Source organism: Rhopalosiphum padi, chromosome 2, assembly GCF_020882245.1.
Source record: "Rhopalosiphum padi isolate XX-2018 chromosome 2, ASM2088224v1, whole genome shotgun sequence".
Taxonomy (NCBI): Eukaryota; Metazoa; Arthropoda; class Insecta; order Hemiptera; family Aphididae; genus Rhopalosiphum; species Rhopalosiphum padi.
Genome location: NC_083598.1, coordinates 65,565,736 through 65,804,173, shown reverse-complemented (window position 1 = coordinate 65,804,173; position 238,438 = coordinate 65,565,736). Strand labels below are relative to the sequence as shown.

General features: G+C 27.2%; 18 protein-coding genes and 1 long non-coding RNA gene across 33 annotated transcripts; 11 read left to right on the top strand and 8 right to left on the bottom strand.

Moving 5' to 3' along the window:
- Positions 1-4,572: 4,572 nt before the first annotated feature.
- Positions 4,573-27,827, bottom strand: LOC132921055 (lipase member H-like). 2 transcript variants are annotated; one of them, XM_060983877.1, is made up of 7 exons: positions 27,667-27,827; positions 7,806-7,987; positions 6,271-6,422; positions 5,362-5,613; positions 5,115-5,306; positions 4,836-5,001; positions 4,573-4,773 (listed from the first exon to the last, which is right to left on the bottom strand). In XM_060983877.1, exons 2-7 carry the CDS (start codon positions 7,952-7,954, stop codon positions 4,695-4,697), a joined length of 990 nt encoding a protein of 329 aa, XP_060839860.1. In that variant the 5' UTR covers positions 7,955-7,987; positions 27,667-27,827; the 3' UTR covers positions 4,573-4,694. The 2 variants fall into 2 exon arrangements, with proteins under 2 accessions (XP_060839860.1, XP_060839859.1); XM_060983876.1 differs by lacking the exon at positions 27,667-27,827 and adding an exon at positions 8,048-8,203.
- Positions 10,459-14,263, top strand: LOC132922536 (PRELI domain-containing protein 1, mitochondrial). Of its 2 annotated transcripts, XR_009661027.1 has the most exons (5): positions 10,459-10,738; positions 10,808-11,021; positions 11,396-11,691; positions 11,785-11,839; positions 13,829-14,263. XR_009661027.1 is itself a non-coding variant. In XM_060986104.1 (4 exons), the coding sequence occupies exons 1-4, from the start codon at positions 10,647-10,649 to the stop codon at positions 11,786-11,788; spliced, it is 606 nt and encodes a 201-aa protein (XP_060842087.1). In that variant the 5' UTR covers positions 10,459-10,646; the 3' UTR covers positions 11,789-11,843. The 2 variants fall into 2 exon arrangements, 1 of the variants encoding a protein (XP_060842087.1); XM_060986104.1 differs by lacking the exon at positions 13,829-14,263 and having other exon boundaries at positions 11,785-11,843.
- Positions 27,828-28,001: 174 nt separating the features above from the next.
- LOC132921056 (uncharacterized) lies at positions 28,002-33,572 on the top strand. 2 transcript variants are annotated; one of them, XM_060983878.1, is made up of 8 exons: positions 28,002-28,508; positions 31,138-31,248; positions 31,331-31,394; positions 31,453-31,594; positions 31,672-31,800; positions 31,865-31,966; positions 32,031-32,178; positions 32,630-33,572. In XM_060983878.1, the coding sequence occupies exons 1-8, from the start codon at positions 28,294-28,296 to the stop codon at positions 32,649-32,651; spliced, it is 933 nt and encodes a 310-aa protein (XP_060839861.1). In that variant the 5' UTR covers positions 28,002-28,293; the 3' UTR covers positions 32,652-33,572. The 2 variants fall into 2 exon arrangements, with proteins under 2 accessions (XP_060839861.1, XP_060839862.1); XM_060983879.1 differs by lacking the exon at positions 32,630-33,572 and having other exon boundaries at positions 32,031-32,271.
- Positions 33,573-37,583: 4,011 nt separating this feature from the next.
- On the top strand, positions 37,584-39,744 carry LOC132922242 (protein CREG1). The gene is made up of 5 exons (XM_060985653.1): positions 37,584-38,115; positions 38,577-38,731; positions 38,902-39,021; positions 39,110-39,200; positions 39,287-39,744. Exons 1-5 carry the CDS (start codon positions 37,968-37,970, stop codon positions 39,469-39,471), a joined length of 699 nt encoding a protein of 232 aa, XP_060841636.1. The 5' UTR covers positions 37,584-37,967; the 3' UTR covers positions 39,472-39,744.
- A 3,092-nt stretch (positions 39,745-42,836) lies between these two features.
- Positions 42,837-44,131, bottom strand: LOC132921508 (uncharacterized). Its single transcript, XM_060984569.1, has 2 exons — positions 43,414-44,131; positions 42,837-43,321 (listed from the first exon to the last, which is right to left on the bottom strand). The coding sequence occupies exons 1-2, from the start codon at positions 43,617-43,619 to the stop codon at positions 43,207-43,209; spliced, it is 321 nt and encodes a 106-aa protein (XP_060840552.1). The 5' UTR covers positions 43,620-44,131; the 3' UTR covers positions 42,837-43,206.
- A 9,313-nt stretch (positions 44,132-53,444) lies between these two features.
- On the top strand, positions 53,445-59,792 carry LOC132922353 (endoplasmic reticulum aminopeptidase 2-like). Its single transcript, XM_060985828.1, has 17 exons — positions 53,445-53,572; positions 53,653-53,967; positions 54,038-54,226; positions 54,285-54,443; positions 54,528-54,634; positions 54,702-55,066; positions 55,132-55,249; positions 55,305-55,386; positions 56,156-56,234; positions 56,333-56,446; positions 56,528-56,750; positions 56,851-57,113; positions 57,191-57,384; positions 58,813-58,980; positions 59,068-59,214; positions 59,302-59,377; positions 59,459-59,792. Exons 2-17 carry the CDS (start codon positions 53,687-53,689, stop codon positions 59,663-59,665), a joined length of 2,772 nt encoding a protein of 923 aa, XP_060841811.1. The 5' UTR covers positions 53,445-53,572; positions 53,653-53,686; the 3' UTR covers positions 59,666-59,792.
- On the bottom strand, positions 59,752-75,508 carry LOC132922352 (fatty acid synthase-like). Its single transcript, XM_060985827.1, has 28 exons — positions 75,110-75,508; positions 69,447-69,602; positions 68,995-69,366; positions 68,698-68,936; positions 68,396-68,629; positions 68,018-68,341; positions 67,714-67,947; positions 66,906-67,095; positions 66,617-66,843; positions 66,076-66,525; positions 65,910-66,014; positions 65,727-65,838; positions 64,521-64,781; positions 64,106-64,437; positions 63,879-64,028; positions 63,407-63,813; positions 63,150-63,344; positions 63,045-63,090; positions 62,776-62,952; positions 62,525-62,704; positions 62,232-62,430; positions 61,989-62,169; positions 61,558-61,900; positions 61,212-61,473; positions 60,832-61,106; positions 60,561-60,773; positions 60,019-60,168; positions 59,752-59,930 (listed from the first exon to the last, which is right to left on the bottom strand). Exons 1-28 carry the CDS (start codon positions 75,252-75,254, stop codon positions 59,817-59,819), a joined length of 6,273 nt encoding a protein of 2,090 aa, XP_060841810.1. The 5' UTR covers positions 75,255-75,508; the 3' UTR covers positions 59,752-59,816.
- Positions 75,509-81,650: 6,142 nt separating this feature from the next.
- On the top strand, positions 81,651-82,838 carry LOC132919039 (uncharacterized; the record flags this gene model as incomplete). The annotated part of the gene is made up of 3 exons (XM_060980391.1): positions 81,651-81,802; positions 81,865-82,061; positions 82,738-82,838. Coding segments are annotated over 3 exons (450 nt in total), but the record flags the coding sequence as incomplete, so codon positions are not given.
- Positions 82,839-85,594: 2,756 nt separating this feature from the next.
- On the top strand, positions 85,595-98,834 carry LOC132922672 (homeobox protein rough-like). The gene is made up of 5 exons (XM_060986303.1): positions 85,595-85,831; positions 87,235-87,579; positions 90,381-90,509; positions 96,738-96,841; positions 98,206-98,834. The coding sequence occupies exons 2-5, from the start codon at positions 87,261-87,263 to the stop codon at positions 98,656-98,658; spliced, it is 1,005 nt and encodes a 334-aa protein (XP_060842286.1). The 5' UTR covers positions 85,595-85,831; positions 87,235-87,260; the 3' UTR covers positions 98,659-98,834.
- Positions 98,835-101,680: 2,846 nt separating this feature from the next.
- Positions 101,681-154,650, bottom strand: LOC132921762 (tropomodulin). Of its 6 annotated transcripts, XR_009660949.1 has the most exons (11): positions 154,226-154,633; positions 109,673-109,825; positions 109,118-109,285; positions 107,425-107,545; positions 107,014-107,234; positions 106,776-106,930; positions 106,545-106,641; positions 106,332-106,479; positions 104,800-104,907; positions 103,566-103,631; positions 102,365-102,414 (listed from the first exon to the last, which is right to left on the bottom strand). XR_009660949.1 is itself a non-coding variant. In XM_060984954.1 (10 exons), exons 1-9 carry the CDS (start codon positions 154,301-154,303, stop codon positions 104,825-104,827), a joined length of 1,224 nt encoding a protein of 407 aa, XP_060840937.1. In that variant the 5' UTR covers positions 154,304-154,636; the 3' UTR covers positions 101,681-102,414; positions 104,800-104,824. The 6 variants fall into 6 exon arrangements, 5 of the variants coding, with proteins under 5 accessions (XP_060840937.1, XP_060840940.1, XP_060840938.1 ...); XM_060984954.1 differs by lacking the exon at positions 103,566-103,631 and having other exon boundaries at positions 101,681-102,414; positions 154,226-154,636; XM_060984957.1 differs by lacking the exon at positions 104,800-104,907 and having other exon boundaries at positions 101,681-102,414; positions 154,226-154,614.
- Positions 154,651-155,576: 926 nt separating this feature from the next.
- LOC132921764 (methylthioribose-1-phosphate isomerase) lies at positions 155,577-162,067 on the bottom strand. Of its 2 annotated transcripts, none has more exons than XM_060984959.1 (6): positions 161,307-162,067; positions 158,257-158,492; positions 157,984-158,192; positions 157,642-157,850; positions 157,371-157,527; positions 155,577-156,060 (listed from the first exon to the last, which is right to left on the bottom strand). In XM_060984959.1, the coding sequence occupies exons 1-6, from the start codon at positions 161,436-161,438 to the stop codon at positions 155,933-155,935; spliced, it is 1,071 nt and encodes a 356-aa protein (XP_060840942.1). In that variant the 5' UTR covers positions 161,439-162,067; the 3' UTR covers positions 155,577-155,932. The 2 variants fall into 2 exon arrangements, with proteins under 2 accessions (XP_060840942.1, XP_060840941.1); XM_060984958.1 differs by having other exon boundaries at positions 155,577-156,081; positions 161,307-162,063.
- A 278-nt stretch (positions 162,068-162,345) lies between these two features.
- On the top strand, positions 162,346-168,351 carry LOC132921765 (uncharacterized). 2 transcript variants are annotated; one of them, XM_060984960.1, is made up of 7 exons: positions 162,346-162,807; positions 164,051-164,186; positions 165,229-165,359; positions 166,461-166,546; positions 166,615-166,823; positions 166,976-167,161; positions 167,267-168,351. In XM_060984960.1, exons 2-7 carry the CDS (start codon positions 164,070-164,072, stop codon positions 167,444-167,446), a joined length of 909 nt encoding a protein of 302 aa, XP_060840943.1. In that variant the 5' UTR covers positions 162,346-162,807; positions 164,051-164,069; the 3' UTR covers positions 167,447-168,351. The 2 variants fall into 2 exon arrangements, with proteins under 2 accessions (XP_060840943.1, XP_060840944.1); XM_060984961.1 differs by lacking the exon at positions 162,346-162,807 and adding an exon at positions 163,791-163,935.
- A 2,815-nt stretch (positions 168,352-171,166) lies between these two features.
- LOC132922792 (probable aconitate hydratase, mitochondrial) lies at positions 171,167-173,584 on the top strand. Its single transcript, XM_060986497.1, has 2 exons — positions 171,167-173,010; positions 173,077-173,584. The coding sequence occupies exons 1-2, from the start codon at positions 171,167-171,169 to the stop codon at positions 173,567-173,569; spliced, it is 2,337 nt and encodes a 778-aa protein (XP_060842480.1). The 3' UTR covers positions 173,570-173,584.
- A 9,072-nt stretch (positions 173,585-182,656) lies between these two features.
- Positions 182,657-185,222, bottom strand: LOC132922182 (tRNA (adenine(37)-N6)-methyltransferase). Its single transcript, XM_060985546.1, has 6 exons — positions 184,946-185,222; positions 184,752-184,888; positions 184,432-184,689; positions 184,195-184,352; positions 183,734-183,969; positions 182,657-183,559 (listed from the first exon to the last, which is right to left on the bottom strand). The coding sequence occupies exons 2-6, from the start codon at positions 184,850-184,852 to the stop codon at positions 183,236-183,238; spliced, it is 1,077 nt and encodes a 358-aa protein (XP_060841529.1). The 5' UTR covers positions 184,853-184,888; positions 184,946-185,222; the 3' UTR covers positions 182,657-183,235.
- A 10,913-nt stretch (positions 185,223-196,135) lies between these two features.
- On the top strand, positions 196,136-208,864 carry LOC132921236 (uncharacterized). 3 transcript variants are annotated; one of them, XM_060984137.1, is made up of 12 exons: positions 196,136-196,529; positions 204,452-204,627; positions 205,224-205,364; positions 205,430-205,519; positions 205,590-205,666; positions 205,742-206,631; positions 206,951-207,131; positions 207,191-207,327; positions 207,404-207,528; positions 207,592-207,780; positions 208,003-208,314; positions 208,545-208,864. In XM_060984137.1, the coding sequence occupies exons 2-12, from the start codon at positions 204,544-204,546 to the stop codon at positions 208,713-208,715; spliced, it is 2,397 nt and encodes a 798-aa protein (XP_060840120.1). In that variant the 5' UTR covers positions 196,136-196,529; positions 204,452-204,543; the 3' UTR covers positions 208,716-208,864. The 3 variants fall into 3 exon arrangements, with proteins under 3 accessions (XP_060840120.1, XP_060840121.1, XP_060840119.1); XM_060984138.1 differs by lacking the exon at positions 196,136-196,529 and adding an exon at positions 197,565-197,716; XM_060984136.1 differs by lacking the exon at positions 196,136-196,529 and adding an exon at positions 204,208-204,376.
- A 2,846-nt stretch (positions 208,865-211,710) lies between these two features.
- LOC132922834 (uncharacterized) lies at positions 211,711-218,718 on the bottom strand. The gene is made up of 5 exons (XM_060986556.1): positions 218,329-218,718; positions 215,211-215,462; positions 214,636-214,843; positions 214,061-214,228; positions 211,711-212,214 (listed from the first exon to the last, which is right to left on the bottom strand). The coding sequence occupies exons 1-5, from the start codon at positions 218,531-218,533 to the stop codon at positions 212,085-212,087; spliced, it is 963 nt and encodes a 320-aa protein (XP_060842539.1). The 5' UTR covers positions 218,534-218,718; the 3' UTR covers positions 211,711-212,084.
- LOC132922836 (uncharacterized) lies at positions 212,648-216,668 on the top strand. Of its 2 annotated transcripts, XR_009661063.1 has the most exons (6): positions 212,648-213,399; positions 213,717-213,786; positions 213,888-214,310; positions 214,624-214,774; positions 215,191-215,451; positions 215,608-216,668. It is a non-coding gene; the product is annotated as an uncharacterized LOC132922836 (long non-coding RNA). The 2 variants fall into 2 exon arrangements; XR_009661064.1 differs by lacking the exon at positions 213,717-213,786.
- Positions 218,719-221,782: 3,064 nt separating the features above from the next.
- Positions 221,783-227,520, bottom strand: LOC132921240 (sorting nexin-4-like). Its single transcript, XM_060984153.1, has 10 exons — positions 227,292-227,520; positions 227,091-227,194; positions 226,662-226,996; positions 226,412-226,521; positions 226,208-226,345; positions 225,276-225,361; positions 224,972-225,069; positions 224,343-224,457; positions 223,595-223,709; positions 221,783-223,113 (listed from the first exon to the last, which is right to left on the bottom strand). The coding sequence occupies exons 1-10, from the start codon at positions 227,313-227,315 to the stop codon at positions 223,063-223,065; spliced, it is 1,176 nt and encodes a 391-aa protein (XP_060840136.1). The 5' UTR covers positions 227,316-227,520; the 3' UTR covers positions 221,783-223,062.
- On the top strand, positions 226,871-234,452 carry LOC132921241 (activating signal cointegrator 1 complex subunit 1). 2 transcript variants are annotated; one of them, XM_060984155.1, is made up of 9 exons: positions 226,871-227,010; positions 231,551-231,741; positions 231,962-232,040; positions 232,131-232,240; positions 232,532-232,683; positions 232,767-232,930; positions 233,013-233,164; positions 233,246-233,388; positions 233,559-234,452. In XM_060984155.1, the coding sequence occupies exons 2-9, from the start codon at positions 231,573-231,575 to the stop codon at positions 233,670-233,672; spliced, it is 1,083 nt and encodes a 360-aa protein (XP_060840138.1). In that variant the 5' UTR covers positions 226,871-227,010; positions 231,551-231,572; the 3' UTR covers positions 233,673-234,452. The 2 variants fall into 2 exon arrangements, with proteins under 2 accessions (XP_060840138.1, XP_060840137.1); XM_060984154.1 differs by lacking the exon at positions 226,871-227,010 and adding an exon at positions 231,134-231,466.
- The last annotated feature ends 3,986 nt before the right edge of the window (positions 234,453-238,438 follow it).

Below are 238,438 nucleotides of genomic sequence, written 5' to 3'. Positions count from 1 at the left end.
CTATTTGTCGTTACCTTTGTACGTGCAATGCAGTACAGTCTTGCTCCAACTATACTGCTATCTACGACGTTTCGTGTCCATCAAGCAGTAGGTCGCATTGTTACGTAACGATTAATTGTCGGACTCTCATAAATTAATAACGATTGCCATAACTGCTATTGGTGCCGGTACTGCACCGTTGTGGCCTTGTTCACTTCGGTACCGCTAGCCACCGTGTGTCGCCGTCGGACCGGGCGATTATAAAAGGTGGATGCCGTTCGTCTGGCCGTCAGAGAGTTTTACGTGTCATTAACCGAACGTGCGATACCCTCGAACTCGTCAAACCACGGGGTACCTACCGTGAAACGTGCGTTGGTGCCTTTTCGCCAGACTCATCCGTTCCTATATTCTTTCTCGTATTCCCGATCCCTGCATCGCCGTCGTCATATCCGACGGCTTCTGCTAAGTACCACGATTTCACATACGTCGTCGGTTTGTCAAATACTGTGCCGGTCTCATCAATCCACGAAACCATCATGTATCGATAATAATGATATAATAATGATAATATTACTGTCGATGTATTCATTAATAATGACAGCCATTCAGCGAATTTGATATCATTTATGTTGGCTGGTTCATAGACTGCACTATTGCAGTCATATCACAACCCCTCTTGTGTACTTTTTTAATTACTATATCATCATTCTTATCGACCAGTATTAGCAATTAACGCTCTTTTTATTTTTTATAGACGTTTATTTTTAACTATATCACGCGTAATACCGATGATAAGTAGAATATTATATTTTAATATTTTAACGAAAATTTGTATTATTCTGAACTCGTTTTATACGTTTAGCCGGTCTTTTTTTATATGTATATTTTCTTCTTTCAATTCACTCTACGGACATATTTTTCCAATGAAAGTAATTTGAAAAATAATTAGTGTTTGATTCAGTAACCCGAATTCGTCATCATTTACGATGACTATTTGCTGCTAACAATGTTGATTAATCCTTACTCCTTATTACTATAACACCAAAAACCTTTCCAATAATACCATACTAAATTATGATAAACCCAGTAAAGTAAATTTTAAAACCTACTAGGTATCATACATTTTATCTATAGGTAAATGACTGTAAGATTTCTTATGACTGCAAGAGATACTAAATCCTTCAAAATTTTAAATCGATATATTAATATGCGTTTGTATAATATATAATCCGTTGTTTAATTGTACACGGTAGTCATTTCCAGTGCACGGCCGTCACATCTAGTACACTCCTACCAAATTATACGCCAGTTACACTCCTCACACTTGCGCGTAAAATAGCATAATTGTATGTAGCTTCACCACAATTATTTTCTTCTTGGGCCCTACTTATGTGAATAATTTACAAACTAAACTGTATATATCGTTAGGTTAGGCTAGGTAATTTATCTAAATACATTTTGAAAATAGAAAAATAAATAAATGTCATAACTCACGGTATATAACTTTTTGAGCTAAAAAAAGTGGCGATAGATAACGTCATATTGAATTACAGCCAAATTCAAAGAAAATTGGGGATGCATGAAGTGTAAATAAGGGTCCATGACCATGACAGTTATTAAGTAAAACCTAGTTATGTACCTACTTGGCTACTTATACTATATAATATATGTTATTTTAAAAATATATAGACTAATTGTATATTTTCTGTAGGTTTTATTGTCAATAGCCCATTTATACCACGAACCTATTTTACCTATTTACACCATTCATCTACAGCAGGGATGGGAAACTAAAAGTTATTAGAGGGCAAATTTTTAGAAAATTAAAATTTAGCGATCCAAAGTATAGAGAGCAATAAAAAGGTCATTAAAAATATGCATTTTAATTTAGCATAAACGTAGCATAGAGTATAGACGATTGACTTTGAAATTGTATGATGTAATTTGAAAATGTAGCAATCCAGTTTTCCGCCCTTGATCTACAGTATTGATTCAAAAAATCCAAAGTTAATAACTCTATTATTTAATTCAATATAAATATATATATTATTATTATTTTTATTATTATAATTTAATAATAATAATAATATGATATGTTTAATGTTTTCGGCTAAAACAAATTTAAATCAAGTATCATATTATTAATAGTAACATGAATTATAATATAATTATAATAACATTTTAAATACGTCATAAATCATACTTATAAATTATATCATTGCAATTAAGCTGAGTGGTTTGTAGTGAGCCGGACTCAGTGAAGATAGGCTTAGCACGATTTTACGACGAAGTCCACTTTGTCGTAGGTTTGATTCAGTATAGCGTTAAGTTAAAAGTAAATAAACAACACATTTTTAAAGTTTAAGAATAATATTTATTTACTGAGACATGTAAAAGCTAGCCCAGTAAGTTGTTAAATGTAGAACAACTCCACCGGTCTATGCGTAATTGTAGTCAAACTATGTCTAATTTAATAATGAAGCTACAACCCTTTTTATACAAAAATATATGGGCGTAGTCCTAAAAAATATTTGTACGCGTGTCATGGTAAACGGGAAATTCATCTATAAGTTTCTATTTCGTGTTTACCATATATTACAATATCGTCATATCGACTATCTAAAAACATCGTGATTAAATAATTAAAATCTATTATATCCCACACAGCAAAATTATATTTTCAAAATATTGTGAAAATATTGTTAGTACAAATTTAAATATTTGATTTAGATTGTTACAATATTTTAAAAAATTGTCAAAATATTTTAGAAACATTTTTTGGCAGGTGATTAAACGATTTCACAATATTATAGCTATATATTTTCATAATATTGTAGCAAAATATTTTCACAAAATTACCACTATATATTTTCACAATATTGTAACTATATATTTTCATAATATTGTAGTGATATATTTTCACAATGTTTAATTTATGCATTTTCAAAATATTTGGTATCAAATATTTCTAAAATCATTTATCTATATATGGTATAAAATAATATTATATTATATATTGCATATATTATTAATGATACTCAATATCTATTATAACAGACAAGTACCACAAATATTGTTTAGTCATCTAAGTATCTAACCAATAAATTATTACAAACGTATGAACCATCTAATAACATAGTAATTATAAGTAATAAAATCTAATTATTAAATTCTAATAGATACAAAAACACGAAAAAAAATATTCTAATCATCTCAAGGTAATAATAATCCCGTGTATGGGATCCCTACACTGCATCTGACTCCTTAATTATAGAGCGTGTTCAGAGGCGCTTTCTATAATTTTCAGGTAGTGTTCTCAAAATCTCTCACCTAGTACACGACTACACTCCTGTTCTACATGCACTATGTTTAGATACCTTAGCTGATAAAAGAACTAATATAAAATATAAATATAAAATTCCTCTAGAGAATTATTGATGGCACTTATGATGCGCCGTGTCTCTCCTATCCTGTGTTCAATTTTGAGCTCCCCAACATTCCACTCACTCCGCTGCTCCATTTTTCGTCCCTTTTCGTACCACCAATTATAGTCGCAATCGCCGCATCGACCGTCTATGCGTTTGGCAAATGAGTCTACCCCCTTTTTGCAAGATAGTTCTGTCTACCCCAAAGCACCAACACTGTTAATCCAAATTAAATGTTCTGTGTATTATTTTGTAAAAAATTATATATTAACTGTATTTTAATAATAATAATGTTGTGTATGTTTCTTTTGTATATCTACCTTTGTAAAATTGCTCTAACGGGCGTTAATTAATAATTAATAAATAAATAAATAAATAACAAGGAAAATCGGATTACTACAGGCTGATGACAGACCGTTTTCACTCAGAATAGTTTTTTGTTTGCAATTATTTATAATTTAATTCAAATTCAACACATCATAGTGTTATACTCATACATTATATATATTACAGACTTACAGTGGCTTACTCAATGGTGAAGTATACCTAATTTAATACGATATTTTATTCTGTAGGTACTAGTGGTACTAGTGGTACGCAGCAGAACGGTTATATCTTTTATCCATTGTTGTAATTTTGTAAATATTACAAATATTACAACAATACAAAACAGAGAAAAGCTTTACATATTTAAAACCAAATAGTATTTACTATTATTTATACATTTTTATTCGTCCTTGAATAATGTTTTCTAAATAAGTTTTCTTTCAATATGACTAGGTACTTTTTTTAAATAAAACTTCATAGTTGCAATCTTGATTGTGTATTTTATAGAAAGGTAAGATGGTATCCAATTAATTTGTAAACAAATTTTTTATAAAATATCAATTTTAAATATAATTAGGTGTATTTAACTCGAAATATGTATTAAAAAATGAAAATGTGACCGGTCATTTTGGTCTATCCTTGAATAATTATTTTACTGATGTTTTGTCATTTTTGCAAACCGGGTCATTTTCTTTAAATCTTGCAGTAGAATAAGTATTAATTGTTACTTACTTATTATATGTGTAATATAACCAATAATGGCTAATTTACTAAATATGGTTCAACCCTAGATGCAACTGGTAATTTACTTTGGGAGTCTGGATTTTAAAAAAAAAAAAACTATTATTTAATAATATTTATTATATTTATTATTACAAGATGTACATTATTTATGTAAATAAAATATTAAAACGTGTGTTGAACTTAATGATTTTGTAGTCATGTCAACTAAATACAATATAATCAATGATTACTTTTATGTCTACTTACTTTACCGTAAGGAGAATCTGAGTTTGTAATTAAGTAATAATTACCTTCTTTTCTGTAAATTAAAACAATTTTTAGATTTTTCCCCTTTTTCTTTACTATAAATAAGTTACTTACGATTTATCAAAAGGTGCTTTCCCTAATGGCACCGATAGATCTGTATTATTTGAACAAGCTCCTGATGTAAATTCTTCATAAGAAGGACACGGAACAGCAATAAATCCTTCACTTTTAGTTATAGCTTCTGCATAATAATAGTACGCTCTGCGATGACTACAAACCGCTATGTGCATAAATATACATAATATATATAATTCTAACCATAATAATAATTAATAGGTATCTTGGGTTTTTAATTTTATGAGTACATATTGATTAATGATCGTTAGTTATTACCTGCATAATCAATTTTACAACCAGGTTGTGGCCAGGCACCACCATTGGGATAAAAATCCCTATGCCCAAGTCGTTCTTTAAATCCAAGAAATCCCCCTGACGTATGTACGACTTCGACTAGTTTTGCTTGACTATAATCAAGGCGTTCTTCGGGGCTTGACGAAGAAAACAACACTTCCGCGGGATCCAACCCTATAAAAAAGTTTAATCAATTTAAAAATCAAATGTATTAGCTTAAGTATTTTACCAGTAATATGTTTAACTTTTCCAGATTTCAATTCGTTATTTGTAAGACCAACAACATGTGCTCCTAATGAAAATCCGATCAAATGAAAATCTTCTGTACGTGCATCAGTAGATGACGTTAAATGGTCTATGAAAGAAGCCAAATGTTTTGATACGTGTTTGGTATTTTTTGCAGCAGAATTATACCAAGGAACAGCAGCCAGTTCCGACCAATCAACAGTGAAAATATTATAATCGTTATAGTTCAAAAATGCTGTAAATAAATATATTTTAAGAATAGTGACAAACATATAAAAATGCGTATACAATAATAACTGTATATCATGTAATATGTAGGTATTATAATAATATAATATATATTTATGTATTTTAATAAATGGTATATATAAATGAAAAATTATATGTAAAGTTAAGTTTTTTTTGCTAAAATATGGTCTTCAAATGTATATTTAAAAATTCTAAAAATCAAAATTTGAATTACTTCATTTTTAAATAAAAAAATAGAGAATTTCGTGCTTGATGAAATTATGAACTACTCTGTGGAATTATGCGTTATGCCTAATGCGAATATATTGAATTTATTTTAGTTATTAATAATTTAATCTCTGAAAAATATTCTTATAACAATACTTATTTTTAAATAATTATATTTAAGGATAAATGCATCCAAATTTTAAAATATTATATTTATATTGTTTCTAAAGAAATTGCATAATTAAAAAAATGAAGATACAGATGCTTATGAATAATTAAAAATTAGGTAATATCATCAAATAATTTAACGATCGTGAATATTACATTTAATTAAATATATTTTTATTGCACCAATATTAATCAAATAATTTTATTTTAGAAAATATGTCTTTTTACATATTGTAATAGGGATTAATAATATTTGTTTTATACATACCATCTCTGAGTAATGGAAACATAAGAGAATCCTCAGCGCTATCGCCAAAACCATGAACTAATATTTTCGATTTTCTTTGAGGACGGAAATATTTAAATATCGGCAAACATTTTTTGTCCATAGTTTGCATTTCAGCTCTTGTTGGATTGTCCCTATGAATTAAACATTCAATATGTATTGGTAATTTGTATATTGTTTTTATGTATATTATTATTTATTATTTAAATTTTAGCCTTTTATAGGTATTTTATTTGAACATTTTTACGAAAATTATGATAAAATCAGGGCCGAATTTACGCATATACTTCATAGGCTGCAACCGAATAACGGCCCCACACGTCACACGCCTAAAAATTGAAAAATATATGAACTTGTAATAATGTTAGTAATGTTACTTAGTAATAATTGTATGCGCAATCGAATTATTTTTACTTACATTACTGGATGAGCCTAATAGCCAATAGAGGTTTAAAAATTCTATATTTGGCCCTAAATTAAATATTTAAATGGTTATAATCTAAGATAATAGAAATAACTATATATTATCTAAATTAAAGCTTATAATAATTTTAATATTGCTTTTACGTTTTATTCTAAGATATTAATTATAAATATATTTATAACTCAATAAAATATTAATTATTGATTATTATTTATTATTTTTTATGTAGTTTACATAAAATAATAAACAATAAAAATTGTATTTTATGAAATAAATCATCATTAGATAAACATATTATTGATTAACTTTTTCGAATAGTTTTTTTGTGACTCTGATAAGGAGTATATGTAATTATACTGAATATCTACGATTTACCACATTTTTACAAAAAGTGAAAGAGTTATGTTAAATATGATTTTTTAATTAATTAAACAATTTTATTTGTTTTTCTACTTAATGAATAGTACCTACGTCTTTTTAATTGTTTTATCGCTTTCAATATTTAAATTTGAAAGGTACTTATTATACTGTATTGTTCATAATTTTAACATTTTTTTTTTATATAAATGTATATGGTATATCTACATTATAACATTTAATACATGATATTAATACACAATCTGCATATATATGCATTTTCAAACTCTTAACTGAACGCTTATCAAAAATAATTGTTGTTTACACTCAAGTTTTTTTTAATTATAGTATAAACAACGTAAGAGGAATTTTTATTAAATTTTCGAGTTTTTTTTTACCAAGAATACATATTATTCATATTTATGAAAAAAAGTAAACAAAATTGAAAATTTCAAATATCTAAAAAGAGTATAGTTATACTACTTGTTTACTTTCGACTCCCCTAAATACAAATTATATTCACTTTCCCACTATATAACTATATAAGATTTTGAACTTGAAGCTTGAAACATTTTTATTGCTCCCAAATTTGTTAACTAATATATAAATAACACTATTGTCTATTGCAAAATTAATAAATTCATCACTTCCGTTAGACTCTGAAATAGTAATGAATTACTAATGATATATTGATACGCTACAAATTAAAAAATATATGTATAATTGAATTAGATACCTTGTATATAAATAAAATTTTATATTTTCGACTAATGGTTCTGCTGCGCTATTTTTTTCCAATCCCGATATTATAGCCAATTGTGGGTCACCTCGTCCGTTTGGTAACAACATCCACTTAATGTCTTCATCTACTCGTTCTTCGGTCATTTCTTCCGTTACTTCATATTTTTTAAAACTTTTCTGTATAAAAAAATATATTTTACTCTTATTGAAATGTTTTTAGCTTATTCTTTTAAATACCAGCTCGCTGTGAGGAAGAAATATTAATAGTATTAGGTAAAACATTGTTCATAAATTTTAATAATACTGAAATCGGAATAATTGTCTTCAATTGTAAAACCAGTAAACCACAATTGCTTTTACCAGTTACACATACACATATATTAGGTACTTTTTATTGTATGTAAATGCTCTATATATTTTATAGATATGGTAACCCTCTTTTATTTTATTCATTTATATACGTTCTATGAATATATAACATATGTATATATTTTAAATGTGGAAATAAAAGTTTCTAGTTAATGATTTATTGTAACCAAAAGAAGTATCTAAGATAATATTACTTATATTATAAAAGGTTTCTAGTTCGGTACTGCAAACACGTTTTGAATATAATGTTATTTTGTTTGTGACCCATTTAAAATAAAAATTAACATAGTAAATACTATATTGATATCATGAAAAATCTTTACTTTCCTAAATATATTATTACAATCTGAAGGTCAAATTATACTAATTTGGTATATAATTGTCGTCATATTATATAGTTGTGGAGGGGGTGAATAGAATTTTCCTCCCTTATATTTAGGAATTTTAAGAAAATTATTTAATTTTTTGATTGTTAATTTAATAATTTTGTTACTTTTCTTAATTTTCCTAAAAGTATGATTTTATAATTTTTAGTATAATTGGTTGTTGACAACAACAACTTATTGTTACTATTTGTATAACTATAATATTTTTACAGCATTAATGCCGACAGAATTCCGTATAAATTTTATAGATACTAAGATATTTAATAATATACAGATGAATAACAACAAAAACCGACAGTCGTCACTCGTCAGTCGCTATTTTATCTGGTTCATTGAAACGCAGATCTGAGGCCGAAGCCCGAGAGAATTATATTTACATATTACAATATGTCAATATTACATGATGTTAAAAATCAAAAAACCACGGGAGAACCAATATTTTTAGGTATAAATTTATTTGTGTCAAAAAAATTATGCACATTTTTATTTTAATATTTGTATGTATGAATATTGAATATACTTATATGTATTATTATTTATAAAAAAAATCAGTTACCGAATGATACGGTCATTCTCTACGACGGATAAAATCAACTATAATTATATAATAATGTGTAAAAAATTAAAAAGGTACATTGTAATAAAATATGCTTGGATAATAATTACGACAAAAGTTATCAAAATCTAGTGATAAAAGTTTCCCGTCTGTAGAGATTTTCCTATTAATAATGTTCCTATTGCCGAAAAAATACCCGTTATTTAGAGGTGTCTATTAAGGGAGATTTCAATTAAGCTCAACTTAATGTTTTTATTTAAGTAGCTTAAAAAATAAACGTGTATTACCTATATTGTATAGATTATACTCACTAGTCACTACTTTATAATAGTATAACAACAAGTTAAACTTCACTAGTATAATTAAATTATTCGCTAAACTACTTGCGGGTAAACTTTTTAATTTTTGATATGGCGTTAGCGGAGTTTTCAAATTGACTACAAATTTTAGGTAATAAGCAGAGAAATATGTAAATATTAAACTAAAAATAAATAAGTAATATTAGACATTGTGTGATATGTATATTTGTACACAAATAAGTTTAAGTCATAAACTATAGTTATAGCTGTTGTAGATAGATAAGTATAGTTTTAACTAATTATCACAACTGTACCCAGAAACGTATTTAGGAATTTTGCGCTCCATGTAAGAAAAACCTAGGTACTGTATTATATCAAAATGCTCTCCAAAATTCAAATTTTATTGTCTGGGGACCAAGCCCCCCTGGCCCCCTAAATACGTCTCAGACAGTACTTGTGTCTGGGGTAAAAATTAACTATAGAATTGAAACCTAAAAAAGTTGGGGAATGGGGATTTAAATTTGTTAATATTTGTTTTCTCAAAAACTAGGTACTTACCTATATGAGCATTTAAACATTTTAAACATACAATATAACTACTGCAATTTGCAATTTATCTTAAATATAACTCAGGAAATACCTTTAAAATCATTTCATTTAAAAATGTAGGTTGATCCGTATTTCCGTAAAAGTATCTATACTAGTTCCAGGTATTCAACTAATTTACGATTTATAATTATTAACGAATAAAAAATATCAATAAAACAATACATCAGTGGCGTACGCCGTACATAGCAATTTCCAAAAGGGTGGATGGGATAATCTTATAATAAAAATAAATGAATAATATATATACAATAATATATAGGTAGGTACCTACTTATTTATGTGTTATAAATAAAATATATTTTTTATTTTATCCATGATTTTTAAATTTAAATTGTTTTATCATTTTCTTATCAATATATTGTTATCAAACTATGTTATCTTCGTGTGTAAGGTAAATAATATTAAATATGATAGTGAATTATGTACTTGCCCTACGGCCTACATAATCACATTCATGTAGTTCATAGTACATATCTAATTTATTGTATTATTGAAATGGCACTGGAAACTTTTGCAGTTAAATATATGTAGGATATAGGTGATATAACTGATCAAGTATTTGAAATTGATTTGTTATAAAATATAAATTTGTATTATTTTCTTTACGTATTGTAATAATGGTAAAATTTTTTGAAAATAAAAGTTTATTCCCATTCAGATGGGATCAAGTTGTTCATGGTTTTTGGCATCGTTATCCTAACCCAGAAAGGTAATACTTTAGTTTATTATAAAAGTTAATTATTACCTAATACATTAAATAATAAATATATGTTTTCAGCAAGCATGTATTATCCGAGGATGTGTTACATAGAGAAGTGAAAGAAAAAAAATTACATTCTATTAGGTTATTCACAAAAACTAACAAGTTACCAAAATGGGGTGAACGTTTTATAAATACTAATGTTGTAAAAATTGTTGAAGAATCAATTTTAGATCCTTCAAAAAAGACATTGGTAACATATACAAGAAATGTTGGATATGCAAGTGTTATGGTAGGTATTTGTTTTTAAATATTCATTGTAAAGACCTTGAACATTACATTTAAACATCAATAGTTTATCCAAAAGTAATTTATACATAATTAATATCATATTTTCTGTTCACACATTTTTTGATTCAAGGTTTTTTGTAGTTTATCTTATAAAACATTATAACAATAATATTATCAATTTTTCTTTTACAAATTTTAATTAAAACCATTAAATATAAGTGTTAATTCAGTACGATAATAGATCTATAAGTTAATTATGAGTAAGCTGATCTATGTTTTATTCATTCCATGATCTGATTTTATAAGACACTGTTTATTTATTTAAATATAAAAATATAAAATTTGTCGATATTTTTTATCATATTTATTTTTCAGGGTGTGACAGAAAAAGTTGTTTATAAAGTCAATGAAGAAAATCCAAGTACTACAGTGGCAGAGAGATCAGTGTGGATTGAATCAAATGTGTATGGAATGTCTAAAGCTATTCAAGCATTTGGAATGCAACGATTTAAAGTTAACAGTACTAAAGCAGTAAAAGGATTTAATTATGTACTCAATAGTATGTATGGTAGTAATACTTCAAGTTCATCTGGTGTATTATTACATCAGAAAGAAAAATTAAAGGATGCTCTTAAACAAACAAATTACAAAACTGGAACTCTTTATGTTCAGTAAGTATAAGATATTACTTTTTAAAATGAATAACTTGTTAACTAGTTAGTTTTATGTAAATATTTTTTCTCATTTTTCAAATTGTTTTATAGTTAAACCAATTCCTATTTGAGATTTCACCAAACTTATTAAGATCAATAAAATGTGGTAAGTAAATTTTTGTTTTATTACAAATTTTTTATATAGTTAAGTTTTAAAATTATATTTTTAACAGCAATAACTAATAAACTTCTATTTATATAGTGAAACATAAATCCAAATAAACTATTATATAATGGCACAATACATCAATAGTTAGGTTTTTTATATTACAACAAAATAACTAATTTTGTTAACATTTGAATTCCAAATGATTTAAAAAAATTGTATTTATTCAATAATTTTAAATTGTTCTTACAACAATTTAAGAGAAAGCTAATATTGCATTCTCAAGTCTTAGATATTAAAATTAAAAAATAAATAAATTTTCAAATTCTTGTGATTTTGATGTAATTTGTCATCAAAAAAGTATATGAAACTTTGTATTATATTTTCAAGTTTTTTGACTAAGAAAAAAATCCCCTCTTCTTTCTCCATAATCTAAAATCCTGAATATGTCAATACATCAAAATACTTATATATGTATAAATAAAACGTTTATAATATGACCATTTATTTTAATATTATTATTCAATCTTTATAATATATTGTATATAGAACATGTTAGTTAATGCTTTATAGTGGTTAAATAGATTTTGTTATTTGTTGTGTATAGATTTTAACAACCTATATTTTTAATAACTAGAAAGGAAATAATTGTTTAAAATTTATGTAATATTTAACAAATAGATTATGTTTTAATTATGAATGTATATGAACCTTATTTAAGGTTGGAGTTTTAAGACCTATGACTATAATATAAATGAAATGGCAATAAGCAAGGTCGTTTAGATAATAATATTATTATAGGTGTGCAAAAAAATAAATGTTCCATTTTAAGTATTTTACATATTATAAATGTATGTGTTACATGTGTAGGTATCTCTAATCTCTAATACCCTTATATTAAAAGTTTTTCTATTTTTAACTTTGAAGGTGGAGATGAGCGGGGGAGTGGTATCGTAGGGATGGTTAGGTTACTATTTACGTTTCTTATTTTATAGTATTTTCAATCAAAGTTCATTAAACTATAAATTCAAAATTACATTTATTAATTAAATTAAATATTTATCTTATATATATTTTCAAAAAGATGATATTATTTTGATACGTCAAATGTTTTATGTTTATAAATACATAATCTTCAATTTTTTTTTTTTAATTTTTTTTACATTTTTAAAATTCATGAAACAGTTAAGTTGCATGTATTATGCTAAAATAATTATGAACTTAATTATGTAGTTAATGAACTAATTGTTTTTTTATTTTATAAAAATAAAGAAAAATTAGACATTAGTCACGTATCCAAGTCCTCTTATTAAGAACAATACTTGTATTTTTACTAAATTGTATAATTGAACTGAAGGCTGATATTGAAATGATAGGTTTATAAAAAAATATGCTATACTGTCTATACTTAAATGTATATATAAATATATATATTTTATATTTGCATATCTGAATTGCATTAGATTATATGTACTATGTAATAAACTGTCGAGAGTTTCTGCCAGGTTTCATTGAATTGTAAGATTTTGATAACGGCTTTATTTTATCCGGAAGAAGATTTTCTACAGCTTGCATTGAACTCTGATTTTTTATTTTATTTGAAATAATTTATAAAACAACTTAAAATCATCTTTTTTAAAGTTTTAAATTGAAATACTGTAAAATGTTGGAAATATTTTTTAAATTCAAACCAAAAATATATAATTTATACTTATTATAATTATGCCTCATAAAGTGTTTGGACTTATATCATTATTAATAATTTATAATTATAATTGATACTTTAAATTTTATGGGTTCTATACATTTTTCTTTACCTTTTTTAAAATAATTAAAAATCACTAATAGAAATTATTATTAATTGTTATAACTATTATTGCTACAAAGATGTTTTTTTATTTTATAATTTAAAACTAGATTGTATAAGTATAATTACAATACCATATATTATAAAAAAATAAAATTTTATGTTTTGTTTTTATTTTTCAGATAACATAATTATGTATTCTTATCAGTTCAACAATTTTAACCAGATTAAAATACTCTTCAATCTTATGTGGTTACTGTCAACAATAGTATTTTATTAGAATACAATATAATTATTTTAAATAAGAGATCTTTGTTTGTCTTGATTAAATTGTCCATTTAATTTATACAATATTAAATTTGTTATCCAATAATTTGTATAAGTGATTTAATTTTTATTTCATTATAATTTTATAAGAAATTACTGATATCATTATAATATTATATAGATGAATAAAATGTCTTCTATGTTAAATTTTTTAATATTGAACACATTATTATGTAATAACTGTTTATTGTTTTATTATACAATTTGAATATGATATATCTATTGTACAACATGTTTGGTGGTGGTACAATTTTTCTAATTTGTCAATATAATTAATTTATTAAAAGATATTCAGTTTTTAGATACTTAAGAAGATATTACTCCCACGTGTTTTTTCTTTGTCTTACAAACAGACAACATACCAAATTTGTATTCAGAAGTTCCAATTTTATTATTAATAATATTACTTCTAGTAATACAAAGAATTAATCAATACACTTAGATGTTTGAACATTATCTGTGCTATCACTTGGATTTTTTACAATATTTTAATTATTAAGTAAGCTATGTACATGTAAAATAATATTACAATTAAAAAATTCTTATGATTTACTTAAAATATTCCAAAAAAAAACCCATTAGAAGACATTGATTATGTTCTTACCTTTAAATTTGATAATACAGTGGAACCTCGATTATCCGGGGTAATGGCGGGAAGGGGGTCACACGGATAAGTGAAAACCACGGTTAATCAAGACTTTTTATAATAATGTAATTTTTTTAAAATTATAATTAGAAAAACATAGGTACAATTTTATAATAATGAAATTTTGAAAATTTTTATTTAATTATAATTATAAATACATATATACATACAATTTTGAATTTTTTTATTTAATTATTAGAAATATATATAATAATGTTATACATAATACATCTACAGTCCATACTTATTTTTAAATTTTCGGAAGAGTGAGCACGGTTAATCGCGAACACGGATAATCGAGGTTCTACTGTAGATTACTTTATTATTAAACCTTACAACAGTTACAACACAAAATTGGAACTATAGAACTTAAATTTAGCATACCTATTATATGTTTATAAGACTGAGACAACATGATATGATTGTAGTGTCCTCTTATTATAAATATATTTAGAATGAATATAATTCTATTTTTATTGAGATACTTTTAACATAACAGTCGAGAAGTGCTCAGATTACAGTATAAGATATTTTCAATAATGCAATATAATATATTATTGTGTATTTTAGTAAAATATTTACAATATTTGAATTTTTCCTTAGAGAAAGTACCAAGTAGGACCTATAAGTGGTCACTGAGGAGGTAGTTAAAGATTATTGCTGGAGACAAAAATGTTTACAAAAGAGTCATGTAGGGTTATGACTGTTATGAGCTTGATCACCAGAAAACCTTGAATTAAAATCAAGTGTAATCACACTCAATGACACTACTAATTAATAATTAAAAAAGTAATTCAGAACATTTAAAAGTGATAATCTATAAATACTTTTATATTTATATACAGTTCTAAGTGAAACTGTTTACTATTAGTTCTTATTAGGAAATGTTTGTATTTTGTAAAAATTAATCAATTTTATCTAAAAATCTTTACATCTTTTTATTTTGCTAATTATCTATAGTTATTAAATACTAAAATACTAAAATACCTATGAAAACATTTGCAGATGCACCTACCTTAATGAATTATAATAACTTATTACTATGGTGATAGTCTATTCATTACATTTCTCATTTATATAAAAGATCAATCAGTAAACATCTAGAATCTATGCATAATCCTAAAACAGCTGGTAGGTAAAACATATTTTTTTAAAGTTTTTATCAAAACTTATATTTTTACATAACATTATAACAACAGGTTTTTATAGTCTACAAGTTAAATTAATACATCTATATTTATATCACAATATGTGTACCCACCTTTATCTATGTACTTATACATTTTTGTAATTACCTAGCTCAATTAATTTTATCATAAATATATACCTAAGCGAAATGTTTGTTTTATTTTTTAGTTGATATTTATTTTAGTAATCTTAAAAATTAAAATGTAATATAGGTAGTTCAAATTATAAATTGTGTAGGTACATGTTATGTAGCCATGTAGGTATCGCAGATAAATTATTTTCTAAAAAATAATTTGTCGTTGTGCTTTGTGCGTCGGCTCAAATCGTTAAATATACTGTCACAGACCACAGTTGACATCATTCCAATCCTTTAACAGCAAACCGCTATTTATAAACTGCATTCTAAATACTATTATTATTTGATTTTTGTATCGGCATTGCTGACACTTATAATATTATACAGCTATAAAATCGTTCAACAAAATTGTAAAATAATAATAAGAAGAAAAAGTGATTATATTAATAATCCTATATTGTGATTAAGCTATCTATATTTTTTTTGGATTATAATTACAACAAAGTGACCTAATTACACAATATGAGATTTTTTTTACCAAAATATATTTGGTAAAATAATTATCCGATTTCTTTCTACGAAATCTAAATTATTTAATTAGAGAGTAAGAAACGCTGCATAACAAATAGTTCTTACTTATAATATATGCATGATAGTGTATATCTAGGCTTGTTTGCGTGTATATATAAAAAAAAACATTGTATATATTATTAATAGTCTTTTAAATTTATTTACTATTTATTAACAATATCTGGTTTATATTTTCATGTTTTTTATGTATTATATATTACTCTTAGTATTGAAAAATACAGAATATACAATATACAATATTTTAATAAACCAAATTTATTTAAAGAATTAAATATTAATGTTTATACCTGTTCTATATCTATATAAGAGTCTAGATACTCTTTTTAAAAATAGAACATAAGATTTAAATGACTGCTTTCCATTTGTTTCAGTCCTAAAAGAATATAGAATAAATAAATTTACTAAACAGATTTAGTTTAAAATGTTTTAATGTTAGACACTTCTTATACAAATAAAAGCTATAATAGTTTGCGCAGTAGTAATGTACGCGTTTGCTGCAATCTACAAACACTGAAACATATAATATGGTATAAAGCGACGCCAAAACTTTTCTACTGATTCAACTAATTGGCTGATATTTTTTTATCTTATAAACTATCAAAATATATTTTCATCAATATAACGGAAAATACTATTAATTCAATACCATTTTACAGTTGTTAAATTGAGAAAAAACGAAATATTGATAATATTCCAACATATTCTTAACATTAAGATGTTTTCTTTAGAACTAATACTATTTTAGAAAACTTGAATTATGATATCCGATAACATTGATTATAGGAAAAGTAACATTTATGTAAAGATTAATTGAAATGTATTTAATGAAATAAGCTACCTATTGATTTTAAACCATTTTGTTAACAAATTAAGTACTATTTTTCATTAATTCAACATCATAATTACGCGTAAAAATGAAGATATCTTTCATTGTTTCTAAGTCAGTTGAACATAAAATAAAATATTTTTTTCTTTATTTTAAAGAAAGCTGAATAATATAATCAATGGATTTGCTAAAATTTAATTGTATATTTTTATTCTTAAATTAAAGAAAATATCTTTGAATTTATTATGTTATCTTTGAAATGATGAAATTTGTCATACATTTTAAGAAAACAATAAAATAGTAAATCAATGGAATAAAATCATAGCAATTAAAACTATATTTTCTCTGAGTGTATAATAGCAGATCCATCGTACGTTTTGGCTATATAAGTTTTTTACAGATATTAAAATTATTTTGATATGTTCAAATAATGCTGTGGCAGATCGATCATTGCTTACATCAGTAAAATGAAGAAATATCTCTTGAGCATCGCAATTTTTATCTACGAAGGGTATAACAGTAAAAAGCTGAGATTTGTTTATTATAAAAGATGTTTCGTCTAAAATAAGTGCAACAAAATCAGCCTGATCAAATTCCTCTTTTAACCTATCGGTGATCAGTGGCGGATCCAGAAATAAATAACATTATTGTAATACGATATGTTTTTTTTAAATACGTAATATATTATTGACTACAAAATAATTTTTGTATTTTGATTAATAACGTTTTTATTCCTAAGGTGAGCATGCCTGGAGAATTCGCCATTAACTGTTAGCTTTTTAGTTTTTTTCTTATTAGGTATCGATAAAAAATGTTTTGCTTTGTTAAAATCATTGAAAATGTAATACAAGGTTCCTCATAAGTTGTCATTAAAAGAAATTAAAATAAAAGTTGAACGTAAATCCACAAAAAAAATGTTCACCACTTATATGAGGAACATTGTATTAATTTTTCATACCTCAGTTATAAAAGTTGAGAATCTAATACATTTTTTACTACTAAATATTTGTAATGTGTAAATTTTCATGATTTTGACGAATTTTGTAAAAATGAATTTCAGATGCATATAAAAAAAAATTGTACCTGTATTTTTTATACAGGTATAAAAACAGTTTATGTGGGATCTTGTATTAAATTTTCAAAAATATTGATGCAGCGAATAATTCTTTATCAATATTTATAAATGAAATATACTAAAAAAAAATTTTCATACCTATAAATAGCTCATCAAAAAGAGTTATTTTTAAAATGATATCACTTTTAGAAAAATTGTTTTTACATGAAGTTCATCTTAATGTTCTATCTTGTAAGACAATAATATAGGTACTATACTACTATAGTATATTAGTACATGTATGTAGTATATGTATTATCCTAAAAACTATAGAGAAATATTTCGCTTTGCAGTTTCTGCATAATATATGAGTATAATTATCCACCAAAATGTATTAATTGATGAATGTATTATGGTATACACTATTATACATACCCATTTCGGCATTTTATAAATTACAATAACATTTACATTGTAATTTATGTTAGAAAGTTTATAATAATTGCTCGATGGTAATTACAGTACCTATACTAACTACCTACCTACCTGATGGCCAGTGGCTAAACCTACATATCAACATGCATTGATCTACTCCACTTGATAATACTATAATAGACGTGTGTGATGCAGTAGACTAGATTAAGCCAAAGAAAATGTGCATTAAACGCGCCGAATACATTTATTTATACTTTATACATCTAATCTAACCTATATATCATATTATTCATATTACTACAATTTAAGGAAATGCCGTTTTATAATTTATATATATTATATTCTTTATGTATAACAATTAACAGTCAACAACTACAATCGTCTGAAATTAACCACGATACATTGGTACAATAGTAATATACTAATATATATGATAATTGTTAAGTATTCATGATCTAAAATTGCTGGTAAATGAAGATGATCAATGGTCATTGGTCATGACTCATTGACCATGGTCAATGAGCTCATGGAAGTTTCGCGTCGCGGATAGAAGCCTATCAACTGCGTTATTAAATTTCAATATTTTACATAGGTATTATAATATAACTTGCTTAAAAATGTAAACATCTTAAAAAGCCAACAAGAGAACACAGATAGTTAAAGTTAACCTATACTGTTAAAACTTTTAAGTTTGATAATAAATCGATTTATTATGATATAACAACACAACTGGGATTAACAATAAATATTGGTATACAATGCGTTAGTAAGACTACATAATGTAGTATAAGTCAATACCGTAATTACAGTTAATTACGATTGGTCGCCGATGTCTGAGTTGGGTTATTATTTGATACAAGTAGGTATAACAGATTTAAATTTTAAAAATTGTTATACAGTTTCCTATACTACAAAAATATAGTTTGAGCGCCACTGATTTGAATTACGTATTTATGTATTATGTGTACAACCATATTACCATAATTTAAATATTTAAATGTGTTATTATGTATAAATTATAATTACAATAAAATGATTTTTATATCAGAAAACAAAATTGTCAACAGAACATTACAAAAACAACTTTTACGTAAGTGATTGGCGAAAAACAACTGTCGCCAGTACCTAAAGGCTAACATAGCTATAGATACTGTTAAAAATTAAAATACGATTTCTCCGGAATTGGTACCTAAGTTATAACTACAGCATATTTATTCAGATTATATATATATTGCATTACACGTGTATAATGTATTATGACTTATGAGAATGAAAACAAAATGTTTTGATATGTGTCCACCACTCAAGACAGCAATTTTTAAATCGTAGTTAAAGAATAATGGTCGTAGTCTTAATACGTTCTTGTGCTGTTTACGTAACAAATGTGCGCAAATATAAATACTAAATATAGATATAAGCAGTCAAGCAGGTATATATTATTTTATTTATTAAATATTAAACAATTTGAAAATTATATAACAAAAATTCAGCATGCGCGATTAAACCTGTAAATTTGGTTTAAATAGCTGCACATATTATATTATATATTATTATCATACATTTTATTAAAATGCCCATCAAAACTGTATAAAAAATAGAACTGTTTGAATTTTGTGAAAATAACGTAGGTATGTTGTAATTTAAACAAAATTTATCCATAAGTTTTATTTCTCATGTATACACTGTATATAATGTGGGGAACATTGACCTAGAATATGTATTTTAGTATTTTCTATCTTCCTTAAAAATTATTATTTAAATCAAGGTGTTATAACTGAATATTTCGAGTTACTACTTAAATAAACACACCATATTACACATTCATACTTAAGGTTAGTTTTCAAATAATTTTAAGCGAATAAATGTAACCACTAACCTGTAAACAGAAATATTATAAAATAATATAATATATTAATATGTATGTTAAAAATGTATGTATATAAGTAGGTAACTAACAGCTAACACCATTGCGCCAACTATATAACCGTATGTCGACTCATATAATTATATACCGTTGATCTGTATAATATTTAGTAAATTAAAATAAGGTCGTAGACCTTTCCCAACATTGGAGTTGGCAGACCACTGGCAAGTGCAAATAAATACGAATAAATTAAAGATCACTTATACCTATTTGTTATAAGTTATAACTAGTGACGGATCCAGGATTTAATTTTTTTTTTTTTTTTGGGGGGGGGGGGGTATAGTCCAAAACACAAATCTTAATTTTTTTCAGTAATTAACAAATACATACAAACAGACAATAATTTTATGCCAATGTGGGGACGAGGCCCTTTGGGCTTCCCTTAGATCCGCCACTGGTTATAACATTTAATATTATATTAATATATAATATGATGATTATACAATGATTATATAATATGGCTGCATATTAGTTGCGTCCCGAAGATAACTACAAAAAAAGGTCTAATCCGAATTGCGGCCCGAGTTTATTTTGGGTACAGACAAGTTGCGGCCCGGGTTTTTTTAATTCTTGATAATTTAATCTTGACTGATAAAATTTAATCACAGTATAATGTAGATACCAATAAGTACACCTTAGTCGTCGCTTTACTGCCGCTAAGAACGTTCCAATATAATATTTTTTCTGTTTTATTTATTTATAATGTCGAATGAAATGTTGAGTGAAAAAAATCGCACTTTATTTGAAATCGATGGTTATAAATTTCGTTTCCATACTTTTTTGGCTTATCGTTTTTGAATTCAATTTCAATTTTTAAAATTTTTTTTAAATATATTCAAGTGAATATTTAAAAATAAAATATGTTAATATGTATAAATGTAAGTAATTTTCATTTGTATTTTAAAATACTATATCATATCTATTAGAAAAAAAAATATAAGTATTTAATAATTAGTAGGCGATATATTTGAATACTAAACAATAGAACGAAACCAAATTACCAACACAAAACAATAAACATTAAATACCAATTAGGTTTTACTGTTTTAGACCTATAGTAATCAAGTTAATGTTTATTTAGTATAATACATAAAACACATTAAAATTGAACTGAGAATCTTTAATTTGTTTGCTGTAAATTAAGGATTTATTCACTAAAAATCATTCGGAAGCCCTTATGTTAATATTTAAAACTATCCATTTTATAAATATGATTGTTTTGTACTTACTCATATAAAGTTTTTTTTTTTTCATTAGGTTATTTTTTAAGTTCATTTTATTGGATACCCATTTTATTATATTATCAATATACTTAATAATACATTACATTTCAAACCAATCACCTTGAATTATATACGTATTGAAAAAATTAATTGAAAATGGTAAGTATAAACAAAATTTCAATAATACCGAGAGTAGCAAATAATACAAGGGGTCCAATTAACTCCGAACAAAAGTAAAACATGTATAATTTATCGAGCACACCACGAGGATGTAATTTTTTTTATAATATTAATGAATAATTCATTATAAAAAATGTGGCGTGACTATTAAAATAAATCACATGCAAAACATATACAATTTTTTTTTAATAAACCATTATCTCCGACCTAACTGTTATAAAGTTCAAAAATGAAGTTACCTCATGTTTGTAAAAAATAAGTAAAACATTTATGTGTTATTGCATATTTGTATACGTATAAATATAACAAATAGACAAATAGTACAGGAATGTGGTGACGGGGGATAGAGGATATCCAATACTCCCTTGGCTTTTTGGTTTGTGTATTGATTTGTCATAAACACAGAAATAACTGTATTAGAATTAAAATTCATTTTTTAGTATTTTTTACTGTGATTTTTAATATTTCATAGAAGTTAAGTTGATGGATAACAATAAGATATGTGATAAGACCATAAGGCGTAATACAAGTATATTTAATGTTCCATGTGCACGGAGTGATTTACGTGAAGATATTATTAAAAATATACAACACACAAATTCCCGTTATACACGATTTATATAATAAAGTATTATTTCGATTTATTTAGGTAGGTATAGAATAATAATATAATATGATAGTTCAATCTAAAATTTTCTAAAGTTAGAAATCGTCTATTGTTCATACATAATGGCGTGGATATTTTCGTTCAATATTATTGGTTTATAGTAACATTATATACATAAAAAATTATATTAAGATATTTCAGTATTTAAAGTAATTATTACAATTAACAGCCGTCTACAGGTAAATGTGAGAATACAATTTTTTTTCGTTAAAACGAAAATTGTAAACACAGTTAAAAAATAATATCCCTGCATCGGGCTGCATCAGGTTTTTTCAAATAATTGAGCACGTCATTGATATAGTAATAGCTAGGTACATACATAAATTTAATATTTATATATATATAACGATATTTTATAAATTGTATATTATGATAATATTGTAATAATTTTAAATACAGTGATTTATCTTATAAAATGAATAAATGAAATGATCCTGCATTGTCACATAATATGCTTGATTATACAGACACAAGACACTTGTGCATTATTCGTAATGTAAACGACGTAATGAGTGTCCACAAGAAAAAACATAGAACATGCTGCATTTAAATAACATTAACGTGACACGCAAATAATTGCCTTATCAGTGCAGTAGTATAATAAGTTTATTTATTTTGTTTTCACAAAGTATAGAATGCTAGGTTAAATTAATTCTATTACCTACAGCACATGCCATAATACTTTGGTGGCCGGTGGGCGCCCGGTCTAATATATTTAGTATTTATTGAATTAATAATTAATAATTACCATATATGATACATTATATACATTTAAAAGGTTATTTTTTATTTGATTGTTTACGTATAGGTACGTCATTATAATTTATAATAAGTATGTATAACCTCGTTCAGTTCATCTTGGCACTCGGCAATCGCTACGATTATAAAAAGAACTGTGATCCAGAAACTATAATGTTATTATATCGAACAAAATATAATTTTCGGACCACTGTTTTTAAACGATTGCCGAGTGCCAAGATGAACTAGACAAGTTATATGACTCTACAAGTAATACAAGTAAATCGTATAAAATGTATTTTTTTTTTTTAATTTACAAAACTATTTTGATAATTTCACCTCGTATTTCTTAAATTTTCTTTATTAGAAGTTATTGTAAATTATAGCTTCATCACAAGTTATTTAATATTGTAAAATTGTAAGTAAAATTATTTAGTATTCAACTGAAAAATTTAACTTATTATCATACATATGTATATGAATCGTGTTGTGTGATATAAAGAAAAAATATAATCACCGTGACGAATGACTATAATAATATTATGTAGAATAATTATAATGTGTGTAAAAATAATAAACATAATATAATAATAATAAACTTATATACCATGTACGTCACATGTAATAAAAGATTATATTTTCTTTTAAGCCAAGTGGGGGATATAATACTGTATTACTGTGACGCAGCGTATTGCGCCAAATATAGAATATCTGTGTGGTCAAAAAACTGATTGCTAGGCGGCATACCTAACCATACATTATAATTTTTTTAAATTTATTTCATATCTATATGCGTTATGCCATTATATGCAGTTAAATGCACATGAATTTCATAATTTCTATAGAATTTGATATTCATACTCATACATATATGTATAGGCATCACATTCACATATAACTTAGAACCGAATTGTTTTCATATAATAATCAATGATTATTAATCATATTATAAAGCATATAGATGCACATAAGTACATCATACTTATACCATAAATATAATATATTTTACAACATGCAAATATGAGATAATTAGAATCTTTTGAAGTATTTGTTACAAAAATAATTTAAGGATCAATAATATTACATTAGATTATAGATACAAGGGGCTTATATAAAATTATAACTTGGACTGTGATTTTAATGTCATAAAAAATTCCCTTAAAATGCGAAAATAACAAAACTTACAAAAATAAGCTATAAAAGTGACTTAAAATGTATTATAGATTAAAAATTAAAAAATATATATAATAATAATACTAATAATATGATAAACTACTTTATAATTTATTATATTTATATAAAATCGTTTTGGTTATAAAAATTTAAAAGTAAAATTTAAAATTCACTTTTTGTATCCAAAAACTCTAAAATGTTCTAAAACATTAAAAAATAATCTAGAAATTTTCAAAATATTAAAAAAAAATTACCTATAAGCTATAAATCATTTCATAATGGAGACAGAAGAGATGACAAACTTAGGTTTTTCCCTTTTGAAAAAATATAAGATCATTAATGTCTTATGTAGTGACGAGTAATTCAAGACCAAGACCAAGACTATGGCAGTCTTGGTCTTGATCTTGTTCTTGTAGGCTCGGTTTTAACTCTTAATTTGGCATAGCAGTGCCATTATAGTCTTGGTCTTGCAACAAGACCAAGACCAAGACAATTTTGCTCATCAATATTCTTATGACAGGCTATAAAATAAATTACTGATCTTTAGGTTTATTTATTTATATCAAAAAGTAATTGTAGCCTGTTGCCTGTAGGTATGTAATGGTCTAATGATAGGAAAAGTACAAATTATAATTTGGGAACACGACACTCAGTTTTCATTTCGAAAAATAATACGTTGCTAGTCAAACCAAAAAACATTGCATTTTTTTCTTTAGGTATAGGTAGTAGGTACACACAATTTTTGATCTTTAGACATAAAACATATTAATGTCAAAATGAAAAATAAATGTTTTTATTCTTATTCAGCAGACGTAGGTACATAAAACTAATTTATTAGAATATTCTATAGTAAGCTTTGGAAAACAATGCGAATTGCATCAAAATCCCAACCCTAGTTATAGCATAATAATCTTTAGTCTTTGTATCGATAAATAACACCTATCCATGTGGAGTTATTGATCTTGATTCACTGTACTCTGCTGACTGCTACAGTTTATAATTTATATATTAATAATAATTGCTTACCTATATAATAGCTAATAATTATCATATATTATATAGATATAATTCATATATAGGTATAATAAAAAATGTGTCTGTGTGTATTAGTGCATATTTATATGAACATTACAAGTATAGACTGTATTAGTGTAGAGCAGCGTTTCCCAAAGTGTGTTCCACGGAACCCTAAAGGGTTTAAGGGTTCCGCCAGATGTATGTGATTATTGAGAAAATTATTTTATATTATATTTGGACTATTCATATTATTAAAAAAATATTATTTTAAATTATTTAAAAAAGGGGGTTCCGCGAAACACGAATTATTGCTCAAGGGTGCCATGATCGTAAGTTTGGGAACCGCTGATAGCATACCATTATGCTGACATAAATAGAACTGATTAAAATATTATTATTTATGTGAATAACGGCAACTATTAACAAAGTGATTATTATATATTATTTAGGTAAGTACTATTTTACGTGCCCAGAGAAAAAAAGTATTTCATTATTGTTATTATTTTTTATATTGAAACAAAAACAATGGTTATTAGAAGTTAAAAATAAATAAATAAATCGAGGGCAATTATAACACTATATGTTTTACATTATGATTTATGAATAGAAAAAGGGGTAGAATAATAAGGTATATACAATTATACAAATATACGATAGTACAATTTTATTATACTATAAGTTGGTATATACTACATAGATTAGGTTATACGATTTTGATAATTTAAAAAATTTAAGAATTGTTTTGATGCTGTCTCGACCAAGGCCTAATGGCTCTTGAAAGTTGTCGAATATTTCGAGGTTGGTTCTGTTATCTCCGTATAGTTTAAAATTTTTGGTATTAGCTAAAATGTATTTGACTGCAGTGGCGGTTAACCTTCTCGGCGTCCTAAGGCACGCTCAGTGTTTACCGCCCCCTTTTTTAAGAATAAAAATGAAATAACAATTTGCCACCCTAGGCTCGAGCCTCACGAGCCTCACGAGCCTAGTGGTTAGTTCACAACTGTTTGACTGTGAGTATTTCTCCGCATATAAGTTATATATATTGGTGCGTTCCGCTCTATAATTATGAAGTGTCTGTGTGTTTACCACGTGTGAACTAAATATTATAACAATAATCTTTATGTAGGTAAGTATATTTAAAATATTTGAAAGTCTAATGGGGAAATAAATATTAGTCATAATATATACATACAACAAACACATATTGTCATATTGATATTCGTAGTGTGTTCAACGTACATAAAATATTAAGTACCCATCTGTACCGATATTACTGCAAACTGCAAAGTAGTCGGTAGATAGGTACTTATTAATTTGGGCATATGTAAACTACGCCCAAATGACCTTTTTTTTTGTAAACTGCGCCCAAATTGTTATCTTTAAATAATGTAACATAATAATGAATCATTAAGTGACCAAAACCTTCAGAAACAATTCGTGACTGGTATCGTGAAACGCAAGGCAACCGAAGATTTTATTTTAATAACCAAAATTTATTTTATTAACTGTTCATATTATAATATGGCTGTAATGAACCAAGTATAAATAAGATATGTTATTATTTGTCCTAATATTGTACTTTTTAAAATTATATATATTTTTTTGATTTTTAATTTTATTCTATTAATTGTTAATATCATATGTATTAAACTAAGTATAAATTAGAAATTGTAATTTTTGTGTCCAACCCCAATAATCGTGAACGCGAAAATGTGAAAGTCGAATGAAAATTAAGAAATTCAAAGCCGTTGTGTGAGCTGCCTTTGTAGCGTTCTTTGCAAATAGCGTACACACGTACACGGCGGACGACGACGACGATCACATTAATAAACGCATCGTAATAATGACAGAAATACAGAATAGAACTCGACTTGGTCGTGCACAACAAGTCTGAAGTCATAGTTATTCACGTTTTACAATTAACGAATATTAACGAGTGTATAGGTTATACCTACTCAGTAGTCGTGGTCTGTAGGCGACGCAAAATACGACGATCACGCCACAATAATAACAATAACATATTATTATTATACCGACGACGGTGGAGCTTTCGATAGCCGTGCGCCCGTGTTGATTTTTGACCAATGGCATGGCACCATCGTCCCGGTTCACGGCCTCCCGATCAGGTGCCGTAGCGGAGCGGTGCGGCGCGGCGCACTTGTTTATGTGCCGAACAGCTGTTTATCAACAACAACAAAGACTCGTGCGACGGCGATCGTGCCGTGGGCCGAGATAGGTTTCGGTATATAGTAATAATAATATTACCATTTACCATTTGTCATTATTATTATTACGACAGTTTCGTACGCGCCGCTGTTCTAGTGCACTGCGATTCGTCGATCTCGTTAGTGCTCGCGCGCCCGACCGACTGTTCTCCACACGCAATATTTTAACGTTATAATTGTTGCATTGGATTTATTATTCGTTTTTATATATTTTTTTGCCGACGTCGTTGTCTCGTCTCACGCGCGTCCCATGAGACGAACACCACTGCCGTCACCGTCGACCGTCCACTCCGCCGCCGCGCAACGACCGCCGCGTAATTGAGGATCGGCTGTAGCGCCGCGGGGACGACGGACGCTATGAATCGCTGTCCAGTGATGAACCCGCAGTACGACGTCGAGCGGCAGTCCCGGTGCCCGGCGGCGGCGGTACCTAAGCCGTCGCCCGACACCGACGACCTGCACGCCTTTGAACGGATCGTCGTCATGTTCGTACAGCTCAAGAACTACCTGGGCTCGTACTGGCTGGTCCCGTGGTTTTTCGTCTACATCTACCCCAGCGTACTCGTCTACGAGTGAGTGTAACGTCTAGTGTTAATGTTTCATGTTTATCAGCTGTCCGGTGGTACTGTTACCGGTAGTCTCTGTCTAGCGTTCCACGGTTGGTCGTACGGTAATAGTCTGTTGCGCTGACGTTGGGAAGACCGACATGTGTGCGAGCTACTTTCTACCCTGTTGCCCACACATGAGTTTTGTGTCTGTCGGTGTGGTGTTTAATCATTTCGGCAATCCACCACAGTATTTGTCTAGTGGTTTATGGTTTGTGGACATTGTCCTATTGAGATTTTACTACATATCGGCTATTATAAGTTTTCTTTAAATCACTGAGCCTCTCTGTTTACTGATTGATGGTATCTCTTTTCTTTAGATTCTATTTATAATTTGTTCACAAGTACACTCACTTTTATAGCATAAATATAAAATTATTTAATAACAATTTTTTTTTTATTTATGATAGGTATAAACAAAAAGTGTTATTTGGATTAACTCCAAATTCTGTACAAAAACCAAGAAAAAATATTCAGTGTCCCATTAGAACAGCTTATTAATTTCCATAGATTTACTCTTTTCATATCATTCAACAGACAAAAAAATAATTTACTAATTTACAATATTATTTGATTGTAAAAATAAGATTAATAATTTCCTATTATTTTACTATTTAAAATTGTTAATGTGTCAACATATTTGATTTCATATGCCTACCTAGTTGTATAATAGCGCGTTATATAATACCATCATAAACTATTTTAGAATTATAATAATTTATTTAATTATCAACATGTTAATAAAATATGGATAGCTTATTACATATCTTCTTACTAAAATAATAATAATACATTTAACTTTATGTTTTTAATGAAACTATGTATGTAGATATTATAAGTAATTTGTATACTTAATTATATAAGTATTAATATTTATGAGTACCCATACCATCTACTTAATGTTTTGTTGTTTTACAGTGATTATCACCTAAAAACAAATATTATCCTTTTGCATTGTCATACTATAAAATCATAGAAATATTCATGACTATTTTAACTACCTATCTACTAAAATGTTTTGAATAATTTGATTATTGATAACAAACAAAAAAACAACTTAAAAATTGTTGACCTATTCTATGGGGCGTTTCCCAATGAAAGGAAATATTGGAGGCAAGTTGGCAAGTGGGGTTAAACAGAATAATTGTCCCAAGGCCAAAGGCCGTGTATTGGCACTATTATTGCAACTACTTAACTAAAAACAAAACAAACACTTTAAAATGGTGTAAAAAAAAATAAAAATAAAAATACTTTCCTACATAATATTGTTTTTGTTATGATATTCACTTAGATGTTCTAAATATACTCTTTTCGTGAAATTCTATTTAATATTTTTTATTAATAATAAAATTAACTTTAATTTGGGGCTTAGATAGATGCCTATTTAATTGTTTTTAATACATTGAATTCAATTATTTTGTTATTATTTTCTAGTATTGAAAAAAAGGTTATAAAAAAATAGCTAGGTATTGTAAAATTATTTTATCTCTGTCTTTAATAGCTAATTGATATAGATACCTAATTAATTTAGATAGTAAACATCTAATTTATAGAAGAATTCAGCAATACATTTTAATAGATAATTAGCAATTGACAAAAATATTTTGGCAAAATTAAATGAAATAGTACTTTCACTAAAATAATATTAAAAATTATATTTAAGTGGTAAATATTAAAAAAAGTTAAAAAAATTTTAGAAATAATTGTAAAAGAAAAAATAATGAGGTATTTAAAAATATTATTAAACAAATGGTGCAAACATCAATTAATAATGCTAACATTACAACATAACCCAAGTGATTTTGATTTAATTACTATACACCACCACATTTTAATAATATAAAGAGTATTATAGACTATAGAATTATTTAGTTAAGCTTTTGCCCAATATTTTACTATTATCACTGAGGATAAAAGTGTTATGGTATTTTATTGTTTGAATTGTTAATATTATAATTTTTTTTTTACATACTTACCTACACTTTCTAATTACACTTCAAGTTTAGTAAAATATTAAGATATTTAACAAAGAATTTCATAAAAAAATTAATTAATAATACATACCTACTTAATAAAAAAAACAACTTACATTTGAATATCTAAATCTATATGGTATAGGTACTTATTTTCTTTTTTAACATTAAAAACATTATAATTAGGTGCTTTATATTTTTGGTACTCATCTAATATACTATCTACTGCACGTTTGATGGTTTAGTCCATAGTTTAAACCATATTTTTTGTAACATAATTTTTTCTTATCTTAATGTATTTTATTTTTCACAATAAAATAAATATATAATATTGCTTATACAGTTCATTTATTTAAACTATTTAAAGGATTCATAATATTATAATATTACCTATGTTTTAAAGGTGAGATTCACATTACCAATTATTATTTGTACCTAATATAATTTTGTTTTGCTTGATTTTAGCACCTTAGGCAATGTTCATATGGCTAAGATTTTATTTTTGAATATTCTAGATTTAATAAGAATAAATAATATAATATGTAGTTATTTATTAAGTCTCGTTGTTCTGTTAAACATTTTTACTTTATTTTTAATAATACAATTTGTTGTTTTGTTTTTAGATCTTACGGTTTTGTTGGTCCTTTTGTTTATTGCAACATTGTTCAGATACTATTTTTTATTGTATTTGAATTTTGGGATGAAAGTTTTAATTGGACACCATTACATGATACGTAAGTAATTAGTATATATAATTTTTTAATATTAACACATTTAAATAAAAATCATTAATTATTTCCTTTAAATTTTTTTCAGCATAAAGACATATTCATCACAAATTCTTGGACATCATCACATAACAAAAAGTGTTGATGAAATGGTAATTTATTAATATGCACATATTATTCAAAATTGAATACTAAGTTGATTTTGTTTAGATTTTGTTTTGTATTTGGGTTTTATCTTGGGCTGCAGTCCCTTCTATATGTTATGCAAATGAACATATATTTGAATTACCCATTGATCGTCTGGAACGGTTAACTTCATATGTATCTATGATGACTGTAACATTCGTAATGGGTATGTTAATTATTTTTTACTTTGATACTTTATAATAATTTTCATTTTGACTTATATTAAATGATATTTTTTTACAGCTTATATTATAATTTTACTTTGGATTGACATGAATTTGTTAGAACTAAAATCAAATATAAATGAGCATAATACAAATTCAAAAGTGTCATCGTGTAATTATGAGCTTATGGATGATTTAATTGAACCTGGTAATATAATTTACTATTATACAAACTATGACCTATATTTTTAATTCAATTTTTTTATTTTAAGATGACATACCTGATTTGGAAACTGTATTTGAAGACATCTCTATTACTAATGAGTTTAAAATTGATAAAGCATTTATGGATTTTTCAGAAGCAGTAAATGAAAGTAAGTTATTTACTGTTTTAGTTTAACAATGTAAATCGTTTTTTTTATTTTACATTTTTTTTAGATATTATTGAAAGCGAAGAATTTCGTAACTGTACAACAGTTGAACAAGGCGAAGAAGCTAAAGAACAAGAAATGGACGTTATATCTTTATCATCAAGCACATTAAGTGACTTTGATGTAATAACTGAAGAGGAAATAGATTTACTTAAGTAGTGTATAATTTTTTTTTCTCGAAAATATTTCATAGTATAGAAATATTGCTTTTTGTAAGCAAATAAATAATAAAAAATATAATAATAATATTTTGGTAATTAAATCTTAGATGAGAATAATTTCTCTTTAGACATTTAATCCATTACATTGAAGCTTGTGACATATATTCATTTAAGTTCCTATTTTTTATGTTTAATATACAAACATAAATCTGAGAACTCTTTTAATTGGCCTTATATTTATGAGAAGTCTTAGCTCAAACCTTGTATTCCATGTCATTTTGAATTAATATGATTAGAAACTTATTAGTTTCTATTAGCTAATTCTATATGATAATGGCTAGTTAACATGTACAGTATTCTTATTTTTGATATTATGTTCTCTTATGAGTATTATATTCATCATTTTATATTTAATATTTATGTTATTCTGTTTTTCTTTTTTTAGAAATCATTTAATACCACCGTAAATTGAACGATTGATCTCAAATTTGTATTAAAAATAGTCAAAAACATAACAGTGTCATTTTATAATCAAATTTCTGTTATTTATTTATCAAATGAAAATTAATTTTTTGTTTTTTACATGAAACAGATTTCTTACTTAAAAACATTTTATTATATTATATTAAATCATTTAATAAGCACTGTATTTGAATGCTTATGATAATTTTGGATAGGTTTTGTTTTTTATTTTTAAAAATGTCTACACAGCTAATACATCTATGGTATTTATTTATTTAAATAATAAAAAACAATATTTTTTTTTACATAATTCTAAATATTAAATAATCTTAACAATTGAATATAATATTTTATGTTGTCTTATTTAGTATATATTAAAGTATGTTAGATTAAATATTTTTATTTTTCTTATTGCCAAACAAAATAATTACAACATGCTTGTAAAATTAGATTTATATTTAGATTCTATTTTTATCTTGGTTTTATTATGTTTTAATACATTTACACTTGTTATATACCTATGTATTTAATACTTTATTTGAAAAGTATTTATTTTTAACTAAAATCTGATAAATCAAATTTATTAATGAATTATATTGAACATTGTAAATCAATGGTCATTTTTTTTTTTGTGGTTATTGTGTCGTGCAAGTTAATCTTTAATTTAAATACTTATAAATATGACATTAAAATAAAATATTTAAAGACAGACAGTGATATAACTATGTGGGGTTAAGTGGATGTAAATCATTCCTTAGAACTTATTTTTATTTTATTTTATTTTGTTAACTTGTTTTTACTTTATAATATTTATAATTTTGATTATTTTGGTATGAACATGAAATTTGGTACATGTCCTGTAAACTTTATATCGCACGTTTTCTATTATTGCTAAACATATTTTAATAAATATTCTAATATCTCAATCTTTTGTTTGAGATTATTCAGTGAATTCTGATAATACAATATTATATACATGATACATTACCCAATGCATATTATTATAAAAAATAATAAATAATATGAGTAGGGCTAGGAACTTATAGGAATTTGCATGTTTTCTAATATTCATTCAAAATATAGCTTAGTAATTTAGAAATTTGTTTCATAATACCAGGAATCTACAGTTATTAATTAGTGAATATTATTTTACTGTTTTTCATGTGTTAGTACGTATTTTGTCGTATTCTAATTTTAAGTGCATATTTTACTTATATCTTTAAATTAGTATTTAATTTTTCTTTAAATTGATAAAAAAAATTTTAAATGTAGGTACCTAAAAGGATATTCTATAAAATTAGTGTGGATCGTGTTTTCCTCATCTGCGAGAACATATATAGTTGAAATTATGAACCACTGATATACTTTTATTTACTCACAGACTGCATACCTATATTGTATTATACTTATACGAGTTGTGCCATCACAGGATATTATCAATCATTGTTGTTACATGTTATTATTAAATGTTTTTGTTTATATGGCATATTTAGTGATTTTTTAGGGCATAAATAAATGCATATTTTAAGGTTTTTAAGGACATGAAGTCATTAACCTATTATGAGTAATGGCAACACATAAATATTGAGATCAGAGATGTTGAAAAAAAAATCGGGTATGCTGGTTTATGATAATTTTATCAACTCATATTTAAACAATATCATACCATAAATAAACAATCAGTAAATTAAAAACCAACCACAATTATGAGTTTGTGGTGTTCAATAACTGAGTCAATAATTACTTAAGAATAAAACATAAATAGAAATACACTCCATATCTCACAGCAACAATAATTCCCACCTGTTTTCCAATTCTCCACCTGTATGGTATTACGGTATCCTGGAAAAACAACACAAATTTAAATGTGCTTCATAGATTGTTTTATTTAATATATTCCACATATTTGGATGTTTACTGGACTGACTCATATATATATATATATATACAATTTTATCTACAACGTGCTAAAAATACTATACCTAACAAAAAAAGAAAAATATGCATATATATATAATTAATAATTAGTAATTACATTAAAAATTGTAAAAATATATATTATTTAAATAAATACAACAAAATTCATTTTCTATATTTTTAAGTGGGTGGATGTTGTTTCATTGTCTCTTGACACCACATTTTGTGGTCATCATAAGCATGTTTCTTTTATTTTGCTTCTTGTAATGAATATGAAATATGCTGCTTGAAGATTGTTTTTGTCTTCTTTTTTAAAACGTTCATAGAATACAAATTTGTTATCTTACAATCTTACAAAAGAAGTTTAGGTACCTACATACTACAATAATACCTAACCAACTTAATTTATTATTAATATATTGCTTATATAGCAGACAATTTTAAGAAACTTGTATTTAATCTATTTTCTATGCTTGTTTAAATATGTATTAATTGGAACATAAAAGTGCAATTCCCCTTCTACCTCCACTCAGACTAAAAAAAATGAAAAATCGGGCGACGTGGTGACACTCGGGAGTATATTTGAGACATCTCTGTGAAAAAAAAAAGTAAATAAAAAAAGTTTAATAGTATCGTCACAAAATTGGAACATAAAAAAGGCCTGTTCTTCTTTTACTCGTAAGTATGTATATATTTTCTTTTGATACGGATTCGGGATTATCAATGACCTTTCTGTCCTATCGCCACCGCGGCTTTATCTAAATTGTACATATTATTATTTATTATCAGGGCTCGGGACTTAGAGTACTTGTTAATTTTTATGGATCGACTTAAAATGTAGCAGAGTGCTATCATTAGGAATTGTAAAGTGTATATCATGTTAAAACACGTTCAATTATGAAATTTGAAAGTGTTTATTTTGCTTTTTTCAAAGATTTTTTAAAAAGATGCTTATTTCCAATTTTTCTGATTATTTTTGTTTTTTTGACCAGTGTCTACTTTTTATGTTTTTTTCAAAAAATCCCTCGGAAAATCTATAAACAATAAGACAAAATGTCTCGAAAGTGAAATCTGATTTTTTATAATATAAAGATTTATTTTTGATTTTTTAATTAGAAACTTCCTAATCATTTTGTTTCAATATTTTTTGTAATCTTTAATTATATTATTTTTAGCACAGTTACAAGTTATGTCTAGTACCTACTTTATCATGTAAAAAGAAAGTTTTTTTTTTTTATTAAAAATTTTTGCTAAAATTTACGTTTTTAAAATGCTTATTTGAGTGCTTATAATGATGTTTTAAGCGCTTATTTTAAAGATTTTAAGTACTTTAAGTCCCAAGCCCTTTTTATTATCAATATTCGGATATGGACATATGGTTAATCTATTCTGTGGTCAGATAGAAAAATTTCGTTTTGACTACTAACTGTCTACTGGTTTTTACTTTTGGTTCTGATTAGATAGTAAATGCCCAAATTATTTAAATCAAGCTTATTTTTTTTTTTTCTATGCAAAAAAATAAAAAAGTTCATATTACACATGTAATACAAGCGTCTATTAATTTTATAAAAAAATAATAATAAAAAAATATTGATTAGAATAAGATATTTCATTTGTCAGAACTTCGTGATACACTCTATATAGATTAAAAACTTAAAAAGAAAATTCAATCTTGTAATACATTTTCAAATATTAGATTGGAATAATGAATACTTACGTCGTCTTACACTAAACATTTTATGAAATTGTCACTTCAAATGCTTTTACAATATTTTTTATGAATTTACGCTCTACTGTTTAAAAAATATCTATAAAAACAACTTCTTTTGTAATCTTGTATTAAACTTTCAAAGTTTTTTATTAATATTGAATAATAATAAAAAATGTGAATTATCTAAAAACAGTTAAAAAAGAAATGATAATATAATAAATACTTGGTGAAAATATTATGTTTTTACAATCATTCGTTTTTGAATTATAACAAAGCAGAGATCAATTTTGTTGAAAACTGGTTTAGCTTAAAAATTGATGTAGATATTTCTTTAATTTTTTTTTTTTGTCTTAATTGTAGATATCTGGTCTCAATATAAAATTTTAAATTAAGAGTAAAAAAGCGATACGTCATGCGTGAATGCGTGATAGAATTGTCCAATAAATTATGGTCTACATAATTGATGACAATTCTTATTTTTTAGGTAATGATTTAATAATAATCGTATTAGGAACTGTCATCATTTCCGGCAACACAATAATAAAGTTATAACTTATAAATGTTCGTAAAATTCTAGTTTTAATGAAAACCTAATGACGAAAGGAAAATTGTCTTCTGAGGAGTGGAGACAAATTGATCTCAGTGGTACTTAACAACGGATTTAGTTTCTCATTTTTCGTAAATGTTGATACTTGCTTCAGATTTTTGGTTTTTAAAAGCCCTTTGGTCGTCATCGACATTTGAAAAATCTTAAATTAAAATAGCTTGATACGAGGAATATATATTTATATCCTATAATCTTAACATTCTTAACCGTTTTCTTGTAAAACTACGTTGACGTGAGATTTTAAAAATTTCATAATATTCCATTTTCATTGAAATTTTGTCCAGCACCTGTCAGCGAACGGAGATTTTCCATTGACGTCGAATTAATCTCAGTGGTATTCTATAGAGGGATCATCTTTTCATTTTTTCATAATATTTATTTTAATGATTTTTGGAAATTTGGAATTGTACATTACTATTTTAATTTTAACACAAATATATTGTTCATAAAATATATTAATTAAATTATACGATGACCATTTGTAGGGGAATTTGTGCGGAATTTAAGATTCTACATTGGTACAGTTGATTGGGTTCATTATTTTTGCAGGATTACATCTGACTGTTATCACTTGGGAAGAATTATCTCACTAATTTTTTTTATTTATTTTTTATATACAAACAATGGTTATAAAAAAAAGACGATAACAGATGTCCGCTTATCACTCGCTATTGATCACGATAACAAATCTAAGAATAACAAACAACAGTCAACAATATTACATATTCACAATAACAACATAATATTATAGTTTAGTTTGGTTAATACCTACCTACATTAGTACATTACGATTATAATATTGTATAACTATAGCTTTACTGCTGTAGCTTGTGTGGTAAAGTAATGATTTGACATTATTGCATTTAAATAGTGCGCATATAATTGAACCTGTATGCCCTTCTTTTGTCTTTGTTTCTCGATCTCTTCATTTGTGACATTAGTCATTTCTACGTCACAATAGCACTACAAAATCGATGATTGTATATCTGTATTACTTATAAATACTTTGTGATTCGACGAACATTTTGTTATTCCACAACATTGAACGTTCTGATCCTGATGTGTTAAAAAACATAACTGTTGAAAATGGTTTTCGCTCAGTTCATTTTTCTAGTAATATTCATTTCTCAATTGTATGATAATGCAGAATGCATATCATTCTTCCATTTTACACAGGATCCTCCACCAGTCAGAGACATTGCCTTAATGTCCAGATATATTGTCCATCATTCAGGTAATAATACTTAAAGTTACTTAGTATTTTTATCAAATGGTTTTAAAAATATTTAAATGTATACCTAGTATTTTATTAAAAACTAAGATATTATGTTTTATAATTTGTATTTAAAAATATATTAGCTTTTGCTATTGTTAAATTATATATAATATCTAAGAAAAATAAAATGTTTTAAGTTCATGCAAATGCTTTATAACATAATCGCATTTTGATGTTCAATATTCATAAAAGAACCTTAAACTTATATTTAATTATTTTCAAGTACATAATATGAAATATAATATCCAACATAGGTACATTTATTTTACCAAATTTGTTTTTTATTTTATAAAAATATGTTATTTATAGTATAGTTAGTAAAGGTACCTATATTATTTATATTTTCTAAAACATTTCTTAAATTAACCTATTTATTATATATAAATTCTAAATATATAAATGTCTATGTACTTATTTAGATTGGGCAACATTGTCTTACATGGGAAATCAGTCATTTATGGATGGTATGCCAATGGGTAGGGTGTATTCAGTTAGTGACGGAACAATCGATAATAGTTCTGGTATTCCTTACATTATGGCTTCACCAATGGACTTATCATTTCAAGATGTTGTGGTAAATATTATAATTTTCTTTACATTATACCAACAATTTTTAATATAATATATATTACATAATATGAAAAAGTAATGATTAAATTAGTTTGTACATTTTATTATGTTTCATGTCACAGTAAAAATAAAACATAAACATTGGTTATTGAATTTTCTATATTTTTTTTTCAGAAAACAAAAAACTGTTCTCTTGTGTTAAGCTTAGCACAGTCTGATTATTGTAAAAAAAAATCTTATGACCCTGAAGATCCACGATGTGCACAGCTTACATTGACTGGGAAGTTTGTTAAGGTACCTTAAAAAATCATTATATAATTATATACATATTGTAACATATTATATTATTTTTTTAACTATATTGTTTTTAAATTCATAATAGTTGGATAAAACCGATCCTGAATGGAATGTAGCCAAAATTGCTTTGTGGACTAGACATCCTGTCATGCGTAAATGGAACAATCTTGTACCAGGTAAATTATTTCTTTAAGACATAATAGTATGTATTTAATTTATAAAAAATAACTTTATTAATCTAATTATTATTTTATTGTTTTAGGTCATCATTGGCAATTCGCAAAATTAAATATTGAACATATTACACTTATTGATACATTTGGTGGTCGTAAATATCCAACTATTGTAGAATATTTCAAAGCTACTCCAACTTTTAATTATTGGCACAAAAAAAGACACTCAATTATTACAGTTAAAAAAGATGTCATTATTGATGAAGAATTTTAAAACTGTATAAGTGTTTATTTTTAAATTAATTTCATGAATATTATATTGAAAATTGCCAATTATAACTTATAGACTGACATTTGTGGTATCACTCATTATTTCATAGATATATATTGTTATATCTAATTTTTGTGTTGTTTATTTTAAAGAAATTTATTTTGATAAATATTTTATCATAATCTTAATTTTATATAAATAGTAGATTATATTATATATCTTAAGCCATAGTAAATATATATTTTTCTTATTCAATAAAATAAGGTATATATTATATATTATGTGTATGTATTTTTGTCAATGTCAAATAACCAATAGGTGTGTGGTTTATAAATCATAAAATGATTGTAAGCCATTTATTGTTAGGAGTAGTGTTTCGAAGTTGTAGGAGTTGCATATTATTCTGTATAGTCTTGATTTATAGCAGACCAAGTTAGAATTCCGAACTACATGATGGTTAATTTAAAAATTGAAAATTGAAAATGTATATATATATTTTGTCAATTTTAAGGGAAAAAATGCATGTTTCATTGATTTTCATATGCATATTAAGTATATTTTATATTATATGAAAAATTTTTTTTCCTTAACGTAATTTTTTTAAATAATATTGAAATTAAAACTCAATATTATTTTACGTAGGTATTTATTGTCATTGTGGTAGTTGAATATTAATTTGACGATAATGGTGTGGATGCGTTTAATCTAAATGTCATACTAATATGCCAAAATTTTATCTTACCAAGGATAATTTATGGTAAATCTATTATTTATTCGCTTGTAAATTTGTTGTACATAATGGACATTTGACAATATTTAAAAAAAATATTTATCTTATTATATATTTAACATTTTTTCATGCATATTTAGAAAATTTTTAGCTCCATTAACATCAAAGCCCTAGTTGTGAGAAGATAACAGATTTTAAAACTTAAAAAAATTATGTTTAAAAATAAAATAAGTGAATACTACTTATGTATAATTTTTTTTTTATTTTTATTTGAATTACCCCTTAGAAAATAGAACTCAGGTATAGTATATATAATAATTAATAATACATTATTCACCATAAGTAGGAATATATATTTGAAAAAAAATGAAAAATAATATTATTACTAATAATCATAATATTCAAAACAAATTAATAATTTAAATAAAGGTGTTTTAGGTCAGATAGATTAATAAAGAAAAAAAAATTTAATTAATTATTTATTTAATTAGCTGTAGAAAAGCTGTGTTTACGTTAACCATATAGGTAATTATAGAGTGGTGAGTATCAACATGGAATGTTGGACATGATCTTGAGTAGTATTGTGGTAATGTGGTACACGAAAAGAAATTCGTTCAAGCAAAGAAAGGAAAAATATGATACAATTTAATAATTTGTGCAACGATTGCCAAGATTCAAGAAGGACATATTGGCTATTCTATAGCTGGTTAAGAGGAAATCCCATTTTATATTATTTAAGATAAGTACTATTTATTGTAAAATTTTCAGGTGAATTCATTATTTTATTTTTTGAGCCGATAAAACTTATGAATTTTCTTTGTACTCTTTCAAGTCTCTCTGGCTGATAAAATATGGATTCCATATAATGAATCTATATTCTAGTATAGAGTGGACCAAACAACAATAAAGGACTACTGTTATAGACCAACTGGGGTGGTCAACTTTAATAGACTTGCGATCGACCTCCGATCCTCTAATTTTTGTATTTTTTATTATGATTAAGGCCTTCGGCGACATAGGCCATTGGGTGGGTTGAAATATACTTAATTATTACATGATATTATATTATTGTCTACTTATCCTACTTATACTAATTGTTTAAATTTTGTTTTGAAGTTTGGCGGCTAATAGCTATGATGAAATTGATGGTGTTGGATATTGACTGAGGATGATTGTAGAGAATTTCAGCTCATGTTTCCGGCAGGTTGTAACTTGTTCTTAAATTATGAATTTCTATATTTGTGGGATATATAAAGATACACAAATTTATAAAAAAAAAATCAAAAATTCAAGAAAATGCAAAAGGGTGTCGCGATCGACCGGTTGGCGGTTGGCCACCCCTGTTATAGACAATGCTCATTGTGACATAGTGAAAAGATTTCGTTGATCTAAATTAAAAATCCAATGTTTTTATTGCTATAAACTATAATACATAAAACATACTTGTTCTATATAAGAGAAAAAAAGAAGATTGGTTTGAAAAAATGAAAAGTTACACCAAGGTTATGAATGGTATCTATCTAAAATGGTGATTGTCATTGAAGTAATCAAATCAAATGCGACTATTTTTTTTTACGGCGAGATGATACTATAGCTAGAGCACTTTGAAATACCTCGAGAGTCGAGATTATGAATAGATACTTATTAGTTATTCATCAAGCATAGCCACATAGAATCTTTTAAGTTTTAATTGTGTTTATATGCAAATACGACTGACTATATAGGTAATTAAAAGGATAAGTATTGAGATGTCTTTGATGTCACATAGCAAAAAGTTAAGCGATTTAAAAAGAAGTATCAAATAAACAAATAAAGAATTATTATTATAGTTTAGATTTTTATTAATTATTATTTATATTTTTATGCATAAAAATAAATATTATCATTGCAAAATAAAAAAAAAGTATAAAAATATAAATATAATAATTATTAGGTATTTTAAAATATTAAAACCAATCTATTAGGTATTATTTACTCAGACATTAGATTAAAAAAATTGTGTTTGAATTTTGTTGGTCGTTTTTTTCAAAACTGTACATACATAACACACATACATATCGTGGTAATAATGTATATTATATAACCAATCTTATGATATTTTAATATAATAATTAATAAATTAATTATGTTTGTTAAAATATTATAGAGTTATTAGTAGGGTGTGCGACGATTCAAATGCTATAAATAAACAAAAAAAAGTGCCTTTAACAAATATGACTTAATGCACTAAGCCACTAATGATGTCATTAAAAAGTGTTTTCTACACATTGTTAAAAATATAAATTTCTATGTCCTATTTAAATTTACATAATTTGACGTTAGCACGATTGATATGTAACTAGTCCCTAAATGCTACAATACGTAAAATATGATTGAGAATAGAATTTTTGGTAACGCTCGATTTTTTATTTTTTTTTCAACTTTACCAAATTTAATAACTGTTGTCATAGAAATAATACATAACATTATATATTATGTCTATGATAGTTGTCGAACAATAATTTAAGCACGATAATGTGTTGATATTTATCGGACTTTTATATCAGATTAACCGGATGTAACATAGATACCATATATGATATACATTTAATAATTCATTTGTCATGAATCATGATATATTTATTACATATTTATTTTTATATTACATAATTTACATTATTTATGCATAATATATATTACTTATTTTTATAAGTTCATAATTATTAGGTATAATCATGGATACGGTTTCAAATTGTTTTATTTATTAGATGATAGGTACCCATATATGTGTATAATATTATAATTATTAATTTATGACTTTTTTCAAGAATATTTATTTTATATTTATATTACTGAATCTTTTAATAGCCAAATAAATAATATGGCTACATTGCATGTAAATTCGTTCTCAATCGTATTAGTTTTGGGGGTTTTAGGTCAGCGGTAAGTTCTTTGTTACCTACCAATGTTACCCAATTCTAAATATTTCGCTTAATATTATGCAAGTCACTTACTTGTAACGCTTCATATCAAAGAATGCTTTTAATAACAGTACACACTATTTTACTAGGTTTCTCATTATTATCTTCAACAGTTTTACGTTTTGTTGATACTGATACAATTTGCCGTTGTATATTTTGATCACTAAAATACAGTTATAATTTCAGGTTTTAAAAAATTAGTACTTTTAAAATATATTCTTTAATTAAGTTGTATATGTATTATATTGTACTTGCCTATTTGCACTATGTTTATCATTATCAACATTTTGTTCAGCGATGTTCGTAGTTTCACCAAAGGTTTTCACAAAAGCTTTGTTAGTTTGGATTATACATAGCCATTTTTTTAACCCAGAAGCCAAAGGTCTATTTACTTTAAAAAATTTAAAATTGTCTAATACTAAAAGTATACTTCCACGTTTTGATTTGATAAATTGAGCCATTATAGCGTGTAAGCGTTTAACTGTATAAGACTCTAAGACGTGTACTGAACACAATTTATAATATTTCTATTTGATATTTCCAATTATTAGATCCACAATATGTAGCAAAAATGATAAGATATGATATGATTGACGATTTTCGTCTGAGATACGAACATTTTGTGACTTTCAAATACTATAACACGCCGTGTCGCGAAGTGTACGGTCGCATCGTACAATCACGGAACGCTTATTAGTTTAAAAATATTTATTTTCCCGGGCGGAATTTACAATCTCCCCTAATTTTAAGTGTTTCTCAATAGTTTGGTCAAAAAGGTATAATGTTCTCAATCGTTCATTAGCCCCTAAAATTATAGAAGTACTTACCTATAATAATTAATAAATACAAATATTTAAAATATTACTTAGCAAAATAAATAATACCGACCTATGATTTCAACTAAATGATAAAATATAATTTGTATATCATAATATATTAAATTGTTTTTTTTAGGAATTATCAAATACCTTCTATGTAAATTATAATAAACAAAAATATAAAATTATTTAGTATAATTATACAATAGAATAATATATTACATAATATAAACTTTAAACATATTATATAATATAACGTAATCATGGTAAACAGGTACTTTTAAAAATGAACTAATTAAAATACTAACATTTGTTTTAAATTATGAGTTTTACATAAAAAAATTGCTTCAATTAATAAATTCAATTTCATAAAAAATGTGAGGTTTAATACATATACCATTGTTAACTTCAGTAAAAATATTTAAAATGTGTTCAATAATATTATTAAAATTTTGGCTTGGTGTTTTCAATTAAATTTGTTATCAATAAATTTAACTCCTTCAACACTTATCTATTTAATGAGACAGTCGATGTTAACATTTTATCAAATCCTTCTTTATAGAATGTATGAATAATGATTAATGTACTTAAAATATAGAAAAATGACTTAAAATTCCCTAAAAATTCTCCAAATATTAAAAAGTGAGAAAAAAAATGTAAATTAAAAGTTATATTTTGTTCTTTGTTGCAGATTAATAAAAATTAATTATGTGCTTAAAAAATAATGTTTTAGGACTTTCATCAAAAAAGCTGAATTTGCATTTTGAATAGTTAAATTAGTTTTTGCACTGCAACTTAATAAATAAAAAGTTAATAAGAAAAAAAATATTGCATCACTTAGACAACATAGAAATAAATTGTCGGAAACCATGAATTATGATCGAATATAATAGACAGCCGTTTCACTAATTCAATAATGCAAACAACCATTATATAGTTACTGTTAAAAATATTTACGTTTTCGACGACTTCAATAGGTACCTACAGAGATTATTATGCCTTATTTAAACGTATCAGCATTTACAGTTAGGCCATATTACAACTAATTTCGCAGACCATTTTATTTCAATTTATGTCTATTGTAAGTTTTATTGGAGTAATGAAACGAAAAAAAAAGTAACAAAAGTAAAATTACCATCCCACCACACTATCAGTTTAAAAATGTTTTAATACCAATAGGTACTTATGCAGATTAAACTTGTTGTATTTTATTAATCGAATATCCACATATTACATCCAATTACTCGTCCGAATATTTGTTTAATACTCTGAATTAAGCGAGAGGAGTTATTTTTAAGTGATTTGTCCTTATAAATTGTAATCTGTATACTTGATGCGAAAGTGAAGGGTATACGTGATTCGTACCACGTACAAAATAACGTTCTTGTGCTGACATTCACGTTGTCTCGTCTACATAATATTCATGATATTCTTTTGAACGGACGAACAATAATACTGTTGAGAAAAATTAAGTTAATTAAGAAAACCGAAAGGTATAAATAATATATTATTAGCAAAAATCACAATACCGTAGACTATATAAAAAAATATACGTATAGACATATAGTCAGAATTACCATGTAATCGAAAAATAATTTATTTTTATATTACATATATGAACGAAAGAATACTAATACAGATACTCGCTTTGTTCACTTCTTCAATCTTATTTTTGCGAGCTGAGAGCTCATAACTCTAATATAAAAAGTTTACCGGTTTGCTGTGCATTAGGTTTCTAGTGGATCACTATTATGTATGTGTTAAATTTGAATTTAATGATGTATCATTGTATACGAAAAACGATTCTGAGCGGAGACGGTTTATCGTTTATTGATTGTCAGCCTGTACCATTAAATATATTATTTAGTGATACAGTAAAACTTCCGTTAACGGACACCTCTGAAGTTTGTGTAACGGTTAGGTTTTTTGGTCCCATAAAGTGTTATGCCATGTATTGTCACCTCTATAGGACGGCCACCTCTAAATAGCGATCATTATTTATGGTCCTTTCGGTGACCGTTAATTGGAAGTTTCTTGACACAGCTATTTAAGTTATTTATTTTACTTTTAGTATTACAGAAGGTTGATACAAAATTTCTAAAAATATTACATTTATTTAATTATTACAACAATACATATTTATACCACATTATATCAACTTATATATAACTCAAAATTTAATAACATTTTTCTGTAAATACTGTAAAACAATAAAAGTAAATTTATAGTACTTATAAATAAATAATTTCTTAAAATAAATCAAAAATGTTATTGTATATAATATAATTTATAATATTATAAAATACGTACAATTTTAAGCTCCCACAGATAATGTTTTGAAATTATAACAATATATTAACATATCGTTATTTATCATTTAAATAATAAGTAATGTCGTCCAAATTATTGGAACTTAAAATGTCTGTAAAAAAAAAAAAAGCCTTGATATGTATATTTATTAAATGTTATTGTTTTATTGTTTCGGTATGAATTTTTAATGAAAAATCTTGTATTAAACTTATATGCAAAAAGAAAACGTAATATGAATTTTCAACAACAAAATAGTTTTTTTTTAATTTTGACGAATTTTGTCAAAATTAATAATAAGTTTAAATGCATACGTGAAAAAAAAAATGTGCTTTTGTATTTTTAAATTTTTTTTACAGATGTAAGAGTAATTTCTGTGTGATATTATATTAAATTTTCAAGAATTTTGATCTAGTGAATATATTGACATTTACAAAAAAAAAAAATACTGAAAATTTGTCATGCTTATATAACTTAAAAAGAGTAAACAATTTTGAAATATTTGTCATCTAATGAAAATAAACATTATATCATAATATAGATATTTCAAATATCTAACATATTTTTTTTAAATACAACAAAATATGAACAATTGTTTAAGGAAAATGTTGAAAAAATGTTTTGAAAATTACCTTTTCAAATTGTATAGGTATAAATTGTGTACGAATTTCCAATTACAAAATAATTTGCTAATTTTCGCAATTTTTATGAGTTTTGTCAAAATTTTAAACGCTTTTAGAAAAAAAAATGAGTATAGATTTTCGTAATTAATAAATTAACAAAATATGAGGTGTTTTGTAATATGTTTTTATTTTTTTAAGTATTTTTACCCAGTGAATAATTAAAAAAAAAATAAATTAAAAACATTAAAAATTTTGTATACCTTTAAACAGCACAAAAATAGTTGAAATATTTTTAAAACTTATAATTGTCACTCAAAAAAATGCAGTTGATGAAAATTTTAAGTGTCTGGTTAATTAGCATAAAAAAAAACAAAATCAATTTTGTTTAAAATTTGATTTACGTAAAAATTCTTGTTTTTCCTTAATTTTTTTTTATTTTTCTTGATTATATATAATATATATTTTTTTTAACACGCCAAATTAGATCCAATTTGCTAAATCCTCCATTTTTGAACATCGAAGTGTTTTTACTATCTCGAAAAGTGTTTATAGACACAAATCAAAAAACATACTCACACATATTGTAAAATCAATACATTCATCGCTTGGCTTAGAATCTAAATGCATTATGTATTAGGTAGGTACCTACCTACTGGCTACTATAATGTCTCGTCATCTATCAAATAAAATATTTTCAATTAATTGAAAAGTCGTTTTCATTTCTGTTCAAATTCGCACTCAATCCTAATTTTCCTACGATAACTTTTGTGTCGTGAAAATAAATCCTCTATGGCCTATGGGCTACGATTGGCCATGTGCAGTAAGAATATAATATCTTTAATATTAGTTCTCATGTATTAACTTTCTTTACTCATAGCCGAGTCATAGAGAATACTGATAGGCATTAAACACTTGGTAATTATTAATTAATAATTATTTTACAAAACCTGTTGTTATAATAGTGAGGTATGGAGGATTGAATTAATTTTTGTCGAAAAATTATATTGTATTTTATAATTTTATATCACATTTAAAGGTGTTAAAGGTATTATGTTATGATTCATTACCAAAATACACGGTGTTTCTGGTATGAATAAGGTTAGCACTATAGACGTACTCACCGTGGTGGCTCAATGAAAATTATTTTGAATTTTTTTTTTATATCTTTAGGATTTGGGTTTGTTTAAATTAATTTTAGAATATTTCTTAAATAAACACTCGGAATGTAATTTTTGTAAAATCCTCATACGAATTGATATGTGACATCGTTTTGAGCTTGTTGCGCGTTTTTCACGCTCTAGTCGTCGGCTAAAAATAAGCGGTACGAGTGTGTGACACATCGATTTGTATGAGAGCACTGTAAGATAAACAATGGTGTAATATATTTGTTGTTATTTAACATATATGGTTAATTAAAACAATGTTTTTCATTCTCAACTAATTAATAAAATTTAGTGCTGTTAACAGATTTTTAATGATCGAATTTATTGCCATAAATAAGTTATATAATTTAGCTTTTAATTGTTATTAATACAGTATGGTAATTTTCAGAGGTAATGACATAAGTCAGAGTTACTAACTATTTGTATATTAATACTGAAATTAGAGTTTTTTGGATATCACAATTTACAGTTACATATTTATTTTGACTCCATAAGATAAAAATTTGATTTTGTACTTATTATTAGTGTAATATCATATAATTTTATTGTTAATATCGAATTTATCGTACTTTATAGCTCATATAATACATAAACAACATTAGTTATTTTTTATTAAAGCTTTGACCAATACTTATCATTGAGGCAATTTAAAAGTTTTTTATTTAAATATTGAATAATAATGGAGTAGATTAATTTTGAATATGCAGGTATGGTATGTTTAAGTTCATCAAAGTTAACAGGGGCCACATTGAAATTGATTTTCAAAATAAAATGTATTTGTTTTTGATTATTTTACAATGTAAAACATTGTATCTTGATCTTGTATGTTAAATGGCAATAAATTAATTTCATAACTGTTTATCCTGCAAAGTTCTCATACAAATCTATGTGTCACATCACTTTTAGTCGGCAAACGAGCGTGGAAAACACGTGACAAGTTAAAAAACAATGTTACCTACATTTAAATTTGTATGAGAATTTTGCAAATAATACAAATCGAGTTTTTATTTTTACATTTAAGATAATACTCTAAAAATAATTTGAATAAATCTAAATGTTGAAGATTGGCAAAATATCTTTGTTGGATCATCATGGTGATTACGCATTAACTTTTGATCTCAATCGTTTCAGAAATATATATTTATATATGTATATATTTTATAGAATTTATTTTTGTTATTAACTTTTTAGTCATTGTTAAATTTTGAAAATATCATTGCGAAAGTTGAAATAGTAATAACATATAGAGTTCCACGTCCACACAAATATCTTTATATTACTACAAAATAACTAAATTCATCAACTTTTGTTTAAAATTTAAAATATTCAATTTCGTAAAAAATTGAAGTACATCAAATGTTATTAGGAAACAAATGTACATAATATTTTATTTTTTAGTATTTTGAGTTAGAATCTTGTATTTTTATTTATTTCAAGTCTTGACTACAAAAATAAACATTTAAATACTTTATAATTTTTAGTTACAAAATAATTTGCACATTTTAGTAATTTTGATAAAATTATTACAAAATTTGAATTTAAAACACTTATATACATATTAAATTTAAACTTCAGATCCTTATTATAACATTTTTAATGTAATTAATTGTCAAAATTGTATGATTTTTTTTATATTAATACCAATATTTATAAGGTTTAAAAATTGAGTACAAGATTCCTCATAATGATTGTTATTACTAATGTTTTCAATGTTATTTGGTAAGGCTTGAAAATTAAATGCAACGCAGCTCATTGCTCATAATTTATAAATTATTTTTACAAAATAAATCTAAAAATATCAAAAACATGAATGCAGTTTTTAATTGGAATTAAAATTTCAAGGTTTAAAGAGTTAATCTAGGTATTTGGTTATTTGGTTGTACTTCAAAAATATTATTTTGAGAGGCTCGAAGTTTTTCGTTTTTTTATATTATTATTATTAACACAAAGAAATTTTCAATGTTTTTAAATTAATTTTGTTATTATACTTATTTATACTATGAACTTCTACAAACCGTTTTACAGTTTATTTATATAGGTTGTCAATAGCTACTAATATTATATGTTGTTGATTTTCGGCAAAAATTAGTTCAAAGTACCGTATTATTAATAGAATAATAAATTACTTTGAGCAATCAAACTATATAATAAAATAGTTATTCTTAAAAGTTAAAATATTGGCTGCAGATCATCTTGGTTTCGAGTAATTTTTCGTATTATCACTGAATTCGAATCAACAAATCCAATACTAAATGACGAAGTATTGTTGGCACTTATTTTTATTTTAAACTATTATTAAACGTGACAAGATAACGACGAATAATGAGAGAGAAGTTAATGTACAATGAAGAATAAATGAACTGAAATTTTAAACGGAAAAATGGAAAAGAAAAGAATAAAAATTAAACTAAATGAAAATAATTGTTTTTAAATTATGTGAAAAACACAAATTTAAATATGATGGATATAATTATTATTGAATAAAATCATAATATTTTTATTAAATTGGTACAACTTCAATTTCGTCTCGGTTGTTAAGAGAATCAAAATCAAAATTTTATTTGTGAAGTTAATCATACATTGTACATTATTGATACAAAATAATGTATTATTTATTGATGTTAATTCAGGAGGTTTGTATTATCTCCAAACACAAAAAAACATATCTTTTGAGCTGTTTGCGATGTGTTGTTAGCTCAAAACCATATTATTTGTTTTCATACAACATTGAATAAATGTTGAGCACAAATTATTACCAATAGGAAGTAATAATTACTTAAAGTCATAGTTTTTATGACTTTTTATGTTGCGCGTAGATGTGTCTAGTATCCATAATGTATTTGGACCATTTTATTATGGGAACATTGTGAATTTGTGAATACTTACCTATAATAATTTAATAATGTTTTAGGTATAATATACTATGTAATATGATATAATACCACATAAATAATAAATTTCATTTTTTATTTTGTTTTAAATTCCTTATTTTTTTTTTCATTACATTTATGTAGTTCTCCTGAAAAACGTTTTCCAAAAAGTTTTTGATAGTTTTTCAAATGATGTTCACTATTCATGTTAAATTTTAAATTCATATAGATACTATAGATAGATAGATATTGCAACAGACTTTTTGATTACCACAAAAAGTGTCTGTAGTCTCCATGTGAAAATCAGTAAATTAAAAAAAAAGAAACTCATATAACTTTTGTAAAACCAATGATTTTCGATCAAATAACTCGTTTGGTTTGCTGAATAGATAATAAAACTTATTAGGTTACCATATCACTCGGGCCGAGTAAAGTGATGTGAGGAGACCAATGTCCAACACTAAGTGTGTATCCAGATCACTTTTAATTGTATAATTGATTTTTCTTTAATTTCAAATTTTTAATTTAAAATAATTTATTATTTAATTTGATAAATATAAAATACTAAAAAATAATGAAAAATAAATATTTTTAAAAAACAAAATAAGACGTGGAAAAAAATTAATTCTCAGAATTTAAAAACGTATAGATCAGTAAAAAACTTGTATAATATTTAATATATTACAAAAACATATATTTAAATATAATTAAATCAAATATAAATAATTCTCATAAAGTAATGTACAATAAATTAAATACAAAACTGTCCTTAAATTATCACTAATAATTTATAAGTAGTAATTGATATAATTTAAAAATCATATGAAATTCAATATAATGAACATTATTAAGATAAGTAATAATTTAAATTGCAGTCTTAAGCTACTTACAATCACAATTCATAGTAGGTGGTTCGATTGTAGAAAATAGAATCTAAATAGAATTCACAATAAATCCAGATTTACTTAATATACTTAATGTTTGTATTAATAAAAATGTTTAATGTAAAAACTTTTAAAAACTAAAACAACAGGAAAATAACAATACATTTATTAAAATAAAGTAAAATTAAATTAAAATAAAGAATAAAAGTAAACATTCAAAATCTATAGTGTTTACAGTAGTGTAATATACTAAACAATTAATAAGATATTTAAATTTATAATAAAACATTTATATATATATCAAATGTGTTTTATAATAATACATAAATAATAAATAATGCACAAAAATTATGTTGTTTTTTTTTTAATTGTGCTTAAAATTATAATAATAAATTATCAGTTCATAAGTAAGGATGATTACAATTTAGAAATCATACGAATATTATAGTAAATAATTAATATTAAATATAGTCACAAATACTACGTATAATATATCTATAATACCTTTTTATAGTCAGTTGGTATTATTCATTATGAATTACATTGTAATTGACTAAATTTTAATTAATATCCTTCGAAAAAAAAAATAATAAATATTTTTTAATGTATATTTGTATAGATTTAAATTAAATTATATTTAATAACTTAAAATTATCTTACCTTGAAAATATTAGAATTTTTTTTTCAAGTGAACCATGCAATATTTTGGTAAATATTTGTATTTTATTTTTTTTTCATGAAGTTTTAACTATTAATTATATTATATATTTTATTTTATAACACGCATTTACTTAAAATATATTTTGTAAATCGGTTTCATATTTTAATATTGTTAAATGAAAACCAAGTTAAAAAAAATATTTTAATATTTTAATTATTCTTATAGTTATAAATTATGTTTTAGAGGTTTATTGTAAAAATAAAAAGTCAGTTTGTACATTATATGTATAAATAATTTAAACACATCAATTTTCTTTTTAATTTTATAATAACAAATGTATCTTAAATAGTTAGAAATAAAAATAAAACAATTAATATAATTAAAAAAGACTAAAATGTTTTGATCGATAGGTATCGGTTATAATGGGCAATATTGTGTGATATCTTGAGATCCATTATAACCAATTTTAATGCACAAGTATAATATAAATTTATTTTTAACAATCACATTTAATTTAATTACATAATAACTATTGAACACAATGCAAAATACATTTTCACTTGTTTAATGTAATAATTTGAATATTTAAATATACCTTATAATTTTTAACTAACCTCGCGATAAAAAAAATATTCAACGTGCTCAAATATATCAGTGTCGGGTCCAAGTATGATCTAAAACACAAGCGTTAAAATGTTTGATTTTAAAGGAAGATTAAAAGTAAACTACTGTTACTCCATAGAGGTACTTGTGTATACAGTAAAATAGCGAGCAATGACGTTTTTGAAACCGGCCGTAATTGTTAGTTAAATAAACCTTTATGAAGTGTTTTGTTATTTAATAAAATAGATGTATTTATGTAAATGAAATAAACATCCCGTTTAAGCACACCGAGGGACTTGATAAGGATGTAGTATATTATTATAACCTACCTAAATTCACACGTCCAATAATAAGCTTACCCCACTTCTCAGTCATGACTGGTATTTAAATAAATACAGTGTGCTTATAGATTGACTTGGCTGAAACAGCTAGCATGGTAAAAATCATTTCAATGTTGATCGACGACAAACAACATTGACCACTAGGTTAGTTATAAATTGCATGCTCTTCATGACTTAGAATTTTTATCGAAGTAGATTTTTTAAACTGTATTATTTTTTTATAGCTAATGTTTGACTTGTAGCTGTAGCTAGGTTGCTATGGCTCGCTGGTTTTTGGCTGCGTGCCTTTTAGTGACGTTCATTGCAGTACAGGGTTTGATAGTACCAAGGGGTTACCGTTTAGACTTACATCCTTATCCAGGTGACGGTGTGTTCAAAGGCAAAGTTCGCATTGACATCACCAATACAGGAAATCAGTCCGTAGATTCTGTTACACTAGATGTACACTCAACTCTCAATGTGGTCGATCGTGAGGTTAAAGTCACTCGTGTTCCGAATTTGGACTCGTCAGAAGAAGATGAAGTTTCGATGGAAGAAACGTATGTATAAAAAAATAATTTTGTTTTATTTTTGGAAACAACAACTGTAAAATGTTTAAATATTTTATAGTTCATTAACAGTCACAAAATTAGAAAAACGAAAGGACATACATAAGTTTCAAATTACAACAAAACAGAGCCTTAAGAAAGATGTTACATATCAAGTGGAAATTTTATTCGACGGAACCCTAGGAAGTGATTCATCTAGTCCATTTTATCAATCAACGTATTCTAATTCAAAACATTCACAACTGAAAAAGTTAGTCCTTTAAACTTTTATCAATTATGTCATTTTTAATTTTTAAATATATTTTCAGATGGTATGTAGTAATGAATTTATTAAAAGGAGGAGGAGCGCATTATGTATTTCCTTGTTTCGAAAAACCTAATCTAAAAACTTGGATAGAGTTATCAGTTGCGCACAAAGGAGACTTTCATGTTCTAACAACTATGCCATTGGTTGATACAACAAATGTGTATGTATATTTTTCTTATACAACTGGCTAAAAAAAAATGTTGACATATATATATATATATGTCTGTGTATGTATAACTTACAGGACTTCTGAAGGCGTATGGGTTCGAGATCATTTTTCTAGATCACCGCCAATGTCTGTCAATTCTTTAGCCATGTTCCAATCTGATTTTAAGCATCCACCAATGGGCGGTAAGTAATAAACAAAATAGTAAAATTATAGAAATAAAAAACAAATAATATTACAATTCATATGCAGATAACAATGGAGCTAAAGTTGGTGTGTGGGGTAAAGAAGATATTTTAAGATCGTTGAATACGGCACAAAAAATGCTTCCAGCAGTTCTAGTAAATTTGGAACTTTATATGTCTAGACCATATCCACTGCCTGAATTAAACTTAGTGGCACTCCCCGGTTACACTGATGATAAACCTATTGATGCTTGGGGGTTACAAATGTTTAGAGAAGTAGATCTTTCTAAGAAACGCGATGATTTTTGGATAGCTCATCTTCTCGCTAAATATACATCATTACAATGGACCGATCATCTCACAACGCCACTGTTTCCGACATCATTAACCCTAGCATTGTCAAAATTCTTAGCTGATAAGGTGGCATGGCAGGTAAAACTATTATACCTAAGCACTTAAGAGGTTAAGAAAATTAATAATTGTGTTATTGATTTTAGTTAGAGAAACCAGTATTCAATTCATACGTAAGTGATATGTATGGAATGTATTTAGAATATGATAAACCTGGTTTTACAGAAATAAAATCACAAATGGAAGCTCTGAATGCAACAAAAAGTAAAATTAAATATTCAATTAATTGGTACAAATAACCAACCTTTTATATTTTTAGTTCGCTTTGTATTGGGAATGCTCGAACACATATTTGGACCTCATTCATTCCGTCAAACAATCCAATATTTTATGTCTAGCAAGTATGTTTATAATTCAAATACTTAATTAAGTATTTTTTAACCTTAATAATTGTTCTTTCGACAATACTCAAATAGTCAAACCTTACATTTCCAATAATGAATGCACACATTTAAAAATTAAATTAATTATTTATAAATCACTTATTAAATCTATTTGAACTCATGGGTTGATAACTAGGGGGTGTAGCTAAAATATTCAATCTTCATAAAATTGAAGTATTTAAAAATATATCACTCAAAACAATTTCTAATTGTTATCTCTATCAATTATTTTTAATTTTACTTTTAGTAATGATTTTCACACGAAAAAAAAATGGTCGATAAAGCTAAGACTTTTAATAATACATTTTATATTAAGCTTGTAAGCCACCACTCCATCTATAAAAAAATATACATCTTAACACTTCTAAAAAATCCTAGTTGTAGGTCAAAGACAACATAGTATCGTAACCTTCTTTAGTAATACATAATAGTTTATGTAATTATATAATATGGTCATTTTGTAAATCTATATTAAAGTGTCACTAACAGATGGCTTTTTTAATCATGCTAATTATGCATGTTAAAATCAAAGCACTGATAAAACACTATTGTTGAAATCTTAATTTAAAAACAGTGATTTTTGTAGTTAAAACGATTAAAATATTTAATTATTTATTTTGTAACATCACTAACGTGTATGTATTCATGTTGAAATATATTTTGAATAAGAACTGTTGACATCCATAAAATTATTAATAATATATTAATATATAAATATATTTTATAGAGAATATCATGCTTACTCTGAAACTGATTTTTGGAACAAGCTGTCTGATGGAGCATACCATGCTAGTGTATTGATCAGAGTATGTTATAAATTCAATTTAATATGTCAATTAGTTACATATAAATTATATTGTGTACCTACATCAAATAAGATACAATTTACAATTTAATATTTCAGAATAAAAGTCCCGTTTCGATTGAACAAATTGTAAGGCCGTGGTTACAAGCTGATAGACTACCTGTGGTTACATTTAGGAGAAATTACATAAACACAACCGTTCAAGTTATGCAGGTAATGTTTTTTAGTTAATAATAACAAATATCGTATTTAAAGTAATTAAAATGCAATATAATATACATGTATGTCAATTAGGAACCATTTGTATTAAATGACGACGAGGATGATGTGTCATCCCCTGCAAAGAACACTAAAAATTATTTATGGTGGATTCCTAATATTGTCGTATCGCAAAATAATTTGACCGTACCAGTTAGAAATATAAGTTGGTTGAAACCAATAGCAAGTCAAGAGGTAGAAATGAAACAATATAATTTCACAAATAATCAATTCGTACTTTTCAATCCAGGGAGTTTAGGTAAGTCATAATGATTTCGTAGTCGATGAAAATGTTTAAACGATTTTATTTAGTGATTTTAAAATGTTGTCAAATTTTATTTGAAAAATAATTATTTCAGGACCATTTATTGTTAACTATGACCTAAAGAATTGGGAACTAATAGCTCAACATTCCAAACGTTTCCCAGTAAGCATTCGCCAACAGTTGTTACATGATTCGCTAACACTGGCTTTATCCGGTCGTTTGTGTTATGTATACGCATTCAATGTTAGCAAACTTATCGAGCAAGAGCCCGAGCCTGCTGTTTGGAAAACTTATTTTGGACTGGCCACGAGATTACGCACTAAGTTCCAAGGAACACCAGTGGCTCCTAAATATGATGTCAGTTATTAATGACCCATTTATTATAAATATATATCTACATTTAAAATATGTAATATGATTTAATTCTTAAATAGATATACTTGAAAAAAATGTTGAAATCTGTGAATGCTGCGCTAGAACAGCCGGAAAGAGGAGAATCCAGTTGGAAGGCAAATTTCCGTGCAGAAAATAAACGATTACTATGCGAAACAGGACATCCGACTTGTCTAACAGAAGCCCGGGATGTTCAATCGAGAACGAATACGTCAAATCCCGATGAGGACAAATTGTACGTTGAATTTTCTACTAATTTTTTTGTTTTTTTTTTCGGGGGATTTACCTCTACATAGTTTTCATATTTTAACAAGCACATTTCTTTACGAAATGTAATACATCACATGACATTAAACAATAGAAATTTGTATTCTGATTATGATGAAAATAGTACAATAATTTAATATTACTTATAGCATAAGTATAGTATTTTTTTCACTAAAAACACAAATTATATATATATATATATATATATATATATATATAATAAATCTAATTAGTAATAAGAAATATTTTAATAATTAATTAATTTTACAATTCGATGACTGACGTCTAACATAATTAACAATTGCATTTTACAGTATATTAGCATTTAGAAACTGTATAAACTTAAAGTTTAGGACCAAACTAGTGCAACAAATGAAAATAAAAATATAATTTTATCTGTACACTATTTATAAAAAACTAGTGAACCAACTAGAATGCTCATTGCTCATGGTTATGTGATTAATAAGGCTTGGAAGTTATGGGAGTTAAAACAGGTAAAATATGCACGAAAAAATTGTAAAAAATAATCCCCTACATTGTTTCTAACACTAATCTATCTAACTTAGATTTTTTTCTTGCCTACTTGATTTAAAGCACTATTTCTTAAATTTTTAATTTGTTATGAATGTTATTAATATTCTATAGGTACTTGAGCTCTACCAGGCGTAAATTCAAATTAAAAATATTATACACCATATTCACTTATTTTATTTTTAAACATAATTTTTTCAAATTTAAAGTACTTGTAATCGTCTCATAACCAGGGCTGGATGTTTTAGGAGCTATTTTATAGGCAAAATATACACACAAAATAGTAACAAAGCATGAAAAAATGTTAAATATCCAATGAGAAATATCTTTTTTAATTGAAAAATATTTTTAAAAATACTGTGAAATTTTAATTATGTACAACAAATTTATAAGTTAATAAATAATAGATTTACGATAAGTTAAGTCAATAAATTATCGATGACGAGAAAAAATGTCGGTATATTAATGTAACATTTAGATTAAATGCATATTACACCATTATCGTCAAATTAATATTTAACGACAATAAATACCTACGTAAAACAATATTGAGTTTTGATTTCAATATTATTTAAAATAATTACGTTAAGAAAAAAATCGATTTTTTTTAGATAATATAAAATATGCTTAATAGACGTATGAAAATCAATGCATTTTTTCCATTAAAATTGACAAAATATTCATTTTCAATTTTCAATTTTCAAACTTACTATCATATAAATCGAAATTATAGTTTAGTCTGCTATAAATCAAAGGTATACAAAACAATATACAACTCCTATAACTTCCGAGCCCTAATTATCAATAATAATGAGTATATGAATAAATTATGTATTTATTGTTTGTTACATTTTAATTATTATAGATTCTTGGATAATTACTTGTGTATACTTCTCGGATACGGAACACTGGACGAGTGGGAATTTGGGTTACATAGGATTATGTACTATCCAAAAAATAAGTCTCAAACAGAAAGATTGTTTATATTTAGATCATTAGCTAGCTGCCCTAAAAATGAAACAAAATTTGTCAGGTAACTTTTAATAATAGTGACATATTGAAACCAATATAAGCTAAATATAATTTAAATTTTATTCACATGTACATCTATACATCAAAGAATGTTGAATTTGACGTTAATGAGTGGAGACCATAAGTTTAGTGAGGAGGATATGTTAACAATGTTGACTGTTATGAGTACGGTATCATTGGGACACGAAACAATGTTCAAATTTATGATGAAAAACTTTGAATATCTAAGCACAAAGTAAATATAATAACTATGATACATATATGTGCAAATAATGGTATTTTTCGAAAACTAATATAAGAATAATAACGTTGTGGTTTTTAGGTTGGAAAAGACTGTATGGGAATATTTTGTTAAAACGTCATTTAACAATTTTAGAACTGAAGAAGGACTAAATAAGGTTTGTACTGCTTGTAGTGATTATCAAAATATAATTTTTTAAATAAAATAAAACACAATTAATGATATGTTTGTTTTATAGGCTACCGAGTTTTATCAAAGAAATAAACGGCATTTTGTTTCTGTGGATGATATTATAAAAAATGCACTGGAGAAAGTTAGGATTCAAGTTGATTGGGTAAGGAAGCATCTTACACCCTTGGACGGGTGGCTCACGAATGCTTTACAAGAACCATGGAGACCACACGAGTTCCAATTCAGAGATGTGCCATCATTTGTTGTTGGATAAATCAATATATTTAACACTAAAAACTACATAGTATTAGGATTTTAATTAAGTTATTTTTTTTCAATTTTAAAACATTTTAAGATGTGTATAATAATAAATGATTTTCTATATTAATTTTATAACACAATATGTCACAAAATATTTTATTGAACTACCACTTAAACGATGCATTTTCATTTATAATAGCAGCAGCCTCCAAACTATTGATAAATTCGATATATGACGACTTCTTAGAAATGTGTACTGTTAGTTTGCCACAATGGTTCTGTGAAAAAAAGTAAATACAAAACAATAAGATGGAAAAATTATACAAAGAAAATATATTCTTTATATATAAATAATTGTAAACATACTTTTTCGAAATTAATACAGGAGTCTAAAATATCCAAAGTAGAAGGTCTAGCAATGATCGTATTGGCTGCAAGTTGAGTATTATTGGGGGTGTAATCTTTTAATGCACTTAATTGGTTCATAAGCACATCTATCGAACTATTTATTTTTTCCTATAAAAATTAATATAAATTAAATGAATTGGTTAATTATAACAAACCAATTTCTCCATATATATTTAATATTCATAATGGTTAATAAATATTATATATAATTAACTACATTTCAATTTTTGTAGACCATTTTCAAGTCATCAGAAATAACAATTTTTTTTAAATGAAAGTACAAAATATGATTAAATTTCTTTTGTATAATATTTATATCACAATAAGTTTTATATGATAACAAACAATTTGTTTTAAATAAATAAATGGTATAAATTTTTTTTATTATTATTTTGATGATTGTGGATATATTTGATATATGTTTGAACTTTGAATTATGCTACAAAGTCCTTCGAAGTATGGCCTTAACGAGAGATTTTAACTCAGTAATATGTACTTACTTTTTCCTCTGAATTTCCACTCAATTGTTCAAAATCTACGTTATCTACAAGGTGTAAACGTTTTTTATTATCAGACGGACAGCCATCCAGTAATAAAAGATTTACGGTTTCACCAAATCCTTCCATTATCTTGGCAAGTTCGACAGCAATATTTCCACCCCATGTTTCACCAACGATTGTGAATGGTCCTTCCGCCTGAATTTGTCTCAAAGGCTATAAATAAATATAAATACAATTATGAACTTTTAAAAATGTATTGTATAATAGTTACCCATAGTAAACCTAGCGCTGCATTTTCAACAGAGTTAATGTACGATGGAAATTTTGCACAAAAGACTGGATGCATAATTTGATTGATTAAAGGTTGTATCCGCGAAACTCCTAACCCAGGAATAATGAACACCGGTAATAGACTATTATTACCAGTATTCGGAAGACTTTTGGATGTACAATTTTCAAATCGTGGATATTCTGGTAAATCTATATTGAGGTCAAGTAATTCGTCGATGGTTTTAGGTAAATATTCTGAGATTGAATTAAAGTTTTCTAAATAAAATAAAAAAAATGTATGAAAACATTATCAATAAACATACTATTAGAATGTATTTATGATTAAACATAAAGATTTAGTACTTTAGATCGTAAACTAACCATGTTCAGATATTAATGGATCACTGAAAACAACTGAAATGGGTTTAGAATCAATTATAGACTCTACCAATTTATTCATGTACTTTAATATGGTTTCTGGTTTTCGAACAGATTTATCACACTGTATGTTAATGCAATTAGAATGTGCGTCGTTTCTTGACTCACAAACTTCGTTTGCATCACTCTGCATGCATATGAAATGCTTTAAGCCCGGTAAAACGTTTCTACAAGCTTTGTCAATGTTCTTTAATTTTGAGTCACTCTGAAATATTTAATAATAAAATTAAAATAGATTTTCGTATATATTTATGTAAATATAATGTTTTATTTATGTAGTCAAATATACCATTTCTACACAAAACAATGCCTCAATTTTTGAATACGATGTGAATTCCCGTAACAATATTTCCCCATCTTTTATAGTATTAAACCTTTCAGCCGAAGTCATAATAAACGAAACATCGGAATACTTTTGAATTAGTGAGTATATAGTTCTTTGACTTCTTCTTATTATTGAATTGGTACCATTAATGATGAATATCAATTTTTTTACGTCTTGTTGTAGAAGCCAGTTAACTGTTTTAATCCATAAATTCGTCGCTGAACCAATAATTACATATGCCATTTCTTTTTTAACAAAACTATGATCTGAATTATTTTTTTCGATTATTTTTTCTGTATTATTGATACTAAATAAAATGAATAATAAAACTGTCAATACATTTATAAGAACTATGCTGAAAACAATTTCAATCACAATCAATATTTTGATCATACTTGTTAGTAGATATTGTATTGGTTTTTGGCATTTGTTCATACAATTTACTGACTATTTTATCCTTGATACCATTTTCAACAAGATGCTTGAGATAGTTTTTGGTTTCGACAGAAGAATTTACTATGCTTAATAAGCCTTGTACGCCATACAGTGAAATATTTTTTAAAAACATATACATACCTATGCAAAATAAATTAGAATGTAGGTATTTTATTGTATTTATATTTAACCATTATTCTTACCAATTTCTGTGTGAACACTCACATCTTGTGAACCGATGTGTATAAATGAGCCAAACGGTTTTATACATCGAAGAGAAGCCCACAGGAATTCGGTTGGTATAGCATTGATAACGATGTCGCATCCTTTCCCCTTTGTTAAACACCTTAGTTGTATTTCAAACTTGTTATTACTGAGATCTAGTATGTTGCCGCTACTCAACTATTAATTGTTGCAAGAATTCAACATTTTTCATTTATCTAAGTTTAAATGTTAAGTCGCTAAAACTACTTTTGAAGATTCTATTATTCATTACCTTTGGAAATAAACTTTTTATAAAGTCAGATTGATCATTATTATATGTAGTTACGTAGATCTTACAATTAAATCCTAGAGCAACTCTTATAAATGCTTGACCATCTAATGAACACCCATTATGTATAAGAATTGAATCTCCAAATTTCACACGCGCTTTAATTACCATACAATAGTAAGCCTGTGACAATTTAAAAATAGGATAATTTTAAATTGTATAGAAAATAAGTTTTAACTATTATTATTTATTACCATTGAGTAAGCTAATGGATATTTTACTGATTCTTCTAAGGTCAATTCAGAATCTACATACCACTTCAAAATATCATCAATTTCGTATCGCTTACTTTTAGTTTTATATTTTAAAATACCCATTATATTTTTTCCTTCATGGTCTATACCCGAGTATTGAGTACATACTTCATCTTCCTTTATTAACAATATCATCATTAATAATATTATTATTAGTAATTTAATATTTAGCAATACAATTCATTAAAATATTAATAAGTATTTATTACCAATTTATTTGTTTTAATAGAATTCATATACTTGATGGTTAATCCACTAAAAATAAATAAATGTTAAAAATTTAAAAAGATTTAGTTTTTATTTTTTATACAAACCTTTCCTGATTAACATATTTTGGCAATTCATTAGCATTTAAATCTGTTGAGAGATTGTCTATACAAGGAAGTATACTATAACTTCCCCAGCTTTTATTTTTTAATATGTTTTGCCTTAACCCTTTAAATAGTTGTTCCCTAAAGAAGGTTTTGGTTAAATCAAACAATTGTTCGCCATCATAAAGTATGACATATCTAAAAATGAAAACAATGGTAAATTTGAAATCACTTTTTTATTTTAAATATGATATGTTTACCTAAAGCCAATCGCAGATTTGATATTTTCAATTTTTTGCACCACTTGCAAAGAATTTTCTGAATCAATTTTAATCAAAACTATTGGTGAAACGTTACTAGATAACGACTTAAGTCCTTGTTCTATGTTATCGGTCCAAAAGCTATTTTTAGTACTAACTTCTAAAATTTTATTCGGTAATTTTACTATTCGTGTTATTAGACGATAAATAGAACCATTATGCTCATATTGAACAATTGTGGTATATGTATCATCAACCGTTAAATTCTTTATCAAAACAAATACTTTTCCTGTGCATTTTTTAATATCTTTATTTAATTTCTCGTTTAAATGTTCAGTTACTAAAAGTAGTACATGATTTGATTCTAAATCTGTTACTTGAAAATTTGAATATTCTTCAACATCTGCCTAATACACAAACAATGCAATAAATATCTTAGGTTATTATAATATAACTAAAAGTAAGTTACAACCTTTAAAAATGGTTGTATTTCAAAAAGTCTTTTAAATGATTCCATAAATATAGCATCATTAATTTTTAATTTTGTTTTCAACTTAGACGACGGAAGATGAACTGTATTTTTGACTAGTTGCATACAAATGCTTAAAAACTGCATGAAATTCTAAACAAATAAATAGTACCAATAATAATAAATCTTTTTTATAATTACAATTATAAATAATAATTAATAAAAATTACTTGAATTTTTGGATTAGGTTGTTCGATAAGCTGAACTTTTTGAACATTCAAATTTATAGGCCTTGGTTCAATTGTTGGAAATGTGGAAGTCTTTAAAGTTTCAATTTCTATGCCGGGCCCTCTAATAACATTAGTTCGAGTATCAAATGTAATATAAATCAATGATCCGGGGCTTATATTTTTGATTATTTCTCTATCGATAACTAAACTTCTAAACCAAGATGGAAGCAAAGGTAAGTGATGTGATTGAAAATCAGCAAACATTTTTAACTGCATCATTGAGTTGAGGTTGATGTTAAGATCGTTTTTCCAAAATATAATTGCCAGGAAACCTAAAAACTTATAAATAATGTAGTAATGCAAGTATTGTGATTTGTTAATAGGTACCTATTATGTATTTTATAAAATACAATACCTTTGTCGTGAATAAGAATTCTTTGAATGTTACTGTAAGGAGTTGAGATATGGACATTATTTTCATAAAATACTCTATATATTTCATTATCGGATATCCATTCATTTTCAATATTAACTTCATAATCTGTTGGTGGTTCTGGGCTAATAAGATGGTTACTATCATCCATGTACACCAATCCAGATAATAATACGTTCGAAGACTCAATTACTTCAAAACAACCCGATCCTGGTTGAATTTGTGTATAGAAACCACTGGACTCTAAAATAATATTTAATTTTATGATAAATTTGGGGAATAGCATGTTTAAGAAGTAGTATTTAGATATTTCATACGATTGACATTTAAATTTGATCTGTGTCAATGTGTGAGAATTAATTAAACATTAGTGTGTGTAAACCGTTATAGTGACAAAATACGAATTCCCGGGACTATGATAATAATCAAAATAAATAACGCAGAAAAATAAAATCTGATGAAACACAGATTAGTTTTATTTTTTATGACATTCTTTCTTAGTTTACTGACTCCATCATGGCTCGGATAAAATTTTTACACAAACTACTTGAGAACACACGATTTATGATTTTGAATAATACAAATCGGATGGAGATAGATCGTTATTAATAAGTATAAGTTGTAATGCTATCAAAATTTTAATTACAATCTGCACTAATAAAAAGTTTTGTGATAACATACATTTTTTTATTTTCAGTACATAAACTTCTGAATAATCTTGTAAACATTTTTCAGTGATTAAACTTAAAATTTTAACTTCAAAATAATTTTTAAATTTTGATGAATCGATTTTAAAATGCTTAAAAGAAAAAAATATGAGTGTATTTTCGAAATTTTTAAATGAAATAAGGATAAGAATCTATAAGAAAACTAGCATTTAATTAATAGGCAATAATAGAAATGAAAAAAACTAGGTACATATTATTGTAAGATTAATATAAATTCATCACTCCAATCAGAATCTGTTGGAGTATACTTTATACTTTAAAAGCACGGAAAAACTAGTTGAAAACTATTAAAATATAAAAATATTTGAGTACCTATAGAACTTTATTTATTTAAGTTGAAAACATTTTAATTATGCTAGCGTGTTGTTTTGGTATTTAAAATATATAACTATATAAATAGTTTTTATAATAAACTAATATAATGATATATAATGTAATACAATATAAAGGTAGTATTTACCTTCTGCGGTAGAAATTAAAGGCATATGAACTAAAACGTTTTCAAATATTATTTGGTATGATTTATTTAAGATTGTTGATTGTTTATTTTCTAGAGATTTCAACACTTCTGTCTAGAACAATAAAATAAATTTACTAAATTATTAATAAATTACTTATTATTATATATATATTATATACATACGATGAAAAATGAGAAAGGCACCACAACTGTATCATTGACTTTATGTCCTAAGAGATGTCTCGATGTTTTATCCCGTAGGCAAAGTTGTACATAACCTAAATTTGACTAAAAACCATAATACATATGAATAATAAATTATATTATATTGTGTATAATTAAAACTTACATTGCTATAATGTGTGTTAATTGGCCAAGTTTCTTCATGATTCCAATACACAAGAGGAGCTAAGCTCGGGGTTCCTCTTGAAACAGGATACTCTGGTGGAGGGTAAATTATATCCAAATTAAAGTGAAGACCGCTAGAATAGAGTTCACCAAGTGTTGTAAGAAAATGTTTTAGTGGACTTTTACTTCCTCGTTTTGCTACAGAGACAACTTTGCATGAACTATCTAAAGACGATTTCAATATTCCTTGAAATAGTCCGTGAGGAGCTATTTCTATTACTATAACATTTTTGGGTATTTTTTGAATTGCTTCGGAGAAATAAACAGTTTTTTTGAAATTATTTGCATGATATTTTCCAGAGCACCACTGTGCTAAATCACTATTCCAGTTTTTTTCAGGCACTGAAGTTGATATCCATTTTGAAGATCGTTTCTTTGGATTTGGTACTGCCTGAAAATAATTAAATGTATGTGGTAAATTGCAATTACCTATATAATAATTATAAATATATTAAATATTATTCCAATAAATATAAATTTACTTTTTCAATAAATTTTTGAACAAATTCAGCTTGTCGTTCAACCATTCTTGAATGATATGCAATACCATTTGAATTTACAGTCCTAACAAAAACATTCCGTTTTTTCAGAGTTTCAATGTAATTTTCCATATCATTAAATGGGCCAGATAAAGTAACGTTATCCTCAGAATTGTGGCATCCTATGTCAATACTAGATGGCAGATCTGTTATATTTTGATAATTTAAGCCTAGAAGAATCGAATTGATAAAATATTTTCTTACTATATATTATTTTATAAATCACACTTACCTACCGCTGCCATAAGGCCTTTTTCTGGCTTTAAGAATTCAGATACCTTGCCTCTAGAATATGCTGCCATTAAAGTTTCATATACATTGAAACACCCATCAGCGTAACCACATCCATTTTCACCCAATGAATGCCCAAACATGAAATCGGGGTGAATACCAAGTTTTGCTAACAAATCTACAAATGCGATCTAAAAAACACCAATTAATTTCAAACAGTAGTTATTTATTTATAATTATTATAAAATCATATATCAATAATGATATAAAAATGTTTTTGTTTTTATAATGATAAATTCTATAACCATTAAAGGCTTAATTTCAGAATTTTTTAGGGAATGCAAAACAATTTACCAATGGATGGATTACTTAAATATACTTTTAGAAAAACTATTTCAGGTTTAAAAATTGTTATTAAACTTTTTAAATATTTTATCATTGGTTGGGTTTTCAAAAACTAGAGTTGAATGTGTGAATATAATGTATACATACATTTATAGGCAATAAAAAAGATAAAACGATTATATTAATATATTTTTTAAAATTAAAAATCATAAAACAAAAGTAAATTCAGAAGATACTTTAAAATGGATAAATTTATAATGTTCAACAAATATAATACCAAACTAAAGAGATTATAAATTTAAAAATAATCATTAATAAATGAAAATTTCTAAGATTATAAAAATGTATTTATTCGTGTTAAAAACCATTTAATTATAAATTAAAAAAAAAATCATCTATATGGGAAATAAATGCACATCCTTACAACCTGAAAATAACACTTCTGAACAGTTAATTTCACTTACGTGCATCGTAGCTATTGCTAAGAATGAAATCATTGGTTTTTGTTCAAGAATTTCAGGATCTGGATTTGTTAAAATGTCAACAATATCATAACCAATAGGTCGAATGTATTTATCACATCGTCTAACACTATCAGCAAAGCATGGTATTTCCATTAGATCAGATGCCATTCCAGGCCACTGAGATCCCATACCGGCAAAAACAAACCATACTGGACGATTAAATTCCACTATTTCCTAAAACAAAAATACAATATTTATACAATGCCTAAAATTAAATAACCTTTTTGATGTGTAATGTACTTACTTGTACTCCAAATGTTGGTGAAGCTTCTGAGTTAAGTATTGCATAACCTCTATGAAAATGACCATTTATATTTTCACTAAATGCATTTTGAATAAGTCCTAAATATTCGTCATCTCTAGGTAAAGATTTAACTCTATCTATTGCTTCAGACAGGCCTTTTTCTGTTCTTGATGACAATATTACTAATCTTTGACTAGGTCCTAGTTGCGAATATGACTTAGTTTTGGGATTTTGTTTAAGTAAAACATGGCCAATAGAAGATGGCATTCCCAAAGTTGTTGTGGCAACAATAGTTCCTTCTAACTTTGTAGGTTCCGTGACCACCTATTAAAAATTATTTAGAAGTTTACATATTATATTGTATTAGATAAATTTTACCTTCATTTTTTCTTTCTTCAAAGCTTCAATTTTATTATTTGGTGACTCATAGTTGATATTCGGTGGAATAATACCAGAATCTAACGCTATTAATGCTTTTACAATTGCTATCAAACTCGATGCACCTTCGGTATGTCCTAAGTTACTTTTTATTGATCCAATTAGTAAGGGAGAGATCCTTTGATTTTCACAGAAAATTTCAGATGATACATTCAGCTCTTTTTCTTCATAATACTAAAAAACATTTTATATTTAAGATAATCAATTTACTTAATATATTTAAAAAATAAATAGCCTATTACTTTGCAAGCAGATCCATCAGATTCTAAATAACAAATATTTGCTGGTGAAACTTTACAATCTTCATAGAATGATTTGAAAAATTCTCGAAATGAATCTTCAGATGGCCGTATAAAGTTTATTGCTTTTTCCATGCAAATACTAGCATCGCAATGGAGAATAGTACCATAAGAACGTAATGCATCGGTAGACCTTTGTAGTAGAAGTACAACAACACCTTCGCTTCTACCGTATCCACTAGCTGTAATTACAATTTTAATATTTAACAAAAATAAAAATTATAATTAATAAATGCATACCATTTTCATCAAATGACTTGCAAATTCCATCAGGACTAAGTTTATCTAATCCAATCCAATGTTTTGCCATATCTGGATGCCAAATAACATTGGTTACGCCAACCAAAGCTGCTTTAATCCTGCCTTTGGCTACATCCTCAGCAGCTTGTTTTAAAATTTCTATACCACCAATCCAGGATGAATCAATTGTATAACTGGGTCCTTGTAAATTAAATATGTTAGAAACTCTATTTGCCAAAAGAGCTCTCACATGTGCAAGAAGCCAAAATGGAGTAGTTAATTTCTCATCACATCCAATCGCTTCACTATCACTGACACATGAAGCCGTGTAGACAGAAGTTTTTGATCCGTAGAAATGTTTCGGATTCAGTCCTCATCAGGGGATTAGATAAACCAAAAAGGATTAATACCATATGAAAATTAATTTTATATTTATTTTGAACTTAAAATACCTGCATCAATTATTGCTTCATAAACTCTCTCCAATAAACATCTTGTCAAAGGATCCAATGTTCTTACAACTCGTGAATTAATTCCCATAAAAGTATCATCCAATTTTTGAAGTACACTTATTTTTCCCGTGGCTGCTGGAACTCCTGGCCATTCATCTAAAATTATATAATTTTAAATTTCAATAAATATTATTAAATTATTTGTACATAACTTACATAATTTGTACTAAATTTTTAAATTGATAAATTATAATAATATGTTATTATATTATTAAGTGCTAAGAAATAAATTAAGCATATTTAAATATTGATATTAACTATAAATTTATAATAATAATAATAATAATATATTAAATTAAGTATTTACATTTGTATTATTCTTTATTTTATATCAAATATAAAAATAAACCAAAAATCAAAAATATTAATACCATTAAACAGTAGTGCTAGAATTTTTAAAATTTCACAAACAAAAAGAATAAGGAAAGAAAATATCAATGGAAATAAGTAAGACAAAAACAATATAAAGAGAAGGAAGATAAGAGGATTGGATATATATAATAAGGAATAATACTAGTATAACGATAATAATTTATAAAAAATTGCATTGAGAGATAGGATTGGAAACAAGAACGGCAATGTCCAAGAACCAAGTGATAGAGTATATACTGTAATAAATACATAATGCTCAGATTCAACAGAGCTTTAAAAAACTATAAATGACAAGAGAAATGTATAATTTAATCAATTCTAAAATTAGAATTGAAAACAGTATAGAATATAGATGTTGGAATCAATGCCATGTTATTTAATCTTAATCAAATATTTCAAACAAAAACAATTAGGTACACCAGTATACAGTTACCTTATACCTACATACTACTAATAAATGATACTTTTTTGGAATTATCGTTAAAATATTCCATTATTCCGTAGCTAATAATCAGCCTACATCATTGGGGTATATAGAAATTGGGACATATATCAATTGCGCTAGACGATATTGAGGTCCAAAAAAGGTATTTATAAGGACTTTTACGTAATATGGGTTAATTTTTATGTCTGAGTAATTACAGTGAAGTTATGGTATCAAACTTTATTTACTAAAAAATTGTTATTTTACCATTAATATGTTTTAACATAAAATATTTATAACTTATTATTTTATAAATTTTTATATATTTCTCTATAATTGTATTAATTAATTTATATTGTATATATTAAAATTTAAAGTATAATTTATATTAAATAAATAATATTCGAATTTTATTTAAACCTATTCATGAATTTTATATTTCTATGGTGTTGTTTAACAGGATTTAATAACTTATGCTAATACTAAATACTAATATAAACTAAACATTCATTATTAAATTAATGCGAGTATAGACAGTAAAGTAAAGTTTTCTGATAGTGTTCATACTTAATCTTTAATTGTAAAAAGTGGGCAAGTGGGTATCGCTCTGCTGTATAGTATTGATGGAGAGTAGGTCACTATAATGGATATGTTAAATTTGAATGCAACGACTGATATCATTGTATACGAAAAACGATTCTGAACGGAGATGATTTATCAGTAAATGGTAATCAGCAGGATATATCATATTATTATCTATATTTAAATTGTAATACATCGTTATTTTACGCGATTTTGTAAAAAATTAAATTTCTTAAGCTTATAAAATTTTTTATTTATCGACGCTAGAATTTTTTTTTACAATTACTTAAAGGAAAACTTATGGATAACCTTGTATCGGATTTTTGAAACTTAAGTATAAATCACAACAATTTTATGAATTTTCAACTTCAAAATTCCTTGCAAATTTTCGCGATTTTGATATATTTCGTAAATATTTTAACTTTAAATGCTTATAAACAAAAATTGTGACAAACGATTTTTGTTTTTTTTTTTTTACTACGATAATTTCAACTTATAATAAATCTTGTATTAAATTTTAAAGATTTTTTAGATAGCCAAATTTTTTTATCGGTATTTTAAGAAAAAAAACTTGAAAAAGTCAAAAATTTCAATTGTCTATAAGTAGCTTAAAAAATTTCTAAATATTTTGAAAATTTAATCGTAAATAAATAACGCTAATATAAATATTTGGTAAAAATTTCAAGTATTTACAATGATTCGTTTTGAGTTACAGCAAAATCAAAAAATCGATTTTGACAAAAAGTGGTTATTCGTAAAAATTCCCGTTTTTTCCGTAATTTTTTCAGGATTTTTCCCGACGCTTTTGAAAACTTTTGGAAATTTTTTACTTTTGACCTTCTCAAAGTACCAACTAGATGAATTTTCCTTTTCAAAGAGGGGCTGAAGTCAAAAATCGAAGCATTATTACTATTCAAAAAAGTGATGACAGACACAAAAATAAAAAAAAACACACATCATTGTAAAATCAATACATTCATCACTCCGTTCAGAATCTAAAATTCTAAAACAAACATTGATGATCATATTTTAAGATATAAATATGGTACTATAATATGTTTCAATTTGTGAAGTCGGTAAGTTACCATTACAAAAAATGAAATTACAATTACACTTTTTGAGAATTTATTCTGTAATATGTATTTTAATATTTTACGATTTTTGAAATAACACTTTATTTTATATGTCTGATTGTATTTAAGATTTAATAATTAATTTATTATGTCGGTACTTTTTAAATTAAAATAAGAATATATCTAATAATATTATAGTATTTATATAATATAATATTTTCCCGGTGCAATCGATGTATACCAAATTAATTTGTGATAAATTTACTGACGCAAAAGATGTTATACCTTTTTAGTTTATGATTAATCCACCGGCGCAAAAGATGTATAGATTTCAGGTAGTCTAGAAAAATCGTCGCAATTGACAAACACTGAGAAATTAATTTATATTAATCCCCCCTCCTATATACGCCACAGCCCTATATATCATTTTAATACAAGACTTAAACAAAATGTTGATATAATTATTAATTTCTCCTTATTATTCAACTGTGTTTAGTACCAAAAATGCAATTATTAGAGGTAATGTCATACACTATAATTTAAATTCGTAAAATTTTGTACGTTGTTTTTGGTTGTAAATTGGTAATTGGTAATTTTTTTTTTTGACGGGAGAGGGGATTACTTGATGTAACTTAAGCTAATACTTGAAATTTTCACAAATATCAATTTATATTTATAGACTTCGAAATTAAAAAATTGTTATTAGTTTTTTTCTTATAGATGTTGCGGTACATTCAAATTGCATGCCAAAAAAACATAAATTGCATGCCAACTCTTAGAGAGGTCTGTCCAAATTACATGCTTTGTACCTACAACTTTATCTTTATTTATCTTGCTCTTATGTACAAAACTTAATCATTATTATAGCATCTATATAATTTTGTTGGTTCGTGGTATGACAGCTAGCCTTTTATAGCGTTAATGAAACCTTTGTGTTTTTTCTTTTAGATAAAGGAATTTTTGTTTTTACTTTATACTTAGAATTAATTTTCCTAATTACAATAATTATTTAGTCTTTACAGAAAAAAAGCTGAATAGTGACTAAATATTAAATAATTAGTTCAAAATGTAAACACAAAGCGATAATAAATTATAAATGTATAAAACAAATATTAGAATTCAAGAAAATATAATAATAACGTCAAATATTTATATATTATTATCAGGACATGGATTTTATAAGTTTTGCTAATATTGTTATATAATACTATACGAATTATACGTATCTAATTATATTACGTTGTATTGACTATTGGTTCATTATTATAGATGTATGCGTGACATGGCTTTATAGCGGTACGGAGGGCTACGTTACGCGGGCATATCAATACGTAATATTGTCATTACGAACAATTTTTTTTTCTAAAACATGTGCGAGGGATCTATCGAGGTAAATTTTTAAAATCTTATTTAAGTTATATAAATATTTAAATTAAAAGATTTTCAATTTTTTTTTAATACAATAAAATTTAAATTACAATATTTATTGAAATTCAAAATTCAGATTAAAAAAATTCAAAATGTTGCTCGATGGTGTCCCTCGTACAGTAGCGTATATAGGGGTGGGTTTAGAGGTTCGCCCTCCCCCTCCCCAAAATGTATGATTGGTACGGGTATTGATTTTGATTGTATAATTAATTAGAATTTAAAAAGAAAAATTTTTTTTTTAACAGCCCCTGGAATTAATTTCTATATACGCCACTGCCCTCGTACATATTGTGGAGAATCCGAATATTTTTTCAAAATGATAATCTCGATAATTCTATAATTGTCGACACGTATCGTCGAAATTAGAAACAGTAGTTTTTAAAAAAAAACCATGTGGTGGCGAGGCCACTAGATAGCAGACTGTCTAGTGTCTACCCTAAAAATCGTTTTTTGTATGCAATGATTTATTATTGGATTCTAATTTAACATGTATGTCGTTACATTGACATACTCTCCAACGACGAGGTACACTCTAAAGTCTATACCAGTGTTGACAGTGTTTCCCAAAGAGTGTGCGTTAAATTAGAAAGGTGTGCCGTGACAACTTGAACTTTTTTTTTAAAAAAAACATTATAAAATGATTCTAGACTCTAGACCTATTTGTAGACCTATACTTTCACACTTTTAAAAGTTTGTATACTAGTTGTATTTTCTTTCAATTCGTCTTAAATAAATATATACATATACTTTTATATATGGTATAAGTTATAAGTTATAATGTAATCTAATTTAATATACCTATAAATTCTTATTTATTTAAATTTATTAATATGATTCACGAACTCATTAATTGTATAGTATAGTATACAATATATGCATAGTATTAATATGTACTAAAAGCAAAGAAAAATAATTTTAATGATAATATAATACTCTAATCTATTATTATTCTTGTCTATCGGTACATTAATTTATATATAAATATGTAAGTATATTAATTAGTGATTAATGATTATATATTTATTTTTTTGTATGTTGAAAACAATCATTTTTTCTTAAACAACAATAACAATAAACGACAAGTATAGTTATGTTTTGTATGAATATACAGTATCATTAACGGTATTGTATACAAGAAAGAAAAAAAAATGGAAAAAAGCATGATTGAAATATGCTTTAGATTGAAAGTATTTATTATTTATTTCAAGTTAATAATATATTTTTTTGAGTATTCTAATCTTAAAACATTTTTATAATTTGAATCACTTTTGTGTAGTATAATAAATACATCATATTTTAAACCTTTTAAAGTCATTTAAATCTGGAATCGAGTTATCAGTGTTATCACTTATTATTGGTAATTCAGTTTCAATGCGGATGTAATTGTGTTGCATGTATAAATTCTCTAAAAAAGGGCTTCGAATCCAACTCTAATTCACATTTCCGAAAGAATAATTTTTATCCTCCTAATTACACAAGTGATTCACAAATCACAACTATATACTCGAATAAATTATAATGATTGTTCAATTTATTATTATTCATTTATTAGAATGCCTAATTATTTATATAAAAAAAATTAATTAAAAGTAAGTGTAACTATTGCTAATATCAAAATTAGATAAATAATTGGATTTTATTCACTTGTCGTTTTATTATTTTAATATTTGCTTAAATTACTATTTGTAAATAGTTAAAATTGTATGCTTTTGGGTTGAACTCACCTTTATTCCATCTACAATCATTTTCGGTTACCATGTTTACTTTATTGTTCAAATTTCTTCTTAGTTCATCCATGTTTTCCGACATGGGAAATTTGCCACCCACGCCGGATATGACGACTTCAAAAACATTTTCCTTATCTTCCATATTACGAACTCGAAGAGTAAGTTATATGAATAGCGAAAATTATTTTAGTAATGTATATATAATAAACGAAACCGAATGCACTACACCAAGCTGGAACAACCGACGTGCACGAAAGACCGAATAAAAAAAAAAACTACAACTAGGTACGCTAGATTCGTAATTCGATGAGGTGTATCTGATTATCGATACAATCGAATAAATTCATTACAATTGTTAGATTTTGACACTCCGACGTTCGACTTTGTAAGTAGACTTTAATTTCAAACCTATACACAAAAACCGATTGTTTCTAAATTATGTATTCCTACGTTTAAAAGGTCAGGGACAAATGATAATTAGATTGCATGACAGAATGTGCCACTATTAGTGAAAAAAAAATCATAAATAAATAGAAGCGTTCAAAATGAATATATGTAATACATAATTAATTTCTCTTTTAATTAAAACACGATTCGTTTTATCATATTATTACGTAAGGTGGATCTCGTTGTTACACGATACAATTTACCTATAATTTTTACTTGTAAATTTAAAATATACACCCATGAGCCATGACGTTAAAACGGTTTTGAAAATAATCTATAACAAATGTATATTTCTATTCTCTATTCATATGATTACTATCGTATGTTTGGGCAACTACAATATCGTTAGATGATGTATAAAGGCGCGTTTTTCCACTTATACCGTAGCAAAGCTACAGTGTTGAACTTGTGGTGTCAACCATAAAATTACAATATTAAAATTGACAGACAATAGTAAAAGAAGAAATCACCTCAATACGTCTATATATACGACGCATGACGTATTTATATTCTGCTTAAAAAACCGCCCATTATAGATTCACTATTGAATTCAACGAATAATTTTCAGGTTATCGGATTTGAGTCCAATAAATAATTTTAGTTGCTTAATTTGAGTTCCTTTAGATTATAACCACGGTAGATTCTAATAATCTACCGTGGTTACTGATTATTATCATTATTCAGAAGACACCATGTGGAAGTTGACTGAGCAGTATCCTAAAAATGCGTATCCTTTTTTACACTATTTTCAACTTGGCAAAAAAACTACAGCTTTCTCATTTTCTTATAGCACAGTTACTGTTTTTTTACTCTAGTAAGCACTTTCTTATTACACTAAGTGGCATATTGGTGAGGGGGGTTGTCCTCCATGTCTGAACACTCCTCGTCTTAAAAATAAATGACCTAATATATTGATATTATTATCATTGGTTTTAGGTATAATATAATTTTTTTAATTTATTATAAAATGAAATAAATGGTATTATCATTCCTTATGTCGACCAAAATATTTTTATCTTAACAGTAAAAGTAAAATTAATTATTATAGATTTCACGATTTCACGTTGCAAAATTTATTATTTAGGTAGTATTATTCTACAGTTTATCGGAGAATTATTTAAATTTTAAACTTCGCTGGACTATTAAGATAACAAAAATACCCACAGTCGGACATAAAAAATATTGATAACTTATGTAATTTATTTTTAAATTTAGTTTACACTTTATCAGTTTAGATAATTGTTCATTATTAATAAATAATAAAAAAACAATATTAATATTATTTAAAATTTAACAAACAAGTTTTGAATATTAATAAAGTACTTAAAAGTTAAAAATAACCCATCATTGCTTGCATATGATAATTTACCTAAAATAATTTTTAAAATGAGATGTACGAGTATTTTCCCCAAATTCATAATACCTTATAAATTATAATAAACTAATCAAAAATAGATTTATCGATATAACCGGTTAGGTACTTTGTTGTTCCGATTAGAAAACATACTGCGTTCTGAAAATAATTAGTCGTGTTGTTGATTGACAAATCACTCAATGCGTGAGTAACAGTATGCAATAAATTTAATTAAAATATTAATATTTATTAATATATTTAATAATTAAACAATTAATAGTAACAGTTACGGTTCGAAAATTGAGTAAATTTTCATAAAAGTAATGAAAGCGCACGGTCAACTAACAGTTTACTGATACAGCAGATGAAGTTATTTCATCGCCAAAATGATCTGAAAAAAGATTTGTACATAGATAATATGTATAGAATTCTATTTATCCATGGATTTGTGTTAAAAATATATTATCATTATTGTCAGGGGTACCGAAACACTGAACCATTGAACAAGCTGGTTAGTGATAGGAGTAAACATTTTAGTGAACATTTATTAGGTATCGCCGAACCGATTTTTAGTAAAATGTTTACTCCCGGTATCTCCGCGAAACCGTGCCTATTATCCCAGTGCCAGTGAATTATTTAAAATTTTAATTTAGAAAATTATGACTATAAACAAATCTTCCTTGCAACTTGTACTTAACATATCGAGCTATGAAATTGTTTTCTCTATAATGATTAACTAATAAACAATCAAACAGTAAACCTCGAGTAATGTATTTGTGTAAGTATAACTTGTTACTTTAGCTGTAAAAATATATCCAAAATATGTATTATTATTTTTTTTAATTTTCACCATCGATAACCATGAATTATAAAATCGTATTTAAGACTTTATAACGGCGATGATAAAAAAAAAAATCTCTCTGCTTTTTTGTTTTTACTTTAAAAGTCTCTAAGATCTGTACTTTTGGACGATAGCAGCTCTCTATAGAATTTTTATATATCGAACAAACAAAGTAGTAATTTTCAACTAAAACATGTAGGTATGAAACTTTATTTAATTTAGTTTTATAAAAATTAACACGATAATTACAAATGCAATTAAAAAAAAAAATTAAATAATCATTGTGTTAACCACAAATTATTTCACACGGTTAGGTTAAGTATTTATACTTATTAAAAGTTATAATAATTAAAAAAAAAAATTTTTTTAAAAACACTAGCTGGTGGGCGATATAATATGAGCAATAATATATAGTATTCTCTATATCTCGGTCACCCTTACGTCCCCACCTGCGGTAAATACACCACTGATCAGCAAGCACTTATGCACATCTGTATATAGACATAGACGCAGTGCATTCTACAGTGCAGTCCATTATATATGTATATATACATAAGGTACTTATTTTCACTACAGCCGCCAAGTTTACAACATTATATATATATATATATTTTTACAATCATCATGTTCTGTGAGAGGGGTATTACTACTATTACTTATACGACGGACCCTTATAGTTTTAAAATATGTGCGCTGTGTGTGTGTGTGTGTGTGTGTACAATAGGTCGATCGTATATATTCTATCATCTACGTGAAGCGTTTTACGAGCGTATATAATACTAATGAATTAGCAAACACGCAACCGTAGGTACACCTTTTACGGGCGGGGAAGCGCGCCCTTTTTAAAGTGCCCACTCGCTGCTCCCGTTGCTGTTATTATTATTACTACAACGGCTATTATTACGTGTCGTGATTAATCGCACCCGCGACCACGGCACCGGTGTGAATAAACACGTTGTGCATCACCTGCGGTCCACGCGTTGACTAATAATATATTAATATTATTTATTATTATATTATACAAAATACCTGCAGCTTAACGGTATACGCACTAGAAACGGTGCGGCGAGTATTCTCCACTTCCTACTCGAGCAGACAAAATTATAATTGTAACGCTATCGCCTATTTAAATGTACCTATATAAATAGAAAATAAGGGTCCTACGTTCAATTTAAATATCACGAGTAGGATGTTAAGTACCAATACTCAATAGCCTATAGTCTAAATTTTGAATACTTAAATTTTGTAAATAATTATATTCGTCAATCGTTAATCATTCGATCCGCACCTATATTATGTTTGTATAATCGTGTACATAATTATTTTATAAATTTATGTAATATAGATAATACGATTAAAAACAGATTATATTTTAATTTATAGATAAGAAGTTAATGCTTCAAACTTCAGGGTGAAAAATAAAACGATAAAATTGCTTACAATTTATTCTACGCCCGTATAATGTTGTCTCTGCCTTACAATTGGAAATATGGCAAATTTATTTTCAGTAGGTAGTTTCAATTTTGTGTAGTAACCTTTAATAATAAAGTTAATTAATTTATTATCAAACTTAAAGATAAGAACATTTGTATAATTATGAATTTATATGTTTTACATATTGTATGTGTTGTACTTTATTTTTAAGTAGGTATATTATAAGGATTTTTAAATTATAATATTTTAGATAGATACTCGTATACGAGAACGTAACTTGTTAAAAATTAAAATTTTGTAAAAATAGGTATTCATTTGAAAATACAAATAATATTCTTACATTTAAGTTTGATAACACGTCGACTCACTATTATTTAAGATTGTTACATACAATTGAAATTATCAAACAAAAATTTATTCTATCTCGTAAAATAGATTGCGGAAACGTGCAAAACACGAGTGTGATGCTCTCTTAACTCTAATACCTATGCACAAGCACATTGCACACTTACAATCGTCATTCGTCAGTGAAGGTATGTCTACTAAAAAGTACTATAAACAATACTTCAATAAACAATTACAATATTATTGTTAGTTATTGTTAATACTAAATAATAAATAGTACTTTAAATCATTGATAATTAATAGGAATTAAATTATGGTGAATACAAGGCCCACATTTTTGTTTTAAAAATATAAAGGTTTAAATTGTTATTACAAATATTAAAGTTCTTTGGTCAGTATAATGCAATGTAATTAAAAAAAAAAAAATTCAGAAATAAATATATAATAAGTAGGGAATGGGTTTAAATGCTCCAAAAAACAAAAAAAACACCTTTAACATTCAATTTAATGCACTCATAATACAGTAATAACAACATTTTTTTTAAAAAATGCTCTTAAAATTATTTTTAACATTAAATAAATTGTTTTATTATATACAGTTTTAGTGTTATAGGTATTAATTAAGTATATTCGCGATCGTATCATTCTTGTCATATTCTAGTTGCTCTATTTTCTTTTTATTATGAAAACTATTTCCAAAAAATAAATATACAATTTAGATAGATACAATATTCTTTATACTTTTACCTTATGTTTCATAATAGCGATGTATAATCAGATTATCGAATTTTATTAATTCCTATATAAAAATGAATTAAAAACATAAAAAATGCACTATAGAAGTCAAAAATTGCAAAATAAAAGTTACATTTTTTAATTTTTTGATGTATGAAATGAATTTTGTGCTTGGAAATGTACATTGCTTTCCAAGCACAAAGTTCATTTTGCATTTAAATCCGTTCTCTAATAATAAATATAATAATAAAAATTAATTTTTTATTTTATAAAATAAAATTATTACGGGGATTATGATTTATGAAGGTATATACTATTAAAAATCTATGCATTGGCACAAACACAAACACGATCAGCAAAAATAGCCGAAAAGCTTAATTTTTAAACTCTAATTACTCGTTATAAATTATATTTATATTGTATAATGTATACAATATCAATATACATATATATTATTATTTTCTCTGTTTTACTTTTGATAAACAAAATTCTGCTAAAGCTGTTAATGTTTCTAGATATTTCATTTTCCCATTATTTTTAGTGTAAATGTGAGATTATTTAGTATAATCTACTTAAAGCAATATACTGTAAAAAATTATGGTAACATATTTCAATGTGATATTGGGTTACTTACCGTAAATTTTAGTTTTTTTTTTCAATTTACATAATATTATAAAATTTGTGTTACGAGTAGTAAATGAGAATTTATTTGTGAGTATAAAAGCTTGGAAATTTCAAATTTAATACAAGGTTTCTCATAAGTTGTTTTTATTACAATTAAAAATCATTAAAAATACTTATACTTAGTTCAGAATCGTTCATCATTGTATTTAAATTTAGTAGATTTATTCAATTACCTATACTAATACTATACAACCTATATACAGCAGAACTACTTCCTAGGATTTGTATTATATAGGTATAAAAATTCATATGCATTTTAATCTTAATAAAATGTATTTTTGGGGTAAAAGTTACGAATATTTATGTAGAAAATAATATTACGTTAAATATTGTCCTATATTATTCTGATAATCCAACACTTACAAAAATAGGTCTAGACTCTAGAATCTAAGTTCTATGTTTCTATTACTATTATCAATTATAAGATTTTATATTTAAATAAACAGTCTTTTAAAAATACATTCAGACATTACGTACTTATTGGTGTACGGATTATTTAAATCACAGACAGCTCAAGTTTTAGCAGATTTTTTTTTTTATTAATTTAGATATTACGGTGATACACGATTGCGGACGGTTCTTATCGGGGCGACCTTTTTAATAACACGATTGCGAACGATTATAGTTCCTATAGACTATCCCGAAAGTTACACGATTGCGGACCCATGTTGCCAAATTTATAAATAATACTTCGATAATATGGGAATGTGGAAACATTTGTGGAGCTTATGACAATATGTCCAAGCCCAATTGGATATATATTTTCGGACTACGTTTTATCAAATTACATAGAACCTGATGCTTTATTTCCACTAAATCTTTGGGCATCCAAACCAACGTTGAGCCCAAGGTATATTAATAATAATATTTGATTGTAAGGTAAATTAATTATAATATTCATTTTTATTTAAGAACTACTAATGGAGCAGAAAGTTTTCACCGGACATACAATACCCAGTTTCACAATACTCATCCTCCGATTCACTTAGTAATATCGATTTTAAAAGAAACTCAAGCCGAAACTGAGACAATTATTTCATCTATAAACAAAGGTCGAGAAAAATCGGTGGCAAAAAAAGATTTAGATAGAATTAACCTAACTATTCAGAGCTATAATGATTATAAAAATAACCAAAACGTGCTACAATATTTAAAAATAATTAGTTGTCATTATAGGGGGAAAAAAATATAAATTTAAATGTTTATATTATACTATTACATTGAGTGCTTGTTTTTTACTTTTTTTGATTTGAAATTTTTAACTTTAAATGTTTATATTATATTATTATATTGAGCGCTTGTTTTTTATTTTTTTTTTATTTGAAATTTTTAACTTTAAATTGGGCTTGGTAGACTGCGTCTCACCACTTGGCAACGTTTCATTAAATTTTGACCGCAGTCGTATCATTTTTTGGGTGCAAAATAATCCCTTTTGTTATACAGTGATCGTCCGCAATCGTGTTGCAAAAAAGGTAAAGCGTCCGCAATCGTGTTTCACCCAGATATTAGTAATGTTGAAAAAAAATATTTAAAGATAATAATAAAATATATATAAAAAGCAACTCCCCGCTACGCCCGAGGGGGTTCCGCAAAACATAAAACAACTTACAAATTACACAAAATAATAAACTATGTATATGTATAGACGATAAACCAGCCGTTTTTTGACACATTATATATAATACGTATTGTTCATATTATTATGTTGACAATAAAAAATAATGGGCTGATAAATATTAACGTGTTTTTCACTCGCATTTATTATACAAATGTTTATTATATCAGTGTCGCTGAACATTTATCACTGGGAAGGGGTGCGGGGATACAGCAGACAGGTTACAGGTAAAACTGATACTTCTGGTGGCACAATTACATCAATCATTTGAGAGTACGCCATACTTGGTTTTTAATAATATATTATTAATGACACTTAATAAATAAATAAAATTAATCGTATATTTAATGTGTTTGAGAAACTGTATATATATCAAAGCGATCATGCGAACTGCATGCGTTAAATTTAATTAAATATTGTACGTAAAAAAATTTGGTATTGTGTTATTATTAGGTATATAGTTGAGATAAAGATGTGTTAAAAATTCAGAAAGTTAAACCCTCGTTTTTCTCTCGTTTGCGTGTGGATAAAAAATGTGGGTCGTTTTTCAAAGGCATTATATTGAGATATTGAGATGAACTTAAATTTTGTAAGGCGTTTTTGGTTATTTTTTAGATCTTTTGTTGATAGTTTAAATCATAGTTTGGCATTTAAATCTGAACCATAATTATTATCATTAAACAAGGATATATATTAATTGATTAATTTTTATACTAAACATTTTTTTCCTCAATTCGTTTATTTTATATACACTCGCTACATCTATAGTAGAGTATATTATTATCATTACACTTATTGTAAATTCAACGCGTGTGTATAGACAAGAATATAATATAATATTGAATTGCTGCAACGTGCCGGCGGTCTGACATGCAACTTCCGAAGGGGAAAATGTACAGCCTCACACACTCTCGCGACTCGTCCCGTCGGGGATCGCCAAATCAAACTACCCTCCGCGTGGAATCGCGGGTCCAAGTGCGGCCGCGCGCGCACGCAGTCGCGGGGGCGGAGCGCGGCGGTTATTCTCGGCACGCCCTTTGCGGCATTGGCGTTGTAGTGTAAGCGGAAGGGGTGGGGGGACGGAGCGGCTAACAAACGCGGTGGACAAAAGGCCGCTCGACCGTCCCGTGGAAAACAAACGTGTCGTAAACACCTGTTTTTTACCTGTTCACCGTCCCTATATAATAAAACGCGCACGAAAACGCTAGTCCATCCACCTCCAACCACCCGTACACCTCTCCCACGGCGGGTTCTTTAAAACGCCTGTTAAGTGCCAACAACGGCCCCGCAGGGGAGGTGATGGTACACACACCTTTCCGGCGAAACATCATTACTCGCGCCGACGCCGAGCCCTTTAAACCAAGTCCGCCGAACGTTATAATATGTGTATGTATAATATACACCTATACCTTTGTATATAAAGTAATATAATATAACCAACGCGGCACTGCGGCTTACCACCCGCGCGCTTCGGTTTATACGTAAATATATACTAATAAATAATAATGTAAAATGTTATATACGGTGCGATTCACTAAGCACATTCGTCGTAATTTTTTTCCTAGGATTTATTCAAATTCTGATTTTTTGAAATTTTCAATATACTCAAAGACTATATTTTCAAATCACAGAGATATTTTGTACTTAAGGAGTGCCCTTTAACGATACAAACCTCTTTTTTTTTCAAATAAAAACTGCCTTTGTAAAATTTTAAGTGAATAATGTTTAGTAAATTTTGAAGTTTGAACAAGTTATATCTTAGTTATTAAAATTTTTATATTAAAGATATTAGTCCGTTTATTTCTTAAAACATTGCATATTATTATATATATATAAAGTAAAATCCCGTTACAACGTACCCCAGTGGACCGAATTTTTTTTTCGTTATAATGGAAATTTCATTGTAACGATAATTCGAATAAGTTCTTTATAAGCCCTGATTTTTGGCAGGGGACTTCTATGACTTTCGTTATAACGGGATTTTTCGTTGTATTGATATTCGTTGTAACGGAAATTTACTGTATATATATATATATATATATATATATATGTAGATAGATATGAATTACATTTTTAAATTATAGTTTTTACTCGTGGACTATAATTATACACTGGTTATATATGTATGATGAATACATGGTTATAAGTATTTAATTTATTATTATTTTTCTAGCCTATTTAAAAAAAAATGTTTTAACGTAATATTTTCATTATGATGAAGTTTTTTTTAATACACTACTTTAAAAAAAAATACAGCAACGTAAAACATATTAATCATTCTATAGATAAGTATCTCCTATATATTATCATTCCATTATATCAAGTGTTAAGTTATATTGGTTGCTAATTGAGGAATTTCTAAATTATTTAACTTTATAATATTATTGTCATAATTTACCTGTACCTAATATATCTTGATAATAAAACCATAATCTCAAACCTTAAATAAGTAGAATTAAATACTTTAAATATAGGTATGATCTCGATCACTCTGTATAATATTTTATGTAAGTATGCGCAGGTCGTCGATTGTTATTGTGTGAACACTATCTCCGGAAAATAGGCGTTTTGAGAACATTTTCCGTATTAAACGTTTCCCTTCAACTCAGATTTGTGTATGTGTTTGGGGGTAAATGGATTGTATAATAGGGTGGAATGGATGGCTGAGGAGGAGGAGAAGCGGAACAACAAAAGAGACGAAGAGCTTTTTGGTCGTGTATAACTGATTATTGGGCCTTAATGGAAACGGCCATTTGTCGAAAACGGTCTAAAACCGTTGCCCAGGAGACCGCATCGTGTCTGAAAGACGTTGAGAACTTTTACAAGGCGTATAAAAGAACCTGTGTGAGCGGGCGGCATCAGCGGAGGGTGGACCCGGTTGGCGTGGGTGGGGCAGGGATGCGGCAGCCGTGAGGAAACGCTCAAAGGGTAAGTGGGAAAATGGCCAAAACGGATAAACGAGGGATAAACTTTAAAACCGTTCAGTTTAACAGGATTCACTCGTACCACGCATTTTCACGTTTCATTCCGCTCGTACCTCTTCGTTGGCCCCGGTCCACGTCAGTAAATTGTCTTCATTTTTTATTAGTCGAAAAAGATATAAGTACATTTTTTATCGTTATTACACATTTTAATGTAACTATAAACTGTCAAAAATGCTTTAATATATACCTATAAAGTAGATGAATAAAACGAAATATATATTGAACAACATTTAAAGTTGTTTTTCATTATTGATCCTCGGAACATATTATTTCACTACGAGTAAGTTTACACAATAAATTAATATATAAATATATTATATATATTTTTTTTTTGATTTTCAATTGTATTTGAATTTTATAATACACTTTTAGTTAAAGATTATGTATCATCAGACATCAATAGTTAATACTTAATATAAATGTATTCAAAACATTAATTTATAAGAAATAAAAATGAAATTCAAATATTTATCGTAAGAATATTAGATGTAACATTCATATTCAAATTAATTTTCACAATCAATTATTTCAGCACGGTTCTTAATTTTAGTCGTATAAATTGGTGTGTTCATCTATATGCATTACGCAGTGCTAAATCTTAACCAATGACATATATAAACATAGTTTAGAATTTAAATATACATTTGTTTATTTGTATTATATGTTATTCATACACAACTTTAAATTTATATGTTATTCATAAACAAATTTAAATTTATATGTTGGTATATTTTTATAAATGTCTACTTGTAAAATCTAGTTTCTTATGTTTACCACTTGTGGATGGCATGTAAAATGCACATTTGCCGATTCACATACTTTTGTTTTTTGCACTTTCTTAAAAACCTGGGATGAATACAAAAGTATATAGGTGACAGGTGTGCATATTATAGTGATACCAAGAGACAGTTATTAAAACAAGCTTTCATAAATTTACACGTTTAAATTTTAAGAGCCCTAATCGTGTCTAAACGAGGTAATTAAGATTTGATTATAGTGCTGTAGGAAATTTTTCGATATTAGAATTAAATTATTGGCCATTTATATTTTATTTAGATAATTTGATACATCAATTAATGAACTCGAGGCTGATATTAAAACTCTTAAAAATATGCTTTGTGTATCATTTGGTATTGGTAAATCCAATAAATCTGTATACTTGAATGGTTAGGCTGATTAAAATAAAGTGGAAGATTTGATATTTTTAGTATTATATGTATACAACATTTAAAATGGTTTAGCACAATACCAGTTAAAAGTTGTTCATGTTGAAAAAGTTTTTCCATATTAAGTGTAAAAATAATAAGTAAAGATTTATTAAGGACTGATAGATTAATATACATAAATTATAGATATATAAATTAGAATCGTCACAATTGACTATTATTAACTAACAATTTAAACAATTTAAATTATGAAATAATTGATCAATTCAAAAATTGTATTTACATTTATTAACCGTCGTTAGCATATATTTATGAAACATTATATAATTATATATATGTAATTATAATATAAAATCATATACTGTTATTGTGTATTATAATAAATAAAACCAAAATTATTTTTGGACGCAATTAATGATGGACACCTAACTATATAACGTATAAGTGTATACTTGAACTATAAGACATATGCCCATTATGCGCTAAACAAATTCTATCAGTGTCCGTATTTATTTAGCAAGTAAACTTCAGCGCCTTTGAGAAATGGATACATCCTCAGAGTCGGAAGGAGAACTCTCGCCCGGCGCTTACGACCAAGTGGCGTACGACGCAGCAGCCGCGATAACGGGTTACGATGACCCGGCGATCGTTAAGTCACCGTCTCGGCACTCAGAGTCCTCGGGCAGTGGCAGCGATGTCGCCGAACCACGTGGCGCCTTAGCACATCACAAGTTCTCCATTGACCGTATTCTGGGCCGGTTCAACGGTGGCGACGGTGCCGCCGCGACGGCCATCGACTCCTGTCCAGAGACATCGGACACCGGCAAACGCCACCGAAACGACTTGACGTTGCGCGGCGTGGGTGAGTGTAACTGCTGCGATGGTGTTTTCGCGATGCTAAGTCGGTGGTATGATAATTGTTTAGAGGAGTCTGGGGCATGACGAGACATTCAACGTGTAAACCATTTTTTGTGCTATTTTTTTAATTATTCTGTTAAAAAAATGTTAGACTTCCAATGTAAAAATTTGTAATAATTTTGTTTCTAAGTAGCGTAAAAGATTTAAATAATTAAACTTTTTAAAAAGTTATATTATTTTTAATTTTAGTTTTTTCAAAAAAGTCATATTTTCCCATCTAGCCTCATTGTTGTGGTATGATGGGAAATTATGTAAAAAAACAAGTAATATAGCAGCGGTTCTTAAACTTTTTGTCTTACGGCGCCCTTTTGAAACTGAATTTTTTGTCATGGCGCCCCAGATAAAACCAATGACCATTTTTTTTTAGATAAAATAAAGAATAGAACATTTTAAGGATAATAAAAAAAATTATTATTTAATTATTACATTTTTATTTTATTATAATCATAAAGAAAATATTTTATCAGCATAATCTTAATGCTTAATCGTTATTTTATCGTAGGTAATTTATTTTTGCACCACATAACGATTAGCGTTGCGGCGTCCCAAGAAAGACGCCGCGGTGCACACTTTGGGAACCACTGTATTTGTGTTTAAAAAATATTTTAACTTTTTGATTTAATGTTATTTCTTTATAAATAGGTAAGATAGGTCACTAAGGACTAACTGCGAAGTGAATTTTCTAGCTTAACCCAAATTATATTAGTTTATGTATTGCTATCTACTTGTCAACAAAATATAAGCTGCACAAATCCTTACGACATTTACCATAATAATAAAATTATTGATAATTATTATAAAACAATATTTATAGTTTATATAACGATGATGATGTTTTGTAAAATTTACTTCAAAATGAGTGATTTATAGTAATAGCATATTACTAGCCGATAACGTATTACTTTTAATGTTGAAGTTTTCTCTTGTTTTCCATATTAATCACTATTAATGCCTGACATTTTCCTGTTTTTAGCACTTACGTATTGTTTTTATTATTTTTTCAATAATCAAAAGTAAAAATGTCCTTACATAAATTAATTATCTTAATTTACCAATCGTTGTAAATTTCCATCTATTTAATTTATCTAAATTATTTTTAGACAACAAAAATTATTGATAACCGGTATGTTGTAGTTCTGTAATAAATTTATTTTATCTTTTATTATTCATCGTTTAGTAATTGGTTAGTGTTTCAGTAAATTTATTACATAATAATTGAAATTAATTTTAGTTATTTATTTCTCATGTAGGTAAGTGATATTATTGAATCTAAAATACGCACAGTTTTTTATTTATATCCATAAATCACTCACTTATAGATAATTACTCAAAAATGTATATATTTTTAAATTTTAAATGTATTATTTATTTTAATAAAAAACATTTTATAAATTATCGTCAACTATTACTCATTGTAATACGTTTTTTTATATGTTACATATTTATATGTTTTTGTGCAGTAACAATGTTATACTGTAAAACAAAATTTAATACTTCTATCAAAATTTTTGGTAAACTTGGTTAACGTTATTGATGTTCATAATATACCCGGTATATAGACTGTAATTTAAAAATAGTGTGTGGTTTAACCTTCAGTAAGTGTATAGTATTTTACTATACTATATTGTACAGATAAAGTGTGTGGTTTTATATAGTTTTAATACGTCGACTTTTTTGGAGTAGAAATTGTTTGTAGAATGTGAAGATTTTAATAACTTATATTAACATACACAATTTCGCATGATTGTTTATGAATCTTTGCCGTTACATGGGTTTGCTGAGTTTGCTCTCATTATTATAAATTATAACTTAAAAATTTAAAGTACTAGTTGTCATGAAAACCAGCGCCAAATATATATATTATATTATATAATGAAATCAAAATAGTAATTCGAAAATAGATTAATATTTTTTGTTAATTGCGGTATTTTAATCTATAAAGTATTTTTTAAGATTTTTCTGTTTTTTTAATTATTATTGATATGAAATAGTCACAGAATAAGATGCGCTATAATATAATTTAAATGTGATGTTTTTATTTATTTATTTATTTTTTTGTTGCATGAATGAAATTTATAAAATTAAAAACTAAATTAAATTTATAAACTTTTGATAATTGATATTGCTGCCGTTATATGAAAAAATACAATGTTCAAATATTAAATTAAGGCTTATGAAATTTCTTACAAAATCTACTGATTCCAAAATAAATCTCTAGTCAGAAGGAAATAAACCATTCAAGTCAGAATATCAAATACGATAAGTCTTAACAATGTGTTAGATGTAAAATAAAATATGTTTTTCCAAAAGTATTTTTTTCAAATAGCTAACTCATTTATTGCACAAAACAATATGTTACAATAATATAAGTTTTATTTATACATATCTTTCAGTAAAGTAACATTGTGATTTAATAAATCATGTAGAATTGAGTAAATAAAAAATAAATAGGCGGTATCTCGTTGGTTGCAACCGATTATTAAATTGTATATACAATTCCACAATACATACTTAGACACCAACAGTCTGTAATAGATATATCTTTATTTTGATCGATGTTATATTTTTGTGATGACTTTATACGTTATATCTAGCTGATAATATATTAATATAAGCAACAGTAAATTCGGTGTATAATTACTAATTAGTAAAACATTAGGTTTTGTCGTTATTGAACTGTTGAACTTTGAAAAAAAAACAATGTTAATGGAAAAAAATATATTAATGCATTTTAATTGCACACAGATAGCATTGCGGAACTTAACGGTCACAACTTTCCTTACTCGTCGCTGTTGTACGGCGGGTGGTTTGCAGCCGCGGCTGCCGCAGCGGTGGCTAACAAGACACCACCGTCCCATCTATTCGGTCTTCAGGGTAAGTATCTGTATAGTGTATAAAACTACGAAAGCTGAACATTTTTTTTTTTTTTTTGAAAATTCAATTCACGCAAGTCTATCTACATAAACATGCTGTCTAGTTACAAATCGTAGTCACACTCCATTTGATCCATGTCGATTATTGAGAAATGTTGGTGTGTATATCAGAACACACTAACATATTATTATATCATATGATAGGACGGGCAAAGGGGGCATAAACTTTTGGAAGTTGGCTATTTTTACAATCGCTCATTGCAATATTTTTTAAAGGCAATAAGCTTTTTACGTATTGCCCCTACAGCCCTAGTTGTCCTAATCCCAGTGTATCATTTATCGTTAATTATAATAAATAATTATATTATATTGCATCGTTCCGTTGATTTCGAGCTCTACTAAATATAATTTCAATGGATTAGAAAGTCTATATAGTACATTTGAATACAGCTTAAAATTTGCTCAAACTACCAAAGATATAAAAAGGTTAAACCGAATTCTTAAAAAATATTAATTTGATAAAAGACACACATAGTATTAATAATATTAGGTACCTATACGTAGTATATTATAAAACATTTAGAATTAATATAATACGTACAAGTGTATAACTGTAATCTAGGAATAATAATAAGTAATAGCCTTGCTTTTGATATCTTTTGTAAGATCAATAAAATAAAAATGAAAATAAATTGAGACGAAATGTTGCAAAATAAAATGGCATGAGTGATTTTTCTTCTGCGAACAGCTGATATTAATTTAAATTTATTCGGAGCTCTCTGTGAAACTTTTGACGTCACAAAAATATAGAAGTGACATATCGCACGATAAACGAGTGTGGTGTAATATATACATATACACCGGTATGAATGTATTCAATTTGTATAGTGAAATATAAAATATTTTTTTATTATTTATTTCTTTGAACACTCGAGAGTGGATGATTAATATTAAAGATTCTTTAAATTCTTTGAGTTACTGCAATGCACGTTTGACAACTTACAATACCGGCAATCATGATATAATAGTATCGGATTATCGTATGTAGATGTATACGTAAACCTATATATGTATATGTTATTGAATACATATATAGATTTATATGATAAAATGTAAAAACGGCGTACAGTGTACGCACGCAGCTATAGTGTTACACGAGTCATCGACATTGACCCAAAGTCAAATGAAAATTTGCATTCGATGCATGACTCGATAGTAATTTGCATTCTATGTTGTTTTTTTTTTTTATTATTTTATTATTTATCATTTTTTCGCATATAATTAATACGGCCCCGGGTCGACTCTGAGTTGACCCGCACATCCTTGGTGAACACCACACGACGAGGGTTGTAAATAATAACAATAATGATATACTATGTGATTAAAATCGTTTTCCCTTCAGACTATAGCTAGAGTTAGATACCTAGAAACCGTATCTGCTATAAAACGTAACGCTACAGCTACACGCACCTAATAATATTATATGCTAATGTCCGTATTGTCAGCGATACCCAATTGGAATTAATGTAATCAAGTAATTTAAAAAGCCGACGAAAACATTTTCATATCGCTACGAAACTGTGACGTACCTATACAACATATACATATTATGAAATAGATATCCAAATAGTACGCGTATTCATTTTAACATAAATATTTATTATGTACATTTCTAAATACTATATAAGTTACAAATACATCTTTTTTTATGACTTCATAATAACCGTTCAATAGTCTTCACCGCCACCGTTATTACCTTCCATATTTTTCTTTATCCTGAACCAGACATGTATCCAGGGAGTTTTTTATATATCAATTGACAATCATGTAAAAAATAAAAATAAAATTTGTATTTAAAATTATTTAAACCCCTCCTCTCGTTTTTCAAAAAAAAAAAAAACAAATAAACAATAAAATCCTGGTTACATGCCTGTCCTGAATAGTTCTTCCCCAATCTTCGAACGTCCAACGAATTTAAGTTCATCAAATCCATCATTTTCGCTTATTTTAAAATGATCAATGATCATTTAGAAATGGTGTAATGTAATATATATCAATTTATAATTTTTGTTTTTTTAATCAAAGAAAAAACTATCACCACAATCTTAAATATTTCTGAAATTTATTAAAGAGGTCGAGGGTCTAAGTAATTTATTAAATTTTAAAATCTTTACTCCGTTTAATGTTAATTAGTTACATTATTTGCAATATTGAATTCTTTATGAATAGATTATAGATGTATCATTGGATCAATTTCCTTACAAACTGGAACGAAGTTGAATTTTTACCAGTCTTAGAGTAGAAAAATTCTCTCAATTATAGTTAGCTAACGAACAATGTACATTTTTTAAATGTATTTAATTACCTATATTATTAAATTATTAGATTAAATAATTCTTAAAAAAACGTGAAGATATGTATGTGTGTACTGTGAGCTCTGATGGAGAGTGGTCATCACAGTTTTTTCTCACTAGATTCGTCCTTGCGCGTAACCCGCTAGTGTCGGGTATATATAGATAATTATTTTTTGAATTTTAAAATGCTAATTACAAAATATGGTACACCATATTAGCCTATTGGCTGAGACTGACCTATCATTTTTAAATTAATTGATTAAAAGAAATTTATTCTTGAAGTTGTGATATAATTTCCAATAATTGTTATATACTTATATACTTATATACTTATAGCTGAATATTCTACATAAAATATAGATGAATATTATAAATAATTCGATGTAATGATTATTTTTACTTTTAATTGTATGTTAAATATGTTATTGACTATTTTATAGATGTCAATATGATATTAAAAATGAATCAAAATTATGGATAATATACTATAGGTAACACTCCAATATTTTGAGGGAGGGTACGACTAAATATATATAGGGTCAGGTGGGTCAGCTCAGCTCTAGGCTAAGCCAACAGGAAAATTTGTTTAAGCCTGTACATATTATAAGGACTCTTTACCCTAAATAATGATTCATGAAAAACAATTAAAAGAACGTTCTTATACAGTAATATTAAAAAATATATCACATAGAATAAAAAATTTCTAGAATTAAAGCTAAAATATATTATGAGTGTATAAGTCGATAAGTATTGTACATAGTACATATTATGCAATACAATTTTTATAACAGTAATAAATAAAACTATAATAATAACAACATTATACCCATTTAATTTAAAATTTTAACTTCTACTAGTAGACACTAGACAGTAGTTCAATTTTAATTTTTAAAACAGTTTAGAACTCAACAATTCTCTTTTTCAATTTGTATCTATCGTGTCACTTTTTCTATTCAAAAAATAAATCTAAAAAAAGTTTGAAATTTTAAAAATGTTTAAGAGCAAATGATTATCAATTAAGTATTTGGTTTTAAAATAAAATGTGCAACGATCGATGCAAAACAACTATTGTTGACAAATTTAAAATAATGTTTTACCGATTTTAAAATCAAACAACTCAAAGTTTCTATACGAGACTTTTTAAGTCATATTATAGATGATAGTGTTTATAAATTAATTTTTTTGTAACCGATAAGATGAAATACCTATATTGGCGAGCTTGCATTAATATTAGTTAAAAATAGAAGTATATTTCAAAATCGACTAGAAATGCTGATCGATATTTTTAATTCAAAAAAGTCTTTAAATAATATTTTATAGTTCAGTGATAAAACGTGATAATTTCTATTTTGCTTTTCTTTTACATTTTAATAATATTATGCTAAAAAAAAATAAACATTGCCACATTGGTAATAATTAATATGTTTGCCATTATTGTTAATATAAAATTATAATATTTATACCTAATTACCAAATATAATATAATATATATTATATTATTTACTAATAAAATTTCCTTTATAAGCTATACAATGTAAATAACTACTATGATGATAATAATTATACTTATGCTTAACATATTAAGCTAGTAGGTTATATACTTATATATGAAATAGTACTTAACGAATAAATATAAAATTTCACAATAAATGTATTAAAACTATATTATTGGACGTTTTTTGGTCAAATGTATTTATTAAAAAATAAAAGGTATGGTAAAATCATTTTTTTCAGCGGCCCGAAAAAAACTAAGGTCGACCCAGCACATATACTTTGTGTCTTATACATATACACTGACACGCTATATAGGTATATAATCTGAGATGAAATCAATAGCGAGAAAAAGGTAGTCTACCAATTGCGCTTAAAATTACTTTTTTATAGACCAATTGCGCTCAAAACATTTAACAATACCCACCAGGGAAAACTTATTAGTTAGTTATAATTATATATAATAAATTAATACACTAACCGATTTTTTTAAAAGTATTAATACATAATATTATAATAATATAAATAAATAAATAATATTTTCTTCACATTTAATAACTAACCAGTTACTTTACTTGCGTGATCAAACGTGCGTAATAATAATAACATTTCATATAATTCTTGATATTTTTATAAAATATATTATAACCAGTCACTTTAACCAGTAATCAATTGATCAATAAATACGTTTTTAATTTTCAAGTATTTTAGTGTGTAGATTGTTTATGTCGATGATGATGGAATTAGATCTAACAACAATATTTTTTATCTGAAAATAGGCAAATTTTAATACAAGCGCCATTGATACACTGACCTAAAGGCTAAAATATAATAAGGAACGCATTTGGTCCATGCCCGTTAAATTCACGGGTTGGCTGCAAAGGTGTGTGGGTATCAGACAAAAGTATCTAAGTTACCAAGAAATTACCTCACGATAACTGAGGGGATTAAAAAGAACGCTGGTTGAATAATAATATTGGAGTCTCAGAGAAATAGGTAATTCCATAATCGTCGTGAGTTTCATGATATCAAATATTATATTGGTAGGTAACTATCATTATATTCGTTTATGTTGATGGATGATTTTTTAAAAGAGTCGAGGCTCGATGATCAGGCAGCGGAGTCCCCTTACATAGTATTATATATTATAATGTGTTTCTTGTCACTGACTTTTTTTTATAATATTAAATACCTAATAACCAATTCATATTAATTTAGAGCCGGCTTTGTAGCTGTAGTCAGTGTAGGTAGTCCTAAACGTCCAATAATCATATTTCGTGCCCGTGGGCCATGACCCTAATTATTGTTTAACGAATCCACCGGATGTAATAAAAGAACTAATAAAACCCTATACAATTCGCATGGGTCGCTATAAATTGCATCCCATTTTTAATTTTTATGTAAATTGCGGCCTGGTTATATTTTATACATATGTAAATTGCTGCCTGACTATATTTTGTACATATGTAAATTGAGGTCTAAATATTTTTTTATTCATACATGAATTACGTCTAGGGATATTTTTTACTGTTTATGATTAAAAAATGTATTGTTGAAAATGAGTAAATAGCTATTTTATTATAAATTAATAATTATAAATGATTTAATAGCTAAATAACTGGTAAAAAAAATGTATGAAATTTTAAAATTCCCGCACAAAGCCCAAACAAGTAAATTTTTTTTTGCAATTCTTTCATTTTTTCTTATCTACAATTTATAATTAATTTTCCATATTTTTTTACTTTTCGTTCCCTGACTTCTCAAACTAATAAATCTATCACTTTGCATTTGTTTTTTAAAATATCCTGAGGCACAAATCATCTATTCCGGTTCGCATATATGTCCAGGTATACAATTTTAAAAAAGAATAAAAATACAGTGAAAACCTACAACGCACGTGAATGGTACAATATACATTTACGACGTTTTTAAACGAAAATTTATATCACTTACATATGCATAGAAATATTTATAAAAATATTCAATAATGTACCTATAATTCATCATTTTCGTATAAATTTTTTCTTTTATTATTATTAAATTAGTCGAATTTATCAAATTATATCGGTGAATGTATGTGATATTATGATAAAGCAATTTATTTTTATCTCCATGAGATTCAACTGAAAGTACCTATATGAAAAATTTTTCTTCGCCAAATACAATAATAATTTTGTATATTTTCTCTAATATTAACTTTTAACTATAAAAAAAAACTATAGTAGGAATCCGATAGGTATGTACGCGTAGTTGTAGATTTTTGCAATGTAGTTATAGGTATACAAGTGTGTAAGACAAGTATACAACACGTTTGGCAGTAGCGTCCTCTTATAATAACACGTGAGAATGTTATACGTAAATAACAATATATTTATATTTAACAGCACCAAAAACAGTGGGACGAAGATCCAGAAAACCCGGTTTGGATCGAAAACCCAGGCAAGCGTATAGTGCAAAACAGTTAGAAAGATTGGAAGCAGAATTTAAAGTGAGTAATTTTGTTTTTATCACAATATATATTTAATCATTTTAGAATTATAATCTTGTATTCAATCTTGGAGCCATCAACGCAATAAACCCAAAACAGTCATCGATGTTAAGTTATAATTTCGAAATGACCAATTTTAAGCGCCATCAATGATTAATTGAGTTTATTATATGTATAATAATGTGTATAATATATTAATATGCTAAACACATCTATTTCATTTTTCAATAGTAAATCATCAACAAAAAAAATATTTAAATTATTTGACACGATCATTAAACAAAATAAATAATTGATTATACTTTTTTTAAATGTAGTCTGTCGATAAAAAATGAACAAGTCATACATCTTGAATAAAAAATCTCTCGATAGAGAACCATAAATTATTATATTAATCTGCTATCTTGTTTAAATTTTACAGCATTTAGAATTTGTTAAATCCTAATTAATAGTCACATTATAAGTTGCGTGTTGAAATAATTGATGATCTTAATGTCTTGCTTAAAAACTATGTTAATTAAACATACCTCTTATTTTAATTTAAAGTTATTCAAAGGAGTTTTAGTGTTCTATCTTTTATAAAACCGTTATCCGTTCGTAATACAAATTATTAAATATTGCTCAAATTTCAGGAGTAAGGTAGGCAATTCGTTATACATATGTGAAGCGTTTCTATTTACTCAATACTCATATTTTTCTGTTCTCTGCTGTTCAATGTTTAAAATTACTATAGAATATACAATATACATAATGTTTTAAATCTTATGGTAGTTTTTAGGTAATCTTTAGGTAGCTATTTAATAATTTAACAAATAAAATACACCACGAGAGCTGTAAAACAAAAAAATAAATAAAGTTTAAATCTTTTAACTATCATGATAATATCAGTGATAACTTATAAGACTCATTGACACAACTTGTAGGTATGTGTAGGGGAAATATTGCACAAACAACTTGGTGTTTCCAAATGTTTAAAATTAAGAATATGATTAAAGTTTAAAGTTAAGTAAGGGAGGAGGAGGATTAGTCACGGTTTTAGATGGGAAAAAAATGTAAAAATAAAAAATCGTCTCGTTATCCACACGTTAATGTGCGTCACACACTTTGTATAATATATTATAATATTATAATTAGAGCATAGATTTGTATGTAATAAATAAGTCAAAATACGTAAATATTTATGTTGTTTATTTTCAAAACATTTGTTAAAAAAACATAAAATATTTATACAAAAAATGATTATTCAACACTCGTGTTTAAAATTTTAAGTTTTAACCATATAGCAAAGAAAAGTATGCTAAATATTAAGGGAGCGAATAATAATAATAACTATTTACTATAGTCACTATACTTATTATGTATAGACGGACAAGTACTTGAGCGTGAGCAAGCGTATGGAGCTGTCCAAGGCGCTGAACCTGACCGAAGTGCAGATAAAGACGTGGTTCCAGAACAGGCGGACCAAGTGGAAGAAGCAGCTGGCGTCCAAGCTGAAGATCGCGCACCGGCACGGATACTTCCAACCGGTTCAGCACTACGCGTCGCTGTTCGCTCCTCACTGTTACTTCCCGGCGGCGGCTGCGGCGGCGGCGACGGCTGCTTCCACTGCGAGCTCGTCCCCGTCCGGTACCGGTGGTGGACTGCAAAACTTCGGTTGCGGTTTGCCACCGCCGCCGCCGACACAGCAGACGTCTACTTCGACGGGGCCCGAGTCGCTGGAACACGACGAGACGGTCGTCGTCGCGACCAAAACGGAACGCCAACACAATCACCATCAGCACCACCACCACCATCACCATCACCACCAACAGAGATAAAATAATTCCATTTTCGTCTCGTTGTGCGTACCCGGCGCACTTATTGTCTATCTATTTAGTATTGTTGTTTTTATAAACAGTACTGCAGAGATCTAAGTCTCTGAAGGTCCGCGGCGGGGTGCAATTATTATTATTGGAAGCATCTTATTAAAATAAAAATTGCTATTTATATCTGCCGTTTGATGTGTTAATTATGTATTTATTATTATTTTTTTTATAAAAGTGAAGTCGGATTTAAAGAAGAAAATGTTTCAACTCCGTGTAAAACACCGCATGATTCGTGATGTGTTCTTTTAAGTCGATTCACAAGTTGGGATACAACTGAGTCCATAGTACAGATTAAAATATACGGATGCAAATAATTTTTTAAAATATCTACTTTTCTCGATAATTATATTTAATAATATTTTCGATAATTTATCACTTTAAAAGTCGGGAAACCAACTATTCAATCATTAACCTTTCAAACAGCCTCAGATTATTTAACCCCCCCCCCTTAGCCTGCACCCACACTAATCACAGCTATGATTATATTGTGTCGTGTAACTACTTGACAGTTGACATAGGTACCTAGATACCTAACCTATTACTTACCAGCTGCTAAATACCTATTTTGGATATATTATGTAAATGTAAGACACGCACAACAACAGCGTTAATAAACAATATTATAAGTTTTATTGTGTTTGTTATTATGCAGGTATAATCATTGCATGGATTGCAATGTATTTAATGTAATAAGCTATTGATTTTAAATAATAATTTAAGTACGATCTTTAATTTTTTCATTAACTTAACATCATAATTATGCAAAATTATGTAGAATTGTAAAAACTACCAATGTACCTTAGGCTGGTAGGTACAAATTAAAATATAAGCGGGATACGTTCCTATCAAATATGGTTCAATGAAAATAATCAGTTGCCTAGGATTTAGGTTTTTTTAAATTCTTGACGCTTGGTAATTGACGCTGGTCAAGCCAGTGTCGGTCTAGCCAAGGCAGCTAGGCAGCGATCGCTGTCTGGGCCCCCGTCTTTTTTTTCATATGTATATTTAAATGCAACGAAACGTTCGATCAGAAACATTTAGAACCACTAAGGCTTATGGCTATAGAAAAAGATATTATTATAAATGTAGATAAAATAAAACTAATAGATGACGTAGCAAAGTCATCAAAAGAAATTACTTTTAATATAATATAATATATTTAATGTATAATGTGTACATAGTTTTTTTTTATAAAAATCGAATACCTACCTGTTAAGTTGGATCAAGAGAATTTTTAACTCTATTTTTTTAAATTTAAAATGATAAACATAGAATCTATTTGTATTACATTTTAATGACCATTTTTCATATTTAAGATTTTTTTAATTTAATTATAACAAATACATTTTGTAGTATGTGGGTTGGAGCCCTTCCAAATAAAATCCTGCCTGTGCCCTTCAAAACCAGGCCGACACTAAGTCAAGCCTCTCACTGGATTAGAACAATGGAACTTATAGAACTTATGGAGAAGAACAATGAAGAATGAACTATGAAGCACTATGTGTGTCGATTGAACTGATTGAAACGATAATAATGTCTATTAGGTAGTTATGCCTTTACATACTATACGTCTTTTACAATTATTCTAAAATCACAAAAAAAATTTCCTAAATAAAGGGTCCGTTATTTAGCATGGCCAATAATCAGAGATTTTCTTGTAGAAAAGTGTCGTGAAATATCCTTGTTTAGAAACACTATTTGGAGGTACTTATACTTTAGGGAAAGTTTAGTAGTATACACAAGTGATGGAATAATGAATTTGAGTAAATTATGTTATAGGTAATAAACAATGTTTATAACAAACAATACACCTATCTCATACAATTTAAAAGTTTAAAATTAATACGAAGAAAAATATTAACATAACTCAATTAAAAAATAACCTACCTAATTCGTGCTTTCTTCATTATCACCGTGCCGGTCTAAGTAAACTTATAATACATATGACTATGTTACAGGGATGTACAATATTTTGTAAATAAGATTTATTTTATATAAGATTTTTACTTTTAATAATTAAATATTAGAAGTAGATATTTCTAATGAAAACCAATCTTAAAAAAACTTAATTATTTAGTTAGGTAATGCATTTTTAAATAAAAATAAAATAAATTTGCTATGATGTAATTAAATATTATAATAACATCTAAATTAATTTAATAAAATCATTCTAACACAATTTTTAAAATAAATTTTGAATAAAATTATTTTCAATTACACTAAAACGTTAATGTGCATTTAACAGTTCCCTGTTAAAATCCTATATTCATATATTCAACCGTACATCCCTGATTATAGACAAGTCAACTTTAAACATAATTTATAGTTTTCTGTATTGGTATAGGTACATCAAGCACTCACAATTTTGAATTGGTTAGTAAAGTCAAGTCAATATTGCATTATTGTTGTTTACAATCGTTCAATTTTTATGCATCAACAACAAAATATGTAGGTAAGATCTTTTTTGTAATTTGTTTAAACTGTTTAAACTATACAAGACATAATATGTATATATATAATATGCAATAATATTTAAATGCATATAAATCATGAGAATAATATCAAAATTTCCATTCAGTTTTGTAAAATATTGTCCCGATGTAAAGTGTTTCCAAGGAAATAATTTTATGAACCCCGATATTCCTAAGACTTGTCCATACTCCAATATTGTTCAAAAAAAAAAATCATATTTCTATTAAACAATATTTATTGGAAATACTATTCTTGATGTAATATTCCTATTTTATACAGCCTTCCATTTGTATATTCCTGAGGTTATCAGTGATATTATGTTGAAAACATATTTCCTTAGGTACTTGAATGTATTTCAAAATATGGATTGTGAACCACTCTTTTAATATTGCTTTCTTGCGTTAAAATCTTCTATATCTTATTATTTCTTAAACCATAAGTGATAACTAAATTCACATCCTCAAAAGATATTATACTAGGATTTATAATTGAATACAATGCATTGCGTTATACATTACTATATATTTTAAGTGAGTATAATAAGTGATCATCGTATTAAAATAATGTAGTTGCAACACAACAGCAACATTAATACAAAATAATCATTTTATAAAAATAGTATGGCAAAATTTGGTGTAGTAAAATTGTTTACAATTAAAGGCATTTAATGCAATTAAAAGTGAAATAGTATCAGTGTAAAAATACATAATAACCTTAATAAAATAACTATAAATGTTTAGCAATACAAAATCAAATTAGGGTTATGCTATTTGTTTTAATTAGTCTTTCTAGGTACTACTTAATTTTTTATGAACAACTCGATAGTAAAAAATATATCAGTTTTTAAAACAATACGCACAAAATAAAAATTGTGCAATTTAACAAGATAAAATTTCTTTTTATATAATAAATTTGTTTAACTCAATTATATTAATAAATACAATTTTATGTTTAAAAATTCAAATTAATACAATTGTCACACACATGCACTAAGAACTAAACGCATATGAAAAGGCCAGCATAAGACCACAACATAAATATATATACAAATTTTTTGAACAATTAATGAGGAGAAAAAAAACAATACATTATATAAATATAGTATATAATTAAATACTTAAAAATAAGAGTCTAGGACCAAGGTCTAGGCACAAACTCGTATTTATTTAGCCTTTTTGTGTACAACCCAACCGCCAGTGTACGTACGCGCAAAGTGACCAGTTCTGCGTAAGCGGCCTGCAAAAGATAAAAATAAATTAAATTTAGACAAGATTAATTGCATGTTACTATATAATAATCCAACCATCACCAAAGGTTTACATTTTAATTTTAATAGCAGCAACATTGAGCAGCAGCAACTCTACAGTATACATGGATTTAAAAAGCATTATATATATGATTATTATAGAATAATATAAAAAAAAAAATATATAAATCAAAGCGTTTAAGGACTTACCAATAATGACGTACAACAAATTATATGATTATTTGGGTAGACTAAGGTACTTAGATTTGGCAAGGAAATAAAAAATAAAAATATAATTTTACTTTTCAAAAGCTAATTTTATAATTTTTAGATTTTTAAAAATTATTTTATATCTTATTGGATTTACAACCTTTGATTGCAAATATCTTTATATTGATACTGTCATTAAATATTTGTAACACAGAAACGTTTCTGTGTTTCATATATTTAAATCAGAATCTTTTTCTAGTTTCAATCTTTAAAGAAATTTCAAGTTTATAAAATATTTTTAATTTATATTATACAAACACACATATACATTTATGCATAATTATGCATTATGTATAAGTGTAGGTATATAATACACCAAATTAGCTTTTAAGTAAAATTTCAAAGAATTATTCTTCAATTGTCATTCACGAATGAGCTTTATAATAATCAATCAGCCATTACAACCACAAATTATGTTTCATTTCAAATTTAATAAGTACCATTCAAGAAGAAAATGAGAACAATTTAGGAGCTTTATAATATTAAGATGTTTTGTGCACAATTAGTTTAAAAATTATATATTTTTATAATGTTTTAAAGGAGGATATAAAATGAAATCGTGTTTCATGCAATATAAAGGCATGCAATGTTAAATAACAATATAAACCTACTTTTGAGTTATTAATACACTTTACAAGCTATTAAAATACTTTAAGAACTGATATAAAAATGCTATGATAATAATTATTAATTTGAAAAATAACTCAATAGTTTGGAATTTTACCAATTTTTTTTATAATAAACGCCAACAATGAGTATAAAAAATTGTTTGCAATTAAAGCAATATAAAAGCATTTTCATGAGCACAAGCAAAGATAATAATATATAAGAAGTATTTTATTTGTTTTCAATATTATTAATGTAAATATACCTAAATAGTGTACGTAGCCAAAATATGTAATTTATGCGGAGTTTGCGCCCACACGGCTCTGGCGTACTGCAAAAGAGAAAAACACCAAAAACCAAATTCAGATTATGGTTTACACAAACATTCTGCAATATTACCAATCACCAAAGAAATTCAGTGGTTTTTGGTAACATGCAACCTGAATGAAAACACAATGTTTTCCTTCAGTCGTCATGCTAAAATTTATGTGAATATTTTAAAAACAAAACAATGTTAAATAAACACCATGCTTGTTATTTATTACTGTATTACTAAATATAATTAATTTCAAACACTATTATTACTTAATATAAACAATTGTAGATTAAACTGAACATATAATTAAGTAAATTAAATAAACTTAAACGTCTTAAACATAGATATTATTTATCGTTATTGTGCCTATTAATATTGAGTAATGAGTATTAATTACACTATATTCAATACTATTATTAATTTTAAAACATAATTATTGTAATCAAGTCAATTAATATAAATCCTTTCTTTTAGTGTTTTTTTTTCTACTTATAAAAATTGAAATTAAAATGTAGTTAAACTTAAAATTAGGTTATCTGTATTTGTTTATATGTATATACACATAATAATCATATCAACAATAACTTAAAATTGAATTTATTCTAATGTGCAATCTGTATAAATTTAGTTCAATATTAATACACTAATACATGTAGAAAAAAAATGATACAAAGACAAGGGTGATTTGAGTAAATGGGTAAATTTACACTAACGCAAATATTAGGTAGGTAGTTAGGTATTATTTAAGTAATTTTGATTATATTTTAGTATAATAAAATTATCTTGGAATATTAGAATATTTAATTATTCAATGGAAGTTCAAAAGGTGTATGATCCAGCTCTTTTTGAAACTTTGTATAAATTACTCTTTTTTATTAATTTAATTAATTAATGATTCAATGACAAGATTAAATTAACATCATAATATGAAGACTATATTCATAAATGCATATTTAAAATATTGATTTTGACAAACAAAAAAAAATTAAAACTAGTCAAATTTGATATGTCAATTATTTTAAGGTTAATGTGTTATCTCACTCTAAAACACGATTTCATTACAAATTAAAATGCGAATGGCCAAAGTAATACATAAGTTATAAATCTAAACATTAAGAGCTGGTAATTTCATGCTATTCCTTTAAAGTATTAAAATTAAACAACAACAACAAAATGACAAGACCTCAATAATGTAATCCGCCGATCATTTATTTGATCAAGTTCTTGCGGTGCTTCTGGGGTGTTTTTCTAAAGAACCTAAATTTCATTTTCAACGGCGTGTCTTTTCTTACTGAAGGTGGAAAATAAACAAAAATAAAAATCATTAAACTAACGTCTTTGATTGATATAAGGATAAACAAATTGTAAGGATATTAAAGAATGTTATAATTTTGAAAAATGATTTATAATGTTTTGGCATTCGATTTGAATATTGAAGAGGATTAATATAAATGAACAAACAACATTTTGTGGGTTAACATTCAAATAGATAGGATCTACTACATTATAAAAAGGTAATTTAACTTTTAACTACCAAACATATATTTAAGAAATATCATCACTCAGTAGGTATGCAAAGGATATGAAAAATAAATATTACAATTAATTTTATAATAAAAAAATGTTTAAAAACAGAATGGATGGTTAAGACTCAGGTCAGCTGAATTTCAAACAAAAAATATGTACATGATTAAAACACAAACACGAACTGAACGACAATGGAAACATACAAATATTATTCAGTAGATACAATTTCAAAACTCGATTGATTATTGTGTCTAGTTTCAGCCAATTTGAATTTGGCTTGAACGCCAAGACGGCAATCTGATGATTGGCAATATTTGTAAAATGATTGCAAACAAAATCACAATAAAACAGGAATAAATATTTTGAATGATTTTTTCGGACATTAATAATGACCATGCAATTACATATATTTTAAATTTTAATGTTTCATTTAAAGTAAAAAACCAAACTTATAGATTAACAAAGGAATAAGGGAACTTGATAAAACATGATCGGACATCATACCTGGAACTAAGTTGTCAACAACACATAAGCCTCTACGTGACTTAATACTTATGCCAAAAATTGAATGATTGAGGCACATAACTATTAGTTTCTAATAGTTATATTTCTTAAATATAATTTTAACATTATAAATTAAAAAGTCCAGAAAATAATACTATTGATTATAGAATATTAGATAGAATATTTTATAATCAATGATAATAATATTAATCAATAAATTGAAATAGAAATATTTAATGAATATTGTTGATACAGAAAAAACAATTAATTATTTATTCGAGTAACAATCTCAAAAAATAAGAAATGTCTTTAGTCATATAACAAGAAAAAATTAATATGATAACATCTGTAATGAAATAATTGTTGATAATTATAATAAAAAACATTTATGGGCCTAATTAGGACCAAGTTAGCACTATTGGTTAACTCTATTTCTACAGTTTCTAAATGATAAAAATGTAAATTCATTTTTTATGGAGAAAATTAAAAGATCTAGTTAGTTAAAAATTACTAAATCAATCTATTATCATTTATTGATTAATCATTATAGCTGGACATTTTTAGGTATGAATAACCATAATCCTTAATTATTAGAATTATCTTAAAAAGATGTTATTAAAATATTTTAAAATAATAATATATAGACATTATAAAAAGATTTTGAAACTTATTGAGTAAACTTACTCCTGTCAATATTGCGTTGTAAATGTGATGCAATGCGATGACGAGCATCATTGTACTCCAAATGCAAACCCAGTCTAAGAATAGTTGGATTTTGTTCAATCAATTTGGTAAGTTCCATTTCTATCTTATTTCCCAATACTTGGGATCTCTGAAAATAAAATAATTAATTAAAAACTGAATAAAAATAATTATTTTAAATTGTTAAAAATATACCTGGTTGGTGGCACGGAATTCTTCTAAAGATCTCTGCTTCAATAAGGACTTGACTAAATGGACTATTCCTACAGGGCTAATGAAATTTGTTTCCACACTAAAAAAATCATAAAAAGGTATACCAAATTGACTTCTATTCGTTTATCATAATATGACAATAACCTATCATAATTATAACAAATTATGATAGTTGATAAAAACTGAAAATTATTAGTTTATTAGAAATCTTACTTGCAAACACGTAATGTGCAATTTTTCTCTAATGCTTCAGCTAGCTTGAGTGCTAACCGATCAGTAAGTCCAACATTTACCAAACTTAATGTTTCTAAATGAGTATTTTCCACTAAAGCTTTGAATAGATTCTCAAACTTTTCATCAGAAATATTCTAGAACAAAAAAATATATTAATCTTTTATCTAATAAAATTATTTTAGAACTACTAGAAATTGTATAACTTTAATTTACTTACTTTAATGTTGTTCCAATTGAGATCAAGTAACTTAGAATCATCATCAAGTACTCGTTTAATACTGTCTTCTGGATCTGTTTGATTGGGCGGCTCTGGAGGATACACCTTAGGCTGTGTTGCTTTTGTAACACCATCCCATCCTAAGCCAACTGGCTGACCTTTATTCAATAGTGAAGCATGATATTGATCTTGGTTCATCATTGAATGGAATCCTAGTATAGCTAAAATCATAATTTAATTTAATAAAGCAATTTTAATTATATTATATTATATTTGTATATACATAGTCATTTATTAAGTAGGTACATGTTAAGACAAATTAAAGAAAAGCATAATTAATATGCCATTGAATGTGCTTAATGAAGCAATAAACATTCATTGAAATAAATTACAGAAAAAATAAATAAATACCAGCCAAATCTATGATTTCTTCTTGTGATGCGTCATTCAATGCATCACCATATTCATCATCAAGATCAATTGCAATTTTATCTTCATGTTCAGTGTTACCATTGGTTTCAGGTGCCACCCACTGTAACAAAATGAGTACAGAATAATCATAATTAATGATTTAAAAATAGTCTAAAACCGCAAACATATTTACTAAGGTCATCATAGCATGCAACTGAAGTTAATTTTTTTTATACTTTATATCATTACACAACAATTTCACAATATTTTCAAATAAACAAAAATACCAATAAAAATCTGAAGGATAAATGGACATTTTCTTTTGAAAAATTGCCAAAACCATACTAAATTCATAACTTTAATACATTTTACTATAGTTATTCAGAAATTCATTTAAAAATTGACAAACTTACACTTTTAAATTACATTTATTAATAATTTTCACAATTTTAATCTTTATTATGTTTTACCAACTTTCTCTAAAATTTAATAGGAAATAATAAAACTATATTTATCATTTAGAACTACCAAATTGATTGTTTATTTGACTCAACAGTTTTTAAACACTTGTACTTAATGCTTAGAGCTCAGGTCATAATATATGCATTTTCAATTTCTTTCTTTCTTTTTAATCTGTGATATGTTAATATTTAAATAGTATATTTTTATTTCATTGCATTTTAATTCAAAATAAAGTTTACTTTTAGTGTATAATATTGATATGAAGTTATTTTTTCCAAATTTTAGTAGCATATTTCTGTGTGAACAAAACCGAACATTTTCATGAATATTATCTACTACAGTGGCGGATCCAGGGGGAACCTTATAGGGGTAACCCCCCAGACCTCTTTGACATTCTTTTTACTTACAACAAATATTTTAAATAATGTTTTTGGCAAACCACAACATATTTATAACATGAGTATATCACTTTTAACTTTTTTTTTGTTTCATTATTGGTTGTTATCTTTGCAATAACTTTTAGTATGGCAACGGTGTGATGACATGTCCCTAGCATACTTGTAATTGTCATGGATGGTTACAAGACAAGAGATACTACTGTTTCATGCATATAAAATACAAATATTTTTTTTTTTGTAAACAAATATTTTATGATAATGTAATATTATTATATTATTTTATATTATAAAAAAATATAATATGTATAAAATAATTTTAAATAAGTGTCATAACCAATTTGTTTGTATTGTTAGCCAATACATATTTAGCTGGTTTTTAATTGCATATAAATCTGAGGTAGGTTAATATGTAACTGTGGTATTATTTTTCATTAAATTATATTAATAATAGTTTAAAAGTTATACAAGTTATCTATGAAAGTATTTATTATATACCTATATTCATTTTTTGATCATAATAAATAATTATAAAAGTTATAGTAAACAAGTATCAGAGAGACCTTTAAATGAACTAATCTCTTTCGCCATGGAATATAATCAATGGATATTCTACAAAAATGGTTTTTTTTTTTTAAGTAAGATTCAAAATGTAATTACTTGTATTTTAATTACCTATATAATATTTTATAAATGGAATTGGGTAATATATAAGAGGTATTTATATCGGTATCACCTACTTGAAAGAAAATAATATTTAAGTATTTAAAATTATTATATTTTTACTTAATAGAAAACAATCCAATATGAATATATTCTGATGCATTTTATCTTACCTTTTTCCCTCGTACAGTTCCAGCAACATACGGTTTAATTTCTGGTAGATCAGGTGTTTCAAGAGCTTGTTTGTTAATATGCTCAATCAGTTTTTTTCTGTTTAATGGTCCGGTGGCTTCTTTGTTACATTCATAACTACAACGCTCTGATGGTGGTAATAAGTTGTCCTAAAAAAAGGAGAATATACTGAGAATTTTTTAAGTATAAACGCAAATAGTAATCGATGATAATATACCTAATGTATATTTCTCATTTGAAAAAAAGGATTAATCAAGTACTCAGTAAATGAAATGGAAACATTCATACATCAATTTATAGCATATATTTGAAACTTAAATAAAAAAACTACCAATATACAAGAGTTGGATGTCTATTTTCTAGTATAATTATTTAGTATTTAAAATAGATTAAGCAATCTAACATCATTGTCAACTAATGATCGCAAGCCACAGGTGTTATATATGCCATAAAATTGTGACATGATGTTAGAACACCTGCATGACAAATAATTTAATGTGGACAAGTGTGCTTGATATGGAAACGTTGGTACTTACGTCCGGATCGACTTCTTTAGCCAAAATGCTGATCTCTTCGGGTGACAATTGAGAGAGCAATTGGTCGACGTCGAGCTCGTCATAATCACTCAAGTTCTTGCCGTACAGCTTGGCAGGGGCGGTGGTCATGGTGGTGGTCTTTTTCGACGACGTCTGTGGAGAACAACAGAAAAGGACCAATATTATTATCGAGGGTGAAAAGTAATGGACGCGAGAAGCGCTACGAAAAAAAAACCCCCGAGCGTGTGGGTCAGTCGCGATAAAGACGACAATTCACGCCAGACGGACGGGTCGCGACTTGCGACTGAGAAACCGAAACACGACAACGGGAAAGCCGTTTGAAACGGCGAGCGGGGTCCACACCCTGTCGCGCGAAAATAATCAATACGCGGCGGCCCCAGACGGATCAACCGCGTCCGCCGAAAATCCTGCGGCGGTTGCAATCGGGTCGCGCACCAACGTTCTCGCCGACAAAACCGTACACGTACCGATTTGTGTGATTCGACGGCGAACAAATGACTTGCGTTGGCCGTTCTTCGTTTCGGCCGGTGACGATTAACTGACGAGCGGCGCGGCTGGCCGTTGAGATCGCCGTGACGGACGGGCGGGTTGCTGGAAGGCGACTGGAGGACTGGAGGTCGGAGGAGAGACGTCGATCGCCACTCGCCACCAGTCACCAACCGACGGCGGCGGTAGTGGTGGGAAATTGTTATCAAGTGACATCATTTGTCAGGGCGGGACGGGGAGAGGTGTGGGGGGGAAACGGTCGTTTGGCACCGGTGGAGGGGACGCGCGCGCACAATTCGTATCAAACCGGTGGAGATCGGCAACCGTTCGCCGTGTCGCCGTGCCGCGTATGCCTATTGCCTATTTAGTGTTTATTGTTAGTTGTTGCCATTATACTATTTACATTTTACACTATGGCGCTGTGCATAATTAAGTCATTATAATACAGTAATACGTAATATAATAGTGTGCGGCGTGCGTCGCCGTGCACAACCGAGTTAGGTACCCATTGACTATGGTCTACACTTCTACAGATGAACCGCGAAACGGCGGTAATTCGCTGGGGAGTTTTTAACTTTTGAATTGAAAAACGTCGAAACGTTCGTCCTCGCGTTCGTATTTTGTCGTCGTCCGGCGAATCAATAAAATATGATTTTTTTATAATATTATATCAAAACGTCATTCGCCGGGCGGCTAAAACTGTGGTCAGCGGTCACCGGTTTGGCGAAAAATAGCCAATAGTACTGACCGCAGTTTGCGTTTGGGTTCGGCGGCTTCCCCCTTTCTACCAGTCCCCCCCTCGCCGTGACGCCTGCTCGTCAACAATCTTCGCGTCGCGCGTCGTACCAATTCGCCGTCGTCGTCTTTCGTTCCGCAGGTCGCTTCGGTCGCACGCGCGCCTCCAACGCGTCCGGTACGCGTAGGTATATATTATATATCATACGACGACGAGGAAAAAGTACTTACACGATAATATGGTATTATTACTGTTATTAAGTATGGCTATAACAGGTAGTGGGTACCCGAAATCTAAATATGTATTATAGTTGGTGTGAACTAGCCACCGCCACTACCGTTCAGTGGCGTTCACAGCGATTAGAAAACATTGTAACAATTACGAGCTAGGTATATAGCAGTATAATATATTATGCGTGCAAATGGGTTATCGTTTGTAGTGTTGAACAATGAAAGTTATAAAATATCAAAATGTATAGGCACATCATGTCATCATATTCATATAATGCTATTAAAATAACTTATAATATGAAATTCTGGTTGAACTTGAAAATTCAATAACTAAATTGTCATAATTCACACATAGAGCAAAGTATTTATTTACAAATAAATTGCTTTATTCAATTTGATTTTAATATCCATGAGTTGATCGTGATAATTTCAGTCGTGAGCGCATGTTTAGAAAAAAAATAATAATTTTCTTCATTATATTATTATGATAAAAAATCCACAATTGAATTTTCAATTCGTTCAGCGCATATTTTGGTACTTTGACATTACTGCATCATCTGCATGTATATTTATAAATGGGTCAATAGAGCATACGGTTATCTGCCCTTAAAATAATAATATAATATAATGGCGGTATTATTTATATAAATGTGTTTATTTTCACATCACTTACAATAACAATAATAAATATTGGTACTTAATTTTTAAATTGTCTACAAATTGACAACAGAATACACACAAAAAATTCAGACATCTATACGAGTATATTACAAAAAACTCATAAAACTTTTTATCGTCCACGAAGTACTACCCGGGGCAGACAATTTCCCATCCAGGCCTCCTCTTAAATACATACCTGGTTCATGATGAAGAATATTGTTATTTGGGTAAAGAAAATTACATATAGGTGTAATATGCGTTAAATGTATTTTTATGCCTATAAACTTATGCAGATGCCGACCACTTATAATATCAAATAAATGTGATAATGATACAAATGGATATAATGTTTATTTCCGTCAGTGGTGTACTAACGGGGGTGAGGGAAACCTCCCCACAAAAAAGGTCTAAGTACGCCACTGATTAGTGATCACTATTTTTTTTGTAGATCATGATGCCGTTAAATGTCAACACCTGTGTCTCTATATATACTTATTTATCATACCTACTATTATGAAACTCTATTTCTTCGTTTTCTACGAAATCAATAGTTTTCACTCATTTATACATATTATTACTTATTTTTTACCGATCGAATTTGGGACTATAAGTAAGGCTTTTATTCCTTTGCCCATAATATTTGGCTGAACTAAGCTACAAACAAAGTCGGCGAAGTGTTTTCTTCCCTACTTCCTTAGTACCTACTCTATATTACATGCCTGGTACCCAAATCTGTGTGTTTACTGTATATTACGTATTGTAGACTATTATTAATTATTATAGTGATGACAGACGACAGTCGACTAATGAGAGAGTGCTATTACTATCCACGTTATTTTAACGCGATTTGAGTTTAATTACTTTCTGTGCATATAATTATATTATAATTTATATTAATGTATCTTAATCACTAAATATAATCCTCTTGATTATTATTGATAGATAAAGAGGTAACTGATAACTTATTCCCTGTTAGTAATAAAAAATAAAAGTCACTTATTAATACCTATAGACTTAAAACAAATCATAATTAGTATTTAGTTTAATAGGTAACTACAGACTTTGGTTAATAATAAATACAAATTGGCCATTATGTATACATAAATTCATTGAAGTCCAAGTATAAAGTACATTCCACATTTCCACACTGGTAGTATAGCGTATCTAAGATGATTTATTTTTAAGTTAAATTTTATTAAAAGATAATACGGAAACCAAAAAATGATATAACTCTTACGACCATAATTAAGTACAAAACTGAATATAAATAGGTATAATGTATATAATAAGAATAACAAATAATTATAATTTATAAGAATATATAGGTACCTATTCTTTCAGATAGATTAATTACGTTTAAGTATATTATTTAATATTTACGAATCATGTATAAGATCTATCAGTAATACTATCTTATTTTAGTCACATAATAATATGTGCATTTTCTTTCTACGTTTATTAGGAACAATAATAATGTTACATTGCTAAACGATCATAAACGAAAATCAAATAAGAACACTATTAGTTATACTGATTTTTAATCGTATAAAAGAATTGTATTTTTTAATCTGAATTACTTCAATTACTTATAGTCTTTAAAATTTATATATATGTAATCATACGTACCTATTATTGCTATAGATGATTAAGGTTTCTAACGTTTATTTTTTTTCAAATTTAAACTTTTTCTTTGTGTAAAATAGTATGTACCTATACTACACTAAATATACAAATACAGTGTAAAGTCTTGAGTTTAGTTCAAGTGCAAAATATAGTCATGTGATATGTCTACCATTATTTAATTAAAAAAATTTCTTCGTATCAAATACATTAAATACATGATACACTAACCTAATTAGGGATTACTGATTACCATAAATATGTAATCATAGTTTGTGTCTTAAAATTATTTAAACATAGAAAATATTGTTAATACTTAAAACGTAATTTATACGTTATACCAATTATAAAAAAAAGGCTAAAGTCTAAACTATTTATAATGATAGATTATATATTTACAATACCTACATATATAAAATGTCAAGATGATATCATAATAAAACAAATGTAGTTATAATTGGTAGGTATATATTTCAATTAATTCTTGGAAAAGTTAAAAATCGATATTGGTTTTTTCCCTTTTCTTCAGTGTCTACAATAAACTTTAGATTTCCATATGGATCATATGATATGATTTATAAAATGGAAAATAAATTGATATATTATAATAGTCACAATTTACAGTAGATTTTCAACTTTTATGATTAATATGGAAAATGTAAGAAATTATGTACCTACGAAAATATAAAAAATAACAAACAAAATAGCTTATATATTATTGCTTGTATATATAAAATAAAATATAATCTACATAAATAATAATTAATTAAAAACTTTACAGCATTAGTTATGTATATGAACCAAGTACTATAATAATAATACAATACAATACTACAATACATGTTCGATATATTTATTATTTTTAACGGATAAGCACGTATTTGTATGTTAACTTGTTAACGTAGAACCAATGTTAAATATTCGATTTAGAAACTTATTTTTTTTGGTTTGTTCAAAATTGCTTATCATGAAGATAATGTTATATCTCACATTAAATTTAACTTAATTTTTCTTTATATCAAATTTATATTGTAATTATTGACTTGTTTGCTGTTATGGAAAAAAATTATTAAGAGCCAAGAGGTATATAAAGTAAAAACGATTTATAAAAGCGTCGTCAAAACATTGATATTATTATTATTATTATTGCAAAACAAAACAAAAAATTATACAAACATAAACCACATTATACACGACAATACACTAGACCTGATCTATGTATAGTAGTGTGTTTATGTCATTATTTATTAAGCATGTCGGCATTAAAGAAAATTTAAGTTCTAGCAATGTGTACAAGAAACGTGAATAATTTCAAACTTAAATATTAGAATATTTCACTAAGGAATAATAAATATAATATTAGGTATAATATTATAAATAAATAAAACTATATAAGTAGTAAGTACCTGCTAAAATATAATATATTATTATTATTATTGTATACTTGAATATTTAAATTTAAAATATTTTATCACGTAAACACTAAACACTATAAATATACAAATATTTTGTTTGCCTAATTAACTATAACACGTCACACTTTGAAACAACACTTAAGAACATAGAAAGTTAGTCATCCGTTTAGTAGATTACCCTGTAATTACCGACTAATTTATAATATTTATTTAAAAAACAGCTTCAATTTCTAAGTTAGTAAATAGTCGTTTTAAGAGGTATTTACTAAAAAACAATCAAATGGAAATTATCACATACCATTGATGATTGATCTACTTTCTGATGATATTACCGGATGCTATTTCAGTATTTTATACATCGATGATTTACGAAGGACTCTCAAGGTTATTCCAACAGTAGCGAAAGTGATATTCTACTTTTCTTTTTTATTTATTTTTTAAACATCATTGTGTTGTGTCTGGTTTTCAAGTAAAATTCTGAGAAAGTCAAATAATCATGCAGTAATTGTTCTAAAATTAATAGAAGTGATGGACAACACTAGTCACAACTATTATAAATCAATGGGTATAATTTAATTCTATAATTGTACTGAACTGCAAAGTATTAAGGTAGTTAATAATAATTAAAACTAAGTTATAATTTAGTGTCAAAAAAAATAATAAAAAAAAAGCCATTTTTAATTCTGTGTGACTTTAATTGATTCAGTTGAAGTAATATAATAGCTTAGAAAAATAATAGGTAATATAGTTTGATTAATAGAGACGTATCAATGTAGTATATGTTTCGATATAATATAAACATTTACTATTTAGGTACATATTAACCTATTGCATTAAATAAGTACTTTGATAGGTAGCTGAATATAAATTTAATTCATATTTCATATGAATACATTATATATATATATATGTATGTATATTGTATAATTATAATTGTATACACCAACAATATCAATTTTTGATTGATAACTGAGAAGTATAATATATATTTTCTATAATGTATAGTATGTATTAAATTATCAATGAAGTAGGTATAATGATAATGATTATAAAAAAACGCGATGAGTTGTATAAAATTGATATGAATATTCGATAATATGGTACATATTATTATATTTTCTAGTACATTAGTCAATATATCAATACTCAATAGTCAATACATACATAGGTATATTTTTTCATGCATATGAAATATTCAACTTATTTTGAGATTACATAATAAAAGTATAGATAAAATTGATAAAATTGAACAAATAAATAAATAAACTAAATAAACAACTAATAAAATATAGGTAAATAGGTATAAATAATAAGATACAGTAGGATTAAATATATTATATTATATTCTATCGTGTATTATACATAAGTACACAACATGACAAATTGTCAACACAAGACATTTTACTAAAAATGTGACTTAATAAATTATAAATTTAATTTGTTTAATGTAAATATTAAATATTAAAAATAACGCAACTGTATTTAATAAGCAAAGACACAAAGTTATCACGTCCAAGAGTGACACATCGTAACTATATATACTTACTAACTCCATACGCTCAATGCTTATCAACTAAACACGCATATATATTTAAAGAACACTCAACATTTCAGCCCACACGTTCTTGATCTTTGATTACATTAGAATTCAAAAACTAAAAACGGCCTCGGACCCACATATCAACAATACAATCCCTAAAAAATCGTTTATGAAACCACACACGATTGACTCGCGTTTCAGATTCAAGACAGCGTAAATAAAAGTAAATATAAGTCTTTAGAATGCAGTCAAAAATAATTTTGTACCACCCACTGGCCACTAATAATTGCACTTTTTAGCGAAATAATGAGTGTGTAGATTTCACACATACCCTTTAAAAACGTATTATTTTAGTGAAGAGATTTACCTTAACGCGTTCGTATATAGATGATATGTATAGTCGTACAGATAGGTACGTATACAATCAAATTTTACTTATTATTATTTTTACAATTTAGATCAGTGGTACCCATTGTTCCCGATTTAATTCAAGTGTTGATCCACTTTTGCAAATTGTCTATCATCTTTATTACTGACTACTATATTTAATTGTACCCCTCTACCTCTTATTTCCTATAATATGTCGAATAATAACTACTTATATATAATACGTAGAACTAAAATATATTCTTTAACATTCTAGACCACTACATTAAGATAAGTCCACTGATCACCGGTTGGAAACCAATGATTTAGATACATAAAGTGACCAGCAAAATTCGCAGGGGAGTTAATAGTTTATATACTAAATAGTTATAGTTTGGGACTCGTTCTAATGCTCGGGCCCCCGCTACGTAGGCGCTATCAAACATCGATTACGTGGTAAAATACTGAATAATAGTACATTAGTACCTATGTCATTATTAGGTATACCTATACATTAGCATTAAAATCAGAAAAACATTAATAATATATAGGAGGTAAACGAAAATGGTAATATATATATATATATAGCATGTGCTGTACCAGTTGATCGTTTTCAAACACGTATACATAATATTATATAGGTATCTGCGCGCGAGTATATGAAACATTTTTTATACGGATTGTTATTATCAATTCATGCGCAGGAATGACATTTTGTTTTTGAAAAGAAAATTTAACGATACCGGCGAAAGTGACGCATTCCGCGATGGAACAAGACGACGAAGGACGGCGGTGATCATTATAATAAGGTAGTTCAGAGTGCCGATAAGAAATCGCCTTTAACGACAGTTATATTACGAAATGAATACATATACATACAGAGTGGTTCACCAAACATGTTTAATTCCATTTTTCTTTTAATATTGAATTTGATTTTTGGAATTTTAAACAATAAAGGGCCATATTTTTAATTAAATAGATATTATATACCATTTAAGGAGTATTCTATGACTAATGACCAAGGTTGTGAATTGAATGCACTTAAAAACTGATAAAATATTCAAAAATTACAAACATTTAACTTTTATTCTTATGTTTTTCATTATAACTTTTTATTAATTTTGGTTTAAATATATTAGTAATATTACAAATTTGTATGCCTATATGAGTATATGACTTATTGGGATTGACTAGTCTTGATCTTCGTCGTATACAAGATTTATAAAAAAGATATACTTAAAATAGATTATGTTTCTATTTAAAATTATATATTTCACTATTATAGTAATGAATGAGTAATGACTATACAAATAATCTTTTATTTTTAAACGAAAATCGTTCTTTTTTACAATAATTTGTTAAGCAGATGATTTTTTCGAAAATCTTAATTTACACCTATCTACTATCTAAATCAAAATTCGAAGGAGCAGTTCCTGAATTATTAAAATGGATTAATTGAAGATAATGGTCCTAAAAATGGTTTTACAAAAATATAAAATACCTAGATATAATATTGGATCTAGTATTTTTTATTCTCATACATCGTGATATAATTCATAATATGATCATTGATCACACAAATAATACAATTTTAATAGATTAATTTATATTAATATTATTCTAATTTTCATATAGATACATCATATTTTTCAAAAGTCATTTGATGAAAAAAAGAAGTTAGTGCTACAGCCCTACAGTATACTCCTTCAATACTATAAAATATTTGTAAGTATTTTAAAATATGGCCCCTTCTTAAGTACCTATAGGTATGTAAAAATTCATAAATAAAGGAAAAATGGTAGTGAGCATGCTCAATTAATCACCCTGTATATTATATTGTAGTAATGGAAAAACTAGTTTCGACTTTCATATTATCAAGTCACTTCGCACCACCATTAGGTATACAACTGTACTCAAAGTGTACAAAAAGTATTATTTTAATGTTTTTACGCTATTCTACATTAGATTTTAATATTGTGCATCATGCTTAGGTTCCGGAAGCCGTATACGAGCATACCGCACGAGCGAGCGTGCGTACGACGCCCAAGTGCTATTTTTATACAGAACGGATGACCTATGAGTGCGTGGTGTGTATGTATATATAGGTACCTATATAATATACGTATACACTATACACACACTTTTACTTTAACGTCTCCGACCTGACCGCACATACCACGCTGTTCTGGCCGGGGATGTTAAAAATCGCGGATTTTTTTTACCATCATCATTGTTTTAAACAGTTAGAAAATAAACGCGGATTTAAACTACCTATCTATATAGGTACTGTCTACGTAAACAATAATGGCTATAATATAAAACGACACCTGTTTTTTTTGCTGTTTAAGAAAACAAGTTTTGAACAAACTAACCACGTTTTTATCACACGCAACCACCGGACAAATAGACGAACATTTTAAAACGCAGATTAATTTTTATATTGGAGATGTCGATTGAGATCGCGTTTTAGAGTTTATATTAAGAAGCGCGCAATGAATAAATTTATTCTTTAGTAATTATACGACCAGTGTTCGGACAGCAAGAGCCAAGAATTCTGCAGCTATATAACCGACAGATATAATATATCTAAGAGACACGTGTATAAAACGTTTTTTACGTTTTTGTTTGGTTTTAACTTAAAGTTAATTTATTGCCATGTCATAGGAATATAGGATGTACACAGCAATTATTTTAATACGAATGTGATACGCGTGTATACGTTTAGGATAACTTATTTAAAACCTGTGAAGGACTGTTTATAGTCTGCGTATTCCGAAGGGTAGCTTTTAGGTGACTTGAATAAATAAATAAAATCAAAATAGATCTCCAAAACGAATTCATATTATAATAAGTGCTGTATTGGGGAGAATGGATAGACTTTTTTTAATATGATTTTTTTTTTAGATAATCACATAAAACAAAATATTCCCTAATAATTTAAATTTTCGACTCTAAAATATAATGTAGATACCTGAAATCTTAGAGTAAATAACAAGTGAATAGTGATTATTAAGGCTAGGATTTCTATGCAGTATATAACATTATAAAATATGCGTTTTACTTACCAAAATATGCAAAAATATGCATTTATTATTATTTATAAGTTATTGTTATTAAATGCTATTATTTTATGTTGTTTTTAAATTTTCTAATGTGAACGACCGGTGATTAGACCGAAGAATAGATTTATAATGGCTGAAACTCCTATCCACATCGCATGGTGTTGTTGGAGCATATTTAAATAACAATATTTGTCCCAAATTGAAAGTAATATTAACATTTTTTCTTCCGTTTCATATTTACGGTTTATAATGCTACAAACTTTTAGAAGTGTATTGAATCCCTTATTCTTTTTTAGTACCAAGTCCATTTTAGTTTAGATAGGTAGTATATTCACGACAATTCGACAAATAACTCAATAATTATAGACGCGTTCATTCAATAAATATACCATTTAAAATTAACAAGTTTCTCAAAAATGTATATATATATGCAACTATATATGCATTGTGTTCAAAATATGCAAACAATTGTACTATTTTATCGAGAATAAGCCAAATCGTGGACATATTTGACAACCAATCAATTTTAATTGATTTTAATTTTTTAAGAAAAAATACATGTAAATGCATATCAATCCTAGCCCTAGTGATTATAAAAGAATATTTGGAGAACCAAAGACCAAATCAGTAACCACTAACCACCAATAAAAATACTCGTTATATTATGTCTAACTTGTCTAAGTAATTTTAATTAATTATTCTTGTAAGCCAAAAGATTACAATTAAACTCCCGATTACGAATGCTCAAAACCCTAATTGTCAACAACAAACATTCAAAATTAAATATTAAATTACTTCTTTATAAATCTCTCTTAAAGCCAATTTGGACTTACGGCCTACAGCTATGGGGCAATGCGAAAAATTCTAATCTAGATAAAATCCAAAGGTTCCAAAATATAGCGTTAAGGAAAATAACCAATTCACCACCATATGTGTCAAATCACACACTTCATAAAGACCTGCATATGAAAACAATCCAGGAAGAGGCAAAAAATTACTACAAACGGTTCCACCTACGCCTTAACTCACATCCAAACCCACTCATAAAAAATCTAGGTGTATTAACCATCCCTGGTAACCCTCCTCGGCGTCTCAAGCGTAAATGGTGCAGAGACCTACTAAACCCTTAAAAAAAAAAAAAAAAAAAAAAAAAAAAATATTTGTATAAGTTAAAATAACATATACGTATGTAAAATAAAAGACGAAGTGTCATCAGTGGGTGGCTTCTTCACTCAAGATTTTCCTCCTGTAATATTATAGCCTATATTCTTATTGTGCCTTGTGTACAGATTGTATATATATTAATAAAGAAAAAAAAAAAAAAAAAAATTATTCTTGTAATATGTATAAATATTAAAATGTGTTTGTATGTAAGTAGAGTATATTATATCATACTATTTGATACTAAACTTATAATCTAAATATTTTAAATAATAATAATCTTATGTGCAAATTTTAAAGTTTCACTTTAAGCATTCAATTTACGTGTTAAAAGTGATTTATAGCATATTATCATATTTTTTATTTTTTTTAAAAAGATTATAAGCAATATCCAAAAATGGCCTTCTTAAATTATAAACTACCAACTAGCTACTTGTGCTTAATGTGTATAATAATTGTTTAGAAAATATAATTATTTCGAACGAAGTAAAAACACTTTTTTTATTGTATAATAAGTAATAACTAATAAGGTTTTACCATTGTCACCTATTTACATGAAAAATTCCTAAACCAACAAATTATATTAGCAATATATTAGTATATAGGTACTACTTTCGAATCGGTTTAAACATTTATCATAGTAATATATAAATCATAATATTATACTGATAATATGTTATATGTATGATGATTAATAAATAATAATATATTGTTAAAATAATATTAAACAACTAGAGACTAATGTAGTTTATATAACTGTTTATTCTATATGCCTATATATCGATCGAATCATAAAAATGTCGAGAAGGGTCGACGGCATGAGTATCGCGTGCGCGTTGACAAACAAGACGGATGCATCGAAAGATTTGTCGCGACACTGTTTAATGTTACGGTAAAGTTATTATATTTTTACATTGAGTTTTAGATTTTAATGATGCCGCAACAATATATGGTAAACTGCGTACGCAGCAGTGCAGTACTCTTTTTAGCTACCGACAAATGCATCATCGAAAATTATATTTATAAGTGCTTTGAATTATTATTATACTCCTCGTGCGTTGCATTGCGAAGAACAATGAGCATATTTTATGCTATTACGACTTCCAAATAATACTGTTTGAACCACTTAATACAAAGAAACCTTAAAAGGCTACAATGAATCCCTAAAAATTTAATTTTATGTTCTATAAATATTGAAACTTTATAGAGGTAGCCAGATAGGTAGGGTGTCACCCAGTTATTACATTTTTATCTCCATCAATAACTGTTTTTAACTTTCCTAATCGTTAGAAAATATTTTTCTAAATTAAATTACTTATGCCTTCTTGTTTTAAAATAAATAAGCGAGTAATTCCTCGGGAGCTTCAATAGTTGAATATGTTTTTAAATCTAGACATGACGAAGGTGTGAATTTATGAGTATATGAATATATGGGAATGAACACTGCGGTGACACACCTTACATAAATATATACATATATAATATTATTATAGGTATTATCGATTTTTACTTTTTAGTATATTACGAGTATTTATATAATTACTTATAATACCTAATAATTAATAATAACTAGATTTAATGACTTATTAGATTTTAATGTTACACTTAAAATGATACATAGAATAATTAATATTTGTTCTTAATTATATTTTAACGTTACTTATTATAATATTATATCATATAGGTATAGACGGATAGTATTAAAATAAATAAAATCAGAATAAAATGTGAACAAATAATGAATAATAAATTATAAATTGAATACAATATTATAAAATATATGAATATATTATGATCAATATTCTTAAATAATTAAAATGAAAATTAGTCAAAATTACGATATTTCTATTCATCAATAGCTGTATACATTGTACAAATAGAAAATCGAAATTGTATAGTGTATACAATATACATATACCTATTATACATACATAAATACATACATACATGCATAAATATATATTATATAATTCTACGAAACTAGCATAAAACATTTTGACATTTAAATTGTTTGATTTAAAAAATATTTGAAGGTAAGTACACTGTGGTGTACCTAATATATAATAATTAAACACATTATTCAAACTCCCTACATTGACATCGTACTGAGGCCGAAACGAATAACTCTGTTGAAGGTCTTCCTACACTTTTCGTACGCTCATTACTATACAACGTGTACACAGTACACCCTAATGATATTCATGAGCAAATGATAATGGACATAAAGGCAAAAATAAATGTGTTGATTATTTTTTGTTATTTTTTTTTTATTATTATTATTCTCACGCCAGTCAACGAAAAAGAACATTCTCGTTCTATTCACTATTGTTCGTTTCAAGACGTGATGGGTTCCGGAAACCCTATTATTTTTTCCACGGAGCTGTTTTTTGTATCGTTTAATACAGGGTACAACCGCTGCAGATGTCTTTAGATGGAAATTATTTTCATGTACGAGAAACGCAACAGACGGTAACCAGTAACCACAGTAGAAAATAGAATTAAAATATAGTATATACTATATACTGATAATTATTACATCCGTGGTATACACGCAACTGTATTTTAACCTAGACTAATGTCATACGATTTTATTTACGACTCGTTTGCCTTGAACGGAAAAAATAATTTCATTACACTGTACCTATATTAACGTATATTATTATTAATTTCAGTATCAAAGACAAGACCATATAATGTTTAATTGATGATTGATGTACACAGGAATTAGGTTCTCTGCTGTAACTTTAAATCTCAATGTTGATTTCCCTCTCACGATCTTTATGTATATAGGCATTATACTATTATAGCATTATATTAAATATTAACGATGGTTATCCACCGCAATAATGTCTACAGACACCAATGTCTATATATAAAAAAAAAATAAGTTAAATATACCATAAAGGTATAGTTGAATCGAAATCGACTATACACTTTCGATGTATATAAATAATAACATATTATATTAAATACATGATATTTATGAAAGATTTCCTTCGGCAACAAGCGTATAAGAACACGGACTTTGCAGGACTTATCAATAAGTACGTTTACACAATATTATACATATTACCTATTTTAAAACGCACCTTAAAAACAATGCCACAATACGTATTCCAATATCCAATTAGGAAATCGATTCAGACCGTTGTGTATTTTTTATTGACTTATAATAATGTACGCGGTTTCACATAATATCACATGAAATCGTTTACATATATTATTATATAGGTATACTGTATAGATACCTACAAATTATAATGGGTACACCGCACAAGCATGGCGACGACGTATATATATATATATATCCTTATATAATATTACCGTACATGGGCAGGTACGACACGTGGACATGTTGTGGCTTATTTTTTTTAAACACCACGCGTTCTGCGTTTAAGTTTAATTATAACCTATATTTTCGTTTATAATGTATCTGCGCGAGATGTTCGCCAGCCAATAACAAAGTCGCGTGCGTAATTCGACTAATTCGTAAATCGCGATATTGCGCCATCGCTGTAATGTCTATATATATATATATATATATTATAGACATAAACCTACGTAGGAGACGAGAGTTTATTAATATTTTATATCAATCGTATTATAGGACCAAGTTCATTACTATATCACTGTTCATATTATTATAATTCGTAACCTTATATAACAATTGATAAAATAATACCTACATCACTATACGCGTTTACTCGCAGGAAGATAAATACTATTTACGTCAAAACATTTTCTACAAAGAATACAATGTGCCTACACATACAAATATTACAAATATATAACAATTTATTAATAACGATTAACAATATCATACGTCTCGTCTGAGTATTATTGTTAAATAATAATATGGGTCGAATCGTGGCGAGATGATGTCACGCGGACGCACGTTATTGCGTCAAAAATTTACTGCGATGAGACGATAATATTTCATATTATATTATTATACATACAATGTTATAATACCGCGCTAGCGTCACTTAAATGGCTCGAAAAACACAAATCGACACGATGGCGACGATAGTATTATGTATTATTGGCGTAAAAATTATTATCTTCTGATGATAAAATATAGCCAGCCTACACACGACGGCTTATAAACATAAAAAAAAAAATACGTAGTTGCAGATCGTATATCGCATAATAACTGGAAAAAGAACTGAAAACAAAAGAGCGACGAGAGTCTGGTGAAAGCGGGGCGGCGCGGCATGTGGTGTTATTCGCGTCTGTCATGAATATTATCATTCCCACAGGATGAAAGTTTCGTTAGAGTAATAATAATCATAATATATAGGTAACTATGTAGACGAATACGACGATATAATTTATTATATGGCGCGGACAAAAAAAAAATATACAAGGTATCTTTCAAAGGAGGTGAATATACTTATTTCCTTAAAAAGTGTTACCTAATGTTTTTGAAAATATTTTTCTTACATAATATAAACTATTGAGTCATTAGGTACAACATTTTTTTTTCTTTTTTATAATACTTTTTACTATTCTATATCATTATAAATTTTATGTTTTTACTTGTATGAGAACAGATTTTTAATTTCGTATTTCGAAGTAGAATATTTTGCTACGAATTTCTATAGGAAAAATGCATAGAATAAAAAACTAATCAAATCCAAATAATATGGCAATTATCATACAAAATAAACCCATAAAAGATATATAGCTAACCAAAAACAAATACTCTTATCGATCCACAATCACACTAGAATGTATTATAGGTAACGAAACCACTCTCAAGTATGGCAAAATAGCAACATTCATGTTTATTGCAACACAAACTTAAAATTGTTAGTTTAAATTATTCATGAATACAAAATATTATAAAAATTAACATACAACTATACATACATAGCATACATTTTTAAATGAGGAAAACACCAAACTAAATCTAATTAAAAGGTACATACGGATGAGGAGACTCAAATCTTAAATAAAACGAAAAAATTATTCTAAATCATCTGTAAATAGGATATACCAGACTAAACCTTAGAATATCTTATGGTTAAAGGTGACTGGGTGAGTATCTTGTGTAGGAAACTGTGGTCTAACAATCAGGCTAACAATAAAACACATCATATTATATGTACTCATAATGTCATAGTACCTATAGGCATAATCAAAAAAGTAAAACACTAAAAATATAATAGCGATAAAAAGTAGTAAAAACAAAATTGAATTTAGAAAAATATTGTTTTGTGATCCGAATTCAGATTATGTAAAAAAAATATTTCTATAACGTCGTTATAATAGTTTTCAAGAAAATAATAAATGTTAACCTTTAAAAGATTCACCTCGCATATTTAAGTGCACGAAATATGATAATAATAATTCATATATATACATATTATTATGCACACACGAACGGCGGCCTAACTGCACGTCGAAGTATATATTATTATATTACGTATTATAGGTATCTATTTATATTATTTTCTCTTCTACACGCATCGCGTTTATAATAATATAATGATATATGTATGTTGATCGGCGTGGTGGCATTGGCGCATAATATAGAGCTTTGGTCCTAGGCGCCCCGCGGCATGTTAAAATGTGTGCATCTAGCTATTTTATTGTCGTTTGTTTCCGGAAGCCGTGCGAGTACATAGGTGGTCTTGCAGGTGTTACCGGTAGTTCTTAAACATAAACATGACATGGTCTCTTTTCTCTTCAGTCGTACAATATGTGCATTGATCCACATCGAGGTTATACTATGATAAAATCGCTATGTAACCAATGTTCAATTGATTGCGCACCGGTGTGATATCATATACGACGTGAAATGAAGTCGTTGATTCGAATATAGACTATACATAGTCTTCATAGTTCATATAGCATATTAATATACCTTAGGTAGTGGTTAGTAGTTGGTATAAGATCTAGGGGTTCGAATTTAAATTATTCATTGATCGATTCTTCGATCTCCCCGGATTATATACATCATCTAAAACCCACTGATGGTGATGTTAATTAAATTAAATTTGTTATTTTATTGTATGCAATACATAGTTGAATATTTCATTATGATCGGATATATTTGTCGTTATAAAAATAGAATTTCTCTCTTTAAGTAAAACGTCCCCTCAAAGCTAAAAAATCACATAGGGACAGGGGGTGGTAATAGCGCCCACGTTTGGAATCACTAGTATAAACAAATTAGTTTTTGATGTGCAATTGCTTCTGTTTAACAATTACAATAGCTACTTTAGAAATCGATCTATGGTATATTTACTAAGGATGGGACTATAGCGGTAGACATTTGCCTCTTGGTAACGTTTAACATTTTGAAGAAAACAAGTATGAGTAACAACTACGTTTTCACAATATTGGAACAGTTAATAAAAGGTCAAAAAGTACATTTAAATGGATTATACGGATTTCTATTCGAACTATAGACTTTTTTTACAAAAATAATACATCACGTTTCAAGATAAAAAAGAAAAACAGAATTTTATTTTGTTGCATTTTAAAAACGTTTCAACAAAGTTTCTAAGACCTTCAGGTTTGTACTTCATAAAATTCATGTCACACATACACAATCTGAAATTTCTCGTGCAGTTTACAATTTAAAAGTGTCAACAAAAGCGTTGAACTAAAACCGTTGAAAAATTCGTTTTTCAACCGTTTATAAAATTAAATGTAAGTAAATCAATCGCGCATAATAATAAGTACACACATGTGCGCGTTTTGACAAAAACTATTTTTTTTTTTTTTTTTTTATTGCGTCCGGTCGCGGTATACATATAGATGTACAAATTAAACGCGTCCGCTTGCGAACATGTCGAGGACAACATTAATATTATTATCATTATTATTATACGAGAGGACTCTTCTGTAATATATAGGCCGTATCCGAAATGAAACCAATTATAATGCACCGATGCGATGTGGTACTATTAACCTATTATACCCATAACTATATTATTATTTCGATTCGAGGCGATGACATTTCAAAGTTTACAGTTTTCTACATTATCATTATTATTCAAATCAGTTTCCTCAACATTTTTAAAACGGATCGATTCACCGCCGCCGATTGTTTCTCACATTTTTATTTTTTTTGTCTATCATTATTAATTGTTATATTATTTAAAATTCCGTCTATCGCTATGCGCTCGTGTGCTTTAGTTTTATATAATATTATATTATATATGTGAAAATATGAGTGTATAATAATACGTGCCTGGCGCGAGCCTTCGTCAGTCGTGACCTCTCGGGGTTCTATATAAAGTTTTTCGGGACAACGTCCTCTCTCGGCATTCAATAATATTCATACATTACATACATTTTAATAATACATTGTAACTTAATCAACGCCCAAGCCGGCAAACGATAAACCAGTATCTAATGTAGGTATAATGAAAAGCAAATATTTTTCAAGTCTTTACGTTTGTACAATTTACAGTGCAGGGTTGTACCAACCAACATACGAATATATATTATATATGTAGGTACGTGTTTTGGGATTATTAGTAATATGGTTTTGTTTAAGTTTATGTTAAACATTTAGGGCTGGTGATAGACGAAAAATGTTCATTGCGAAATGAATTTGAATAATATTTTATGATCTTACGAAAATAGACTCAAATAATAATTATCATGATTTATAGTATAAATATTGCAATACATTGTATAGACGAACTTTGTAAAAAAAATAATAATAATAAATTAATAACCATAGACAATAAAATCGTCTATTGTACGATTTAACGTAACAAAAAGAACATTAATCATTTTTATTATATATTTCGAGGATTTTTAAGCTCAATAATATAATAGTGAATAAAACAATGCAATGATGCATATCTCTAATGAAAAACAAGAAAAAAGATTTTTTTTTATAAAACCAATTTTTGGTGCAGTAAAAATATGCAAGAAAAAATAATGTAGATAATACGTACAACTCTGCCTAGGATCAAAATATTTTTACAAATGTAATGAATTATGATTGCTTTCAATTCTAAAGACCCGATCCGCTTATTGCCTCAGTGTCCCACCCAATTTCTATATCTCATTTTTATAATTTTAAATAATCGAGTTCAGATATTTTATGACCGGCAAAAATATATGTAAACACATGTCTGCTTTTTAGCATGTTTTGGCAAGGTTGGTAAACGAAATATACGTCAAGCATTGCCGGACTGCGAATTTATGGCTACTATCCAAAGCACTATAATTGGTCAGCATCGATGCAAAAGGTCCTTTTTACACGGGCGTGATATTTTCAGCAAAACAATGTACATAAAGACTACAATTTGAAGTTCAACGCAAACATATAAATGTTCAGAAGATTAGCTGAAAATTACTACGCGCTGCAGTATAAAAACTTTCTATCATGACTTAACTTTTTACAAGCAAATAAGACTGAGAAAAACTTAATCGTTTCCAATTAAGCAAACTACTTTCAAAATGAACTTATGAACTCACTGACAATTTATTGTAACTATATATAATATAAACGTAATGCGTAGGTACACAATTAGGCATTAGAGATACCCAAATTAAAAACAACTCAAAATCTCAAGTATAATAATTGACATGATGTGTTTTTGTTAGCCAAAAATGTATCTCCAATAATACTTTATCTAATGATGTCTGCCTACTGGATATATTAAGTTTATAAACTACATATATTGAAATTGTGTGCGACACATGTATGTTCTGTATTAATATTTATCATGATGTAAATATTAAATTCAAATTCACATAGACATTTGGATAAACAGTTAAATCATTAATAATTATTGATTATTTTTTTAAAATTTGTTTACTTTGGTTCATTAATGTTATTACATTAATACTTATTAATTTTTTAAGTGTTGAAACACATTTCTGATATATTTACATTTTTACTCTTTTTTTTTTTACACATATGTGCGTGTTAAAATAATATGAGATTTAAATATAGGTATGTTTATATAAATGATGTGGCAGATGGAAATTGACGTTAACGTAATTTTTTAGTTAAAACAGTTAAGTTAATCATAAAAATACATTTCTTAAAATAGCGATTTTCTATTAAAACCAAAAAGTAACTACAATTAATGTCTACTGCATTTTTTACTTCGGTAAAACACGATTAAATATAATATGCCTTTTTAGCAACACGATTGTAGAACATAGAATATCTTATGCGACGTTGCCACATTTGTGTTGACAAAATTTATTATTTTCACGTATTATTTAAATTATTATTATGAACCAAGCTTACCCGAGCCACGAGCTATGAATCTAACCCAGCTTTATTAAGCTATTAGTATATTATATGTTAAAATATAATTAAACATAAAAAGTTCCAACTAATATTGAAATTGTAAAAATATTAAATCTCTATTATTATATTGAAGTCAAATTGAAAACAGATACCAAGGTAAAATAAATTTATTATTACTGAACAGGTATAAATTAATATATAAACAATACGTTGCATATTACCATAAAATCTTGTTATTTCTTAACTCGTACTATATATTTTGTATTACCATAAATATTTAAAAAATTTTGTTTAATATACATTATTAATTATTATAGTTCAAGACTGAAAATGGCAATATCGCAGATGAGTCTTTTTTATACTCAATCGTGTAAGTTCTCTTTTGTATATGTATATCCTTTGATAAGCCAACAATTTTGCTTCAATCATGCATAGTCTTTTACTTATACTCAAATCTACAACCTATATATATATATATATTTAATTTATCTACTGAGTGTTTTTTATTTTAATAATACAAACTATTACCTATATTATACACATATCGTATTATTTTAGTTTAAAAGATATTTAAGACTTATACTAACTTAAGATTTCGGTTGTGATCTATAAGTGATCTATTATATCTCACAAACAAGTATACTAGGTACCTATACAATTATATTGCTATAGTTGCAGAAAGCAGAATACAGTAAATATTTTATTGTATATAGCATATATTTACTGCTCGAATGGACGAATCGTGAATGTAAAAATCGAATGTCATTCATTATTGGAACAAATTGAAATTAAACACCATTTAGTAAGAGATACGAGGGGCCGTGAAAAAAAATGTAATTTGGCAGATAGGATCGATGATTCGAATGAAAGGGACATAATAATGCTGCTGTTATACGGTCTGTGTTTATACACGTGCCAATCCCGTCGTCGCACACTGGGCTAGCGCCCGGAAAAGTTCGGACAACCAGCTCGTCAGTACGAAAAAAAACATATAAAATAAAAAGATATTTTTAATTTTTTTTTTCATCCAACAGGAAAAGAGGTCCAATTAGTGTTGGTGCTTTCCTATATAACTAAGCTGTTGTAGTAAACGACCTGTAAAACCGAACGTTGCATTCGGGAAGTAAAACGATAAGACCGTGCCAAATCGGAGTATAAGGGAGTCCTCTAATAAATTTTTGTAAAGATTTTAAATAGTGTCTAGATTAATTATAATAGTTTAAAAATACAATTTATGATATTATGAAATTGTGACCAGGAATCTTAATTCTTAGAAATGTATGATTTATTATAATATTATAAATATAGTCGTTACTCATAAAACACTTAAATAAATTTTACCTCCGTCTGTAGCAGTGTAGTATAATAATATTTGTATTATCACTGGCTAATTATAATTATTCGGAATGAATGTTTAAAAATCTATAAAGTTATATATTATGTGATAAAAAATATAGATAATGTAACGCAGTGCCGTACTTGGAACGGAATTTTTTTTTTTGAATTGCAGTGTTGGGGTTAATTTTAAATTGGAATACCTGAACTAAACAAAGCATTTCGTAAATTTAAATAGATTATGCTTCACGGATGTCTTAAAAATACTTATTATTAAATATTAGTACGCAGTGCCGCAGTAATAGTAGTAATACGTGGAAACGACGATTTTTTGGAAATACTCAAATATCTTCAAATGGCTCAAATAAGATAATGTTTATCTATAATATTTATAATCAGAATATCGTAAAACAATATTGCTAAAGTATTTAAAAATATAAATCTTTATTTTATTATGATGGACAATTGACTATAATATCCAAATAAAATACAATTAATTTTAATAGGTATACAATATATTTTAGTTTTCCATTATTATTGGCCAAAAAAATACATTTTATAAGAAATTAATTCTTCCTAAAAATTTTGAAGGAGGAGGTTGTCCTCACCACTGATTTAACGACATAAATAATCCAACAAATAAATATAGAGTGTATAGTATAAATTAAGGACCCTTAAGATCGGAATACGTAGTCAAGTATCTGCCATTCACGTGGGGTCACATGGTCTCACGTTTTGTGTTTTACATAATATTAACTATAGTGTGTGTGCAAACATTTTTGGTGGAAGTATTGTATGTCGTACCAATTGTTTAAATACCTACCCGATATCAACATGTATATAATGAACGATGATGATTAATGACGCACGATTACAGCAAAAAATATGAAAAAAAAAATAGTTAACAAATTCAATACCCGATCGACCGTATCCGCCGCCTAAATTCTCATTTTTCGTACACTTAAACGGTTCGTTGGTCAATTGTAACGTTACCGAGAAAATAATGTATTTTTTCGGTTATTGTCTATTGGTCACTGTATAATATCTATGTCAGTCGGTTTCATTCGACCTGATATTCCGTATATTGAGCAATTATAATATCCATCCAATCGTTGTTAATAAATTGTTATTAAATAATAATTGTATTCCATTAAATATAAACAATAAAGCAATTATCATTGTTTTGTGCAGCACGATTTCACTGCCTTAAATTTCCCATGCTCGAGAACACAGTCCTATAGTTGCCCTCAAATGTCTTTGGCGAATGATTCACCCATCACATTTATTTTAGATCACCATTGTATTCACGAAATAATAATTAAGATATTTTCATTTTCCAACACTTTTTTTTAAAATACATTGTGCGTTTGCATTCTTCACACACTTTTAGGCTATTAAATTAATATTAATAAAGAAAATGTTTTACAACCATAATAAATAGACACCGCATTCATAAAGGTTGATTATAATTATTAATTTAAATAGAAATTTATTAAAATTCAAAACATTTAAGATTTGTATGCACATAATTCACAAATAAAATTAATTATTAAGTATAATATTGTATAATTAAATAGCGTCTTAAAATGCAATTGATCATGTTGTCAAAATCGGTGACCTCGTAGTTAAAATATCTTACGTATATAAATATCATTTAAATTATGCACTACGGTGTAAGGGTAGATTTCTTATATTTTATTGTACATTTATTTTAAGATTTTCGCAAAAAAAATAAATTAATTGTGTGTGTATATATATTTTTTATTTGTCTTCTGCGTGATAAAGATAAACCCAGTCGGTGAAATTTTGTTCCGCGTCACCATAACAGAACTTTGAACACACGCCAAAATGTCTGGCAGGTTAAAATTTCTTGTTTTGTAAACCTCTACTTAGTGTTTTAACGAATAACATCTATAGTAAGTACTAAATAGTATTATTTATTCGGGATTCTATACTGGAATCAAAATTTAATCTAAAATATTCCATGCTTTTAAATCATTTAAAAACAAATTAATAGGTACAGCAAGTTTTGGATATTACGAACTATACTGGCAATTGTTATTTTATACAAGTTCGACTTCAATAGGTACTATTTTACCTATTAAAATACTACATCGCTTTATACGTACGTTGGTATATTTACCCCAATAGCTATAACTTATATTCAACATTTAAGTATAAATTGGTTAAAAATATATTCAGTTGGAGAAAATGTGTTAAAATAATATAATTTTATTTTAGTGTATGTATAAAATGAATATAACAAGCCAACGAAGGATTTAATAATCATACCTCATCATGTTAAATAATTAATGTTTATATGTTAATTCATACATTCTATGTGTTAAAAAATGCATACGTCTACTCTTCAGCGCAAAATTAATATTCAAAAATTAAATTCCTTTCTTTTAAATTCATAATGAATACAAATATTTTTAAGTTTTGTTATAAAAAGTTAATTAAAATTGTTTTAATCAAGTATTACATAACAATACGTGTTAATAAATCCGGTTTGAAATAATATTATTTTAATGTTTTAATTTATATTACAATATATGTATCTTTTCATAGTTTATAAATCACGTATATTATACTTTAGGTTGGCAAATTTTTAGAAATATTTGTTTAACCTTCAATATTCCGTGGTGTATATTAGTACATATTACTAATGTTCATATTTTTTAAACGTCTTCTACAATCATATAAAAATAGTAAACAATATATGTTCATAAAAAACGATTACATTTTCTATTGACCCTATTAATTTTGTTGCGAATTCAACAAGGTCATCGAAGACTACATTATCAATGTTCGCAAATATTTAATTTTGCCGTTTGTACGTTGTCTTCATTACGTATGTATACTTTATTTTAGCTTACAAATGCGCAGAGTTTATTTTGGAAATTTTTATAATTAAGTGGGCGCTTGTCGGCAAAATTGTTCTACTAAAAATAAGCCAATATTGACCTTCAAATACATATCGTACTGCAATTTTTTTTTTAAAGGCGCCTAGACTATAATATTTTAAATTTTTAACATATTGTTGATACTATACAACTAAAATTACCGGGAACGGTTAAACGTATGAACGAAATTTTGTGTAAAATCGATAAAACTACTTTAAACAGACCGTTATTTATTTTGAAAGAATACATTATAGTTGTTTTAAATTCTATATTTAATAAGTGTATTGATTTTTTTTTTTTTTTTGTGATAAATTGGAATTGTTATCTTTTCTTCGATACGATTTTTTTATGATGAACTTAATTCATAAAATCTCTTTAGATTGATACAATAACAACAACAAAACACACATAGTATATATTGTGTATCGCAATGTGTAGGCGTATAGTCGACCAAGTTATACAGCTCAACGGTTTTGTATTAATATTTATCGCAAGAATATCATCACACATACAACTTGTTTACATGGAAATTTGGGTCGTGTCTATGTGACTATGGGGTTTATTTTTAATCGGCCTCATTCGCTAGTGGGGCGTAAAAATCGTCAAGTGGAATTTGATAAATACTATGCTGGACACGCGCTAATATCCGAGCACTTAAAAACTATTGTGTCAATTCAACTCGATAAAATAAAAATATTATGCGGGAACTGCACTAAAATGTTTTTGTTTGTATTAAGTTCTGTAGAATTCAACTGAATTTTATATTATCACACTTAATAATATAAGTGGGTAATAAACTTGGGTAAATTCACAGATCGTTTAAAAAAATGCCGCAAAAAAAAAAAGAGAAAACTTAAACTATATGGTTCTTTAGAATTATCAATATTTCACATTGTTTTGAATTAATTAAAAATATGCCAATAATATTAAATTTCCAGTTGTTATCTTCAAATAATATTTAATTACTTATAATAGCAATAATATAATAATAATATAAATCAATACTAATAGCTCCAGCCGCTCCGGGCTATCGATACAAACTCGCTAAGGCTAAATATTGTATTAGAATAACTCGATATGTTAATAAATTCATTAATTAATGTGATATTGTAATTTATATTATTGATTAAATATACTACATTTAATCAATGTTTATACTTTAATACTATAATATTTATGCTAATCGCTTTTCCGAAGTGCAAGGTATAAAAATAATTTAATTATTTGAACAATAAAATTATAAAATGGTCATTAAGTATTTATAACATAGATATCATAAATCAATAGTAGTATATTATATGCAATGACACATTGTATGTAAATTAACATTTAAATTATTATCGATTACCTAATTTATAGTTTATTTACTAAACTACAGCTGAAAAATTATGTAACATACTAAAATATAGATATGTTTAATCGGATTTATATATAATAAGTATGGCTAGCTGCATTTAATAACGATAATTGTTTGTCAAAACAAAATAATTGATGGGAAACTTGCTGTATTATAATCACATTAATCAATGATATTGTAACTGTAGGTCTGTAAATACCAGCAATTTATAATTATACATTAATTTTTTTACATAAAAATATAATCAACTAGTCTTATTACAAAGCTACTATATTATTATTACTGTCGTTGAAGACCAAAGAAAGAAAATCTGCAGTTATAGGCAATTTGTTTGAAAAATTATACAAAAACATTTCACTACTAGGAATACTCGTTTTCAAAAGCTAACTCGATTAATCCAATATCCTGTGGTTAGATCGTGTGGAAAAATCAACGAGAAAAGAAAACCTAATGAATATTCTTGTGTAATTTGACGACAAAAACATTGACTCTGCAGTCTGCAGTAGGCAAGCAAGTCTGTGAATGGATTTCGAAAATTCGCCCGCGCTGCTCACTCGTGTGTAAATATGGTTATATTATAGGTACCTATATTATTTTAAATCAAAACTGACCTTCCATTCGTGATAGTATTCTTCTGTTATACCCATAATTCTGTTGGCTTTCTATTGACCAGTGTACGATTCGGCAGCGATCGGCGTGTAGTACGTCAGAGATGGCTGTAGAGTATAATAATGTATAATATTGTACAAGTATAACTTTTCACGCGAATTTCTTGATTTCGGGGGAAAATGTCTCGAGGCTTTGAATAGCGTCGCACCGACTAACGGATTGGAAACGGCCGTATTACAGCATCAGCACAGAATCGGCTTGTTCCCCTCCATATCGGAAGACAGAAAGTCATAATTTATAATTAAAATAAGAATAAATACACAGCAGCGCGGCCGTATGTATAACGACCAACGGCGTATATAAATGTTTCGGTCCGGTTATCGGGCCATACCGCTGTCAACCGGATAATTATAGAAGGTTGCCAAGAAGTGTTGTGCAGAAGAAAAAATAAAATAAAAGCGTAATCTTATTAACGATGACGGACCGATGGAAATGATTAGCTTACAGACGTCATGTGCATAAAACGCGTACCACTCGTGTACGCAGAAAGAATAAGCCACCTCGGAAGCTTTGTCGGAGTGAAAAACGGCACTGAATTTTTATTGTGGGCGGCGGGCGTAGAATAATAATAATGTAGTTTTATATGCGTACTCGGAACCCGGCAGTGACTGAATTTGAGGAAGAGCGAAATCTTTATAGTTACTATACACACCATTATAATATATACCTATATACTATATAGTTATAAAAGTAAAGTTATAAAAGTATAGCTATAACTGTTTTAATACACTTCATAGTAGACAGTATAGTAAAGATTTATCACTGTACCATAAAAACGAAAAAAAAAAACCCTAAAACAATAATTTATATCCTTTAACTCCGGGACTCAGTAGCGAAATTGTTATACATATTATGTATAATATATTTAATATGTTTATGTAGATTTTAGATTTCGACCTAATACTACGCTAAATCGCGGATTATCTAGTATAGTTGTTGATTAGTGAGAATTTTATAGTAACATCGTATATTCTATTTTGCATATTACATTCGACGTTACAACAAATTCTGTGCACAATAATAATAATAATACAATTATATTTATGGTACCTAATAAATTGAAAGTATACTACCGTCAAAATGTATTTACAATTAAAAGACATTACGAGACGTAAAAAATTATTATTAGACATTAGCCTCCAAATGTCTCATTGACATCAATCATATTAATGATAATATCATATTATAAAATGCCATTAATGAAGTCTCTTTGAATATTGTTAATTATTTATTCGATATCATAAAAATATCAAATGTGATTATTTTTAAAATATCGCTAGAGTTTATGCTGTTTTATAGTTAATATATAGTTTACTATGGTATTTATATACTTTAATAATCTGTAGCGATACACTGATGATACTGTAGTTAATGCTATGTGTACTGAATATAAATAAGACATTGACAATTTTAATTGTAGTCTGTTGGATATTATAGCATTTTTAAAATCAAAATTTTAAGAATAGTAAATTTAAATATGAAATATATTATTTAATTTAACAATAAATAATAGGAAATTAAAAATAGTAATTTATTAGAACTTAATTGATAGGATATGTTTATATTACGACTTAGTAGTATTAAGTAGTAAGTGTTATATTCCAGTAATTTAAAACTAAATTGTGTTTATTCTATTTCATTAATCCAAGGTTATTTCGTCAAAAAAATTGAATGAAACATAATAAATTAGATACATAATGCCTATTATAAATTCGTATATTACAAACATTAGACTAGAATACTGCAACGATGGACAGTTTGGCACAAGTAGTATAGTTTTTTCTTGTAGATTTCAACGATTATATGCATTTAATATATACATAATTTGTGTAGTATATTATGCACGGATAATGTTGTGCCTTGTTTATTTTACTAACAAAATTATAATTCATAAGCACTTAAATGAGTTTATGGCCACTAATAAATAATTATGTTCTACAAAATCAACAACTTTATTTATTTAACTTAATTTGTACATTTAATTTCAATATGAGTATAGGAGACCGGTCAGTAACAAAGTACAACTAATATTTAATTCTGTGGTAACTTAATTTATTTAATTTATTAAATAAAAAAAGGATTTGCCAGACATTTAACCATCAAAAAAATGTCAGAATCTACTGAAAACGATAGTCTTCCTAACTTTAGTTGTCCCATAGACCCGAGATTTCAAAACACAAATGTTACACGTAATTGTTTCATTCATTACATCGACTACCACAGATGTGTACATCTATTGGGAAAAGAGGACACTAGCTGTGATATTTTCAAAGAAACTTATAAGAGAATGTGTCCAAATGCTTGGATAAACACTTGGGATCGAAGAAGAGAAAAGGGTAATTTTGCAAGAAATTGCAAAACTGAACTTGACTAATATGTGTAGAGTATAATAAAAATGTTTAATAAATGTATAAAAACAATACGCTTATGTTCCGTAAACTGTTAAGATTTTATTTTAAATTAGTAAGTTAGTAGGTATTTATATAGTAACAAGGTTTATAACTTATTTTAAATAATAAATGTGTACTGGAAGTCTGATATTTGAATATACAAAAAAAAGAAAAAGAAAAGATAAAACAAATTTGACGCTATTTATATATATTTGTATTTTATATTCTTCTTCTTTAGTCACGGCCTTTAACCTTTAAGACCATACTGCTAAAGATAAACTTTGCCACCTATCCCTTTCCTCCGCTGCTTCTCTCCAGTTGGTACCAGGCTCCATCCTTTCAACTTATCTCTTCACAGTATCTTCCCATCTCAGCTTAGATCAGACAAACAGTATTTTTACCGTAGGGTTTTCTTCAATCACCCGTTTGACTAGAGTACCCTATTTGCGCCAAGTATGGCCTGCTCAACTTAGACTTCGTTTGGTAATCTCTCTAACTATATCCGGTCTCTAGAAAAGTCTTTGGAGCTCATCATTATGTAGTTTTTTCCATTCTTTGGTTTGGCTGTCGAAGACTAACGTAGAACTTTTCTTTCAAATATCATTAGTCTCGATTCTTCTGTTTTTCTCAACGCCCTGCACGTTTCCAAGACTTATAGAACAATTGGTCTTAATAGTGTTACATACATATTTATTTTTAGGTTTTTGGATAGGGCTTTCGATTTCAATACTTTTTCTAATCCATAATATTCTTTATTATGTATATTATATTATTAATTAAAAATGTTTTTCAAAATAACTATATAAGAAAAAAAATTAATTTTACACAAAACAAATAAATTTTGTTTATTTTTATAAAATTGATTTATTCGATAAAAACAGTAAAAACTTGAAACATTCCACTATTACTTAAATTATTATTTTCTATACATATTCAATTTTCAAAATAGTTGGATTGATTATAAGACTAAGATACGTTACATTATTTGCCACATAATTTTCAAAACTCACTTTTTAACGAATACTAATGTTTATAAGAATAAACGTATATCTATTATACAAAACTTAAACGTATGGTGAATAAAGGATATCTCGTAAGAAAAGATTTATTGTGATAAATTACATAAATTTTGTCCTTGTTCTAAATTAAAGTTGTAATATTTTTCCGACAATATATTATATACACGCGTTGTACGACGATATTACACGTTTAGTAATTAACTATTAAGATACATAATATAAATTTTAAAGCGTTGAGTAAAATTAAATAATATTTAAACATCCTAAACTACTAACAGTACCAACTGTAAGAAAGCGTTTAGTGCCTATTGTTTCCAAGTAGAATAGACACGTGATTTTTAAGTTTCCAATCAACATTATAAAATGTGTCAAAACGATATAGAAGATCGCCACCTTGCACGTTAATGTACTTGCCTAGTCATCAGACACAATAAAAAAGTTAATATGGATAAATTTGCACATGCGGAAATTCATTTTATTATTCGAAATTAACCATTAAAAATTGGCAACGGGTCCTCTATATAATAGTCCTCTAAATTAATTGGTCGCCTATTAGACCATTCAGGATTATAAAAATAACACGGTCTAAATTTAATCATAATTATTAGTTCAACGACATTAACCGATGTTATCCGGGTTCTAAATATACAATTTATTGACTATAGTGGACTACCAACTATATAATAAATTATACTGTTATGTATTTATGATATTGGACATTATTTTTAAAACTGTACATATTTATCATTTATGCGTAAATGCGTGACGTCTATTCTTCGATAATTATATATAACAAACGATTAGTTAATATATAGTAGTTAAAGTCTTTCGTAAATATAAAATAAAAAAACAATACAAATTTAAAGTTTTGAAAATTTTTCTTTTCACACACACTCAAAGTCCAAAGATATACAATACATTCTATTATGTAATAAATGTTGGCTCACGTAATTCAACACGTATTTTTTTTTAATTTTTATAACGGCATTCATTTAACCGTGGTTATACGGTGTCGTTCACTGAATAACAACGCGAGTAAGAGTAACTTACTATTAAAATATTATATTTTATTGTATGCAAATTAGTAATATTCAGCAAACAATCACAATCGAAAAAAAAATATATATATATACACATGTATAATAATATAGTAGGTATAGGAGTGTCGAAATGTGAAGTACAAATGGTTTTAATAACTTTACACTAAACTATCGCACGTCAATGCGGTTTCGACCCATTACCCACCATAACGGGTTTCACCTCTTTTCTAGTACAATGCATTTCTATTTATTATTATCTAAATGCCCTGCAACGATAAGTAATAATACATAGGTAGTATATATTGTATTATCATAGGAAGTTAGATTAAAATGTAGAATGAGTTGACTTTTTAATACTTATAACGTTTATTACTGTATACAATGCATCTAGGGTGGGCGTAGTATTTTGTGATAAATTACAAATTAACAAACCTACTTTCCGTTCCACCGAACAGCCAATGTATGTTTTAACTTACTATAAATTGTGGTAAAAAATAAAAATAATAATTTTGTTAATTGGAATAATACCTAATATAATATTATTAATATATGGAGATATTTGGGACGATTGTAACACTTTTCACGTTATGATTTTTTAATTATTAATATTTCCGTCAAGATTAAAATCTTTTTAATAAATTTGATTATGTCAACTCAATATGACAATATATAAGTACATTGACATTATATTAATTATTATAGCACTGTTATATATTATATTCACAGCTAATTAAATAAAAAGAGGTGGACAAGTGGGTTCCGCTCTGCTATACAGACGTACAGTACATGTCAAGTGGTTCAATGTATAATAAATAATAATGTATAATGCATATTAATATTTATGTATGTGTTATATTTGAATTAATAGACCATTGTATACAAACAACGATTCTAAGCAGAAACAGACTATCGCAGCTTATATCACATTATCACTAAATATATTTCATTATGTGTTTTTAGTATTTATATTAAACAGTAATTTATTTTACTATTATTAGTATTATTATTACTGTAGGTAATTCATAAGAAATATTATAAGTAAAAGTTTTAAGTCCCAACAAATAATATTTTTTAAGTATAACAAATTAACTAATAGGTTTTTGACCAAGTAAAACATTTTTTATTTGCAATAATTGAAAAAAATAAGAATTTTTCAGAAAATTTCTTATGTGTATAAATATTTTGCAAATTTCAAGTATGATGATTTATTTTTAAATTATACTAAAAAAACAAAACCAATTTTGTTGAAAACAAATTTTGCGTAAATATTTCTGTTTTTTCTTAATTTTTAATTTATTTTTCCTGATTATTTTGAAAACACTGGAAATTTTTAATTTTGATCTCTCAAAACTACATAATAGATCCAACTTTCTATTAAAAACTACCCTCGTAATTGAAGATCAAAGCATTCTTTTCAACTACTTTTGTGTATACACACAACACTTATCATTGTAAAATCAACATAAATAAATTATACATCAAAATAAATGATTTAAAAGAAATATAACAATTTATTATGTCCCATGCCAAAATAATTATAATATAGCTTGGAGCAATATTGTGATGTGTGTTATTCAATTTAAAAAGTATACATTAAATTTAAATTATTAACAGCTAAATATTTTAAATCTACAGCAAGCTTTAAATAAATGGAATAAAATAAAAATAACAATTAAAAAATTGGGTAACTATTATATGACTTTTAAATTACTTTAAAAAATAAAAACCTATACCTATATTATTATATTAATAATAATATGATATATTTCTAAATAAATAATAAAAAATATACCTACCTACTCTATATTATTATCACAAATGTACTACAGTAAAACTTCTAATTTCCTCCGTTTTTTTTATTTGTATGAAACAATAAATTACTTTATATTTTTTAATACATGAGATTTTAGATAGTGTGCAGTTAGTATTAACTTTATTGAGTATTTTTAATTCTAAATGTGCAAAAAAAGCATATTTAATTTGAATATAACAGTCAAACTTATAATAATATAACTTAAGTCTAAAAAATCTTTAAAGTATTTAGGTAAAGCTATTTTATATATTAATAATGATTTGCAATTTCTATATTGATTATATTTACTTACATATTTTTAACATTAAATTATTGGAGGGGGCAATAGAGGGGCAAAATCAAATGTTGGAGCGCGCACTTGTCTACCCTTGTCCCCGTGTTTCCACAATCAATAAAAAAAATATGTAAAATAAAATTCGAAAGTAATTAAGTAAAGTTTCCCTACTATACGATAAACGGTATTACTTTATCGTGTATCAATGCAACGATAGGTATCCCATTTATCACAATATACAGAAGCATTCAAGGATAATATAATTTTGATATCTGATATAGGTACATAGACATAGTACATTTTCTATAGATATATAAGTATTCACAAATTTTTAATTTTTTTGAATGCACCGTACATATTATGTAATTTCATATTACGAAACAGAATATTATTTTGATATATAAAAATATAATTTCAGACAAATAGGTACAGTTAATTAGCGCCCTATTATATTGTAGTGTTTTAAGTTTAGATAAACAGATTATAGTGAATCAATATATTGCGGAGTACCTCTGTGCGACTGTGCAACTCCCTTCCGCTCATAAAAACTTTAAACACTTATAAATAATTATAAGTTGTAACTTAAACGCATACATTATCCATACAATATACATAATACATTAATACATATACTTCAGTTATCAATCACACGTAATATTAAACTTAATTGTTTAGGACCATAGACTTATAATATTATATTATTATATTATAAGTCTATGTAACTATAGTGTAGACTGTAGACTATAGTCTATAGGACTCTGCACAGTATTGCCTATAAAATAATGAGAATAAGAATAATATGTAATAGCCAATAGCTATATATATTATATATATATGGTAAGTCATTATTGAATAAACTAAAATCAGAAGTTTTGTTTATATTTCACAAAATATATTGCTATTGAGTTCTATGAAAGCTAAAGAATTATGTACTTTTCATTTTAGTGGTTGTAATAAAGAATACCGGATATCGCAAACATGTTTTAAGGAGTCGTGTATAGGCAAATTACTGTTAACACGGCGGTATGAATATGTAATGTTCTTGCATATATGTCTAATTGAGTAATCGACAATAATTGAACAATTTATGGTATATTATACAGACGAAGATACTCCGCGATCATTATTTTTTATTCATATTTTTACACATTTAATTATTATTAAATTTTAAAGGTGCGTAAGCGCAATAAATATTGTCCTTTGAACGACTTAATAACAAATCTAAATATCTAGTGACAAGTTTTTAATTTTTAATTTTTAATTAATTTGTTATTAATTTATTATCTATTTACGTATAAAAGTCTATCAACGTAATTTATTGGTATTTTAGTAATACAATTTTATTTATCTATTTTTTATATAGTTTTTATATTTACCAACTAGTTTTCAATTCAAGCATTTTGTTTTTTGAAAATATAAGTCTCAAAGTTTGTTATTTATTTTATGAAATCAATTTTTACTTAAATCATTTCGAAATGTTATTCCTCACATTATGAATTATTTATTTAAGTATATTAATCTGAGGTAAGTAGTATTGGCACTACACTTATATATTTTGTATAATGTATCTTGTATCTAACCATTCATAATTTATTTATTTCTATAGTTCTAAAATATAAAGCCAACAATGAATGGGACCAAATAAAAATCTTTTTGAATGAGACTATATACACTTGATTACTTTAGACGCAACCGTAGAAAATGCTAATGGAAGCCGAAATATTTTTAAATACTCTATATTTAGAATAAATGATTGGAACATAAAACATAAAAGTTTATCGCTCATCAGTTAATGATATATCTAGAAGATGTTGAAGACATTTACAATTATCTAGTATAGTAGTATAATAATTTATTAATAACATAAAACATTTAAATTGTTTATAAACGCGCGGTAGAATGCTTGTTTAGGTATCGAAAGAACCTAACGTTTCTCCAACCCCCCACCTCATCAAATTGTTTTCAATTTTTTTTTTCATTATTATTTAGTATGGAATTTGTATGAATTTGTACAATAAAAATCAGAATTTATACGGATTTATTTTCAAAGGAATAACCAAAATAGTATTAAACTAATTTTTTTCAACATTTTTGCCATGAATATTTAGTACGGTATTTGTATGCTATTCGTAAGATCACTTGTGAAATTTTTAGAAAATCCCTTCCCACCTTCCTTATTAAAATGTTATGGGGGGGGCTAGAGGAACGTACGTAAGTTCCTAAGTAGATATGTAATATATATGATGTGTGCAGTGTATTAAATTTATATATATATATGCTTTTTAATTTTTGCATAGCTTGTGATATAAACAATATAAACATGTCTCAGCGTAAAATGGATCATATTTTAGGTCAACTTATTATTATTATAAAAATTGTGCAAGCTATTCGAGTATAATATATAGTATGTTCTATAGCGCAGAAACTGTTACAGTCTACGTCCAAATTCAAATCAATTTTTTAAATACTTTATCACTTAAAAAAACGAAAATAGATATCGGGTCTTATTAATGATTTGATGCTTATATTATATAGTACTTGTATACTATGCTTATATTCGCCTGAAAAAATGTATTCTAATTCATTTAATATGAGTTATGAGCTGTGGGCACTGCAGCAACAAACATTCTGGGCCATACTGTATATAATAACAAACACATCTGCCAAACACACAAAAATTTAATCCCATGGTTTATTTAACATCAAATAAAACCTGGCTATTTTTAATAAAGTCATTGTGATTCGAGTAAATGGTAAACACCAAACAAGTGTACGAAAACAATATCTAACTCAACATTTTTACCGGTTTTTGTCGCGTAGGTATAGCATTACCTAAAATACGCAGCAACAATAGGGACCTCCCCGCAAGTCATAAAAAGGAATGCAAGAAAAAAAATTCAAAATAAATAAACCATGAAAATAAAAAAAATGAACTCGGCTTAACATACATTAGTTTATAGCAGGATGTGAGGGGCGACAATTCAAAACATACAATTTCCATTTTTCACTTTTGATGGTTTTTTGTTACGAACTACTGAACTAGTTTAGAGATATTATTTTTTATTATTAACAAAAAATTACAAAATTATAAGAAACATATTTTTGTTATGTCCCTTAAGTTATATTGCAGTTTAGTGTCCTAAATTTATCATACACAAGTTTATTGATTATGCCAAAAGGTACCATTTCCATCCAATAGTGAGTTTTGACTTAATTTAACTCAAATCCTGTACACGAGTAGGTAGTAATGGTTTATGTTATTTATTTTTGATAATAATATTAGATTATAAAATAATAAAAGTATATTAAGCTATAACTTACATCATCTTGATTAGTCTCTAGAAAAAATAATTATTTGGAACACATTTTAATTTTATATATTAATTAATATTTTGTATGTATAGATTCAGTAAAATTTGTAATTGACTAGTTTGAATTTATTTTTCATTAATTATTATTAATTTATGATGGACGATGAACTATGTGACCATAGACAAGACTGTAGTTTTGGCGCAATTTGTTATCAATCATAATGATGTTAGAGACGTCATGATGATTTTATTATACAAAATAATATACAAACAAATGAAAATAAGTAATCCGCTAAATATTTATTTATAATTTAATTTGGCAATAACTTAAACTAAAAATGTGATGTACAAAAATTTATAAACAATGGAAATCGTACGTAGTGCATTTAATTCAATTCCATTTCCTATGTTAGTACTATGGGAAATAGTGCAATATGGCCTACCTACTGTGGAAATAGTACGTTTAAACGTTTTGTAAAAATTTGAGGAATTGATACATTTTGACAAATGATAAAATTTGGTAAATACTACGTTTTGACATAATTTGGAAATAGTTACATACTTTTGTTTTATACTTCCCATTGGATATAGTGCGTTTTGTCGTAATTTGTGATTTTCAGATTGATTTTTACAAAGGAAATAGTACGTTTAGTCAACACTTAATAGTACCATTAGATTTACCGCATTTCTTTCTATAAGAATCAATATATAACTCAATTTCATCAATTTTGGAAATAATACGTTTTGGATTGTCGTTCCTTATGTAGGTTATCAAATAATTTAAGAATTTAATTTGTTTACTTAAGTGTGTATTTTATTGGTTACAAACAAAACACGTTATTATTTTTATTATTATAATATAACTTTTACATGCAGTCAATCGTTTTTACACATTTCATTATGATGCCCTGTCCAAGATTCGTGTGTCTACGCATACGCACACTAACAAAACAGAAACTAAACTTTTTCGGAATAGATAGAAGTATACTTATAAAATAACTTAAATAAAAAAAAATAACTATATATTTTTGTTATAATTATTTAAAACCTAAAACCAACTTTTCAGATAAATATAATTGTTATTAGTGCATAGTACTTACTATACTTACCGTTACCTATACAATAATATTGGTTTTTATTTCTGTTTATATCAGAACAATTTTGGAAAAAAGTCAGTCTAGAAATTTAGTATGTATTTACATTCTTTTTAGGCTTAATTACAAAAATATGTAATTTTTATGGATGAATGTGAAAAAACATATTGTTTCATAACACTATGATGTCTATATAGGTACGCCTATAATGTGTTAACACTGTTAACAGTATGACAAATAATTGTACGATAATAGAAATATAGAAGTCATAGTCAAAGTCAAATTAAGTTGAAGTTTTAATAAAAATATCCTTTCATACTTTTTAGATTCCGAACAAATCGTGAATGGTATTATACACTGATCTATATATATCTATCACTTTAAATATTGCCCCTCCGGCCCTTCCCCTCTATAAGTATTATGCCGTAACACAGTGACACTGGTTATTTGCGGCTCCAATAGCTTCCAATTTTAAGTTTTATATTTATTTTATGAAATTGTACGAATTGTCAATAAGTCAATATATAGGTATACCGGATATATACCCAATATACGTTTATTAATCTCAAGATAAATAGTTATAATCTTAAGTATTTAATACTGTCAAACAGGTGAGCAGTCGATTGATTAAAAGGTAAATGATAAAACGAACTTGAATAGCAAATAAAAACGAATGAAAAAAATAGGTAGGTAGATAAAAATATATTGCGGAATTGCATTTTATTGTTGTCATCAAACGAAACAAACACGGGTAGGTACATCGTATACAAATATTTCATGTATTTATATAGGTGCGGTATTATAATATAGAATATTAGGACGTGTCGTCTCAGTCGTCCATTCATGGTAGGTGTTATTATAATATTACGAGTCGTCTATACTCGTCTCCGTCTGCAGTGTTATGAATAGGTAATAATAATATACACACGCGGTGGGAAAGAAAGAGAACGTCCGGATGATATATCGTAGAGTGTACGGTGCTGTGCGACGAAAGCATATATTTTGTTTGTTCGCCGGGGTGGCCCGGGGACCGAACCGTAAGACGGTGTGCAGCGGGGGAAGAGGGGAATCGCGTGACAAATCGCGAGCAAAGGATCGCACGGCGAACTACGGCGGCGTGTCACGCATTCCTTGGATCGGATAAACGCGCCCGCGAGGGTTTATTATAATAATATGTACCTACTTACTATTTACGTATATAATATTACTACAGTACACATACACACAAAGCGCGCTTTTGTCAAGTGCCAAGAATCATAATATTTCGTAAGAGCCGGCCAAACGTTTTACTCACTGTCGCGAAGACGTTCAAACGCAATTAGTCTGTACGACATCGTAATAAACACATATAGGTAGGTGCTCTACAGTTTATACTCTATGAAAAAATATGCAATACTAGTGCATCTATACGATTAAATTTATTAATCGTCGTGACGAGAGAACGAAATGATAATGTCTGTTGTGATGACTTGTGGATATCGGTTAGCCAGTATTTTTTGTGCTTAAATTCCGATCAACCCGATGATATTAATATTATGGTTGCAGCACACTACGGTCTGTTGCCTTTAGCGCATTTGTCATCCGACATCGTACAGTCATCACTAAACTTACGATTAGGTACCAACTATATAATTTTCGGATAAGAAGCTAGCTGTTCAAAATCTACCCACTACTTAGACGTCAGAGGTCGTTAAGCGATCAAAATCTTATAAATAATAATATGGTAACACGATAGAACAAAATTGGCGGAACTATAGGGGCTATAGCATCCCTATAAGCTCTGTAGTTCAATGATTACACCGCCCGGCTAATTCCAAAAATTATAAAATTAAGAAATATTTTTATTTTGTATATCGATTATAGTAAAAATATAGTATGAATATCTTATCTTATAGTATAATACTATAGTTATAATACTGATATCATAAACTAAAACGCTTTTTAAATTCTAAATTTCATGTACAAACAAATTTAACAAATCCATAAAAAACTACATAATCATTTGTCTTCTCAATTTCTCATATTAAATTTATTCCCTTTAGAACTAGTAAATTTAAATACAAATCATCAGTTGAAAAGAAAATTGCCTAGATCTTTTAACCCTAATTATTTTTCATACTCAATTTTGAAAAAAAAGTGAAAAACCACTTGCACTCAGATATTTAAATAACTTATTGTAATATTATTACTTCTTTTGTACATTTATTTTTAAGGCAATATTAATGGGTATTTTCTCTTATCCTATGAACTTCACATTCACATCAATCTTTTTTCTTCTTTGACACAAATATACAGTTTAATTATTGTATAATGTATTGATCAATATAAAAAGAAATTTAAAAAAATGTAACTCAACTATAGGTAATAAAATAGCAACCATATAGATAATAAAATAGATTTTGCAAATAAAATTACGTAAAATAAACAAGACTGGTTTAATCTGAGAAAGTTACATGAAATGAAACACGTTTAAAGAATACAAAAATGGAGAAATATGAATTAATAAATTATTTATTACATAGAATAAACATGCAGACTTATTAGTTATTAATATTTAAAAATAAATAAATCTATTATAAAAATTACATAGCTGATAATTATTATTTTGGAATAAAAATAAACTAGATATTCATATAATAAAGGTTGGGACTCGTACCTTATAAGTAGGTAGGTACACCTAAGAATTTGATACTTATTTAATGAAAAAAACTCTTTAGTAAAATATCTAATAAAGTAATAAGAATTGACGCTTATTGTCGTTTTCTCTAGCTAATGTTAACGATGATGCTTAGAATTAGAAATAAATCAATTTGGTTCTTGTTTTCACATAAAATATTTATTATACAAAAAAATATGTATTAAAAAACATAAAAACATAATTGTAAAAAAAAAGTATAGATCATAATATAAAATAACAAAATAAATTAGAGCTTATAATATTTTTGAGCCATATTTTACCAAGACAAGTACCAACAATTAATCAATTATTATGGGTGTAAAGATATTGGTTTAATTTTTTTTATACAAATATTACAAATATATACTGTATATACTATAATATTTATATTATTTTTAATAATAATAAAAATGTATATATACATTGTTATTAGTTATATCATAACAAAGTTAATAACGAAATAATTTAATATTAAAATGTGTAATAATAGATAAGCCGACCATTACTTAATTAAATTCAAGAATAAATAATTTCAAAAGGATCTTGTATGGTACTTTTATTCCTATTATGATTTTTATACTTCAATATAAAATGTTATATGATACATATTACGTATAATAACACGGAATAATTTTATAAAAAAAAAATCAGATATTTTAGAAAAAAAATTGCATTTTATTTAATTTAGTAATAACAGAAAAAATATTTATGACTTACCTAGGCTTTAACTTTTAGAGACCCTGTAATTATAAAACGTCAAAATAATTCTACAGGAACATCCGTTACCCCCTGATTACAATATGCTTTTGCGTTTTAACTTTCAAAACTTTGAAAAAAAATAAAGGACAAATTGTGCTTACCTCTTTACTATTTAACATCTACTAGTCAGTTTAAAAATGCCTTAACAGTTATTATTAAAATCAATACGAAGTACGATTTTTTTTTTAGAAACGTACTGTATAAAAAAATATTGATTTGAAACAAATAATTCGAATAGATCATGTTTTCGTTTTTCTTATCCATTGGCGGTATACTATATATTATGTAGGTGCTTAGGTATACTTATTATGTCGATACTTATCATCAATTTGTTCGCTAGAAATTAGAATAATCTGCAGTGCCTATACTCACGTGCGAATGTACGACGTACAACTATACAAGTACCTACTTAATAAAAGATTAACAAAAATGCATTTAAATGATACATTTTATAAATTTTAGTACACGTGAATAAACTATAAATACAATACATATACTATGGTTATAAATAATAATTATATAATAAAAATATATTTTAATTAGGAATATATTTGTATACTTTTATTTTATTAATATATATATATATAAGTATTAAGTACTGACAAACCTTTACTACACGAATAAGAGTATGATTGAAAATTAAAATTTACAATACCTATAAATAATTTATAATATTAAATTATTAACTGTTGACGTAACTCATTCACCCGTCATAGAAACTCGTTGGTCAAATAAATTTGAAATAATTGGTGGTGGTTTGTCTCATGTGTACAATGAAAAGTAGAGAACCGAGCCAAACGCTAAGGTCCCTTAATATATAGATATTATTATATCAACAATAGAAGGGTAGATTAATTCATTTTAACACTCGACGGCCCGTAAAAACGAATCTATAATATCCGCAAATATATTATCACTCTATTTTATTGTCTATTTGTCTCTATAATATTTAATTTATCATACGTATGTCGTATTACTGTATTATAACTAGGTAACTATATTAAGTTATACTAATCATAATATAGACTATTTTTTTATTTACCTATAAATAGTGATACCTAATTAATGGCATGGGTATGATCTTTTTTCGGCCAAAATAGTTTTTTTTTTAATTTTAAATTAATATTATATAAAATAAGTAACAATTCTGGTTTATCTTTATTTCCAAAGAATCAACCATAAACGAAATTAAAGTTACACTGAAGACTACAAATAAAGGAAAATTTGTCAAACAAAAATTATTTTTTTGATTTAACTAAGGCAAAATGTTATACTATTTTATTTTTTATCATTTTTTCACACATATACATTTGTCAAACAAATATCGTATAATTATAAAAAATACAACTTACATCTTAATTTTTAACATATTCATGAAGAGCGTATTTTATCACACAATTGTATATAATACATTTTATAATTGAAAATATGGATATAATCATATTTAAATAAATATGAAAATTGTTAAGTTTAGTTATTGTAATAATTGTAAATTTTTAAAGAAAACTGTACTGCTCAAAAAAAGGACCGTAATTAGAACTATCAATAATATAGTAGATTATTAGAGATTATTAGATTATTATTATATAGAGGTAAGTATTTAAGATACATAAGCCAATTTTATATTTTAGTTTATATACTGTACCTATTATAGATATAATATATTATTTAGTTATTTACACCTTACACGTGAATATTATATCATACGTCATACGACATTGAATATTATTAGGTAGGTAACGATCATTCTGCCCATCTTAACATTATCAATTTATATAATTAGTAGGGAACGTATTTAAATGCAAATTACATTTTTCTCTGAATGTCTGAAAACATTGCTTTTCAAGCACAAAGTTCATTTCATACATCAAGGAATTAAAAAATGTAACCATTATTTTGCATTTTTCTACATTTTTGTTTATTTTAAAAAAATTTTAGTGCATTTTTATGTTTTCAAGTCATTTTTATACAGGAATTGATAAAATTCGCTAAAAATTAAGCAGCACCTGATTATACAGGGCGTCAGTGCTATTATGAAACATAAGGTTAACTGGTTAAAGTATAACGAATATATCTATCTAAATTGTATAAAGTATATTCATTTTTTGGAAATAATTTTCAGAGAAAAAAGAAGATAGGAGAACTAGAAGATACGAATAATACGAATAATTAATACCTAAGAATAAAAATGTATATAGGTAATTAAACAATTTTATCAATGATAAAAATATTTTAAGAGCATTTTTTAAGGCTTTTTTCTTGTTTTATAGAGCATTTAAATCCATTTCCTAGTAATTAGGTTAATTAGTAGGTATTTGATATAGGCACATAATTTATTTGCGTTAATTCCAAGAGCTAAGGTTTAGTAGTAGTAGCCAGTAGGCACGACCTATTTAAACACTGAAAATTATTTCCATAAAATTTGATGATAAATGATATGATCACATAAGTAGCCAGTGCCCAGTAGATACATACCTCTAAAACCACAGAATATAAAAGATATATAAGTACCTAACCAAACCACGAAAATCGAAATATCACTATCAATGCACAAATTGGAGAGGAGGGCGAAGCTTCTTTAATTTATCTGTTTTTTTTTATTTATTTTGAGAGCAACTCTAGTTATTTACTTATTTTTAATGTGAATAAATTACTATTGTTTAAATTTTATATAAATTTATTTTAATCGCCCTCGAGTGACCAATTGTTACTGGAATTGTTACCAAATCTTAAATTGTAATTTTTTGTTTTTACCGATTAGTTTGAAAAATTGGATTCAGTTCAATCATTTCAATCATTATCAAGTCTCAGTTTCCTTCTTCTATATTTTTAATTTGAGCACTGCAAGACTAAGGCATATACCTACTAATTACTATAATATATTTCTTATGGCCGATATATTTATTTTACTTGTATTTTAAATGACCTTGAGTTCCGAAAATATTTTTATTCAATTTTCACTTCCTACTACAGGTTTTTGTTTTTCATTGTGCGACATACAATTTATCAATGCTACATAGTTAATCTATTTAGTCTCGCCGAACAGAAAAAAAAATCACACGTAGACATACATAACATTATTTTGTTTTTAAAAAGAATAATAATATACATTATCTAATAGTGAATAGGCACTGGTCTGGAATTGATGAAAATATTTTAGGTATATAATCAGACGAAATGCCATTATTATTAATTATAATATGTATCTACATGGCTACATACATTTTTTTATTGATTCGATTAAAAATTTCGACAAACGTTATAAAATTTCTGTACGGCACACAAACATTAAAAATAAAGAAATATATTTTATAATAATGTTGTTGTTATGAAACAATATACCTAATAATGATTAATGGCTATTTAACAAAATTTACCTCTTGAATTTTGTAGCTCGTACGCCGCGTGATAGTACGATGTATTTCATTTTCATAGATTTCTTCAACGCTGCCCATTTTGAATCCGTTGAAAATGAACAATTCGTTTATTGTATAGCGAAAAATGCAATACAGCCACCGAAACGAAATATAGTAATACGAAGTCCGGACAAATACGTTATTCTCACTCGCGCACGCTGCGCTGCTGGTCGCTGGTGCGATAAGTTGATTTATAAATTGAACAATGTTTTTTCCGTGCTAAACGTCTTGATAGTTGGCCGATTCGATGGCGCATTGGGTAGCATGCGCGCAGTAAAAACTCCCAGTCCCTTTAGTTCTATATTTAGACCACTAGAAAAAAAAAATAAACGTGCCTGGGTGTAAAAATGAACACTCGATGTATTCTTCCTTTTCTTTCACTGACGCCATTTATTTATTTGATGTAGTTTTTCAACATAAGTTAGCATCTTGTTTTTCCACCCAAGTTTGTCCAATTTTCAAGGTTAAGGTCGCTAATCACATACCACCTATGTATACCCACGTCATTACATTATGCTTTATTCATTTAACATAATATATACATAGTCACATAGATAGAAGATTGATGTAATAATTTATTTGTGTTTATTTATTCCTTTTTTTTTTTTTAAGTAAATAAATAATTATTATATTAATCAGCAGATTAGAGACAATTATTAACATATTAACAATCTCAACGCACATGTTTTCATTTTACATAGTTTATAAATGTTTAACAGGCATAGAGTAATATGTCTAGTAAAAGGATCTCTAAAATATATCATTAAAAATATAATAATATAAATAATTTGATAATAATAATAATAATCATTAAATGTGTTTTAAAATAGGTACTTTATGCTACACAGTTATGAAGATTTGTTAGACACCCCAAATATAAAAATGTAAATATACATAATAATACGATATACACATTAATATTTTTGTGTATATAATAATATATAGCTTATCAATTATCACGATGGGCTAATAAAAATGCCATAAGTACATAAAGTAAAAATTCAAAAAGGAATTTTACAATAAATCATATACACAGGATTAGATATGGGTGTATACCGACCCAAATTAAAGGTTTGAAATAAATTAAACTATAATTATAATGATTGAATAAACATCAATCTTCATATTAATTATGTTAGAATATAGAATACAAAATGCTTAGAAAACTAAAAATTTAGTTTCGTATTTGAATTGTTAAAATATGAAGTATAAAAATTTTGAATTTTTCTTTGTAAAGCCCATTATGAAAATAATTTGAAAATGATTTATTAGCCATGCTTTTTTTTCCAATAAAAATTATTTAAACCCCATGTACATACATGTACTTTATATACATATATATAATTAAATTCCATTATAAAAATAATATTATTATAACTTGTATCACAACTATACTTGACTAAATTAAAATATATAAGTAATAATTGGTCTATTTTCAATGTACTTATGCTCTCTTCGCCTATGGAATTGTTTCCATATAATATTAAAAATATTTTTAACAGACAATAATATGATGATTATACATTTACACATAAATAAAAATTGATGTCGTTGGCTTAGGAATGTAGCTTTTGCATACATATATTATAAAAAATAGCCTAATTTTATTTTTTTTTATAAAAAAGTTGTACGATGCATTTGTGCAATGATATAATATTTAGGTATGTATTACAGTTGAGGAAGTGAGTTTTTATGATCTTGCAATTGAGACTGGAGTGTGGAGAGTTCAGACGGTCGGAAAACACCCTTTTCAGTGATTATTCCAGTTATCAGTCGAGCTGGTGTTACATCAAATGCTGGATTCCAACAAGTTACACCTGAAATTATTTAAATATAGTTCTTTTAAAAAATTAATAATTATTTTAATTAGTTAAAAATAGATATTTAAAAGATCTATAGAATTCTAAACTTAAGCAATTTTAATAATGCAGGTTTTTTTTTAGAAAACAATCAATCTAACAATGTTAGATTGTTTAACACATTTCATATTTTATAATTATCTGTTTTAATATGAATGTAAAATATGCTTTATAAAAAATCTTTCAATACACCAAAATTTATTATTGAAGATGGTATTTTAAATAATAATTAAGTATAATAAAATAAAATAAATTAATTGTAAAAACAAATTATATTGTAGATTTATAAATAAAAAAAAAATGTACACAATTAGATAGTTTGATATATCATTTATACACTTAGGAAAAATTAAACTGTATTTGGTTTCCATACCATTAAATGTACATAGAAGAATATATATATTTATGTCTATATCTCATTGTAAAAATAAAATAAAAATACCAGAAATATATAATTTAGTATAGTTACATTTGTTTTAACCATAAGGAGTACTGCGAACAATATTAATAGTAATTTAGTATGGTAAGTTATGAAGTTATTTGTTTCAGTTAATTTGGATTATTTATTCTAAGCTATAATTTATAATGAAAATTTATAAAGATAAAATTAAACGAATATTAAGAAAAAAATGTATGGTTACGAGTATACTGTCCACTGTATAGTACCAAATTTATATTGTCAACATCTACAGTGCTCTCCGTAGAAATATTAAATTTATAGTAAATAATAGGCACAGAAAATCAATTATACAGTTTAGTAATAACTATTTAGATAATATTTAATTAGATAATTTACTTTAAAGAAGAAATTTATTATAAATATTGCATAATAAAACTTCCAATCTCATCTATACACTACTATCTATATTTTTTTTTGGAAATAATTAAATAATTTTATTTTTCAAGCTTTACATATAATTTGTTGTATACCAGTGAATCGTGCTTACTAAGTATTTAATTTATAATTATTATCATCAATAATTAATTACAAATCACATTATTTTATTTAAATCATAAATATTAAAAATATTGATCAATGAAAATAATATAGAAACACTGTTTAAAAATATTTAAATATGAGAAATAATAATATATTATAAAATATATATTACTAAACAATGTTTATTATCCCCTATTACAAGCTTTGCTTATTGGGGAAGTGTCAATATTTAATGTTTTTAAAATTCAAATGTATTTATTGTTTTTATTGACAAATAAAATATTATTATTGTTATTTTTTTTTTTACCTGGAGAAGCTATTCTAATATTATTTATATGAGTCATTTCCACTTGAGGCCTCTCCTCAATTACTATATTATCACCAGTATTTACATTAAAATCAATTGAAGTTAATGGAGCAGCTACATAAAATGGAACTTCGTGATGCTTGGCAACTACAGCGATCTGTTGGAAAAATAAACAAGTTATAACTAATATTACTAAAAATTTAATTTTTGAATAATATTTTATTGAATATCAATAATTTGTATTTTAAACAATTAATTATATTATACTAACTTGATAGGTCCCAATTTTGTTAGCAGTATCTCCATTAGCTGCCACCCTATCAGCACCAACAACAACAGCATTTATCTGAGCAGTCTTCATTAAATAAGCAACAGTACTATCACAGACCAGAGTTGATGGTATCTTATCATGAACTAATTCATAGGCAGTTAATCTAGCGCCTTGATTGTAAGGCCTTGTTTCCGTGAAATAACAATTTTCTAAAAATAATTAAATAATGTTAAAATACATCTTGGTTTAATACGTAAACTTGTCAACTAATATTTGAATTAACAAGTCAAGACTTATAAAATGGTAATGGTACAATATATGAAATATAAAAAAATATTTTACCCAGTCTTGAAGCAGAGTGTAGACAACGTACAACACCTAATGCAGTACCAAAATATGCTGTAGCTAATGAACCAGTGTTGCAATGCGTTAAAATACGAACTTGTTCACCATCCGTAACATTGTTTAAAATTGCTTTAGCTCCAAATTCTCCTATTGATCTATTATCTGATATATCTTTTTCTAACATTGCTTCTATAGCTGCTACAAACCTAACAAATAAATTAATGTACTAAACAAAGATTGATAAGATAATTTATCATAACAGAAATTTACCTAGCTTGCATTTCTTGTGCAGAAATTGATTCATCATTATCCAAAGAGTTTATATAAGATATTAAATGATCTGCTGCCTGTTTCATATTTACAGCAGTAGGTCTAGCAGATATTAAATAATTTAGTTTACCCTCAACTTCTCGCCGAAGAGCCTTTTTTTTTTCAAACTCTTCTTTTGATATTTCTACAGCCAAACTTAAACATCCAACAATGGCAATGGCTGGAGCACCGCGTACCTACAAATAACAATAAATAAATTTAAAAAATCGCAAAAAAATATACGCAAATACACGTGGAATAGTTAATTTAAACAGGTAATTACAGTATTTGTGAATCATTAAGTTTTTTATTAATTATAACAAATACATACATTTTTTATCATTGATTATAATTAATATTAAATTGTAATATCCATACATAGATACATATACTTTATTGTTTCAAATCCGAATATAAATTGACAAATTGTATACAACTATACCCAGGTAGTATAGTTAAGATGACCAGACATGAGACAGCGCATGTATATTAATGTCTGATATAGCTCAACTGGTTTTATATTGGTTATACACACTCTGTATACAAGTAGCAACATTTAGGCATGCTTGAAAAAATTGTTTTAGCCACGCCCATTGTGCGCAACTGGTCTTCTTCTTATTCGGCCTAAGTATATAGGTACCTAATGTCTTTTTAATATTCTACAACTTTTTAATAATAAAGGTAAAATATCTATGTTGATCTATATATATAATATATATATATATAATTTTTTTTTTTATGTAGGAACCTAAACCATAAGTTGTAATTAAAATTGTATAATCGTATTATATTTATTCATTTTAATGTTATATGAGTAATTAAAATAACTCAATAAAGTCATAACAGATTTTTACAATAAGATGGATGAATACTTTGGAAAAGTTTAAGTTTTTTAATTTTTTATTTAATATAAAATATAAATGTTGATTTATTATTGCACTAATTAATTATATATTGTATCTATCTATATACCTACTAATTATATCTTTTACTTATGTTAAATCTTTTTTGTTTATCTTAAGTTATTTTATTTAGGTAGATAATTATGTAATGTTAATCTTCTTATGTTTAATCTTTAATGTACATTACCTTGGCCATATGACCAAATATATTTAACTAAATAACACTAAGCAATATATATTTAATGTATCATATAAATTAATATGATGTTTTACTTTTTAAGCACGTACCTAAAGATATCTAAAATATATGTAACATACGTTCTATAAGTAATTCATAAGGTTATTTAGTTTTCTTTGTTTAAATATTAAAGTTTTCATTAATAAGATAAGTGCAAATTGAGGTACAAATTAAATTATATTTTTATGATATTTATTATCATTTTTTATTAATCATAAAACATTAAATGTATTCAACATGTTAAAACATAAGATAAGAATGTAATTATATTGTATATTTATACATAATATTTGGTCAAATTTATTTTTTAAGCTTCTTATACAAAATACTAATTAAATTTTTATCTCATATGAATTAATCAAACATTGTACCATTATATTTAGAGTATAGATGGTATGGAAGATGGGGGAGATCTATGAGAAGATTTAATATACAAATTATTAGGTACCTATCAATTATAATGAACATTTACAATGTAATACATGTATATATAATTTGATAACTATATTTTATTTTTAAATATAACCAACTAATAATTCATAACTAAATACATAACATAATTATTCATGATGCACTTACTATATTAGTTAATGTTCTTAACATTATTCAAAAATATTAAATATAATATGATCAATATGTTTAACAAAAAATATGACTAGGGTGTGTTTGGGTAGAGCAATAACAACTATTAATTATATCAATTATTGATGGGTTTTTCTTTATTAATTTTAACTAATGCCTAGTTAATGTAATTAAATAAATGTTAGTTACCTATCTAATTTTTTTGACAAGTACTCAAATAAGTAAAGTTAATTTCTTACAAATATAATAAATATATACAATCTTTAAATAAGAACAATTGGTTGTACCAATTTAAGCCAATATAAATTAAACAACTAATAAATTACATTAGATAAAAAATAAAATAACCGAAAAATAACTTAATTAATAAATAAAGTGTAATTTAAAAAAATTGCTTATTAAATATTTTATGAACCTAATAATAAGCCTCAGTATAAAGAAAATATTTTTAAACCAAACTGGATTTAATTACCTAATGGCTCTTGTGTTCAATGTCCAAAGATGGGATGGAAATACAATCTAGTCACGCCACATGAAAAAATATTGGTAAAAAGTAAAAACTATTGCAATTTTGTTAAAGGAAAAGATTTTCAATTGTTCACCACTTATCTAATTGAAAGTATTTAATTAGACATATTGACAGATTTGTAAATTTATCTTTATAATGTTGTATACAAAAAAATATATACAATTTGTCTATGAAGAGGAGGGGTTGGATAGAAAAGAAGCTTGATATCAACAATTATTTTATTTATAAACCTAAAACAATAAATTATATAATTTACTTATAATGAGTTCCTAAATTCAACTGGTATCATTTAAAATCACTAATTTGTATTCAATTGTATGAATTATAACCTGTTGAGTATATAGTGACTAGGAAATCAGTAGGTACAATAGAGACAGTATATGATGTACTAACAGATTATAAATAGCAAGAGATAAAACAAAATTGTTTATCAAGTGCCTATGTATAGGCAGTACTGCCATAGGTTAGTATATTAATCTAAAGAATTTGCAGACATACAGTGCACTGACATTAGTAATGTATTATTAGAGTGACTAAAATGAGATATATTTGATGATTATAATATGGTAAATCATTACAAACTTTAGGGACTCGATCTACCCATAATAGTTTAATGTAAGCATCACCGTTAAAACTGATGAGCTTGTTGACATGGCGTTTGCCCACATGGTCGTCGGCGCACGTCTCTAACAATCCATCCTGTTAAGCGGGAAAGGGTGGAGGGGTTAAAGTTTCGAAACGTTTGCTGCACACCACGTACCTGCATTTTGTTGATGACCTTCCATCCGTCCTCGACGCCCAAAATGGGTATGTACTTGGACTCTTTGGGCAACAGCAGTTGATCGAGCACTTCCAACGTGCCGTTCTCATACTTGATGGCCTGCAGAGTCATCGTGACGGTAGGGTTGTCTGTCGCCGTCGAAGAACAACTACTGCGCGCCCGCCGCTGCTTGACGTCGACCGGTAGCTACGTAGCACCAGCGGCAGTTGTTTGCGCCGACTTAGCCGTGTCCGGCGGGTCGGATCGCGCGGTCGTTGTCGTCGTTGCCGGTCACGCGACGTCACACACGTTCAACACGTACATGAACACTCAACAGCTGCCGCCGTCAACACTACTACTACTACGACTATCAACTGCTCACACTATAATAGTACACCGTCTACTGGTACTACTACTACCACTACGCGTACGACCACTGACTGCCGTGCGATGATAGCGTCGCGATCGCCGGTGTGCGCGGTGGTCAACTGCTACTGCAGCAACGGTGGTGATCGTCGTGTCGGTCCGTTCGCTCGACAAATTGTGTTGACGTTTCGTCCGCGACGACAAGCGAGACGGCACTGTCACGGTGTGTCGGTGTTTCCGTCGGCTGGCCGGCGAGGTACGGTCGGTCCGATGTTCGTTTGTCTGTCGATTATTTCGTCATTTATCACCGACTGCGAACGATGGCGGAGGTGGCGGTCGGTGGTGTGCACTGTGTACGCACTACGCACACACAGCGGTAAGCCGCGCACGAGTGGTGTTCGGCGTTCGCAGTTCGCCGCCGTCCCGTTATCACCCGGCCGCTCGGATAGTCGGATTTCCCGACGCGGTATCGCGGCCACCGGCCAATGGGCTATGTGCGCGCGCTAATCATCCGTTCCCGTTGGCCCGGCCACCGGTCCGATAACAATGATGATGTAAATAATCCAAAGAATTGTGAAACGCCGTCACTCTCCTACGGCGGCGGTTATCACACGTAGCGGCGTTTTCTTATCAAACCACCGCCGACGACGATGGAGGTTGTTTTCACTTTTCGTTCAATTATTTTTTTTAGCTTCGGTACTTCGGTAGTCGCGTGACGTGTACAACGACTTACCGTGTTGTAGTTGTCGCGGTAGATGATATTTTTGTTGCACGCACACTCCGACTCGGAACGTATCCCGTTACGGACGGTCGTCATCACGGCGTCGGTGGGTGGGAATTATCGACATGGTCATGTCGCTCGACGAGCCCCCTCCCCTACCCCATGTGTTCCCTTTAGATTAAATCTAAAAACTATTCTAAAATCCACACGTTCAAGTACTCAGGTACTCAACTTTGACGCCGCCGGGACGACACACCTGTTGTTATTGTTGCCGAATGTTGACTGGTTGTCGTCGTCGTCGTGTATAGTAGTGTAAAGAGAAATTAAAGTGGTCGTCATCGTAGTCGTGTAATTTGGGTACTTATTCCGTTTACGCCGAACTGGTACAGTCGTACACACTACAGAAGTCGACCGGTACGTATACTAAGTGTTTTTCCCTGTCCCCCGTCTCCGCCAATACAACCCGTTTACGAAAACCACGTAATGTATAGCCAATGAACATAAATATAATATAACAGTATACCTAATACTATATAGTACACACTACACGTCCACTGGACCCCCTACTGATAAAATGTTAAATGTCTAGTGTACTGTTACCTACTGGCTACTACCTATCTAGGGGGCTATGTCAGCAAATACTTCATCTTTACATAAATGTTTTTTTTTTAATAGGTATTAATATGGTAGTAACAATTATTAAATAGCATGATAAAATATATTTTGTCATGTTAAATAGTATATGAAACAATAAAAGTATAGAACTCAACCCTTGCCCACGGAAATAAATATAACAGTCGTTACCAAGTTACATTATAGGTGTTTCCAAGAAAACTGAGACAACATAATATTGACAATTTTATATTCTTTAATTTAGTGAAAAAACAATTTATTTATCAATAGTAAAAAAATAAACTGTTAATATTATATTTATAACTTATATTATTTATGATTTTCATATTTCTTTTTAAATTTAGTTGATTATTTTTCTAAATGTATTTAACATTTCTGTAAAGTAGAGTGTTTATATGTTTTTAGATGATCAATTATGTTGGTGGAAATGTGAAAAAGACAAATAGTCTATACAATTTAATATTAGTTTTCTTTTCAAGTGGCTAAAATCATCTAAAAAATATATGAATAATAATTGTCATTTGTCAGTTTAATCCTTTAGAGCACAGGTTATGCTGGTATTTTCTCATAATACTATCTTCAGAGATTTGTTTCTAGGTTATTTATAATGTTATAAAAACTAAAAACATATTTCATACTTTCATCAGTTTATATTTGTGTTGTAAGATAAACTCTAAAGCAAGCTAAGGGAGGAGTTAATGCCCCTTCTCTCTTTCATAACGGGTGCCCTTGTTTAGAAAGGAAGGCACAATATATTTTATAGAATAATCCAAATTCAATATTATTGGATTTTAAACTAGATTCACTTATGGGTTCAAGATAAATTATATAATTTATGGTATTGGTTGTAAACAAGTTTTGGTAGTAGATATTGTGATTTACAATATTACTTACATGGATTCATTGAAGGTTTAGTATTTTTTTTTTTTTTATCAAGGATAGTTTACTTATAATCATAATTGTTCAAGTATAAATTTACAAAATTATTCATGATTTCAATAAATTTTGAAATTTGTGTTCATAGATTATAACTACTAAAAAAAATGGATTGGGAATCATTTTATGACACGCACCCTTCTCCTTCAAACTATGAATCTATTATAACTTCTGTAGAAAATTTTGTCTGCAGCCATGAAAACGAAAAAATGGTTTTGATAACTGTAAGTATAACTACTTACATAATATAATTATTAATAACACATATTATTTATGTCTCTAAAATGTAATAATAAATATGAGTTGAATTTTAAATAAAACAATAAAAGTAGTTACCTAAATAATGCATTATGCTAGTGACTAAACAAATATATAGATGTAATGTTCTCTATTCGATTAATTTGATTGATTGATATTTTGGTAATAAAACTAAGAACGTTTTGTTAATAAAATATTTGTCAGACTATAGGTATAGACTATAGATAATCAATTATTGATAAGTAATTACCTAAGTAACTTAACATGACACATGTTATTAGTTATGTAAATATCTAATTAGTTAATTAAAAAATATTAAATTAATAACTTATCTATAGTTTATATTTAATTATAACAGTATCCAAAGATGTATAGGTTACGTATAGTGGTACATTGCTAGAGTATAATACTTCGGGGAGGAGTGTTGATTAATTCAACGTATTAGTCCTATTTTTAAATAAATATCAATAATTAATGACATACTGGTATTGCTTACCAGTTATAATTTAATATAATGGTATAGTTATACTTAAATTATTCAATTTCTTCTACATTAGGATAATATTTTATAATGTCATGAAAATATGAAATTATATATTAATTATTTTGAAAGAAACAAACAATTTATGATCAATAGAATCAATAATGCACATAATGTATGTTACATTAGTTAGTTTTCACCCATTTAGTTTCTTGCTATAAAGAGTGGGAAATTAAATTGTATTATTACTCACATTTTTTAAATGTATTCTCTAAAAATGTATTTATTTAGAATAAATTAAAAAGGTTTTATGCTTTATGTACCAAAAATATATTTAGTTAGTTTTGATTTTCTGAAATAGCACTTGTTATGTTATAGGTGAAAATAAAAATGTCGCAATTTTAAGTTTAAATTAATGAGAAAGTAATTTTATTTGAGATATTAGCAATTAGCAATCAATATATTATAAAGGAATTTATTGTAATAACAAATTAAAAAAAAAATAATAATTAAATTCCTTTATATAGTCTGGAGGAACTACAGTCCCAATTGAACAAAATACTGTCCGCTTCGTTGATAATTTTAGTCTAGGAACTAGAGGTTCCGCTTCTGCTGAATACTTTCTTGATGCTGGATATGTTGTTATATTTCTTTATCGGTGAGTAAATTTATTAATTAGTTATTAGTTATTTTTGTATAAATCAGGTGTTGGAATCTTAATGAATTTTGGTTTTAGTTAGGTTCCTAGAAAAATAAAATACTTTTATTACAATTACGATACAATACCTATACAAATATGATATAGTTTTAAAAAAAACTAAAATTTTAGTTTTGTGTATTCAAAATTCAAAATTTCTTATGTAATTTATGCATAAATTAAAAAAAAAATCTTTATTATTAAAATTATTAACATGAAAAATTGAGTTTAATACATTAAAAATAATTCACTTTTGGTTTGTAAAATATTTAAATAATAGTTTTGGATTCAATATTTATTTTTAAAACTTGAAACAATAGTAAAGTAGATTAAAAATATGAAATTAATATATATATATATATGCATTAAATGGTTAGAATGTTTAATAATATTAATGGTAAATTAAGTTACTTAGTAATGTTGGTAATTATTGATTACTAATCAATAATTTGGTACATACGAGTCTATAACCAATTGGAATCTTAATATTTTTAAATTATCAAATTTTAGATTTGTTTTAAGATATTATTATTCAATTATGATTGATTTAATTTTTTTATTTTAAACAATTTCTATTCTACCTGTATCATACAAATTATAATAAATATTTCTCTATGCATTATTCATAAAAGTAAGAATAAGTACCTATATAACTTATAATATTATGTATATTGTATATGTATTTATATAGACTATAATATGACTATTAGTATTTTTGTTTTTTAGAAGTTTCTTTGAATATATATATAGAATTCGTTAAGTGCCTTTTGTAAAAGTAATGGCTATTGTGAATAAAATAAAATTGAATTATACTTGATGAAAGTATTATTGGCAATTATTAAAAATAAATAAATTTATAATAGACAGTCTCATTAAGCAATCACTTAATTCTAAAACTAAAATATCTATGTATAATATATTATTTTATTAATTATCTTAATTTTTAACTTAAATATAACCATTGATTTTATTCTATATTTAAATTTATTAAAAACCCAATGGTATTACATTGGTATAGATATTCTAGTCTATAGTTTTATACAATTATATTTTATTTTCTAGTTCTAATTCATTGGAGCCATTTGTTCGCCATTTCAACAAATCGCTATTAGATAAACTGGAGATTGTAGATGATAAATCAATTCAAGGTAAATATAAAATAATTGTTCATTGTATAGATTTTTTTTTTAATCATTAATAATTATAACTATTTCAGTAAAACAAAGTGAACTTGATACACTCTTGCCAATATTTAAGAAGTACAGAGATGCTAAAAATGCTAACAGAATCTTAACAGTTCCTTTTACTACTTTGATAGAGTATATGTGGTTACTGAGAGGTTCTTGCATGCTTATGGATACCAAGTATTCTTTACTATACTTAGCTGCTGCTGTTTCAGACTTTTATATACCGCCTAGTGAAATGGTATGTTGTTGTTTATTATGCTATTCCTTGAAATATTAAAAAGCATATTTCCATTAACAATATGCTTAAATTTGTATTTATTGTCATTTATATTTAATTATGCATTGGTACTTACAATATTTTATATTTTAATAACAACATTCCTCTTGTAGGCTGTACATAAAGTTCAATCTCATGATGGACCTCCAATGATTGCTTTACGATTGGTACCTAAAGTTTTATATGCTGTGACTCATATTTGGGCTCCAAATGCTTACATTATTTCATTCAAATTAGAGACTGATAATGGGATTTTAGAACAGAAAGCCAAAGGGGCTCTTACTAAGTACAAACATCAAGTGAGTTTAAATAATTACTTTATAATCAATATTAATTTATCTATTATTATGTCAAAGTTAATTATATAACATTCTAACATTTTACAATTTTTATAATTTTTTTAGCTTGTTATTGGGAACTTACTACATACAAGGAAACATAATGTCAAGATAATAGCTCAGAATGGTGTCATTGAAGATATTTTATTGACTCCGACAGATATTGAAAAAGGAATTGAGATTGAAGATTTAATAGTATCAAATGTCAAAGCTAAACATGACCAATTCTTTGAAAGTCAAAAATAATTAACAAATGTAATATATAATCAAAATTACAGTGGAACAGCAATTAGGAATTATGCTCCTTTTTCATTTTTCTTTAATTGAAAAATATTTATTACACTATGGTGTTTTTCAAACTTTTTAAGTGATGATCTCCCAAATTGTAATATTCTGTTTTGCTACTTTTAAAGCTTCAAGAATTTTTCATTTAATCATTTATGTAATAAGTAAAACATATTTTCTTTGTAGTTATTTTGTAGTTATTATATAAAATTTATCATGGTTGTTGTGTGTGTCTTTATAGGAATTGTTCAGGGATATTCCTACAATATTAAAAGTTTCTAGTATGAACGATATTAGTTGATTTTTAACGCAGTTCAATAGCTCTTATCTTAATATATAGATATATTTATTCCTTATATGTATTTAACTTAATATTTATTACTTACAATAGACAACATATTGCTAGGTACTTCTTTTCCTCCGATATTTTGCTTTCCTCTATCCTGCACCAACTCTCATTAATTTTACGTGCATACACATGCCTCACTGTAAGAAAGCATAACAAACTGTAATAATATCAATGTTATTTATTATGTTGGGAAAATCATCAAATTCAAAAACATTATTACAAAATGCCTGGCATTTTATAGTCAATTATTTTGTTAATATACAATTAAACCCACTGTGGTTTTTGTTTTCCTATGAAGATAACACAACAAATATCATGGTGTCTTATCCTGTTGTGTATTCAGGATGTTTTATTTGTTTATTATTAAAATTATATTTTTTTTCTTCTTTGAACTGTTGAAACAAAATTTGGTGTGTTTATTTGTCTTGTGTAATCTTTTGTTTTTGTATGTATTTTAAAATATTTTTGGGTATTATAATTAATTACTTAATAAAATAACAAGGATTATCATTATTTATTCAAATGGATGTAAATGTATATTCAATATTATATTACTATCTTTTACAATTGATAGTTGATACTAATATTGGTTAATATTGCTTTTATTTTATGGTGGAAAATTTATTATATAAAAAGATATATTTAATATCTTTCATACTTTATGTATTATGATATTGGGTTATTTATTAACTTTAGATCATAATGTACACATACACAATTATTGACGTCCGTGTAACTGCTGGTTGTCAACAATTTCTGTGTCACAGCTTATTTGCTTAATAATCAAATTATGACAATTGCATAATGCACAATGTTGAAAATAGTAAAATACTATGCTTGAATTATGAACAGAATGAACAGATAGTTCAATATTTTGCTTGATAAATATTAAATTAATGCCATCATACAATCACAGAATATTCATATTGTGTAAATGTGTAATGCATTTCTGAAATTGTTAGAGAGCATTTTGGTAAGAATTATAATTCAATAGCAATACTTGAAAATAGGTAAATACATAGGTAGACTTATATAGTATATCCTTTACCTATCCAGACAGTTAAGTAGGTATAGTAATTTCCAATTAATATCTATTTAAAAAAAAAATGAAAATTATAAAATAGATAGATATTAATTTAAGTCCTCTTCATTATATTTTATTTTACAAAGTTTTTAAATTTATAATTTTATAATTACACCATAAAATGTATAAAATATTTATTTTTTAATTTATCCACTGATTTTATATTAATACTCAACCTATTCTAAAAATCTTTATTGATGAGATTGAAATATAGATACGATGCACAGTTATGCAAATATGTAAAATAAACTATATTCACACGAGTGATTTCAGTGAGTGAGTAACCAGGTTTTATTAAAAAAATAAAAATATATATTCCTTCTAATGATACATTTATATTATCTACTTGTATTGAATTTATACAATTTGCATTTTTTTATTTTAATAATATTTTATATTTTATAAAAACAATGATTGGTCTAATTTTTGAAATTAAAATATTATTTAAAATTTAAAACAAATGTTCTCATATTTTAATTTAATCATGTTAATGTCTTTAAAATCCGCTGCTAATGTCGCTACTCAGTGATTGAATTATGTTTAGGAATGTGATTTCACAGCATGACATGTATAGGTATATAGTGAACTCGGCTGTAGCGACAGATTGCCGATTGGTGTTACCTATCTTATCAGTAGGTACCTCAATACTGGCGCCGAACCTATATATTATGTGAAGTGATCGCTTCACTACTTAAATGGGTAGGTGTAGGTATGTTCTAGGGATTAATGGGTTAACAAAATTAAATAAGTGTTATTTATATTACAATATTGATAATCGATAATGTGAAACACAGAAGTTAAAAATCCACACCTGTATGTATTTTCATTTCATACCTATTAGATATGGCTGAAAAGCTTAGGTGGGTGGATGGGACAAAAAATTATAGATTTTGCTTCATGAAAACGTCTAAGTTCGGTGCCATTGCAGTGCCTGATGAAAACCAGCTTCTAGCAGAATATATACGCAATAACCAATAACTTAAATAGATTTACAATGCACATTAATTCATTAATAGCCAATAGGTACTATTAGTAGAGTCTAGAGACTAGATTTACATGTTTCTACATTCAACATATTGTTACTGAGTACATGCATTCTTACGAGGGTAAAAATTGTGGACGATTCATTGAATACTGAGTTTAAAGGAAAACATTTTTTTGCATATTTTTGAATATTTTAAAATGATTATAAAATATAGAATATTTGCAGTTTTTTGGAGAATATAAAACCAGACCCTAGCTATTGGTCTAACCTAACCTATATTTTTTAAAATAACAATACATTATTTAGTATAAATCCAGTATCTATACGTATTATTGTTATATTGTATAAACAAGAAACAATGTTTTGTAGAGAGTACCTATCAACTTATAATTTTTTACCTACACTACTTTCTTTGTAAGTAAAAAATAAATCACACTTATATGCACAATATATTATGTATTTAATACATTTTTTGAAAAAAGAAAAAACTATATTATTTTTACTAGAAAAATTAACCTATTTGATTTCCGTCATGGAATCGCCGTTTTAGATTTCTAAATATAATAAGTTTAAACACATTATAATATATCCTAGTTACTGAAAATTATTAAAATATGAGTAGGTATTGTATTACAGATTTATACAAGCCAATATAAAAAAATTAGGTACCTACTAAAATTTAAGGTTACCCATCTGAAAAATCTTTTTAAATTGTAAACGGAATTACAGTTTATTCTGTTTTATTAAAATAGGTATATTTAGAAACCGGGGATTTAGAATGTTCGCAGAGTGAGATTTTCTAACTTGATTTTAATTTATACCATTATTTTTTAATATTTGAATTAAAATGTATTTTTGATATATAAACTATAAACATCTATTTATTGCTGCTGGCTACTAATATTGACAACTTACTAAAATATGTTTGTTATTGAAATGCATAATACACAAGCATAGTTTATTATAATAGTTTCATTAATCATTATTACAAAAGTATTTCGAATAACATATTCTGTTCTTGTTTTTTGTATCACTGAGTAGCGACTTAGTATCCGTTCACCAGCGATACCCTATCAAAAAACCGTTCTGACTGCATAGGACAATCAGTATTATTATTTATTCATAATATTGTTTTGCTCTTTTGCTTTTAAATTGTTACGTGGCGATCGCGTTTGAACGATTGATCATACCTTCAGCTCAAAGACCAATCCGTTTTTCATTCATCATCAATTCAGTTTGCAAACAGTCAACGAATTTGACACTATGGCATACAAATTGGTATCCGGTATAATCCAGCAGAGATTTTTCCACTCATCTCCGGCCATATTTGGTGCAAGCAAAGTAGCTATGAGCAAGTTTGACACCAATCCCCTGCCATACGAAACCCTAGAGAAGCGTATCAAAATTGTTGCCGATAGATTAGGAAAGCCATTGTCTTTGGCAGAAAAAGTGCTTTATTCTCATTTGGATGATCCTGTTAATCAAGATATCAAGCGTGGTGTATCTTACTTAAAATTAAGGCCGGATCGTGTGGCAATGCAAGATGCTACTGCTCAAATGGCTATGTTGCAGTTTATATCATCAGGTTTGCCAAAGGTTGCTGTTCCTTCCACGATTCACTGTGATCATTTAATTGAAGCTCAAGTAGGTGGAGTTGAGGACTTGAAAAGGGCTAAAGAAATGAATGAAGAAGTTTACAACTTTTTGAAAACCGCTGGAGCAAAATATGGAGTTGGATTTTGGCACCCAGGATCTGGAATTATTCATCAAATTATTCTGGAAAACTATGCTTTTCCTGGGTTATTGATGATTGGTACTGACTCCCATACACCTAATGGCGGTGGACTTGGTGGTTTGTGTATTGGAGTTGGCGGTGCAGACGCTGTTGATGTGATGGCTGATATTCCTTGGGAACTAAAATGTCCTAAAGTTATTGGTGTTCATTTAACAGGAAAGATGTCTGGTTGGACTACATCAAAGGATGTAATACTTAAAGTTGCAGATATTTTGACTGTCAAAGGAGGTACTGGTGCAATAATTGAATATCACGGACCTGGAGTAGATAACATATCATGCACAGGTATGGGTACCATCTGTAATATGGGTGCAGAAATTGGAGCTACTACTTCATTGTTCCCATTTAATCACCGAATGGCAGATTATTTAAAAGCTACATGTCGTGCTGATATCGCTGAAGAAGCAGCCAAGTACAGTAAGTCATTATTGACTCCTGATAATAGCAGTCATTATGACCAGTTAATTGAAATTGATTTGACAACACTGGAGCCTCATGTTAATGGACCCTTCACACCTGATCTTGCACATCCTATTTCAAAACTAGGAAACAATGCCAAGAAAAATGATTGGCCTGTGGAAATCAAAGTTGGTCTTATTGGAAGCTGCACTAATTCAAGTTATGAAGACATGTCGAGATGTGCTACAATTGCAAAAGAAGCCTTAGCTCACGGGCGTAAATCAAAAATTCCATTTAATGTTACTCCTGGTTCTGAACAAATTAGGGCAACAATTGAAAGAGATGGAATTGCACAAATATTGAGAGAATTTGGTGGTACTGTATTAGCTAATGCTTGCGGTCCATGTATTGGTCAATGGGATCGTAAAGATGTCAAAAAGGGTGAAAAGAACACCATTGTCAGTTCGTACAATAGAAACTTTACTGGACGTAATGATGCCAATGCAGCAACCCATGCCTTTGTCACCTCTCCAGAGCTAGTTACTGCTTTAGCCATTGAAGCGCGTTTGGACTTTGATCCCACAAAAGATTCAATCAAGGGAGCTGATGGTAAAGAATTTAAATTAAGTAATCCATTGGGTGATGAATTACCCGCAAAAGGATTTGATCCCGGTCAAGATACTTACCAAGCTCCACCTGCTGATGGATCAGCTGTGAGTGTGGTAGTAGACCCAAAATCCAATCGTCTCCAATTATTAGAACCATTTAAAGTTTGGGATGGAAAAGATTTGGAAGATCTTACAATACTTATTAAAGTGAAAGGAAAATGTACAACTGATCACATTTCTGCGGCCGGCCCATGGTTAAAATACCGAGGTCATTTGGACAATATATCAAATAACATGTTCTTAACGTAAGTTATTATAACTTTGTTCTTATCAAAATAGATAAAATACAATTATTTTATTTATTATTCTAGTGCAACCAATTCAGAAAATAATGAAATGAATAAGGTACAAAACCAATGTACTGGAGAATGGGGTGCAGTTCCGGACACAGCCAGAGCATACAAAGCTAAAGGTATATCGTGGGTAGTGTTTGGTGATGAAAACTATGGCGAAGGAAGTAGCAGAGAACATGCCGCTTTAGAACCACGTCATTTGGGAGGACACGCGATCATTGTCAAATCTTTTGCCCGTATTCATGAAACCAATTTGAAAAAACAAGGAGTATTAGCTTTGACATTTGCCGATAGTAAGGATTATGATAAAGTTCAACCAACTGATAAAGTGTCTTTGGTCGGACTTGATCAATTCACTCCTGGAGTACCATTAAAATGTATTTTGCGCCATACTGATGGGAGTTGTGACGAGATAACACTTACTCATACATTCAACGAACAACAAATCCAATGGTTTAAGTCCGGCAGTGCATTAAACCGAATGAAACAATTAGCTGCTGCATCTAAATAAAATATTTGTTGTGTTTTAACAAATTAAATAAATAATAAAATAATTGATATTAATTTATTTATTAAATACACACACATCGTTATAACTGAAAATATACATTTTTTAAAAACAACATAATACTAAGTATTATACACAGTATAACATACACAATCACATCTTCCAGTGTTACCACAATATTGATTGATTCATATTAGTTTGTATTATTTATTTATATTTAATAACTCATAGTTGATATTTTAAATTGAAACAAATAAATAATTGCATGTTTGTAATAACTGTTTTTAGGCAAAGAAATCATTAGATTTAGATCCATTGATAGGTACTATTGTTTATAGGTATTATATATAATTGCTTATAAATTAAATATGTCAATAAAAAAAAAACTGTCTCACGGTACCGTACCATCCAGCACTTCGGTTCGATGAAACCACAGGTCTCACAATGCTTGTATAACGGTCACTACGATTTTCGATTCACCTCACAGAGGTAGTCAACGCTTAATACAATCACGTCCGTGCGTTAGCGTGTAACGCAAAACGCAGATCACAAAATTGTCACCGTAACGTGCGCACTAGAGATACGAAATATTGAATATACGTGGAATATAATTAAAATACTTAAAATGGGTAACCAGTTTCGGTGTTTAGCAAACGATAAGACACGGCTATTCTTATTTCTATTCAAATCAAAACTTTAATTAGGTATGTAAAAGTATTATCATGCTGATTGCTGAAATAAATATGTTATTATTGAAATGTGAACAATTGATCTTTTCATTACAATTATTCAAAAACATAACTTGCTCTAACTTGGTCAATTTTTATTGAATTTTAATATTTTTATCTTTTTAAACTGTTTAAAAAATGTTTGTCAACAAAATGCCTATCTTAAAAATTTAAAATTCTTAAATGCATAAAAAATTTTTTTGATTATTTTTGAATTTTATGCCATTCAATCAGAATTTCTATACTTAGTACTTTAAAAAAAAAAAACCGCGTTTAAATATATTTATTTTCTATGGAGATATTAAGGGTGATACGGGACTTTTGGGACATATTGTATACAAAACTCACGATTAAAGATATACCCTAAGTATATTTAATATCTTATCAATTATTATTATTTGATTATCAATACAAGGGCCGTGGCGTGCTCCCTCGCTGAACAGAGTGTAGTATCTATCAATCTATGATACAAATTCGCCCCCTCCTTAAATGAGCTTCAGATCCGCTACATGAGTAATGTGTAATGTGTATTACCTTAAATAATCGTAATAATTATTATATAATAATTATGTAATACTCTCGTTTTTTTTTTATTTTGAATTTTTGAGTTTATTTGGTCGAGATATATTGTTAAAGTTTTACATATCAAGTTTAGAAATGTCGACGTATCTCATCGCAAACACAGAACAACAGATGTCAACGTATTTAATATAAAATACTATGCTTGAATCATGAACTAATCATAAAGATAGTTCAATATTTTGCTTGATTCTATGGAGATTTTAAGGGTGATACGGGACTTTTGGGACTTACTGTATACAAAACTCACGATTAAAGATATACTTAGGGTATATCTTTAATCGTGACAAAACTTAAAAATAATAATTATTATTATTATTATCTGCAGAACAAATCAATGATTAATGTGTAATGTGTATTACCTTAAATAATCGTAATAATTATTAAATAATAATTATGTAATACTCTAATTTTTTTTTTGAATTTTTGAGTCTATTTGGTCAAGATATATTGTTAAAGTTTTACATATTAATAGTTTAGAAATGTCGACGTATGTCATCGCAAACACAGCTGAACAACAGATATCAACGTATTTAATGTGAGAAGGCCTTTTTTTTTTATATTATTGGTGTTTATTGATAATTTACAATCTATACATTATATACAATAAGTAAATATGATAATTATAAAGTAATATAAAAATGGCTTTGAAAAAAAAACGTGTAGGAAAACTCGCTGTCAAGTCACTTAATACAATAATTTAAAAAATTTTATGAGTTCTATAAGTGTTTTTTATAGGTTAAAAAGATCTCTGCATGAGATGTATTGTAAAATATTTTGAGCGTAATAATTGGTCTATTCGACCTTAAAATGTTTAGAGCTCAATCGGTATATAAAATCGTACTTTTAGGCGCAATTAATAAACTGCCCCTATACGCCCTGTTCGATCCCATCGCGATAGATATTCGTCGCAATAATTATCGACGATTTAAAATAAGATAATATAGATATATAATAATAGATCGTATGATATCCGTATGTGGAGGTACCGATCGCCGCCGATAACAGACAAATAACACATATTTAAACAACATATTGTTTTTAACTTTAACGAATCGAATGCCACCGTATTGTATGTTGTACGTATTACCGAGTGTGTGGTCGAATCTCGAAAAATGTCAATAATTATTTTTGTACGGATCCATAATTGCCTAGAAAAACAAAATATGTATCTCGGCTGCTAAAAGTGCCGGCGCGATGGACTATATAGTTTACTGTGTACAGCGGTATGGCAACTATTGGTACGCACATGTTCGACGACGTGGTCCTTGTCGTAGTGATGACTGTGGTCTGTGAGTTATAATACCGACATATTGATAGCACACAGAAAGTGTACGGCGGCAACTCACTGTGGAATAAACATAATATCAGCAGTATCGAGTGTCGATACAGCTCATCCGGATTCCCGGTACAGTGTTAGTAAGCGACCAGATACCGTGACATATTACCGACAGGACGATAATTATTAAAAAGTATCAGTATCGGTATGTGTAGTCCAAGCATTTTATTAAAAACATTTATAATTATAATAATAATTATATTATTATTATATCTAACATTATTTTAACAAACAAATTACTAACCTCGGAAACATGCGGGTACACACAAACAAATAAGATAGCACACAGTATCTTCATTCTTCCGGTCATGCCTGGTGTGAATAAATTATTTTATAGAAAAAAAAAAATTAATAATTCGTTTACTTAATACATATTATTACATACGAAATACGATGTATATAATTACACTTGCTCATATCTATCCGATAATCTATATTATAATACCGCATCGTCGGACATGTCTGTGTCCGGTCGACGCCAATGCCCCGTGTGCTTGCATCACCTTATCGTCCTTATCCGGAAACTGAGTGCTGAGTCGGCGGCACCGCAGATGACGTTTTTATTCCGATCAACTCACCCGTACCGTCTCCGGCACGCCATTGGTTATTAAGTCGCCATCGCCGTCGTTGCGACACCTGGGCCGAGCTGTCACCCACGCACTGTACTACTGTAGTCTATAGGTACTTGCAGGTTCAGCAGCTGTCATCCGTCCCGTAATGTTAACGCTATCCTCCGCCGTACTGTCGCGATTCGTATCACGCCACCAAATATGCGACGAGCCTCAAGCGTGTGTCATACATGGTATTTTAATACGACACCGCCACACCGGTACTGACATAATTTTATCGTTATTATTTCATTACCACACGCAGCCAAAAAGTTTGCGCGACGGTAATACGGTAAAACAATATTACTATTATAGACAAACGATAAAACAATATTATTTATACGAATACTTATATATTTTAAACATAACTATTATATTTAAGTATTTAATAATAATTTAATATATTCTGCAGATATACATAATTAGTACGTTTTTTCCATTAGCTGAACAATGTTATACTTTTTATGTTTTTAAGTAGATTCTTGGGATATTTTTTAGATGTACCATTTATTAAAGCTGCATCAACTACCTACAACATAATTTAATTACTTTAATTACCAAGTTTTTTTAAAACATACCTAATATTATTGTTTTGTCTGTCATATATACTATCTCTAGATTTTACTTTAGTATATATATTCAAAAGTATTATAATATTGTAGCTTGTAGGTAAGTGACTATACCTGTAAATAAATCAAGGTGCCTAACATAAGATTATTATAAGCCATTTATTCAATTTTACGAATAACTTATTTTAATAAGTTGAGTATAAAAACCAAAAAAAATTGCCCGCGAAATCCTAATGCCAGTCGATTAAGAATTGATGGATGAACTACGTTACTCGCTGGCTTATAATAAACAACGCTGTACGGCTTAAACTGGGAAAAAAATCCTAGGGGTGGGACGTGGGAGTGTAGGACTAATGTCTCCATATAGTTAAAGCGTTCCATATATCATTTTATGTATAATTTCTAATACATATAGTATATGTAGGTAATGCATGGGCGGCTCCAGAGACTTGGTTAGGGGGGGAGGGGCTTATAATTTTAATTTTTCTTATTATTCTCTTGTCTTCTTGACATTTCCGTAACTTAAAAGAAATGTGTGCTACTACGCAATTAATCTTTTAAACATAATAAAATAATATCATACTATATTTTTATTAATTTATTATTATAGGTTCTTCATAATATAGATAGCAGGTACATTCCGTCATATCTTTATCTATATATACTTGTCAAGGGCGCCCGCAAAAATATAAGCCGGGGCCGGGGGGGAGGTAAGTCAAAAGTATAAATACTTAAGCCATGCAAGTATAGGTCATAAAACAATTAATATATAATATTAACTAAAAAAAACGGGGGGTCATGCCCGACATTCCCCCGGTACCCCCTCTACCGTCTGCGGGCACCATTGATACTTGCATGCACATGTTTATGATAGTTGATAGTATAATATGTTTTTGTTTATAATTTTCTTTTTTAAAAATATATATTATTTTTTAGAAATACGCGCTAGTGGGGCGCGGCCGCTAGGGTTTCCCCTGGAGCCACCCCTGATGTAATGTATAAAAGGTAATTGTGTAACATACTAACATACTCATCCCACTTTTAACCTTGAATAATGTTCAAATTTGTAATTTATTACGTGAAAAATTTAAATCACAAATATGAAATAATACTAAATTTTTAAGAATAGCTAATTTTTTATACAAATTTAATATTTTGAAAGAGTATTTTTTCTCATAGTAAAAGTTGTAAGTAGTGGTTGTCTTTTAATAAAATTATAGAAATCAACCAAATAAAAAATATTTATATCATAAAAGTTCTAATATTCATTAAAAATAATTTTACATGTACACGATTTAATTTACCTGTTGGCCGCTTGGCGGTAACTTATTATTTAAATAACTATAAATACGAGTACAGAATTTTTAATCATATTGATGTGTAGTTTGGTTATATAATTGCTGGAGCGTTCCGCCGTACCTTACGAATAATTTTTAAAACTTAAAGAGAACGACAAAGCGACGAAAGGACGGGGGCCATACGAGAACGTGCACTGACAGTATGCCGGTATGTCATCCACGCACATTCTCCGATCACCCGCGGCGCGACGAGTTTGCGGTCGTCGTGAGTTCGCGCGGTCACCGTAACTACGCGTTCGACACTCAGCGTAATTGTGCGGGCGCCCGGATCTTAGGTCATCACGCGGAGCGACGAATGACGGTGACGCGGTTGCTAGCGGTATCGACGCGAACACCGATTCCGCCCCGACGACGGTGATGATGAGCGATGACGACTCGTAACGTCGGCGGCGCAGACATAGTTCGCGGGGTGACTCGTTTATATAGATTTGTGAATACGGACTCGGCGGCGCCGCTGGATCCACGGAAACTCGACGTTTCAGCTGGTTCGGCGGCGTGTGACTATACAACGGTGGCTACCGGACGGAGACGCGGCCGACGAGGTGACTGCAACGAATCTACAGAGAGTATCAGTACTGCGGTGCAGTCCACTGCACTCTTTTTTCGCCACGCGACAATCTCGCCGGCCGAGTCGAGCCACCGTCGGTTCCGTAGCACCAGCCACTATACCGCGTCCGAGCCTATCGTCTTCTGCAATGGTCGACGTATCACGAGCCCGAGCAGACACGTTCGCGACACTCGTTAGCACGCAGGACCGTTCGTGAGAGGGCCTACAACTCGCGATATCTTGCACCAATTACGTCATCTCGTATCCCCCTCGGCGCTCCTATAGTTTATTATGCCGTCCTGCCCAATGTTTATATATACTTTTTCTAAACATTTTAATTATTTCGGCAACTTTTTTTCTGGTACTTGTTTTTTCTTATATGTATGTTTTGTTTTTTGTAATTTCTGAAATAAGCCACTTTGGCTTATTCACAGCAATATATACTTGATAGGTAATTAAGTAATTTAGTGACATAATTAAGAATTTGTCTTGGGGATAGGGGATTAAGTTTTTTTAAGTAGAAAACTGTAAACTTTATATCACTCAAAAAAAAATTAAACTCAAACTCTATTAAGAACACTATTATTTATAATATTTTATATTATAGTTAGATTACTATTAAATTATAAATATGTATTACAAAATATTAGTAAAATAAGGCTTTGGGGAGGATCTCATCCCCCCTCAATAACGCCCCTGCTATGAAATGTAATTAGATATTGAACTGTGTGTTATTAATTATCATAATACGAGTACCTATAACATATTAAGTTACCTAATAAATAAGTCTGTAATAATTTAGATATTCACTTCAAATGTATAGACCCATCATAGAGCCGGATTCATTCATGGGTTTTATTTCATGTGCAGATCCCAGATCTGCATCCATTCGAATGGTAATATTAATTATAAATTATAATTAATTTATTATACAGTATCAGACATCAGTACCGGTATTCATTTTATTAATTATTAAAAACAATAATAATAAATAAAAATAACAATAATAATTTATAATAATAATATTATAGTATTATATATATATATATATATATATATATATATATATATAGATAATATTATTATTTATTATAACAAACAAATAATTTATTAAATCAAAAACATGCGGGTATACACAAACAAAGATAGCGCACAGTCTCTTCCGTCCTTCCGATCAGGTATGTTGCCTGGTGTGAATGAATTATTAAATGAATTATTATTATATTAATTATTTTGTATATAATTACACTTGCTCATATCTATCCGATAATCTATATTATAATACCGCATTGTCAGACAATAATATGTCTGTGTCCGGTCGACGCTGATGCTCTGTATACTTGCAACTTGCATCACATCATTCACATCACCTTATTCGGAAACTGAGTGCTGAGTCGGCGGCACCGCAGATGACGTTTTTATTCTGATCAACTCACCCGTACCGTTTCCGCTACGTCATTGATCATTAAATCACCATCACCGTCATTGCGACACCTGGGCCGCACTGTCACCCACGCACCGTACTTGGTTCTACTGCTGTCATCCGTCCAACCGTCCCGCCATGTTAACGCTATCCTCCGTCGCGTGCCGTACCGTCGCGATTCGAATCACGCCACCAAATATGCGACGAGCCTCAAGCGTGTGTCGCGTCCATACATGGTATTTTAATTTTTAATACGACACTGTCACACCGGCACTGACATAATTTTATCGTTATTATTTCATTATGATACGCAGTCAAAAAGTTCGCCCGGCGGTATAACAATTATCTGTTATCGACTAACGACAAGACAATAATATCATTTACACAAATAGGTACCTACTCAGAATACTTATATTTCTTTAACATACTATAATTCATACAGTATATATGTGTATATATGCAGTGTATCACTAAGTTTTGACAAATGAAATAACTTGTGTTCTAATCAATATTTTTTTCATAAAATTAATAGACGCTTGTACTAAACATGTAATATAAAAACTTTATTATTATATTAATAATAATAATATTATATTTATAATAATTACCTATATTAATAAAAATAGTTTTAACGTTTATTCCCGTAGTATATAATTTGAATAATCCGTTTGCGACTTATGAACGTTTAAATATTCGTTCAACTTTCTGTTATCGGGTATTTACTATTTAATCAAAACCAAAAGTAAAAACCAGTAGGTAGTCAAAACGAATACAGTAACTATATTCTTTATTATCTATGATCATTGATCTGTCTGTCCTATCGGCAATCGCCAATTGCCACGACAGCTTTATCTAAATTATACAATATATTATTATCAATATTCGGTTATGGTTATCGACTTATCGTTATAACTCCATACAAAAATTTCGTTTTGACTACGGATTTTTATTTTTGGTTTTGATTAAATACATAGTACCAGAAAGTTGAACCAATACTTTAACTTTCAAAAGTCGTAAATGGATTACTTAAATTAAATATTGTTAACGTTAAAACTATTTTTTTGGATATGTTTATAAATTGGTTATATTGTTTTTTTTCAAAATAAAAAAATTAATTTTACACATGTAATACAAGTGTCTATTAATTTAATAAAAATTTTTTTTTAAATATTGATTGGATCACAAGTTATTTTATTTATCAGAATTTTGTGATACACCCTATATATATATAAAAATTATATTATTATTATTGGTTTGTAAAATGGTAGAAAATGTTATCGATAAGTTTACAAAATAATTAAACTAGGTATTAAGAGGACGTTATACCCGCATGTGTTATCTCTGTCTTACTAATGTAGATCATACCAAATTTGCGTTCAGCAGAACACATAATTTTGTGATGTTAGCTTTAATATTAGAGTAAATTTACCTATCATCAAATTTAAAGGTAAGAATATTATCTAGAAATGTCATATTTTTTTATTGATATTATCATTTTAAAGTGAGTTATAGGCTTAAAGCCATGTAAAATATTACAACTTTAAAATATTCATAACTCACTTTAAAATGATAATATCAATAAAAGCATATGACATTTTCTAGATAAAATTTTTACCTTCAAATTTGATAATATGTAAATTTACTCTAATATTAAAGCTAACATCATAAAATGTGTTTTACTGAACAAAAATTTGTTATAATTTACATTAGTAAGACAGAGACAACACATACGGGTATAACATTCTCTTAAGGTAGTATTAGACCAATATGGCAATGTAAATAACATTTTATAATTTTACTTCACTGGTATAATTAGGTAAATAAATGGGTTTGTATTATTTTGTTTTTGTTTAAGTAACTTAGATAAGTTTAAATTTTCTGCCTTTCCAGTATATTTACACTTGGACCATCACTGTTATTTTTGAAAGAATTATACAAGTTCATAATAAATGTAAATATATAATAAAATAACTTGTTCAAAGTATTATAATATTGTACCAAACTACAAAATACTATTAAAATACAAAAATTTTAATATTACTGAATAATTATAATTATAATAACTTGTTGTCATCAAATACTAATGTTCATATTCATTCAATATTTAAATTGGTTTTTTAATTTCACATATTATGTTTTAAGATCTATTATAGTAAGGTACACCAATATTATTTATGTACACATTACTGACGTATGAACAAAAATTTACTTTCTTCTAATTTAATACTTACAGTAAATTATGAACTTTATTACTACTGTATTATTATTATTTATTCATTATTTATGATCAATATAAAAAAAAAAAACAAACAAAACAATCATACTAAATAAATTAAAACTAAGAATGATAACAGTCATAGGATTTCATCAAACTATTTAAGTTGATTATTTGAATTGTAAAAAAAAAACAATAAATTTTCATACCATAATATCACATTAACAATAAATATTTCAAAGAGAGATGTAAAAAAGGAACACAGTTGTAAAAAAAATATTGTAGTTAAAATTACTAATAATATTAATCTATAGACAAACATTGGGCACCTTCTTGATCAGGTACATTCTCCATATTATCAACATATGATATTCTGTAGACACTTATTGTGTGTTTATTATCATCAAATTTGCAACTCACATGATAGCCTCCGATTAAGAATGTATAAAATTGATTACTATAACGTTCACGGACATATACTGATCGAGGGTCTTCTTTCAATATGCTTACTATAGTTGCTTCAATATCATTAGTATCCAATGTGTCTAAAAATTCTCTTGCTCTCGGCGAGAACTCCACTGTTAGTTGTTGCATCAGTGGTTCAGTAATCCACAGAGGTACTCGCACCTATTTATTTTATAAAATTAATTAAGTTTACGAGTAACAGCGTACATAGTAATTAGTTTTAAATTAAAAACCACAATATTGTGTCATAAATTAATCCAAAACATTTATTGTGTATAATGTAATTTATAAAATAAGTATACAACAATATAAACATATATTAATAAAATATTATACCCTTGTATGAAGTGGAGAAAGAGGCATATCATATGTATCAGTTTCTTCTCCATCAGGTGCTTCTCGGTCAGTTGTCAATGGATCCAATAGTATTTGATGTGACCCATTATCAAATAATGAAACGTGTTGGTCAGATCTTAAGGAAGCTGGTGCATCATAATGAGGAATATATGGTTTGATATCAAGCACTGGAGTACCATCTATCATGTCCACACCAGAAAAATACACAGAATTTCCTAAAATTTAAAATACTATTAACTTTTAGAATTTTTAAGATTAAAACTAAAATAGTTAAAAGACACTATTATTTGAATAATTAAATATTAGAAGATGCAGTTGCTGAAAAATTTTTCATACCCATAATCAAAATGTATTCTTTTTATTTACAACAATAGGTCATGTATATTACTAACTTCTTTAAATTTAAAAAAGTAGTTATTCATAAACATTTTAAAAGTTACCTTCAACTTTATCAATTTGCACTAGAGACAAACCAATTGGTGAGGGTCGGTGTGGAGATCTAGTGCCAAGTACACCGGTTCGCAGTCCATTCAATCTAGGTGGTGATACTTTTGCATGGACATGAGTGGTTTCATTTTTATGAAAATGAAACAAAACCCTGAAATATAAATTATAATAATATAATATAATAATTAACATTTTATCCTGGCTAATAACATTAATTTTATTTAAATTACCACATATGAGAGAAATCCGAGAGACCTTCAAGAGCATGGTTAGGATTAGTGAATATAGAGTTTGATATTGTCAGACAAGCTTGGGCTAGTGGACAGAGACCGGGTTGTCGAGGAACACCTCTACGTTCTTTAAATTTTGTTTTTATCGTTCCAATAATGGATAGTTCTATTTTTCCAGAGCTACTGGATGTGCTTGGTTCGTTTGAAGCAGTTAAATCCTTTTCATTCAGCTGTTTTTTTAAAGACTCATTCTGTTTTCTAATGAAGAAAATAATAACAATTATTGTAAGTTTTATAGAAGAACACACATTATTACATACCTCAACGAATTAATTTGGGCTCTTGCAACAGATAACTGTTTCAAACTTTCAGTGATATCTGTGATATCGTCAACTGTTTCAGAACTGTAAGCAGATGCCATCCTATGTAACTAATATTTAATTAACTTTTCACAATTCTGAAAATGATAGTATAGCTTTAAAACACATTAACACTACAATAGTCTTCAAAATACAATCAGTTCATCAAAATGGATTTTGATATTTTCAGCAGTTAGCACTATCGAGCACAAACATTACTCAGTGACTGGTGACTGCCGACTGGACACTAGATAACTAGACCAAGTAGACTATAATAGTCTATAAGTCAATACTTCAGTAATAAAGGAAAATTATTTATTTGTTATAACATAGGTAAGTCAGAACATGTAACGTGTATACTCGATATACTTGTTTTAAATGTCTTGCTTACTATTAATCAATAATCGTTATGACCTATGACGTACGAAAGATGAGATATTCGTTATCACGAATTGAGTTTGTGATTACCGCGGTAGACATTTGGTATTGGGGGATAACATTCTGGAGTTTTGAGTATTGACCAGCCTTCAACAAGTTCAACATCAACAACAATCGTCTATCAGTAGTTTGGTACACGTGCATGACAGGATAGTGAGTTCTTACAATTTTGAATTTTTGCTTGAGAAAACAAATCAAAATACGCTATTAACGTGACGCGATATTCATAATTTCAATCTCGTAATTATCAGCACGATTTAAGATAATAGTGATAATACTATTTTAAATCATGTTCAATATAGTCATCGTTATTCTAAACAAAACTTTTAAAAAATCAATATACCTATAGATATTTTTGGTCTATTTAATATCACTTAACAGCGATCGCATACCGTTTGGCTTCATAAAATAGTTTAAAAAAAAATTTTTTTTATGGAACTTACAAGAAAGACTCAAAATTCAAATTTTTGATACCGGGTACCAGTGTTGCGTCACCCCAAGACACGATTCCCTTAAAAATGGTTTTCATGACTAATACTTGAAATGTTGACAAAATGTTATAATTATTTATTAACCAAATGTAACAAAAACACGAAGATTCTTGTCTCTTGAATTAACTTAAATATTATTAAATATAAAATGATCACGGTCACAAGTCTTAAGTAATTTAATTGTGACTAAGTGGGTTGGGTCTCAGACAAAAGAATTAAATTTGGGTACAAAATGAATGAATTTGTGTAAAATATTTAAAAAAAAAAATTGGTGGGTATAAATGGATATTCAGAGGTCAATTGAGAATCAAGTGTGAGTGGAACTTTAGAAGCTGTAAATTGTTATGATATTTAAATAATTTTTTTTTTTTTGTCAACAATAATTATAATAATAATGAAATAAACCTAGATATCTAAATATTTTTTTTTATGATAAATTGTATTTTCAATTTATAGGTGGAAATTTAAAAACGTTAATAGCTGAATGGAGTATATATTATGGGGAATTTTCTCAAATCTATAAAACTCATTTTAAAAACAAATCTACAATACAACATAGTATTTTATTGACATTAATTAATAGATATTCATGTAGCAAATAGGTAAGTACTAGGTAGGTCCAAAAAACCAATAATAAATCACATATGGGATAAATGGAATTACATTTTATATAGATTTCAATATTACGGGAATAATACGACATTAGTAAAGATTAAAGTTATGTAAATAAAATTGTATTAGAACGGAGCGATGAAAGTATTGATTTTATCTTAATGCGTTTTTTTGTGCGAGTAGGTACAAGTTATTGATATTATAATTATAATATATATATATAATATAAATCGATAAAATGCTTCTATTTTTAATAAATGTGGGTGGTTTTGGATCTAGTTTGTACTTCGGTGAGTTCAAATTTAAAAATTCCCAGTACTTATTTTAATAATCAGGAAAAATAAACAAAAAAGAAAATCAAAATTTTTTATCCATATATTTAACCATATGACATATTGTTACCTTACATTAGGGACTGGCATACTGTATGATGCATACATGGCTTGGATCTCAATGACCCGGGTCCTATAGAAAAGCGATACCATTGATTTTATAATATTTTATAAAATCAATGGCGATACTTAATTATTGTCTATACCAGTGGCCGGGAGCCTTTTCGTAGGAAAGAGTTTTTCAAAAAATTACAAAACCATGATGTCCAGGGGAGCCGCACAAGGTTTGGACAATCTTTTTTTTTTAGTTTTAGTTGTTAGTATAGATTATAGAATATTAGAATAAAGATAGTATTAATATTTCATAGAGAAATTGGTAGGTATTAAAAACATAACAATACGTCTTAAATTTAGAAAATATAGAAAAACCTTATTTTTTTAATTAATTATTATTATTATTAATTATTATTATTGTTTATACAAATTTAATATATTATTTAATTTAGAAATATTATCACTATAATAACGCAAGTAAAATATAATTTATATTTTACGATTCTCGATATATTGATGAATTTTCCAAAGAGCCACAGGTGGCAGGTTGCATGTTAAACAGCCGCAGGTTCCCAACTCCTGCAGGTCTATGCCTTTTTATTACTAATTACTAAATAAACTATTCGACTATATTGACATTCACGTTCAACACAATGCATGTAATAATTCAATAAATAGATAAAAGTTGTGATAATTACAAAAGAGCCTTAGCACAAAAATGACGTGTAAATGTGTATTAAATCGACCCTCGTTTGTGTTAAAATAACTACAGATTTCTATGTGTGATAGTTGATAATTCTTATAGTTTATATATCTACTGATGCTATATGCGTTATTGTTATGCGTAATTATATAATTTGTTACGCTTTTTGAACAATTCGTTGTGACTTAGGTTAGTCGGTTAGTGCTGTATAGTGAGTGATATATTTTAACTATTTCTTAATACATAATATGTATATGTATTATATAATACATAATATATAAGTGTTTAAACTGCAGGTCGATGCGATGGTGCTCATTATTTTACACAAAAAAGAGTTATGTTGAATATATATATTTTATAACGATATTATAAGTCGTTAATTAACAATTGATTTTAAATCAATGATTTATATATACTTATCAGCCACACAAAAAAAACACAATTTTTGTATAAACACATTTTAATTTCATAAATATTTAAACAATAATAAAAAACAAAACGCAAATCACATATTTACCGTTTTAAATGAAAAAATATCATTAATATGTTGAATAGAATAATTTTGATAAAAAAAAATTGATTCAAAACGTGTAAAAATTTTTTTTAAAAAACGTGGCTCAGTGGCATTTACACAACATATTATTATATATTTGAACAATGAAATAAATAAAAAATATACATTATACATTATTGAAAGTGCATATCTGCATTATTAAACACAATAATAATTTTAATAGCAAAGAAAAAAAAATTTAAATTAAAACTAAACGTACCTATCTATTAACAAATAAACAAAATTGACTTTAGAAAAAGCAAAAAGAAAAACACTAAATTTAAAAGATGTACATCAGAAAACACAATAAATGAGGTGGGTTCGTGATACGAGATGGCGAAATATACTCTCCGTATATTTTGCGCTGTTGGCGTCTTGCCGGCCGTATGTCTGCAACCAGTGTCCGCCCGCGAAGTCGCGTGCCACCGGATGCTGAAACTACGTTGTTTTCGCGGGTTCGACGGAGCTGACGTTCGTGTAATCTTAGCTCCAATTATCACTCGCCCCGTGCCAAAGTCTCTTCCAACGTCATAACGAGTCATTATCGTCGTATCGTCGCAGGTACCGTCGAGGCGGAACGATGTCCACGCCCACACAGGTACTGCAGTTAGCCGTCGTGTCGTCGTCTTCTGTCACTTTTTTAAGCAAAGCTAATATTTTTGTCTATTATTATTTTATTTTTTTATTATGTTTTTATTTTTAATATTTAATGACCTCGATTTTCATACAATAAAATCAAATCTGTATTCATCAACGCTATTTAACGGTTAAAGTGAGCAAAAACATAAATATTATTATGTATATGAAAGCAAGCGACAATCACGGTCGTTAGATTTTTCGCAAACGTGTCGGTTAGTTAAAAACGATAGAGGTTAGAGCCTTAGAGTTAGAGGTAAGTAGATAGCGCTTTCATTATCGTTCGGACACTTTACCGAAATACCGTTTATAAATCATCGCTTGCATGAATTATCCAAGCTGAGTAACGGCTTACAGTTTATGGATTGATCAAGTTAATTAAGATCGTAAACTCAGTTGGTTGTTGTCTGTATAAAGAAGTAATGTTGCTGATAGACCGTCATCTTTAGACACTTTTGTAGGACAGGGTGAAAATTAAAGATCAACAGTTTTTGCATATACTTTTAAATTGTTCATAAAAAACATATTCATTTTTGTATGTACCTATATGTTGTAATACCTATGTAGTCGTACCCACTACCCATCTACACATATTGTTTCCATCTTATTAACGTATAACATAATAAACTTTACGTTCAGAATAATCCATTTTACTTAATTATTTTCAATATTATAATGAATGGTCCTATTATGCAATTTAAAGGTAAGGTTATTATTATAAGAGCCAAATACCTAAGCTAAGCTCTTAAGTATTTTAAATATTAAAAAAAAATTACAATTTTAAAATGCTCATATATACCCCATCTACCAAATGATGCAATTAACAAATAAGAATCTCTCTATAGCCTTTAGGCTTTAATACCTATTGTATATGTGTAATATTAAATGTATATTTGTTAAAATGTAAATAATGTCTCATTTCAAAACTGTAACTTGGGTATCAGCTCGTAATGTATGTACAATTAAATAAAATATCAAAAATAAGCTTACATGGGGCCTTGAATAATATTGTTACCTTTAAATTTAATTATAGATCAAATTAAAAAAAAATAAATATTATTCTAAACGTAAAGTTTGTTATGTTATTATGCGTTAGTTGTAAAGAGATAACGTTAACGGTTACAACGTAGGGATAGATAGCTAGATAGGTAAACAATTTTAACCTCATAATAAGGCAGTGTTTTTTAAGCGTGCGTGTGTCATTAGAAGTATGAAAAAAATATGAAATTGCATTAAAGGATAGTTGAAAATATTATTCAGTTCTATAAAAATAAAATGTACCTATTCCAATTATTTCAATTCAAACTATTAATAAATTGACTAAACTTTATAGCTCGCCGTAGTAATAAACTAACGAAACAAAATTGATAATTTAAAAATGAACATTCTCAGAAATAAAATTCTACTAGAATCTATTAAAAATTATAGTCGTTCCATTTAAAAAAATTAAGTTGATTTTGCTGTTGGTACAAATACGAAGTTAAAAATTTAAAAATGTTGATAAAATTGACCGTTAAAAATAAAGAAATTTTTTTTTTCTTTTTTTAAAATACTATATTATTGACCACTATTCATTTATTATATAATTACCTACCTAACTGTTTAAAATTTACAAATTTCATTGTAAGACCAATAAAAGATAATTTATACTGATAACATCAATTCCATGCACATAATTTATATACTATGTGTTAGTGTTATACAAATATATATAATGTTAAGGGTGTTAATGATATTATAGTACCTATAGTTATCTAAAATAATATATTTTTACGTACAATTACATGTAAAACCTTTATTAAGAATTTATATCCTATACATTTCCTACATATATTTGTATGACTTAAAATACTAAGATACCTGATACATTAAGAATTTAACTGTTATAGCCTTACAGGTTACTGGGTGGTAGGGTTACTAGTAAGGTGGTTACACATCATTGGTGCCGGATAAGGTGTATGTATCGGATCACCGGATTTTTAAGATTTTCACCTGTCTACTCATAAGAAGAAAAGTGATACATTGATAACCGATTCATATTACCTATATTATGTATACGTACAATATCTATGCTATCACACTTTTATATTTTTGTTTCCTACTTTTTATTTACTGAGGGTTTTTACAACATAATAAAATCTCTTTTACAATTTGTATAGAAAATAAATGATTTACTTGTTAGTTGTTTATGATCTTAGCAGTAATTTAAAATACTTCAGAAGTAAATTTTATAATATACAGGTCACAGGATGTCTCTTGAGGATTTCCTCGTTTCGATATATCTACTGAAATAATGGAGATATAAAAATTCTGTTTTTTTAATAAGATTCACAGGAACAAAAACTACAAATATTTCATATTTTTATTTAATTATTTTCAAAAAATTTAAAGGAAGCCATTTTGTAGAGTTAATTTTTCTGAAAATATTGATGTTTCAATATTTTAATTTTACTAATCTCCTGGTTTTTTATATTTTTTCTAGTTTCGAAAAAACTGAATTATTTAATACGATAGTAATAATATTATATTGTATCAAACATGTGGCTTGCATGATATTATGCGGCCGGCGAACGCTTTTTCTCTAAACTAGAAAAATATTAAAAATCATGAAATTAATGAAGTTAAAATATTGAAATGCTAATATTTTCAGAAAAATAGACTCTACAAAATGGCTATTTTCCATTTTTTTTTTAAATAATTTAATAAAAAATATATTTTTAACTTTTTTACCAAAACATTAAAATAAATTAAAATATGAAATATTTGGAGTTCTTGTCCACGTGAATCTTATTAAATTACTATAGGGACTAGATTTTATTTTGTACTATTATTCATTATTTGGGTATAATTATTTAAAATCAATAAAAAAGAGAAATTAGGAAACCATTCTGTTCGCTATGCTATTCAGTATCTAGTAGGTGAGGAATTTACCTCATTATTGAGTACCTAAGTGACTGTAATGTATGTATTCAATTTGTATACAATGATAAATCATTGCATATGAAAAAATACTTTGAGCGAACAGCATCGCCTATTAGCCTATATTAATAAATAATAAGTAATAAGTACCTATATATTTTATGATGTCTTTATACTGTCACTCGGTATTTTATTTTACAGATATTAGATGACATTAACAAATACCAATAGGCTGAATTAATTTTTGCCAAAAATAATATTCTTTTATAATATCATTAAGATTTAATTATAATAATAGCATTGAGTATAGATAGTACTATCTATACTTAATGATAATAGTATATTAGTATATATTTATATAATTTATTATTGTTATAAAGTATTAACTTTTAAGTCAATACTGACTTACCATAAAACGGTGCATAAGAATAACCAATAGGTTTGTGATATAATTAATAGCATATAATAAAATAGCAATAGCATAAAATTAATCCAAATGTTTTAAAAATATGATTATTGTGTATATACTATATATTAAAATGTAACATATGATGTGTAATAATTTCAAATCTCGACGAAAAATATTATTTAATTACAATAAAATAACTAGAATTGTTATTCTTCGTTTAAATATTTAATTTCGTCCAAATTTAAATTTACGTCTACAAAAAAAATTGTTAATCTAATTTTTAGACTTTTTGCTTCCAGTAGGAACCTTTCGGGGAACCTTTTATTAAATTTTCAATTTTTTTAATCTAGTGGAATTTTGCAAAGTTAATATCGTCGTCAATGCTTTCGTTTCTTTACTGTTGTTTATTGGGACAGTTAATCACATATCAGGTCTAGGAAAATTGTTTGTCGAAAGAAAAAATTGAATACCTATAGTTTAAATTATTATTATTATACGTTAAAATAAAGTCGAGAGAAGATTTAAAGATTATATGAGACGGTGTGATGAATAATGAGGTAACCTATTAATTTTCAACCGCCTTAATGCAATATATAGTGTTACTCAATATAGGTAGTTAATGTACTTATTGTGTAGGTTTATTATTGTAATACGCTAATACATTATTTTCGTATATATTTTATATAACCTATTAGTGAGATTTTTTTGATAGTTCGTCAAACCAATCTGGGTCTACACGTCAATAAATATCATGTATCTAATATTATTATATAACGATATATATGTATACTTATTAGTACCAAATTATACACCATGAGACATGAATATACAACACACGTAGCTAGGTATATCTATTATCTTTTTACATCGTAATATTATATTATTTTAGGTACCTAGTGAAATAGAAAACGTTTAATTTTACATTTGACATTATGCTGTTCATTGACCATGACTACTCCTTTATTATAATACAGGATTCGTTAAGCAGTTAGACGGTTCAACAGATGAGTAAGTACCTACTAAGTACCTACATTTGCGTTGAAGTGTGAAATAATCTAAACCACATTAAAGATCGTGTTTCTACACGCAATTGTATACATTCATTTCATATAAAATAATGTTTATTACGATTGATATTTTAATATTTTAATTATAGCACAGTGTTTAAAATACCTATTTATTGAAATTAAACACTGACATAACATTCAAGAATTAGTACCTAGGGGCTAGAGCAGTACCAGCTATTTATTATACTTTTATTTATAGTATTTGCGCTGTATTATGTGTATGATGTTAAATAATTTGAATTCTTCGGTTACCAATTACTATATGGACGCAAAATTGAAATTTTATAAAAAAAAACAAAAAAAATACCTTAAAAAATACGACTATATATTACAAAATATTAAAATATTATTTTAATAATTATTTTAAACATAATAATGTTAAATAAAAAATTATCAAACAAAAATCTATTCGTATTATTTAAATTAATGTAATTTGGGTTTATTAAAATTGATACAAGTCATAAATAAAACAGCTTAAATAAATATTAATTATATTATAGACAATATACTTGTATAGTGGTGCAACCAAAGGGGTGTTTTGAAACAATGACCGTTGAATAATATTTGGGGTACCTTATATCACACGCCACTGGCGTCCTAGTTGTGCCACTATACTCGTATATAATGTCATTCACCAAGCATGTTCATCACAATTTTTTCATATAATAATAAATGTATTCAAATTCTTATTTTAAAAATTTTTAAATATACTTAAATAGGTATCATATTTTCAAATTGTTGAGATGTTTTTGTAATACTCAATTAAGAAGGGTTCTGCACCAATACAAACTTCTATTTTTCAAATAAGAAAGCCCCTTTTTTCGATCTAGGACAAATGGTCATAGCTAACCGTTTAAACGTGGCCGTTTGGATGTAGAGACAATTGGACGTCAAAAGAAAAAATATATAAATCAGTAATATTATCATAAGTCAAAATTAATATAAAGTATTTAAATATATAAATTTTTCATTATATAAAATATTAAAATTAAAAATATATCTAAAACAAATGTTTTATTATAATAGGTACGCCAACAATTAAAATACAATATCAAAAAAGTTATTATAGTAGTTTCTAATTCAAAATTTGAACAAGTATAGTTTCTCATTTATTAAAATGTATATAATTAAACCTTTAAAAATGGTTTTACAAAAATAAGCATCTTAGAAACTAAACTTTTTCTCAACGTCAATAATTGCAAAATAGTACGGGGGATATAAAGATATAAGGATATATAACATATAAAATAATTTGCATAACATTGATAGACTATTTATAGTAAATAAAATATGCAAATTGCGCAAATAAATACCACACGATATTTATTTTACCTATCATTATACTGCAATAGGATTCAACATTTTTTTATTAGATAAGATAATATTTCATCCTTGGGCTTTCCTTTTATGTAATAGCATTTTTTATTTTAGAAACTTCTTACTATTATATAGTATAAATGGAATTGTTAAATCAATATTTATATTATTAATTTATAATAGCCAATAGGTATCTAATAGTATTATTATTTATAGTTATACCCTTATAGGTATTAATAATAATATTATATTTATAATTATTAATAGTAATAATAATAAAAATGTAATGCAAAAAATAATACAATAAATAAGTACAAATAAATTAAAATAAAATAGTAGCGAATTCATTTTATAATCAATATAAGGAAAATGGCGAAAAAAATTAACAAAGCATTTTACGGATATGCGATGTCCATTTATGACGTTGATCATATTCTCGATAAATTCAAAAAGCTACCCATTATTACATTTGCATACATCAACGGCACGAGTAATATGATAATATTATTATACTTCTTATTTACAACAAATTAAAATTATTTTTCTATGGAGATATTTATATATCATTATCATTATTATTATTATCGATATACATTTTTATTTTGTATCAATGGCAAATATAATACACCAGTAAAATTAATCGTTTGGTAAGCTGTTTGAATTATTGTTGTTGAAATATGTCTTAACCAAAGTATGTTTTTTATGAACTTGTGAAGTGCTTCAGAAAATCAAAAACATATTATAGTTTAAACCTAGCCTTAAGGTCATAACTCATAATTATTACATATCATAATGTTTGTTTGTGTGTATATGTGTTTGTGGGTGGTTCTAACATTTGGCACATAAAGTATAGGGGTATCTCTATAACCGAATATGTGCATCTCCAAGCAATAAATTTTTGAATTTATTAATGTACAAGTTCATTTATATATATCTGTATAAATTAATATGCGAATATTGTTTTCTATTTTGCCATTGATAATTAATGGATAATGGTGTCAAAATGTTTTAACTCATACTTCTTAGTTTCCAATTGAAATCGGAATACGTCTGGTATAATAATTTAAATTAAGTGAATGTGTTATCGTAGTTTCCAGCCCGAGTATCGTGTAAAGTGTATATACCTAGGTACACATTACACATACTGGCTAATTGAATGTTAAATATATATATAAATATTATCGATATATATATCCGTTCCTTGTTGCTCGAGAATATGACTAAACGAGACGTTTGTAATAGTATTTTCTGTGTATAAATGGAACAAAGCTGTTTAACCCTCTGTATAGATTAAAAATATAGTTTTATGTACGAGCAGAGTCAATGCCAACAAAATCAACGACGAAAACTCTTTTCATTATAGTTTTATACCTTGTACATACAGAGTTGAACAATTTGACCGTTAAAAAAAAACTACTAAATTAATTACATACCTATAATATGCAGTAATATAAATGTGTAACGACGAAAATTCTTTTAAAATAAATTTGATCGTTCTCCCATGACCACAGGTTGTATCTAATAATAATAATAATAATAATAAAAAGGGGTGTACACTAAACCGTTGATCAGGGTCGACGCTTATTATATTATTACGTTGTCAGACACCTGTGTGCATATCTATATAGTATGTATTATATGTATGTGCGCGCCGGTCAACAGGTAAAACGGTTGTACACGCATGTGTGTACGGTAAAATATATATTTATATATATACTATACTATATATATATACATTAGATATATAGACGTATAGTAATGTATATATAGTATATAGTAGTCCGTCCCCCCACGCCAGACGATGCAGCGGTGTCAGTATCTTTACGGTCGTTGCCGGCAACGATAGTGGAAACGCGGCTCCGGCTATAATATAACGTTGTTGCGCGCCGCCGTCGCGTGTAACAGGTGGACAGTTCGGTGTTCATACACATCGGCGAGGATCCCGGTGGTTGTGTCGAGTTGATTTTTTTCTAGTTTAGTTCGTTTTCTGCTCGCGTTTAATTTATCATTGTCGGAAAATTTAGCAAAACCGTAAAATACCCGAGAAGAAGTAAACAATATATACTATATATTATAGTGCGAGAGCGAAAATCGTCGGGAGTGCAAACGATTCGCGTTGGATATTTCAAATTTGGCTTTGCCGGTGGTTATGTTCTTGAACTGGATTACCGATCAATCCAAAACTGGAGGGTAGCCACATAGACAAAGGTGAGTCATCCGTAATAATTTTAAAACACACGTACCTAAATAAGTACACCGTCGTATAAGCATAATATTATTATATAAATCAATGAAGGCTGATCATGTTTACCGATACTGTCTCCTCGACATATAGGGACGGCGCGTATCTTATATGTATATTTACAATATTATATTATTGTCCGGATGTGTCTATACATATATGTATACCTTTTATATGCTGTAATAAACATCCAACGGGTATAAATCGTTTCCAGTTATCTGGTGCGCACATCTTCAGAGCAGTCATTATTTCCGTTCTATAGAATAACTAATAACATATATAATATATAATATATACATTTTGTACCTCAGTCCTGTGTTTCTGCAAATAAAATGAGCTCCTTGCAAGTTAGTGCCGTATGTAATGAATTACATGTCCAGATACAGTTCTCGTTAAATATTATTACACAGAATTCCATTGCGCATAAAAAACAGTATAGGTAGCTACGTGATTTGGTCACAAATTATAGCGGCAAACCAGTATTTTCTGAGTTGTGCAACTTACTTTTATTATACTATCTCAATATTAAGGTTGACTTTTATTTACATGTTTTTATCACCGTATAATGTCGTATGGCGTATGCTATAAGTAGAAGATTTACATTTTGTATCATAATTTAAATTATATATTATATTGTTACCATTTAATATGTAAGACGTACATCGATCGAATATTATAATCTGCATTTTAGTATTTTACCGCTACCTATTCTATATATGTTACAATGTTTATGTTTGGGGGTTTTAAAATAAATTGAAATATTCAATCTTTTGACTCATTAATTTGTTTTATTTCATGAACAATGCTCTTTTGTTAGTGACCAATGCCAACAGTCAGCATGCGCTCGTGTTTAATATTCTCGTCTGTTGCTGCATTCGTCAGCGATGAATATTGAACAGTTTCTGAGTGTGGAGCTATATGGTTTTACGATTATTCACACCATAAATCTTTGAAACACTCTCAACGCGTGTCCAGGGTTCACAAAACCCTGTAGAGAACATTGTTCGTAGACAATATAAATGTAACCCTTTTCCTTGGCCAGTATCGTCTTTGCAAGCGTAGTAAACGGACAATTCTTTTTATGACGTGGACATAGGTTGTTTGTTACTTTGTTCCTTTGTTAAAAGGTATCTACATAAATTTTGTGAAAAAGGTATGTTAACAAGAATATATATTTTATTTTTATATTAAATTGATTTTATAACAATACTTTTTATTGGTTAACTCATAGTTCATCGACTTACTATATCATTTTTATATGTAAACTATTTAAATTATAGATATAATACGTTAGATATATTTAATATATTTAATACGTTTAGATTAATACGTTAGGTACTTGGTATAAAAAGTATACACTTGTACAAAACTATATTTGTTTCATTATTATATATTAAAATAATATAATTTACAATATGTGATTCAGGTGCTTCATTCAATACAATAAGTAAATAAGATAATTTTTAATATAATAAATAATAATATGAGGGAAATACCATATAGTGATAAATTCCAAAACGAACAACAGTATTTTGAAAAAACAATTGTAATCTTTATAGGTATATTTTATTATTATTAATTATTATTTATATTTATATTGTTTAATAATAATATAATATAGGTACAGATATAACATTTAATATGTAGCACCCCGACCCCCGAACATTGATCAATTACAATTTACAATTGTAGTCGAGTCCTATTATTTCGTGTATCTATAGTATTTATATTTCAATTGGTTAGTTAAGTATAAAATATATAATACATTGTGTAGTATTTATCAACACAATTATTTGTACCGTCCTCGAGCTACTGCATATACAAATAAATAATAATTTATATACGAGCCTTCTTTTTATCAATATTAAATTCATTTAAAATGTATGGTCACTTTCAATTCAAATCAATTAAATGTTCATAATATTCAATGTGTTCGTAGATTATATTTCGTATTTTTAAAGTAATTTATTAGAATAATTAAAAGTTATTTTAATTATTTAAAACATAAATTATATTATAAATGTATATAGGTCATATATATTTCATCACAGTTTAAAAAAATATAAATTGTTTAAACAGAAACAATGAAAAATCAACTGTTTTATACATTTAAGTTCAAGTATTCGACAATAGATTTATTAGATTTAAAATTTGTATAATTGATTAAACTTACATATTTATTTTATACTGATGTATAATTTAAATAGATCACTTATATATTATAATAATCTATGTAAAAAAATACTATAAAAATAAAACACATTCATAATAATTACCAATTTTATAATTTTGGAAATAATATGATTTTTATACTAATATTTATCCATATATTAACTATTAAATTATAGGTTTGTATATTGACTATCATCTGTAAAAATCATCTTAAAATTAGGTAGGTACTAGTGTATGGATTATTTTAAAATAATCCTAAAAAATAAAATAGTATTATTTATAATCAATGGTCCTATGTACTAATATGGTTATTGGTTAGTACACGCTTTTTACTCTAAACATTATAATTATACAATAATATTTAAATGTTATTTATTTCTGGTCAAACTAAATTTACAATTACGCTTGATTATAAATAAAACCAATTTTAATGACTAGTACACCCACGTAACAACGCCAAAATATATAACTTTCACCTTTCGTTCGATTTTTTTATCATCAACAAAATTGTTTATCTCAAAAATCTTCATAGATGCAGTAATATTATTCCCTCGTTCATACCCAAAATAGTAAAACGCCTTCGTGCAACTAGCTTTCGAAATTCTGCCAATTTTTAATTGTGTTCCCATATAACATGTTATTGTTCTCCGTTCCGAAGTCTCAATACATCGTGTAATATAGACTGTTGCACAATTTCTATAAGCCTCATCAAATGTACAAGTTTTTCACGGGATTGTAATTACAGCTATTAGATATCTGGCACTCTCATCGTGAACAGATGTTGTACCTTGTACCTCTATCCCTAGACCAGCAATTAACATTTTCTTTTTCAAAAAACATATTTTAAAAGTTGCGTGACCGTCGATCATAATGTAAAAAGAGAATGTTCATAATAACTACACTGACTGGCGTCTGTGAAATAAAAATAATGTTTAATCTATAATTTAATGCACTTCAAAATCTATTGGACCACCATATCATAATATTATATACTTACTATAGTTTGTTTAACTCAACGCATACCTAATTTAATTTAAGAATATTATACCAAATATAACTGACTATAATTATTTTAAAGTTTTAAACGTACGATTATAATATCTATAAATTTAAATTATTAATTTGTGATTTACAATTGACTAATAAAGTAATAAATAACAGATTTTTATCTGTGATTATCAAATAGGAAGTAACCCGCATATAACTTACTTTCTATGAGAAATAATTGTTCAAATTAAATTATTCCACAATTTCTGTAGGTCATTATGCTGTTTCTGTATCCTCAAATTTTAATTGAAACATTTATAGCAGTAAATAAAACGACTTGAAATATCGTAGCTGATAGCCCACTACAGGACAATCTGTATTACACCGTAAAATGTATTATAGTATAATAAGTATGGTACGGTTTTTACATAAATTATAATAATATATACAAGTAGGTAGTACTCATAAAATTAAACATTTCAACACAAACGTATAATACAACTATAAACCTATTTGTTTATAATGTTAATAAAATTAAATTTATTTTTGTGCTCTACCAAGCTGTGTAGGCTGAAAAATAATTTTATTATTTTTGCCAATTATAAAAACCATTTAAAACCGTTTCTAGTCCAAATTCTAACTGATAATCATATTCGAAGATACCCATGAGTTTTAAATTAAAGAAAAACCTAAACTAGTTTAAAAAATGTTTCCTTATTGAAGGCTAAAACTATTATTATTTAAAAAATAGTCACGACACAAAGAAACACGCATAGCTTTTAAAGATTTTTTATGCATATTTCTTTATAAGATATTTATGTAAAAATATTTTTAAACGTAGACTTAATTTGATCAACCTCAAAGAGAATCTTATGTTTTTTGAGTTAATTGCGCAAGCAAATATATACTTTTACATATGTAATTAGAGGTATAATTATTGTTTAGTAGGTATCTAACCTATTGATTTTGTTTTTAATGGAAATCATAAATAAATTGATCGCTAAGAAATTCCTGGTACCTACTATGTACAGCTATATTGTGTACGCGTTTAATATCGAAAAAACTGTTTGAATCTTATTAAAATGATGGAAATGCTTTCACGTATTATAATAAGTTGTACGTACATATTGTATTATGTAGGTAGGTACATACGTTTTTTTCTTTTTTTTGTAAACCCGATTTACACTTGTCATTAAATCATAATAACAACGCGTTTTCGTCCACGGTTAATCCGAGCGACGTTCCCGATCATACTCGATGCTATCAATAATAAGTATATTTTTAAAATCGATCTGCTCCCATAAAGTACGTATCTATACGTCGTCGTAGGTACATGGGAGAAAGGTGCCCGACGGTGGTGCGGTATTGTGCGTGTTTTGATGAATTTCACTTCTCGACTAGCATACAATGCGATTTATCATATCGGACATGTGTGTAATCAAACTACAATAAAAAATCATATGTATGTGTGCGTATGTGCGGTGGTAATGGAAATATAAAAAAGTGACGGTGGGGAAGAAACGCCTCGAGCGAACCGAATGAGAGAGACAGCGGTGGCGGCCGCTAAGGTATTTGCTCACCTTGAAACAACTACAGAATAACCAATTCCTACTCTGCTTCCACACCTTATCCTTTTTGTGAACATGCACCATAATATATAATAATATATGTCTATATGTGTGTATGTATACAATATATATATAGATGTACATATATATAATCGTTAAATAACAGTTAAACAGACCTTGTTTTGATCAAACAAATATATATATGTATATATGCATATACGACTGCAGGTGGCTGACCGGACGGTTGGCACACCTGTAACACGAATTATATTTTTTATTATTATTTTATATTGTTCTTTATGAAGTAAAAAATAATATATATGTATATTTATTATATATATATATATATATATATATATATATCGTTCCGGAAGTCGAGGGGTTACGTGTACAATAGATAATTAGACGTCTGCCGGCGGGTTTTCTCAAGCCGTTGAGAATCCGTAATCACCCCACCGTCGTTTGAAACATGGTGTCAGTTTTTTCAAACATTAGAACAGGTGGTTTTTTTCGCAATGAATCTTAATTTAAATGTATAGGGAGAATTTTATGTATTAAAAAATACAATCAGCTGTACTATTGTACAAGTACAACTATACATGCTGCTGTGTATTTGTTAAAATATAATGTAATTTTTTTACTATGAAACCATCACAGAAATAGAGCACTACTGGGGTAATCTGCAAGGGGGTAAACTCCAAGTCCGGAACCTCTCCTTTTCCCTCCTTGGATAGGTTGAATAAATGTAAAAAAAAAATAGATTGATTTGAATTTTTTCCATGAATATTTTAATATTTATAAATTATAACACAAAGTTACTGGTATTATGACTATACGATGTGCAATCAATTATATTATATTGAAATCTAAATTTCTAACATTTCTATATGACAAAAACATCGATGTAACATTCTAAATGAATATCTAGAAGACTATTACAGAATCCTTTTTTTGTTCCATTTATTGATTCTATTGTCCAACGACAAGCTAAACAATCAATTCAATAATCCCCCCAAAATATAATAGTATTTATCGGTTTTTCTTTTCAAATGGACCTTCATATTTTTGTCGATTATTATTCTTGTAAATATGTGATACTTAAAGGTAATAGGTATGACAAAGTAGTAACATAAGTTGCTTTATAGCATTTATGTATTTGAATACAAATAATATTAAACCAAGAACGTATTGGACGCATTAGATAAATATAATAAATATTTGTTTCCAAATATCTACACGTTATTGCACATATATTTGTTATTCCAGTTATATCTTGTAAAAAAAGAAAGATAATTTTCATTCAAAATCTTGAATTTTGTATGAGTATATTATAACATGTAGGTATTAAATATTACTTTTATATATTTTATACATGAACATGGTGTTTTTTTTTTTGTAATATTCATTAGTTATATTTATTTTGCATTTTTTTATTTAGTTGTACTACGAAAGAATGTATAGCGTTTCATACTTGGATCTTCCCCTTAAATAAATTCTAATTGGGCCACTGTAGAGCACTAAATATCAGATAATTTAAATAAAGATTGAACTAAAATGGAATAACAAGTGTGTATAAATGATATGATAATAATACATTTACGTTCCGAATACAAAAAAAAGTAGGCAGGTATAGGTAACGTTTCGACTTTCGACACATCATCGTGGTTTCGATCAACAAGGCATGTCTAATTTATCGTAATATCGTATAATATACAATAGCACTGTGGACTCTAGCACTGTTGTACGTGATCGCGATGTATATTTGTACAGAACCGTTTTAATGATACGTTTTTGTGGTATGTTATAACTTATATTATATACGCTAACGCCATTCATCGATTGATGTATTCTTGTCAATCGCCGATGTACGTATTGATAATAATTTATAACAAATCGTTTGTGTGTATTTCCACGCGAAGAGGAAATACTACCCCACTCTCGAATGCCGACACAGTACATAATACTACTGCAGTACATCATTATAATATTGTAGTCGGCAATGGTGCAGTAAGTACCTTCGTCCAATTGAATATCGTAATGTTTATTATAATACTAGACCGTTAACGTTCAGAATGGTTTTAGTAATAATATAATATTATTATAAAAATATAATGTATGCATGATATTCAACAGGTGTGCATACATGCATGCTGTGTAGTTCTGGGCTGCAAGAAAGCTCTATATATAAGCCCTCCTCCGGATTTCTGGTTCCGTGAGTTCCCATAATATTTTATACATAACACTGCAACGTATATTAGCGTGTGGAACTAATGAACTTCCGCTAAAAATCCTTACGTTTGTTCCGACAAATCCGTCATGCACCGTTTCATACACATATCTATACGGGCTTGTGGTTTGTTTATTATTAACAGTAGGTATATTTGTCTGACGTGATTTTTGTTTAAACGTTTATAGAATAATTATTCTTCTTCTTTTTCTAAGAGTGAAAGAGAGAGAGAGGGACCGGTACCGGTTGCATTATAAACGGTTTTCTGTGGAAACCCTATGTATCTATGTATGAATAACAGTTTTTTTTAACAATCACCAATACGTAAGCAGGTGGTTTTTTAAGGCCAAGCCAATTAACAACGATCCAATTTGAACGGCTGTTGTATGGAATTCTAATTTTTTTTCTCGGCGTTGTTTTAATTTCTTGCATAAGGCGTTGGGTCACAAAATATATTTTTTTAAATAAGACTAGGATTAAAAAAGGATAGGCCTGTAAGAGATTGCTTGGATTTTGCTGAATCCTTTCTTGACGGATGTGCATAATTAAATCGGTCTCGCAACAGTGATAACAAGAATACTGCACTATTAAATTTGTACACACAGCACGGGCCACTTATTCCGTTGTATATTATGTTAAAACCCGTGGTCTGTGACATAAGATATCATATGCTACACACTACAGCTCTACTAGTCGATCCGTACGCTCGTCCGCCCTACGATGTGCACTTGTGCTAACCCGTCTGCCGCAGCCGCCCGGTCAGGTCCAAGTAGGACTACGGTCCGACAAGTGAAACGGCTAAGTCGGGACCGGAAGTCAGTTTCCGATCCCTTGCTGGAAACCCTTTTATACCCACCATGTACAAAACATTACTTTTATTCAGAGTTCAGATTTGATACTAACGTCGACCTGTATTTTAAATATGTGTTCATAGGGGTTACAGGACTGACCAAGCCGGTGCCTCCACCAAAACCGGCGAAGAGTCCACAGAATTATCAACAAGCACCTGGGCCACCACCGTATAGGATGCCTCCGTATCCATTGTACAACGAGTCGACGCCTTTGCCCGGGTCTAGTAACAAGATCCATACACATTCCAGTAAATTTCCGGTGAGTCAAACAATATACCTTAATTTTAAAACGAACGGTTTATTTTTTTTTTGCCATGGGAATACATACATAATGCGTGGGAATTTTTCCCAGGCTGTTTGGGGAAAGTTGTAGTGCAATATCATTGCGTATGATTGGTGAGAGATTAGGACATGAGAACGTTGACGTGACCAAGATAAAGTATTATTGATATGCGAGTATAAAATTTCGTAAAAAGTTACGTGTCAAGTGAATAGTCTTTAAATGCATATATACTATTTAGGAATTTATAAGTGACAAAAGTGCTTAGGTCATTTGTGCGGTGTTTCCGTGTTTGTTTGATGTACAAATAAAATTTCCAAGAACGTGTCAAAAAAAAAGAATGCATTACAAATATAGTAAACGTTAATAAGCTGAACAGACTTGACGCATTTGTTACGTTAGAATGTTTTAAAAGCAGAACAACCAATTAAAAAACAGTAACGATCAAGGTTGACATACTTCGTTTTATATATTATTATAAAAAAAAAAAATGATCTTGTTTTTAATTATAAAAGAAAATCTATTGTAGGCAATTAAATCTTAAAATGAAAACTAAATGCAGGTATACTTTTCAGATTGAAAGGGAGGTAGTCCTGAGTAATGTGGACAAGAATTTAAAAATACCTATTTTAAATGAGTACAAAAAAAGACCAAAATCTGTTGCACCTGATACACCAAATGTACAAATTGCATGGTCGGAGCAATCTTCGAACGTAGTATGTTGACTAAAATTAATTAAAAATTTTAATGATAGAAATTAAAAAATCAATATTTATTTTAGAACAATGTTCCTCAAAATAATCATCAATATCATACACCTCATCATTATACTATGATTAAGGATAATGTAAATCAACAGTATGTTTATAAGGTAAGCATGACATTTAACATTTAACTTAAAAATTTGAGAATAATATTATTTTGATAATAATTTTCTTTAGGCTGAACCTATAAAGCCTTTGGATCCTCCAACAGAATTATCTCCGATATTCAGAGACGACTCTAATGGATTTCCACAGTAAGATTAAATTGTGTAAACAATAATATTGCTTATTTATTATTATTAACAACAAATTATTTAATTATTTTATAGACGTGTTGATACTTATATAGCTGGACCATCGCATTCTACGCCTGAAGATCCTAATAACTCAAAGAAATTTTCATCTCGCATTAAAGATATGATAACAACAAGATTTTCAAAGTCTAAAAATGAACAAGTATCAGAGACAAACTTGAATAACGCAGAAGTACCAATGCCAACTCCTGTGAAGTTAGACGATCCGGCATTGAGCCCCCACAGTCAACTAATTCAGCATGGGGTGTATTTAGCAGTTAATAATCAAATGCAAAATTTAGCCATATCCGTGCCTAATCAAAACGTATATCAAACACCTGACCAATGTAGAACAAATCCTGGTCCATCGAGGACGTATGATAGGCCACATACAATACAGACTAATAGAGTAATTGACATGAGAAAACCAGATCCTTCGACGTATAGCGACGTTAACAGAAATAATTACGAAGTCAGAGTCCAGTCTAACTATGGACAGATCAACCAAAGTCCTTTATATGTTAAAAAAAGACTTTCAGTTCCTACACAACCACAAGATTGTTTTAAAACACCTTTGCCGGTTAAATGTCAAGATACGCCGGTGCCTTTTTCGAGATCAAAATCAAACGATAATCTTGTTGAGCAGACCGGTCAAACCAATGTGCAATATTCAAGCGACAGGTATCTTGCTCGAAAAATTTCTAAACGGGACGATTTCAAGTCCCAACCGAGTTCATTAGATGACGTTGATAAATTGGAAGAACAAAGGGCTGCGAGTGGTCCAATTAGCGGGGCTAGCTCAGATGGGAGATTGGGGAGTGGAGGGCAATCTGATTCTGGACGTGGTAGTACCGTATATAGTAGTGGCAAAGCTCAAAATTCTGCAACTAGTCCTGAATCATCTTCCGAATTACAAACAAATCAAGGTACGCAAGTGAATATATTTTTATCTATACTGTATAATTATTATATAATATATACCATAATAATACGATTTTATTGAATTTTAAAGACAATTTTTATATTCAATCGGTTTCACTATGAAATAAGTCTATATATGTTTAATATTTATTTAAGTAGAATAATAATATTACTACGTATGTAGTATATTTTTAAGCTATATAGAACAAAACATTTTTTTGTATTTTAATTGTTATGGAATTTTTTTATAAAATGATATTATAATCTATTTCTAAATGAATGTATAGAATTTAACCACTTATCAAAAAGTTTAATGTTTTACAGGTAAAAAAGGTCAAAGCGAATGGATGGATTATGTAGATACTGAGTTACGACAAATTCTCGATCCATCTAAAGTCAGTGTGCCATCAACATTAAGCGATAGTGTATCTTCTGTAACTCCACCATTACCACCACTGTCTCCTGATGGATCATCTGATGATATGCAAACACCAGTGCATAAACTGTAAGATTTATTATTAATTTATTTTTTAAATTTATTCACTATCATTTTGTCATTTACAGCCGAACTGAGTACTCAGTAAAATCTAGAGGCCAAAGTTCAAACCAAAGAACACCTTGGTCAAACAGGGCACCAAAAGAAAAATCACATAGACAAACAAGTACTAATAAGAGACCAGATTTAAAAAGAATACTACAATGTAAGAACTTGATAATAATAATATCATTAATATCAAAATATTATAGTTAATAAAATATAAATTAAAATTACTATAGCAAGCAGTGTTGGTGATATGGACTCAATGTTTGACGAAGAAGCAAGCAGTGACGACGAAACCGTTAACAGTGACGTACGCACAATACGAAAACAGTTAGAAGGATTGGAAACTATGTACTCAGAGGTACGTAATTTAATATTAATTTTCCACCCTATTCGATATTAAAACCACGAACCACGTGTACAGGTACTCAAATTACTCGGGGTTCGTAAATCTGGTGGTGGTCCTAGATATCAACCGTCTGACCCTAGAGTTAACCGACGACGAATGTATGGTAGTATGTCTTCAATTCCGTCATCGGTTAGCAGTAGACCTTATCGTGAGAGACACCGAAGGTCCACAGACGATCGGAAGAAATCTGTTAAGGATATTAAAGTAAGTTTTGGATATTAAACTTAAAAAATATTATATAAATAAGAATTACATTATATTATTATAACAACGATACATACGTATAAGAATATGCAAATAGAAAAATATAATGTAAATAGTTGTTTGTATTTTTTTTAACGTATTTATAAAATGTATTAACATACAAATTATAATGGACCAATAATCTTATACAAATAATTGAATATTAAAAATAATCATTTTCAGGGTATTAATAAACGTTTCCAACGTTTGGAATCTCACGTAGTCACCCTGGCGAGAAGTGTTGCACACCTTTCGTCTGAAATGAGGACTCAACATCTCATGATTCAAGAAATGGAAGTTATCCGAAATGAACTTTCCGCATTGCGAACACAGACAAACATGTTGTCTATACGTTCACATTCTGTTCCTCGAGTCCTTCAATCTCTCTGTCCGGAACAGACAAACTCGAGTCCGAATAAAGTAAAGAAGTTAACTAAGTTTTTTGGCGATGAACCTCCACTATTAAGACTGTTTCTCAAAAAATTAGGATATGAGGTAATATATTATAGTCTATATATGTATTGTTATTATTATTATTAAATTATATTATTCATTAAAATCGTATCAAATCATCTTTTCTAAAATAATCCCATTGAAACACAATAATTTATGACGATAAAATCATAAATACATTTTTATTATAATTAGTTTTTGGAATAATATGTTTTATTATCATCAAAAAGCAAAAACATTTAGTTAACTATTGGTTGTTTTACCACTTTCAGAAATACGCGTCGGCATTCGAGAAAGAAAAAATTGGCTTGGTGGAATTGCCATACATGAGTGAGGAAAGGATGCATAAACTCGGTGTACCCATGGGACCGAGGTTAAGAATAATGCAAGAAGCTCAATTAGGTTTCCCTGGGATGCACGAGAATACATTAGCTATCGTGTGAACATTGTTTGCGGCACAACTGAACGTTGGCCGATTAAAAGTATAATAATATTATGTTATGTCATTAAGTGTTACATGTATATATAATGATATGGACAAATTTTTATTAAAATATATTCGCATAAAATATTGTTTGAATATTATTAAACATATTTTATTTTATTGTTTTATGACATTCACTCTATTGTACCTATATTTTATTGGTCGTCTGATGCATTTTTTACTATTAATAGGTAGATATATTATATACATCTACTAATATTAATACCAATATACACGTACGCACACAACTTTAAATAATCAAATTATATCAAACAGACAATATTATTTGTAAACGCTCAAGTTATAATATATTTAATTATGTTTAAGCAACAAAGTCAAAAATTAGGTGACCCCGTAATTTATAGGATTATATTACAACATTTTTAAAAACTGAAGGGTTATTCGTATTACACGATTTGTAAAATTAAATTTGTACTTATAATTTCGGAATCGTTTGTTATAACATGAATACAATATTATAATCTATAACTATGAATTCGTATACTTACATCAAAATATTCTCAGCATTGTTCTGCAGATTATAACCATCGGCTATTGCTTAAGAACCGAAGACGGTTGGGGCAATAACCTTTATCGAAGCGTTGTTTATTTAATAAATTATATGTTTAGACATTTAAATATTATCTGGTTCGTAAAAACATACATACATGTATATATGGTATATAATACATCGTGGCCGTGTTGAATTCGAATGGAAAATAAATATAAACAATACGAGTGGCTTAAATGTTTTTCTAAATTAACATGAAGACGGTACGGGAAAACATATGTGTAAAGGTAAACATGTCGGTTTTTATCTTAAACGAACGTGGTAAACTGCAAGGTGAGGTCGCAAGGGAGTACGTTTGATCTGAAATGTGTGGGCCGAAAATAAAGTTATTTATCGGTCATCTGGTGCAATGTGTTAATTATAAATATTACGTATTATTCGTCATATTATAATAATATGATGTTAAACAATAGTAGTAAATTTGTAGTGGTTGGAATTTTTCTAATTGTGATTATATTATATATTTATATCTTTATTGGTTTTCATTTTTCCGAGTAAAAACTGAAGTTTGAATTTTTATTTTATTATTATTATTTAAAAAAAATATTTAGATTAAAATATTAAATAAATATTCAGTCATATTTGCTGGTGTTAATCTACCAAAACAATAATATAACGTTATTTTACTCTTTGGTTTCTATAAATATAAAAAAACTAGTACTTACATATAATTTAAACTAATGAGAAAATAGTTTTACTATCAATTTATATACTACTTTAAAATTTAATATATCTAAAGTAAAATTAAGAATTGTTTTCTACAAGACAGAGAAACGAAGTATAAAATGTTGTGATTTGTTGAAATATCATAAAAATAGTTTATGCATTTAGCATTTAAATTTTATACGGGTTTTGAGTTTTTATAGTATGTAAACAATTTTTTTTATACTTTATACACAAACTTCAGTTAATACTCATCAGTTGTCAGTGGATCTTTTTTTATATATGTTTTGATATTTTATAATTTTCAATTCATTTTTTATGATATTTAATATGATATTATAAAGCATAATATTTATATACTTATACGTTTAAAGGTAAGTACTAAAACTAAACAATCAAACCATTCTGCAAATAATTAATATTTACCTTTTTCAAAATAACAATTTTAAATGTTAAATAGTTAATTCACGTTTAATCCACATAAACCACAATGGAATCGGAATTTAAAATATTTTGTTAATAAATTATAATAACTCATCATTAATAATTGTAACTACCTAAGGACAGGTACCTATAATATTTTATTAATTATCCAAATAAATATTGAAATATACCACATTATGTTTGCTGAATACAGCAAATTGAACAAAAATTATAATAAATTACCTCATTGTTATACTACGAAGGTGAAACATTATTTCAATAAATTACATCCAATATTGTAGTAAACACTCTTTTGTGATACCATAACTCTCACTATCATCAGAAATCTGTTTTCAACAAAACATAGAAAAATATATTTTATCTATTATAGACCCGATACTCGTTAGTGAGATATTTTAATTTTACGCTATAATTTTTATTTGAAATTTAGAATTTTAGCATACTATAGTAAATATACATATTATTATGTACATATTTACTATCGGATGTCGTCTATCACCGTTCAGTGTCATATTTTATTATAAGTGATTATAAGTCTAATATTATATAACTAATTAGTTATTACTTATTACCAACATCATATAGTAACATAGTTAATAGTAGTTACTTAGTAATTATAAGATGTCTTATTTTTAACTACTATAAGGACATTGCCATAAATCATAATATTGAATATTGATATTTTATAAATAAACATTTATTATTATCTGTTTAAATTAGAATAGATAAATTAAAAAAAAAAATTAAATAAAACAGTATAAACTACGTCATGTTAAATGCACTCAATTAATTTTTAAAGTTGATATTTATTTTTAAAGTATTTTTATTATAATATATAAATTATAAAAGACAACTTTAGTAGCTGTAATGATCGTAAATTGCAAGTACCTAAAGTACTTAATATAGTTTAAGATCAAAATTAAAAATAAACCTGGATATTTGCTTATTAGTAGTTATACAAGTTTTGAAGTACCTATATATATTGTATATAAATATTTAATATATATTTAAAATTATATATATATTATTTTGTACTATAGTTGTCAATGTTGTCATCTATAATCTAGATTATAGGTACCTAAGACACTGTTTTTTTAAATGAAACTCAAACACGTTAGGGATTTCCTGTGTTTATAATATAGAATTATTAAATAATATTAAATATATTTATATGATTAAAATGATTTACAATATTGTGCTGAAATGCAAAAAATTATAAAATTAATGTATTTTCTATATACTAAACACGTAACTAAATGGCTAAATTCATAATTTATGAAAAAAGACTACATTATTTGTTACAATAAACACGTCATTTATTTAAAAAAAAAAAAAAAATTATGCGTGATTCTTACAGAAAATTAACATTAATAGTTAATTGATTTGTTTTCTTAACAGCTATAATATTCTATACTATTAAGAAAATAATTTTACTACCGAATATCACTTAGTTTATATTTAAGTATCACATACAATTTTGTATAGAAAAAACTGGCGTTTAGACTTAATAATATATGATATGCCTATATTAGCTACGGATTTATCACATTTCTGAAAGTTACAAATTATTGAATTCATAAAATATGTTTATAAATCATTGCCGATCTGAACAGCAACAGGAATGGTTGACACGGTTAATTAATCAAATACTCATGGGCTCTTGTCTACAGGCGTGACGAATTTAATTTCGCGCGTCACCTTTACAACCTGTGGCGTTAGAGGCTTGTGAACCGGCTGTGGAAATTCGTCTCCCGCCGATGGCAGACTCGGACAACTCAATCTGTCGTGGAAAAAACGGAAAAAACACAGTAATTAAAAATGATATCATTGTGATGTAAAAATAAATCTTCAGATGCAGCCAACGTCTGGACCCAAACGGATTTTAAGCCTGGAGGAACATGTCATTTTTTTATTATAATTATTATTATTATGTTATTAACTTTGTCTAGAAATTTAATTATCCGATTTTATATAGATTTAAATAATAACTACTAATACATTTTTAAGCTTTTCACTTGTATTCATAATACTTATATATATTATAATATATAATACCAGTAATAACTGAAATATAATAATATTTAATAATCAAATAATTATGCATAAAATACAACGACGTTGTTGTTTGAAAACCCGTATTTATACGGTTATGTATAATTAAACGGTAATGTAATTGTGTAATCACTGTAATAAATACACCACCAGAGCAATTAATCAGAACAGACTGACGATTAGAGACTAGTGAATCCTGGTCGAGTGGGTATCGGTATGTATAATGTATATATATATATATATATATATCTTCATTCGGCGGTCATATCTTAATTAAATAAAGTAATTAAACTGATGATGGTCAGCAGTCGTGGTCGAACTACGATCAATCGTTACATACATTTTTATCTATCTTATATGTTTTATAATCACCGCCATAATACGTCCATATTGTTTTCAGTTGTAGGTACAGCACGTTTCTGTGCGTACATCCACGTCATTTACGATTGATACGGCAATTATATTATATATAAATTATATATTTAATTTTTTTAAATTTACTATAGAACAATTATTATAAGTTTATTTCGAATATTGTGTAGTCTGCAAATAATACTTAGGTATACATTTTTGTTTTATTTTATACTATTAGTTATTATGTAGTTACAATTTACAAGTTTAAAACCTATATTGTAAGTTTATTTTTCACTGATTTATATAACTTAAAATATTTATATTATATATTATTAAATGACGTGTAACTTTCTACCATTTATACGCAATCATTGTAAAAAATTAAATATATTAATATATCGTGATCAATGTTGTTTTATATATATACGTGTTATTAATTAATATTACGAATTATAATAAACTGTTTTGAAACAAAGAAATATGGCAAGTAGCATTAGAGAAATCGAAACGGACGACATCATATGTACGAAGATTCCTAACAAAATATCTGTAGTTATTTGTAAGTTATTTTTGTCGAATACATATATATTATATGTGTACAATAATAAACTGCGTATAATAGTTTCACATATTTATGACAAAAACTGGCAATCACATTTTGTGAAATTTAATTAAACTGCGGTGTTGAAGTTGAATTTGTGTAACCATATATAACCAATTATAAATATTATTCAGGAATAATTTGTTATTCTAGTGAACTTTTTATTTTTAGATATTTATATCGGCATAGACGATAATTAATTGCTAACTGTAACCAGTTATACAATTATTTGAACAATTTTAAATATTTAAAACATGCTTTTTCAAATTCTATAGATTGAATATCTCCTGAGTCTGGGTGCTTTCAAATACAATGAACCTAGATAGCTAGATAACCATTTCCTCGGTAATTGACCCTGTGATTACTGCTTATTTAGATTCACATAGTTGAATAATTTTACAATTAAATTTTTATATTAATTTTTAATGTATATATGTGATTGACAGGGATGTTTTGCATCTAACGCCGACACGTCATTGTAACGCTTATGACGTTTGCGTATTTACGTGCTTTAAATCGACTGCTGATCAAATCAAGATTGCGTAATATTATATCAAAATATCAATATTCAATAAATATAAATACATTATGTTCTCTTATTCTCGTGCATGATGCTTACCTCTTGTGGGACCAATAATCTTCGGGAACGTTCAAGTACTGTTCGGGCTTGTGTTCAACTGGAAAACACGCCACGGCCAGGTTATCGTTCGGAACCGACAGAGATCGAATAGATCCGAACGGTTCGTCCGGAAATAGAGTGTTTCCGCTGTACAGTTCTTTACAAGCACTGGAAATACATCAAAGGAGAAAAAATAATAAAATAAGAACACACACAAAACACAAAATAAGAATTCAGCCAGATCAGATTGGTATTCTTTATATGATTTGAATAATGTTAACATTTTTTTTACGATGTTTATTAAAATGTATCCCATCATAAACTATAAAAATAACCTAACCTCAAATTCAATCAAAACTTTAACAAACGTTAAGCTTTTTTGTTAACGCGGAGGGAAAATTTGAGTATTAATAACGCGTATGGTTTGACCCCATTAATTTCACTACGGATTGACTATTTGAACTAGTTGAGTTATAAATTTATAATACATAAATGTAATGTGATTTTAGCGGTCATTATTTTGTTACGGAAATAGTTGTATTATAAATTTATAAATATTTCAGTATAACACCCACCCGTGCGCGGAATCTGTGAATATCAAAAATGGTTTTGGCGTCGGACAAGTGGACACTGGACTCGGGCTTCTGGTGTTGCTCCCGTGCGCACCGTTGTGCGGACATTGCGGCGGCAAGTCTTCGATGGCCAACGTTTCCTGTGAGTCTCCTTTCGATCGATTTAAACAATTACACGTCCACGGGTCTTCGGAAATGTTTTCCGTAGAAACTGTAAAACCAACACCGTTTAGATATAGCAGGCGAGATATAAGTAATGTGGATCCGGGGAGTAGGCAATAATGCAATATACAGAACTAACCTAACAATTTCCTCTTATATATGGTGATTTAACGAAAAAAAAGATATAATAGCTAAGACATAGATATACAAACGCGTTTATTTTATATTAAATTATATTCATCGTACATACCTAATAGATAAAATTATATACCAAACTACCAAATGTTTGATTTTTTAACCATGGTCGCATAGTATTTTTTTTTAATTTAATTGTGTGTTTATTAAAATTCAGAATTTTTTAAATGTCTTATAAATATCGCGGTTTTGAGTATTTAGATTTTTCGTTACACACTCACAAGAGAATTTCCTCGGATCGGGACCAGGACTGATTGGAAAGAAGTCACCGTGGACGGGACAGTGAAATCCAACCCGAGTTTGCCGGAAGCGGGCTTTCGTGCTGATTGTCCGAAGCACAGCTGTTGCGATGAACATTACGATCGATACGACCAGACATATAGGTCCCAATAATCGTCCGTTGTTCGATGACGTATAGAACTTGCGTTTCGAGTCGTCTTCGCCATTTCCAGTTACCCAGCCGTAAGATATAACTATGTTCACAAATTATATTTTATCAGTACAAGACATAAGCACAATGCAATATACACACAGCTAGTGTTACAATTTATTATCGACAAACCATTAACTCTAAATTTATTAATGATAATAATTATTAACAATAAATTGTGTTGACAGAAAATAAATCGATGGCCCTAAATTGCCTATACAGAGCGCCGTCTTGAACATATACAAAATGACAATAAAATGAAATAATATAATATAATTTTATTTTACGATACAAATCATTTTAATATATTATAAATTAACAACACTACCCTTGCTTTTTATAAGTATATACGAGCATCAGTGAAAAACAATTATGTTAAAATTAAATTAAAAAATTTAATTGTGAGTGAGTCCATTCAAAATGTGTATCTTTTATAGTTGCGCAAGTCTATGCGATATTAAGTATTGTATATTTGTATTACTAAGATACATAGTTAAATTGTTTTGTTTTTATTGAAATTTTAACTACGGTTGTTGATTTTGATTAGCCGTTTATGGACCATTTATTTCCATTGCTATGCTTCTGATTTGTTATTAACATACAAACGACGATATCTATAACCTATTATTTCAGGTTTGCATTGACGAACAATTTCTTAAAAAGTTTTAGAAACTTAATTTTTAGATAGTTTATAATAATTTATTTTTTAAAAAAGGTAGGCAAGAGTGTACCACTCTGCTGAACGATAGGCATCGAGTAGATCACTATTATGGGCGTGTTAAATTTGAATTCAATGATAGGTATTTCATTGTATACGAAAAACGATTCACACCATCACACCATATCAAATCAAAAAAGCATCACTCAACATCAGGCTCCACAAATTAAGACCACTACTCCGATCCAAAATTTCTATAAACAACAAAACACTAATTTATAAACAATTACTACGTCAATATGACCTATGGAATCCAACTTTGGGGTACATTAAAAAATTCAAACCTAACCAAACTTCAAGCTTTTCAGAACAATGTATTTTTGTGTCCTTTCTAATGCTCCTTGGTACGTCAACATACCAATGCCCAACATCATCCACACTTGCTTCCTATCACTACAAGACATTTCATAGTAACTGCTTTAATCACTCAAAACCCCTCATATCAAAACTATCTGCTCGCACATTACCTGACAAACCCATCCGTCAAGGACCGTCTCAAACGTAGATAGTCACGTATTTATTAAATAACACTTATAGGATTTAAAATTTTACTATTATCTTAAAAACTATTCATTTAAATTATAATTGAAAGTAGTGTCGATAGACACTCATCCTTTCATCACGTTTTCATGTCTAGTATATTGTATTTTATATTATTCACTTATTGTATTACCCTGTGTATACAGTTTGTAAATATCTTTTATAAATAATAATAATAATAAAAAAGTATATTTCATGTTATATTTTATAATTTTACCATATTATTATATTATTGTTATTAACTTTTGAGTCAATACCATCTTACCGTCAAACAGTGTAAATAAATTCATTGTATATATAAGAAGGTACGATGTAATAATTAATTTACATATTTTTAATTTTCATTCCATATAATTAATATACGTAAGTTTTAAGGTAACCATGGTTACAAAATAATTATTTTAATAATAATATTGAACTTTTTACCCCCAAAGTACCAACTAAATTTACTTTCCCACCGGAAAAGTTGCTGAAGTTGAAAATCAAAGCATTTTTATTGCCTTAAAACGTGTCCCCTGACACAAAAAAAAACATATATCATTGTAAAATCAATACATTCCTCGCACCATTCAGAATTTAAAATATTATATTGTATACAAATATATTTTATAATATGTCAGAATTATTTACAAAAAGAATATTTCAAGCTATATATAATATTATAAACGTGTATAATAACATTATTATGATACGAGTTATGTTACGTATTATGCCTGTGTAATTATAAAATATAATATTATATAAGTTATTAACAATTATCAGAATTATTGCAATTATTATAATACTTATATTTTTGTTTAGTTATCACTTGACCAGTTAAACAAAATCGATGTGCGTTTTATTAATTTTTTTATATTTTAATGAATCATAGTTTTTCAAAGACTTGACAGTCTGAGTAGTTCAAACAAAATTTTAATTTTAAATGAATGAATATTTTATACAGATTTAATTGTATTTATGAATAGATTGAAAAAAACATTCGAAGAAATGGAAAATGATCTTACAGATTGAGTAGATTAACCCTTTAATAGCGACAAGTGTATGTTGTTGATGAACTACACCAGTGGTTCACCGCTCCGCGATAAAATAAGAATGCCGTATTGTATTAAGAAAAAATCTATTTTTGATGCTGCTTTTAAACTTTAAACCTTGTTTAGACATATATAATGATCAGTATCCTACTTAACAAGTCATCTGGTGACCCGTGACAGCAAAAAAGTTGAGAACGACTGAACTACATCGCGCGCTTGTCGTATACGCTCTTCTAACCCCTATATTCGACTCATTTAAATGTGGTAAAGTAAATTCGTTGATAAAACGCAACGTCTCCGTCGTTAACGACGGACAATATAATCGTCGACCGTTGCCGACCGGGAAATGGCGGTCTAGCCGACGTGTTTATGATAATATCGTATCGTCACTATACGCGATCGTAAAAATTCGACGAGCGATTATATCGAGGAATAAAAAACGCGTATAAAAACGAGGTACGCACAAGCACAGCGTTCTGCGATTAAACGTAAACGCATATTTTTTTCCGAGAAATCGCAGCCGACAACGATCGCGCTGATTTCGACCAGCTATACCGCTGCCACACTTCCTCCTATATATTATGTAGTATAACCACAGCGGCGGCATTCGCGCGTCATACCTGTGAGCACTATGCCGACGACCAGGAACAGCGTGCCGAAGACGGGCAATGCGATCTGACAGTTGGACCGGACCGTTACGCCCCACACGGTGACGCCGTCGTCGACTTTCTTCACGGCCGACGACGACGAGTGCAACGTGCGTCTGGTGGCCGGCGGACAAGTCGTCGCGCCGATCGGTCGTAGCTGGTCGTCGCCGGACGTCATCCGACCGGCAGCGGTTGACGGCGGTGAATGATCGCTGAAACTAGATCGAGTACGTCATGCAGTAGTAGTAGTAGTAGTAGTAATAATAATAAATTAAAAAAACGATAAAAAAAAAACAATATTGCAATGTAAAAAAATACGCGCGTGTGGGCAGTCGATGGCACTAGATTGTATTTTAAACATCGCGTGGGTCGATATTACAGGTATATTCCGCCGTATATATACATGATTAACGAACGAACAGTACACACACACACACACACATCGCCCTAGTGACCAGTCCACGAAATATGCACACAAGGTGATTCTTTTACCACAGTCGTTTTCTCGGTAATTGTCATGTGTACTTATTCGAAAACGTATATTGGTTGAGCGTATTTTTTTTATTTTTTTTTTTTTTGTTCACATAATTCATATTCATCAGGTACAAAAATGTGGAAATATTTCCTATACTGTTATTGATCGCTGTAATTTTTTTTTATACAACATGCATTATTTATATTATTTTTAACATATACCAATGGTATGAAACCATATTATTATTATCCTTAAACAGAGTATTTCTTTAAGGATTTCAATTCGGTATATAAATCGAAATCGTCAACAAATGATACCTATTATACAAGTATTCACAGTTTTAACGAGTTCAAGAATCTCGTGTTAGCTTCAATTTGTGTAAAAAAAATATTTTGAGAAACACATATTTTTACCGAAAAAAAAATACTATTGGGTTATAATTAGAAATCACCCTGTATACAGAGTGTCAATATTTGATTGAGAGTAGGTGTATACTTAGTATGTGTATAGGCTAAGTCAGGTTAACCGTGTATAAATAGTAAAAATAATAATATATTAAATGTATAGAACGATGATTTTCAATAAACTTGTCTTTAACATATTCTTTAGTCATCACCGATGTATTTATAAGATTAAAAGCTAAAATGTCTATATCTATTTATATATAATGTTATAATAGTTAATAATAGCCTTAATACAACAACGCCCATATAACAATAATGATACTTTTCGTTTTTTGCGCCGTTTGATCTTTAATACATTTTGCGCTTAAACGGTCATTTAATTATATTATTCAAATTTACTGATTAAAAGGTGAAATTTCTGCATATCATACAAAATAAACGTAATAATGACATAATATTAACTTTTAAAAATAAAATTTCTTTCAAAAGTTTCAAACGGTGTACGTTAAAAGTACAATGCTGAATTCTAGACAATTAATTCGAAATGATTGTATCATATTATTACCATCATAGAGACTATACCCACAAAAACTAAATTACAATGTATATACCTAGCTTATAAGTTATAACATTATACATTATACATTTTTGAGTTAAAAAAATGTAATGTTATTGACACATTGTTATATCGTTTAATTATAATTAATAATATCCTAAATGTCCTATATTAGATGACTTTTTATACAAAAATGTCGATAAATAAATTTTTTTTTTTTGCAATTCTGTGTTTTGATATTGCGTAAATTTTATATGCCTATAGGATGTTTTTTTTTATTTGTTAAATTATAAAGCTTATTACAGTAAGTTTTCTGTTTGGTATAAGTGTTATAGCGTTATGTCATAACTGTTATTACACTATACTGTTTCTATACTGTATTATGTCATAGTTATTTGTTGAAAAGCCGATCGGCGCGACTTTGATTTTTATTAAAAAAAACTTTATTGTTACCATCTTATTAGCATTATTATTATTGTCTAGATATCGCCAGTAGTCCAATATGATTTTTTAATAAGCGCTACATTTTCATAATAATAATAAATATTTAGGCCATGTAGGGGGGAAGTTTTGAATATTTTATTTAATGGCGTTTGAAATGACTTTGATTTAATCAATTTAATATAATAAACACGTATAGTCCTAACTCAAAATTCCGAGTGGAATTCTTGGTTTTCTAACAATGTGTTTTTCTATAGGAAGGTATAGACTCGTACATATTAATTTTTTATTTGTGTTTGCAAGACACTTTATATAGTAGAATAGTAGAAATAATGATTCCGTTCTTTAACATTGAGCTAGTTTCGGCTAGAATATTGGATATTTTTTGTATTTTAGAGAGGTAATTTAAATTTTTCAAAGTACCTACTTTTTAATAATAATGGGAAAAACAAAATACAAATTTTGAAAATGTAATGATTATGTTTATTGTTATAAATATTAGCCATTAAGGTGATTTGAAAAGTTGAAATAATTGGGAAATTTTTGATAAAAGCATATAACTTATTATAATGCTAAATAAAGGAAATACAATTCTGACTTCATAACAATATTTTTTAGAATGTTTCGTTAAGTTTCATTCTTTTAAAAAATTTGAACATTTATCTTTTATCAACGCGTACTAAAAAGAGCAGGGCAGTGAACACACGGGACAGTTCCTTAAGTTCTTAAAGTATTTTTAATTAAACAAAGAAAGACTAAATTTATAAAAAAAAAACGGTCATTTAAAAATAAATGGTTTAAAAAAATGTAGAATTGTTTTTCAAGTATAGAATAAATTTATAAAAATCAGTAAAAATATAGATTTTACACTTTTATTCAAAAATATATTACTATAGAGTTTCAAGCGATCTTTCACAAAGGATTTAATAAAAAACGGTTTTTCCAAGTCATCCAAAATCTAGTGGCTTGGAACAAGCATTTTTTAATTTTTTTTTTCTCAATCTATTCCTTGAAGGTGTAAAACACCACGAATGACGAAATTTGCTTAAAGAATTGAATTATATCATTATTGAATCAGTAAAAGTTCAAGGCCATAACTGAAAAAAATTTCGTGGGGGTGGGGTCCAACATTTTTTTTATAGTAGATATTGAAATTTTAGTCAATAAACTATATTCACCACTAAAATATTTCTACTTTTAAAAATTTCAGGGGAGGGGAGGTCCCCCAAGTTATGACCTTAGTAAGAGTAGTCATATGATCAAAATTGTTTCAAGTCACCCGGTAGTTTAAAATATCAGTTTTTAAATAATATATTTTGTTTTTTATTATTATTCAAATACTAACAATCAGAATAATTATAGACTTGAAATATTCACCAAGTATTTCATTCATTATTTTTTGTACATCATACAACTTTTTTTTATCATAGTATAGGATACAATTTTATATTTGTGGGTGAAAAACTTAAAAATGTACTACAATGTCTACAATGTTCTTCATAAATAAATCTTTCAGACATCATACATTAAAATAAATACATCACAAATATATATGTATTCATGTTTAAAATTTATTTTATAATCCTTTTAAATTCAAATTTTGAAGATATTTATTTTAATATCAACTATGTAAAAATTGCATTTAAAAAAAATAAATTATATTTTTCGTGTTTCATATAGGTATAAACTTCAAAGTACAAAAGAATTACAATTTTTTCAAACACTTTAAAATTTAGCATCTTATAAATTATAATATACATTTCAAGAAAAAAATAATTGAAAATATGCACATGGGTAATTCAATAATAAGCCGAGTTTATTCTAAAATATATTTTGATTTAATAGTCATTAGTCTATGTATAATAAATTAAAATATGTTAGCTAAAACCTATTCAAATATTCATTATTTGTTAAAAACATTTAAGACTTTAATGAAATAAGTACTTATATGTTATACCTATACGGCTATACCTTATAATATATTATTTTTATTTAAGTATAACAAGAATTTGTAGTTGAATACATTTGCCATGCAATTTTAATAAAGTTTGTATTGTGAGCATGTGGGGTTAAGGGCTCTCTATGTATCAGAACTAATAAAACATGTGAGTAGTGCAGCTAAAATATTGTTATCTCGTTGGCAAAAAAAGTATGCACTGCATATGGTTTGAATGTAAAAATAATTGACTTCATTAAAATAATAGTTTTTAAAACATAATTTAGTGGGTGTCTAGTTAAATGTGGAATATAAAAACATAAAATAATTTAATTCCTAAATAAGAATATAATTAAATAAATAAATATACATATACATTTGGTAACAACTTTAGATTTGATAATACAGAAATTATTAAAACAATGTTTTTAATAACCAAGTGTAAATGTTTAATACATTTAAATTGAATTAATTTAATCTATAAAAAAAAATATAGCAGAATTATATACATTTTTTAGAGCTTTTTACCAATCTCAGTTAGGCACATTAAGTTTTTTAATACTATATACAGATAAATAACAAGTGTTTCAACTAGCTAACGAATTGCATAAAAAAAAAATATAACAACATATATCGTGCTTGGATGAATTTATAAATGGTTATATGGTTTAATTATAAAATAAATAACAATATAATGAATTAGAAGAATGCCTACTTAAAATTTGTTTCAGTGATTCTTTAGCAGCATTCACAGTTTTAAGTAGACTATTCTCAACAATATTGGAATGACCTAGTATTAAATTAACATAAAAATGACTGTTTAGGTACACAATGATGAATAAAATGGATAAATAATTGACTTAAATAATGATGATATGTAAAGGCTGCAACCGGCTTATTCTATACTTTGTATGCTGTGTAAAATATTTTTCCACGTTTGTAGCCCCTGTAAAATACAAGAATAATATTTAAATAAATATAGTTTAACATATATTTAGTAACATTAAACATATTCCATATAATATATTATATATTATACAGTATAATTAGTATAAAATATTTAAATTTTTTTGGACCATATCTGCATCACATAAGTTTACAAAAAAAGTTTGATTTTACAAATAAAGTTATTTTGACCAGCAAGTTTAGTTATATTCTGTATGTTACATCACAACTAGTCTAACCACTGAATAATGTAAAAGTTACTTAATTATGTTCAAACATGCCTACAGTTGTATTAAATATTAACAAACTATAATCAATACATGGTTCACAGTGGAAAAATATTGTCATTTTTTAGTTTATATAAAATCTAATTTTAATAAATAGAAAAGTAAATGGTAACCATGATAAATATTATAACTAGATACTTAATGGTAATATTATATTATATTTAAATTATAAATTAACTAAAATAATATACAAACCTTTTGAGCATACTTAGTTTGGAATGCTACATAATCTTTAAGAATTTTCATAAGATCTGAGTCTTTTTGTCTCTCAAATTCTTTATAGTTTTCTAATGATTTATCAACAAACTCACTAAAATAAAATTTAACATTATTATTAATTTTTTTTTAAATTATTAGTTAGTTATTAACCTTGATATTAATTATGTTAATTTAAATTCTTTTATTAATTTTTAAAATTATATAATAGACTAAATATTGAATGAATAATCTGTTAATGCATGTTAAGAAGATATTGTCATGATAAGACATGTAGTATAATACTCAATACTTGGATCAACACTACCCTTTACATATTATAATAATAGATGATTAAACATAACTAAACAAACCAGAATTTTATTTGTGAATGTATCACATTTTCTTAAAATAATACATAAAAAAAATTAATTATTTGCATTTTATATTTAACTAAGAAAAGATACTAACTAAACAAGAACACTAATATTTTAGTTTCAAATTAATGTTAAATTGTATAATTAAATTGAATTGATCAAATAAACATTATTAAAACAATAAATAAATCTAAATAATATATGATAATTACTGTTATATGAGTTATATGTATAATTATGTTCAGTAGATAATAATTTAACAATAAAAAAGTTTAATTGTTGATGATGCTTCTACATGATAAAAAATATTGTTAAATAATATTAAAGTATCTATATACAATTTAAATTGTGTTTTTAGTAGTATTACTTACGAATAATTTGCTTTGGCTTCTATCTTCTTATTTTCATAAGCTTCAATAGCTGCTGTATCACGTTCAGCTGCGGCTGCAGTATAACCAAAGAGTCTGGACATTATTCCACTAGTTTCTAAAACAAAATTATAAATTAATAGCATAATATACATTTATTTATTGTTTAGTATTTATTATCAAAAATGTAATTAAACATTACTATACACCAAAAATATTTATATGTTATATTTAGGTATATAATAGCATTGATTTTAAATACTAGTATTTATAATCCATGATATTAGTTTTTTTCATTTGAAACAGTTAGGAAGAATTATTGAACGGTTATCACTACAATTTATAAATATCCTCTAAAGTGCTATTAACCTAGTGTTTTAAAGATGATTATTCATAGTAATAATACTGTTTAAGATATATTAAAATTAACTGATCTTGTCGATATATGAAACTTATATTTTTAGCAACCATGCACGCTTTATAAGCAGTAGATAAACCTCTAATGTTGGCACCTTGAAAACACGATTATAAATACACACACATAGAATATTTATTCTATAAGATTTTAATAATTTAGTAAATATTACTACATTGTATATATTAATTAAACAAAATAAATAATTTAAAATTACCTTTATTATTTGACATATTATTTAACTGGTTTAAGTTGTAATTTAGTGAATCATGATTTTTGACAAAAGTGTGCAGAGAGTTTGTAAAAGCCAGGTACCTAAAAAAATAAATATTATATTAAAAATATGGCAATAACAATATACAGTAACTTAAATTGTAACGCATTGAATAAGAAATCAATATTGTATAAAAAAACAGAAGTATTTACTTCAAACTTGAGTTATTTGAAATATAAAATTATAACAATTTATTATATACTACAATATATTTTTAGAGGTAATAAAAAATATAAATATTATTTACTCTTTTAATTGGTCCATAATAACTTCCTCATCTTCCAATGCTGGACTAATAGCTGACGCAATCGAGTCCATATAGTGACCGGTTCTCTGGATAAAAAAAATATTTATATTAGTGTTGATAGCAAAAATATTTAATAATTTTTTTCACATTATATATTATAGAGTGATAAGCAGATATGACGTATACCTCATTAAATAAAAACATATATTTAAATCTCAATACATAAAATAGTGAAAAAAAATACTGATTAGTAGGAATTATAATAAAAAGGAAAAATTATACATTTTTATTGTTAAGTAATCAAATTAATGTTGTAAAATAATTTTTTTTTATAAATTTATCTTATATTAACATTTAACCCAAAATAGATATAATCGTAATGTGTAAAAAAAAGTAAAATTATCTACTTTATAGTATATTGCAAATATGTAATAAATATTATGTTATTTATATATGTATATTATTAATCAGTTATCACAAGCATTTCTAGTATTACTATTTAGATTCAATTTAAATATGTAGTACATAACACAATTTAGTACTTTAAAAGTTAAAATTCCACAAGAATGCCTACTCTTAAAACAAAAAAACCAATTACAACTTACAAGATATATGGAAAAAATGGAGCCAGTAACTATTTTTCCTTTTTATTAATGATACTAGTAAGATATTTGCTTTTTACTTGTTTTTAAATTTATATAATTATATGTTTAATATGTTCTATAAATTATTTATTTTATTCCTTGTATATTTAAATATACTGTAATTGTATTTTATCGCAGGTAATTAGATTTTATTTTTGTCAAAGATAATTATTATCAGTCCCAAGAAAAGATTTCTAATTATTTACATAAGTATTATATTAAATTTAATCGATTAAAATGAATTGAATTTAATATGAAATATGAATGTACATGATTATACAGTAATACCTGAACTGCATCACCAATATCATTGTCTACAGCACTGAGTTCACTGAAAATTCTACCATAGTGTAAATGAATCATATCTACATTGTAGAGTCGCTCTGCTTGTTTTGCTCGATATGTTAATATCTTATTTATAGAACCCTAAAAAACAAATTATTTATAAAACATAAATGAATTAATAAAATTCACATTTTGTATAAGGTCTACCTGTAATTTATTGCTATATGTTTTAATTGCTTCAAATCGATTATCTGAATTTCTACCCCTTAATGATGCATTCATTGTTTTAATTGTAAGCTCTGTATCTTTTAAGATGTCTGAAATTGTATTCATAAAAAAATTGTTATTTTAGAAAAGGTAGTCTTTTTTTAATATTTTGATTCTTTATTAAATTTTACATAATAAATAATTTCAATTATCTATTTCATATTTTTTGTGATAAATATTTTTGACTCACTGTTATGTTGTTTTGATAAATCTATCCAATTATCACATTCGCCTAAAAATTTAAGAAAACACTCGTCATAACCTATTTCAGGATGGCTAGCTATTCTCTTGAGAAAACTCTCTAGTCCTGCACGTCTTCTATCAACAAAATCTGGATCCATAGTATCAGAGACAGCTTCACTGTTCCACATGAAAGATTGTTTCTTTTCTGGCAGTGGTGGTATGACAACCCAAGGATATTTATCTCCCAAGTGGTTGTGAAGTGTCACAAAGTCAGTATATCGCCGGGTTGCCAATGACAACTTTTGCATTCCTTTTGCTTCAGCCCATGTTTCACTGTCGATTCTTCATTCACAAGGGTAAGGAGTTATTTTATTTGTGATAAGTAGTAATAAGCAATAATAAAAAGGTTTAAGAATATTTTATTCATGTACGTTACTTTGTTTCAATGATGTATACAGTATAGTATTCCTTAAGGCTCAACGCTGAATTCATACGCTTGTCAGCTTCTGTGATACTAATACTTGCATGATCGATCAACGTCTATGCACAGAAACCAAAAAAATGTACATATATTAACTTAAACCAAATTCTCTGATACAAATAAAAGCAAAACATTAAAGTGCCTACAGATACATACTTGAGATTCTGTAGAGTTATCCATAGGTGATCGAAATCGTTCAGTCGTTTTTTCAAATAAGATAATTAGTTAGTTTTATTTTCAAGCTGATTTTGGAAGTAAAAAAAATAATACGAATATGAAAAATATAAGTTCTAATAAGTAGGTAATAACTAATATTACAATAATAATAATTGGAAGGATAGTTAAATTATCCAATCGATCTGTTTATCTGATAAGAAAATTACTGTAGATAACTGAGAATGATCGTTGCCCAAAAAGTGTGTCAAGGCCGTTTGAATAAATAGAAAGCTGTTGGCTATTCGAGACGACTATAGACGAGTTATAGTCGACTTGAATTGTGTTAATCGAATTCTCGAATGTAACTCATTATATTTTATGATTACTATGATTTGTATAATTTGTATTATATAGATCGTAATGCGGACACGAGCATAGTCGAACGTCAACGTCGTATTTGAAATCATTTAATTTTGACATTTGACAGTATTATTTCTCCGAGTCCATCATTAATAATCGTAAATTACAATAGTTACGACATTATACAAAGTATTGAATACGAACTTTAGCTGGCAATACCCACACATAGTTCACACTAATTTGTATTGACGCCGTGGCCGCACCCATCATGCAATATTATTTGTACACGGGGACACGAGGACATGGGGTCCATTTTTTAGTAATCATTAAATGTTTTTTGTACACAATAATAATTATTGCTATTATTCCTAATACAGTAATACCCGAGAACGTTTATGTATTAATGTACAATTTTGTTCACGTGTGGATCATGGTTCACTGTGATTACACTTCTATTACTATAATCGTATATAAATCGTATAATGAATATCCTAGTCGTCCGCTATAATGGGTTATAAATTAAAATTAGTGCTCAAATTGGAGGGGGTGCACATGGGGGACAGAGCTCCTCTTCTATTTTTTTTTTTTTTTTTGCGTAACCCAACTATATTTTGTTCACTGGAACGGGACAAACTTATGTCCAAAAATTTGTTATTAAAATGTGGATTTCAATTTACGTCAATCATAAAACGAATTTTATAATTTTTAATATAAAAAATATTAATTATTAATTTTTTTTATCATTTAGTATTATATTGAATAAATAAATTATGTACGTTTATTATTATTTTATTTTCTGTAAGGTTGATGAAGGGTTGTGAGGGAAAGCCCCCGCGGGTCTGTGTTAAATTGTTAAATAATTGTACACTTGAAACGCAGTTTTAAAATTGTTAGATTGAGCTCCTCTACTTAATTTTTTACAATTCGATCAAGAAATTACTATATAATAGGTATTAAAACCGAGCATAATGTTATAATATGTTATTGGCTGCAATGTGTTAATTACAGACATTATATGAAAATCCTAAATTGCTTAGGATATCGACGATGACGATATCGTTCTAGAATCTCATCATGTACTATATGGCAATTTGGCTATTAAATTTTAATGTCATTTAAAATATTGCTTCTGGTCATTCTATGCAATTCCTAGAATTAGTATACTAATACTATTTACTTAATCCTTCACTACTAAATTTCTTTGTCATATTGTTATTTGAGACCTTATGACTTATCGAGTATAAAAACTTTAATAAAGCTAAAGCCTATGGTCTATCCCTAGTTTCCGAACAATTATAGTATTATATTTTTTTTAAACCATTTTACTATTTAGATTTTAAGTTGAGCTTGAGCTACGAATGTATTGATTTTACATTAACCATTGACATAAGTTTTTTTGTTTTCATAATCACTTTTTAAGATAGTAAAGATTCGATTTAAATTTTTAGATCGGTTTCTGGTAGCTATAATTGAATCTATAGTAAGTTGTCAATATTGTTACTTTGGACTTTGAAGGATAAAAGTAAAAATTTCTCAGTATTTTAAAAATTAAGAGAAAAACGGGAAATTTCACTCAAAAACACAATATTTGCAAAATCGATTTTTTTTTTTTTGTGTGATTCTAAAACGAATAACCACGTGGCAGTCGTGGTACGTAGGTACTTAAAATGTTCACCTCAAATGTTTATATTAATATTTTTAGATTCTGAACGAAGTGAGGAATGTATTGATTTTACAATGATGTATATTTTTTATTTATTTTTTATTTTTGTGTTTGTCATCACGATTTGGAGTAGAAGTAATGCTTTGATTTTTAACTTCAGTCCCTCTTTGAAAAGAAAAATTCATCTAGTTGGTACTTTGGGGGGGTCAAAAGTAAAAAATTTCCAGTAGTTTTCAAAAGCGTCAGGAAAAACCCTAAAAAAGTAACGAAAAACGAGAATTTTTATGCATAATCAGTTTTTGACAAAATCGATTTTTTTATTTTGCTGTAACTCAAAAACAAATCATTTATTATAAATACTTGAAATTTTCACCAAATGTTTATATTAATGTTTTCTATTTACGATTCAATTTTTAAAATATTTTGACCTTTTTAAGCTATTTATAGATAATCGAAATTGTCGATTTTTCTAAGTTTTTTTTTTGAAATGTCTATAAAAAAAATTGTCTATCCAAAAAATCTTTAAAATTTAATACAAGGTTTATTATAAGTTGTACTTATTGTAGTAAAAAAAAAAAATCAAAAATCGTTAGTCACAATTTTTGTTTATAAACATTAAAAATTCAAATGTTTACAAAATCGCGAAAGATTGCAAGGATTTTTGAAGTTGAAAATTCATAAAAATTTTTTGATTTATTATATCTAAGATTAAAAAAACCAATACAAGGTTCTCCATAACTTTTTCTTCAAATAACAGTAAAAAAAAACTCCAGCGTCAATATAGAAAAAACTTATGAACATACCAATATAAAATTTATTTTTTTACGAAATTGAATAAAATAACGGTATTTTACAATTTAAATATAGTTAATAATATAATATATCCTACTAATTATCCTAATGATCTCCTTTCAGAATCGTTTTTCGTACCTATACTATGATACCTGTCATTGTATTCAAATTTAACACATCCATTATAGCGACTTACGGGGAGTATCTCTACTATACGTCTATACAGCAGAGCAAGTGGTCCACTTTTTTTTTTATTATACCTAATTAAACTATTTAAAATTTTTATATAGACATTTTAATTTGAAATTCATTTTCTATAAATTATGCCGATAACATTTTTTCGGTTGGTCAAAAAGCTTAGAAATGTAAAACAAAGTTCCTTTTAATAAGTTGTTCATTTATTATTATTGTTTATTAATTACAAAAATCAAAACTACATCGTCACGATATTTTTTGTGAGTGATCGGGCCATAAAGGAAGAATTTGCAAATAATTTTGTAGTAAAAATTTTATTGAATTATTGTCTTATTAAAAAGTTAAAAGTCAATGGAAAACGTTAAATTTGTATGGATAAGAATTGAAAGTGTAATTTACGTAAGGTTTCTCATAAATGATTCAATACTTTAATGTTTAACCATAGAATAGTCAATAGATAAATCTATTCTGTTCTTTGACCAAAAAATCTTAAAAATATATAAACACAGTTATTTTTATAGATACCTATATTAATGTCAAGTTTGGACTTTGGAGTTTAATACCTTGTACTAAATTTTTAAGCTTTAGCTATTAAAAATATATAACTACATGTCTACATAGTAGGTACATGGTAGTAACTAGTAAAGTACACACATAATAGCCAATAGGTATTTTGAAAATTGTTGATATTATTCGATATATTCCGTGATGGTATCAAAATTTAGTTATCAATAATCACCTATCACCTATCACTTATCATTTATTAAGTATTCATAATTCATATCAACAGACAACAAGTAATCGTATCACTATAGAGATCCCCTAGGTGGTTATCTTAATTCGTGATTATTATTTATTATGTATAGAGTATTATGAGCTCGTTGGGCTCTATAGTTATTAGTTAACTGTTTACCTTTACTCTTCAGTTCTTCACTTTCTAGCCTTAATCTTTACAGTTTATTTATTAAATATCGCTCGTAAATTTATTTGAATCATCAATTAATACAACCACATTTAACATATCTTGACCATAACAGTGATACATTTTATTTATTTATATTTCTCTTGTGCCTATAATAGTTACAAAGAGGTAAAAGACTACGAATTCTAGGAATTCACATAGCTCTAATTTTCATGATATTTTGTAAAGCCTTATAGGACATAGGTAAACATCCTGATAATATTTGTATTTGGGAATATTGTATTTACTACTTTGTTGTCTCAAAATTACGGTTCATTATTTTTTTAGGGTATTAAGTGTATATGAAGTGATGGATGTATTACGTCCAAAAATATTGAACATTGATGGTCGACAGTATCGTTTAAATACTGCTGATTGTTGTCCAAATGAGTATGATGAACCCGAAACAGACAAGGCCGAAACACAAATGCACAATATTGGAACATCTGAAAGACTGCCGTCTTATGTTGAAAGAGATGGTGAGATTTTATGGATTGGGGACTAGGGGATTAGATATTTAATAATTTTATTAGTATTTTTGAAAACAGAATACGAGCATTAGGTGCATTGTTTTTGATTTTAAACTCTCAATTTTCAATAGGCACTATTATATGAACAAGAGGTTTTTATAGATAAACCATCAGCTCATATTTATTCTTCATAATGTATGTCTATAAAAAATGTATTATATTCTTATAGATATCGAAGAAGAAGAATCTGATGATTTAAATATTTACATGGAAGGTGATCGATGTGTATTGAAACTAGAAGCTCCAAAGTAAGTTATTGTTTAACAAGTTTATAATAATTTATAGCAGAATTATTAAGTATTAATGATTTTAAATTAATGATATTTTTTTTATTTTAGTATATTTTATGGTTTGATCATTGGTAGAAATCGAGAAAATCTCAAAAATCTTGAATATCAAACAAGAACTAGAATTAAAATTCCTAATACGAGAGAAAATAATATAATAAGTAAGTTTTTTTTTTTTTAATTCGTAAGTATAAACTATAAAGTAAGATTTAAGAATCATGTTAGAAATAAAAAGTCATAGGTATAATGATACATTTTCGTTAAAATAGAGTAAATATTAAAATTAAATTGAAATTTTAATTTTATACTCTCAATTTTTTCACACTAGGTATGTAATTGATAATTTATTTAAATATTAACTTTTCACAATTCTTTGAATTGTATTATTTAATATAATATGCTCAATATCAATTAAGATATTATTTTAAATCTTGATATTTTTCAATTTTTAGCTATAAAAGGAGAACAAAGGGCACATGTTATTGCTGCTAAATCAAAAATTGATGCAATTATAAAGAGAGGTCGATTCAAACAGAGTATGACTCATTTTGTGTCCTTGCCAATGGTCAACTCAATAGTGATTGATAACTACTTAGCTTTCAAGGTACCTAAATTAATAAAGTTTGTAGTTTTATTGTTGAGTTTAATATTAAATATTTGTATTTTAAATAATTTTGTATATAATAGAAAATGGTTCTTGATGAATGTGGCCAATGCCATGGTGTTAATGAACTTTTATTTCAAGATCAATTTAAACTTCATTTAACAATTACCTGTTTTGTGCTATGTAATGCAGCAGAAATAAAAAGAGCTATCAAATTAATGGAACAATGTGAAAATACTATAATAAGGTACAAAATTAAAATAATATAATGCATATGATTATCTATACTACATGAATATAAAATTATTGACCTTAAAATTATTCCTTAGGCCTATGAATTTGAAATCCTTGGATGTATTAGTTTCTGGATTAGATTATATGAATGATGATCCATCAGAAGTGAATGTTTTATATGCCAAAGTGGAAAGCCCTAAAATTCAAATGTTGGCAGATAAAATACAAACATTCTTCCAAGATTGTGGTAAATAGAATAAATAATCTTTTCTTAATTCATGTCAGAAACACATTTTTATTGTTTATAATTTTTTTGTTAAATTTTTAGACTTGGCATTACAACCCAGAAATAATCATGTAAAACTACATATAACTTTGATGAATTCCGGATTCTATGATTATCAAGTTAGTGTTAATGGAGGTTCTGGCAAAAACACTCATCTTACATTTGATGCTAGAAAAATAATTGAAGTAAGATTGACAAAATAAATGTATAGAAATTTCTATAAATAATCCACTTGAATTAGATTAGTTATTTTCTTTAATAATTTAGTAATAATATCTATTAATAAACTCAACAAACAATTAAAGTATATGTCAGTTTTAAATTTTAATATTGTTTATATCATATTTTTTTGCAGAAATTTAATGATTATACATTTGGAACTGTACAGCTATCAGATATTCATCTGACCCAACGCCATACAACTGATTCAAATGGGTATTACAAATCATCATTTGTACTAAAACTTTAACCATCTAGGAATTTATCTTATATTTACTGAGATTTTAGAAAAATACTCAAATTATTTATTTAGATACAGAATAAAATGTTCAAAAAATATTTTTGAACTTAAAATTTAAAGACTTAACAAATATTTTGTGATTTGTAAAATTGTAACCTTAAATTGTATATTTTATAAAAATCTTCAGGAATAGTATTAGTATTAAACAAACAAACTATTGTTTTAAACTTATATGCCATGATTGAATTAAAGAGAAGAGCAGACGCAATAGAAAAAAAAATGTATGTTCTATATTTTGAGATTAGCTAAAATTTTTTCAAGTTGTGGATGCCCTGAACGAATGCCCTGAATAAATAACTTGTAATTATGGTTGTGTTGTAACATTGTAGTTTTATCTATTAATTAATAATTCCCAAATTATTCTAATGCTTAGACATATTAGAATTTTTATCATGTTTTTTTGTTTAGAAAACTTAAATTTCACATTGGGCAATTTTGTGTTATTCGTGGTAGGCATATCTTATTTTTATCTATCATACTAGATGTGTTAGAACTTCTATCAATTACAAAATCTAATATTGTAGAATTTAATGAATTCTATCAAATTTTTAAGTGATGAGCATCACAGGTCTGGTGTCTAAAAGTAATATTATAAATCAATATTTATAACTATCCCAAATTGAGTTTTAAGTGCATTGTTTTATCATCATATCATTGAATATACATATTTATGTATAATATTGTATGTGATATAGCTATAAAATATATAATGAAAAATTTGAGTTTTAATGTTAATGGATATTATATTTTTCCCTTGATAACGTTTAGTAGGTATAATCTATTCTTGCAGGTAAGGTTATGAAAAGTGGTTACATAATCTATTTAAAATAGATTTAAGGTAGATAAGTACTAGGTAGGGTAGATCTATATTTTTTTGAAAATGCATTTAAAATACAAAAAATACAATATACTTATTAATTTTATTAAAAAATATACAGTGTTAACTATTGACAATAATTTATAGTTTTTAGTAATATAAATAAATATTCTATACAATATAAAATGCTAGAGTTTTATTTTTAAATTTTTAAGGTGCAAGGGAAAATATTGTCAATATATTAAAGTTTATATAAAATTGATGTATTAGTAGTAAATACATTTTTAACAAAGTACTTATCAAATATTAAAATAGTAAATAAAATTTTAGTTTAAAAGTGGTATCTAAAATCAATACAACATAAAAGTGAAACATTATTCAATTTTATCAATAATTTAATTTAGCATAGGTACCTATAATATTACTATAAATTATTTATAATGATTCATAAGTATTCATGGAGGAACTTATACAAAATACTATTGAATGATTACAGTTTGCCTAATAGAAACTAGCAAGTAATATGTATGTAGTATTGTAGCTACTTATATAGCTATATTGTTAAAAATCACAATATTATAATATAATATGTTATACATTATCTCATGTTACTTTTTAAAAGAAAAATATAAACATACCTATCTTAAATGAAAAATACAAAATATAATTTTAAAACTTACTTAATAACTACCTATACTAAATGTAAAATTAATGCCACTTTGCCAATCTTGCTCAGAAGAAGGTACTTAATGTTTATTATTTTATATAGATATTACTTTTTATGGTTGTTTGACCAAAAATGAAAACAACATATTTTTGACACAAAAATATGCTTTCTATTAAAGAAAGATTTTAGTTCTTAGAATATTATAGTTAAGTAATATTTACAAATCAAAGCTAGAATGACTTAATAATTAATTAGTCTAATCTAATAAATGATAATACCTATATCAATTAAGTAGTAATTTTATAGTTTTGGTTGATATATACAGTCAAATAATATAATGAATTACATTTTGAAAATGTTTATTTAGTATTAATAGAATAACTGAAATACGTACCTATTACTGTTAGTATTTTGGCATAATACCCAAGAAAATATATTTTAAAGAACAAGGTGTATTATATTGAAGTTAATGAATTTATTATGTGATCAAGGGATGATCAATCGTTGGCTCGAGGAGCTACACTCTGGTTTTTTTGCCAAAAATATGTAAAAAATTAAGTTTTAATATATTTTTTTTTTAAATTACGAATTGCAATGAAACCCAAACTTTCATGAACATAACAGATGTTCATAAAAATGGGTTAACTGTGCCAAAAACACGAGTTTATCTGTAAAATATTGGCATTTGACCAAAGGGTTATACTAAATTATGCACTTTGTTGTTTCAATGACATGTGATTACGATAAGATTATTTAGGTATTTAAAAAGTTATATGTATTTATATATATATATATTCACTACATTTGATGTTGTAGTGACTGGTGATTGGTCCATACTGTTCATTATAAGTCCAAAGTATTTGATAATTTTTGGCTACTTACTAGGAAGTAGGAAATATTTGTATCTTGCATTAGCAATATTATAATTTGTAAGTAGTTACCTAATACTAGTCTTTTGTTGTTTAGTACCTATCTAGGTACCTATTCACTTTAGGTATTCACTTATTCGGTAATAAATATAAATTTTAAATTTACTATTACGATGATAATATCTATCAACGCACTATTTGTTTACTCTCTTTGACTCACACGCGACATAGCAAATTTGCATTCAGCAAAATCTATTTTGTACGGTACTAGGTACTAGGTAGGTACTCGTAACTCATTTTGATATATCGTAAATAAGCCAACGTTAAAACACAAATAATATTCTTGACTTTAAGTTTAATAATAGGTCAATTCACTTTAATATTAAAGCTAATAACAATGTTGTTTTGCTGAACGCAAATTTGCTATACCTGCAAGAGGTATAGGTACCTATACAACGCTAAAACAGTAAAACAAATAGTGTGCTAGCTGGCATCCTCAATTAGTAAAAAATTATATAATGGTTAAGGACTAATTACCTATAGTTGGATGGAAGTACTAGGTAGGTATATAGATTATACGTTACACAATACAAGTATATATTTTAGAAGAGTTGGAACTTAGGGATTCAAATTAATTGTAAAAATTAGAAACCCAATGTTACTCTAATATTTTCTAATGTTCTATCCTATCCGGCTATCTATCTTTCACCTAAACCTTGGTAAATATTAAATATTAGGTTTAGAATAAGTAATACCTAATAATTAACTATGTATAATATAGACATTAATATTATGATACTTATTCTACGATGTTATGGATAGATGTCAAGGTGGCAGACGTAAACAAAATACAAGTACGAATTTAGATAGAACTATATCTGTTAGGAATATTAGAATTTAGGTTGAAATAGATCTTTATATAGTAAGAGTGAGTATGACTAGTAAGAGTACCTGGCCCTAACAGAATTTAAGTTTGTGGATAGAAATTATAGGAGGTAGGTACATAAGTAATGATAGTATACCTAGTGATGTATCGAGATATGAGGTTGGTGTTTGTGAATATAGGTGAATTTGTATATTTAAAATTTAGATATAATAAAGTGAATAATATTTTATGAATTTTTAATTTGATATTTTTGTTGTTGTTTCCGGGAAAATGCACTATAAAGTTCAATTAAGTACAACATTTAAATTGTGGAGGAACGCGGAGGAGGGGACAAAGACTCAACAAAAAAATCATTTACACGTTTCCATTCCAGTTGTATCGCAATCAATAAGACCTTTAAATATTTAGGTACACATGTTTTATTTCCACACTTTAGCATCCCCCTTCTATTTTTCCCAATTTAAGCACTGATTAGGTATATAAATTCTAAAAACGTTTAAAGTAAACAGGTAATTAGCTATACAGTTATTTTATTTTTCCTCTGCACTTTGCAGTGGCGAGACAATTAAACGTGAATACCTACATAATATTTAAAAATCAGATTTATTTGATATTGTAATTTTTGTATGTCATCACTTCATCAGTTAATTAAAATTTAATTAAGTATAATATATGCATACAAAATTGGCTTATCATAATCTTCCTATTAAATTTTCAACGTGTTTGCGATTCTATTCATTTGCACGTAATTAAATGTATACAATTTCAGAACGAAGTAATTTTCATGTTACTATTTATTATCATTTTATTAACTAAGCTTTTATTGTTTAGCTCTAGAATAGACAGTCAAATAAAGACTTAAATGTATGAATTATTATTTCGAGGTATTATTAAAGTGTATTTTTTTAAATTGTATAATTTAAAGCAGAAAATAGGTATTATATGTTAATAAACAATTATATAGGTATTATATAAATATATATATTTTACGGGGTATTATGTCTATTATTTAACACAATTTGTAAAAATTCTGAAAAAAACTGATTCAAGGTTTTTAAACACAAGTTTAAATATCTTATTATTTTTACGTCCTGTTGTTTATTTACAAATTAATATTTTGTGAATTTATTTAGTTTTCTACGTACACTCAAGCGTATTATACAGGTACAAGGTCACCAAATTCTTTTTAAATTGTACATGGAACTTTGAAACATTAGTTTATTGTTCAAATGTGTTTAGAATGTAATGTCACAATAAATACAAAATTTGACTAGATATAAAATATAAATATTATTGATACTGTTGGTTATCGCACATTTTATTAGAGGCTGATCGTTCCGCATAATATAATTATTAGTATAATTATTACGCGATACGTGCCATTTCCAGCTATTCTCGTCTTCTGAGTGGGATCCCAACAGAGGATAAAAAAAAAAGAATAGCAATAGCCATAAAATCGATTACGAAACGCAGACC

What these genes read in the sequence shown, in the direction of transcription:
- LOC132921241 (XM_060984155.1), top strand. Translation starts at nt 231,573, where the DNA reads ATGGATGTATTACGTCCAAAAATATTGAACATTGATGGTCGACAGTAT. An exon ending in GAGAGAAAATAATATAATAA is followed by an intron (nt 232,241 to 232,531) that starts GTAAGTTTTTTT and finishes TTCAATTTTTAG; the next exon opens with CTATAAAAGGAGAACAAAGG. An exon ending in TGTGAAAATACTATAATAAG is followed by an intron (nt 232,931 to 233,012) that starts GTACAAAATTAA and finishes ATTATTCCTTAG; the next exon opens with GCCTATGAATTTGAAATCCT.
- LOC132922242 (XM_060985653.1), top strand. Translation starts at nt 37,968, where the DNA reads ATGGTTTTCGCTCAGTTCATTTTTCTAGTAATATTCATTTCTCAATTG. An exon ending in TATCATTTCAAGATGTTGTG is followed by an intron (nt 38,732 to 38,901) that starts GTAAATATTATA and finishes TTTTTTTTTCAG; the next exon opens with AAAACAAAAAACTGTTCTCT. An exon ending in TGACTGGGAAGTTTGTTAAG is followed by an intron (nt 39,022 to 39,109) that starts GTACCTTAAAAA and finishes AATTCATAATAG; the next exon opens with TTGGATAAAACCGATCCTGA.
- LOC132922182 (XM_060985546.1), bottom strand. Translation starts at nt 184,852, where the DNA reads ATGGCATCTGCTTACAGTTCTGAAACAGTTGACGATATCACAGATATC. An exon ending in GCCCAAATTAATTCGTTGAG is followed by an intron (nt 184,690 to 184,751) that starts GTATGTAATAAT and finishes TTTCTTCATTAG; the next exon opens with AAAACAGAATGAGTCTTTAA. An exon ending in TCGGATTTCTCTCATATGTG is followed by an intron (nt 184,353 to 184,431) that starts GTAATTTAAATA and finishes TTTATATTTCAG; the next exon opens with GGTTTTGTTTCATTTTCATA.
- LOC132921240 (XM_060984153.1), bottom strand. Translation starts at nt 227,315, where the DNA reads ATGGATAACTCTACAGAATCTCAA. An exon ending in ATTATGGACCAATTAAAAGA is followed by an intron (nt 225,070 to 225,275) that starts GTAAATAATATT and finishes TTATTTTTTTAG; the next exon opens with GTACCTGGCTTTTACAAACT. An exon ending in TAATATGTCAAATAATAAAG is followed by an intron (nt 224,458 to 224,971) that starts GTAATTTTAAAT and finishes ATTTTGTTTTAG; the next exon opens with AAACTAGTGGAATAATGTCC.
- LOC132921236 (XM_060984136.1), top strand. Translation starts at nt 204,238, where the DNA reads ATGTGCACTTGTGCTAACCCGTCTGCCGCAGCCGCCCGGTCAGGTCCA. An exon ending in CGGAGCAATCTTCGAACGTA is followed by an intron (nt 205,365 to 205,429) that starts GTATGTTGACTA and finishes TATTTATTTTAG; the next exon opens with AACAATGTTCCTCAAAATAA. An exon ending in ATCAACAGTATGTTTATAAG is followed by an intron (nt 205,520 to 205,589) that starts GTAAGCATGACA and finishes AATTTTCTTTAG; the next exon opens with GCTGAACCTATAAAGCCTTT.
- LOC132921762 (XM_060984953.1), bottom strand. Translation starts at nt 154,303, where the DNA reads ATGGGCAGCGTTGAAGAAATCTATGAAAATGAAATACATCGTACTATC. An exon ending in CGAGCTACAAAATTCAAGAG is followed by an intron (nt 109,826 to 154,225) that starts GTAAATTTTGTT and finishes TGTTCTCCACAG; the next exon opens with ACGTCGTCGAAAAAGACCAC. An exon ending in CTAAAGAAGTCGATCCGGAC is followed by an intron (nt 109,286 to 109,672) that starts GTAAGTACCAAC and finishes TCCTTTTTTTAG; the next exon opens with GACAACTTATTACCACCATC.
- LOC132921765 (XM_060984960.1), top strand. Translation starts at nt 164,070, where the DNA reads ATGGATTGGGAATCATTTTATGACACGCACCCTTCTCCTTCAAACTAT. An exon ending in AGATGATAAATCAATTCAAG is followed by an intron (nt 166,547 to 166,614) that starts GTAAATATAAAA and finishes TAACTATTTCAG; the next exon opens with TAAAACAAAGTGAACTTGAT. An exon ending in TTACTAAGTACAAACATCAA is followed by an intron (nt 167,162 to 167,266) that starts GTGAGTTTAAAT and finishes TAATTTTTTTAG; the next exon opens with CTTGTTATTGGGAACTTACT.
- LOC132922352 (XM_060985827.1), bottom strand. Translation starts at nt 75,254, where the DNA reads ATGGAAGATAAGGAAAATGTTTTTGAAGTCGTCATATCCGGCGTGGGT. An exon ending in CAAGTCATTTGATGAAAATG is followed by an intron (nt 68,937 to 68,994) that starts GTATGCATTTAT and finishes TTGTAATTACAG; the next exon opens with CTAGTGGATACGGTAGAAGC. An exon ending in AAATACAACCATTTTTAAAG is followed by an intron (nt 63,814 to 63,878) that starts GTTGTAACTTAC and finishes TTTGTGTATTAG; the next exon opens with GCAGATGTTGAAGAATATTC.
- LOC132921056 (XM_060983878.1), top strand. Translation starts at nt 28,294, where the DNA reads ATGAATCGCTGTCCAGTGATGAACCCGCAGTACGACGTCGAGCGGCAG. An exon ending in GGATGATTTAATTGAACCTG is followed by an intron (nt 31,801 to 31,864) that starts GTAATATAATTT and finishes TTTTATTTTAAG; the next exon opens with ATGACATACCTGATTTGGAA. An exon ending in TTCAGAAGCAGTAAATGAAA is followed by an intron (nt 31,967 to 32,030) that starts GTAAGTTATTTA and finishes CATTTTTTTTAG; the next exon opens with ATATTATTGAAAGCGAAGAA.
- LOC132922353 (XM_060985828.1), top strand. Translation starts at nt 53,687, where the DNA reads ATGGCTCGCTGGTTTTTGGCTGCGTGCCTTTTAGTGACGTTCATTGCA. An exon ending in GAAGTTTCGATGGAAGAAAC is followed by an intron (nt 53,968 to 54,037) that starts GTATGTATAAAA and finishes AATATTTTATAG; the next exon opens with TTCATTAACAGTCACAAAAT. An exon ending in AGCTCTGAATGCAACAAAAA is followed by an intron (nt 55,250 to 55,304) that starts GTAAAATTAAAT and finishes TTATATTTTTAG; the next exon opens with TTCGCTTTGTATTGGGAATG.
- LOC132922792 (XM_060986497.1), top strand. Translation starts at nt 171,167, where the DNA reads ATGGCATACAAATTGGTATCCGGTATAATCCAGCAGAGATTTTTCCAC. An exon ending in TCAAATAACATGTTCTTAAC is followed by an intron (nt 173,011 to 173,076) that starts GTAAGTTATTAT and finishes TTATTATTCTAG; the next exon opens with TGCAACCAATTCAGAAAATA.
- LOC132922536 (XM_060986104.1), top strand. Translation starts at nt 10,647, where the DNA reads ATGGTAAAATTTTTTGAAAATAAAAGTTTATTCCCATTCAGATGGGAT. An exon ending in CGTTATCCTAACCCAGAAAG is followed by an intron (nt 10,739 to 10,807) that starts GTAATACTTTAG and finishes ATATGTTTTCAG; the next exon opens with CAAGCATGTATTATCCGAGG. An exon ending in TTGGATATGCAAGTGTTATG is followed by an intron (nt 11,022 to 11,395) that starts GTAGGTATTTGT and finishes TTTATTTTTCAG; the next exon opens with GGTGTGACAGAAAAAGTTGT.
- LOC132921764 (XM_060984958.1), bottom strand. Translation starts at nt 161,438, where the DNA reads ATGACTCTGCAGGCCATCAAGTATGAGAACGGCACGTTGGAAGTGCTC. An exon ending in ACAAAATTGGGACCTATCAA is followed by an intron (nt 157,528 to 157,641) that starts GTTAGTATAATA and finishes TTTTTCCAACAG; the next exon opens with ATCGCTGTAGTTGCCAAGCA. An exon ending in TATTAGAATAGCTTCTCCAG is followed by an intron (nt 156,082 to 157,370) that starts GTAAAAAAAAAA and finishes AAATAATTTCAG; the next exon opens with GTGTAACTTGTTGGAATCCA.
- LOC132921508 (XM_060984569.1), bottom strand. Translation starts at nt 43,619, where the DNA reads ATGGCTCAATTTATCAAATCAAAACGTGGAAGTATACTTTTAGTATTA. An exon ending in GATAAACATAGTGCAAATAG is followed by an intron (nt 43,322 to 43,413) that starts GCAAGTACAATA and finishes ACTGTATTTTAG; the next exon opens with TGATCAAAATATACAACGGC.
- LOC132921055 (XM_060983876.1), bottom strand. Translation starts at nt 8,092, where the DNA reads ATGTTTTACCTAATACTATTAATATTTCTTCCTCACAGCGAGCTG. An exon ending in TTCTTCCTCACAGCGAGCTG is followed by an intron (nt 7,988 to 8,047) that starts GTATTTAAAAGA and finishes TTTTTTATACAG; the next exon opens with AAAAGTTTTAAAAAATATGA. An exon ending in GTTTCCATTACTCAGAGATG is followed by an intron (nt 5,614 to 6,270) that starts GTATGTATAAAA and finishes ATTTATTTACAG; the next exon opens with CATTTTTGAACTATAACGAT.
- LOC132922672 (XM_060986303.1), top strand. Translation starts at nt 87,261, where the DNA reads ATGGATACATCCTCAGAGTCGGAAGGAGAACTCTCGCCCGGCGCTTAC. An exon ending in CTTGACGTTGCGCGGCGTGG is followed by an intron (nt 87,580 to 90,380) that starts GTGAGTGTAACT and finishes AATTGCACACAG; the next exon opens with ATAGCATTGCGGAACTTAAC. An exon ending in CCATCTATTCGGTCTTCAGG is followed by an intron (nt 90,510 to 96,737) that starts GTAAGTATCTGT and finishes TATATTTAACAG; the next exon opens with CACCAAAAACAGTGGGACGA.
- LOC132922834 (XM_060986556.1), bottom strand. Translation starts at nt 218,533, where the DNA reads ATGACGTCCGGCGACGACCAGCTACGACCGATCGGCGCGACGACTTGT. An exon ending in CGTCGGCATAGTGCTCACAG is followed by an intron (nt 215,463 to 218,328) that starts GTATGACGCGCG and finishes TTGTGAACATAG; the next exon opens with TTATATCTTACGGCTGGGTA. An exon ending in GATTATTGGTCCCACAAGAG is followed by an intron (nt 212,215 to 214,060) that starts GTAAGCATCATG and finishes TTTCCACGACAG; the next exon opens with ATTGAGTTGTCCGAGTCTGC.